Source organism: Chelon labrosus (assembly GCF_963514085.1).
Source record: "Chelon labrosus genome assembly, chromosome: 10".
NCBI lineage: Eukaryota > Metazoa > Chordata > Actinopteri > Mugiliformes > Mugilidae > Chelon > Chelon labrosus.
The window spans coordinates 23,435,806-23,724,163 of record NC_140360.1 but is presented as its reverse complement, the minus strand read 5'-3'; the positions used below and the strand labels follow the sequence as shown (position 1 = coordinate 23,724,163).

The 288,358-nt window shown below is 41.1% G+C and overlaps 13 protein-coding genes across 19 annotated transcripts; 7 read left to right on the top strand and 6 right to left on the bottom strand.

Annotated features, from left to right (window-relative positions):
- Positions 1-46,274: 46,274 nt before the first annotated feature.
- On the bottom strand, positions 46,275-50,914 carry hsd17b10 (hydroxysteroid (17-beta) dehydrogenase 10). The gene is made up of 6 exons (XM_084554012.1): positions 50,840-50,914; positions 49,575-49,739; positions 48,783-48,947; positions 48,576-48,704; positions 48,359-48,467; positions 46,275-46,975 (listed from the first exon to the last, which is right to left on the bottom strand). The coding sequence occupies exons 1-6, from the start codon at positions 50,861-50,863 to the stop codon at positions 46,785-46,787; spliced, it is 783 nt and encodes a 260-aa protein (XP_084410138.1). The 5' UTR covers positions 50,864-50,914; the 3' UTR covers positions 46,275-46,784.
- A 4,275-nt stretch (positions 50,915-55,189) lies between these two features.
- Positions 55,190-81,429, bottom strand: fam120c (family with sequence similarity 120 member C). The gene is made up of 17 exons (XM_084553935.1): positions 79,897-81,429; positions 77,254-77,500; positions 76,995-77,077; positions 75,733-75,861; positions 73,204-73,306; positions 73,026-73,099; positions 72,372-72,646; positions 68,296-68,458; positions 68,109-68,192; positions 67,304-67,475; positions 64,473-64,722; positions 63,999-64,113; positions 63,483-63,692; positions 62,475-62,715; positions 61,663-61,798; positions 61,360-61,423; positions 55,190-61,209 (listed from the first exon to the last, which is right to left on the bottom strand). Exons 1-17 carry the CDS (start codon positions 80,410-80,412, stop codon positions 60,955-60,957), a joined length of 3,117 nt encoding a protein of 1,038 aa, XP_084410061.1. The 5' UTR covers positions 80,413-81,429; the 3' UTR covers positions 55,190-60,954.
- Positions 81,430-86,647: 5,218 nt separating this feature from the next.
- Positions 86,648-90,728, top strand: LOC311493839 (isocitrate dehydrogenase [NAD] subunit gamma, mitochondrial-like). The gene is made up of 8 exons (XM_084552626.1): positions 86,648-86,729; positions 88,128-88,188; positions 88,335-88,467; positions 88,545-88,678; positions 88,789-88,891; positions 89,044-89,190; positions 89,633-89,788; positions 90,026-90,728. The coding sequence occupies exons 1-8, from the start codon at positions 86,663-86,665 to the stop codon at positions 90,152-90,154; spliced, it is 930 nt and encodes a 309-aa protein (XP_084408752.1). The 5' UTR covers positions 86,648-86,662; the 3' UTR covers positions 90,155-90,728.
- A 4,772-nt stretch (positions 90,729-95,500) lies between these two features.
- LOC311494388 (vasopressin V2 receptor-like) lies at positions 95,501-102,786 on the top strand. The gene is made up of 6 exons (XM_084553414.1): positions 95,501-95,788; positions 95,971-96,216; positions 97,313-97,459; positions 97,561-97,879; positions 98,315-98,524; positions 102,178-102,786. Exons 1-6 carry the CDS (start codon positions 95,519-95,521, stop codon positions 102,360-102,362), a joined length of 1,377 nt encoding a protein of 458 aa, XP_084409540.1. The 5' UTR covers positions 95,501-95,518; the 3' UTR covers positions 102,363-102,786.
- A 303-nt stretch (positions 102,787-103,089) lies between these two features.
- LOC311494733 (monocarboxylate transporter 1-like) lies at positions 103,090-128,142 on the bottom strand. 2 transcript variants are annotated; one of them, XM_084553933.1, is made up of 5 exons: positions 127,870-128,142; positions 116,623-116,950; positions 108,138-108,281; positions 106,609-107,424; positions 103,090-106,492 (listed from the first exon to the last, which is right to left on the bottom strand). In XM_084553933.1, exons 2-5 carry the CDS (start codon positions 116,837-116,839, stop codon positions 106,203-106,205), a joined length of 1,467 nt encoding a protein of 488 aa, XP_084410059.1. In that variant the 5' UTR covers positions 116,840-116,950; positions 127,870-128,142; the 3' UTR covers positions 103,090-106,202. The 2 variants fall into 2 exon arrangements, with proteins under 2 accessions (XP_084410059.1, XP_084410060.1); XM_084553934.1 differs by lacking the exon at positions 127,870-128,142 and adding an exon at positions 127,165-127,520.
- An 8,505-nt stretch (positions 128,143-136,647) lies between these two features.
- lima1a (LIM domain and actin binding 1a) lies at positions 136,648-160,951 on the top strand. 3 transcript variants are annotated; one of them, XM_084552856.1, is made up of 13 exons: positions 137,556-137,635; positions 140,528-140,760; positions 142,346-142,505; positions 144,307-144,352; positions 147,522-147,677; positions 147,765-147,977; positions 154,380-154,443; positions 155,987-156,081; positions 157,066-157,131; positions 157,269-157,320; positions 157,557-157,621; positions 157,718-157,851; positions 159,244-160,950. In XM_084552856.1, the coding sequence occupies exons 3-13, from the start codon at positions 142,381-142,383 to the stop codon at positions 160,319-160,321; spliced, it is 2,094 nt and encodes a 697-aa protein (XP_084408982.1). In that variant the 5' UTR covers positions 137,556-137,635; positions 140,528-140,760; positions 142,346-142,380; the 3' UTR covers positions 160,322-160,950. The 3 variants fall into 3 exon arrangements, with proteins under 3 accessions (XP_084408981.1, XP_084408980.1, XP_084408982.1); XM_084552855.1 differs by lacking the exon at positions 137,556-137,635 and adding an exon at positions 136,648-136,752 and having other exon boundaries at positions 147,522-147,977; positions 159,244-160,951; XM_084552854.1 differs by having other exon boundaries at positions 137,551-137,635; positions 147,522-147,977; positions 159,244-160,951.
- A 1,903-nt stretch (positions 160,952-162,854) lies between these two features.
- Positions 162,855-211,321, bottom strand: spryd3 (SPRY domain containing 3). Of its 2 annotated transcripts, none has more exons than XM_084553755.1 (11): positions 211,199-211,321; positions 210,092-210,219; positions 207,969-208,044; positions 205,092-205,216; positions 203,429-203,564; positions 202,911-203,099; positions 188,313-188,462; positions 176,084-176,141; positions 170,126-170,245; positions 169,779-169,918; positions 162,855-166,582 (listed from the first exon to the last, which is right to left on the bottom strand). In XM_084553755.1, the coding sequence occupies exons 2-11, from the start codon at positions 210,217-210,219 to the stop codon at positions 166,448-166,450; spliced, it is 1,257 nt and encodes a 418-aa protein (XP_084409881.1). In that variant the 5' UTR covers positions 211,199-211,321; the 3' UTR covers positions 162,855-166,447. The 2 variants fall into 2 exon arrangements, with proteins under 2 accessions (XP_084409881.1, XP_084409882.1); XM_084553756.1 differs by having other exon boundaries at positions 211,234-211,321.
- A 2,093-nt stretch (positions 211,322-213,414) lies between these two features.
- On the top strand, positions 213,415-216,131 carry igfbp6b (insulin-like growth factor binding protein 6b). Its single transcript, XM_084552775.1, has 4 exons — positions 213,415-213,954; positions 214,829-214,863; positions 215,564-215,683; positions 216,009-216,131. The coding sequence occupies exons 1-4, from the start codon at positions 213,618-213,620 to the stop codon at positions 216,120-216,122; spliced, it is 606 nt and encodes a 201-aa protein (XP_084408901.1). The 5' UTR covers positions 213,415-213,617; the 3' UTR covers positions 216,123-216,131.
- A 5,520-nt stretch (positions 216,132-221,651) lies between these two features.
- pip4k2ca (phosphatidylinositol-5-phosphate 4-kinase, type II, gamma a) lies at positions 221,652-234,373 on the top strand. Its single transcript, XM_084553398.1, has 10 exons — positions 221,652-222,070; positions 223,689-223,786; positions 224,920-225,016; positions 225,169-225,318; positions 229,571-229,717; positions 230,486-230,524; positions 230,637-230,750; positions 231,096-231,360; positions 231,687-231,790; positions 232,027-234,373. Exons 1-10 carry the CDS (start codon positions 221,912-221,914, stop codon positions 232,105-232,107), a joined length of 1,254 nt encoding a protein of 417 aa, XP_084409524.1. The 5' UTR covers positions 221,652-221,911; the 3' UTR covers positions 232,108-234,373.
- Positions 234,374-240,288: 5,915 nt separating this feature from the next.
- On the top strand, positions 240,289-245,030 carry ackr5 (atypical chemokine receptor 5). Its single transcript, XM_084553939.1, has 2 exons — positions 240,289-240,882; positions 241,595-245,030. The coding sequence occupies exons 1-2, from the start codon at positions 240,709-240,711 to the stop codon at positions 242,687-242,689; spliced, it is 1,269 nt and encodes a 422-aa protein (XP_084410065.1). The 5' UTR covers positions 240,289-240,708; the 3' UTR covers positions 242,690-245,030.
- A 45-nt stretch (positions 245,031-245,075) lies between these two features.
- Positions 245,076-250,632, bottom strand: zbtb39 (zinc finger and BTB domain containing 39). 2 transcript variants are annotated; one of them, XM_084553938.1, is made up of 4 exons: positions 250,546-250,632; positions 248,154-249,468; positions 247,719-248,072; positions 245,076-246,074 (listed from the first exon to the last, which is right to left on the bottom strand). In XM_084553938.1, the coding sequence occupies exons 2-4, from the start codon at positions 249,429-249,431 to the stop codon at positions 245,091-245,093; spliced, it is 2,616 nt and encodes an 871-aa protein (XP_084410064.1). In that variant the 5' UTR covers positions 249,432-249,468; positions 250,546-250,632; the 3' UTR covers positions 245,076-245,090. The 2 variants fall into 2 exon arrangements, with proteins under 2 accessions (XP_084410064.1, XP_084410063.1); XM_084553937.1 differs by having other exon boundaries at positions 247,719-249,468.
- Positions 250,633-252,305: 1,673 nt separating this feature from the next.
- Positions 252,306-275,964, bottom strand: agap2 (ArfGAP with GTPase domain, ankyrin repeat and PH domain 2; the record flags this gene model as incomplete). Of its 2 annotated transcripts, XM_084553650.1 has the most annotated exons (19): positions 252,306-253,602; positions 254,704-254,983; positions 255,907-256,129; positions 256,267-256,357; positions 256,451-256,602; positions 256,897-256,956; positions 257,260-257,394; positions 257,524-257,640; positions 258,554-258,728; positions 259,279-259,383; positions 259,733-259,807; positions 259,946-260,098; positions 262,990-263,108; positions 263,274-263,408; positions 263,916-264,051; positions 264,174-264,259; positions 264,439-264,526; positions 265,492-265,550; positions 268,873-270,001. In XM_084553650.1, 19 exons carry the CDS (start codon positions 269,999-270,001, stop codon positions 253,396-253,398), a joined length of 3,525 nt encoding a protein of 1,174 aa, XP_084409776.1. In that variant the 3' UTR covers positions 252,306-253,395. The 2 variants fall into 2 exon arrangements, with proteins under 2 accessions (XP_084409776.1, XP_084409777.1); XM_084553651.1 differs by lacking the exons at positions 256,897-256,956; positions 268,873-270,001 and adding an exon at positions 275,451-275,964.
- A 936-nt stretch (positions 275,965-276,900) lies between these two features.
- tspan31 (tetraspanin 31) lies at positions 276,901-284,423 on the top strand. Its single transcript, XM_084553932.1, has 6 exons — positions 276,901-277,176; positions 279,289-279,456; positions 280,015-280,095; positions 280,177-280,314; positions 280,598-280,708; positions 282,619-284,423. The coding sequence occupies exons 1-6, from the start codon at positions 277,114-277,116 to the stop codon at positions 282,691-282,693; spliced, it is 636 nt and encodes a 211-aa protein (XP_084410058.1). The 5' UTR covers positions 276,901-277,113; the 3' UTR covers positions 282,694-284,423.
- The last annotated feature ends 3,935 nt before the right edge of the window (positions 284,424-288,358 follow it).

Below are 288,358 nucleotides of genomic sequence, written 5' to 3'. Positions count from 1 at the left end.
CTCCCTTGGTACAGTGGAACGAGGTATGTAGACCTCTTTCTAAACTATTACTTTTATCCTTGGGATGTCTGGATTTATTTTATCTTGAGGGCTGTACACAGTATTTTGATATGGTTTGGTTCAGTTTTAACAATGATTTTAAATAATATCTGATAAATGTATCTTTTAATTTTCATTTGAATGGGGTTAATTGCATTGATGGGTTGGAATTTGTATTTGTATGAAATGTTTCACTCATCAATTTAATCTCTTTTTTTTTTTTTTCTTTCTGTATTCCCTTTTCATAGTTTTCATGGTGCTACAGCAGACAATAAAATTTAAGCCCAGTTCGAAGCTGGGGGCATTTATTTATAAATAAACATGCATTAATCGGGTTTTAAGCTAAAATCAGATCAGATTATACTGACGACTGGTTCTTTCATTCATACTTTCAGCATACTTGTGCTCAAACACCTATAAACATTAGGTTACATCTGGTTTGTGTACTAACGTTTTGATCCATGACACATTTTGATTTAAAAACATTTATTTTTGAACGCGAGCCAACAACACAGAGAATCAAATCAAATAAATCTAATTTTTCAATAAAATTGTTCATCAGTTTGCAGACAAAGAAATAAAGCCTTGCTAAAGCCTTACACGAGATGTAAGGATGTAATTTACTGACTCTGGACTACGACAACGTTAACGTTAATTGGATGCAGTTACACAACAAGTAAACTCGGTTCACCTTTCAGAAAGAAAGCAGTTAACAGTTGCTTCCCCTCATTCTGCCCTATTTTTTTTTCTTTTCGCTCTTTCATTTTCTGGTACCCCGATTTGTGTTTTTTGGGCAGCATGATGACTATGGGCGGACTAAACCATTTTGCGTCTCCAAGAAGGGGAGACTCATTCATTTATTCATCTTCTGTATCTGCTTATTCCTGTTAAGGGTCGTGGGGGTCTGCTGGAGCCTGGAGCCCATCCCAGCTCCCAACCATTCACACTCACACCTACAGCCAATTTTACAGCCCCCCCCCCCCCCCCCCCCCCCACACACACACTACCACGCCCATGGCTGTATATGCTGTTATATATGACTGTTTATGGTTTTTAATGTTTGAGGACTTTGGATGGATATTAGCTGTAGGAGCCACACATCGTTTGGATGATTTGGGGTTTTGATTTGTTTGGGTCTGGTTGCCATAGTGATATGTGGGGTTTGGGTCACATGGGCGCCGTAGATCATAACGTAAGTGATAAGAGAGGCTGAATCACCTGCACTGGGGAAGGAGACAGGCGAGTTTAGGTTGACCGCCTTTTGTTCTGTTTGATTCTTTTCGATATATATACGCAAACAGTGTACACGTTCTCCATCTTATGTGCGCGTGTATTTGGAAAGCCGTTATAGTAACTTTTATGTTTATTAAATATCGTGATACTTACCTTGACTCCGCGTGCTTCCTGAGCATCAGCGTGTCACACAAATATACAGGACCTACTCTCCACCTCTGTTGAAAGTCGCAACATTAGCTTCTAGCTAAATCTGGCTAAATTTACACAACATCATGTATGTTTATAGTGTTTACTGATCTGCACTGTCCTCACCAAATAAAAAAGAATAAGAAAATAATAATATTTTGATTGTGTCTTCAGTGTATACAACTTTAACTTTAAGCTTCCTGCTCATGTTACCAGTTTTGATTCAAAGTTGTTCATGCAGACAGTTTTCTCTCTACAACATCAGTGAGGTATAGAGGGGAGGAGAGTAGAGAGTGTCTTGTGTTCAGAGGAGTGACCACATTATTAAGAGAAGAGAGAAGTTCCTGGTTTGACAGTAAAGAAGGATAAAAAATCGTTGGTAAACCATCAGAGCCTCAATATGAGAGTCTGTCACGCTCTGATCTGCTTCATCTTCCTCAGTGAGTACATTCACTAAGAAATAATCTTTCTTCATGTCTCTGTAAATATCACATATTCTCCTGTATTTGGGTTTTAGGCTTTAAAGTTACAGTTTGTTGTTTTTAGACCGTGGGAGAAGCAATGATGGGAATAACGGTGTTAAAATAAACAACGTTACTAATGGTGCTATTTTTTTTCAGTAACAGGTAATCTAACATATTACTATTTCCTTCATTGAAACACCGTTACCGTTACCAACAGTTAAATGTGATGCATTATGTTGCACTGTCAGCCAGCCACAAGAGTTGCAAAGGTATTTTTTTTCCATCTGGGTGGGTGGGGCGCATACAGCAGTACCACACAAGCGATCAGAGATAGACTGCAGCAATGGAGAGTTCGAAGCATACAGAGACAAAGTTGCCCTTTTCAGCGTGAAAGTATAGGCACTACTGTAACCTCGTCTCGTCTCGTCTTCTCCCGCTTATCCGGGTCCGGGTCGCGGGGGCAGCAGCTTCAGCAGGGAAACCCAGACAGCCCTCTCCCCAGCCACTTCAGCCAGCTCCTCCGGAGGAACCCCCAGGCGTTCCCAGGCCAGACGAGAGATATAATCCCTCCATCGTGTCCTAGGTCGGCCCCGAGGTCTCCTTCCGGTGGGACATGCCCGAAACACCTCTCCAGGGAGGCGTCCGGGAGGCATCCTTACCAGATGCCCTAGCCATCTCAACTGGCTCCTCTCGACGTGGAGGAGCAGCGGCTCTACTCTGAGCTCCTCCCGTATGTCCGAGCTCCTTACCCTATCTCTAAGGCTGAGCCCGGCCACCCTGCGAAGGAAACTCATTTCGGCCGCTTGTATTCGCGATCTTATTCTTTCGGTCATTACCCAAAGTTCATGACCATAGGTGAGGAATGGGACGTAGATCGACCGGTAAATTGAGAGCTTCGCCTTTCGGCTTAGCTCTCTCTTCACCACGACAGACCGGTTAAGCATCCGCATCACTGCAGATGCCGCCCCGATCCGCCTGTCAATCTCCCGCTCCCTCCTACCCTCACTCGTGAACAAGACCCCGAGATACTTGAACTCCTCCACTTGAGGCAGGACCTCCTCCCCGACCCGGAGTAGGCAGTCCACCCTTTTCCGACTGAGGACCATGGCCTCAGACTTGGAGGTGCTGATCTTCATCCCAGCCGCTTCACACTCGGCTGCGAACTGCCCCAGCAAGAGCTGAAGGTCGCTGTTCGATGAAGCTAAGAGGACCACGTCATCTGCAAACAGCAGAGACGAGATTCTCCGCCCACCGAACCCGATACCCTCCCCCACCCGGCTACGCCTAGAAATTCTGTCCATAAAAACTATGAACAGAACCGGTGACAAAGGGCAGCCCTGGCGGAGTCCAACCCTCACTGGGAACAGGTCCGACTTACTACCGGCTACACGGACCAAACTCACACTCCTTTGGTACAGGGACTGAATGGCCCTTAGTAAGGAGCCATCCACCCCATACTCCCGGAGCACCCCCCACAGGATGCTCCTGGGGACACGGTCGTAAGCCTTCTCCAGATCCACAAAACACATGTGGACTGGTTGGGCAAACTCCCATCTCCCCTCCAGCACCCTAGTGAGGGTGAAGAGCTGGTCCATGGTTCCACGTCCGGGACGAAAACCGCATTGTTCCTCCTCGATCTGAGGTTCAACAATCGACCGGACCCTCTTTTCCAGCACCCTGGCGTAGACTTTGCCGGGGAGGCTGAGGAGTGTGATCCCCCTATAGTTGGAACACATCCTCTGGTCCCCCTTTTTAAAAATGGGGACCACCACCCCGGCCTGCCACTCCAGGGGTACTGCCCCCGATGTCCACGCAATGTTGCAGAGACGTGTCAGCCAAGACAGCCCTACAACATCCAGAGCCTTGAGGTACCCGGGGCGGATCTCATCCTCTCCCGGAGCTCCACCGCCGCGGAGTTGTTTCACTACCTCGGCGACTTCTGCCCCAGAAATTGGACCACCCAACCCCAGGCCCTCCGGCTCTGTTTCCTCTATGGAATACGTGTTGGTGGGATTGAGGAGCTCCTCAAAGTATTCCTTCCACCGCCGGACAATATCCCCAGTTGATGTCAGCAGCTCACCACCCACACTGAAAACAGTGTGGGCGTGTTGCCGCCTACCACCCCTGAGGCGCCGGACGGTTTGCCAGAACCTCTTTGGAGCCGATCGATAGTCTTCTTCCATAGCCTCACCGAACTCCTCCCACGCCCGAGTTTTTGCCTCAGCGACTGCCCTTGCCGCGGATCGCCTGGCCATCCGGTACCGGTCTGCTGCTTCAGGAGACCCACAGACCAACCATGCCCTGTAGGCCTCCTTCTTCAGCCTGACGGCTCCCTTCACCTCCGGTGTCCACCAGCAGGTTCGGGGGTTACCGCCGCGACCAGCACCAGCGACCCTGCGACCGCAACTTGAAACAGCCGCCTCAACAATGGCGGAGCGGAACATGGCCCATTCGGACTCAATGTCCCCCACCACCCCCGGGACGCGGTTGAAGCTCTGCCGGAGGTGGGAGTTGAAGACCATCCTGACAGGTTCCTCCACCAGGCGTTCCCAGCAGACCCTCACTACTCGTTTGGGCCTACCAGGTCTGCGAGGCGTCTTCCCCTGCCATCTGATCCAACTCACCACCAGGTGGTGATCAGTTGACAGCTCTGCTCCTCTCTTTACCCGAGTGTCCAGAACATACGGTCGCAGGTCAGATGATACGACTATAAAGTCAATCATCGACCTACGACCTAGGCCGTCATGGTGCCAAGAGCACCGATGAACAACCTTATGTTCGAACATGGTGTTAGTTATGGACAAACTGCGACTCGCGCAGAAGTCCAATAACTGAACACCGCTCGGGTTCAGATCAGGCAGGCCGTTCCTCCCAATCACGCCCCTCCAGGTCACGCTGTCGTTGCCCACATGAGCGTTGAAGTCTCCCAGCAGGACAATGGAGTCCCCAGTCGGGGCACCATCCAGTGTCCGTCCCAGGGCCTCCAAAAAGGGTGGGTACTCTGAACTGCTGTTCGGCGCATATGCGCAGACAACAGTCAGGACCCGTTCCCCCACCCGAAGGCGTAGGGAAGCAACCCTTTCGTCCATCTGGGAGAACCCCAACGTACAGGCAGATAGTCCAGGGGCAAGCAAAATGCCCACCCCGGCCTTCCGCCTCTCACCCGGAGCAACTCCAGCAAAGAAGAGAGTCCAACCCCTCTCAAGGACTTGGGTTCCAGATCCGACGCTATGTGTCGAGGTGAGGCCGACTATATCTAGTCGATAGCGCTCCACCTCTTCCACAAGCTCCGGCTCCTTCCCCGCCAGAGAGGTGACATTCCATGTCCCAAAAGCCAGCTTCCGTAACCGAGGATCAGACCGCCAAGGCCCCCGCCTTGGTCTGCTGCCCAATCCACAAAGCACCGGACCCTTCATGATCCTCCTGCGGGTGGTGGGCCTACAGGGAGGCGAGTCCATGTCACTAGTTCGGGCTGGTGACATGGACCTCATTGAGGTAAAATACAAGAACGTACACGTGAAGTGTACACTACGCTCAGAAAAATATTATTTAAACATTTTTTTTTAAGTAACGCAACGGGTACTTTCCTTGGTGACTAGTTACTGTTATAGTGGAGTAATTCAGTTACTAACTCAGTTACTTTTTGGAGAAGTAACTAATAACTATAACTAATATTTTGTAAAAGTAATGTGCCCAACACTGGGGAGAGGTACACACAGTTATTTTTGTGCTTCTGTGGTTTTTCTGCGTCTTTCAAAATAACTTAATCTGATTATCAGATTAACTCTGTTGCTCAGTACAATTCCATGTTAATAAATTATGTTGTAGTTTAAATGTAAGACACACTCTGTGAATTTAACTGTTAAGTAAAATCAGAATTAGGTTTTTATAATTTGCACATGTTACTATCTTTTTGAATATCACCAGACTGCAGCATCTTATATGAAGATAGACTGATGATTGTTCATCTTTTCAACAGCACTGCAGGATGGAAACACTGGTCTTGTTAATGGAAGAGTCCACAGAGGAAAAGAAGGAGAAGACATCACAGTTGGATGTTCATTTTCATTTTCTGGAAGCAGGAAGTTGTTCTGTAGGAATAAATGTGAAGAAGGAAACATTCTCATTGAAACAACTGAGGACACAGCTCAGAGAGACAGATACAGCATTAAATATATAAAAAGAGGTCGTCTGTCAGCTGACACTATGTATGTGAGCATCACACAGCTGAAAAAGTCTGACTCAGGACATTACAGATGTTCTTTGGACAGACCTTACCTTCCAGATTCATCTGATGATTTTGAGATCATTGTCACAGGAGGTGAGTTTCTACTAAAAGTTGTGAAAATGTTCCTTCATGGCTGTTTCACTGAAGCTACTTCTGCTTGACAGAAACAGTTTCATCTGATGTTAATGAAACAAACAGTTCACCTCCTGCTCCATGCTGTGTTGTTATAAATCCAATAGTTTGACTGTTTGCAGATGATTGAATCATTTCATTTTCTCAAGCACTCTGTAACACCAGGAGGAAATCACTCACCAGGATTTATTTGTCTCCATTTCTGATTGTTTCATTGTTCACAGCTTCACAGCCAACATCGACTCTTGGACAGTTTTCAACAGAAATGTATCTCTCATCATCCCTCACTACAACAACACCTTCATCCTCCTCCTCTGAAGCCACCAACCTTCCTGAAACATCACGTGCAGGTTTATTGAACTGTTCTTCTATCACTAAATGTAAAGTTCATCAGCTCAGAGTCACCAACAGTTATGTTACACTCTTCTTCTTCCTCGTTCTTCTCTTGTCTCTCAACCAGGTTCCCTCTTGGTTGTGGTTGTATGTGTTCCTGTGGTGGTGATAGTTTTACTGTTAGCTGTTGTTCTGCTGCTCATCTACAAAAGGACAGAGGACTCTGTTTGTGAGTGACCTTCCAAACACATCTGCAGCTTTAAGAATCATTTAGACAGAGAGAAAATACTTTGTCTTTTCTACAGGTTGGAAGAGGAGAAGAAACTCTGACCACAACAGGACTGAGGTGACTTTCTTTAACTCATCTGTCTTTATTCTCACTGTCTCCTTTTAAGATGCTCTCTGCTGCACTGTGGAGAAACTCAGACTCTGACCATCATTCTATTAAATGGCGCGCTTTGTTTTAAACAAGAATTTGGTATTTGCAGTTGATGTCTGACGGGAAAAAGGAAATAAATACAATAAAAATATAAATCCACTGTAAACTACCTGCCAAGGACCAAGCAGCAGACAATTTACTAATTTCACAAAGGAAATTAAACCACAAACACACAGTCCACTTATCTGTGTTGCATCACGCACTCTAAATACTTCTGCTTCCATCATCACACTCTTGTTCCCCTTGTTTTCTGCTTCTGTTTTCACAAGTTGCTGCTACTACTGTGATTTTCAGGTGTTTTGTAATTTGTAATAAAATCAGTTATTTTTTTCCAGGTTGTTCTCTATGACAACTGTCCTCCTGTCTCCACACGTGAGGACTCCACCTACCAGGGCCTCAATCCAGCCAGCAGGGACCAGGACCAAACCTACTCTACACTCACAGAGATACAACACAAATGATCCTGTCTGCATTCAGAGCTGGATTTTATACTGTGCAGGTTAATGTTGCAGCGTGCCAGTACTGATTTTATATTTGTTTATTTTTTCTGTTAAAATGAAAGTTGTTCTCATGATTCCACTTATAGTCTAATATCTTCTCAGTTCACTCAAAAGCGCCACCAGGTGGTGATGCAGTGTGTTGTATGTTTTCTGTGGCTCTGCAGGGAGCTCCACAAAGTCTGAGACAATAACCTTAACAGCACTTAGTTAAGCTTGAAGAATACAAAGGTTTAGAAAACATGTACATATGCTCAGAGAAATTAAAATCAGGTTTGGGATAAATAAATTAGGCCCACTGACTTTTCAGAGCAGCATTCATTAATACACAGGATTAGATGTTACAATCCCCTTTGCCAAGATCCCAGGTAAAACATATTTTGAGGCCAAATCCAACACTAACAAACCTACAGTCAATGTGTTATTAGATATGACAACCAACATGAAGACATGAGATACCTGGCCTCGTCAATGGTAGTGTGCAGCATGTCATTGGCGTTTTCAAGTGGGCACCTCCCCTTACCGATGTTTCGTTAAATGAGGCCCACGACACCTCAGGAAGACTTAACAGTGAATCCCAGCGTCCTGGAGTCACCCCCCTCCACACTGCCACGGCACAATCCCGTTTTTCTCACCATTCAGTGACAATCAACAACTAATCTTTCAATAAATTAACCTGACCCTTTTATGTAGCAATCAGAGCAAACAATCAAACGTGCCTGAAACATTGATGCAGACTGAATCACACAAACAAATCTACCGTGGTTCACCCCGTTGATGCGGACTGAACCAATCAACCAAATCTATCATGATTTGCAAATACTAAAGTTACACAGCCAGCCTTACCTTTAGCGAGCTCCACAGCTAGCATGTTTCCTCCTTACCCACAGCCACTCGCTTGCTCTCTCTGCTGCCCGGGACATGTTGCATATCGCAGTCCTCTGTTTTTTTCCGCGTATGCCCAGCTCGTTCAGATTATATTGCCACAAATCCACAGCAGCCCACCTCCACCGGTCGCAAATGGGCCCTCCAGCCATTCTGCTCTGCGTCTGCTGTTAACTCTGCATATTCAGCTCTCTTGCGCTCCTTAGCCTCCTCAACTCTATCTTCCCATGGGACAGTAAGTCCTATGAAATAGACTACCTTCTCTGGCTCAGACCACAACAGCAGATCTGGCCGTAGTCGGGTGCTAGCTATCTGGAATAACTAGCTGTTCATTTAAGTCCGCCCTCATCTCCCAGGCTCCTCCTACTCTTGGCTGCCCCATGTTATGCCTGATCCTTGCTGGTCTAGCCTTTTCTCCCTCCCATACAAACACAATTTATAATTCACTTCAACCTGTTTTTCCTGAATTGCAGCTGCTAAACATTTCAGTACCTGGTTGAGACGCCAGGTGTATTGTCGTTGAGAAAGACTACCCCTACAACTTGTCAGAATATGGCTAAGTGTACATACACAAGAGCACAGTGGGCAGGCAGCATCCTCACCTACCCACTGGTTTAGGTTCTGGGCAGCACATCATAATTGGCCCCTATCATAAATCTAATCCTGCTGGGCTCTATGCGCCAAAGATCTCTCCACTTCAACTTCCTTTTCTCCACACTCTCCCAGTTCACCCATTGTCCTTGCTTAGTCTGCAACACGGCCTTAGTGCATCTTACTGCTTCCTCTTTTTCTGCACCTCTTCCACTACCATCTTTCTCCTTTCCACTGCTGATGCCTTGGTCCACAGAGGTTTCCCTGCGCACAGCTCTAAGCCTCCCGCCCTTGCTGTACATGGCCTATGATATCCCTATGCCTAGGGGCCATATTCGTTTTTTGAGTTGGAACATAAAGGGAATCATAACCCAGTGAATCGAAGTAGGGCATTTGCACATACAAAAACATTAGGAAGTGATATCATGTTTTTACAGGAGACTCACTTACGATCAAGTGAATGCACAAAGCTAAAGAAAGCTTGGATAGTGATGAGATGAGGATAGTGCACGTGGTACAGCTATTTTGATTGGAAACGGCATCCCATTCATCCCATCGCAGACCGTGTGTGATTATAGAGGTAGATATGTTGTATTGACTAGCAAATTGTAAATTGCAAATTGTATCCAAATAACATTAGCTAATGTATACAGACCTAATTGGGATGACCCATTTTTTTTTTTATTTTTTTTTTTTTACTAACTTTATAGCAGTATTACCAGATCTTAATAACAACCAATTGATACTGGGGGGGCCATTTCAACTGTGTTTTACACCTGAAACTGGACAGATCGAATCCCAGACCTAATACTAAGATCTCAAACTCAAGTGCACTTATCCAGTCATTTATAGACACATATGCACTTTTTGACCCCTGGAGGAGAGACAACCCAAGTACGAGGCAGTTATTTTTTTAAATCAAAACAAAATTTTACTAACGGATGAGCTGCTTTTGTATATATATCCAACCCGATAGTATCGATACTAAAGCTATTGTTGATGCTAGAAAACTTTAGACACCTCTCAGGCTATAAAGTAAACTATTCAAAGAGCCTGCTTTTTCCAATTGGCTGCACAGACGGAGAATATTCCAAGTTTCCATTCAAAATAGAACACAGTATGTTTACATATCTTGGAATTAAAGTTACCCACAAGATGGAGAAGTTGGAAAAACACAACTTTAAGTCTTTATTGGAACAAACAAAACAAGATCTTGGGAAATGCTCAACATTTCATTAGCAGGATGCATTAATATAATTAAAATGACAGTTCTACCTAGATTTCTTTATGTGTTTCAGAGGATCGCCATATTTATCCCTCTGAGAACATTTAAACAGTTAGATAGACTAACCTATTCATTTATATGGAACAATTCAAATCCTAGGATGAAAAAAATGTACCTGGAGGTTCCAAAAGATGCTGGGGGGTTAGGATTACCCAATTTTCTCTGGGCGGCTAGCATAGCAAAATTTACTCATTGGATTTACACATATGAGAATAATCAGGGTCCAGACTGGGTCCATATGGAATTATTATCCAACCCCCTATCAACACTCACATCATCCCTACCACACAACTGTAATACACAGTTCACAAACCCGGTTGTTGAAGCCTCACTTAGGATATGGTTACAGATTAGGAGACATTTGGGGCGGCTGGGGCGGCTGTGGCTCAGTAGGTAGAGCGGGTTGTCCACGAACCAGAGGGTTAGCGGTTCGATCCCCGGAATGTGCCACATGCCGAAGTGTCCTTGAGCAAGACACTGAACCCCCAGTTGCTCCCAGTGCGTGGCACTGGTGTGTGAATGTGTGTGTGCTTGTGTGAACGAATGGGTAGATGTGTCTATGACTGTAAAGCGCTTTGAGTACCAATAGGTAGAAAAGCGCTATATAAAAGCCATGCCATTTACCATTTACCATTTTGATTTAAAGCAGTGTAGCAGGTATTTCCCAGTAGCAAATTACCATTTCTTTCTCCCGTCTGGATTTGACAATGCATTTCAATACTGGCATAGGAATGGATTGATATTCTATTCGGTTTATACTCTGGTAACATGTTTATTTCATTTGAAACACTTGAAAATGACCACAATATACTCAGATACGTAGCTTTACCAGAGAAAAGTTCCTTTCATGCCACCTAGAAATCACTTAGATGCTATCCTAGAACTGGATCCTTATGAGAAGAAACATGTATCAGTGATTTACAATAAGGGACTTGAAACCGATATTATGGGATAAAACTAAAATGGCTTGGGAAACAGATTTGGGGGTTGTGCTTTCTGAAAATATGTGGCAAGATAGTCTAAAACGTATTCATACCTCATCATTGTGCATACGCCATGGTTTAATTCAATTTAAAGCACTCCATCGCTTGCACTATTCAAGGGATAAATTGTCTTCCCCACTGCAGATCCTGGTTGTCCGAGGTGGAGCTATGTACCCACCACAGAAGGACACATGTTCTGGTCATGCACCTTCCTCAGTGACTATTGGAGACAGATTTTTGTTGTATTTTCCAAAATCTGTGGTCAGACTATAGCACCTGACTATCACACAGCCATCTTTTGCGTACCACCCCCAGGCTGCAAAATATCAAATTTACAAACAGATGCTTTAGCACTTTCTTCTCTGCTTGTGCGCAGACTCATACTTTTTAACTGGAAATCAAATTCAGCACCATCATTGATATATGTAAAATATGTAAATCCCGCAAAAACTTCACCCTGACTTGGAGTCCATTTATTGGATTTGTAGGTTTCCCCTTTCAATGATATATCTTAACACTTGTTGTTACAACTATTTATAACATGCTCAAGACATCAATCCACCCATTATATGATGAGAAGTTCATGTCTGACTGTTTTTGTATTTGTCCTTGTATTTTTCTGTTAATTTTATTCTTGTTTGAGAGGCTTGCGGGTCAGGGGTGGGGTACATGTCTTTTGGTGTTTACGTTTGTAAGTCTGTTAATGGAAAACTGCAAAATAAAGTAATAAAATAAAAAATAAAATAAATAAAATAAATTAGCCACTGGTGTGCATGTCATGGTTTTGTCTTTCTGTGTTAGCCCTGTTAGACTGGAGACCTGTCCAGGGTGAACCCTACCTTTTGCCCAATGACAGCTGGGATAGGCTCCAGCCTGCACGTGAGTCTCAAGGTTATGGAAAATGAATGAATGAATGAAAACAGACTGAGGGGGAGGAGAACACTGGTCTCTTCATTCCACTGAATAACTTCTGAGTTCACTCAAAGGCACCACCTGATGGTGATGTATCAGTACTCACAAACATCTAGACTGTTATTCTATCAAATTGTAAAGTTGCACTTTGCTCATCAACATCCATCTGTATGTCTTCTGTGGCTCTGCAGGAAGCTCTACAAAGTCTGAGAAAATAACATTAACAGCATCAGCTCAAGGTTGAAGAATACAAAGGTTAAGGGAGCATGTACGTAAAACTCAGAAATGAAACTGAAAGGAAAAATTACATATTCCCACACTCAAACCTAATTGGCTTTGGGGTAATGTTGTGTTCGAAGATGAGACTCCATCTTTAGATAAGTGAAAGGTTTCTGATTTAACAGTAAATAAGGCCTATAGCGGCATGACCAAGCCTTCAGCCTGGTAGCTGTAGGCTTTACCTCCCTCTCTCTCTGCTTTTTTGAAACTAAAGCACAAGCTTCCAAAAATGGCTAAGAACCTTCATAGACATGAAACCACTAGCCTGAACTTCCACAGTGAATCACTGTGTTGGTGTAATATTTTACTATAAGGTCTTGGTTATTAAGGGCCATGAATGGAAGCAGAAGGATTTTAAATTTCTTGTTCCCGTCAGTGCTTTCATTTCAGCATTTTGAGGGTTTTTAGAAGTCTATTTGGACAACCTGGTGATAATGAATTAGTGACTAATATGTAAACTGGTTATTTATAATGGAGACACTGCAGGCAGTCCAAGAGACATGTTGTATGTCCATGTTGAAGGACATATCTTGGTTAAAAATGAACTCCTGAAAGATTCCTCATGTTAGTACCAAACTAAGGCTATTCAGAGTATATATGGTTCATTCATTCATCTTCTATACCCGCTTAGTCCCGTTAAGGGTCGCGGGGGTCTGCTGGAGCCTATCCCAGCTGTCATCAGGCGAGAGGTTGAGGTACACCCTGCAGGTGTACCCCTGCAGGGCTAACACAGAGACAGACAACCATTCACACTCACACCTACGGCTAATTTAGAATCACCAATTAACCTAATGAGCATGTCTTTGGATGGTGGGAGGAAGCTGGAGTACCTGGAGAGAACCCACGCAGACAAAGGGAGAACATGCAAACTCCACACAGAAAGGCCAAGCCGGCCCATGGATTCGAACCGGTGACCTTGCTGTGAGGCATCACCTCACCACTGTGCTGCCCAGTATATATGGTTATGTTTTACATTATTTGTTTCAGTATTTAGGGAAATATCTTTATTTCATAGCAATATGACAATTACATTTAAACACTGCATCACACACATTGTTTAATTTTAAAATTTCTTCATTTATCTTTTATCTTAACAGACTCACTGAGTAAAAGAGGGACCTGCCAGTTGTAACCAAAACAAGGATCTAAAGCAGGCAGAACCAGTTAAAAGCTAAAAATACATTTTGTCAAGTAGAACACAGATGTTTCTAGTCTGCAGATGTCTGACATTTGGTGTTTTAACATGATCATTTGGACTGAAATAATTCAATTCAGTTTTATTTATATACCATCAATAACAATACAAATTGTTGAGGTCGATGGTAGCAAAGAAAAACCAATTTTAACAGCAGAACCCAGCTCATATGGAAGGACCTATCTGCCTAAGGCCGGCCAGGTAGAGACAGAAAAAGAGAGAGATGAGAGCAGTAGGAGGACATTCAGCTTCAGTTATTTATTCTTATATATGTATATATAATAAAACACCTCATACAAGACAACTTTAGAGAAACTGAATGGAATCCCTTATGGTTACATGAATCAGGATATTATATTATAATCAGGATAATGAATCCAAAGACTGTTGTGTTTTAAACAATCCAGATTCATAACTTGTTCCCACTCCACTTTTTAGTTGTATTTATCATTTACAGATTGTTCTCTATGAGAACAGTACTGAAGTAACCATGCCACTTCTGTGGCTCTGCAGGAGCTTGAAGAATGTAACTCATAATTTAATTTCTACGTATTCAGGACCAAATACCATAAGGTTAGTTTTGTCTGAATTTAAAAGTAGAAACTTACAAGTCATCCAGATCCTAAAAACTAAGATCGTGCAGGACCAGTATGAGACAAGTCCAATGTTTGAAGCTATTAGGAGATACACTTCATCTGAAGACTGACGTAAAATATTTAAACAAACCATTTAATTTCAAATGAACCTTTGTTTTAAGTCTCATATTCAGCTACTTTCAATAGTTAACCCACATGTCCGTTATATGGATATAGTGTTGTATATGCTGTTATGTCTGAGTGTTTATGCTTTTTAATGTTTGTGGATAGATATTAGCTTCTAGCTAAATCTGGCTAAATTTACACAACATCATGTATTTGTACTAAGTGTATATTAATGCGCACTGTCCTCACCAAATAAAAAAGAATAAGAAAATAATAATAATATTTAAACTGTGTTTTTATTGTCTACAACTAAAGAAGCTTCCTGCTCATGTTACCAGTTTTGATTCAAAGTTATTCATGCAGACAGTTTTCTCTCTACAACATCAGTGAGGTATAGAGGGGAGGAGAGTAGAGTGTGTCTTGTGTTCAGAGGAGTGACCACATTATTAAGAGAAGTGAGAAGTTCCTGGTTTGACAGTAAAGAAGGATGAAGAGTCGTTGGTAAACCATCAGAGCCTCAATATGAAAGTCTGTCACACTCTGATCTGCTTCATCTTCCTCAGTGAGTACATTCACTAAGAAATAATCTTAACTATTTAGTTTTCTTCATGTCTCTGTAAAATATTCTCCTGTAGTTGTTTTTTAGGCTTCAAAGCTACAGTTTGTTGTATTTAGACCAAGGGAGAAGTACACTCAGTTAATTTTATGCTTCTGTGGTTTTTCTTAGTAACACAAGAAACAAACTCATTGACAGAAACAGAGAAGCAACTTAAAACCAAAAACAAATTATATCAAATGATATCATTTTACAAACTGCTCAGAGAGTTGGTGGATCTTTCTTTGGTTAACTCAGACTTAACGGAAGTCAAAAGTTCTTCTTTTTTAATCTATGTGAGACAGCATCTTTCAAAATAACTTTGCAGTCAGATTATCAGATTAAGTCTATTGCTCAATACAATTTAATGTTGATAAATTATCTTATAGTTTAAATGTAAGACACATTCTGTGAATTTAAAAATCTGAATTTCATTTTTATAATTTGCACATGTTACTATTTTTTTGAATATCATCAGACTGCAGCCTCTAACAGGAAGATAGTAAATGATGATTGTTCATCTTTTCAACAGCACTGCAGGATGGAAACACTGGTCTTAATGGAAGAATCTACAGAGGAAAAGAAGGAGGAAACATCACAGTTGGATGTTCATTTCCATAATCTGGAAGCAGGAAGTTGTTCTGTCGGAATAAATGTGAAGAAGGAAACATTCTCATTGAAACAACTGAGGACACCGCTCAGAGAGACAGATACAGCATTGAATATATAAGAAGAGGTGTCATATCAGCTGACACTATGTATGTGAGGATCACACAGCTGAAAAAGTCTGACTCAGGACAGTACAGATGTTCTTTGGACAGAACTTGGCTTCCAGATTCATATGTGGATTTTGAGATCATTGTCACAGAAGGTGAGTTTCTACTGAAAGTCATGAAAATGTTCCTTCATGTCTGTTTCACTGAAGCTACTTCTGTTTGACAGAAACCGTTTCATCTGATGTTAATGAAACAAACAGTTCACCTCCTGCCAGGGCTGTTTCTAGCTTTGTGGGGGCCCTAGGCAAGATACTGTTTGGGGGCCCCTAGTTTGTCAAACTATGAAGAGATTCCTAACCCATGCCACAATCTATTACACTTCATGAGCAAAACAGGCTAGAATTAAAATTAAACATCTTAAGTTGAGCCAGTCATGCAAGTTAAACTGATAAAAAACTATAATACAAGGAAAACAACAATCCTCTAAATGTCAATAAAAAAACTGATTTTGAGTGTTTAAGTTAAATGTTTACTTTAAATAAGAAAATACAACAAACCAACATTTATTTTAAAGTGCAACAATGAAAACAAAACAACACTAAAAATAATGCTTAACATCACAGTCTGACTCTTATCAGCATAACACCTAATATACTTAATCAAAGTAATAATAATAGTTTATGTGTTCGTGTGATGGTCCTGGAGCTTCCTGGTCAGGAAGATCCCTCTGGCTCAACATCTGGAGCTCCAAAATATGTTAGAATTGCTCCTGCAAAGACAAGGCTCCTTAGGTTATCAAGCAAAATAGATCATGGCGCATATTCCTATTATATAACTGCAGTGGTGTTGCAGTAATACAGAAAATTAAAATTAATCTGTTTTTATATTAAATATTGTGATGTACAGTGTCCCTTTAAAGCTTGTACCCAATTACCAATTAAAAGTTGTCACTTTTAAGACTTTTCTGCATTAATTTACACATTGGACTAGTTAAAGAAATGAAACTAAGATAAATGATCCACTGCCACAATAGTCTAAAAGAAATAAACACTTTGCCTCATATTTATAAATCACTTAAAAAACAAACCTTTAAAATATTGATTTAAATTATAAAACAGTAGCACACTTCTAATTAGAGGCCTATAAAACACACACTATGTAAATGAATCCTAATGCTAAAATAATGTTAAGTGCCAAATATATGAGAGACAACTTCCACTGAACAATGACAGAAGACTACAACAATAAAAATAATAATATGAATAAAGGGGTCTGGAGTCAGTCAGACAGGACAGACTGTCCATTCACATGCGACATATTCATTTTATATTAGAAAACTTTCATGAAGCAAACACTAAAGCTGAGTTTATGACAAACAAACCAGCTACCAAACATTTATCCAGGGCTAGCTAGCTGGCTAGCAGGACAAATAAACAAACTTGCTAAAAAACGGCGTTTCACCTCCACCTATCCAGCCCACATCACCAAGTGCCTTACCGTTATCTTTTGACCGTTTTTCTTCCTCTGTTTTCTTTTCCGAGATAACTTCTTTTGATGCCATTACTGTGTTTGTTTTGTTTAATGTTCTCACTAACGGGAATGATGAGTAGCTGCTGTCAATCATGCCCATCATACCTGTCGACGGCCCGCTAGTCACTCACTGTGCGACAGTGCGGTCCAACCAATGGGTCCAACCCATACAGTCAATGGTCCAACCATACAGTCGATGGGTCCAACCCACTGACTGTATATACCAGGGTCCAACGAATATGACACAATAATGCCATAAAAACACCAGCCACTGCTTATCATTGCAGTTTATTTTATTTATATCCTACGTTTATTTTTAAGCATATAAGGGATGTAACCAAACACACGAGATAGCTACAGATAAAGACAGGACATTTTAATTCTCCTCAGATGAGGATGAACATGCAGCTTTGAGGCCCCCTTGTGGCTTGGGGGCCCTAAGCATTCGCCTAATTCGCCTATAGCAAGAAACGGCTCTGCCTCCTGCTCCATGCTGTGTTATTATAAATCCAACAGTTTGACTGTTTGCAGATGATTGAATCATTTCATTTTTTCAAGCACTCTGTAACATCAGGAGGAAATCACTCACCAGGATTTATTTGTCTCCATTTCTGATTGTTTCATTGTTCACAGCTTCACAACCAACATCGACTCTTGGACAGTTTTTAACAACAACATATCTCTCATCATCCCTCACTACAACAACACAGACTTTAATGTCCACACCTTCATCATCCTCCTCTGAAGCCACCAACCTTCCTGAAACATCACATGCAGGTTTATTGAACTGTTCTTCTATCACTAAATGTAAAGTTCATCAGCTCAGAGTCATCAACAGTTATGTTACACTCTTCTTCTTCCTCGTTCTTCTCTTGTCTCTCAACCAGGTTCCCTCTTGGTTGTGGTTGTATGTGTTCCTGTGGTGGTGATAGTTTTACTGTTAGCTGTTGTTCTGCTGCTCATCTACAAAAGGACAGAGGACTCTGTTTGTGAGTGACCTTCCAAACATATCTGCAGCTTTAAGAATCATTTAGACAGAGAGAAAATACTTTGTCTTTTCTACAGGTTGGAAGAGGAGAAGACACTCAGACCACAACAGGACTGAGGTGACTTTCTTTAACTCATCTGTCTTTATTCTCACTGTCTCCTTTTAAGATGCTCTCTGCTGCACTGTGGAGAAACTCAGACTCTATTAAATGGAGCCCTTTGTTTTAAACAAGAATTTGATATTTGCAGTTAATGTCTGACGAGCAAATGAAAGTCTTGAATCTTGAATCTTGAAATAAATACAATAAAAATATAAATCCACTATAAACTACCTGCCAAGAACCAAGCAGCAGACAATTTACGCATATCACAAAGGAAACGAAACCACAAACACACAGTCCACTTATTTTGTGTTAAGGTTGCATCACACACTCTAAATACTTCTGTTTCTATCTTCCCACTCTTGTTCCCCTTGTTTTCTGTTTTCACAAGTTGCTGCTACTACTATGCTTTCAGGTGTTTTGTCATTTGTAGTAAAATCATTTATTTTTTTCCAGGTTGTTCTCTATGAGGACTGTCCTCCTGTCTCCACATGTGAGGACTCCACCTACCAGAGCCTCAATCCAGCCAGCAGGGACCAGGACCAAACCTACTGTACACTCACAGAGATACAACACAAATGATCCTTTCTGCATTCAGAGATGGATTTTATACTGTGCAGGTTAATGTTGCCGCGCGCCAATACTGTTTTTATATATATTTTTATTTTTTTTCTGTTAAAAAGAAAGTTGTTCTCATGATTCCACTTATGGTCTAATATCTTCTCAGTTCACTCAAAAGCGCCACCTGGTGGTGATGCAGTGTGTTGTATGTTTTCTGTGGCTCTGCAGGGAGCTCCACAAAGTCTGAGACAATAACCTTAACAGCACTTAGTTAAGCTTGAAGAATACAAAGGTTTACAAAACATGTACATATGCTCAGAGAAATTAAAATTAGTCAGAGATGGGTTTAGATATGCGGTGAAATCCAAATATGTGCGCGATCCTCCTGCACACCGTGTCCCTTCAATATGATATGATTTCATAATTACCTGGTTTGTGTTAAATAATTAAGTTTATACTAAAGCAGTGTGGACACCAGTCAAGGTAAATAGATTTAGTACTGACTCTTGACTGATGATGGGTAATGTAGTGAGACTTCACAGCCAAATTAACACCATGGACATGTAACAAAAAGATTGTCACCATGATAACTTTCTTTAGCACTAGTTGTATTTTGTGTCACTGGTTCCTGAGATATCTTTTAATGTAGCAGTGTTTCAGGACTGAACATGCTCCAATGCTTCAATCACTGAAATGTTCAAAGAACCTGGTTTCAAGATTTTACTGTACCGTTTATCACCTGAGCTCATTTTGAACAGAAACATGCAACAACCTTTAATAGTTCACCTTCTCATCATGTTTCACATAATGTCATATGAGAAGTAAATCAACCTGAGCTGTCAGTGTTAAAATTACTTTTTATTTAAAATTAATCATAGTCCATGAACTTCATAAACACTGAAATCTGGATTAGAAACGCACACATATGGGATACAGAGGGGAGGAGAGTAGAGGGTGTTCAGAGGAGTGACCACATCTTTAAGAGAAGAGAGAAGTTCCTGGTTTGACAGTAAATTAGGACGAAGAGTCAGCGGTAAACCATCAGAGCCTCAATATGAAAGTCTGTCACACTCTGATCTGCTTCATCTTCCTCAGTGAGTACATTCACTAAGAAATAATCTTAACTATTCAGTTTTTCTTCATGTCTCTGTGTTTTTTCTTAGTAACACAAGAAACAAACTCATTGACAGAAACAGAGAAGCAACTTAAAACCAAAAACAAATAATATAATTTTACAAATTAATCAGAGAGTTGGTGGATCTTTCTTTGGCTAACTCAGATTTAACGGAAGTCAAAAGTTCTTCTTTTTTAATCTATGTGAGACAGCAAACATGAGACGGCGTCTTTCAAAATAACTTTGTAGTCTGATTATCAGATTAACTCTGTTGCTCAATACAATTCAATGTTAGTAAATGATCTTGTAGTTTAAATGTAAGACACACTCTGTCAATTTAATTATAACGTGTTAGAAAGCTGCCCACGTCTCTTGTGTTAACGGGTCAAAATGGACCCATGACTTAATCCAGCCCAAAATTGTCAAAGCACAATGCTTGTCAACCAGTTTTGTTTTTCACCTCATATCTAGCCTGTTTTGCATTCATATCCATGTAAGCATTATATTAAACGTTATTTTCATTTTATTTTCTTTTATATTAGAATACATCAATTAATTAAAAAATATTTAAATTACTTCTTATCTTTGTTGTAGTGAAGACAATGGGCAATTATGCTATCTAACTATCATACATTAATATTAGAACATACCACCAAAAATAAATTACATGTGGAGTTTTTTTACTTAATACTATTAACCTAACCATACTGACATCTGTTGAGCATCTTTGGGACAAAGGGGAGACAGGTGCAGTGGAATGGGGAGGGGATGGGATGAGATTGGGGGGTGTGGTGGGGAGAGTGTAAATTGAGCCAAATTTGATCCACACAGAAACCTAAAACTTTTTATGATGCATGAATGCGTGCAACTACCAATGTTCTTGGCGGGTCATATTTGACCCGTAACACCACAGTCACTTTTTTTTAGAGGCTTTCAGACTTTACTAAAATGGTGGAAAAAACATGTTGTTGTGTTAACATAGCTGTTCCTGAGGATATCATGAAACCTTGTTCCAATAAAAACAAGGAAATTGTACTTTTTACATATTTTAACTGGTAAACAGGTCAGAATTGACACAATATAAGGGTTAAGTAAAATCTGAATTTCTGCAGCCACTAACAGGAAGATAGTAACTGATGATTGTTCATCTTTTCAGCAGTACTGCAGGATGGAAACACTGGTCTTGTTAATGGAAGAATCTACAGAAGAAAAGAAGGAGAAGACATCACAGTTGGATGTTCACCTCCTGCTCCATGCTGTGTTATTATAAATCCAACAGTTTGACTGTTTGCAGATGATTGAATCATTTCATTTTCTCAAGCACTCTGTAGCATCAGGAGGAAATCACTCGCCAGGATTTATTTGTCTCCATTTCTGATTGTTTCATTGTTCACAGCTTCACAACCAACATTGACTCTTGGACAGTTTTTAACAACAACATATCTCTCATCATCCCTCACTACAACAACACAGACTTTAATGTCCACACCTTCATCATCCTCCTCTGAAGCCACCAACCTTCCTGAAACATCACATGCAGGTTTATTGAACTGTTCTTCTATCACTAAATGTAAAGTTCATCAGCTCAGAGTCATCAACAGTTATGTTACACTCGTCTTCTTCCTCGTTCTTCTCTTGTCTCTCAACCAGGTTCCCTCTTGGTTGTGGATGTATGTGTTCCTGTGGTGGTGATAGTTTTACTGTTACCTGTTGTTCTGCTGCTCATCTACAAAAGGACAGAGGACTCTGTTTGTGAGTGACCTTCCAAACATATCTGCACCTTTAAGAATCATTTAGACAGAGAGAAAATACTTTGTCTTTTCTACAGGTTGGAAGAGGAGAAGAAACTCAGACCACAACAGGACTGAGGTGACTTTCTTTAACTCATCTGTCTTTATTCTCACTGTCTCCTTTTAAGATGCTCTCTGCTGCACTGTGGAGAAACTCAGACTCTGACCATCGTTCTATTAAATGGAGCCCTTTGTTGTAAAAAGAATTTGATATTTGCAGTTAATGTCTGACGAGCAAAAGAAAATCAATACAATAAAAATATAAATCCACTAAGAACCAAGCAGCAGACAGTTTACGCATTTCACAAAGGAAATTAAACCACAAACACACAGTCCACTTGTCTTTGCATTAAGGTTGCATCACACACTCTAGTTCCCCTTGTTTTCTGCTTCTGTTTTCACAAGTTGCTGCTACTACTGTGTTTTGTCATTTGTAGTAAAATCAGTTATTTTTTTCCAGGTTGTTCTCTATGAGGACTGTCCTCCTGTCTCCTCATGTGAGGACTCCACCTACCAGAGCCTCAATCCAGCCAGCAGGGACCAGGACCAAACCTACTCTACCCTACCCAGAGAGAACTCACGCAGACACAGGGAGAACATGCAAACTCCACACAGAAAGGCCAGCCAGCCCATGGATTCGAACCGGTGACCTTCTTGCTGTGAGGCATCAGTGCTAACCATCTCCCCATTTTATTTATTTCAAGTCATACATCTTTTAATTTAATTCGAACAAATAGGCCCAGCCTATGGGAAAGAACATTTACACTAAATGTATCTAATATTGTGTTGTTCATATTTAAACCATTCATTATGTTTTGTTGGGAAAAAAGAGGATAAAAATAAAAAATTAATAAAAAATCGCATATTAAATGGCAATCGCAATATTGGGGGGAAAAAAACGCAATTAGATTATTTTCCCAAATCGTTCAGCCCTATTTTTTTCCGCGTATGCCCAGCTCAGATTTTTCTGCAAATCCACAGCAGCCCACCTCCACCGGTCGCACATTGGCCCTAAAGCTATTCTGCTCTACACCTGCTGCCAACTCTGCATATTTAGTTCTCTTGCACTTGTTAGCCTCCTCAACTCAGGTGCTAGCTATCTTGGTTGGAATAACTAGCTGTTCATTTAAGTCCACCCTCATCTCCCAGGCTCCTCCTACTCTTGGCTGCCCCATGTTATGCCTGATCCTTGCTGGTCTAACCTTTTCTCCCTCCCATACAAACACAGTGCTTGCTGTACTGCCTCTTTCGGGTTACACTTCCTCCCTGTTTTAACCGTTGGCACTGCACTCCTAACCACTGGATCCTGTGACTGAGTGAGAGTCATTTACAGTCTGACCTTAGCACACTTAAACTCCTCTGCCTTTCTCATACAAGGCTGCGCCACTTAAGTAGCGTGGGACACCAAGCCATTTTCTGATAAATGAATTAATCATCCTTTCTAATTTTTCTACCTTTGAAAGAGGAACCTCATACACCGTCAGCGGCCACATTAGCCAGGGCAGTAAAACAAACTGCAAGCACCATGACTTTAACTTTCCTGGGAGCCCTGACCGGTCTATGCTTGAAATGCCTTGAATCATTTCCTGCCTCAAGCTGTTGCCATGCTGTAGTGTACTCTGCTGTGGTAAAGCAGAGTTGTATGTCTAAGAAGTAGGCTTTGACTAAGCTTTTTATACTACCTGGGACTCCAAAGATTGCTTCTATGGGGATGCTTCCCATAGCAGACTATGTGGTACTAACCCAACAGTATTAGCCAGGAACAGAGACGGGATGTTGAGTGTGTGTTGTGTTATGGAAATTGTTCTTTAATAAAGATTGATAATTCACCAAAGATTCTTGTAAGAAGATTGAAGTTCAACATGTGTAACAGAGTACAGTCTGCAGAGGTTCTCTGCCAAGCACAGAGAAGGAGACAGCTTTAAAGTAACACATTAGTTAAACAAGGTCTCTGAGTGGATACATAGAAATCATCAGATCGTGAGCCTGATGTTAGCAAACAATGAAATGGAGCAAACATTGTATAAAATGCTGATTCAATAGTAAAACATGTCAAAGTTCAAGAGTGCTGCAGTAAATATAAAAGGTGGGGAGCAGAGGAGAGCAGGGATCCATCAAATAGCATGACGCCACAAAACGCCTTCAAATAAACCACAAATGAATTCATTTGTTCTACTGTTAATATAGGCCCATCACTTCACATTCATAATTACCTGGTTTGTGTTAAATAATTAAGTTTGTACTAAAGCAGTGTGGACACCAGTCAAATTGATTTACTGACTCTTGACTGATAATGATTATTAAGATTTATTATATTATTATAAGATTTTACTGTACCGTTTATCACCTGAGCCCATTTTGGACAGAAACATGCAACAACTTTAATAGTTCACCTTCTCATCATGTTTCACATAATGTCATATGAGAAGTAAATCAACCTGAGCTGTCAGTGTTAAAATTACTTTGGATTTAAAGTTAGGCAGCACAGTGGCGAGGTGGTTAGTACTGATGCATCACAGCAAGAAGGTCACCGGTTCGAATCCTGGCCTTTCTGTGTGGAGTTTGCATGTCCTCCCTGTGTCTGCGTGTGGGACACAGTGTGGGTCTGCGGGTACTCCAGCTTCCTCCCACCATCCAAAGACATGCTGGTTAGGTTAATTGATGATTCTAAATTGAGCAAGCATGTGAGTGTGAATGATTGTCTGTCTCTCTGTGTTAGCCCTGCAATGAACTGGCGACCTGTCCCAGCTGTCTCGCCCGATGACAGCTCCATCCAGCAGAACCCCGTGACCCTTAACAGGACTAATGAATGAATGAATGGATTTAAAATTACTCATAGACCATAAACTTCATAAACACTGAAATCTGGATTAGAAACACACACATGACTTCCGGGTCAAGCCATGTGGTGGTAAGACGCACGCTGTCCGAGCTCCGCACCTTTTCGGTTTAGCTTATTCATCATTCAACTGTTTCATCCTGAAACAGTTACTTTGCTTTAAAACGGAACTCTGCGCACACCGCAGCCTGCAGCTTAAACCCCGACCGGATGATCCTCCACGTCCAGTTATTGTCAGGTTTCATCGCTACATGGAGAAAGAGGCTGTTCTAAGGTGGGCAAAGTCACTCTTCTTACAACGGCCACAGAATCAGTTAGCGACTTGTTTTGTGGTGTTTTTTTTCGTCTGTCTGTTGGGTCTTGTTTTCTTTGTTCTCTCCGCTTTCTGTGCCTTTGGGTCCCAAACTACTAGTTTTACACTCAGTCTTATCTACCTTGTGTATCATAAATGACAAGTGCTTCTGTAATGCCAGGGGGTATAGCTGGACATAAAATTAACATTATTACTTGGAACGTACGGGGTTTGGGGGGGGGGGGGGGGGGGGGGGGCAGATAAAGCGTTCCAGAGTTTTCTCACACTTAAAGTATCTCTCTACTGATATTGCTTTTTTGCAGGAGACTCGCCTACGTACAGTTGACCATACCAGGCTCCGTAAACCATGGGTTGGTCAAATGTTTCACTCCAATTTCAACAGTAAATCCAGGGGCACAGCCATTTTAATACATAAACGAATCAAGTTTGTCCCCAATCATATATATTCTGATCCTGGTGGTCGTTACATTATAGTTTCTGGTATTCTTCATCAAACGCCGGTTGTGCTAGTCAGCGTGTATGCACCTAACTGGGATAGCCCAAATTTTATGTCCACGTTATTTTCCCATCTGCCAAATTTAAATACTCATCGTCTTATACTAGGAGGAGATCTCAACTGCGTTGTTGATCCAGGCCTTGATTGTTCACAGCCCAGATCGACCACGCCAACAGCCATGTCTAAGACTCTATTAACACTTATGGATCGGGTGGGGTGTGTTGACCCTTGGCGTTTCTTTCACCCTAAAGCTAAAGACTTTTCTTATTTCTCTACTGTCCATCAAGTCTACTCCCGCATAGATTTTTTCTTTATTGATAAGGCCCTTTTACCTCTCATCAGATCTACGGATTACACTGCCATAGTAATTTCTGATCATGCTCCTCACAGACTTGAGTTATGTATTCCCTCGGGTTCACATAGGCACCAAGGAGGCTGGAAGTTGAACACAAGTTTACTGGCCGATGCAGAGTTCTGTGATTATGTGTCTTCAGACATTGATTTATTTTTAGAGACCAACAGGTCTGATCACATTTCCCCATCGCTTCTATGGGAAACACTAAAAGCCTTTATACGTTGGCGTATCATCTCTTTCAGTGCGCATTTGTCTAAAACCAGAAGGTTGAGGCAGCAACAACTTATGGACTCTATCTCAGACATTAATAGACAACATGCCTCTTCACCAAATCCTGCTCTGGCTACTAGAATGTCTGCAGCTGCAACTCCAACCTATGTAGTAGCTATAGACCAATTAGCTAGCTTAACAATGACGTCAAGTTGTTGGCAAAGATACTTGCATGCCGACTTGAGACCTGCCTTCCTGATATTATATCAGAGGACCAAACAGGCTTCATTTTGGGCCGTCAACTGTCATCTAGTGTATGTAGACTTCTAAATGTGATTCTGACTCCCTCTGCTTCTCCAAATCCTGAGATGGTTATTTTGCTTGATGCGGAGAAGGCATTCGATCGGGTGAAATGGCAATACTTGTTTACAACCCTCCAAAAATTTGGATTCAGCCGTAAGTTCGTCTCATGGATTCGTCTTCTCTACTCTGCTCCAGTGGCAAGAGTTAAAACAAATTCAGAAATCTCGCCTCCTTTTCCTCTCTCACGTGGCACACGCCAAGGATGCCCCCTTTCACCATTGCTCTTTGCACTTGCTGTAGAGCCTCTGTCTTTAGCCCTGAGAGGGTCCACATTATTCTCAGGTATAATCAGAGGAGGTATCGAACACAGAGTAGCACTATATGCTGATGATCTATTATTATATGTTCAAGACTCAGTAAATTGTGTTGACGGAATAGTAAATCTGTTAGAGGCCTTCGGAGTATTTTCTGGTTATAAACTGAATATCACAAAGAGTGTATGTTTTCCTGTTAACCAGTTAGCGAAATTGATTTCTCCTGACGCACTACCCTTCCATTTATCTTTTAGTGGCTTTAAATACTTAGGTGTAAACATCTCACACTCCTTTAGCTCACTTTATAAGAATAACTTTGTGGAATTGACAGAGAAGATTAAATCAGACCTTCAGAGATGGAGTGTGCTACCTCTTTCACCGGTGGGTCGTATCGAAACAATTAAAATGAACATATTGGTCGGTGGAGACGTGACCAGGACCAAGATGGTAGCCTAGTTAGAGAGCTCCGTACAGCCGTGCACGATTTAATCAAAACTCCTGGACAAATATCACTTACTCTTCCAGTAAAACCTCCGTGCTGATATGCCTAACCCATCTGCAACTAAGCAGTGCGACATATTTACTCGGGGACGTAGGAATACGACTACCACGACACCGCTGAGCCCGCCTGGGAGCAAAGAAGCTAATGCTAGCGACATGGCTACTCTGGCAGAAGTTTTGAGCGAGTTGAAATCACTCCGGGCAGACTTCGGAAATAAGTTGGACAACATAGACACCCGTCTTACTGACATGGCAAATTCAATGGCTGCACTGGAAAGCAATGTAGCAGAAGTAAAACGGGATGTTTCCTCTAACACAGCACGTATTGATGAAGCTGAGCGCCGCATAAGCGACACAGAAGATGCGATGGGAAAAACAGGCGCCGCACTTGACTCGGCCATCAAGCGAATTGCCTACCTTGAATCCAAAACCGAGGACCTGGAGAACCGGTCCAGGAGAAAGAACCTTCGTCTGTTTGGAATACGTGAGGGAGCCGAGGGGCAACAACCACTCTTCGACTTTATCAGCGGCATGTTACCACGATGGCTGGGGCTAAATCCTGATAAATCATTCACACTGGAGCGGGTACATCGCACGCTAGCACCTGCGAGGCCCAACCAAAACAGACCGATCCTTATCCGCTTTTTAAAGTTTCAGGAGAAGGAGTTCGTTTATCGGGAAACAAGGCGGCAGGCCATCATATATGATGGGACCAAGATATCATTCTCGCAGGACCTCTCTGCGGAGACTGTCGGGATCCGCCGGGGATTTAACACTGTCACCAAGCTGTTTGTTGATATCAACGCTTTCCGTGGATTCCAGTACAACCCCTGCAAGCTTAGAGTGGTCCATAACGGCAAGATTCATCTTTTCTCAACACCGCAGGAGGCTGAAAAGTTCTACAGAAACATCCCACAGTCAAAGTAATCTACACAGGTGTGTGCAGATTCAAACGAGGCGCCACTGAGAGTCGCTATATTCATAATCATAAACTTTGGGCTCCAGAGGAATAACAGCTTTTCAGCTGCAGGCGTCTCCTGACTATTGAAATGTGCAATTAAAATACCGCAGGTAATTTCAAAGTAAGCATTTCCTTAGTGTGAGTTAAGTTATAAAGATAAATAAGGTTCAGGTATAAGTGTGCGAATATGTGCATATACGCATGTATGTTTATGTATATCTTCTGTTAAGCATGGCCGTTGCCAGCTTGTTCAATACATAAGCCTATTCTAAAAGGATCGCATATGATTCAGTAGCAAACAGTTTATGTTCATAAGATGTAAATATTGTTTTTTACATGGTATTGTGTTACAGAAGGGAGAAACTATTTTGTAAAGTTGAAAGTGCATGGTTGACGGTTTTGGGTCTGGTCATGTTGACTGGTTGCTCCTCAAATATTGTGGATCAACGTTCCCTGAAATGTCAACGGGGGAGGGGGGTGGGGGGCGGTCTGTCTGTATGTTTATGTGTACACCTGCATCACTTATCTTTTTTGTTGTTGTTTTGTTTTTTTGTTGTTGTTTTGACTATTTATGTTATAACCTTGCATTATACTGAAATTATAACTTATGGACAAAACAAAAAGTAGACTTAACACTAATATTACAAGTTGGAATGTGCGGGGAATAAGAAAACTGGCCAAATTGAAACAGGCAATGAACAGGATAAAGTATCTTAAATCTAAAATAGTTTTCATACAAGAATCACACTTGATGGCCACAGATATGCATCATTTGAGCAAAAGGTGGCCAGGCCAGGTGTTTCATGCTTCATATAATACTCATGCAAGAGGTGTAATTATTCTAATACACAAATCAATACCGTTTCAAGTCATAAAAACTATCCAAGATCCATTCGGAAGATACATTATTATTCAAGGCAATATTCTGACACAAAAATTGAATCTTATAAATGTATACGGTCCCAATGAAGATAACCCATCTTTTTTTGAAAAATTATTTCTCACAGTATCTTCCTTGGAGGGACTTTATATAATCGGAGGAGATTTTAACTGTGCTCTTGACCCAGAGTTGGATAGATCTACCCAATCTGAAGCAACCCATGTGCGAACTAGGAAAACCCTGGCTAACTTTATGAAGGATCTAAGATTGACTGAAATTTGGCGAACACAGAATCCTTATAAAAGAGAATACTCATGTTTTTCAAGTTCATATAAAACACACTCGCGAATCGATTATTTTTTAATTTCTATGGAGCTACTACCAAATGTTAAAAAGTGTTGGTATAATACTATAGTAATCAGTGACCATGCGGCAGTGTCTATGGAGATTCATTTGGGTATGTCCAAGCACTGTACAAGATGGAGATTACAGGCCTATCTATTACAAGACCCAGCCTTCGTTAAATATGTGGAAAGCTGTATACATATGTATTTTGAATTAAATACAGATGAAACTACAGCCAGCATTAGATGGGAAGCATTTAAGGCCTACATAAGGGGAGAAATTATTAGTTATACAAGCTCTAAAACCAAATTACATAATCAAGAATTGAGGATGTTAGAAAACCAAATTAAAAAAGCAGAGGATGAATTTTATAGGGACAATGATCCTGGCAAATTACAAAACCTTTCTGTCATGAGAGCTAAATATGATAAATTAACATCTGACAAAGTAGCTAAGAGTCTAATGTGGACTAAACAAACTTATTACGACCAAGGGGAAAAAGCAGGCAAATTATTGGCCTGGAGGGTCAAAAAAACACAAGCGGAAAGAACAATTAACAGTATAAAATCAGCATCTGGCAACTTAACTACAGATCCATTAGAGATAAATAACAACTTCAGAGACTTTTATGAATTAACATACAAATCAGAATATAAAGGAAACAGTGAGGACCAAAGTGTGTTCCTGGACCAGTTACAATTTCGAACTATATCAGACGATGAAAAAATAACATTAGATAGCCCATTAACAACAGAAGAGCTTTTTGACGCTATAGGGGATATGAATAGTGGTAAAGCACCGGGACCAGATGGGCTGCCTATAGAGTTTTACAAAACATTTCGAAAACAACTCGTTAAACCACTTCTCAACATGTACGAAGAATCTCTTAATACAGGAACGCTCCCAGATTCATTAAGATTGGCCTTAATAACTTTAATATTAAAACCAAACAAACCCCCAACTGAATGCTCATCTTATAGACCAATTAGTTTAATGGGATGTGACACAAAAATACTATGTAAAACACTTTCAAGAAGATTAGATAAATATCTCCCTCAGCTGATTGATGACGACCAACAAGGCTTTGTACAAAAAAGACAAGGTTATCATAATGTGAGGAGAGTTTTGAACATACTTCATGAGAAGCATAATACTACAGATACAGCAATATTATCAGTAGATGCTTGCCAAGCTTTTGATAGGATAGAATGGAGCTACCTATTTGATGTGCTCCAAAGATTTGGATTAGGCAAAATATTTCTTAAATGGATTCAACTACTATATACAAACCCAACTGTTGAGGTTTTAACTAATACTACCATCTTGAGACCCTTTAACCTACAGAGGTCCACTCGACAGGGTTGTCCTCTGTCCCCACTCCTGTTCACATTAGCAATTGAACCTTTAGCAATGGCAGTACGGACACACACAGGAATATCAGGCATCACGATTGGGGGGGTAGATCATCGCATTTCCTTATTTGCAGATGATATAATATTTTTCCTGACAAATTTAAAAAATAGTGTTTCCAATTTGATGAAATTAATGCAAAATTTTGGAGGGTTTTCCGGATATAAGATTAACAATTCTAAATCGGTATTAATGTTCCTTAACAAAAAAGAAAGACACAACCCTATAATAAATACCCCATTTACAACAACTATTGAAGGTTTTACATATTTAGGTGTTAAAATCACTCCTGAATTGAACGACATAGTCCCAGCAAATTATAACCCCCTGCTAGAAAGAGTAACTGAGACACTCAATCGCTGGTCTACTTTGCCTATATCTATGATCGGACGAATAAATTTGATAAAAATGACCATTCTACCCCAGTTTTTATATTATTTTCAAACAATCCCATTGCCGCTACCAAATTTGTTTTATGACAAACTTAATAAACTGTTAAGTCAGTTCATCTGGAATGATAGGAAAGCCAGAATTCGTTTTAAACTATTATACCTGCCTTATGAGAGGGGAGGACTTCAACTTCCCAATCTCAGGTGGTATTATATGGCTGCCCAGCTAACCTCAGCATCATACTATTTCAGTACAACGGCGCCTCCTGCCTGGGTAAGTATTGAGCAAGAGTCCACCCCACTATCATTAAGTCTATACCTATATTCTTCAGACATTAAAGCACTGAGAAGAAGTGTAAAAAATCCTCTTCTTAAAAATACAATCTCAGTTTGGTATGCCGCACACAAACATATAGGTGATATGCCTGTATTGTCCCAGTTTACTCCTATTTGGGGTAATGAACAGTTTATACCTGGCTGTAAAGATGGGGGATTTAGGTTATGGAATTTGAAAGGTATTCAGAAAGTAAAGGATCTTTATGTAGATGGAGTTTTGCTTACATTTGACCAGTTATGTCAGAGGTACCAAATCCCGAAGAAACACTTCTTTAAATATTTGCAGTTGAAAAGCTATGTGGCTTCAAAACACAAACAGTTTATGTGTATACCATCTTTATCTAAATTAGAGGAAATAACACTTGCAAATTTGGGAGGGAAGGGCCATGTATCTAAATATTACAATATACTAGTCGTACATAGTACCGAATCAACAATAGACAAATTAAACGCTTGGAAAATGGATATAAAAGAAGATATTGATGAATTAGATTGGAATGAAGCATGCTTAAAAGCCCAAACACAAACAATAAACACAAGGTTTCGATTACTTCAATATAAATGGTTAATGAGAGTGTATATAACTCCAGTTAAACTCCACCATATGAATCCAAACACTCCGGATAACTGTACTAAATGTTTGAATGAGAAAGGAACATTATTTCACTGCTTATGGGAATGTGTGAAGATCCAAAGCTTCTGGAAAGATGTTATAAATTGTTTGTCAGAGATCTTTAATGTTAAAGTCCCCCTAAGTGCTAAACTGTGTGTGCTTGGAATATGGCCAGAAAACTTTCTACAAACATCAAAACAATATACAGTTCTGGATTTTGGACTTCTCCAGGCCAGGAGAGCTATTGCACTATGTTGGAAGAGTATGGACACTCCTACATTGAGAATGTGGATAAGAGAGCTTTCTGACTGTATTGGACTGGAAAGACTAACGTACATTGCCAAGGGCAAACAAAATGACTTTGTCGAACTCTGGGAACCATATATGAACATTATGACGGATAAAAGTGCAAGATTTATCTGAAAATATGTGGGTTTTTTTTTTTTTTTTTTTAAATATTTAAATACATTTTTTTTTTTTATATACATTTCATTTATGTATTTTATTTTCCCCCCAGTTGGTTGATTTGATATAACTATATTTTTGAAAATGGTGCAAGAAAGGTGTAGGTGTGTGTCTGTGTATTGTATTGGTAAATGTTGTATGTTTGTAAAACTTGAAAAATGATAATAAACATATTGTGGAAAAAAAAAATGAACATATTACCTCGGTTCCTATTTCTCTTTCAGACTCTCCCTATCTTCCTCCCCAAATCTTTTTTTAAATCACTTAACGCCACTGTGCTTTCTTACATCTGGGCAGGCAAGCCCCCCAGAATTCAAATATCAATTCTCCAGAGGCCCAAACGTGATGGGGGCCTTGCACTTCCCAATATGCTGTTGTATTATTGGGCTGCTAACCTCCAAAAGCTTAAAATTTGGTATCATTCCCCTGACACTAACTGGTGCATTATAGAAGCTAGCTCTTGCACTTCATCTCTACCTGCACTGCTTTTTGCTCCACTCACAATGCGCCTTTCTCAGTATACAAATAACCCTGTTGTACTTTCTTCGCCAAAAGTCTGGAAACAGTTAAGGCAACATTTTGGATTAAAATCTTCCTCTGTCCTTTCCCCTATTTGCAATAACCACCTTTTTCTACCTTCTTTGCTAGACCCAGCTTTTAAATTATGGAAAAAGAAAGGACTGGTCTCTTTTTGTGATCTTTTTTTAGACAAAATATTTGGTAGTTGGGAAAACCTTGTTACTAAATTTGGCTTATCAATTCATGGTATATTTAGTTATTTCCAACTTCGTAGTTTTGTTAAAATTAATTTTAAATCTTTTCCTAAACTACCTGAGGAGACTCTTTTAGATAATATAATGTCTTCATCAGCATCACAAAACAGCATTGGATCAATTTACAACCTTTTACTCTCTTCGCAAGTATCTTCCCTTTTACGGCTACAGGATACATGGGAAAAAGAGCTTGGGCTGGCGCTAGGTGAGGACTGGTGGAGAGAGTCACTGCTTAGGATCAGCTCCACTTGAAATTGTGAGCCTTATTCAGTTTAAGGTGGTACTCAGGATCCACTACACTAAGGCCAGGCTAAAGAGATTATATCCATGGACGTGACATGGACGATTCTTGTATCAGATGTTCCCTTTCCCCTGCAGACCACACACACACGTTTTTCTCCTGCCCTAAGCTTGACTCCTTCTGGTCGTCTTTATTCAACTCCCTCTCTGTAATTCTGGGCATTCCCCCTGACCCCATGTCCTTTAATTGCTATCTTTGGGGTGTCTCCTGTGGGCAGGTTTAATAAATATCAAGCTGACCTTGTTGCGTTCGCTAACCTCATAGCCAAGCGACGCATATTGCTGCATTGGAAGAGTCCAATCCCCCTGGCACAACCTCTTGGTTAAAAGATGTAATGTCTTTTCTTCATTTAGAAAAAATCAAACATACAGTCAGAGGATCTGTGGAACGATTTCATAGAACATGGGACCCCTTTCTCTCCTATGTTAACTCTTTAACTTTGATAGACTCTTAAATTTGATCAAAAACCTCTCTTAATTCTTTGTTTTTGTTCTTGAGTAAGTGTTTCATTATTATTGTTATTATTATTTATTATTGTTGTTGTTACTATTATTGTTGTCTTTTTTTTGCACAATAAACATATTTAAAAAAGAAACACACATATGGGATATAGAGGGGAGGAGAGTAGAGTGTGTCTTGTGTTCAGAGGAGTGACCACATTATTAAGAGAAGAGAGAAGTTCCTGGTTTGACAGTAAAGAAGGACGAAGAGTCAGGAGTAAACCATCAGAGCCTCAATATGAAAGTCTGTCACACTCTGATCTGCTTCATCTTCCTCAGTGAGTACATTCACTTCTTTAGGCTTTATTTTTTAATATTTCATGCTTTGTTTTCTTTGCTTGGAGTTAGTCACCAAGTCTTGTAACATATTTTCTATTGGTTTGTGGGAATTGAAGAGTTTATCCATGTTTTTGCATGGAAATGTGCAAATAACTTTTTGTGTTTATGATATCCCTCAGTTATCTTCATGTATCTGCAAATATCAAATATTCTCCTAGACCTGTTCTCTAAGTTTTAAAAGTTGCAGTCTGTTGTATTAAGATAGTTTGAGAAGAACAAATAGTTATATTTGTGCATCCTGTAGAAACAAACAAATTGACGGAAACAGAGAAACCTGCAACTTAAAACAAATAATATCAAGTATTAACATTCACCAAATTGCACAGCATCGTCACATTTTGCTATCGCTAAACCACTTTCTTCCTGAAAATGAAAAGGAGAAGTAATAGTAGAACAACTTAAAGAGGAACAGCACTGCAGTAGTAACAGTGAAAGCTATGGATGAAACACATCCAGCACCTCATGAAGGGCAAACAGCTTGGGTGAGACTAACGTAGCTGCAAAGGTGACTTTTTCCAGATGTTAAAAGAGCTGGAAAAAAGTAACAAACTGTGGGCAAAATAATAATTCCAGTACAGAAATCAGCAAACAATAACTGAAACTGAAGACTTCTAAATAAACAACACACTATGTGAGTTTAATTGTGTTTAGTAGAATCAGAATTACATTTTTATAATTTGTGAATTTCTGTCTTTTTGACCGATCAACATTAATCACAGTCACTGAATCTGAACTAACCAGGAGAATGTGAGGTTTTCTAAATCTCTGAATCTTTGTTGACTGAATCAAATCTCTGTTGGACTGTGGTTGAACTCTGCAGCGCTCAATATGACTCTGTGGATTTGATTGTGAAGCAGGAATTATCATCATCAGACTGCAGCCTCTAACAGGAAGATAGTAACTGATGATTGTTCATCTTTCAACAGCACTGCAGGATGGAAACACTGGTCTTAATAATCCAGGAATCCGTACAGGAAAAGAAGGAGGAAACATCACAGTTGGATGTTCATTTTCATTTTCTGGAAGCAGGAAGTTGTTCTGTAGGAATAAATGTGAAGAAGGAAACATTCTCATTGAAACAACTGAGGACACAGCTCAGAGAGACAGATACAGCATTGAATATATAGGAAGAGATGCCCTATCATCTGACACTATGTATGTGAGGATCACACAGCTGAAAAAGTCTGACTCAGGACAGTACAGATGTTCTTTGGACAGACCTTGGCTTCCAGATTCATATGAGGATTTTGAGATCATTGTCACAGAAGGTGAGTTTCTACTGAAAGTCATGAAAATGTTCCTTCATGTCTGTTTCACTGAAGCTACTTCTGATTCCAATAACCTTATATGTTCAATCTAAAATCAGTTCTGCTACAAAAAGCTCAATGACTAAGAGTTTGACTGTTTGCAGATGATTGAATCATTTCATTTTCTCAAGCACTCTGTAACATCAGGAGGAAATCACCTGATGTTTATTTGTCTCCATTTCTGATTGTTTCATTGTTCACAGCTTCACAACCAGCATCGACTCTTGGACAGTTTTCAACAACAACGTATCTCTCATCATCCCTCATTACAACAACACAGACTTTAATGTCCACACCTTCATCATCCTCCTCTGAAGCCACCAACCTTCCTGAAACATCACGTTCAGGTTTATTGAACTGTTCTTCCATCACTAAATGTAAAGTTCATCAGCTCAGAGTCATCAACAGTTATGTTACACTCTTCTTCTTCCTCGCTCTTCTCTTGTCTCTCAACCAGGTTCCCTCTTGGTTGTGGTTGTACGTGTTCCTGCAATGGTGATAATTTTACTGTTACCTGTTGTTCTGCTGCTCATCTACAAAAGGAAGACAGAGGACTCTGTTTGTGAGTGACCTTCCAAACATATCTGCACCTTTAAGAATCATTTAGACAGAGAGAAAATACTTTGTCTTTTCTACAGGTTGGAAGAGGAGAAGAAACTCAGACCACAACAGGACTGAGGTGACTTTCTTTAACTCATCTGTCTTTATTCTCACTGTCTCCTTTTAAGATGCTCTCTGCTGCACTGTGGAGAAACTCAGACTCTGACCATCATTCTATTGTTTTTAACATCAACAAGAACATCATGTTTTCAGTTAATGCTACACCATCCCAAGGAAAAAAACAACAATATTTATTGTCCATTACTGGTTTACAATCGCCTCACCTCTAGTGTATTAAAATGAGCAGAATCAAATAAATGTAGGTAAATAATGTTAGATAAATTACAATGCTTAAAGAGGAAAAAGACCTGCCTACATCACAGCTTTCCATCAATGTTTTTTTTTGTTACAAGAGGAGTTGTCAAAAATGAACAGCTGCCTGCCATTGTCTGTGGCATATGTGCTCTCATGGGACCGTTATGGGACATGTAAGTCTGATGTTTGGTTTCACTTCATATCAATCAGACACTTTCCCTTGTCTGTGAAGGAAATATTTTCTGCACCCTCTTGCTATCTAGCGTTTCTTTGGTTTTGTTATTTTTGGTCACCTGTGGCAAACGTCTTTGACCGACTAACATCTTTTCCACAACCACAGGATGTGTCTAAGACACATCTGAGGTGACTTTCTTTAACTCATCTGTCTTTATTCTCACTGTCTCCTTTTAAGATGCTCTCTGCTGCACTGTGGAGAAACTCAGACTCTGACCATCGTTCTATTGTTTTTAACATCAACAAGAACCACAGGATGTGTCTAAGACTGTCTAAGACTAAGCAGAGATTGTAAAAACGATTAAAATCGGGTTAACAACTGTCCAATGCATTATTAAAAACTGGAAGGATAGTGGAGAACCATCGTCTTTGAGGAAGAAATGTGGCCGGAAAAAAATCCTGATTGATCATGATCGGCGATCACTTTAAATGTTTGGTGAAATAAAATAGAACAGTAGAACTCAGGGTTCTGTTTAATAGTGAAAGTAAGAACATTTCCACACGTACATGTGAAGAGAACTCAGTGGATTGGGACTGAACAGCTGTGTAGCCTTAAGAAAACCACTAATCAGTGAGGCTAACCAGAAAATAAGGCTTCAGTTTGCTAAGGAGCATAAAGATTGGACTCTGGAGCAATGGAAGAAGGTCATGTGGTCTGATGAGTCCAGATTTATCCTGGTCCAGAGTGATGCATCAGGGTAAGAAGAGAGGCAGATGAAGTGATGCACCCATCATGCCTAGTGCCTACTGTACAAGCCTGTGGGGGCAGTGCTATGATCTGGGGTTGCTGCAGTTGCTCAGGTCTAGGTTCAGCAACATTATGTGTCCAAAGAATGAGGTCAGCTGACTACCTGAATGTACTGAATGACCAGGTTATTCCATCAATGGATTTTTTATTCCCTGATGTTCATGGGCATATTCCAAGATGACAATGCCAGGATTCATGGGGCTCAAATTGTGAAAGAGTGGTTCAGGGAGCATGTTCAGGGAGCATCAAAGCTAAAGGTGGTCCAACAAAATATTAGATTGTGTGACTTTTTTTTTTGTGGCGACTTTTTTTTTTTTGGGGGGGGGGGTGGGGGGGGGGGGGGCGGGGCAGGTAGTGTACATTTAGAATGTGCTACAGGCCAGCTAAAAGACACCTCTGCCCAATTTAGAATCACCAGATAACCTAACATGTCTTTGGACGGTGGGAGGAAGTCTGAGCACTCCAAGAAAACCCACGCAGGCACAGGGGGAACATGCAAACATGGGACTTGCAGCAAACTAAAACACAAAAAATACATGTCAAATATTTTTTTTTTTCAAGGATAGTTTCTGTCATTTTTCTGTCATGCAGGTTCAAATGTCTTTTTTTTTCGATAAGTTTCGTTTTAGTTAGTTATTTGACGCTATAGAAACAGGATGTGACATAATGGCGACTACCAGTTGCCATGCCAAGTGCTCTGTAAAGCGGCCTCACGGGAGATTTAAAAACTAGTACAGTGTATAATCCAACATTTCCTTGTAACAAGTGGAGGTAGAGCAGAGAGTGTTACTAATTAAATGAAACAAGTGAGTCTGGAGGAAGTGTGGGCAGGTCATCGATATCAGCTCTGCATGGCTCCACTCTCAGTGCAGACTCTGGCTCCAAAGTTGCAAGATGCCGCTGCCCGTATCCCCGGGAAAATAGCATCAGTTTGGCCAATGCAAGGAAGTGGGGACGCATTGTCCATATTTATATACACTCTATGGTTTAGTGTCAGTCTTTAAAGTGTTAGTCCAGTTCAGAATCAAACACTCTCTTCCTGTTCACTTACAGCTGAAAAATTCAGCATTTTATATTAATAATGATGAACCTGGAGAGAGTTATCAGCCAAGTCTGCACAGCTCTACACTGCTGGTCTCCTTGCTCAGATAAATCCACTGTACTCTAGAACAAAACAGCTCAGAACGAAACAGCTCACAGAAACATCTCACAAACAGCAACTCTCCGACTCATATATGTTTTCCTTCCTTCATCAAATATTTCTTGGAAAATGGTAAAACTAGAAAGAGAAAAAAAACTCTGAAAGCACAAACACATAGTCCACTTCTCTGTGTGTTAAAGGTGTTTCAAACCCTCCAACCTCATGTTTCTGTTTTTCAGGCGTCGTTTCCTCTTAAACTATTGATGCTGATGTTTTTTGCCAGGTCGCTCTCTATGAGGACTGTCCTCCTGTCTCCACATATGAGGACCACCTACCAGAGCCTTGATACAGCCAGCAGAGACCAGGAACATACGTTATACTCAAAGAGACACAACGCGAATGACCCTGTCTTGATTTAGAGCTGGATTTTATACTGTACAGGTTTATGTACAATCAAAGACACGAGCAGCTGTTACTCATCATTTTACTTAAACACCTCTTGATTCTTCACTTAAATACAAAATCTGAACAGCCTTAATACTGGCTGTGTCCCTGAAGTGTATCTTTGCAGGTCTGTTTTTGCATGGTCAGTCTTGTAACCAGCTATTAGCGGTTTACATTTGGGATTACTGGCATTACATGATTTTTAAAAATGTTTTATTTCCATGTATTACTGTATTACTACTACTTACATATTTTCTATATTGTTTATTACTATTAAAACCATGCAGCGGTATAAATGAAGGATTTAAAGTGTTAAATGTGAACATTGTAAAATCTTGTCATAATATCTGAGAGTTTATTGCTTTAGTCACAAACATTATTTGCGCTGGTACAGATTATTTGTACAGTTGTACCAAAACGTTAGGCAGGTCTGGATGGTATCTGTTTAAAGACAGCATCATTTTTAATTTGATATATTTTTATGTTGTGCAAATGTGGGCTTTGTGTTAGTTTTACTTTCTACTTTCTGCATTTAAAGACTGGCCAAAATGTCCTCTATCGCAGGTATCACAAGTCAAAGTCTTGCTCACTCTGAGATACACAGACTGGGTAGGCTCTTCCTTTGCAGACTTCTATTGGTGGGGCTCTTTCCTGTGCGTATACAAGCTTCAACAACAGGCAGGAAAACACAATTTCAAAGCACATCGTTTAGTGTGCAGACAAAAGGCCTCAGGATGTCAAGTATTTCCTGGAAGAGAGGGGAGCTTCTGTTAACTTACATCTAAATGAAGATTTGGTTTCACTGAAAGTAAATCTCAGCTAACACAAGGGGAAATAAATCCCCACACATTATTGTTTTAAAAATTTTTTTTTAACTTTTTCAAAAATGTACTTACCCACAAAACAAAGTTTCTCTTTTCTTTCTTCCAAAAACAGTTTGCTTTAATAATACTTACGTCAGAACAGTGTTAAGATCCGTCTTCTACAAAATATAAATCAGTTGATGTGGAGCTCTGATTCAAACTGTAACTGATAATGTGACAAATCTCTGGAGAAAAGTGTCCCAAAAATGAGAAGCCCCTGAGGGTTGGCAAACATTAAACTACAGCAGTGGTAAGTTTTCAAAGACATTAGGAGATCTTCGTAAGAGGACCCCACCTGACACAACTCTTTTAGCCAGTTAAGTTTAACAAAAGGTGCCAAATTAAACATAAAACAAGTTATCCCTGTGGGAGTGAAAAAAGAAAGCAGCACAAGTGAAGAAGACAATGAATTAAAATAAAATAATAATAAATATATATCTGAATGCCTAAAGTCTAGCCTTAACTATGGGGGGAGACGCACATGAATAAAATTACTTCCACTGGCATCACATGATTACGATAGATCATAATGTGCGAAGGTCTTTGGATCTGGAGGACATAATAACAGCATTTACATGTTATTATTAGGGATGTAACAAATTACCGATATGAATCGGAAATCGGTTTTGATTTAAAAGATGTGAGTGCATCGATACACAAGCCCCTGGACCGATCTAAATGTACCACGAACCGGTCGATGGCCCGATTACAAAGTTATGAATCGGGTTATTACCGGGTTATTATTGGACCCTCTGGCGGGCTGGTTTTCTGCTAAAGAGGCTGGGGAAATGACAAACCAGAAGTTACAAATTCCACAGAAAAAAGTGAAAAGCTTGTTTGACTGCGAGGGCGAGGGTTGGATTAGCACTGATGCTGTGAGGCAGCAGTGCTAACCACAGTGGCGAGGTGGTGACCCTTAACAGGAATAAGCAGGGATAGTAAGCAGCATTTGTGAAATGAGTGAACCAGCTTTTGTTTATAGTGATTATGGTATTTTGTCTTGAAGTTAATCATTTAAGCCTGACTTTTTTTTTTTTACTGTTCTTCATATTAATATATCAATAATGTGGCAACTATTGTAATGTTCTTTGCATTTTTGGAATTTACCAAACTCTATTTATTTTGAAATTACAATATTTTAGCCTTAATGTCTCTCAGACTTATACATTGAAAATAAAAAAAATGTCTTCATATGTGCTGGCATTATAAGAGCAGTTGTAGATAAATATTTTATGTTGTACCAAGGACAGGCTTTGTGTTCGTTTTACTTACACTTTCTTTTTTAGTCACAAACAGCTTTGTTTTTCTTTGACTCTTCTCTGGGTGTGTATGAGCCTGTGGGTTTGTGGGCATTTCTTTTAAATTTCTGGGGTTCCCCCATTAGTCCACACAGTAGTTCTGCTGAGAGAAATCAGATGTGAAAGTTTTGACTGTTGCTTACAATACTAGACACCATAATTAGATAAGGTTTGAACATATATTCACATCATAGGGAACTGGACACAGCCATCTGGCATTTAATTGATATAAAAGAGCAACACACAGAGCCATCAGATCATATATGGAATTGTTATTCTTTTTTTAAAAAAAATGTACAGGACATTAGGAGCGAAGATCAGATAAGTCAGCAGAAAGAGCGAAACTGATACAGGAAGACGCGGGTGTTTTCAGAGCAAAAAGTACCGTGTTTTTTGGTAAAGGGCTGTGTATATACATTTGTGAGGGAGGCAGTCTTACCTTTTTCTCAAAGGACAGACACAGGAAGAACTATTTTGGTGCCTGTACATAAAATGTTTTTGTGTTATGATATGGTAGAGTGCTATGTATACAGTGTAAGCCCTAGAGCAGGGGTGTCAAACTTATTTTTAGTTCAGGGGCCCCATGCAGCCCAGTTTGATCCCAAGGGGGTCATACCAGTAACACAATAGCGCATTAACCTATAAATAACGACCACTCCAATGGTTCCCCTTTGTTTTAGTCCAAAGAAGTACAAGTACCTTGTGAAAATGTTAACTCGAGTGCTGACGAGGACCAGAGGGCGGGAGCACATTACACCGGTTTTAAAATCGCTGCATTGGCTTTCCGTGCGCTTCAGGATTGATTTTAAGGTTCTCTTACTTGTTTTTAAGTGTCTTAACAGTCTTGGGCCTCCTTATTTATCTGACTTACTTTTACCATATCAACCCTCGTCGTCTGGCACTGGCCTTTTAACCATACCAAAAGTTAGATCGAAAACACACGGGGAGGCGGCTTTTAGTTATTATGGTCCCCGATTGTGGAACAGCCCGCCGGAGAACCTCAGGGCTGCAGAGACTGTTGATGTTTTTAAAAAGAGGCTCAAGACCCACCTTTTCAATCAGGCTTTTAACTGATTTCTTTTATTACCCTACCTTTTAATCAGATTCTTGATATGCTTTAACTACATGTCTTCATGTACAAGTTGAAAGCATTTTATCTATACTTTTCATTTTTACCCCATTTTAAGACTCAGATTTTAGCAGTTTTAGTTCTTAGCAGTTCTTCTCAGACTTTTTATCATTTATTTATTTATTTATTTAATTTATTTTTTAATTTATTTTTACTTTAATAATATGTTTTAACTACATGTCTTAATTGTACAAGCTGAAGGCATCTTATCTATATTGGTCATTTTTATTCTGTCTTACAGTTTTAGTCCCTCAGTTTTTAGCTCCAGTGTTTCCTCATGGGGGCCTACCGCACTGGGAGCTGCTCTGGTCTACTGACAGGGGTGCTGTCCTGTGGGTGGCTCTGGCCCTGGTGGCTGGGGGGCTCTGCACCTTGGTGTAGGGCCTCCTGTCTACCCGGGTCGGGGCTGTCTCTCTACGGCGGCATTGCCTATATATATTTTTACGGGGGTGGGAGGGTTGGGTTTTGTCCTTAGTGTTTTTAGCCTGTGTTTTGTCTTTGCTGATTTTAGCCTCTGTGAGGCACTTTGTATTGCTTTTAGTATGAAAAGTGCCATACAAATAAAATTTGATTTGATTTGATTTGATATGTAATGAACAAACAGATTTCATTCTTTCATTCATATTCTTTACCCGCTTATTCCTTCTATACCCGCTTAACCCAATGAGCATGTCTTTGGACGGTGGGAGGAAGCAGGAGTACCAGGAGAGAACCCACGCAGACACAGGGAGAACATATGAACTCCACACAGAAATCCCATGGTTTCAAACCGGTGACCTTCTCGCTGTGAGGAATCAGTGCTAACCACCTCTCCACTGTGCCGCCCTGTACTGTCACTCGTCCCATCCCAAAGTTGTCCAGCTCTTCTAGCAAATAATGCCATGTTTGCTCCTGATGGAGTAAATATTTGCAACCTCATCACTTGGACGTACGTCATATTATGGGTAAAGAAAATGTTGATGCAGATGCATTGTTATGTGTGACCTGTTCATGAGAGGTTGTTTTTAAAACTTGACTATCAAGTCTTAAAAACTCAAGTTTCAAGTCTCAAAAACTCTCAAGTTTAAGACTTGTAGGTGCTTATACTTTGTAATTTTAAATATTTTATGTTGTACCAAGGACAGGATTTGTGTTCGTTTTACTTACACTTTCTTTTTCAGTCACAAACAGCTTTGTTTTTCTTTGACTCTTCTCTTTGTGGGTGTATGATCATCAGTGAGCACGCATGCAAGGGGTGGGTGTGCACTTCTATATAAATTTCTGGAGTTTCCCCATTAGTCCACACAGCAGGTCCTGTAAATCAGCTTCTTACAAGTAAGTAATCTGTTCATGTGAGTTGCCAAAAAAAAGTTACTTGTTGGCTTATTTTTTGTATCTTTTCTTTTAATGCTGAAGTTCTGACTTAGAGGAGACAGCAAGCGTCTTGACATGGAAGGTAGGTAATTACCATCTAAAAATATCTTGTCTATGCAGATGTGTGTATAGGGGAAGATTTCCTAAAAGAGAGAGGAGCTTTCAATAACTTTAAATAGATTTCAAATCTTTGGTTACTGAAACTGAATAAGTCTGAGTGCATTTGGTGTAGAGCTGGAACAATCTATTACTTTTCCAGTCGACTAATCTATTGAATATTTTTTCGATTAATGTATCGACTATTTTCTGAGTTGTTGATTGTACTTTGGGTTAATTAATAAAATATAACCGAACATTTCCTATCCCGTCAAGAAAACCATACACACACATACACGCACACACAGCATTTTTTTCTGCATTAGCATATTTGAACTTTGTTGTTCTTAGAGTTAAATGCAAATGCACTTGAAGAACATGAAAAATAAAAATGTAATGTATCCATTGGTTCTCAAAAGTGTTAAGGTCAGACAGGAACTTCAGCAACGCTGTTATTACAAATTACCAGAGGTCTGCAGGTAAAACTAGTCCCGTGTGAATAGGCGATATTGTGCTGTAATGTGTCATAATTTTCTTGATGGAATTGGAAAAGTTGTGTTATATTTTAGTAATTAACCCAAAAATACATGTGTACATGTGTTTATATACTCTATGCATATCTACGTTTTCACGTAGTTGCTGACAAGCCATTGCAGCCCTAGTTTTATGGTTGTCTATATATACTATAGTGTATGTTTTGTTAATACAGTATGCACGTACCATGCATGTATAAAAGGTCCAAATATATCTGTAGCTTTTAGTTATAACAATATGTATTTGATATTGTAACGTATGACTTCCTAAATATCCAAATAACCAAGTTATGTGTTTTGTTTTTTTCAGCTGAGGGTAAGTATTTTAATATGGCAGTGACATCTATATTTATCTATGGCCAATTACCCCTTTTGTTTCTTTTATAAATGGCATAATGGTCAATGTATTTGGGCTTTTTCACATAAAAAAGACAACATTTTGCACCTTTGGCTGTAATTACAGCTCAAAGGTCAACTGTAAGCAATCTCAGTTGACCTTTGAGCCTCTCACATGTCTTTGGCCTAACTTTAATGGAGATTTATTATGAGCTTTGACTGGTTAAGAACCCAGGCAACAGTTGTCATATGCAGAGTGTCTCCATTCTCAGCTGATAAAGCTTCTAACGTCTTCATAGTAGTCATAGGCGTCTTGGCGGCCTCCCTCACTAGTCTCTTTCTTACAGTTACTCAGTTTGAGAGGAGGCAATTTAACTCCAGGGTATGGTCAGTTTGTATCAATCCTCTGATTTCTACTTCTAAAGAATATATTCTCAAGGGTTACTTGTGGTGTTTTGTCTGTCTTTGTGGTATAACTGTAGCCAGAAATGTTAACCAGTGACTGGATCTTCTAGACACAAGTGTCTTTATACTATAGCCACTTGAGACATGTTCACTGCCATCAGATTATCTGTAGTTAATAAGTAGCCAAGTGTAGCTAATTGTGGGACTATCACAAAACAACAGCACATCCATTTCATCAGTCATTTGTAAGGGGATTGATACTTACGTCATGCCTTTTTTAACATTATATCTATTATTAATAAGAACTCTAATTTCATTTTGAAAGTAAAGAAAAAATCAGTGAAGAAAAAAAATTATATTGACCATATTTGTAAAAGCAATAAAAGGGGAAATATTTTTTATCGGCACTATAAACGTCTACCTACTTTTATTTGCAGCCCACACAATGCTGAGACGAGAGGCAAACGCTGATGCAGGAGGAGTAATGAAAATGGTCAGCACCGTTGATCGGCCTGGTAAAGCTGTTGCTCTTGGTGCCTACAGTGGCGCTGGGACATATGCAGACGGATTCGAGGACAAACTTGGGAAGCGTCTTCCTGAGGCAGGACTGTACGCTGGTGCAGGAGTCGGCTATGCTCGCGCTGAATGGAGTGTTTTTGATGCTGAGGCCAAAGGGCCCAATGCCAGTGCAGGAGTCGGAGTCAGTGTTCTGGGTGCCAAAGCCTTTGCCAAAGCAGAAGTGGCCAGTGCTTCAGCCTCTGCTGGTCCAGTAAAAGCTACAATTGGTCTGGCAGCAGACACCGGAGTAAGCATCAGTCCAACAAACATAGAAGCGAAAGTGCTAGGAACTGGCTTCACCTTTGGTAATCGAATTGGTTTTTCTTTTTTAGGGTCTGGATTTGAATTCGACTTGTTTTAGATTGTGGCTTTATCTAAATGCAGCTGTCTGTCACTGCGTGCCTTTTGTGCCTGCTAAAGCTCAGGGGAAACATTTATTCTATACTCAGTGTTCATAAAACTTCAACTCTGAACTCAGGTGGAACTGTATGAAAGTTGCATTTGTATGGGTTCCTTTCATTCATATATTTGTATGAACATGAATTTATCAAATAATTTATCCAATGTTGCTTTACATTTTTACAGAGCAGACTACACATTTGGTCTTTATTTATCACTGTGTTTAAGTGACTGTCCCCACAATCTGTTCCATTAGCCCAACAAATACAAATAAAATCTTTCTTAATGGGTTTTAAGCATAACTGAATTTTCCTAGAATCTACCTCGTGTTATTGTGATGATCGACATGCTTGATAAAAACAGTTACAGAAAGAAAACAAAAACTATAGTTGAATAGTTAATCAAACTCATCTGATGTTTATTAAATTGTAGTGGTCTGAATAAAGAACATTTTTAAAGTCTTTCACTCTCAGTCTCACACATTATTTCATAAAACAGTAATTGATGACAGTTTATAGTTACCATGTGTAGATTTCTAGAACGTAGATACACCAGCCAGACAAACACACACATACACACAAACAAACAAACACACGATCCGTCTCAGGGCTGCATGCGAATGGCTCCGTCCAGTCTAATGACCTCTCCGTTAATCATGGGGTTCTCCACCAGCGACGTCACCAAGTGAGCAAACTCAGCGGGGTCTCCCAGGCGCGAGGGGAAGGGCACCTGGCGAGCAAGAAACGAGCGCACCTTCTCTGGAAGACTGGCGAGGAGAGGAGTGGAGAACAGCCCTGGGGGAGGAAAGACGGCAAGAAAATGTCACTTCCTGGTGTTGAGTGAGTTCCTTTACTCAAGATCAAGTGTCAATAACCAATCATTCTCACCATTTCAATTCTGACACTGAAAATCACACTAAGGTAAAAAAGGTTAGCAAATCTGTGTGCCATTTGTTCTTAATTGGGCTGGGACTAGATTAAAAAAAACAATCAAATTAATTAGAGGCTTTGGAATTAATTAACTGATCTTGATTAATCGCATTACAATATTTGCCCCAAAAGGCAACATTTTGTAATTTAAATGGATTTAAATGGAGACAGACATGAATATTGTAAACTCAAGCTCTTTTAATGTCTGGAAAAATGCATTTAATTGTATTTCAATTCAAAACAGTAGAAAAAGAAAGAAAATATCCCTGGGCAAAACTGAACAGACCTAAAGTTAAAGTGCCATTTCAGAACATATTCATTTTAAATTCATTTTTTGTAATTGATTAATAGCAATTAACGCATTAGAGTCCCATCCCTAGTTTTTAACTCAACTGGCAATCCGATAACCCTAAAATGAAAAAAGAATTCATGTTCATGAGTTAATCTAACACACACGAAATACATAAATATAATAATCCCAAAAATGAAATAAAAAACACTGAACTTGATTTTGATGTTTAAAACGGTTTGATTTGATGTGTGCTGCAAGAAGAGGTCAGTAACTTCTGGGATGATGATGCTACCTGGTTTAATGTAATGAATAATAAGCTTGAACATAGATGTAAAGGCCCAGACACACCAACCCAATAAAAATTAATTCAAAAGAGGGAATCTAGAAGAGCTCCCATTAGACTATGAAGAACTACAAAACATCCTACAGTGCTGGCCTCTCCTGAATCATGCAGATCAGCTGGTCTACGGTTTATTTGTTTTAGTTGATCTTGTTGTAAAAATATTTCTTTATTTGAAAGTTCAGATTACTACACACTTGTTCACTAAGCTGGACAGCCAATCAGAGTGTCTCGCTGAAGATTCAGCATGTCGTGTTGGGTTAAAATCCACCTACATAGGTCTGGCAAGAGATAAAACACTCACCAATGTCCCAACACCAGAGAGAGAAGACAGCTGTTGTCATGGTGTGTCACGGCCTGAAGTGGTTCTTTGGGGTTTTGTTTCCACATACGGTAAGTAATTTTTTTTTTTAATCATGTGAAAACATAAAGCCTTTAACAACAATCAACAATATTTATTGAAAACTGAATGTTTGGTTCAAGGTGGATATTGTGTTATTTCTGCCTGGTTAGTTCTTCGCCCTGCTTCCAGTCTTTATGCAGAGTTAAGCTCCTTAGTGTTTACCTCCCACATGATACTGCCACATACTGAATGTGTAAAAGTGTGTACACTGACCAGGTGCTATGGTAACGACTCTGATGCCCATGGGTGCAAGATCTCTTGCGATGGGGAGGGTCATTCCAACGATACCTCCTTTAGAAGCAGAGTAAGCCGCTTGTCCGACCTAGAGAAAAAACATAGACCGAAATTAAGCCGATTAACAAGACTACTTAAACTTGGTCTACACAGAGCCTACAGCGTTGTGAGCATTTTTAATTGTGTTTTTAACTACCTGTCCATCAAAAGCTGCCACACTGGCAGTGTTAATGATGCAGCCTCTGTGTCCATCTGCGTCAGGCTCGTTCTTCCCCATCTCACCCGCGGACAGACGAATCACATTAAAAGATCCGGCAATATTCACCTGAAGGAAAAAAGAAATCAATTGACGCGTGATTTCCGTACTTTCCGCCTCCTTTCATCGACCGTCTGTCCTTCTTACATTGATAACACGCTGGAAGTCTTCCAGGCTGTGAGCGATGTCCTTCTTGAAGTTATACGTTTTAACAGCCACAGCAATGCCAGCGCAATTAACAGCCAGGTCCAACCTCCCAAACTTCTCTCTGGCCAGGGACACCGCTGATCGAACATCGGCCTCTGAAGTCACCTGGAAAAGACAGAACCACCAGTTTTAGCCCCAGGACCATTTCTGACATTAGATTAGTAAGAATTCTGGAGGATAACATAGAAACAACAAAGACTAGTATTATTTGGTACATTTTGCATGTAAGGCAAGAAACTAGAGAGATCTGAAATACCTTGTAAAAAATGGGACAGAAGAGGAATTTAGAGGTTACATTATACTCCATGAATATACTGGTGATTGTGTTGGAAGATGTGCCACGTGTGAGCGCCATCTACTGGACTGATTGGACATTACACCCACAGCTACAGCTGCAGGCAGTGATCTGCATTTAACATGATTTAACATGTTTCTCTTACGGGCTCAAATTGAGATTACAAGACCAGCTGAGAAAAGTTTAATACAAACGTTCAAATGCGAGCAACAACTTGGTGAGACAGAGCGTTGTGGCTGTGTCAGAAAGATCTGATCAACACAACAAGCACACGGGAGTGTCCTGTCATCCAAACAGTTATCAGAAGTCATGTATATTGGTGGTTTCTTACCCGAGTACCACGCTTTAGATGACCTTCATTTATATTACAGGATTAGAAGGTCATAAGCAAGATGAAATATTCATGCATGTCCGTTTTGTAAGAGTGAACGACTCACGTCTGCAGGAGCGAAGGCACAGCGGTCTCCCAGACTGGCTGCCACAGCTTGTCCATCTGAGGAGGGCAGGTCCACGATCACAGCAGACGCTCCGCTCTGCACCAGACGCTCCACAGTGGCCCGACCCAAACCGGACGCACCGCCCGTCACCAGGCCAACCATACCCTACTCAACACACACGGACAGGGATGGACAGCAGGTGAGGAGGGAAGAAGAGGGAACACATGGAAAGAAAACACATGGATCGCTGAGAAAAATGGGTGACAGGAGAGATAAAAACTGCTCTGATTAATTCATGAACCTGGTTAATTTTAGAGAAGAAACGACACAAGTGATCACTTCTGCTGTTTGTGGAGCTGAGCTGACTAATCGACCTACAGATAAACCATTTTGACTATCAATCAATTCTGGTTCTTGCTCTGCCCTCAATATCAAGCAAATACACAAGACCATTTGAAAACATTTCACATTGTATTCTAATAAGTGGTTTTGTAGATGTGGATCGTATCAGCAGTCACAGTCACTGTTTTGCACCACAGTCACATCGACGAAGATCCACAATTCAAATCCAGGAATCTCCAGAATTCACAAGTATGTGTGATAAAACAAATGACAACATACGTGACTTTTAGTCCAGATCCAAAATAAAGTTGACTTTCCAAAACACATGTTTTGAACTAGACAGAATATGAGTGCAGATATTCTTAATTATAAATGAGTATTTATTTTATTTTTTTAACATCTACAATCACAATTAACAATTAATTCAACGTAAGTTTTGACTGGTGAGACGTTCAAGAACTTCATATGTAAACATAAAGAATTACTTTATTTGAAATCACAACCCTATTGAAGATATCTGGAGTTAATATTTCAAATGGAAAGACACGGTAGATAATTTATCGAATTATTTAATTAGGTAAATTATCTTTAATCCATTGAATTAATTGTCCTAACTCAATGGGTGATTCTTACAGATCGGAATATTAGTGCAGATATTATTTAATTAAAGTTTCAACTGCTCAGAATGAAATACAGATATCTCTAAAGTTAATGCTGTCGACCTTTCATATTATCAGTGCTCAAGTCTCCAGAAGAGCCTGGAGGTAACACTACCGAGGGCGCTCTAGTGAGTTTGCTAAGCTCCAGGAACTCAAGCTAACCAGAAGAAAAACAACCTGCACGTATCAAAAAACGAGTCCATTTAAAGTCTGACGCATTACATTCACTCTGAGTGCAGGATATAATTTTATTTTTTTCCTCACCTTCACACACCGAATGTTCGCCATGTTTGTTCGGACAAGAGCGTCACGTCAGAGCAAAGATCGTGTGTATAACAGAAGAGTCAACGTGCCTTTTTTTTTTTTTTTTTTTTTTTTTAAAGTAGTTTCTTCTTCTTTCCGTTTCCGGTGGCAATGAGCTTATCGTGCATTACCGCCACCGTCGGTGTTGGAGTGTGGGCCAAAACCGTCGAGTATAATAAAAAATTATATATTTTTTAATATTCAGTTTACTACGACACTTCTTTCAAACACCCTCTGTTCGTTGTGAGACTGCGATAAAATTATTTTATTGGTATTGGTATGAAATCACATTTTAAAGCAAAACTATCAAATATTCAGTTTGGAGTTTACAGATTATAATAACTCAGTTATTACTTTTGCACTTAAAGTAAAAGGTTATAATATCACTGCATTTTTCCAATACATTACTCTGAAAGGTTGTCACTACAGCTGTTAAATATACGTAAAAATAATACAGACGTGCAATTTTCCTGCAGAAATATTATATAAAGCATACAATCTATTTGTTCCTACCAACTAAAAGCATAATGTTACAAAATTTGTGGTATCGTACTAAACTGTCAGTGTGGGAGCTGTTGTAAATTCATTTGCAATGAGACACAAATAAAACCTGACTGTATTAACGCGTTTTCTTAAAAAATTGAGGGTGAAACAAATCCTTAGAATACTTTGAAAGTCCTTTAAAATCATGGTTTGCAGCACAATCTCGAAAAACAATTGGTGTGGGTGCTCTGTTATTTTATTACTCTTTGCTCATAGCGGGATCGCCCGTCAAGTTCCGCCCTCGTGGTTGCTGTCTGACCAATCGCTGGGCATTTTGGGGAACGCCCCCTCCCACGCAGGACACTGGCCAATCAGAGCAGCTCTGCAGCTGAACGAGGTCAGCTCAGGAGACCAGCTGATGCCTCAGTTTGAACAGTGAACCTGTAATATTTAGACTATAACTGAACTCTGAAGGCCTACAACATAATTATTTAAAATATAGTCCTGGAAAATCATAAAATCAGACAGTTAAATGTATTAAAGAAATATCTTTTATTTCCATGATATGAATGCAAACACAGCATTAAAATAAATCTATCACCAAATTTAGTCTATGACTACCAGAGGATTTCTGACACAGAAGTGTACGTGTTTCTAATGATTTATTTCATTCACAATTCATCTACTTTATTTTCTCAATGAAGCAATTAATATAAGCAAGTTGTAATGGTTAATCAGCAGAAAAGCATATGGATTTTGAAAATCCATATGCTTTTCTCTCTTTCATATAATTTTAAATGCATACTATTCGGTTCTGAAGTAACAGTTGATCAAAAAAAAAATTTAAGATGAAAAATAATGGATGATGGCAGCCTAATTAGGTTTAACAGATGACAAGACAAGAAATTAGCACATTATTAAAATATTTGCTTTGAAACCCTTGACTGATTTTCTATAGATTAACAAATTATTTCTGCTCTAATAAAAACTAAAGCAATGCACTTCACAAATTCAAGACCTGCACTTAGCCCTGTCAAAAAGGAACGACTGAAGGAGGTAAAAAAGAAAAAAAAGTGCATCATGCTGCCACATTGTGGAAGGCAGTAAGTTGTATAGTTGTATCTCCAAAATAGGGGTTGCAATATCCCACACCCCACAACAACACAACTTACTACCTCACCACAGCACAGCTACAAACACATCTACTGTGGCACACCTTGAAAACATGACACAGAAATGCCTAAATCGTGCATGTTAAATTTACGTGCACAAATGAAATTTTAATGATTAAAAATGTGTGATTAAGTATGTTTCTTAGAGCAATATATTGCAAGTTTGCAGAAGGAGAACCTCCTGAGAAATTAAAACCAAATTAACAGATGGAGAACGAGGCAGGCGTTGTCTTTTGACCGGTGGCCAATTTGTAAATAGCCAGGGACACACAAGGACAAAGAGACGCAGGATAAAACGGACGAAATGAATCTGACCACAGCTGATCACCAACGGCAACCAATACAGTCACCGTGGCAACTGAGCACAAGATGGACCAGCAGTCTCTGTCATGTAGGATGATGGTTTGGTTGCCGTGAGAAAGACAGTAGGCTGTATAGTTATCTCCCAGATCTGGTGTGATCCTAAAACTATACAAACTACTACCTCATCCCACAGCTCCCACCTTCTTCTCCGGGGTCCAGCTCCCTGATACCTTTATTTTTTATATTTTTAAAGCAATTAAAATATCCTCCTGATCTGTTGAATGGTTGTTTTCTGGTGATACATAACCTGACAGACTGCAGGAGTGAATGAATTAGATAAAGGAAGAAGGGGTGACCAGTCCTTGTCCCAAGAGCTCCCTGTCCTTAACAGCGGTCTCCAGAGCCAAACCCTAGGGAAGAAAAAACATACCATTAAAAGGAGCGGTGCATGACTAGACTAAAATCACCATTAACACATGTCTAAATAACCAGCAGCAATCATTAAAGGGCACTGCTAACGTCCTAGCCTGTATCCTAAATCTATTGCGGCTAACAGACTAGCTATTTGAGCCAGCCAGAAAAGATTAGCTGCGCGGTTTAAGGCAAATAAGTCCATATCAGCATTATAGCGGTTTGTGTTAAGTGAGAAGGAAAAGTAGCTGCTGCGGTCTCAAGGTTTTTAACAGAGGCACTGGAAGCTGCTAGCCTGCTAGCCAACAGTGTTAACAAGCTAGCTGGAATTGGCGGTTCTCGACCTCTCAGCCCGACTGCTGTCACATCCGCCGTCCCGCACACGAACACACACACCCGGGCTGCCGCGGTGGATTTTTATGCTGTAACCTCGCTGCTTCTCTCGCCTGTTTGGGTGCCAAACTCCGGCAGCGGTTTACCTCAAGCCTCCGCGTAGCCCAGGTGGCTCCCCGTAACGTCCTCGCCATCTTTCCGAGCGGAGCGGGTTTGTGGTTGCTGGCGGAGTTCTGATGGCATGTTCAAATATCGCGAGAGCACCAGATTTTGGAGCGCGAATGAACGAGATTTCAAGTGCAGGCTGTGTAGGTTCAAATTTGATGCTAAAAGTATTAAACACCCTTCAAAAAATCCTTCAAAATTTTCTTTACAGTTTTACAGCCACCACCACCACCTTTTATTTTGATATCCTTAATGTGTTTTTAATTAATCGAAAATAAAAATGTTCAAAACACTGTTGGCAGATTTACTCGTCAGTGATTATAAATGGCAACATAGTGAAACTGTTAATGTAGTTGTACTCTAATTTTAGACATTTTTAAGAGTCATTAAATATAATAGATGGCGCTTATAAATTGCTTAATATAGGTGGTCAGAGTACCATCAGCATCTCATCTACAAACTCAATCACAAAAGAACTATGGGAGGTTTTTATGTCTGCAATGAATAAAGAAGGTATTGTTTTGCCTATAATAATCATCAGCTGGAAAGTTTTACTTCACTACAGTACATTTCAACAGTACTTGTTTAACAAATACAGTTTGGAGGTATTCTAATGTATTTCTATGCCACCTTGCTGGGGTAAATATTGGACTCCACCTCAGCACCTAGGATATTTCTGCTTCGTATTTATTTATTTTACAGATGTAATGAGGTAGATTGTTTAAGGCTTGTTTCCAAGTTAAGCATCTACTGACTGTAGTTTTCTATTCAGCTGCAGGTAAAAAAAGGTACTGATCTACTCATCCAGTGTTAGAAGATGTCACAGAATCATACTTAGGAAGAAGTGCATCGTTATTAATAAAAATGACCTTATACCTGCATTATTATGACACTGACAATGCTTTACATATGCAGTTCAGTACAGTGGTTCCTGACCCATGGTTCTGACTCCCTTCTGAAGTAATTCCTGCTGAGATAATCAAACTCTGCAACTGTCAAAACAAGAAATTTAAAATGTAAAAAAACAGTCTTGCCAGTGCTACCATTTTCCTTTTGCAACCTTGTCTCGGCAGCTGAAACAGTAAAAGGAAGCTTTCATTCTCATCTCTGAATGCTGGGGACAGACAGCGACATGTGTCTCAGCTTAGATTATGATGGCAAGAGGAGCTCCAGGGGGTTATTTTAGAAAGCTGTGACTGACGTTCAACAAACAGCAAAAAATACAGCAAATACAGAAACTTCCCTCAGAACTGCCTAAAACTACACTGGACCCAACCTATTCCTTTATATTTCAAATCACATTCAGAAAGGATTCAAGTTCACAATCCAGTTACTGTTTTGCCTCCATATTTAAAGCATCCATCTCTTATTCAATCTCTGTATAAACCTCCAAAATAAAAGCCACCAGAAAAAAAAAAAATAAAAAATCAAGACACTGGACAAATTTTGTACTTTTTTTTTACTAAAAGAATAAATTTTATTTCAGCACTGTAAGTCATTTCCCAACCAGTACAAACATGACTGCCATCTTTTGTCTCTTTCTGAACCTTTCCTCCCCTCCCTCTGTGAGATCAGACCACCAACAGCCAGACAATTAAAAAAAAAAAAAAAAAAAAAATGCTTTCTTTTCTCACCTTTCCACAAACCGTCTGGTGCTTCCATAATGCTAACAATGATGACAAATTATACCAACCATAATTATAACAGCAATAATGATGATGATAATATTTCTATAACAATAATATTATGGATAGATTTTTAACCCTTTTTTTCGCTGCACAGGTAGTTTTGGGTGCTGATGCATCAGGACACATGTTGCTGAGGATTGACTTTACTGGGACTCAGCCACATCAGGGGTGGAGGTCGTGGTGGTGGTGGGGTTATACTGGAGCTTGGGGGGCTGCTGAGGGGGGGAGTGGCAGTGTAGAGAGAGACAGACAGAAATAAGGGACCTTTGTTCAAACTGGACAAAATCCTGCAAATAAATCAGGACAGGTACAACACAACTGATGACTCCTTTCCACATTCTTACGATGACATTAATACTGTTTCACTTCGACAATACTACTTAGTACACATCTGTTCTGGGACTTTTGGTTCTCTTCACATTGTCGAGCTCTTCAGAGATGCTCCCATTTTTGTAGGCAGAGAGGCGGGATGCTTTTAACCGGCTTAATGACAACTCTTTTTATTTCATCAGTAACAGAGAGAGTGAATTTTATTCAAAGTTTCAGCTGAGATTACTGACCACTTCTCCTTCACCTTGACTTACAGCAGACAGTGGAAATGGAATTTGTATAGATGATAAATGTTGTAATTTGTTAGCGATAACTGGTGTGCAAAATGTCAAAAGGTTCAAAGTGACATCTTTGACACCTTCTCTCCTGTCTTTCTGATTTCTGATTAAGTAATCAGGGCTGCAACATTTGTGTTTTTTATGAAAGGTATCAGGAAGTATTTATCATTTTTCCTGCAGTCTAATTCAAATAGGTTTTCTTATTCAACAAACAGCCAAAACATTTCATAGATCATCTAAAAGTTCACATTTGAGCAGTTGGAACCAGTGAATGTCAAATGAATAAAATTGTCTTTTCTACCAAGTGACGGCAGAAAAGCTGGAACCAAAGCTTGAAAAGATATTCTACCATTTTCAATTCAGAATCTTATTCTGACTAATTGTTTTCATCTTTTTCTTGGTCTTTAACCAGTTCCTTCAGGTCCATTATTTCCTGCCTGATATTCATGTGTTGTATGAAGTCTCCTGGAGGGTGGATCAATCTCAGCTTTGACTTTTGAGGAAAGTTCAGCCTCTTTCAAAAGCCTCCGTGCCCACTTACAGCATGACAAGACTCAGTTGGGGAGTCTGGGGAGTTAAAGGCAGGCTTGAGAGAGCGAACGTTTACATGTAAGAATAATGCAAAAGAGGGCGCCAAAACCCCAGCATGACTGAAAGCTTTCAGGCATCATTCCTTTCTGTGTATTAGTGTAGATCTGATGTGAGAGAATGCAGCAAATCACGCAGTCTAAGAACTGAACAAGTGGATTTACCCACAATGCCTACACACACACCAACTATCTGCCGTTCTTGGCCACAAACGTCCAAACCTGCCTGCTCACTTGCTGTCCCACTGTCTGTCTGGGTCTCCACGACAACCACAGTGTAAAACACCTCACAGACTCACACGTGCTGTAATGTCATTATATATAATCATACTCATCAGAAAACGTTTTCATCTGGGGGGGTGGGGAGGGCAAACCGTCGATGTCGGGTGGGTCCTTGGGAAGAAACTACGGGGGGGATTATCGGGAGTAGAGGGGGATGCTAGGTGTACTTTGGTTCTCAGTTGTTTACGAGAGATGTTTCGCTGCTTTGTGCAAGGGCGCAGAGTTCAGCTTCAATTGATAAGAGAGTAAAAATCGTTATCAGGGATATTATGAGAGTCAAACATAGTGCAGACGTCGATTTTCAATCCGTAAAAATGGGCGATGTTTACTTACGTACATAATAAACGGTGAAGTGGTCTAAAGATGCCATATAAAATACAGGTAAGGAAAATGGCAAATCGTTACAGTTCAAATCTCTAGGTTGGCTAAGCGTATTTCAGTACTAACTGAAGCAATGGAAGAAGGATTAGATTAGAAGATGTAATAACATTAAAAATAGTAAGAAAAACACATTTGCACAATTTAATAAAACAGTTTTGATTTTTTTTTTCTGATTTTTTTTCCACTCTGGCTAGATACATACAGAAACTGATTATCAACGTTAATATAACCTTTACTGTTAGTTGGGTTTGATTAAGGGGCGGGGCAGCCCAAAGAGAAAAGAGAAAAAACGGCCAATAGAAACGGTCCTAACGGCTAACGGAGAGGCAGAGAGGGAGGTGAAAGAAAACTGAAATTCAAGGAGGGGGGGGGGGGTGTTAACCTGTGTGTACAATATCTGTGTTTGTGTGTGGCTGCTTTTAACCACCAGCATCAGTGGGCATGTTTGGTGTGTGTGTTTTTGTTTGTATGAGTGGATGCATGTGCTCTACAAGGAAGATTTGAGGGCGGAGAAAAGAAGTGAGTGAATGGGGGAGGGGGGTGCTGTGGGGGCGAGAAAAAGTGTCGTAGCAGGGCAGGGTTAGGATAACAAGCATAAAAATCACTGATCAAATACCTATCAAACTAAAACAGACAAGGACAAAAGAGGGACACTACATCATGTGATGTGTTGACTTTTTTTCCCATACTAGCTACTGTGTAACTCAGGATTTAACATCTATGTAACTGTGTGTGTGTGTCTGTGTGTGTGTGTCTGTGTTAATATGCTGTGTGAATGGATGGTTGTTTTCCGTGACACTTCTGACGTGAGTTTCTAACCCATCCATGCGAACTTTGTGAGTGTGGGACTTCTGAGTCAGTAGAATGTGTTACCAAAATGATCTCTGATGAACTGACGACCACTCGACTGGGAACTGAAACTGCACAAAATCACTTCAGCACAAAAGCAGAGAGAATGCTGCTGGTAACAAATGCAACTGATACCTGTCTGTCTGTCTGTCTGTCGTGTATGTTATGTATGTTGTGTATGTTGTGTGTGTGTGTAACTGTTATCTGGCGAGCGAATCAAGAGAGGGCATCGTATACCAGATCACACTCTGGCTCGCCGCAGAAAAGCCATCTTCTAACAATGTACTGCTGCGATACACATATTTGTACTAATGTCAAAAGTTGAAAGCAGTTAAGTATATGACTCCTAGTAATTCTAGACTTAGTATTTCGGCCAGTGGAGCTATATTCTCTAGCCTAGTCTTGGTGTCTGTGTTTTACAGTTCTGTGTTAAGCCCCGACGCTGTTACCTACTCTTTACCTATAAACACCTACAGCACTCGTATGCTTAATCCCTACCAATAATGGCTAACAAGTCCGAGACCTCTGATTTCATTTGGTGTTGGTGTAAGAGACGGCGGCGTGGCCCAGCCCTGTGATGATGAGCGTAGGCCTACACTCACGGCCGGGTCAACTGTCAGCGTGTCACTGTAATGGTTGAGTTCATAACAGAGGGGATGTCTGACGAGACTACATTAACACTTACATATATAGTCAGGGTTTTTTTTCCTTCAACACGGCATTTCATAAGAACTTGTTCCATGTCAATTTTGTGGCACACGAGCGAGCACAAGTCTTCAACATAGTAAGAAAATAAGGTGCTTCTTGTTGACTTGCCTTTTTTTCCACGTAATGAGTTAATTTCAGCTTCTCTCAGTAAGTTTATAGAGATTAAAGTGTTCGTGGCCAGCATCTCTCAGGCAGTATCTGTCAGTCTACTGCTTTTCCATTTGCAGTTGTGCTACCAGTAATCGGTAAAAAGTACATACTTGTATTTCCGTTGTCAGATGAGACATACTGTGGGGGACACATTTCATTCTCTACAAACATAAGTGCTCCAATAAAACATTTCAGTATCTTAGAAGTCTCAGATTGTGAAGCGGCACTCTCAGGTCCGCTGTGAGGCCTCCCTCTCCTTTGTCATGTGACATGTGATCCAGCCTATAAAGTCTCTGCCGTGTCTGGCAGACGTAACTTCAGGGCAGGGAAGTGCTTCCTGCTGGTCTAAAGTGACACACCAGAGCTCTGCCGGGCAGCAGCTCTCAGTGTTGGGCTATCATAATGACAACAGTTGCTCAAACACCACTTGAGGGTGGAGGGATCTTAGAGGCTTTGCTGCCACACCCCTTTTTTATATCTCTGGCTGCCTCAAAAGGCAAGCCTTAATAAAATACACTTTGGAAATAACTTTTTAGAAATCTGAAATGATTCCTAGGAGTCCTTGATATGGACAATCAAAACTCCTTTTCGCTTCATTGCAAAGTTCTTGACTGAATGTGTGAGGCCAGTCTTAAGGGAACTCTGCGTGGCAGCAGTTACCCAAACTCTCACCATTCACTTCCATCTTCTCATGGGCAGCATTATTCTTTTCTTTTTGGCCTTAACTCAAGAAGGTGCCTCAGAGTTTTTCATTTCTTTGTCACCTGGTAGAGGACTGTCCAGTGTGGTTTAATATTTTTAAAACAAAGTGCTTCTTTGTCTGAAACCACTCTGTTCACATTCTGACGTCTCTCAAATAGATCTCTACCTTTAAATGTAGTTATACATAATAATGATTTCCTTAGCGCAGGGGACACCCTTCACAGAGCGTCAATTCAACTTTATAGGGGCTCGTTTCAAATTCATTATATTTAAATACAACCATAAGTGCTTCTGTTGGGGGTAATACAATCAAAGCTTTGGGAGAAAGGGACAAGGGGGTGGGACAAGAATATAATAATGCACTTTTTTTTGAGGAGCAGGGGAAAATCTTGCATACTTTAGGGGCTTAAGGTGCATAAATTCCTGGGGTCTCCTAGCACAGCTAAGCACTAGACTATGCTACATCGGTCAAAGTAAGATAGCACACTATTACCATGGTGGTACAGAAGTGCTCCAGTGATAGATAACCAATCAATCTATAAAGGGGTTTGTTGTTAGCATGCACGCTAACACTGTGTGTTTAGCATTGCTTGCAGAGTATGATGTGGGGGCGAGGGTCACTGCACAGAAGAATGGTACATCACTTTCCCACATATCCAGAGTCAAACTCTGAACATCCCTCTAAACTCATGTACGACAAACCTCTCACGAGATGGCTATGGCAACACACCACATGAATACACAACTACCGACCATGGCGACCAGTCCTAACTGCTGTAACCATGGAAACCACATCCAATCTGTCACCGTAACCGCAAGCTTAACATCTGTGTGCAGAGATTCAAACAATGGGACCATGAAAACATAAGAAACTTAAACTGTACAGATACCCCTATTAAAGGGGAGGGGGCTCATTTAAGTGATTGGTCGCAATGGGGGGCGGGGCTTCAAGCTTATTTTGCTCTGAGTGCAGGAGGGAGGCATTGAGGAATTTCGAGGGATGGGGCGCTTACAGACTCATGGAGAAGACCTCTCTTAATAAAACAATGTAAAACCACATGAGAAAACTAAAAAGGGAGCAACAGCTAGCTGCTTCAGTCTATCACGTGGAGCAGCAGAGGAGACGATGGGCCTCGCTTCACTTCCTGCTCCATGTGATAATGTGCACAGCTAGCGGACAGGGCTACAAAAACAGGGAAAGGCAGTCGAACACAGATAACTTTCTTAGAGTAGTGCATCCAAGGAAGGACGCCATCACTCCTCCTTCTGTAGCGCTCCGTCTGACGGGCAGTCGTCAAGGCAACAGGGGGCCTCCACTTCCACCCCCTCTGATTGGTTGTCTCTGCTGGCTAAGGCACACGGGATTGGCTGGGCCAGGGGGGCCAACTCCAAAGGCTGGCCGATGGCGGAGGCTGCTGAGCTGCCGTTCAGCTGCTGCGTTGCAACTTCTGGCGTTGAGCCCACCTCCTCTGAGGGCTTTGGGGGACTGCTGGATGGGGGGGGTGACGTCTGAGGGGAGGCAGAACAACAGGTGGCATGAGAAAGCATGTAGGAATCTAACAGATGAAGAAATTAAAGCTCTGATGTCCTTGTCTGATTTTTGCTAAATAACGCTACATGCTGCAGACCGACAGGTTTGGCCTGCTGGTGGTATCACACCTGTGTTCTGTTGGCGGTCGTCTTTTTCCCTCCCCTGACTTTTGCTGGAATCTCTTTACCCCTCCTGTAATGAAAAACATGAAGACAGTTAAAAGAGTACTCCACTGAGAAATGTACTTCTATAATATTGTCAGACCAACAACCGGTCAGAGCCTCAAGCACAGAGCTGCAGCCACAAAGTATCTTATTTGACTTTATCAAGCAGTCCTAACGGAAACCTGTAAAGACTTTGATACGTAAAATATATCCTTAATTTTGCCTGAAAAATTATAACAGGACGAATGGGTTCATCGTTGTACTCACCCTTTCCCTGCTCCCACTGACACCACCTGCATGTTGAAACCCCCTCTTCCACGGATTGGCTTGTTCCCAGCCCACTGGCCAACCACCATGCCAGCTATCTCCAGTTTTCCTCCCTGAGGGGGGATGGACTGAATGCCTGGAGGAAAATAAAAGATTGGAAAGTCATATAAACTAATAAACTACAGCCGTGTCCCAACACAGTGGCATGAGCTGTCTGTGGACACCTCAACGCAAACAAAAGCTGCCCACTGCTTCATCCCCTGAAAAGGGACGGGAAGGCAACACAAGCTTCAAGGAGTAGGCTAGACTAAACCTCCAAACTTACTGATAGTTTGAAAAACACCAGTAATCATGAAACATCCCAAGTGACATCTGATTTGCCGTTTCTGCCCTTTATGTATGTTTTTATAGCGTCTCGTGCTTCTTTTGAATATAGCCTGAATGTCATTTGTGTCTTATATAAAGCTCTTTGATTTATCTTGTAGTTGAAAGGTGCCAAGCTTGCCATGTAAAGACAATAGAAATAGAATAGTTATATAAGAGAATTTAAAGGGACAATAAAAAGTGAATTATTACAAAAAAAAATAATTGTTCGTGGAGCCAATTCATAATTATCTACCAGTAGTTTCAGGAGATTCTCCATTTTCTGCTGCTTTGAATTATGGGAGAATAGTCTACAATTATGATTTTTATGTATCCAATCTGATTCCTTTGATTATGACGTTTTCTCACCAAAGAGCCAGACAAAATTTACAAATTTGAAAGGTTTGTCATCTTCTTTTGCAGAGAAAATAGAAACAAAGCATCTGTACCTGGGAAGGCTCTGGGTCTGTGCTGAGCGGGGTGATGTGGATGATGAGGGTGATGATGAGGAGGCATGCCGCCCATGGGGCGAGGTGGGTAGAGAGGAGGCATGGGGTAGAAAGGGGGCACCATGGCAGGGGGGAGGAAGGCTGGAGGTGGGAGAGGAGGGGGAGGAGGAGGAGGGCGGGACAGGTTGATGCCCTCGAGGATCGCCTGACGCATCTTCTCGACCTTGGACACCAGCTCCTCCTGCAGAGCAGAAAGACGGCTGTGAGTCTTTGAGGTACGAGGGTTACTAACACTGAACATATTTGGTTTTTTACTTTCAATACTACTACTATTCCTTAAAGTAAGCCTTTAAATGCTTATTGTTAACAGGATTTTTCTGATGACAATTGAAAATGTCTGAATTAAACATGAAAAAAAATCCATCTTGTGCTCTACTCACTGATAAGGTCACTTGAATGAATTTAATTAATTTCAATCTTGACCTCATTAAAAGTAGTTTAATGATTTATCAAACACTGTGAACAAGACTGTTGTAAAACCATTTCTATCTGCTCAAACATACAAACTGTTTTCCTATTCTCAGTGTGAGCAGGGCAGATCTCCCACAAACACATTAATAATCTGAACATCACACTGGATAAATGAATATCCAGCGCAGTGCTCTCTGCCTCTACACTACTTAAGGTTACAAAACAGGCAGCAGAATTTGAAACGACTTAAATGGACTGATGGGGAATCAAGTCAGTAAAGGTTCTACTTTGTCCGCTGCATGCTTTAAACATCTTGAACTAATTTTACACATTGTTGTTTTAACGGCTACTTTAACATCACGCCAAGTGACAACCGTTGACAAGTAGTGGTTTAGCCAACGGTGACAAATCTACCGTGCTGGTATTGTACCCTTAGAGATGTATTTTTAATGAAAACTTCATTCCATCTTCAGCTATTTCCTTACAGTGTTTTCTTTTTGTACTTGCAAAAAAACAGTCATCCTTTGAGTTTCATACCTGCCCCTCACACATGTCGAGCAGGGCAGCCCGGTCACGAGCGGCCCGGGCCAGTTTGCTCTGGAACAGTTTGCCGTCAAAGAAGCCCCAGGGGCAGCAGTGTTCCCACGGTAACGGCTGGCCGCAGACATCATTGATGAACAGCGCTGTGTCAACACCAGCCATAAAGAGGGCAGCCAGTTGCACGCCACGGGCATCCACCTTCTCCACCTGACAGTCAACACACAAATGAAATATGGAAGCATTTATAAAGGAAGCCAAGAAGATGGAGGAAGTGGCAGCACAGAAGAGCTGTGAATTATGAGGTCTTCAACACATGGTATGTGGGCACACACATCACACATAGTGCAGAGAGTTCCTGAAGTTAACAGGAAAATGGTTCAAATGAAACAGACAAACTGTCTGACGTGAAAGCAACTCGTACTATCTTGTACACAAAACAAGGAAACTAGAGATACAGAGATGACGCGCAGAAACACCTCTCATTAATAATTATTCCACAGTGACAGAGCTCACCTTGAGCTCTTGTAGCTGGTCGGGTTCATATAGCTGGCTAGAAACAGCTTGGGCCAGGAAGGCATCGAGCTCATGTCTCTGGAGGATCCTTCCCCCAGGCCACTGCATCATATACCTGAAAGGGAAGGAGCAAAGCGCTGACTTCAGAGGTGCAGTTTATTGAAAACAAGCTATTAACACAGAGATGTCTATTATGAAAAATGCCTATTGACATTTCATCATAATTTTTCATATTAATGACAGAAAAATGTGAATAATCTTGTTGCATTACAAGATGGTAATCCATGTCTCCACAGGAAAATATTGATCAATGTACCTTTGCATATCCTGCACTCAGTTACCCGATCGTTAACTCTTAAGCTCAGTGGCTCCTAGATGTCAACAGTAGCCTAGCTGCAATGCTGTCACAACTGTCATAACCACAAAAATACAAATAATACAGTAAATGGTAAGTGGTGCAAAGTATACTGATACCTGAGCACGCAGCACATGAGCAGCAGATGCTGTGGGACCTGTGCTGGGTTGAGTAGGGCTGGGCAGTCGGAGCGTAGGCAGGCCAGGAAGGCCCTGGTTCTCCTGGAGCGGTCCTCGCTGGCACGACCCAACCACAGCCGCCGCAGGTTGGGGCAGGTCCATTCCCGGAAACACAGAGCTGGAACCAGCTCTGGTGTCAGGGCTGACTTGGCCTTGCCACTGCTCCACTCTTTGACTATGACTGGAGGAACTGTGAGACAGAAAAGGGAGGTGTTTCACGGAGATGCACTAAACTTTAAATATACCTTTCTTGTGTGTGTGTGTGTGTGTGTGTATATATATATATATATATATATATATAATCTCTAACCACCATATAATGGATAACAAAAACACTTCTGATTGGCTGTTGGCAGTGATACACAAATGTAAAGGCCCAGACACACCAAACTTATGCCCAAGAACTACTGCCAACAAAAGTCGACTGCGACGTCACTTCAAGTTGCACTTGAACAAACCACAAAGGCTACAGCAAGAGGCAAGCTGGCACATACTCTTTGTGCCCAAGTGAGAAACAAGATTTCATACCAGCAGGTGGCAGTAATCTGTATTCAAAAGGGAAAGAGTTACTATTAGCTGGGAGGCTAGGTAGCTAGAAAGAGCAACAAACCAAATAGTCATACAGAGCAGGCCTCTCCTGAATCACGCTGTTCAGTTGGTCTACAGTTTATTACTTCTGGGTGATTGTGTTGGTGTGAAAATATTTGTGAATTTTAATGTTCAATTGATATGAAAATGAAAAGGGAGAAGAACCATCGGTGTGCTCTTTAAGCTTTGTTGTGTTTAATTCATTAATTTGTTTCCTAAGTTGATCAGCCAATCAGATCGATTTCTCTGACCGACTCGTTTTGCTGCATATTTAACAAACTGAATCTGCTGGAAAAACCATTGACAGGCGTCCAACTAGCGGCAAAGTGCAGGACACACTGCCAACACTAGAGTCCTGAAGAATACACGTGTAAGTGTTATCAGTATCTTTAGGTAAGCAAAAGTCTGGAAGATTAAAATGACTAACTATTTAGTTTGAAATCTATCTAATGTAGCCTAGTAGTCTGCATGTAATCAATTCCTGACTTGTCAAATCAAATTAATTCAGTGCAATTCAAAAGCTTTTCAACAATATTTATTGTCACGTAACATATATGTATGACTGCAGATATGTATAATGTTCTTCCATTAACTGAATAAAAGTGAGCTGCATTTCAAAATAAGAGGAAATGAATAAATGTGAAAGTTGTGAATGGTCAAATAAAGTGCTTAAATTCAGAAAAATAAAGGGAGGAGAAGCTTCACTTTCCCCTTTTCTGTTTCACACCTTGATTCAACATTCTCAACCAATTTTACAAATAATAACTCTCAATACTTAACAATTGAAGACTCTTTCTCACGTTTTCCCTTTCTCCTTTTCTCCATCTCAGTCGTCTGTTTATCTCCCTTTTTTCTACAAGTATTGCTATCTTTCTTTTTCCTTCTACCGTCTTTTCATGTGTGACTTGCCTCTGTGTCTCTCTTCTTTCGGTCTACACAATATTTACCGCCTGGAATCCAATGTACAGACTTGACTGACTGAATGGTATCACGTGAGTATCACATTAACACTTTCGGTCAATTTAGAATCACCAATTAACCTAACAAACATGTCTGGACTGTGGGAGGAAGACAAAGAAGAAAAATAAAAAGCACAAGAACAATGCAAACTCCACACAGAATTGCCCCAGTCGGCCGGTTCAAACCCTTCTCGCTAACCACTGTACCACTGTGACACCACCTTTAGGTATTTCAGTGTGAAATTAAAAATTAGTTTTATAGGAAATACCTAGGAGCAGAAGAGCAGCTGAAAACTGTTGACCTAATCCACCAGTTTTGTGACAAGACAGCAGATATATAGCACTACAATCCACTTCCTATTAGAAGAGAAAGGCCAGAAATATATGCTACAGCAGTGGTTCTCAATTATTTCCTGTCATGCCCCCCCACCCAGGGGACAGATCTTTTTCACGTAAGATTTCACTGGAGTTGTGGCCTGTTTCCAACATCAAAAATTCAATAGCGGATTAATATTCAGTGGAGGTGCTGAGGCATCAGGACACGCTTTATGTTTGCTTCTGGTACATCTTCAAGCATTAACAGATGTTAGACATGTAGAGGTAAAAATTAAAACACCATAACTCAATGAAAATAAAGAAAAAAAGATTCTTTTGCACAGAGTGACATCAACCTATTTGCTCACATATCTTTCTCACTGTCAGCTACAGAGCTGGTCTAAAAGCTTTCTAAAAACGTGACATATGATACTATTATATACCTACCTTTTACTGTTCAGACTGACAGAAATACCCTATTAATTAAAGGACAAAAGTTCTCTAATAATTGCTTAACGATTTATAGAATTTCACAAATATACATACAATTTAAGCCTCTCACATTTAAAGATTTGCAGCTTTTCTGTTCTGCTTGATTGTGCAAACAAGACTGAACTTTTTTTTTTTCCATCTTTCTGATGTATTTACAGCTTGTATTAGGTTTTTAGAGACTCCCCAGGGTATCAGAATCAAACAGACAAATCATTCAACACAGACTCAATGTGAGGCCACGTTAAATGAGTCTTTAATGTTTTTCTACTTCTGTATTTTTATTTCATTATGTTAAACTGAAAAAGAACTATTGTTTCTATTAAAAAATAAATAAATTGAATTTAAAATTTAAAACATTCTGCACTGATATATTGGTTTCTCGAAGACAATGATTAGTTTGTCCGTCCATCTACTCACCTTCCAGAGGAGCCCTCTTGCGGAGAGCAAGCCTCTCCAGGCGGCGGTGTGTTTCCGCCAGGCTGAAGAGGACGCCATAGGCATACTGTCTGGCAGCACGGAACAGCAGAGATGCAGGAGGCAGTTCAGAGTTACACTCGTCCTCTATACACACTGGCATCTTCATCTCTCCCTGAGGGGTGAGTAAAGAGATGAGGTAAGATAAGGAGACCAGAATTATGAAATCTGAAGAAGTTGATATCTATATCCATCTGTCTCACTGATTTTATAACCTCTGTTTAAATAAAGATGACTTAGGCCTTGCGAGGATGGAAGACACAAGGTCAGAGATGACTGAGAAATAAAAACAATGTTAATCCAAATATAAAACAATATTTCTTTACTGAAATTAGGGTTGCAGAAGTGTTTTATATTTGAGGATAAGACAAGAGCATGTTCATAAAATCATCTATTGTTTCAGAAAGGGGAGAGGACCAGTACGTATACACTGGGAGTCCTTCAGGGTTGGTCATGTTTAACCTGCAGTGTTTCTCAAGTCAGGTGATAGTGGAATACCTTCAGGAATAATGGAAACTATTGCACAGCATGTCTCAGCATCAAAACGCCAAGAATTAAAGCTGTCACAGGTGACAAGCTCGAAAAGTCAATTAGTCTGAGTAAATGACTCAGTGATAACGGTTCCCTCGTCCTTGGATTAAAATCGTCTCTGGTTTTATCTGCGTTTCAAAAGCTCAAGAAGTCAAAACCAGATCATCCTGCATTCCGGCCAATATGTTAAACCCTCAATGTGAGACAAACCGTTTACCTTGGTCAATATGTGGTAAATCTGGGGGTACATCAGTCCTCTTCTGTGTCTGTGTTCAGCTACACGAAGAACCTCAGCACTGACCTAAAATGGAAAGAAAAACGAATGGAAACACGGTGACTCTCCAGAACCCACTTTACCTGTACTGTGTCATTTTGACATAATATCTTTAGATTTTGCAGCTCACCTGAGGCAGGGGGGGTGTGGTTATGTCCATGTGACTCCGCGTCGCCATAGACAACAGTGACGGAATGTTTGACCCGCTCCCGTTGCCTTGGGAACCGTCTCCAGAAGCTGAGCCCCCTCTTCCAGCAGGATCCTCCCACCGAGAGGGCTTGTCTGTCAAATGGCTGAGGAGAGAGGGTTTATAGGAGCGATTAGTCATCCTGGAATGAATCTTGTGTCCGTGAGGTTACGGAAAAAAGAAACAATAGGTGAGACACAGTTTTGGCAACAATGATATAGAACTACAGATCCTACACAAAATCTACGAGAACTTTTGTGGGAAATTTAAAAAAAAAGGCTGCCATTGGTGACATTCTCCTCTTTTGTTGTCTACCTGTTAACATTTTTAAACTCCTGTCTGCTACGGAAAATTACAACCACAATAACCTGTAAGCCAGCAACCTGCTTGGTACTTTGTTTCTGTAAAACTCTACAAAGAATATTTGTACCGTCTAACAGGGATGACCTTACATTATCTGACATAACCATATTCTGTCAGAATTTAACTGTTACATCTTTCCAATCCGGCAGTAGTATGTGCCACTAACACTGACTTGCCCAAAGTCCCGATCCCTTACACTTAACATAAGCTGGCAAGTATAGGGACCATTTTCAGAATAAGTTTACACTTTTTAACTCGTATTATATCACACAGTCAGCAAACTGATTGTCTGTTTTTAATTGTGTCTTCTTTTATAAGCAATTAGCCCCCCAACACTACTTGCGAAGTCACCATCACTGCGTCGTAGGCTTAGTGTCGCACAAGATTGGGATTGTTTTAAAGACACACAAACAAGTTAGCAAGCCAAACATTTTTTTTCTCCCTGTCCTCAAAATATAATGAGAATATAATGAGATTAGTAAACAAAATAGTTAAGGAACGAGCATAAAGTTATCCAGTGCATCACTGTCTTGTGTTTAATGTTTGTGTAGCAGGGGACATTACTTTCAACAAGTCAATAAACAATAAATGTGCATTTTATCTTAAGTACACGTCAGTTAATTTTTCTAAATCCAACAAAATGCAAGAGGAGGAAAAAACTCCAAAATCATTTGTTTAAATCTGCACTTGATTTGCTCTGCTACTCCATCCTCCTCAGTATCTGTAATCCTTGAGTCTCTAAGCTGCAGCTGAGCTACTTTACATAGTAAGCTTGTTGAACAAAAGCCAGTCAGTCAACAAGTGTCTGTGATGCAGAGATGCTGTGGGTGCTGGATGATATGACAATACTACAACAACAAGTCAAATTATAATTTCATTGGGAAAGAGACAGTTTCTCTATGTCATGCAGTACTGGTCGGGTTCTTGGTTGTTTTATAAAACATTTCAGGTCTTAATTTCCAAATATGTTGTGTATCGCGCTCAATAATGTTTCATGTACACATTATAATTTGAGCCATGCTCTTCCATATAAATGGACAGGTTCACCGAGCCATCCATTATTTTTAAAAGCTTTGCCTTCTACAATGAATAAATCTGTAGTTCCAGGCAGTGGTAATATAAAATATTTAGGGTGACTATACATTCATCAATTTATTCAGCAAGCCAGCTTTGATAAAAGCTATTTACGAAAGGTATTATGAGTAGAATAATTGGTTTGTGTCGGCTCTCTGACTATGTTTTGATCCATTTCTTTTACATAAAGCTTTCATCGTCCATACTTCAGGTTTGGGAGGTGAGCCATTTGTTCCTCAATTGATATTACTGGTTGCATTCATTCATATCCAGAAATGGCTCTTACCTAACTTTCCAAGCCAGAAAATATTTTGATATATTACATGATTTACTGTATATCACTATGTGGTCCAGCAGTAAATCATCTGATATCCACTATCATCACATTACCGACATTAATAAACCTAAATTAATAAGTATAAACTTCAGAACTTGTGGAGAGAGATTATGGAGAGAAACATAGACGTCACTGGGCTTGCTCAGTCTTGTTTGCCTTTATGCTAAAGTAGCCAAACAGGTTGGAAGGACAAGACATTGGGCAGGGTAGTTTTCAGACACACACAGTAACACTGCTGACTCAGTGAGTGCGTAAGGGTTCAATAAATATTGCTTCCAGCATTTTTCAACGTGGCAACAGGAAGTGGTTTAACTGCTGGAAAAATGTGTTGAACAGTAACAACATCAAGAAGGAAATGTATTTTGCGCTTTTTCAGAGGCAGCATCAGTGGAGGATTTTAAAACCAATCAATCTCATCATTTATGAAAATTGTGCTGCAGAGAATAAGAGCTTGTTAAACTCCCACTGCTTACATGTTCTACATATGCTATTTTGTAGGATATTATATCCATGAAGATTGCAGGGATGAATAGAAAAGAAAAATAGTGACAGGAAGATTGTGTAAAACGACTTATTCACAGTGTCCCTTTGTTACTTGACCTGATTTTATTTTTGTTGTACATGAGAGATAATTATAAAGAAACAACTGTATCAGGAAGTCAATTATAAGGAAAACAGCACTGACATTTAATTTGTCTGTCTTTGTAATTAACCTTGTGATGCTGCATTAATTACATTGGCAGTGATAAGGAAACATTACCATACTACTATGGATATGCCCCCTGATCTGATATTGATCATTTAACATTCAGTACTGGCCGATCCGAGTCGCGGTCTAATTAATTAACCCAAATGTCCTCTCCTGGAGATTCACAAAGGCTTTTCTTATCTTCCTTATATTATCCTAGGTCACATCTGCACCATGCGACTGTATCAACTTCAATAAATAGGCCTGTCAAAGCTAATGTAGCAAGGAGACGGTAGCTTCTACCTTTGCTTCGAAAAACCTGTGTTCTGTACTTCAGAAATGGGCTGGTCTAACTCTATAACCCTCTCTGGAATAGTTTTTGCCTGACGCTGTCGCAAGGAAACTTTTTTCTTGTCTTAAATGCAGCACTCGTTGTTTTTTCAGTGCAGCCTCTGCGCCGAGTGCACCCGACGTGTTCTGTTTATTTTCTGGTGTTGAATCAAGTTGGTAGTATTGACTAGCGATCTCTTACTACCACCTCACAAAACATCACACTCCATAATTTATAAATTGCTGTCTGACTGACAATTTCCAGAGTCAAGTACTTCCACACATCTGACGAGTCATGCGATTTTGGTTCCTCTTATTTTTCTTAGATTTTTGGCTGCTTTGACGCGAGCAAACCACCATTAAAACAGACGAGGAAGAAGACGTTTTGACGCTACAGGGACGTGATTTTGGTTCATGGTTTATATAAAAAAAACTACAAAAGTTTGGCTGAAGCCCAATACTGATTTCTTGCTACTGATCGGTACATCTTTACATAATACTATGTTTATAGCTGCCTTGTGAGATTGCAATCATGAATTTATGTAGCTCTGTATCGATGTGGTAACAAGAGACCATGAATCGCAGTTGTAGCAATTATAGGACAAAAATAACTCTGGAGATGCGCATGGCAGGAAGTGGGCAGGTACCAAGTTGAACTAATCCAAACTTCAGTTAGAGTGACTGACCAAGATGTAGCAGCGGAGTTATTGACGGTATTTACTTTTCAACTAGAACAAGGAAGAACTAGCGCTGTCTATACATTAGGGCTGGGTTCAAAAAGACTGATTTTCCGAATCAAGTCCATCTTGAGTTGAAAGACCTGATATCAATTCATAAAACCCTCAGATCGATTATTAAAATCTTCGTTATAGCCCACAGTCTCTCATTCCATACCTTGCTACGCTCTCACATGACTGGTTGCGCTCAACAAAATTTGGTTATTTTGCTCATTTTACTCCAAACATTTGGAGTGGGAAATATACAAGAGGGTTACCTAGGTAACCACAGACTGGAACGTCAACTAGTGACCAACAGTCAGCTACAAAGAAATGGACGATGAGTGAATCACTTTGTATGTGAATAGGGCAAAAAAGAAGCAATTACTCCCAAATTTGATTCAACACATTCTCTACACTATTGGTAATGCTTCTGAGAACTGTCATCGTAAAGTGTAAGCAGCCAACATACTGTGAAAACGTTGCTTAAATTGTTTAAATGTGACTTTACTTTGCGTTGCTGTCGTTGGGTTCATCTCCATCCGATGATGAAGAAGGAGATGGAGAGGGACCGGACTGAGTGCCGGTGTGATGATTGGGTAATCGACTTCCACTCTGTGTAGAATCATATGGAGCTGACCAGTCAGTGAAGCCCATCTTGGTGGTCAGTGAGTCGTTGCAGTCCTGGGATGGCGGCTGCGGGGTGTGGAAAAGAGGGGCGGGGCCAGGTCCGTATGGAGCATTCTGATAGGGTGGCTTTAACCCCGGAACCTGGGGGGGAGGGAACTTGGATTGGACCAAGAGGAGAGGGGAGGGATGGATGAAAAGAAAATGGGTTGAAAAAAGAGCAGAAGCATGAGAGTGTAGAAGAACAGTGAGGGGAGGGAGGGAGAAGATATCTCAGGGGTGGGAATTAACACTGTCCTATATTATCTGAGATCAAACTAGATGCATCCAATCAAGGCTAGTGGGAGGATTTGGGATGGAAAGGACTGAACCCTCCTCCCTCTGCCACTTTTTTCCCCTTAAATGAGCACATGCCACAAAGGGATTTCAAAGAGCAAAAAACTTAATCCACTCTGCTAGATGTGGATTTACAGAGAGCAGAGAACAATTACACCCAGACATCAAAGAGACTGACGGATTACAATGTACAGGAATCTACCTGATTCTTTCCAGGCTGCATCGGTCCCATGTGGCCAGGTGGTCCCCCAAATGGACCGGGTCCAAACCCGGGTACTGAGCGCGGAGACACAAAAACAGGATTAAAAAGGGTAAAAATATATTCAGAAAGACAAAAATTATTAGATTAAAACTTGTTTTCTAAGCACTCTGCGACTCACAGATGAAAGAGGAGGGCCCCATGTTAGGCGAGCGCGGTTTGGAAGCAGCTGAGAAATACTCCACAGCTTTCTTGAATCGCTCCACCTTGTCCTCCATACGAGACTGTGAATGAAACAAAGCAATAGGTTGCCTACTTATTATAACAGTGTGGATGTTCTAGCTGTGGGATATGTTAGTGAACTTTCCCACAAACCAACAAAATCAAGATCTTGGAAGAAACTCAGGATTACTGTCAACATGTGTTTTCCAATCGGGCCTCCCAACTCTCCTCTGAATCTTTAGTTTGGAGTGAATACAAATGCCTGTAATAACTAAAGGAGCCACTGGGATGGAGTCTATTACCTTGATTCATTTTTGTCTTTGTTCCAAATCAGAAAATACTTGGATTTGTTCTAGGATTAAGCTGGCAATAATGAAGGATCCTAAGAAAAGGTCTGTCCGTCTCTCAGTAATCAACAACTTCCTGTCCTGTCTCTGACACTCAGCTTTTAAGATAATGGTTACAACTGAAGACAAAAATCCCCAAGGTCACAAATGTGCATTATACTATAGAGGGGAATTTACTCATCTTTCAGCTGTAAGATATATGAACATTTAGAAACGTAGACAGTGATTAGTTCACCCTATTGTCTTTTTATTATTTGTTGCCAATGGAAGAAATATGGAATATTCACAAATTTCTATTTTATTGGCCAAAAAGCCTATCAAATGAAATGGATCAATCAACCCTATATTAAAACACCCTGTCTGTTGGTGCCTGTCATTCTGGGTGTTTCTTGTGGTGTATGACAACGGGATATTGGCAGCGGATCCTCTGGGTGGTAGGATCAGGCCTCCATGGATCAGGCTTGTTCCAGCGCATCCTGCAGATGCACGATTGGACTGGGATCTGGGGATTTTCTAGGCCTCAATGTTTTGTCATGTTCCTCAAACCATTCCTGGGAAATTTTTGCTGTTTGCCACGGTAGCTAGCCAAGCCTGTCACCATTGGTGCATGCTGCCATGAAGAGGTGTGCTAGGTGTCAGTGCGAATGCGTCCTCGTGAATGCTAAGAGCAACGGTTTCCCAACAAAACTTTGCACTTTAACAAGCTGATTAATGTTATGAATTCACTTGTCATTGGTTTTAATGTTGTAGCTGATCAGGGTATTTGCGGTTGGAGCGATTTGAATGGTTTGTGTCTTAGCAAATCAGTTAGCTTATTCTTGCAGGCATGTTTTTCTTGCAGTTGCACACTGCAAAACTACTATGTCGTAGAGGAAGAAATGGTCAACAGTGTGGCTTTATTTAATCAGAAATCAATAAGGAAATTGAGAAGGAATTGGAACAAATCTTATTAATAATCCAGCAGTCTCGGACGCAAGTAGTTTAGCTCATGTTCCCTCAACAAAGAGGAGTCTTTGAAAATCTATGATTGTAGAATCTTTTGATCAGTTTACGTGGTGACTTATATTTTTGCCAATGTGATAACCAATAAAGCTCAATTAATATCAATGACTTAATCCTCAAATTGCTTGTTTTATCAAACTGAGCATCCTAAAGCTATTCAGTTGACCTAATAAAATAAAATTTTCACATTTGAGGAGCAGGAATAATTTACTTGTAACTAGTATATTACAAATGTTGACAGGATTTTATCAATAGCCCAGATTGGTCTGCTCTAGTTAATCCATGACGAGCCAAGCCAATGTGTAAAAGGTAGCTACAAAGCAACAAGGTTGACCCTCATCCTCTGTGCGGGACACTTCAGAGAGAAAAAAAGTCTTAAAAAGACTTATCTGAATATCTGTGATTTGGTGTTAAGCTCCACTGAGTATACACTTTTTTTTTTTTTTTATCAGCCCTGTTCTGCCCCGCAATAGACAGATAGGTTACTACTTAAACAAATCCAGCATTTCCTCCTGTGGCTCTTCACATTAAAATCTTTCCACTGGTGAACCAAAGAGATTAGTTTTTGGCAAAGACGTTACATTAAAAGGTTCTCTGTTCACCCCTGGGTTAGCAGAGCTTCAACTACTTTATCTTGCTCTGTGGTGCAGTGGAAAAACACTTGCACTGTGCCAGCGTGGTTCAACTGATCATATAACACCACCACAATGGAAAAACCTTATGAGCCAATGAATGTCATAGAACAATGACAAGACATTAAGTACATCAACACCTTAAACGGCACTGAACTCTAATCTGACTTTTCTGTTCCAAAAAAAACAAACAAACAAACACAGCAAATCAAATATAAACTTTACAAATTTTATGTAATCAACACAACATCAATCACTTCTGGTAATCAGATGGACTTCTATCAGATACTGTGTGATCCTATGGTTTAGCACTGATGTGTGAGGAAGTAATCAGATGCTGATTCAGGCCTTGAGTCAACAGTAATGACCTATTTAACTGTCCGCAAAAGCCTGGTGTATGAGGTAAAACATTAACAGAGATCATTGTTCTGTGAACATGGTTTTCATGTGCAGTTTATTGAAAGTAATTAGTCATAGCCAGCGAAAAGACAGTCCACACAGTCCTACCTGTGACTGTTTGAAGACATCTCTGGCAATGGCATCGAGGTTTCCCAGGTCTTTGATGGAGGAGACATACTCTGAGACAGCTTTGATCACCACCTCACAGGGCGGCAGCACCAACTGATGGGCTCGCACCTGAGACAGCAACAGAACAGATTGTCATGCATTCATATGTGTGTGTGTGTGTGTGTGTGTGTGTGTGTGTGTATATATATATATATATATATATATACATACATACATATATATATGGAGAGAGAGAGAGAGGGTTGAAATAACGCGCAAGGGGCTACATGGACGTAATGAGGTATATTTGAGTTTGATGCCAGATTCTGTCATCTGTTGCTTGTGCTATACTTTGGCATATAAACAAATATTTTTGTGTTCACCACATATTAGACCTTCATACACAATACAGAGATTTAAATGTTGGAAAGCTTGTGTACCAAAGTTGACTTTGACTCAAAATCAAATTATCCAGACAGTTACTGCATTTCCAAGGACACTATTATTCCACTAATAATCAGATTAAAATACCTCCCGTAGCTACTTCTATTACAGCAGACCGGCCTCATCAGAAGGAATTTTCAATATATGCCCTGTGTGGGGTAAATATTAGATGACGAGTTTCCAGAAGGGACAGAAACACGGAGGTAGCAAAACAACAGGTTGTTCGAAAGATGAAAGAAACTCCTTCATCTCCTTCTATTTGAATAAACTGAGTTGGGGAAAAAATGTCTTCTGCGTCCTCTTCTATGTCTGGCAGATCTGAATCTCCATAGCGGGCAGAGCCACTATACACTTCACAGCCACTTATCTAAACTTTTTTTTAGCATTCATGTAAACAGTTATGATTTCAATCAGCTTTGAAGAACCATTCAGATCGACAGATTATCTAGAGATGTTTTTACTTCAGGCTGTGCATAGAAAAGCAGATCAATAATACGCTTTAAAGATGGAAAAGGGTGTATTTATTTTTCATTCTGGTGTATCTGTGCATTTAACAATTGGCGCATTATTTCTCCCTTTAACTAAAGCAGCTTTCCTGCCCAACCCTAAATCGTTCATTACAATCACCTCTACTAACACACACGCTTCCTTCTAAAATATAATATGTGTAATAATAAAACATCAAAATCCTTGCTCTGTTCAAAACTCAGGTAAAAGCTCAGATCAATATTTGACTAATTGGAAAATAGTTACTGCTAATATTTTCTCAGAGCAAGTTGAAGTATGCAAATCACTTTGGACGTGGAAGCATCGGGTACCTTGAGGGAAGCTAGTGGGTGTTCTGGTCCCAGCAGGCTCCAGTGGAAGGCAGCCAGGTCCTCATCAGGCAGAATATGATTTCCTACAACACACAAAATGTTTGTCAATGATCAAGAACAACAGAGAAAGCAGGGCGCAAAAAAATATCGCTCAAAAGTAGGGGCGTGAGCTTTTAGTAACAGAGCAATGAAAGGAAATGTGGGATACATGCTTGATATTTGTGTACGAGGACGTATATGCAGATGTGGTCCTCCTCACCCAGCAGAGCAGCGAAGCAGGGCAGGTGCTGTGTCTTTAGCCCGAGCTGCCTGGCGGCCTCAGACAGCAGATATTGGTGTGTGGTCAGGTTCTTGCCATTCCAGCTCAGTTTGAGCGCATGTGAGGAGAAATAGGCAGGTACATTGCAGAGGGCAAACTCAGAATCCTGAGCAATTAGGCCGGCAAATCCATAGTCCCTATAGAGAGACAGCACTTCCTGGTGGTGGTCCTCCAATGTCTGTACAACCTGAAGGTGCAGAATGGACACATTCAGTTTCATGAGCATTAAAAACAAACTTTGAACAAGTCTGTAACATAACAATGCCTTCGACTTCATATTTCATATAAAAACCGCACAGTAGCAACCATTAGTTTATTATTCAATTAGCTGATGAATGAATCACCAACTACATAGAATGAAAATCAAGATACAGGTTCTATAATTTGTGGCTTTTCACAGTTTTGTTTCTCTGTAAAGGCAACGAAGGCCAACTATGACATCACTTGTGTATGGACCAAAAAGTTGCACTTGAACACTTCGCAAAGACTGTAACCAACAGCCAGCTGGCACATAACGTCTGCACCTGTGTGAGAAGACATAACTCTTGATGCCAGCAGTAGTCTGAATTCATCGAAAGGAAAAACACAGAAGAGCCACTACTAGCTGGGTGGCTAGGAACCTCGGCAGAGCTATAAACCATCATACAGAGCTGGCATCATGCTGATCAACTGGTCTACATTTTTTTCACTCTGATGTTGTTGTAAAAATATTTGCATATTTGAATGTTCAGATTAGATAAATGATGATAATGAAAGGGTGTTCTTTGTGCCCTTTGAACTTTTATTTACTTTTGTCACTTCCGTTTCTCTTCACATGCGCAAGTTCACTACGCTAAACAGCCAATCAGATCTCTCACAGATGCATCCTGCAGCCGCATCAACGTACTGAATCGGCCGACAGGGGTCCAACTTGTGGCAACGGTGTAAGACACACCACAAAAACTATAGGGCCACAGATGCTCATCACTTAAAAAGGTTAGCATTGGTCAACATGTCCAGCTACCATGGCAGCCGTCACTGCAATATATTCAGTTTCTGATGAATCTGTAGTGCTGACAGTTTGTATGTGCAACAAAATACTTGCTGTGATAAATGACAACAAATCATAAACCACAGTTTACTTGTAAAAATACATCAGTGGAAAAACAGCGCAGTACTATTTTTTTTTGTGTGTGCAGTGAAGCAGATATCTGGACATATGGCAACATGATTTCTTCAGAAATCACTGATGAGGTGCAAGACAGCTTTGGGATTCTTGTTAATCAATGTCAGAGTTAATCAATGTGAAATCTAAATAATTACACTAAGTTACTTCAGTTAAAAAATCTATTTAATGGGCTTCTAATCAAATCTCTGACTTTGACTAAATGCAATATAGGACAGGGATGGCAAGGATGAAAATGTGTGAAACCTTCTTCTAGTATTATTCACCAATAACAAGCTAAAAGAAACAATAACTTAACTGGTATGCAACACATACAAGGCTAAGAAGAACATCAAACCATAACCGCACTGAAGTGAAGGTGAATAGCAGGTAGAGGTAAAAACTTGGAGCTACAGGAACATGACTGCTTCTCTGATACAAGTAGGAAAAACAAGCAAGTACCACAGAAACCGTAAGCAACGATGCTGTACAAACACAAGAAGCTGCAGACTGTGTTGTGGTGTAATGTGGGTGGATTATTTTTTTTTTTAATTCTAACAAGTATCCTCTCAGGATACACTGTGACATTGTGTTTTTGTTAAACTAGCATGCAAGCAGATGGAAAGGTAGACAAAAAGCAGAGCAGCCGGTAACACTGACAGGAGGAACTCTGTCAGGCAATCAGTGCTTTATGCACATTTATATCAGCATGCTACAAGTCACATTCACTAAAAGTTATTCTTTGCTCAATAATCAGATTTAATTTGCTTTAATATACTCTGTCAGGTTATTAGAATTATGTAGACATAGCGCCTGGTTGCTACTATTGTGTTAATAACCTATTTAATTTGAAACACAAACAATAACCAACTGATATGCAGAAACCATTCAGACTAAAAATAGTCTTCCCACTGAGCAGCTGTTCAACAATGCATGTAAAGGTTCACTGAGTTCATGTTATGTAATATACAGGCTAGTCTGTGCCCTGCTGTATGATACACATTTCTAACTCTTGCAGATTCAGGATGCACAGACTGGCTGGGAGGCAGCTGCTGCTTAATTTATCTAAAAAAACTCTGTTGCACTGCATAGACTTCTCTTCCCAGCAGACCAGCCCAAACACATTATAGAGAGCAAAGAACACCAGCTACAGGCAACAGCTAGAAACAGACATCTGGTTCTGCTGGATACAAACAGCCACTGTTTGACAGATCGGGTCTGTGTTCGTGGGCTACATTAAACAAGCAGACCCAGGTTGATTGATCTCAGTGGTTAGAGCTGGTTGTTGCAAATGCTCACAAACTGCAAGGAGTTAAAACACGGAGGAATGATGTAAGCTCCTAAATGGGCGTGTAGCATGAAAGGGCAAGTGTAAAATGAACAGCACGCTATATGACCACAATAAAACATGTTCACACAACTAGGATCACTTTGCTCACCCGCACTCGGAAGCGGAACATGGCGAGGCGGACGCAGTGGCTGAGGCAGGCCGGGGGCAGGAACCATGCCCGGGGAGGCGGGGTGGCCTTGCTGCCGACGTGGTTGACTATCAGCTGCGCCGTCTGTCGCTGGCCCTGAGCTCGCCGCGCCCACTCGGGCCAGCGCTCCTTCCCCAGTGTGCCGTTGAAAACCACGACCAGCTCCAGGCCACCCTGGTACAGGCAGGCCTGTGACAGGGCAGCCAGGTAGCCCAGCATGGCGTTCCACTCGCCTCCGCACACCCAGTCCGTCTGGTAGCCGCCGTACAGGCGCTGCAGGCCGGAGTCAGCGTCGATTAAGATCCTGGCAGGCGGGGGCGGGGGAGGCATGGGCCCGGGGTGATGGTGGTGGTGGTGTGGGTGATGATGGTGAGGGGGCTGGCGGGCCGCGGTACGGGCAAGCTTTAGTAGGTCCACTGGGACTGCGGCCCCGGGACACCGCTTCTCTAGATACTCTTGGAAACCCTGCACTCCCATGACGGTGTTGTTGAGCCTGTGCGTCTGGCCGGGAGCGGGGTCTGAATACGTTCTGTACGCCGTGTTTGTGATGTGTTGTGGGGCGAGACAGTAGCTAGCTGTGCACTGTAGGCAAGCTAACTGGTCTCCGATGTAGTGACTAACTGTAGTTAAGTTAACCCTGCAAAACAACTTATCTGTCGCCCAGACTACTGAAACGAGTCACCGTGCACTGATCTGCACGCGTGTCTGCTAATGTTGCTTATCCGGAGATATCGAAATGCCAATTTCTCAGTTTTGGTCGTGGGTGCTCAGTTTAGTGTCCATCCCTGTGGATTTTTGGTGAGATGCCAGCAAGGCCAGTGCAGCTACCTACAACCAGAAAAAGTTCAACACATTTCCTGCTCCCATAATTTGGCTTTAACACAACCAGCTTCCAAAATGTAGTTGGCAGCAAGTAACGGAAATGCAGCGAGGTGGTGGATATTACTGGGAAATGTCTACAAAATAACAATCCCGCTGGTTAGTGGACATGAAACAGATGCAATACTGCGCATTAGTTAGCAACCCACAGGCTGGATGGCCAGTTCGCGGACATGATGTTAAATCGAGCAGCTTGAAATTCGTTATTATCAACTGACAGCTGAAAATGTTGACATTTATTCTGCACTACTTCCGAGGATTTTCAGCACATTTGTAGCGGTAACTTGTTGGTTCGCCTGTGTCAGAATATCAATTAAAACAAACTAATAAGCAGTGTGCCTGGCTGACGGGCTAGCTCTACTAATATTTGCTAACTGTGGCTAGCTGTTAGCTTCTGGCAGGGTCCCCGGCGTGATTTGACGCGTCAACTCCCGAAGACAAGTCCGGGGCGGACACGACGCGGAATGAGATGGATGTTTGACGAAATAAAATAAAAGTAACTAAAAGAAAATAAAAATAAAAGCCCGATGGTGCCTCCCTCGCTTTCTTCCACACTCACGGCTTCATGTTGCAGAGGGGAACATTACTTCCAAGCGACATCAGCCATCTTGCGACTTCCTCGCGGCCAGTAGAGTGGGAGGGAAGCGGAGGGAGGTGCGGGAGGTGGAGGCGCGGCCGCGAAGGACGATGGGTAATGTTGTCACCTCGAATTTGACAAGCTGTAGTGTCAATGAGAAACAAACTACAACTACCAGTGTGCCGACTCCGACAGTTGGACGAGGATAGCTGGAGAGTAGAATTTCTCCAAGTGGTCCACAAGTGAATCCACTACAAACGCTGTTATTTGACTATGAAGACTGCTTTCTGACTGTATTTTTTCACTCGTGTATTAGCGTATAAATCTTCTTAATATCACGGCTATTGTGGTAGGCAAATGTTAATGTCGTAATCTCTGCCTTTGTGGTACTAAATAAATACATCTTATATATTAAATGAAAACTAATGAATTTAAATTAAATCAAATACGAATTAGTCGTAGTTTGATACTATATTAATACTGTATATACTAAGTGGTGTAACAGGTAGAATGGCGCTGTCCCGTCTGTGTTGAATCTTTGTCGCCTCCTTGTGGTTGTGTTGAGTCTCGACCACAGAGTGTTGTGGAAAAATGAAGAATGAACTAAGTAGGCCAGCGGGCCCTCAGGGCTCTCTGCTCTGGTTACCACGGCAACGAGGAGGACTGAAACTTCACTGTTTGCTCGCATCTTTTTCTCCGTGTCCTCTCTCATCAATACCACGTTGAATAATAATCTCTTTGTGCATCAGTCAATGACAGAGGCAGAGCCACAGTTCCAACACTGCAGCCGCCTGAGTCATGAGGTAATGCTTCCTTTTTCCCACTTAATATCAGCGCCACTGTGTGAAGTGACATGTGTTTAAATTACCTTTGAGTCATGCAAAACGACAACAAAAAGATACAAAAAATATATATATAATAACATGACATGATGCATGAATGAAAGACACAAGACCAAAACTGAGTGATATAAAACAAAGTGATGCCAAACAATTTAAAAATTACAAAAAAAAAATAAACAATATAAAGTGACGCGGAATGAGACAAAACAACCACAACGGACTCAAAATGTATTTAAAGTGATGTAAAACCTCAAAATATCCCCAAAGTGATGCAGTGTGAGTAGAGAATGACTACAAAAAGACACAACACAAAGTGACACAAAACAAACATAAATTGATGCCAGATGACCACAGAATCATGCCAAACAACTACAAAAAGGCACAAAACCACCACAAAGTGAAGCAGAATGACAACAAAATGTCTATCAAGTTAAGTAAAATCACAAAATAACAATAATATAACCAACACAACCAAACTGATACAAAACTACTATAACAGAACACAAAATGACTGCAAAGTGACTCACATTAATGGCAAAAGACCAAAAAAAGCACAAAAGCATCACAAACTATCACAGAGTGATGCAGAATGAAAACAAAATGTCTATGTAAAACCACAAAATAACAATAGGGAGAGACTAATCAACGATAAAGTGACACAAGATTATGCAATGTGAGCACAGAACAACTACAAAAAAAGACAACAAAAAGGATACAAATAGTCCACAAATTGACACAAACTATTAAATGATATAAAATGACCACAAAGTGATTCACATGAAGCACAAAATGTTCACTAGGCGATGTAAAACTTGACTGTAAAGCGATATGAGACAAAACAAGTACAAAGTGACACTATTAATGTCGTCAGTAATGTGGGGGCACCACAGGGGACTGTCCTGACTCCATTTCTGTTCACTCTTTACACCTCTGATTTCCAGTACAGCTCTGGGTCTTGCCACCTGCAGAAGTTCTCTGATGACTCTGCAGTGGTTGGGTGTATTAGAGATGGACAGGAGGCGGAGTATAGGACACTGATCGGAGACTTTGTGGACTGGTCCCAGGCAAACCACCTACTCCTGAATGTGGACAAGACCAAGGAGCTGGTCACTGACTTCAGGAGGAAGAGGACACCAGCCCATCACCATCCAGGGCCTGGAGGTGGAAGTAGTGGACCAATATAAGTACCTGGGAGTCCACGTGAACAGCAGACTGGACTGGAGGGACAACAGCGATGCTGTATACACGAAGGGGCTGAATAGACTCTACTTCCTGATTAAGCTTAGGTCTTTCATCGTATGCAGCAAGTTGCTGGAGATTTTCTACCAGTCTGCTGTGAGCGCCCTGTACTTTGCTGTGGTTTGTTGGGGGAGCAGCACCAGCAAAAAGGACATAAGTAGGATCGACAAATTGATCCAAAAGGCTGGTCATGTTATTTGGAGTGAGTTGGAGACATTTGTCTCAGAGAGGGACAGGAGGACACTGGACAAACTGCTCTCAATCACGGACAATCCGTCACATCCACTACGCCAGACAATAGAGGGGCAGCGGAGCTCATTCTCCAACAGACTGATCCAGCTCTGCTCCCGCAGTGAACAACACAGGACTTCTTTCATACCATTCTCAGTCCAGTTGAATAACAACTCACCTTCCTGTAACAGATAACTCCATGTTAGTCATGTTAATGGACACTATTGCACCTTATTATCATTCCTGTGTATATAATATATATTCTTCCGTCTCTATTTCTTGTACATTTGTTCATATGCTAATTTTTAAATTTTTGCTTATACTATTTTTATTTTATTTTACAAGATTTTATTGGACTTATTTTCATTTTATTTGATTTTATCTTTCTTTTACTTGTGGTTCTTAAGAGTGTTTTTTATGTGAAACTAAGCTACTGTGACCAAGCAATTTTCCTTGTGCATCAATAAAGTTTATCTAAGTCTAAGTCACCAGATAAACAGAAAATAACACAAAACAACAACCATGACTGTAAAGAGACATGTAATGAGTGTGTAGAGAACGACACCAAACGGACACAAGACAACATCAGTGTGAGACAAAACAACCATAAAGTGATTCAAAAATCACCACTGGGCAATGCAAAAAACAATGCTTAAACACAAAAGGACCACAAACCCCCCTTGTTGGTCTGTGAAGGCCACAAATCAAATCCATATACTATAAATCAATCAGGGTTTGTCCTAATTAAGTCTTGCTTGTGTGTGTGTGTGTGTGCGTGCGTGGGTTCGTGTATGTGTGCATGCGCGCGTGCATGTGTGTAAAGAGATTAAGTGTGAACGCGCAGCTCGCCCACGTCTCCTCCATCTATCCTCGGGGACAGTGAACATGACGGCCCGGTCTGTGCGCTCTCTGTCCGGAGCCCTGAAGCCGCTGTTCAGCCACCGGTTGCCGAAGGTAGGAGCAGTTTGTGAGTTCAGCAGGAGTCAGCCAAGTGCTGAACAGTTTGGAGTCATGAAGAGGTTCACTGGTTAAAGTGGTGGCAGTGAGGGTAGCTAAGCAGATTACCCGGCTGGTTAGTTAGTTAGCTAACTGAGCTAGCGTTAGCTGGTTAATGTCGCTGTCCGTTCAGCACCACAGTCTGCTGCAATGTTAACTTTTTACATTTACTTCACAGCTGAATAACGCTGCTTTCAACAGAAACAAGGCTGGAAATGTAAACTGAGTCCTGAATTATTCAACACAGCAAAGCCAAGTTAACTTCTCACATTACACGCCTGTTTAAAAATACATTTACTGAAAAATTACTTAAAGTAATTTAAAAACAAAATTATGTCAATTCATGAAGTCATAAATAACATAAACTCAATGCATTTGTGGTATAAAAAATTCATAACATAAAATACATTTGTATATATGGCTAGGCATATGATTTATACTATTTTATGATACTTTATTAACCAATAATTGAAACATAAATGTCATAATCGGGCAAAACTGCAGCTGAATATCAGTACATTGTGCTTTAAAGTATTCTTTTCCAGATTATCACTTGATTTTAATGTTTATTACCGCATCATTTTCTCAAATATGATGTTTTGTAGCATCACCATTGTGTTTCTATTGTTTCCAGCAGACGATGGAAACAATATGTATTGGTTTTGAGAAGTACCAGTGTTTTTTTAGCTGTATGGATACTGTTTGCCTGCAGAATATGGCAACTTTGAACACAGACTCACAACTGTGACTTGATTTTATTGTTTATATTCTCTGAATATGAATACTGAGTTATGTAAAACACTAAATAACCACAGTAAGTGCAATGCAATGTGAGCACAAAATGGCGACATAATGAGGAAACAACAAAGGGACACAAGACAACCGTACAATGATGTTAAATGACCACAGGGACGGCAAAAAACTACAAACAGACACGAAATCACCACAGAGTGACTCAAAACAAGCATGGAGTGATGCAAAACATTGACAGTGACAAAAAACATCCACAGTCATGCCACACGACTACAAAAAGACAAAAGCACCACCACATAACACAGAATACAATGCACAATGAGACAGAACTATCATAACCACAAAATGTCTACAAAGTGATGTAAAAATCACAAAACAACCACAATGTGACTCAGCATGAAAACAGAACAACAGCAAAGTGACAAGTGTAATGGAAAACATGACCATGAAATTATGCTTAACTACTAAGACTTGATCTTAATGTGTATGTTCTCTGCAGGTAAACACATTTTTCTCTGTTCTCAGGTCTACAATGCCGCAACATGTAAACAGAAACACACTTACACTGTAAGTTGTCTAAAATAAATACAGCTTTGATTTAATGAGGATTTGACAGTGGGTTCAGGAGCTCAATCAACAGATCCCCACCATGTTTACCCTGTGACCTTCCTAACCTGATAACCCCTCTGTCGTACACCCTAAAAGATTCGCATACCTGCTGAGAGGAAATGCGTTTTCTGTGCACAATGTGACATCTATGTGATGCCACCAGGAACATGCATGTCTCCTCTTTGTCCTACTAACCTCGTTGTTTCTCTCCTCTGCCCTGAATCCCTCCTTCATCTGTCCAATCACAAGACCATAGTGAGTATAACTGCTTTAGAGTCATGTGTTTAGGGTTTTATAGAATAGCCAAAAGATTGATACGTTGGTTTAGTGGTTTGGTAGAGTTGCATCTACAGTGTTTGTACCTTCCAGCCTCCACCTGCTAAGTATGGAGGCAGACACACCGTGACTCTGATTCCTGGAGACGGCATCGGACCGGAGCTGGCCAACCATGTGAGAGCACTATTCCGGTGAGTGTTCGCTTACATTTTCATTTGTCAGTAAAAGCCTCCGCTCTGTCACACTGAAGTGCTCTCCGCCTGTGCCCATTGTCAGATTCTGCTGTGTGCCAGTGGACTTTGAGGTTGTCAATGTGGACTCGACTATGGCCTCAGAAGATGACATCAATAACGCCATAATGGCTATCAGACGCAATGGAGTGGCTCTGAAAGGTCAGTTGTCGTGGCAAAATCTGTGAACGGATTTAAGAGAATTTCAAGAAAGTTTCTTAATGTTAAGAAAAAGCATCACAGTCTGAAATGACAGTGTCTCTCGTGAGGACCATCCCAGTAAAGGAAGAGGAGAAGTCGCATAAATCAACATTTAACAGTAGATCAGATTCACATGAATGCTTCCCAGAGATCAAGCAGCAGAAGCATGTCAGCATCAACTGTAGGAGGAGACTCCATGGTGGAAATGGAGCTGAATGAAGAACTAGTGAAGGAAATCGATAAGAAGAAGAGAAGTGATTAGACCTAAAAACACAAGGAATGGACGTTAAGAGATGAGATGAGGGGCAAGGCAGTGCAAGAAGTGATTCTAAATTGGCCATATGGCTGTCTGTCTCATTAGCCCTGCGATAGACTGGCGACCTGTCCAGGGTGTACACCGCCTCTCATCCGATGACAGCTGGGATAGGCTCCAGCACCCCTTCCAACCCTTCACAGGACAAGCGGTTACAGAAGATGAATGAATGAATGAATTAAATATATTTACAGTTGTTGTACCAAACATAAGAGAGAAAATTAAACTGAAAGAACACAAGTGGTGAAGGTTGAATATGCATTTAGGGAATAAGTGCATTCCCTGAGATACAGATAGATTATTGTCCTGAGGATGTAGATGGTCCTTTAGGAGTGGAAGAAACCCAGCAGCAGCAGTGCTGAGATAAGCTGATGCAGTAGTGTCTGGCTGAAGCAGCTACCTAAGGTTTCAACAGTGTCAGCGAGAGGAGTTGCTCAAGATGTTTGGCGGTTTGGCCAACCATCCTCCTCAACTAGAGGACAACAGATGATGTAGCGGGTCCTCTTTATCAGCTTGTCCGGTCTTTTCTTGCCCCCCTCTGCCCTCTCTGTGACTCCACCACTTCAGCAGACCACAATGTAGGAAGTTTCTGTTTCAACCACAGTGTCATACCATGTTCTCAGTAATGCCCTGCACACCCAAGGGACCTCAGTCTGCTCAGCAGGTGGAGGCAACTGTGGCCGTTCTTGTACAGGACACTAGTGTTGCTGTTAGACCAGAGGAAATCTGTGTCTAATAAGTCCAGATGTGAGATAAAGAGAAGGTGAACAGATGTTATCAGCACGTGAAGCACAGAGTAGGAGCTGGTTGCAGCAGGACCTGTAGGACTTGTCAGGTTTGACCAAGAAGCAGAGTGACGGCGTGCTGCGACACATGACCTGACCTCTACTGTCAGTTAGCACCTTACCATGCTAATTAGCACAAAACAGAAAGTACAACTGAGGCTGATGGGACTGTCATTACCTTAGCAGGTGTTTGATCATAAAAAAAAAGTACTGGAGGAATGTCCATTTTTCGTTGTTTTCTATTTACGTTTATTTGTCCAGGAAACATTGAGACCAACCACAACTTGCCACCTTCCTATAAGTCCAGAAACAACCTGCTCCGGTGAGTCTGCTGCTTCTCATGTTCATTATCTAAGTCAGTTTCAGTAGCAGCGATGTTCAATAGCCGTGGAGTCTTGTGTTTTGGTGCTCTCTGACTTTAAACCGTTCACAGTTCCTAGTTTCCATCTCTCCTCTTCCTCTCTGCAGTACCACTCTGGATCTGTATGCCAACGTGATGCACTGCCAGTCTCTCCCAGGAGTGAGGACACGCCACCGAAACGTTGACATCATGATCATCAGGGAAAACACGGAGGGAGAGTACAGCAGTCTGGAGCATGAGGTGTGTGTTAATGTGCTTCATTATGTGTTTTAATGGTGAGGCACCTGTAACTCTGTCTAACTGATCCATCTCTGCAGAACGTACCGGGAGTTGTTGAGTGTCTGAAGATCATCACCAGGACCAAATCTTTACGTATCGCTGACTACGCTTTTAGAGCGGCTCGTGAGAAAGGACGCAGACGGGTCACAGCTGTGCACAAAGCCAACATCATGTCAGTGTCTGATGGCTCAAAGGCTCAGACTGTGTTTTATCCCTCCTTCCACTTTTTTTATTTCTGTTCCTCTTTAAAAACACACTGATTTTATTTTATGTCTGGAGCAGGAAGTTGGGCGACGGCCTCTTCCTGGAGTGCTGTAAAGAGGTTGCTAGTGGTTACCCTGAAATCACCTTTGACAGCATGATTGTGGACAACACCACCATGCAGGCATGTCCATGTCATTGTATCATCAAGCCCCTCACATTATTGTTGCTGTGAACTAAGACTGCCAAGGCTTTCACGTTTTAAAGTTCAAACACTCTTCATTTACTGCGCTAGTTACTTACTAACTGAAACTATTATTTTTGTTTGTTTCTTAGCTGGTTTCTAAGCCCCAACAATTCGATGTGATGGTCATGCCCAACTTGTATGGCAACGTTGTGAGCAATGTGTGCGCCGGGTTGGTGGGTGGACCGGGCCTGGTGCCTGGAGCCAACTATGGAGACGACTATGCTGTGTTTGAGACGGTAAGACTGGGTGACTGCAGGTCCTGAAAAGCCTTAAATCCAGCTACCCCACAAAAAATCTGAAGAATTGATTAAAAAGTTGTTTGTGCTTCGTGGTTGAATATCATTAGGAATGAATTATATACAGAAAAATTGTACTGACAGAAATGTGATATGTGATGAGTTTTGGCTCAGTCTCCCAGCTTGTGGCAGGATGTTGTTTCCAGAGAAAAGGCTCTAAAAACCAACTGTACAGTACTGAGTCCTCATCAGACACCACATGAACAGTCAGTGGCCAGCCTATATCATCATTACATCATTATTTTCCTCCAGAAACAAGAGACAGAGCTCATAGTGCCAGTACTGATCTTGCTGCATGATTGCTGTGCGTGTAAATAAGCAGCTGTTAACATGTTTCCTCATATTCACTTAAAAAGTGTTCTGCGTTACCTGCTCTGTGCAGGGCACCAGGAACACGGGGAAGAGCATCGCCAACAGCAACACAGCAAACCCCACAGCCATGCTGTTGGCCTCCTGTCTGCTGCTGGATCACCTGAAGCTCCACGCCTACGCCAACATGATCCGCAGAGCCATCCTGTCCACTGTCAGCGAGACACGGGTACGTCCTCACCGGTGACAGGTTATTAAGTCAATGACAAGATACATGTCAACAGCATTTCACTTATTATCTAGTCACGCTTTGTAATTGAAAAATGTGGGTCACAACAATGAAAGCAGAAGAACTGAATAATTCATAAATGATGTAGACTAACTCAGAAGAAAATTCTGCTGTTTGTTTTACGACTTTCATTCAATGATCACAGTGTCTCCGTGTGTCGTCTCCTTGCTTCTCCAGCTGCACACTGCTGACCTGGGAGGACAAGGCTCCACGTCTGAGGTGGTCCAGTCCATCATGAATGCTGTTCAGAGCACTGGACCCCGCACACTGAGCATCCAGGACACAGACACCACACAGCAGGGATGATTATAACGTTGTACCTCTCTTCAGTAGATGATATATATTATATAACTACACTGCACAGTTTTTATTTAATCTAAAGGTTCTGTAGTTTATAAAGCTCCCTGTTCGAAGCAGAGATATAATAACACTATATTATAGACAGTTTCCTGAGCACTTTATTTACATCTATACTTTCTAATGAACTTACCATCATAATGTTTATTGAATGAATCTGCTGCACCTGTTACAGTTCCACTCAGTCTTTTCCATGTGTTTTAGTTTGTTTCAGTTATTTATCATTGAGTGAAACTATTTATCTTTCATGCATTTTAACATTAACGTATTAACTGGATTTATCTGGAGAAGGTTTGGACCATTAAATAGAGTTTGGCTTTGAATCAACGTGACGCACTGGCTCGTCTGGACCACACGGAGGACACTCTGCCCACAACCACAGCGTCTGGTGTCTTGTTGAATGAAATTCATTTAGTAACTTATCTGTTCCAGGAGTCAGTAGGATGACTTAATATCTTTAGAACGCCTGGTGTGAAGAGATGCAGGCCATACTACTAGTAGTACAGGTTCAATTATTCAATGAAAAAACGACCAGAAAAATGCTAAACTTCAGAAAGATTGTTTTCCTCGGTTTCCTCTATATTTTTGTGGGAAACATTAAATAAGATCTAACAGTTCTAGATGAAAGTTAATAAATGAAGCTCGTGCAGATCAGCTTCTTTCCCTGATCTGATATTTTTGTGTTAAACTGGACAAACAGTATATTCATTAATCTAGTTTGAGACTTTTTTCTTTCGCTACATTTATTTTTTGTGTGTGTTGTTTTGTTTGGGTGAGGTGATAAGTAGGAATAAGGAGGAATATATAAAAAAAAATTAAGTAAAATTACATTTCAACTCTAAACTGAGACAAAGTCCAGTATTATTGAATGAGGACACTACAGATTATGTTAAGCAAAGGGAAAGGGAAGTGGATATTGACATGAGGAACATATGATCAGCCACAACATTATAACCACTGACAGGAGACGGAAATAACATTGACCATCTTGTGACAATTCAATGTTCTGCTGGGAAACTTTTGGACCTGGCATTCATGTGGATGTTACTTAGACATGTACCACCCCCCTTGACCAGACCAGGCACCCCCACCCCATAGCAATGACACTCCTTGATGGCAGCAGCCATCCCCAGCAGGATGCAGCCTGACACAGACACACACACAAAAACACTTTAGGAACAACAAAACAACATGAAGAACAGCACAAGGTGTTGACCTGGCCTCCAAATTCACTAGATCCCAAACTGATCAAGTATCTCTAGGATGATCCACAGAGGCCCCTCCCCTCAACCCATAGGACCCAAAGGCCCCCACTAACAACATTCTGTTGCCAGACACCACAGGACACCCTCAGAAGGCCCATGTCTATACTCTGATGAGTCACAACTGTTTTGGAGGCACAATATTAGGAAGGTGGTCATAATGTTATGTCTGATCAGTGTACAATATGTCTTCATGAGTAATACTAATACTACTGTTTTCAGCAGCTAAATTAAATTGTGTTCAGCATTAAACTTTGTATTCTGACTGGACACAAACTAGGAACAACGCGGTCAGTGCTTCAGCCGCTGCACTATCAGGTTAAGAAGAATCAACAAGGCTACAGAATCATAGCCTTCACTGATACTGAAAAAAAAAATTCTGGCTTCAACACACACATCTTCTCTGAAAACCATGAGTCTTGTTCATTAGATGCAGAGCAGATTGAGCCAGGCAACAGCTGGAGCCACAGACTCAGAGAAAAACAACACTAAATTAGGATGGAGTGTTGTTCATTCTCCTCTGAATAAGAAGTTAACGAGCTCTGATCAAGTTAACTGACTCTTAGAAACGACTTCACGGAGATGTGAAATGTGTTTTCTAGCAGCGCACCAGAGAAAACAGCAGTTTCTGTGTGTATGTTTAACGTCGCTCACCGGGGCCCCTCGATAATTAGAGGCTTCTCCAAATGAGGGAGCAATTGAGAGGAAGAAAACAGATTACTGCCCTGCCAGAGAGAGGGAGAGCGAGGTGGAATGCAGGAGACAGAGGGGGGAGTAGAAACAAGGGAGCAAGGGTGAGAAAGAAAGAGGCCGTTGAGAAAGACAACTCTCCTTCTGTTGTTGCTGCTTCTCATTTCTCTCCGAAAACCCTACATCCCATCTGTCACAACATCTGACGCCGTCTCTCCTCCCTCTTCCACTCTCTCCCACTCTCTCGCTTGCTTCCACCCCTCTGGATCACCCGCTGATGCTAAATCACACGTACACATAGGAGCTAACGTGTGGCATGGAGCCTCTTTGATCATTCTGGGAGGCTAATAACAAAAAATCTCATTTGATTTGCCGGCGTATGTCACTTGTCTTCTGCTCTGAGAGCGGATCAAAGCGGGGCCAAGAGCAACATGTTTAATATCTGAAACAATCAACAGGAAATCACATTAATTCACCGGCACGGCCTGGTCACCGCATCCTTTCATCAACACACCCGCTTGCCACTAGAGTACAACTCTCTCTCTCTCTCCCTCTCCCTCTCCCTCTCTCTTCTCCTTCTTCTTCTCCCACTTTTCACACATTCAAGAGAGCTGGATAGAGAGGGATGTGCTGAAGAGAAGGGTGAAGGGAGGATATGGGGAGACAGCAGCGTGAGTTGGCAGAGGTCACAGTCAGAGTAATAAGCCGGCGGAAAACACACGCACACACATGCGGCAGTCACAGCATGGATGCGGCTAATGTGTGTAGCAGTGGATCAGGTTGTCCCGGCCCTTACAGATGCTTCACGGGACGCTGAGGACGAGGTGAGTAAGTCGGCTACGTTTGCTCACACTTTGCTTCTGACTTTGCTCTCATTTCTCCTGAAATGTCTGTTCAAGTGAATTTAATGTGGCTGAAGAGGTTACATGTGGAGGTTTATTGCTGTTAAGAAAAGATAATAATCTACTAAAGTAGGGATTAAAAGATTGATTTGACTGATTCTAGCTTTTTGGTTTGTGAAAGGGAAAGGAACCTAATTATTGAAGGGCAGGAGTCTGATCTTCTAATTGGATTAACATAGCTAAAAGATGTCAACAAGCATAGCTGTGCAACTGACTATTATTACCCTGCACAGTGTTTTCTCAATGGAAACAAATGTCCTCACATACAGACTATAATATTTACATCCCAAAAGATCTTATTCCTATTTTCAAACGAAACTCAATTGAAATCAGCTTGACAATTTTGTAATCTTTGTAATCTATTTTACTCCTCGTCTGTTAAATCTTATCTATCCTGTATAACTTGTATTAGTGGCAGACTTGAGCTATTTTTCAAGACAAGACGGACGGATGTAAGAATTGTGTGCATTAGATTTCCTCCTTGTTGATGATTTTGTCAGTAGCTTTGTTTTATTTCCGCTTCGTGTTGTGCTGGAAGTATTCATCCTGCAGAAAACTCATTTTATTCCACTGCTATGTTATTAATATATTGATAATTCTGATGCATCAGCATGTATAAACAGTATTTGACTGTTGTATGTAGTTTAATTTATGATCAATAAAATACTTTCATTTCCCTACATGGTGTCACTAAATAGATTTAAGTGATCTTGGGGTTAATTGTAGCTCTGCAGGTATCACATTTTCTTTTAGCTGAATCTCTTTAGTGGGTTCAAATGGGAAATTCACTTAAAAGTATATTTTAGGGACAAAACAAACAAAACATAATGTTTGACTGAATGAATGAAACTGTTAGGGTCTTCAGTTATATGAAGACATCATATTTTTCACACTGTTTTTGTTCACTTTGCTGGAACTCTTTTAGTTGATGAAACATTAATGCATGAAACCATATTTCATTTTACCATTTCTACCAGAATCAGGTGACAAGTGTAATCATTTTGGTTGGAAATTAGCGAGAGGTGAACCACTGGTTTAATGTTAAACAATCTGCTTTTTGTATAAAAGCTTAACCAGCAAAGTATCTACCAAATATACTGTGTCTTTCAATTAAATGTAGAGTAGAATATAAATAGGCAAAATTCAAAAAAAGGATCTCAAAATTGGACTAAATCAAAATATAATTTAGTGGCCTGACACCACTGCCTGATGATTTATTGCCCAAGAGCTTTTTCTAATTGGTGAATGCCAATTAGCAACTCTCTTCTTTTGCCTGTAGTCCGTGACCACATTGCCAGAAATAATTACAGGACGTATTGAGACCATGTGAAACTGGCAGGGGCATTAGGCAGCTAGCTCTGTGTTGATAACGACCATTTACAGGCTGCTCGCTCCCCAAAGAATCGACTGAGAAGTTGTTTACACTGTACGCCTGTGAGGCCAAGGTCAAACTCAGAACCACGTCTATTTTAGCTGTAAACACACACGATCAGTCAAGCTCCCATGAGCACAATAATTGTGGAACAAAGAGAAATGTTAAATATGTTTACAGCAGCTCCTCACACACTTTCACAGTTCAACACACACAATCGCATAGGCATGCAGAGAGGGCCCCAGTTTACTGAGAGCAAATTGGAAGGATGTAATAAGGTCACCGCTGTTTGAGTAGTCACCGATCGACAAGATTATTCAGAAATCTGCACGTGATACAAAACCAAAAGCAAGAGCAAGGAGTTCTTTGGTGATTTGAATGGACTCTCCGTAGGTATCAGAGCGGTGGAAGATGGAGTACATTTAGCCGAGTACTGTACTTTAGGTTTAATCTTGAGGTACTAGCACTTGAGTTTACCTATCTGTGGCTGCTCCCGTGAAATCTCTCAGAAAAGGCAATGCTAGCAAGGTTGGACATCTACAGTTACCAGTTCAATGGGTAAATTAACAGCAGGCTAACTAAACATTGTCACAATGCATTGAACAACTAGTTTATGGTAGCGATACCACCAATAACCACTAGATGTCCATTATTTATCAGTTTAGCCGCGTTAAATATAAACCTTCAACCTACTTTAGGATTAATGAAAAGTAAACCGACTCTGTGGGACTGATAACGAGCAATGAATTCAAACATGTAGAACTGCACTTATTACACAAAAAAATGAGATCACAAAAAGATAGACACTGACAGCTAGCCAAACACCGTCATTGAAAGTAGTTAGAAATGACTTTGGCAGAAGGAAACCTGACAGCTGCAGATGGTTGCTACTTTTCAAGTCTGGCAGCTTTTATCTCATCATTAATGTATGAAGCTGTCAATGTAGTGGCTGACGTTAGCATCTAGATCCAAGGACTGCTGTCACGAATTACGTTCTATGACGGACAGCAACCAACTTTCCTTCAAGATGACAACTAAGCTAAGTCTTTAGTGTGAACAGTCTCATGTATCTCTCTTCCCAGCCAATATGTCAGTCTCCATGGCAACAGACATTTATCCATCCATCGACTGGTCGATGGTCTCTGAGATGCCGACGGGCACTAACGTCACGGAGTGGGAGCGGGACGCCCTGCTGGCGGTGGCCGAGGTGGTGGTGCTGGCGGTCATTTTAGTGATGGCGCTGCTCGGCAACGGGCTGGTGCTGGTGGTGTTGCTGAGGCGGCGGCAACACCACAATCCGCTGCACCAGTTCATGCTCAACCTCTGTCTGGCCGACCTGGTGGTGGCACTGTTCCAGGTGACACATTCACATTTGTACCGTGTGTGAAGAGTTGAGAAACTGTAGCGATGTTTCATAACCATCAGTCAATCAAATATCAGTACAAATTTGATCTGAATACAAACATAAGGATTGCGATGTACAGTTTCAAAACTCTCCACACGTATATTCTCACACACACCCTCCTCTTCTTCCCCAAGGTGTTGCCCCAGCTGGTGTGGGACGCTAAAGGCCGGTTTCCTGGCCCAGATTTCTTGTGTCGTCTGGTGAAATACCTTCAGGTGCTTGGGATGTTCGCCTCCTCCTACATGATCGTGGCCATGACAGTGGATCGTCACTACGCTATCTGCTGCCCTCTGCAGGCGCATCGCAGCGGGGCCACGCAGCGCTGGAACACCTTCATAGTACTGGCCTGGGTGCTGTCGCTGCTACTCAGCCTGCCACAGGTAAGACATCAGAAGGCACGAATGAGTTTTTGATTAAGATTAACTTGGGCAGCTCAACATTTAAAAGCAGGCAATACACTAATTCAAACATACGCACATTGTGTTTCTTCTAAAGAAGACATTGTGTTGACATTGTTTGCTTATATAAATACAGTTAATAATATAGCCTGACCATGGACAGACATTTTCCTAATCAAAGAACACCATCCTAGTGACTATCACAATGCCATGGGAGAGTCACATGTACTAAGCGCATTAGAAGAAGAGGGCCAAAGAGCACAGGGCTAGAAGGCAAGGTGATTGCCCACTGAGGTCAGACACAAATAATTCAAGGTGCAAGCACTCTACAAAACCTTGAGCTAACTTTCCTTCAGTAAAGTGGGGAGGAGAAGGCTTCAGAAAGATCCTTGAGGTGTTTCTGGACACAAGCTGTGGCCTGACGAATCACAGCCAGGTCTGAGATTAAAAACCCAGGATACATCACTACATCTAAGGGTATCTGTGAAGATTCTCAGTCATCTAGGTCTCGGTCTCTAAAACTAAGTTAAAACAAAGGCAAATGGTTTTGTTGAGTTTTCTTTAAGACATTTCACCCCTCATCCGAATAACCACTCCACAAACACATGACTCAACGCAGAAACGCCAGCTCTGTCAACAAATTCCTCAAAATACAGATGAGTTTCTGGTCATTAACAGACCCTAGTCATGTGAGTGTCAGGTGAGCACCACCCTGATATGTTCCTAATGAAACCCCAAACTTCCCATCAGTCTTTTAGAAGTGTAGACCATACATGGATGAGTGGTAAAACGTATTCAAGAAAAGTCCAGGTGCCTTTGTTTTAGATGTTCATTTTATTGTTGGTTTAATTTTCATCCAGCAAATCTGTCACTTTGGTTAACTCTGGTACATCTACAGTGATGCTGATCAGTATATACAGTCCTAAATTAATTAATCCAAATCTAGAACCTCCTACTTCTTCAAGATGTTATAGCTGATGTGGATGATGGTTTTAAAGTGAAACCAGAAGCTTTAAAGCTTGAAGCAGCGAACAAAGCCAGAATTTGCATCACATCTACTCACCTCTTTGCTCCGTAGGTTTTCATCTTCTCTCGTTCGGAAGTGGCTCCAGGGGTGTATGAATGTTGGGGAAGCTTTGCAGAGACATGGGGCCTCAAAGCCTACATAACCTGGATGACCCTGGCCATCTTCATCTTCCCCGTCCTCATCATCACCGTCTGTCAGGTAGATGGGGGCGGAGCATAGCAGAACGGAAGATTGTCCTTAAACAGAAAATGTTATGTAAATGTTATTTCAATGCGTCTCTCTCATCCCTCTCCATTAAGGTGCGCATCTTCAGAGAGATTCATAACAATCTGTATCTGAAGTCAGAGCGCCGCCTGTCCCCCACCTCCCTAGCTCAATCCAGACGAGACAGCCAGAGAGGAGCAGCAGGAGGAGGAGGAGGAGGAGGAGGAGGAGGAGGAGGAGGAGGAGGCAGGTCCAGTCTCCCCATCTATGTTTCACCCCTCATGTTCAACAACCCTGAGAGTCAGCCCAGTTTTGAGCCTGGATCCACCTTCCAGCACCTGCCAATGGGTCCGCTCAGGTCCAACAGCATCCCATCACACTGTGAAATTCACAGCTACTCTGCAGTTCACCCTGGTGAGGCCAACACAGAATACACAGAGCATAGACTGCTTCACTTAATGCCCACGATGACATCTTCTGTACAAACACTTTTACAGCTCCTCCTATATAAAGTAGGATTTTAGAAAATAAAAACCACCACCATCTTCTTTAAATTTGGAATTATAGATGTGTTGTTTTTTACGGTACATGAAGACTTTACGTCCATCTGAGCCTGAGAATTAAACTGACAACATCACGTTATAAGAGAAGGTTCAGTGGACGCACCTTCTCAAATGCTATTATGATGTTTTTATGCTCCAGGCTCAGTTTAACCAAGAAAACATTGCCAATTACACATGACACATATACAACATATGATGAGTTATTTTAAAGACATGTATATACATTTTGTTTTACACTCTGATTACAAGAATGAGAAAAACAAACAGTTTTTGGGCTTCCTGTCAGTTGAGCGGCAGCCTGGCACCACAGCACCCTCTGCAGGCCGCTCCACCCACCTGCACAAAGCGCCCCAGGCCCGAGGTGGAGAGGGGTCAGCAGCCATGTCAAAGACAGTGAGGATGACGCTGGTGATTGTGCTCGTCTACTCCCTCTGCTGGGCCCCATTCTTCAGCGTCCAGCTGTGGGCCGCCTGGGACCCCGAACCACCTCTGGACGGTGCATATACACACACACAAACAAAAAGCCTTATTTCCACCTGAGAAGCCATTGTTATTAAGTGGTATTATATTTCCACACTGAATTTAGAAGTTTTTACAAGTTAATATTCTACAAATTTATATCTTAACCTATTCATTCTTGATTATGAACTTGTTATGTGAACATCACAAAACTATGATGTAATATATAATTCAATATATTACATCAAATACACTACTTATTTGGTAATAATAGGATAAAATCTTTTATCAGTTACTAAAAGCAATTTATTATTTATTTTAAGACAGTGAATTATCTTTTTGTGATTACAGAAAATGCAGTTGTGATAATCAGGATTATTATTGTGCATAACTGTATGGGAGATATTCCCAGCTCATTTTTAGCACGATCAAAAACATTACAACACACTGAATGTGGACACATGGAAACAACAGTTGCCCATAGAGTTGGAATAAAAAAATGTTTGCGTCTTCTCATGAAATGATTGTGACAATGAGATTTATTCTTGACAGATAAAGTGTATATCTTCTCAAAATGTTATAGATCATACCCTTCCAAACATATAACTGTTGTGTATAAATAGGAATTAAAAAAGGACTGTGTCTGAAAACAAACCTTTTCCAGCTTTATGGGCAACAGTGTATATACTTTGTATATTGTTTATACAGTCAGGTCCATAAATATTGGGACATCGGCACAATTCTAATCACCACCACAATGGATTTGAAATGAAACGAACAAGATGTGCTTTAACTGCAGACTTTCAGCTTTAATTTGAGGGTATTTACATCCAAATCAGGTGAAAGGTATAGGAATTACAACAGTTTGTATATGTGCCTCCCACTTTTTAAGGGACCAAAAGTAATGGGACAATTGGCTGCTCAGCTGTTCCATGGTCAGGTGTGTGTTATTCCCTCATTATCCCATTTACAAGGAGCAGATAAAAGGTCTAGAGTTCATTTCAAGTGTGCTATTTGCATTTGAAAACAAACCCATCAGAGAGATAGCAAAAACATTAGGTGTGGCCAAATCAACTGTTTGGAACATTCTTAAAAAGAAAGAACGCACCGGTGAGCTCAGCAACACCAAAAGACCCGGAAGGCCACGGAAAACAACTGTGGTGGATGACCGAAGAATTCTTTCCCTGGTGAAGAAAACACCCTTCACAACAGTTGGCCAGATCAAGAACACTCTCCAGGAAGTAGGTGTATGTGTGTCAAAGTCAACAATCAAGAGAAGAATTCACCAGAGTGAATACAGAGGGGTTCACCACAAGAGGTAAACCATTGGTGAGCCTCAAAAACAGGAAGGCCAGATTAGAGTTTAGAGCCAAACAACATCTAAAAAAGCCTTCACAGTTCTGGAACAACATCCTATGGACAGATGAGACAAAGATCAACTTGTACCAGAGTGATGTGAAGAGAAGAGTATGGAGAAGGAAAGGAACTGCTCATGATCCAAAGCATACCACCTCATCAGTGAAGCATGGTGGTGGTAGTTACATGGCGTGTATGGCTGCCAATGGAACTGGTTCCCTTGTATTTATTGATGATGTGACTGCTGACAGAAGCAGCAGGATGAATTCTGAAGTGTTTCGGGCAATATTATCTGCTCATATTCAGCCAAATGCTTCAGAACTCATTGGACGGCACTTCACAGTGCAGATGGACAATGACCCGAAGCATACTGCGAAAGCAACCAAAGAGTTTTTTAAGGCAAAGAAGTGAAATGTTATGCAATGGCCAAGCATTGGCCGATTGAGCATGCATTTCACTTGCTGAAGACAAAACTGAAGGAAAAATGCCCCAAGAACAAGTAAAAAGTGGGAGGCACATATACAAACTGTTCTAATTCCTACACCGTTCACCTGATTTGGATGTAAATACCCTCAAATTAAAGCTGAAAGTCTGCAGTTAAAGCACATCTTGTTCGTTTCATTTCAGATCCATTGTGGTGGTTTTTATGGACCTGACTGTATATACAGCTTTGTATCTTTCATATATACTTGTATATTTTGTACATTTTTACCCTTTTTGCTCTAATGTACACTATATTACCAAAAGTATTCGCTCACCCATTCAAATGATCAGAATCAGGTGTTCTAATCACTTGGCCTGGCCCCAGGTGTATAAATTCAAGCACTCAGGCATGCAGACTGTGAAACAAGACATTTGTGAAAGAATGGGCCGCTCTCAGGAGCTCAGTGAATTCCAGCGTGGAACTGTCATAGGATGCCACTTGTGCAACAAATCCAGTCGTGAAATTTCCTCGCTCCTAAATATTCCACAGTCAACTGTCAGCTCTATTATAACAAAATGGAAGCGTTTGGGGAAAAACAGCAACTCAGCCACGAAGTGGTAGGCCACGTAAAGTGACGGAGAGGGGTCAGCGGATGCTGAAGCGCATAGTGCAAAGAGGTCGCCGACTTTCTGCACAGTCAATTGCTACAGAGCTACAAACTTCATGTGACCTTCAGATTAGCCCAAGTACAGTACGCAGAGAGCTTCATGGAATGGGTTTCCATGGCCGAGCAGCTGCAGCCAAGCCACACATCACCAAGTGCAATGCAAGGCGTCGGATGCAATGGTGTAAAGCACGCCGCCACTGGCCTCTAGAGCAGTGGAGACGCGTTCTCTGGAGTGATGAATCACGCTTTTCCATCTGGCAATCTGATGGACGAGTCTGGGTTTGGAGGTTGCCAGGAGAACGGTACATTTCAGATTGCATTGTGCCAACTGTGAAATTTGGTGGAGGAGGAATTATGGTATGGGGTTGTTTTTCAGGAGCTGGGCTTGGCCCCTTAGTTCCAGTGAAAGGAACATTGAATGCTTCAGGATACCAAAACATTTTGGACAATTCCATGCTCCCAACCTTGTGGGAACAGTTTGGAGCGGGCCCCTTCCTCTTCCAACATGACTGTGCACCAGTGCACAAAGCAAGGTCCATAAAGACGTGGATGACAGAGTCTGGTGTGGATGAACTTGACTGGCCTGCACAGAGTCCTGACCTGAACCCGATAGAACACCTTTGGGATGAATTAGAGCGGAGACTGAGAGCCAGGCCTTCTCGACCAACATCAGTGTGTGACCTCACCAATGCGCTTTTGGAAGAATGGTCAAAAATTCCTATAAACACTCTCCTCAACCTTGTGGACAGTCTTCCCAGAAGAGTTGAAGCTGTAATAGCTGCAAAAGGTGGACCGACATCATATTGAATTCTATGAGTTAGGAATGGGATGGCACTTCAGTTCATAGAATGAGTAAAGGCAGGTGAGCGAATACTTTTGGTAATATAGTGTATATCTGTATCTGTGTATCTAACGAGCCCATCTGCAGATACACACCATTACTCTCAAGGAATTTGTTTTAAATTCAAATATTTGGACAAGTGGACACTTAAGCAGAGAGATAGCAGTTTCCCCTTTGGTACCTAGAGTACCTTTAAAAATACGTACAAGCTGACCTGTATCAAAAATCAAAGAACATTTACTCTGAACGCCATGTATATCAAAGTAAAGTGAGATAAACTCGTTTACATGTTACTGGACCTCCCCAGTTTGACCACAACTTTCCCTTGAGTAACATTTAATCCTTCTTCTTTACTCACCTGTTATTTATTTACCTACCTACCTCCTCCTCCTGTGTGTACAGGTGCAGCGTTCACCCTGCTGATGCTGCTGGCCAGTCTGAACTCCTGCACAAACCCCTGGATATACTCGGCCTTCTCCAGCAGCGTCTCCCTGGAGCTCCGACTGCTGCTGCTCTGCCGGGGACACACACATCGCCGGGGCTCCTTCCCGAACGACTCGACCGCCACGCACACCTCCAACTACTGAACAATATACAACTACTACTCTGAAACTACGTCGTTTGGCACATCAACGCACACGCATTAAAGGCTACTGTCGTTAATGGAGGAGTCAGTTGGGCTTTTTGGGAATTAAACACTTCTCATTACCGGGAATTAGCCAAGAAGACTGTTAGCTTAGGATAGCTGGAAATAGATAGGCGGACTGTGTACAAAGGCAGAAAAATCAGTCCAGTTACACTTTGAGCATTAATAAAGTACCGAACATATGAAATGTCGTTTGTTAAATCTCGAAATTATCTCCCGTATTACACATTCGGTGTCAATGAACATTACAAGTTGGCAATTCGCCATTTTATGAGGTCTAACCGTTGCTAGGCGTCACTGCTCTATCCAGGAAATTGTCGGACACAAGGGCCTTTTTTTCGTTTATTGTGCGAATTAATCAGAACAATTAAGTTGTTTTTAATTAATGAGATTTAGTGCCGGTAGTTGGATTTTGCTCTAGACTCCAGTCTTCCCTCTTCCAGTTTAGCTCCCTTAGCAAAACGGTTGCTAGCTGGTAGCTTCAGGTACATGAACATAAATGCAAACCGATTTACTGCAAAGATTTTCCCACCATGTCCAACTATTTTCCAGATATAATGGATAGTTTAGATTTTAACTGCTGTAAGATTTTTTTTATAATGTACCATTATTGTAAATGCATCATTCCTGTATTTTTCCTATACATAAATTCAAACATTTTGTTTGTTTTAAAAAGTTTATTCATTCTCACTAGTCATAAAAACATCACACATACAAACATAAAACATAAAAACATCCACTGCAACTAACAAAAAAAAAAAAAAACAGTATTTTTTTTCAACAACATAAAATTATTTGATCGTGTTTTTTTTTCTTTTTTTTTCTTTTTTAATACAAAACATTAAAATATGCTGGGACTAAAAGTACCTTTTTTTTTCTTTAAAAAGCCCCTGCACCAGAAAATATTTACCTTTTTAAAAAAAATGGGATTTTTTATGCAGTCTTTCAGTGTGCCACCTTTGTTCAAATTCTTGTCTCAAAGACAAAATAACAGCAGGTTTCAGTCAATATCTGATCAGAAAAACTCAAATTAGCCTGGTGAACAACAGTATAGTCTATACTCAGTGTCATGAGTGTCAGTCTGCTGTAATTGAATGAAAATTGGGGTTTAGAGCAGGGGGATATGGACACACACAGACAGCAGGTCTGTCTGCAGATCATCTCTGTCCCCTGAAATAAAAACTGTTAACCTCTAGAGATTTGCTTTAGATTCAAGTATCTGGACAGGTGCACACTTCAGCTGGGACGAGAGAGAAAGTAGATTCCCCATTGGTACCATGAGTACCTTTAAAAGTAACACACAAGCTGACGTGCATTGAAAATCAAAGAGCACTTACTCTTTGATTTTCACACTGTGATTAACTGTTTTGAAAACTACAGAGCCCTAACAGGTGAGTGTGAATTATTGTTGAGGACTATTTTTGCATGATTTTGTTACTCCAAGGATTAATAAAATGTCTATTTACCTACTCTGATCACTTCCTGGTTGAGAACACTGCTGCCGCTACTCTGACTGTGAAGTCATAAAGTTGTGGCTGTATGTATGGGTACACGTCAGACACGGCATGCAGCTTTGGATCTGTCCAGCTTCTGTGACAGATGTGTGACCAACACAAAACAGGAGTTCAGGATTAGCTGCAACCTTACATTTAGTCACAGCCATAACCATAACAACCTCAGCACAGACGGTTGTCACAATCAACAACAGTTTACACATAACTCAATACTGTATCATGGCTCAGCATTAAGCTATGGGTCACAGTGAATTCTAACTTTACTGTGAGCTAAAGCGATCATAGTCCTCAAAAAAAATTCCTCCCACAACCTCTCGGGTCTCCATATACACATTTGGTAATGATATAATCATTTCATACAAACAAATTCTAGCATACAGTGTAAACGTACACTGTCACCAATTAAATTAAATAGAAAATATTAAATCTGCATCCCTGGTATTTGTCTTGGTGCTTCAACCACTCCCAGGACATTTTCTCTGTAAAGAAGGAAATACTAGAGCAAATGACTGAAGTAGTGTTCCACTACAGAAACATTTATATCTTTCATTTAAGCCGGATTTTCTTCAGATTATAAAGGATAAAGCGCGTCATATGTTAATTAACAAGAAAAGACCAAAACTATAATTGTGTTAGTCCATCTCAATACTTTCTGGCTTCTTCACACCGTGCCTGGCTCTCGTCTCTCAGCTTATTTTTTTTTTCTTTTTTAAACAGCTCACATCGCCACACGTCTTGTCTCCTTAGATTTGGACACAGAAACAAAAGCTTCCCAGAGATACATCAGATGGTCATGCTGGCAGTTAAACCAGTCACTGATCAATGGGTACCTGTTATAGATTTGAACTAAGTAGCTCTGATATGACACATTTTGTTCGGTTTAGAGATAAACCTGCAGGATGACATTAACACACACATTTCATTTCATTCCAATCATTCAATAAAACATTAAAAATCATTAAAAAGATTGTCATTAAACATTGGGCTAAAATAGATTTTTAGGGGTTTGTAGAAACTGACATCTGAAAACTACAATGTGCTATTCATAATTTAAAAAAAAACAACAATACAGAGTGCTGCATTGTGACCCAATACAATTATTAAACATTACGGTTGTGTGCAATTTCTTTTTTTCCTTCCTATTTTGGCACTATAATCGTGGCTAGTCAAAGCACACACACGCACATTCAGGATCTACAATCACACCGTTAAACGACACCACACACTGGTTTGTGAGGAATTAAACACTGCGAGTCGTCTCATCCTGCAGGTTTCACAGCGGATTTGTCTTTTTTGTTCAAACGTGCCTCATCTTTGTCAACACGATATAGGATGTGCAACTCTGCTTGGAGGATGCATGATGCAGAGTAACGCACATACATTTATGTTCCTGCACGCCATTCACAGTGCCTCCAATACTGCAGATAACTTGCGTCGTGACCTAGTTTCCGACTGTTGAGGACCGCTGCTCTCAAAATAATTCCTGTATACATTTTCGGCTTCCTCCTCTTCCCATGTCTTTATATTCATATGGGTAAGTCACTTTTTGTTATTTTACATTCTCGACTAAAGGTTAAAAATATAACTGATTCCAAAAGAAACCTTACCCTTCTCTGTGTGGTAGTGTACGTCTACTTTCTTAAGTTTTCCTTTTTGTGTTCTGTCATAATAAAATACTGGTGTTGCCTCCAAACTCTAACAGTTAAATATACTATAAATTTTCATACAATAATATGATTGTGAGCTTTTAAATTTCACGCCCAGCCCTTGAGGAGTGAAGCAACGCAAGTGTGCAGAAGGTGAGGGAAAACGCACAAGTATTGTAACAAAAATGTTCGGTTTCGACTCTTGAGACGTGTTTTAGGTGATTTACAGAAACGTTTAAGGTTCTGAACCTTTTGTGGCGGCTAAAGACCCTGAGACAAAGTCCCTGTTAGTCTACTGGATTGCAATCTTACAGTCACTCTGCTTGTTGCGCGCCTGTCGATCTTTATGTAAGCGGTGCCTGTGCTCCTGGAACACTTGCCCAAAGGCACGTTAAATACGACATCCAGAGGCCTGCACGTAGCGAAACGCTGATTTATGGCTAAAATCAACGTGACAGCAGCCGGTCTCAGACGTTAATGATACAACAGTTTGTTTCTATGGCTTCCAGGTTGTGTGAAAGGGTATTATCTCTCTATAAAGACAGTGTGTGGTTATAACTGCAGCTCTTGTGTGTGTTTCTGAAGTGTGTGTGTCCTTCTTCAGTTCATTTTCACAAATCTTTACACCGTGTCCTCATCCATCTTGGCAACGTCCTCCGGCGTGACAGCAGCTGGCGCGCTGTTCTCCGCTACCCCGCTGTCGGATTTTGTCGGAGAATGAGGTGCTAACATGGCGGTGCGCTCCTCCTTCTGCTCCTCCCTCTCTTTTTTCTCCTCCTCTTTCTTCTCTTTCGCCAGCAGTTTGTAGTTGATACCCATTCCCACAAAGAGGAAGATACTTGAGATGATGAGGATAATGCCACAGGTGATATAGGTGTAGTCATAGTGCTTGTAGTAGTTATAGAAACTGCCTGAAGGTGGACGAGAAAGAGAGCAGTCAAATTTCAAGGTTTGGATTAATATTTCTAATCTTCAAACAATCTTACAACTCTCCTCCAATCACAATCCTGCAGGCTGGATTTCTTACCTGTTAGCGGAGGCCCTACCAGCACCGGTATACACTCCACTATCGTGACCAGACCCACAGCTGAAGAAAACCTCTGAGCTCCCACCAGGTCCATTAGTGTCTCAAACAACACTGAACTCAGCCAGCCGAAAGCGAAACCAAAGAAGATGGCGTACACCACAAATCCTGTGTAGTCCACAGACAGCGGCGCCAGTACGTGACACACTCCGTTGTAGAGGACGGCAGCGGCAAAGAAGTACTGCACCCTGGGCCGGACCCACTTTGTGTTGGCAAGAAGACCCATAGAGGGCCGAGCAAACATGTCAACAAATGCCAGCACTGACAGAAGGAAGGCTGCCTTTTCTTTGCTGATGTCCTTACTCTTGGCGTAATTAGAGAGGAAAACGAGTGGAGAGAAGAGGCCGAAGAACATGACTACATTGCCCATCAGGTAGAGCAGGAAGCCGCGGTGTTTGAACAGCGTCAGGTCGATGAAGGAGTTGATGGTCTGCAGGACTGTCTTCTTAGGCTGTGGCTGGACTGAATTTTCTCCCTTGGCGTTGCCTGCTTCGGAGTCGGGCTTGGCTGGCTGAGGTTTGGGTCCAATGGGACGCATTAGGGAGCCAGCAACGCAGCAGTTGAGCAGGAGTCCTCCCAGGATGAGGAAGCTGCCCCTCCAACCAAACGCATCATACAGCCAGGAGTTGAGAGGAGCCAAAGTGGACAGAAACACGGGGCTGCCTGCCATAGCAATGCCGTTGGCGATGGGCCGCCGCTTGTAGAAGTATTTACCGATCATAGTGAGTGCGGGATTCAAGTTGAATGCCAAACCCAAACCTGAGGAGAGGAAGGGTGAGAGGGGGGGAAAGATTAGGAGGTTACACTGAGCAGAAAATTACCTGTTTTACGGAGCTAAGACAAGCATCAGCTCATTGTTGATTTTAATGCCTTCTAACACTGCTCTCATAGTCAAGTTGTTGCCCCTACTAATTCCACCACGAGTAAGCCAGATGTTTCTCTCAGGAGTTGGTGGAAACCAAACAGAATAATAAAAAAATGGACTTAAGATTGACAGGTTGACTCAAACAAAGGTGCTCCTTAACAGCTAGATGTGCACATTTGAACTAAAACATACAGGAGAGGAGCTTTTTTTTGAGACGGGGGCTTTCTGGATTTAAGACCAATAATTTTAACAAAGGAATGATTACATTTTCCTCAAAGAACAGGATTTATTTTGATGCATTTAGTTGACAGATGAATGTGTTATGGTCTACGCAGAGTGACTCTGAAATTATTCAAGCTGAAATAGGTTAAATCTTCCTCATACAGGATTTGCCTTTTCATCCACTGACTGACTGAGGGAAAACAAAAAGAAAAGGTCTGAAATGTCTGAAATGTTGGTTGTAAATAATGTATTTTGTAACATCTGTCTTAAAGTTCATGCTGGTCATATTGTCCAGTAAATTCAGTATCAATGATGATCTTTAAGTTGCATGACTGTAAATAAGGGAACCAGAGACAGCAGAGCTGGAAACTGATAAAATACTAACCTCCCACTACTCCGATGAAGAAATACAGCTGCTCCACAGTGTTGCAGAAGGAGGCTGCAACCAGTCCCGACCCTGCCAGACAACCACCGCAGATCATGATCGGTCGGCTGCCAAATTTGTTCACGAGGATACTGCTGACTGGACCTGGACAGAGAGAACAGAGAGGTGAGAAAGGGTTGTGGGTTGATTCTTTATTTGATTATTAATCATTGTAATTAACCATCTTGATTTTTTGTCATCATTTGTCATCTGTAAAGTTTGCCCTAAAAAGTTACATCAGAGAAAGTCAAAATTCCATGACTAGAACAAAATGAGTCCATTCACCACCAATTAAAAAGAAAAAAAAATTCAAATTTTTTTTGCCCACGTCTTCACTTTTATTTTTCATGGTATACATGTATACAGTATAGTACAGTGTATGTATGTGTATGTACACACAAGCAGAACTACGCAGTAATAAAAGGAGTGGCATAGGACTTATTACTATTTTAATGCAAAGAATAATCATTAGCTGCAGGCACATATACTGACCGTGATTTTGATGAACAACAAATAAATTGTTTAGTTGTTTAAAATGTTCAAAAAAAAAAAAAAAGACCTTTTTTAACAAAGCAGAATACAATTTAACACCAAAATAGGTGTTAATAAGACAGACAATTGTTTATTATCCACAGACGATTTTATCATATATTTATTATGTAACAACATTTCATATTCCATATTAAGTGAATTAAAAATACCTAAAGTCAACTAACAGCGTTAAAATCTCTTTATTTCATCAATAAGGAAAGAAAAACTAAATTAGAAACTTTTTTAAACTGCCTATCACTGAGTCCTGCAGAGAGCCTGAAACTAGACCAGCATATAATTTCAACTGTTCACCAACAGGGGGTGCTATGATGGCAAAAACAAACACACACAAAAAAAAAAAAACAGGAACAATGATTGTGTAAGGGGCCCAGTTATATGGAGAAATAAGGGAGGAAGAGAGGAGCCAATGAAAAGGGGAGGAGGGAGTCAGGCAGTGCAAAGCACAGTGTTTTATGATACAGTTATGCACATTGAGAGAGAAAAGAGAAGAGAAGAGAAGAGAAGAGAAGAGAAGAGAGCCAGGCTCGCTATGAATGGGCCCTCACATGGATCCAGGCTTACACTGAATACAAAGTAAAGGCCTGCAGAATCTATACAGCATCTCTGAGCACAGCTATTGTCCATGAAAGGACAGGGAGTCAGATGATCATTCCTCTTCTACTACTAAATTATGCATTGAGCTGAGGCAAGCAGTGGAGTATTTGATAAGTAGACAGATACTCTGTAAACTGATCATCACTGAGTTTTGCACTATTGGGTGTACAAAACAAGAAATGTGAAGTCCTGTTCCTGTAAACTAGTTCTCTTTGTGGCTGACAGTCAGTCACTAGTAGACTTTCTAAGTAACCCTCTTGAATATATCTCATCCCAAATGTTTCTCAGTGAAACAGGCAGGAAATAATACAGACATGGAAAAAAATAATAAAGAAAAGGATTGGTCTTGAAAAAAGAAATCTATTAATGCTATTCAAATTGTTCTTGAATTGAAAGATCCAACATCGATCATAAAATCCATCGTTTTTTTTGTTTTTTTTTACATAAACGCCGTTTCCTGCATCCTCTCATTAGAAATCTCGCTGCGTTTTCATGAGACTGGTTTCAAATCTTGTGAGACCACACAAAACAAGACTGGTGTCTGAGCGAGATCCAAAACATGACAGTTACAACCCAGAGAACACTGTAAAGCCTGAAAGCTGATCAACAACGGCACCGCTCCATTTGGGTTCCCCAGATGCTCCAAGCCCGCTATCAGCACGCTGAAATTGATGGTAGGAACTAAAGTGGCAAACACTTGGGGAACTCGGTTTCATATGTCAGTCAGCTTAATCAGTCCATCTCATTGGTCATTGCTTCAGTTGCGTTGCCTCACCGTTCAACTTGGTATCCACGCACTTCATGTTGTCAGTGTTTTTTTCTCTCATCATCGCTACAGTTCCCTGAATTCTACTACTCTATTTATTCTATTAAGAGGATGTTTTTCTTCCCTTGTTAATAGGTAACGAATACACTTTATTGGCCGCTTAGATACAAATAAAGAATTGTAAAGTGACCAATACCACTCTCACTTCTGAAAACTATAATAATATAATAAATGTTCAACCATCAATGACAAGAATAGCAGACTAACCAATAAAATATCTGTAATTATATGATAAAAACGTAACACCGGCTTCCATTTCCTCTTACTCAGCCTGGGTGCTTCACACAGACCATGGTGGCTTCGCCCTTGAAACTTGGCAGAGGACCACAAAGGCCAGGGGCTAGCCCGGATGCACGAGCATTCACTCACGCACTCGCGAAATACCTCTCTACCTCTCTACCTCTGACTCCTTGTTTCTGTGTTGAGTCTGTCACTGAGGATCTGACCGCCTGGCACAAAGCCTGGTCTGGCAGGTTGCCCAGCTCGCCTGGTGGGTTTCCACGTTGCCACCAAACGAGATGTCATGCTGCGGCAAAACACACACAAACTATACACACTGGCTACAACCTTTCTTCAAAGCCTGCCGGGGCTTCACGATAAACGACAGTCAACCTTTATGAGGACAGGAATGAATCTGCATCCCCTCAACACTCATGCACCCAGAAACAAATCACTACTGACAGTCTTTGTCGCTGTTTGGCAAAACACAAAGAGGACAGTGAGGAGTGTTCTCAGACATATTATATAAATGACTTGCTCTCCCCCTCCCTCCATCATTTGCTCTCCTTCTCTCTGAAACATGGAAAACCTGTCCTCAGCGTCACACTGACACAGCATCCACAAGACAAGCCTCAACTGAGCTACGCCGAACTATTCTTTCACTTCTTAGAGCCAGACCTAGATTTCATTCTTTCAGACTATCCCTTAAACAGAATTATGTTCATTCAGCCTTTTGTTATAGAGCAACTGTTCATAGTTAGTGGCCATCTGAAGTGTAGCAGCTGGTGATGAGTCATTCCTACCAGAAAGAACAAAATGATGGGTGGGATGGAGGAAACAGATGATTGGATCGGCCCCAACACTTACTGGGAATGGGTCACATTTCTCTAGCAGACACTTGACTCACAGACCGACGTCTCTCCATCTGGACTGAACCTTTAAGAACACTTGAAGATTGATACCACTGTCATGTCTGTTTGGTAAACAGGACCCAGGAAGTCCAGTCAACAGATTGATGCATCTAAATGACAGAAAGTGGAAAGAACCTCGAAAGTTTAAACGCGATATTCATGTCATTAAAAGAGCCATTAGCAATGATTGCTCGCACTCATATTATTGGCCAGTGTATGTTTGTTAGATGACATTGAGTCGCTTGGTCATAGTGCACTGCATTAGCTTTTCATGCTGGCAACTGCTTGTCCGGGCCAAGGAGCTGAAAAACAAAGCCAGAATAGAAGTGACAAAACTGCAGTTGCTCAAATGGATTAGCTTATCTTATGATAAAATGTCAACTTTATGGCAGGAACAAACAATAAATTATTCCGGAGTTAGCTGGAGTCAGACACTGCAAAGATTATGACAGCTAGAGTTGCAAAACCGCTCTTCAGGAATCCTTTGGATGACGTAATGCAAGGTTAGTCCATCTTAAGAGACAGTCTCTGAAGTTCAGTATCAAGGCTGCATTCACGAACCGCAAGTGGTTCAGAGGGGAGGCGTTCTTACTTTTCTTACTTCAACACAAAGTCAGGCAAGCCGTTTGCAATCTTTAAACAGAACTTCATATTTATCAGACACATTGGAGACTGCTACGAATCATCTTATTTAACTCAGATGTCAAACTATTCATTTTTTCTCTGCTTCAGTCTAGATGCTACACAACAAAAACACAACAGCCAATAAACTATATCTGCCTTGTACACCAAGAATAACGAATGCATCTAAGCTGAGCAACTGCCACTCTCCTCGCCACTTAAGACCTAATCATTTCCACATCCTGCAACCCTGCGCGCTTATTGCATTACAGCAACTCTAATGCATAAATTCACTCACTCACACAAACACATTAATGCCTTTCTTCAGACACGACCTCTTTTTTTCTCCCACGGACTCAAGAACACAGAAAACCCACGGATCACAAGAAAAGTCTGAAAGAGAAGTCCAGTGTCATTCCTCCCACTCAGTGAGGCTTTGACCAGCATGACACACACTCACAAAAGCCCCTTTTCCAACACAAAATCCTGAAATTACAGGAACTACACAGTTGAGGAACATGTTTTTCCTTTAATTCCATCGCACCTCCACAGCCATGAGGATTAGATAAACCAGGACCAAGCAAGGTTTTTCCTTTTCTTTTCCTTTTTTTTTTAATATAATCAGCTTTTTCAGTTTTCCATAGTGCTTAACTGAGTTATATTACATTTCCATCAGAATGTGACACATTCGTTCGATTGTTCAGGTAAAGTGAGCGTAAGAAGCTCAGTCTACTGATGAAGATTGATTGCATCCCAGAATTCATTGGGAAGCAAGGAACCAAAATTGGAAGAAGGTTTTTCATGGAAAAGGGAAAATTAAACACATGGAAACACAGGACAGGTCAGTTTAGGGAGCTCAGGGAAAACTTCCTAACATGGAAAATGGTTAAAGACAGGAGTCCGCCAAGTTGTCAGTCGAGTGTGAGTTTATTACAAAAGCAAGGTCATTTGGAAGACATGTTGGTGAAGAATGTTTTTCAGACTTTCAGGAATGTCGGTCCCTTATTTGTTTAGGTTTGTATTTCATGTGCATCTGTTGAACCATTTCGTGAAGTCAGAAATACAGTTTACTAACAACTCTTAAAACTGCCACTACAAGGCTACGTGTAATACCGACAGGCTTTGACAGTTTCCATAAACAATAAGATGCTACGTCCCATTTATGACAGCGTTAACTCTCCACTATGGAAAGTGAACTTATGTTTGTATTGTAAACTGTTGCATGTTGCCAATTGAAATATTTTCCCACAGAAAGACAGAGCACTTTCAAAAGGCAGTAGAATCAGCGTGTGTTTGGCAAAGATTAGCACCCGCCAGTTCATGAGATGTTGTCATATCTTATTCTGATTATTAGAAAAATAAAACGTTGACTGGACAAATAAACCTCGACCTGAATCAGCCCAATCCAGACTTTAACAACAAATAAGAGCTTATTTTGGCTGTATTGTTTTTAAACTGTAGTTCGTGCCGTTTCTGGGATAAGTGACCGTCCTCTTCAAGAGCGTCCAAGAGAAAAGAGAAAAAAGCTCACAGCTATGATTAAAGATGGTGTGGATATGTCTAAATACAGAATACTGCCGTCACCCTCATGCAATATGTGCTTAGAGGAAAGAGAATGAAGACAGCAGAGGTTGGCAAGAATATTTTTGTAATACTTTCCAGGTTAGTGACCTCTTAAAGCTCTCCTCACTGCGTAAAATCCTCAGAATTACTTAAGTCAGCGTCAGTGGACAGAGGTGAGCTTTGCAGTAAGCTGCACTGCAATACAACACACTGAACTGTCGACAAGGGTCGAGTTCCCTTGTGGTTAATGTAGGCTGTGTCAGGTTTTGATGTTGCTTTATTACCATAGCTGAGTGATATCTCTACACATTAAATGATAGCAGTATGACTATTCTGCCCACGGTTTAAGGCCCTGGAGACAGGGGGGAAAAAATCCCGGTTGATTATTCATTTAAGAGTCAGACTCTCACTGTCAGCCTACGTGCAGGGCATCCTGTGCATTTTTAACTGCTTCACACTATTAGTCAGCTGTCACTGACGTCCTCCATCCACAGCCAATGAGTTAAAAGAGTGTGGGTTTTTTTTTTTCCCTTCGTGGAAGCTGGTGTGTGTACGTGCTTTGCCTCATGTTGTAACTGGTCGGTGAGTAAAAAAAGTAGTGCACAGTCCTTCAGCGAGCACAGTCACCTCAGTAACTGGTCATCTGGATGAATGGTGAAAGGAGAACATTTCAAAAATGAAGCAGAGACACTAACTACTTGAACATCTGTCTCCTGTTGTGCAATTTCACCCTTCCCTTCTTTTACTGCTTCAGCAGTTCTCTTTTGTGAAAGCTTAAACTTACAGGAAGCTGGCACACAGCTCTGAAGAGTATGAATGAGTAAGTGGAGGAATCAGACACCATTTGTAAAAATGCAAATTTGAACTAAGGAAACTCTGAGACACAGACACAAATACAAGAGAATCGTGTCCTTAATGTGTAGAGTGTGTGGTTAAATACCCGGGGGGGAGAAGGTTGTGAATGAGGAAGGAACTTGCTTCAGACAGAAAGAGAGATCAGTGACCTGAAAACCAAGCTAACCTGGAACTGGGTAAACCCTGTCTTAACATGCACATGGGAGGGTTGATGTTGTAGTGGTCTCAATAAAACTGTTATCAAGTGCAAGAGCCGGCTGTATTCAAAGTGATGGTAGTTATCTAGTTTATACAGCACTGCAGACCCCCTCCTTTAAATTCCTTCAAAGCCTGACTGGATTGCGAGACAGGACAGATAGGACATGTCAGTCCTATTTTGAAGACTAATTTTAACATCACCACCGTCACACTGTGGTGAGGTCAGTTTGTAGCCTACTCTGAACCTGCCATACAACATACAAGCAACTCCAGTGAATATTCAACTTGAACATTAACTCGCAACTCAATGTAACGGACCTCATACTCAAGGAGGTGTTACAGAGTAAATAAAAACATTTTTGTCAATGAAGAGGTGGCGTGAAGTGTGTTTTAAGAGGAGGTGAAGCTGAACACAAAGGTTAAGCTTTCTCTTGTTATCTTTCCACAGCTATTACCTGCAATCAGTTAAACCTTTCAGCAGAAATTAATGTTTACACCCCGGTACAAAAACAATGTTAGCTTCAGTAGCTAATTCCTCAATCCATGACAATGAGTGGCCGCTCCGAGTTACAGCTGGGTGCTGTCTCAAGTTGCTCACTGTCTGCCTCGTCGTCACCCACCTGCCACAGCTCCTGTCAAGCTCTCTTTGACCATTTTTTAAATTAGCGATGGCTAAAACCACAAACAATGAGCTTCAAAACCACTCATCAGGACTACGGGTGAAGTAATTCAGGATTCCGCCATCTACGATTTTTCAGGAATTGATCTTGCGTATGCATACCATGTTTGGGGGCTTATTCTGTTATATACATGTATGTGTTTTAATATGTTCCTTGTGTATTATATATTACATTTCAGTGTCACTGACATTTAACATTTTTTTTCCAATAAACTTTTAGAAACTTTTAAAGGTGTTCCCCCATGCACCAAACACTTTTTCAAAGACCTGGGTGTGACCTTTTAAACAGTAGTAATGCAATAATGTTTCTGTATTTTAATAAATGTGGAAACACCCCGAAGTTACAGTTTTGCAACAACAAACTTCAGAAATGTTGAAATCCAAGGTCCATTTTGTTCAGCCAATACAGCGAGAGTGTATTCTGTTTGTGTTTTTCTCACTTTATCCTTTGACTTCAATCCCTAGATTTTCTTGTTTGGATGATTTTCTCATTTCATGCCTTCTGTTAAAGCGTATTGCTTGCTCCAGCAGCTTCAGTTGGACAAATATGTTCTTGTTTTCTTGCTTACAAACACTCCTAAGTATTCTCAAGTTGTCTCCTGGTCACTCTTCAGCTGTAAGCGTTATTCAAGCTGTCGCTGAATGAGAGAGTGCAAGTAGAGAGATAGAGACAACGCATGTGTTTGTGTTGCTTGAGTGAACGGTGAATGTTAAAAGAGTCTCAAAAGGAACCCCAAGAGCCACATCCAATTCTTGACAAACAAAACAGATTGATACAGCTGATACTACACACTGTAAATACCAACACACTCTCCTCCACCGACAAAGTGGTCTTCAGTTCTCACGGAAGACAAAGGGGGGCACACTACAAGATCCTCCCACTGGAGCCACAACCGGACCGTGTTACACATCGACCATAAGTGAACTTGGGCTTTAGGAAAATGATGGGATTTCAATATGTTCAAGCATTTTATTTATCGAACAAATAATTTATTAGACAACCAAACAACTGACTGATTAATCAATATTAAAAATAACCATTAACTGCAGTTCTAAACCTGATATAAACCTCTTTATATAGAGTGCATCTAAGGCTGCAGCCTGGATGCACTTGGAGATCGAAAAAACAAATAACTTTAGTTAGTTACTTTAATGTGTATTATAGTTCATTGTGACTGCAAAGGCAATATGGTTATGTTTTCATGTACTTTTGCTGTCAATAAATTGGGACAACAGACAAGCTGGCTAAAGAAATACACAACATCTGTGTTTGTATAATAACGATAATTATTAACAAACGAAAATTAAAGGAATTTCAAGGAACTTCAGGGTTACACCCTCTAGAACAAATAGAAGGATATGATTAAATAAAGAGTGACACACAGGTCATGAATAAATGTATCCCCGGACCATTTAGACGTGACTCACCTCCTGCGTACATGACAGCCAGCATGATGGAGGAGATCCAGGAAACCTGGCTGGGCGTGGCGTCGAAGATGATCTCTATCTCTTTAAAGAACACAGTGATGGACTTAGGGAAGGCGTAGGAGAAGCCAATGGAGATGAAGGCCCCCACGACCACTGCCCAGCCCCAGCCACCCTCAGGAGGGGTGTACCCCACAGGCCCACCCAATGCTGGAGGCATGTCTGCTCAGGAAGACGGTAGAGAAGAAGATGGAGTCAAATGCCGCTGGGCTTCAGTTGTTTAGAGGAAGCTGCTCCAGAAGAACTGGTATCAGGACTCAAAACTCAGCACCTGTGGAGGAAACAGAGCGGAGAGCTTGGAAAAAACACCATAGATGGAGCAAGAAGGTGAAAGATATAACTATGCTATATATAAACATACATTCTTTCGAATTTATTATCAGCTGCAAAATGAAATATGTGGGGAAAATATGTGTGCGAAAGGAGAAAGGGAGGATGTGATGGAGAAAAAAAGATTGTACTGCCAACTGCTGTCATTTTGAGAAAGAACATCAGTTCTGGGCTGGATGCCGACACAGAAGAAACAGAAGTTCACTAGATACCTTAAACACTCAAACATCACACATCAGGACTATGTTGTTAAATGCTCATTGAACTCTCGGTTGATGTCACAGTTTAGACCACACTTCATGTGAATAGCCAATTAAATCAAACCAGAAATTCACCTTCTGCATGTCATAATTCTTTTACCACCGCTGAGCTGCTTGGAAAGCTGCCTAACTACTGTTAGTGAGACAAATACGCAGCTGGTGGGAAAAAATGCTGAGCGCAATCAACAGAGATACTAGAAACATTGAGCAAGGCGCAAAGTGTAACAAAGTCTTTTCACAGCAGAAATCTGAATAGAAGGGCACAGATGTTACAGATTAACAACGTCTCTGGTCAACTGTCACATAAGCCATGACAGCGGAACAGTGAGCCAGTGTTCAACAATGCCAGGACCCTGAAGCAGAAGCAAATAAGTGAAATTCTGTCATTTTTGATCATATTTATAATGTTCATGTAAATGTATCTACTCAGGACTCAGAGGTCAAACCTAAAACTATATTTCTATAGGCTGTGACACACCGTGCTGCCTGCCATTTGCCAGTGTTGGGCTGCCTATTTGGGCTGCCAATCCTAGTTCTGGCGTCGTCTCCTGCACGATTGACCACTAGAACCTAATTTTTGCAGCTTTTCAGCCAATTCGGCAAGTTGAATCTGTGGCGGAACAAGTCGGTCTGAGAGACCACTCTGATTGGCTGCTTCAGTTTACCGAACCAGTGCACAAAAAGAGAAGGGATGAATGTTTAAAAAAACAACAAACGTTCAAAGTTCTTTTCTTATTTTACATCTTCATCTCATCAGAACATTTAAACAACATTTTCACAACAATATGATCATTTAGGATAAATCTGGGAGAGGTCAGCTCTCTACATCGTTTTGTAGCTCTTCCCAGCCCCCCAGCTAATAGTAGCTCTTCATGTTTCTCCTTTGGAATGACAAATCCAGACTACTGCCACCTGCTGGTATGAAGAGTTACGCATTTTCATGCCGTTGGCCGTAGGCTGTAGTCTTTGTGTCTGTTCAAGTGTAAATTATCAGTCCAGACACAGGTGACACGAGGCTATGTCACAGTCAGCCTTTGTTGGCAGATGTTCTTTGATGTGTGTCCAGGATTTAAAGCCTCAGTAATTTCTGTGTGTGCTGTGCGTTTTGTGGTTCAGTCTGAACTGACAAAAAAGATATAATTTACCAAATAACCACAGGGAGGGTACGTTAACCCTCCAGGCTTTGGCTTCACTTACAGAGTGAGTTGCTATTATTATTTCTCATCTGAATAGAAGTGGCCTGAAGAGTCATTTCTCTCACTGAAATGTTGGAAGAATTCACACTGATTTAAAAATAATTTACACTTGGGAAAGATGCCACCTGGAAATCTGGCAGTAGTCACATTAAATTTGTGTATTCTGTGACAAACCAAACAGATATTAAAGTGAGGAGATTGTATGTATATATATATATTAGTTGCAGCATTGAATCTAACATTGAAGTGACATTTATAGCTTGAAATCCCAGAACGCATTTAAATGTCACCTTTCCGATTAAGGCCAAACACAAATGAGCTATTTTTGGTCGGCTCTGACATCAACTCTGCTACTGTTTGGATCATTTTCCTTAAATGGACTGTAGAATACACATTTACAAAGCGCACAGGGACTCCACACTAAAGCTACATACTGTTACTATTTAAAGCTGCGAAATAGTGAAGACTCTTCTCAAATTACTGTCAGCAACTGGATGTGAAACAACAAAAAAGAACTGGTAGACAAACTGTGTGTCCCAACACACTGAGACAGCGCTCAGATAGCCTTGTAGTAACTAATGAACAGCCAGCAGGCCAGCTCCCCTACAAGGCATTTAGCCTGGGTCATGCTGTAAACAACCATGCTCCACCAATCATTACACTGTCAGCCTGTTACAGTAACTGGTTAACACAGGCCTAATGTCACAGAGTTCAGGCTGCTGCTGCTGCTGCTTCTCACATGCACTGAATCTATAGTCTATGGTTTCACCCGTGTCTGTGTCACATTTTACTTCCTGTCTGGTCACCCCAAAGAGCACCTGCAACCACTGAACAGCACTGACACGTACCATTTTGAACTTGAAACACATGCTACGTATTCACATTTAACCCTGCTTTTAATGGCCTTTATTACTTAGTGCAGTAACACAAATAAACCAGTGGGTATTAAAAGGTCATGCATTCTTTATCTTACTCCTTCAATCCTTCCTTCTGGCGGAGTTTCACTTCATGTCAGCAAATATGAATACCAAATTGAAACCCAGTAACTAACTCAGATCTGGTGCGTGATCAGCGTGCGGCCTGCTCTCTTATGCTTGAGTAGTGGCTTTTTTTTTTTATTATAAATCTCACCTGACCAAAGTCTGTTTCAGTCCACCTCTCTGAAAGTCTAAACATTATTTTTTCAAACTTCCTACATCTGTCTGCGGAGAAAGAGAAAAAAATACAGGATTTATCAGATACATGGTAAAATACATCAACTGGATGCAAATCTGTCTTTGTAAGTAGTTTTTTAACATGTCTGTGAAGATTCTCAGTTATCCAGGCCGGATAGATCTAAAAACAAACCTAAAACACAGCTTTCACTTCTCAACCACGTGACTTCTTCCTCTCATGGGTTGGGTCAGTTAACAACCTCAAATTGTGTCAGTAACACACCCTAGTCATAGCTTGCCAACACATAATAAGCTACAGCAGATATAATAAGCATACGTGTTCCGTTTTTGATTCATTCACACAGGTAATTTTAGAAATTGACTCCATTCTGTCCAAGTTATGCTATTGTGTGGAAAACTCTTCACGATTAAGAACCACTTTTGGACAGGAACGCATATTGCAAATAAGAAAAACTGATTCATTTTAAGACTCAAACCTTTTGATTTCACTCAGAGTCATGCTAATTAACCTGCATGGTGGTTTGTGTAAGTCTGGCAGTGATGTGTAATAAGAGTGCAAGTTTCCACATGACTGTGTGAGCTCCATTTCAACACTGCAGACGTTCAGGAGGAAGGCTACCAAGCAGATGCACACACCATCCTTGCAATGAGCATGTGCCATGGCTCCTGAAAACGAAGCCGTCATGTTCAATCAATCCAAATGTATCTGCTAATAGTACTTTGACCTCTGAAACCTCTGAATCTGAAACCTAGAGCCTGCAGACTGAGTCGTGATGTGAAACACCTTTTCACTGTGTTCACATGAAAACAGTGAAAAGGTTTTCCGTATCCAGAAGATCTGGATCTAGAGGACTGATGCAACTGCAACATGGCAAAAGAAAGATGTCATTTTTCTTCTTTTGATTTTGGTTTCTTTATTCTACCAGAGAACAGACGTCATGTTATTGATTTTGTGTAATCAGCAGTCCATGTCACAGACGTCTGACTACGGTCAACAAAGAGATACAAATGTACGCAGCACTCTAAACCAATAAACTGTCAAACAAACAGGACGTCAGCAATCACCCAGTCAAGAAGCACCCACAACTGTGTTCAAACCTGCACACAGTTTCACTTCCTCATTACAAATCTAACAGTTGGATCTCGCACATTCACATTACCTCTACAAACAGCTCAGACTTTGATGCGAACCCAGACAGCCATAAAATAAATTTGAGTTGGCCAGTCTTGAGTTGTTCAGTAACAGAGAGCTCTTTAAAGCTCAGCTAGACTCTGGAAATCAATCCTGGGTCAGTATGTGTTGGTGCGTCTGTATTTATTCAGCAGAAAACATTTCCCCGTGGTCAAGTCTTCCAACAGTCACTGAGCACTGAGACCAGTCCAGAAGCTCAAGTTCAGACACTATGGTCCTGGCCTCTAACATACGATGACCTTCATTGTGAGTAAATCACGTGTAGTGTCAGGTCATCCAGGGGCTAAAGAGTACGCCTGGCAAGGACCTGTTGATCTTCTCATGTTGCTCACCAACACACACACACACAGATACTGTCACATGCTTGTGCAAACATAGATATATTCCACTCATCCTTAACTTCAGCTCAAGTTAACCTCTGATCTGCTGCACCAAAGCGACAATTTTTTAAAAACTATATGTGCTACTGCTCAAAAATAAGTACACCAGGTACATCTTCTGACAAGTCCAAAAACAGTATCCTATACTACACGAGTGGTAACTGAACCAACAGCTCCAACAGTATGCTAAGCATTGGGTACTGACCTCACTCGCAGTATGGCCTTCCTGCACAGAGGAGGAATGTGATGACCGAAGGAGACCATTGCAGCTGGTTGTCCTTTAGCTCAGACAGGAACCACTCAGGCACAAACAGCATTAACTTAAATGTAAACTGCACATTTGAAGGTGGCACTTTCGAGATTAATCTGCCACTCATTTGCTGGTAGATGTACTCGGGGTATGACTCTGGGAAGCTTGAGTAACTCAGAAAAATAATTGGCAACTATTTGATATTTTATTTAGCATTAAGTATGTCAAATAACACGTCCAACATTGTCTTAAATTGTGAGTTATTGTAACTTATATCTCTTGAGAGATGGTAAACTAAGGATCTTAAGGTTTCGGGAGATGTTGGATGCACAAAATTAACATTTTTGTGATATTTCTTATGTTAAAAACATTTAATAAAAAAATATTTTGGTAGTTTCATATTGCAAATAATCTTTACCGACAACTGGAGCCAGACAGAAATTAGAAATGCAACACACAAAATACAAAACATTTTAGTTTAATGTAGTGAACTGAAAACTAAAACTAATCTGCACAGCTGCAGTATATTTGCATTATTCAAACTGTTGGCTGGCATTACAGTAAAATACTAAAATACAGGATGTATGATTTCCTCTTTCATCACTCCAAAGCATTTCTGATCATCCTGTTTTTAGATCAGATCATGAAGACAATAGCGGCAATTACACCTGTTATAGCCCAAAGTATGGTGCAGAGAGAAAGCTACTAAAAGATTTCTCAAACAGAGATATGAGGTCAAAGTCTTGGCTATGAAAGGATCAGATGAGCTCTTGGAGCTCTTGACTTATAACAGACTGCTAAGTACAGAGGCCTATGTAAAAGCTGTGATGTGCACCAGCTGAATTAATAGACCTATGTCCCAACATTATGGAAAATAGCGTTCATTAAAGCTAAAGCTAAAACTATAACTATTATAATAAATTAAAAAGTTCTGTTCAAGACTGTATTAAAATTATTCTTCTTATTATTCTTGAGTTACAGTTCAACTAGTAGAATCAATAATCTACATTTACCGAACAGGGAACCAACCAAAACTCAGAATGGATGTAATTTCCTTTTTCTTCAAACAGCCGTAAATGACCAAGAGCTGCCTGTGGTGAAAGAAAGGTCATAACAGGCCCAAGCTGGCATGGACACATCAGCCCTATAAATTACCCAAGGGGAAGGGATCAGGACGGGGGCGTGGGGTGCATTACCAGATCTAAAGTGTCTTTCTGGTTTGCATAATGAATCCAGTTTTAGCAGCATTCAAAGGACATGACACAGTCTTGTCAACCTTTCTAGGAAATGGTTCCTTCATTCATAGATTAAGATTTCATGTTAAAATGTATTATAATAGGACAATGACTGAATAAAAGCTTTTAAGATTAATGGTGAACATTATGATTAATATTTAGTGGTGAGTACACCAAACAAATAATCGACATAGAAAATAATTAACAGGTAAATGTTAAGCTTCACCCCTTGGAATGGACGTTTCCCCTAATGTCCCACTTTTCTGAGTCGAGACCTAGTTAGGTGTCTGTGTGTCTGTTTGTGTGTCTAGGTGCCAGTAAAGCAGGACAACTCCTGGAGGACTCATCAATGAGGCCATTCATTCTGGAGTAACAAACGCTCAATTCAGCAAAGAGTTTGGACAGGCTGGAGTTACATGAAATTCAACGGACAAGTTCAAGGTTTACAAGTTGCAAATTTGAGTTGCAAATCTGAGGTGACCGAGGCAACCAGTAGAAGGGTTCAGTTCTAGGAGAAGGACTGTCAGAGGTATGATTTAAAGTGTTTTGTCTGTGGCGTGTTGAATGACCTCAAGGAAGAACAGTGTCAGAGATATGGATAACAGTGCTGACAGTTTCCCAGTGCACACGGAATTAGGAAAGACAGGACACCGGAGCGACTCATCAAAAACTGGTAATTTGAAGAAAGGGAAGGAAGAAGAGGGGCGATCAGCGGGGGTACTCCAACAATGCATTGTACAGCATCACCATGACTCTGCAGGTTTAAATGGCAGCATTTCTTAACACAGTATCCGTTTTGCAAACTCATCCTGTGTACAGTTTAAATAATAAATATATAAAAACAGGAAGTCCAATTCTAAACATAAATCTGTATTTTCCACGGCTCTGCGGCTGTGTAATATTAGCCAGCTTATTACAAATCACCACTTAAACCTAACAGGCATGGGCTAATGTCAACCTGGCCCCACTAATCCCTCTCTCACGTACACATTCAGCCATATCCTCTCTATCCTTGCTGGTTCAAACCTGTTCATGTACACACTCACATACACACATGAAGAAACCAGCTCAAAGTGATTCACCTGCACAGACTTAACATGTTAGCTTTGCACTGTATTAAACTACGGCTACGTTTACATGGACAATATTTCTTCAGCCTGATTAAAATCATTCTGATAACAGATTCCAACTTAAATTACATGGACGCTTACGCTCATGAACTAAATAAAATGATCTCATAAGACATATGTCAGTACGTGCCTCAACACATCAATTACCGTAGAACTTTTTGTACACGTGAAAAGTGGTTTTGTATGTGTATGACTGAAGATCCTGTGACAACTTCAGGCTGTAAGCTCTTCCCACATTTACCTCTAATTATTCCCCTCGTCATCCTCAACTTCCCTTCTTTACACACAGTTAAAAAAATAACACACAATGCTCACTGATTTCCACACATTTCATATTCATTACTGCAAACCTCAAGGTCACTGAACTTTCCTCATTCATAAAACCACTGAGCTTGCATATTGACCGACATACCTCTAATGTCAAACCAGTGTCCAGGTGATCTAGATATGAAGTTGTAAAGCTGTTTCTCTGATCACGAATTCCAGACTTTGCAACGAGATAGCTGTGTTGAAGGTGCTTTTATGTCTGGCAGTATTCGATGCTGTCAATGTCTGACCATCGGAGACAAGTCAGAACAATAAAGATTAGATGTAGCAAAAAGACTGAAGTACATCTGACATCTCATTTGTTTTTTTTCTTACAGGGAAGCTTGTGTGCCTGAATATGTCCTTAATAGGTGACTTAAAAGTACCTGATGAGCCAATCCAGGACAACACAAAAGTGAGTTTTAAAAATGTTCAAATGAACGCGATGAAGCGAGGAAATTAAAGGACTCTGGTAAAACTAGATTTTATAACAGTGTGAAGCAGCGGGAGTCATTCTGGGAGCTGCTGGTGCATTTCATTACCACTAAACTCTCTCGTGGTGCATTTTGGGAAAAACTATCCAATCCCAAAGATCAAAATTGAGGCACACGGCAAGAGCTGAAGGTTAGAATAGTTGAAGCAACTGAATACTAAATGTAAAGACCAAATCAGTCACAAAGTAGCACAATGCTCATTGTGGTATTGAGACCAAACCTCAACGCCACAAAGACTTCCTGGAAACAATTAAAATAACTAAAACAAATGACCATAACATAAAGGCACACACGAAGGCTTTTTACAGTCTGTGCAAGAGTCCCAAGTTTCTATGTTAAGTGAAGGGCCACTGGGCACCAAGCTGTCGCAGTCGGCCCTTTGCAGATGTTGGGCTGTCAGTGAGCGTCTGGTCATAGTTTCTGTCCAGCACCAGTGGCACGACTGAGACTCCAGTCTGTGGCTTTTCAGCTGATTCAGCATGTTGAATCAGTGGCAGAGTGCGTCAGTAAGAGAGATCTCTCTCATTGGCTGTTTGGCTTAGCGAAGCAGTAGATGAGAAGAGAAACTGAAGGGACCAAAGTAAATAAAACAAAAGAGCACACAGAAAGCTTTCATTATCTTCATCTAATCTAAACATTTTAATACGCAAATTAACATGATCCTTTAGAATGAATAACTTGTTCCAACTTGTTACATTCGCTGGCTTATAACCCCCTAACAAATCCTTGCTTTCTTCTGGGTCCTCCTTTTTAATGAGGAATACATATTACTGCCACCTGCTGGTGTGAAGAGTTGTTTTTTTTTGCTCCTAGTTCTCTGATGTTTGTTCTGATGTGTCAATACCTTAACATTTAGGCAGAATGCCAGTGCCTCACCCAACTTCACAATACCAGCGCGCAACACACTTAGGTCTGAAAATATAAAATATAAAAACTGACTGAACAACCTTTCTGCCAGCTACAAATGAAGATTTACTGAGAATTATTCCACTGCTCAACTTATTAGTCTTCCAGGGAGGTCAGACATCAAAGAATAACACCTCAGGAACTGGTTAGTTCAGTGGAAAGCATGAAACCGGTCTGTACTCGTCACTCTAGATGTCACCTTGTAATTACAAATAGAAAGTGACGCAGCAATCTTTGCCTTTCCGCGCTACAATTAAAGAATAGCCCCCCCCCCTAGTCACACACCTATTAATAGGCAACAAGCATCCAGGCAGCCTGGGGGACAATGAGGACTACATGGCAGCGCAGTGTGTGTGGCTGTCATGCGATCTTTCCACTGAGCCCTGACCCTCACAGAGCTGGCATGTGAAGCTCATTGAGCTCTGTGGATAACACATTAGGCTACGGTCAAATGCGCCGCCGCCACAAAGTGGAAATCGCAGCTAGGGCTCGAAATCTGTGTGTTTATAAGGCAGCGGGGTTGGCTCTGTGCCGACCCCGCTGAGTGACCCAGAGTTATGGATGGGCTACTGGACAGACATGCTAGGGGCCCAAAGGGTCAGGGAGCCCGTGGGCCAGATCATCTATGCAACAGAAATACTACAAAGACATGCTGAACTCCTACTCCAACAACAAAAGAGACTTCAAGTGAACACAGTGAGATGTAAAACACCCCACACAAACTGAACACAAACAGACTGCAGAGGTAAACCATTTGCATCACATTATTTTTTTATGTGTCTCAGATGTCGTTTTAAGTCTCTTTCCTTTGCTTCCTCAGATTGAATTATCTCAACATTTTCAAGGTCTTTATCCATTAGTCCATTCCTGGAGCGACGAGTCAAAGGTCAGGCTGTTCAGACGCGGACATTCTACCTGACTTCCAGTGGCGGAGCTAGACTTTTATCCTTGGGGTGGCCAGGGGGTGGCCAAGGCTATTTCAGGGGGTCCACAGACTATAACAATGAATTTGTTTCTTGACTTATCAATTGCAATCGGAGTGTCAAATGTTGAAATGTACATACTAAGCACACAGGAGATCAGATTTGTGTATATATAATTTGCAGTTTATTAACAATGCAGAAAATGTAAAACACAACTTGGCAACAATTTTTCAATAATTAATTAATAATAACTAATTTTTACAAAAATGGTGAAAATGCACCAACACTGCTGGCATCACTTGCAATCACACAATGTTATTAAATCCCCACTTCAAGCCTAAAAAATGTCAGGGCAAATAAACCACTGTAGACCTAAGTTTAATATTCAGACTTTTCAGCTAGTTGGCAGCAGGCTAACTACCGTGTTCACGTTACGTTTCAACAGAGCATGAAACAGCTAGCTGGCTGATTCTCCGCTAGTTTCATTCCTCTAGAATCATTGGAGAAACACGTAAATATAAATAGCGACCCAAATTAATTAAACGTAGACGTTAGCGGCTGTTGGAAGCTAGACGCCATGAGATGTAAGTTAACGTTAACGTTTGCTTGATGCCGTGGCTCTCTGCTTGTAGCAAAAAACAAAACAAACTTCTATCTACAAAAGTTATTTTAAACAGTGACTCATTAGGACACCACCGTAAAACTTACTTTACGACAAGGATTTCTCTGTCCATGAAGGATATCCTTCTTCTCCTTCTTTTTCTTTGTCACTTCGTTGATCTCCGGTAACAGGCAACGATAACCGACTCCAGTTCAAATCTTCCTCTTCTTCAGTGGCGATTCTTCTTCTTCTCCTAATGAAGGTGGCTCGCAACGCTTTGTGGTATATAGCGCCAACTACTGTACAGGAGGGACTTAGCAGTCAATAGGCTTCACTGATTTAAAAATGCAACTGGCTCCTTCCGACAAGAAGTGCGGTGCGCCGGTGCCGCGATATGTCAATCATCTGGGGTGGCATCTGGGGGGTCCAATCAGATTTCAGGGGGGTCCAGTGCTACCCCGGCCTCCCCTCTAGCTCCGCCACTGCTGACTTCACATGTGCATGTCAAAACAGCGCCACGCAGCATCCCACCACGGTGAATGAAACCTCGCACGCGGAAAAACTGCCACATAACCCCGGTCGCTTCAGTCACGGATATATTACCGAAAGAGGAAACAGAAGAAACTGGCTCACACGCGAGGCTAACGGAGAAGCGGAGCTAGCTCATTTGAGGTTAGTGAGTCCCGAGAGCACACGTTGGGATGTGATCAGAGGAACCAGCAGTTTTATTCAGCGGCAGCCTCTTTGTCTCGACACCCCACGCCGGGACACTTGGGTCCACACACACACACACACTCACACGTTTCACTCACCGTGGCTCCTCGGCTGTGTGTGCTCTGTCCGGTGGAGGCTCGGTTTTATAGAATAGCGCCTGGGTGTCCCTGTTATCGACAACGGCGGCACGTTGACTCTGCTCCAACGGTCCCAGGTACATCAGACAACTTGAGGATGGCGGTGATGGCATAGAAAGGGCGCGCATGCGTACGAGGAACCACATGCGTAGAGTGGGCGGGGCCCTTGATCGGCGCGTGCCTCCTGACCATAGACTGTGGCTCCTGACAGACCGCTCCCCCCTCACTCCCTTATGTGATTATTGCATTGTAAGTGTTTTAGAGCTCAGTAAAAAATTAACTTTTATTAGTTATAAAATACAATTTGCAATATTTCTACACGTTTGATTTGTACAACACAAAACAGATAAAGTATCTAATCAAAGCTAAATATCAACTAAATTGATGATAATTGAGAAGCACAAATAGCAGTTTAAAGTGTATATTCACTACAGATATATGTGATTAAATTATTGATCGTCACAATAAAATATCAGACATCCTAAATGCTATTCTGGTCAGGACAAATTATGTCTCTTTTCCTGTTCACGTGTATTGAGCTGTATATCCACAACAAGCCTTTCTCAAGTTAACCTACAGTTTGGTGAATTAACATTCCATCTTAATCCTCCACTTGAAAAAAAAAAAAGTAGTAGTCACATGCTCTTTCTTGAGTCTGCAACAGTAAATGTAATCAGATCTGACCATGCAAGATTTTCCATCCTCGTATACTCTCAGTAAAAGAGGAACTCTTTGGGAGAAGCGCTTGGGAAGAGATTGGAGCGTCTGGAAATGCTCCACTAATATAATCAGCTTGTTTAATTATCAAATGTTTCCAGCTGAGAGCATGTGCGGATGCTTTTGGCACAGCAACGTGGCAGTGCCTAATTGCAATCATTTTTATGTTTCTGCTAATGAGGATAAACCAGAAAGGGTCTAACAGTGGCCCGGTTGAGTTTGGATCTGTGAGATGAGAAAGGGAAGATATACTCATGCAAAGTACTGACCTATCCTCATGTCCTCCAAACTGCTGAGAAATACATGATTAGATTGTGTCATTTTTGTGTGGTTCCAGTATTCTCTTTCAATATTTATCTGGCCTGTTTCCCTACAACAGGCAGGACGGCAGAGACTGTTTGTTTAATAGATGTTTGTCTATTCACAGTGATTACTAAGACTAATAAACAGTTCAGGATAGAGATACGCGCTCCTGTTTTGTTTTTTTTTCCCCAAGACCTCAGCATTAACCTAGACAATAAGGAAGACAGGAAAAAAAAAGAAACAGGGGGAGGCCATAAAATAAAAAATCTAACCCGAGGGAGATGGTTAAGCTTGTTTTTGCTTTATGACGGTTCAGCAGGAGATTTGTGGTGTTGCGAATGCATGCTGCAAGTGAAACCAGCGTTTGTGTATACGTGATGGTGTCTTTCTGCTTCTGTAAGCTTCTTTCCTCACATGAGAGGACCTCAGTCATTTTAGCTCCCTGAGAAAAATAGTTAACCGGGACAAACTTTGATACCATAAAAAGCAGCCAATAGGCAGAGTCCACAGTCCTCCTACAGCAGAAACAATCATGGTGATAAGATCCTTCTCTGACATGCATGCTTGTGTAAAGTTTTTTCATATCTTCACACTCCTGTAGCCGCTGAACTCCACCCATTACAGGTGCAGTTTATTTGTTCAGTTCATTTTATCTGAGACGGATTTCCTTCTCGCACACAGGCAAGCACACATTGTGTTTCGCTTCGGCTGATACTATTTTGACATTAATTTCTCAGAGAGTTAACCCAACGTCGACCTTAACCTTTAACCATGAACATGACCTTAACTTTAAACATTAAACAAAGTCTTTAACCTTTAAATGTAATAATTTACATTATGGAGAGAGTGATATAATTTTGCAGGCAAGGACCATAACAACTTTACAAATGCACCAACGCAGAATAAAACGAGAGGTATAAAATAGCAATCCAAAAAAATTACATAAAATACATAAAACACATACATACATAAAAACATAAAGAAATCCATTAGTTAAAGGTAAGTCTAAAAATGAAAAATAGCGTAAATCCAGCAACATTTTATGAACAAGCTTCACAGGTCAATTAAAATGAGTATCATGATGGAATTCAAGAGGTCAGCCACTCCTCGACTTTGATCTAGACTTACACAGCTTAAACGCCTAACACAGCAGACATGAGAGACCGTTTGGCTTAAACATGACTTTGTGAAGATAATAAAATTTGACCCCGTTCTATAAATCGACAACATAAAAAAAAAATTTAAAAAAAACATTAACAGCCATGCTGGGGAGCTAAATGCTAACATCAGCGTATGTTCACACTGACAGTGCTAAAATGCAAATCTTTAGCAGGTGTACTGTATGTCTTTAATGTATGTATGATGTTTTTATGTTAGCACGTTTAATATATCTGAGAAAAAGGCTGATATTCCTAATGGATTTACCTTAATTTAGTTTTAATAATTTCAAGGTCTGGAGTTTTAAAAAAAACTCAGTAATAATACAATGCACTGGGTATTTACTTTTTAGACTTTAGGTACATTAACCAGATTATAGTTACATATTTTATTTAATTTACACTTTCAATGCATGACTCCATTTCTTGTAGTAGAGTATCTTTACTGCAAGGATCTGAATACTTCCTCCACCACAGTTTGTTTGACAACTCTCAACTCTCAGTACTGGACAAACTGGTGGGGATAGGTCAATGATCATTAACTCGCCACAGTCCATAAACTTCAAGTTAGGGACACAAATGAATGTCTGTGCCAAATTTGATGGCAGTTCGCATAAAAGTTGTTGAGAAGTTTCAGTGTGACTGCAGTGGATGGTTCCGTGGGTCCCTGAGCACAGTAAAGGATGAATGACCTACCTAAAGTATGGACTCTTTAGACTGAGAGCATACAAACGTAATAGATAACTGGTTTAGACTTGTTTTGATTTCAGTACACAAAGTATGCAAACTAAAAGAAAAAAAATAGCTGCAATGTTTGTTTGTGTTTGCGTCTGACCCAGCCTCTCTGCACAGATCCAGCGAGTTGTGACGTTAGAGATTAGGGAACTCAGAGGGTTTTTTTGGTCAGTCATTGATCTGTTTATCTAGCCCACTATGTTGTTGAACTCACTGGCTTCCCTCACCTTTGTCCCACAGATAGATACTCCCTGTCCATTTTCAAAGACCCCCTCACCTTTGTCCTACTGACTTTTGCCCCACTTACTTTTTACCCCTTTACATTTCTTTTTTGTGCCTGTTAGACATTAAATAAGTCCTCAGAATGGAGAATATCTGATCTGACAACTATCAAATGATTAAATACCTGGCCATCACATCGGATTTTACAAATGTAATCATCAGCAGGTTTGTCTCCTGGTTCGTTGAATTTCTCAGAATACCATTTAGCTACTGGTTCAATTCGCTCTCTTCTTTGCATTCAGTCACCTGTCTGTGTCTGTTCAAAATCAGACAAATTCCCACTATGGAAAAACAAAAGACAGGCCTTATTTCCAGAAAGATTATTCTGGGTAACTGAATCCAGGAAGTCAGTCAAAGGCAAAAAAATAAATTAAAAGAAAATCCCAAAACATGCAGGGGTCAAATTCAAGGAATATCCAAGAAACAGGAATGGCTGGATAGTGACGTACACAAATGGTAAACACGAGAGGTCACTGGCCTATTGCTATCATTCAGTGAACAACCTTGATCTGATTTTATGCTGCACATGGCATCAGTTTGCAAACAGCAGTGAATAGTGAAACAAGCTGGACTTGAAGACCCTCTAACCTTTGTCCTACTTACATTTGCCCGTATTTTTCTTGTTTTGTCTTTTGTTTTACTTTTTTCGTGTGTGTGTCAGACACAACAAGTTTTAGAATAGAAACAAAGATCTGGCTTACTTTCAGAAACTGTCTTTGCCAAGTCAGGAGGAAACACCATCCTATTTCTCGAGAAGTATTTAATTACCAGACGATAATTGTGCCATTTATGAAAGGATTGTTGTGCAACCTGCTACGTGCAGCTCTTTATCTAACAGCTCACTGTGGTCGCTGTTTCGTGTTCCATTACACCTTCCTATATTTAAAACAGATTTTTAACCACTATCAATCTCTCATAATCACCTAGTATCATGTATTCTTTTTTTATATGATCCATTAATGTTTTATCCAGATCCGCTGCTCTCTTCTCCTCATATCATTTCTCTCATCTCTCTCTTTTTTCTTCCTCTACCCAGCCGTCTCCACATGAGCTGGGATCTTTCTTCTTGTTGAAATTGAGTTTTTCCTGGAACCGTCTCCTTAATGCTTTACTCCGAAGGCTTTAGGCTCTGGTTTCGGTAAAGCATATTGAGAACATCTTGATTGTTATTGATGCATTTGCTCTGACTACTTTATGTTAGAAGTAAAATTGTGTTTTGCCAGTTAAATGCTTTTAGTGCAAAGCTGCAACAGTAGAAAATGTTCATCTTGCACTAGATGTAAGTAATCTCTGAATCTATCCCTGCAGTCTAATTTAGCATCATGCATTCAAATCCAGATATCTGCTTATAGGAGTTACATTAGCAACAACTTGTTACCTTGTTGCTCTGAGATAGAACAGTTTTATTGAAATGAGAAACTTGAAGATAGGCACTTTACCTGAATATATCAAAATAAACATGGACACATCATCTAAAACGTCACACCAAGACAATGTCATATTGTTCTTCTGTAACCGCTTGTCATGTGAAGGATCGCGGTGGGGCTGGAGCCTATCCCAGCTGTCATCAGGCGAGCGGCGGGGTACAGCCTGTACAGGTCGCCAGTCTCTGTTTACACAGAGAGACAGACAACCATTCTCTCTCACACCCACACAGACACAGGGAGAACATGCAAACTCATGCAACATGCAAATGGATTTGAACCCGGAACCTTCTTGCTGTGAGGCATCAGAGCCGCCACTGTGCCACACATATCATATTGTGGTTAGCTTTAAACCATTCTGAATACAGAGACAGCCACTTTATCAAAAACCGAAGGTTAGAGTGTCATTGTGAAGGAGCTGTGGTTTTGTCATCTGCAAACAATATGGGAGACGCTCAGTTGGACACGTTTAAAAAATCCAACAAAAAAAATAAAATTGTGTCGCAAGAATGGATCCCTGGGGGATCCCTCGGTAATTGTGCTTTATTTTCTTTCTATATATAGTGTATACTTGGTGGCCATACAGTTGCTGTGTCAATTGACTGATCCATTTACAAACAAATAAAGTATTATCAAGTGTTTTTGCAAAAATATGTCTTTTCTTTTTTTTTTTACAATATGACCACTTAAAATGAATCTTGAGTTATCACTGAAACCACAGTGTCTCAGTGGCTATACCAAACGAGGCAATGAACAACTCTACAAAACAATACAATTGCCACTTCAGCCACTCCATCACTTTCCCCAAAGATGGCTTGTTGTGTTTTGTGCTTAAGAAAAGAAGGGAAAAACTGCAGAGTAGAGTTTGCTCACCACACATTCATTCAATTATATAAACATTGAGTAGTAAAGCTGTCACGACAGTCAGCGATTTGAAGCAATTTGATGTGATCTGACCTTTATTTCACCAGTAATGACTTGTAAAGGAATTTTTCTGAGAGGTGTGCGTGTGCAGGAACACGGAAAAGGTGTAAGGAATGCTGAATGTTCAAATAATGGGGAGGGTGAGGGAGAGCGAGAGGCCGCCATCAGACCACAGCTATGAGATCTGTTTTGATCCGTTTGACACATGAGTAAAATGGCATTTGTCTGGAATGGTGGCACATGAACAGAGAGACTTGGACGTGGTGTTCGGCGGTTTACTACGGGCGTGTGTTTTCTGGTGAAGGTCACCATTCAACTCTTTCTGCAGGAACAGTTTTCCCTCTGAAATGCAGGGGAGAAGAGGCTGTCTGAGTCCTTATACAAGCTGAGATGTGAAGACCATATACTTATCAACAAGCCATTAAGGATTATATAGAAGAAAGCGAAATCAGGTGCAAAATACATGACAAGCAAGCCATGTGACGGTTTCATCTCAGCCAGTGCAACACACGGAATAAATGAAAAACAAATAAAACTTAATCAAAACAAGATGACCCCACTTAGCCAAGGACAGTGTGTGCATCACAGCCCGCAGTTATTCCCACAGAGTCATCAATCTCAGTGTGCTGCGGATCAGATCATGCACTTCTGGGTAACTTTCTGGACATTCGTTAACCACATTTCACGCACCCTAGAAAACCCCAAACTCAAAATCAAAGCCATGTGAAAATTCCTCTCATGTTCTCCCTCCAATCACAGCAGAGGCGGAGCTGCAAGGACCTGCCCACTCAAACTAGGCCATCAGTGTGGTTGCCTGTGCTTCATTTCTTTTATGCGAACTCCAGCGTCCTGCTCTTAAATGCATGCATGCTGTAAAATGTAATACACACGGACACGAACGCTTTAGCTGCACAAACACACATGATGGCTTATGTGTATGTTCTCAGTTATCCTCAGACAGCTCTGCTACTCATTTCAATATTATTAATGTTACTGGTGTCTGGTGAGCAAAATTAAGAGGCACGTCTGAGATCCTGCAAATATCCAACTTTTTTCTCATATTGATAATATTATACGTAGCTAATATTTGACTGATAATGTTGGTCCAGTTCAGCTATCAGTGAGACTCTTCTTTTCACAGTCACTCTTGTAGACACTGTTTCTTGTAAAAATTGTGTCAGCTGCATTTTCGTGCAGGGACAGACATCATGTTGTTTTTATCACACTGCAGGCCGGATACGCTTTAAATTTACAAGCAAAGACAAGAGAGGAAGTGGAGATAACATGTCTGTGGAAATTCTCAGTCATCCAGGTCATGGTATATCGAAAATGAAGCTAAAGCAAAGGCAGCTGACTTGAACTCAGAACCCACTTGGATGAACGGTGAAATGTCTTCAAGTAGTGTGCTCTTGATGCACACCAGTCCACCACAATGCAATGCACAAAGGAAATACCGAAGCCGCTCAAGGAACTAGTGTAACAGTCTTGCAAAAATCTTTACATTTAATTAGCAGTAGCCTTTCAGATTTGTAGGTATTGATCAGTTATCAGCAAAACATGGTGAAGTATGTTCATATTCCTGCATACTAGCTGCAAAAACATTATGTTATGTTGATAAGCTGTGTAGAATGTGATATAGTTTTGACAAATGATCCACTGTGCATAACATCAGGATCCTGAAGCCTAAACTAAAAGGAACTTACTTTATTAACTTTATCATTAAAGTGCACAAGACAGTAACATCTATCTGAAACACTCGTCTTTTCTCTGTTACAGGCTTAATTTGACTGTATTACAGGTACTGGTGGGATTATTGCTGCACTTTCATTAAGATGGGGGGAGAGACAAATTAAGCCTGATATAAGACAAATAAAAGCTGGATCAAACATTTTTCCATATAACATGAGCATCTGCCATGACACCTTCACACAGTTTACACCTGCTTTTGTAAGAGGATGACCACGTGTCAAGACCAGGGAAATGCATTTTATGTGTAAAATTCCCAGCGAGCGATGAATAAAGTCCTTGACTGACTGACTGACTGACTGACTGACTGGTTGTGAGTGGCCGAATTCACCTTTAAACGGGAACTTCGGGATGATTTGTGTGTTCATCTGACAACGTTCCTGCATAGTTTCATATCTGCTCCTGTGTGAATGTTCCCTGAATGACCAAACAGGCTAAATATAGCGGCGAAGAGTGGAAAGAGTGGAGCTGCTGGACATACACTTATGTAAGTATGTAGATGGGTTGCCAGGTATGAGGAAGCATGAAGGCCAGAGAGAGAGAGAGAGAGAGGGAGGGAGAGAGAGAGAGAGAGAGAGAGAGAGAGAGAGAGAGAGAGAGAGAGAGAGAGAGAGAGAGCGTCTGCCATCTAGTGGCTCAAATGCAGCATTACACATTAGGCTCCCTATAAACGTTTTACTTTATCGCCACCTAGAAAAGAATTACATTTAAAATGGTTTTTTTTTTTTTTTTTTTTTTTTTTTTTTTCAAATGTAGCAGTGTTCAATGGTTAATTTGTGAAAAAAGAAAATTTTAATTTAAGGAATAGACTGTTATTTTCGAAAATGAATACACCTTACACTTGAACTTGAGGTACCTGTTATTAAATATTAAAATTGTACGCTGCTTTATTCTTCATAATCATACACATTTGAAAATGGAACCAACTGCAGTTAGTTGACAACAATATTGCCTCAGATTGTTTAATTTAAGTCAAATATTTATCAACATTTAAAATACAAATTAGGTGTTTTCGTAATATATTCTTTCCTCTTTCTTTCGCATTGACATATAAACATTGTTTAATTTTGACACTTCTTCAGAAGCATCATATCTAGCTATATACATTTTTAATTAATGAAGCCTTTACACCTCACTCACTGCTTTACTATTTATGCACTGACTACAGTATTTTTGTGCTTCAGGTGTCTATCCGCGTTGTAGTGTTTCCTGTTCCTTGTTGGAGGATAAAGTTTGTCTTTTAATGCATCACACTCATTTACCTTATTTTTGTTTAGTTATGGTTATCATTCAGCATAAATCTGTTCTATTTTTTCATTTTATGATATTGGCGTATGAACATTTAAAACAACTTGACATACCCCCGCATTTGACCGCAGAACAGCTCAGTCCCGGTATTAATGTGCCGTACCCCTTGGCGGAGGGATACCAGTTAACTGATTGTCTTTGATGAAAATCAGGGTTAATTGAAGTATCGCTGCTGCTCTGTCACCTGGTCGGATGTTGAGTGGGATGTAAGAGTGAAACCCTGAAAGACTAACTGAGGTGAAGCTCAGGTAAGTGTAAAAAAACAAAAAAACACCTGAGACTGAAATGAAGCAACAGACTGAACAAGAGCGGTTCGTAAACAGAACATTGCTGAGCGTCTTCGTGTTGAGACAAGACTGTGAGTCAGTGTTCACCTGAGTTGTACCTGTCTCAGGCTGATAAGACAACCTGTCTCGTTCACTCCTCATGTGGTTCATTTATGGTTGAAGTCAATCAGTAGGATGGATTATGTGGCTCAGGATAATATCTGTACCATCTCATCTCACCAGGACGGGTTTACTGTGTAGACTGCAGGAGATGGCTACAACGCTTTTTGGAAGAAATTGTTTGATTATCTGTGAAATGTTTAAACTCAGTCATTCCCCTGTGTTCTCAGACCTGGACATTTTACTCTTTTTGAGAGTTTACATACAAGAAAATTAAATAATTTGAGTTTTGGAATAATATCCTCACAATATTAACATTTTGTTATGTTTATAAGACCAAAACTAATCTGAAAATAGAATCCTGATCTATCGATGATTTAAAAAAAAATATGATTAGTTAAGATTAGAAATCTACAAATAATACAGCCAATAAACTGAGTGATAGTTGAGCAAATAACCTTGATTACTAGAAACTTGAATTGTCTGAGAAGATTTGAGGATAAAGGTTTCAAACTGTATGATTTGCGTTGACACACAGTCAGATATTAATATGATCTTAACTCTGATTTCCTCGTTACCGTGAACGCATCATTAAATGTTAAAGGCCGGAAGTGTGACATCGGTAAAGTTTTTTTTTTTTTTTTTCGGTTCCTTTGGAGCTACTGAAACACTGGACATATCTGGAGTGTCCCTTGAAGCCACATCCAGACTGTGGATATTACAACACAGGGAGAGTGTTACAAAAGTAAGATGTGAGCGAAATCTGGCATCTTGTGTGTGTTTGCTTTTCTCTCTGTGTACATAAAAATTAATTAATTTAAAATAACCCAGCTACAGACATGAGGCTCTTTGAACAGAATCGTCAGAACAAGAAAAGCAGGATTAGACGGATTGATCCTCTGATGTAGAAGAAGCATTCAATGCTTGAGCAGACGGCTGATGACTTATGAAGAGAGGACTCATCCTTTCTCTTAATGACACTGAGTCACGTCACAGACGCTGATCTATGCTGATGATTTCATATCTCACATGGAGCTTGATGAATGTGCACCTGTTCACACCTTGTGTTTTTACCTGCAGGTAGAATGATGAGGATTAAGGAAGTGGTGAGTGTGTCATACGGCAGGTTTACATGGACGCTAGTATTCCTCTACTAATCAGAATAAAAATGCCTCATGTAGCCACCTTAAATCAGAACAGAGCGGACCAATCAGAAGGAATTTTCAATCAAGACTGAGAGGGGTGGTGTAAACCTTTTGACCATCAGTTCAATAGAGAAGTATTAGCTCCTAATAACCATGTAAACACTTGAACTGATTGGTTGGATCTGGTTTCTCTTTGGTTGGAGAAAATCTGCATTTTCCGTTCCACGTAGGGTAAACATAGGTGACTTTCCAGGAGGCACAGAAACAACCAGTTGTTGTGTTTGAAAAGAAGAGCAAAGCCAGATTGGATGTGGGCAGCAATGTTGAAAACATGGGTCCAATCTGTGGGTTATTTCTTCAACAGTGAAAAATTTACTTTGTAATAAATGAAATCCAATACTCGCATCAGAGAAAGTGATACCAGACAAGTCCGTCATGAGGAAACATTATTTTACTTTAAAAAGTTTACTGTGTGCCATATATACAAAGATATGCCAATAAGACGTTTTACTCAACTGTTAACATAGTTTTAGATGGGGTTAGGGGGTTTCACTTTGTTAAAGCAGCAACAGAAAGTTTTGTGCGTAACGTGAACTATCTGGATATCAGTGAAGTATTGATAAGAGCTGATAATGTAATAAGATATTTGAAGCCTGTTCAGCCATCTTGCTGTAGATGAAAGTGTAGATGAGTGTTTGATGAGCTCATGTCTACTACCTTTGTCCTTATCCATCAGTTGCGGCCTGGCAAAAGGCTGGTTTTATTGATGTGAGGCTGGATATCTTCTCTTATCTCAGTGCTTCTGTTTAAGAAAGAAAGAGAAACTTCCAGTTCCAGTTAAAGTCAGATTCACATCTTCCAGCTCAGCAGGTGAAAATGAAAGTAACTTTAATCGTTTGAAATTATCTGCAATCCTACGCACCTTTTGTCGTTGGGGAATTTCTGAGGTGACAATGAGGCCAGGCCCTCTCCAAAGAATCATAGCTATCATGTGTTTGGGATTAGACTGTGTTAGAGATGTGACACTGATGAATCTGAAAATCTCCAGGGTCACCACGAGGCTGGAGTTTAATCATCCCTGAGGGTCTCGGTGTAAAGTACCACCTTAAACATAGTGGTAAACTAGACTGAGGAAAGAATAAGAATCTGTTCTGTTAACAAATTGGACATCAACTATTTTGATATCGGCTACAGACATGACTCCAAATGAAATAGTTGCCGTAATTAAAGCCTCTTGTGGAGAAATCTCACCAATCCTCTCTTGGTGTTGAGATTTGGCCCAGATTATCGGCTAATGTGTGGTGTTTACAGTTCATCCACCAATGACTAAGGCGGCGTGTACACAAAGCGGGCCAGTTCATTTTTGAATATAAGACACAATGGTGAGTCACTTTGTGACAGTTTGTGATGAATCTCAGAGCCCCATGATACGTATGTGTTATCCAGCAAATGAGGACAGTGAGCAAAGGCATTCATGTAAAAAGGTAGACTCCACCAGTTTCTGTTTCACATAAAAAATAAAAAACAAGGCTTGTCTAAAATCTTCAGCTTTTTTGAGACATATTTGACATTATGAAGAAAAGCAAAAGCAGGGATTGATGCGAAGCAATAAATGACAGTATCATCAACATAAAAATGGAAAGTTGCGTCTCAAATATTCTGTCTAAGGCAGTTATCATAAAATGTAAATAACGGTAACGGCCCAGAACCAAACCTTGTGGGATTTAAAATCTGGATGATAACATTAGCGCTTTCACAACATGTGTCAACAAGGACACAAAGAAGCTGATGTGGTTGTCAAGAAATGGTGAACTTACTATTCTTTAACATTAGCTAGCATACTGTATAGACTGAGCCACCCCAACCATTTTCTCATCCGAACTCTTTAACCGTTCTACTTTTGGATTAGGAATTTACAGTAAGTTGTTCCACCACAGTCTCATGTTTTATTTTCACGCATTTCCTCATGAGATTCCTTGGAATGATGCTTTCAGTTCTAACAAAGTGTTTTTGTCTAACAGACTAAAACCCTGCATGTTCATTTTACAGTGATATAAAACACACCAAAGAAACATTTCTCAAACCTGAGCAACTGAAATATGAGGATGTTGCTAATGTTTCAGTTTTAATCATGATTGTGACAGATAAAGAGCTCTAATACAAACAACACATAAGGACACTTTTCCTCATTCTTCACATGTTAAGTGATTATTTTTCTTTCTTTCTTTCTCTCTCTCTTTCTTTTTTTGAAGCAGCCTTCCTCCCCCTCACCTCCTTTCCAGTGGAGTCAGCTTGTATTGTTAATGAGTCACATCCTCTGAAGTCTTGACCTTGTGAGAAAGTGGGCAGCCAGGAGTCACTCAGCTTCCAGGAATCCACTGTGGGATTCCCCCTCTCCTCCTCCTCCTCTTCCTCCCCCATCCTCCCCCTCCCTGCTGCTTGTCTGCCATGTTGTTCAACACCCACATTTTGCCTCTCTCTCGTACCTTCAGGTTGCTTCCTCGGAACCCACCAGTGCTGCTGATTTGACGGGGAGGGAAAGCTCTTACCTGCCAGGTGGAGGTGAATGCTGCTTAGTTATTGGCTGAGAGGAGTTAAATAGGAGTGGTGAGACTCCTCCTACTTCCCTGTCTACTCAAAAGCTGTGGTGGAAGCAGCTAAGGAGCGAAAAGAGAAGGAAAGAAGTAGATCACATTTGAAACTGAGACGTGCCAGAGTGAAACAGGTCAGTGGATTTATTTTTAAAACGATGAAATGAATGAAAGTTATAATCTTCTACTTCTCTGTTCTTTAATAAATTAAGCCTAATGAACTTTGAGTTTCTTTACCACCGTGTGTTTCTTTCAAGTTTATGTCCTTTACTCTCTTCATCTGTAAATGTTAAAATGAGTCTTTTGAACTCATTGGTGATACTTTATTCCTGGACATTTTTTTTTGGTTATACTTTGAGACGTACGTAGAGTTCAGCTTTGCATGGACTTCAACGGTTTTACATGCTGCTTTGTTTGTAATCTCAACCTGGTGCTGATAGTGGAGACCCGAGTTGCTCTGGAGTCATCCTTCACTTGTATTTCACCTGACAGGAGGACTGTAGTTGAAAGACATTTAGCTTGAGCTGTGAGCTGCTTACCGCCCCTCAGATGACAGTTTTAGACCTTTAGATGGCCAGAGGAATAAGTTATTTAAAGACTTTAGATTGCTCTGGGAGAGTTTCACTGTTCCTTTTTATAGCATTCATCAAAAAAAAAGATCTGCAGATTAACTGTTAATGTAGATATTAGTCAATTCTTACAGTCTTGATGTAGAACTTATATTCAAGTAACAACAACCAGAACATTTAATGTTTTCAGCTGCGGCTTCACTTAAACTGAAGTGAAGTTATTGATAAGTTGGGATCTTTCTCTGTTTCCTGATGTTTTACACACAGTTAATTGACACAGTGATCAATATTCAGGCCAGCTCTGTACAAACCACTTCATGCACTTTCTTTCACACACAGATACTCCATTTTCAGAGTGTTACTTTAACAATCCCAGTGTCGGTGAATACTTAACACAAAGGAAACAGTGTTGTAGAAATTAACGAACCCGCACTAATAAGGCAACATCCCACAACAGCCACCTGCTGAGTGACGTCGAGTCGAGGCCCCCCGAGGCTGCGCCGTCACTGGCCTCATTGTTTAACTCATCCAGAGCGTGTATAACTCACAGATGACAGTTATTTATCGTAAGCTGACGGTGCTGCTGCATGCGACTGCACGCCCTCAGCCTCGGGGCTGTGAAGTTGCAGAAGAGGCGAGCAGGTAGAGACATGTGGGTGTGTGAATGTCTTGTAAAAGAGTGTGGATTTGTGTACAAGAGGGTTTTTGTGTAATGCAGGAGTATCGGTTGTCTGGTCTGCTGCTAGTCTGCCTCAGGGCTCAGTTAGAGCAGTGTCACAGGGAACAGATGGTCAATGGCTGAGTGACGCGCTCTATTGACTTTGTGACTCTGCTGCAGCTTTTACAAAGTCCGATGTGTAGTCTGACAAAATCTATTGATTTCTGGCTGAGGTTTTATACTGATGTAAAAACTGTCACAGTCTCATCTGATCTAAAACCTGTGTTTAACCAGAGAAGACGAAGAGAAGTAAGTATTCAGCAGTGTGAGGCGAGTGTTATAAAAATTTAAATGCACAGGAAGGGTGTTTCTTTCTGCTCATTCAAGAGCAGCACAACTTCACAGAAGGAGGAAGCAAAATCGGCACCAGTCCAAGTGCTCTAATTAGTTTTTGTTTGGCTAAATTCTCTCTTTCTGTCTCTATTCTCTCAGAGTGTGTTCCTGAAAAGCTCAGACGCAAAGCAAAGATGGCCTCCGTCGATCCATTCAGCCGCAGACAGTGGGCGTCCCAGTCACTGAGGGTCACAGCCAAGGAGCTGTCCATCGTCTCACCCCGGGGTAAAAACAACGCCATCGCAGAACGCTTTTCCAAGTAAGACCGTCTTCACCTCGTCCCTCCTCTCCCTAGCCTCGGCATTCGACCATGAGTTTAATAATTTACCAGCAGTCAGTCTTTTTTTATCTGTCACTTCACCCAGTTGTCTCCTCTGCCTCCTCTGATCAGAAATGAGGTCAAGAATGTCCTCACAACTCTTTGTTGCTGCTCAGCTGTTTTTCAGTTTCCTCTTTTTCTTTAAAAGTGTGATTATTACACCATCAGGCCGAATAAGTCACTTCACTTTGGCTCCTGTTATTTATTACCACACAGACTTAATAGAGTAGAACAGAGCTGAATTCTTCATGGGGGTGCTCCACCACCCAGGGCTTCCCCTCTACCCCATATCAAGTTGCTAATTTGTGTGATGAGAAAGAGGTTGTATGTCTTCTCTCTGCATTTACTGCATCTTACCACTAGGAATCAGTATTGTTCTCTGTGGGCAAAGAATATGCAGCAGTATTAAAGTTTTTAATGCAGTGTTATTGATTGTGATATTGATTTAAGATCAATTGCTTATTTCTGGGGTAACCAAACAAAAACTTCCACCTTCACTTTCCCGTAACTATGACTTTGGAGATATTCAGTATTAAAACTGTTTCAAACAAATTAGTTGTTTCATTAAGAGTAAGTATTAGTTAATCACACCCTAAATTTAGCCTTTAAATAGAGAAAACATTCATCTGAAACCTGATTAACTAGTAATAGAAATTGATTAAATATGAAGCTGGAGTTTCCAACATACTTTCAAGTCAAACAGCATGGATAAATAAAAAATAAAACATGATATTAAATCAAAGAAGTAGAGGAAGTGAAATGTGGTTATGAACAAAATCACATTTTAATTAAAAATAAAATGTTGTATTTACTCCTCATTAAATAGATTCAAGCTGAAGCTGAACAGTCAATAAAAAGGAATCTGCAACTTTTTGATTTGTTTTGATTGATTTTTGAAATTGATGAAATATCTAGTTAAAGTCACCTAGGAGAGAGCCAGACATTTCCCATCCACAAAGTATTTGCAGCAGAAAGTTGATCCGTCAGTCCGTTGGGAACTGATCACGCTCCGGCAAAGATCCACAGAGCAAATCAAATCTTTCTGGTGGCCTTTATTTGTTGATGGACAGAACAGTAACAGTGCATAGTCATACATGTCATCTGAGTGCTGTGGTGTTGAATTTGTTAACAATAAAAAGGCTCTGATTGGGTGTGGGACCAACCACTTGTGTGCGGAGGTATTTTCTTTTCCTTTGTATCTGTTGAAACAAGCCCCATAATGAAATCCAAATGTCTACACCTGGCTATGAAATCATAGTTGGCTGTAACAATGTTGGCTTTGTTGAACATTTTTTGTCATTGTGTTAACATAAATAACATATTTTAGAATATAGTAGTGGTAGATTAATGTCTCAAACTCAGTCATTGCAACCTGATAATGTTCTGCCAAATATTGTGTATTTATTGTTAGAACACCGGATGAATCAGTTTTACTTTGAGTTAATGTAATTAACTGGACTGTTTCTCACAGAACGTCACTGAATATCCTTTGTCTTTTGACACTGAGTCCACTCATTCACTCCCTGTGTGTCCACCATTGTGGGCTGCACATCCTCCATCCAGATTTACACATGAAATCATCTAATGTTCTTGGAGAGGACCAGGGACATTTCATCTTAATTTCCTGGGTGTGTAAAGAAGGGCAGGGCAGGAGCAGCTGCGTCTAGCCCTTGAATTATTTTCCATTGGGGTCCTCTTATTCACTTCCTGTCCCTCAACTTGTCGTCTTCCTCCTCCACAGGTACCAGATGGCAGCAGAGGAGGGGAGTGCAGAGAGGAAGAAAACGGTGAGTAACGTATGCAATATGAGATCGTACACATGCTGAAATACAAGTGAACCAGTACTTCTTCACAATTAGTTTTAGGCAGTTACACAATGCCTCGGTTCATTTAAAATGATCAGGGAAGAAACCTCAGGAAGAGGCAGCAAGGGGACAAACAGGATACCATGTGCACATAATGGAATGATGTGGTGGAGTATAGAAAATCATTGTGGTGAAATATAGACAGATTTATGATGTATATAATAGTGTAGGACGTTACTGTTGTTACTGTCATGTTACACCCCACCCTCCTGGTTCCTGTTAACCACAATATCCTTTGTTTAAGTAATGGAAGCAGCTCACAGTGCTCAGTCCTTAAGGCCTGTTGATCAATTGTTGCAGGAATATTTACACTGGACTCATACATCCTCTCGAATATCAACAACTTTTCAAATTGAGCTTTCAAACAACAGCAATTTCCACAAAGTGTGGTTTTGTCATGAGGGACGACCCTGTGCTTTCCTCTCAGTTTCAGCTTGACTCTGCTTTTACTATGCCACATTGTTTCTCAGTCACAGCGTCACATAGTGTGGTCAAAATGTAAATTTTGACCACACTAATCTGATCTCTGATTACAGTACAACTGAAATTAGAAAAAACTACAATGATAGGTAATACTCTGTCAAATGAAGGTGACAAGTAATCCCAGCTCCCTTCTATCTGAAATATAATGGAAAGTAGTTCAATTCCAACAACAGTAAACCCTCAGTTTCTTTCCCCCAATACATATATATGCAGCTGCGGATTAAAGCTACAAAAACTTGATTCATCACTCGAGCGACACATTAGACGAGCCATTTTGGTTTCGTCTGTGATGCTGCAGTGGTAACAAGACGCCTCCGTCCTATCTGATCTGTGTGGAGACGCTTGTTTTAGAGTCTCTGTGGGGACAGAAGGGAGGGAAGCTTGTGTTGCTCTTTGGGAAGCATATTGTTGTCTGCAGGCTAGTTAGAGTGCCCTGTTTTTAAGAAGTAGAGAAATCCTCTCAACTCATAAAAGGACAGTTCAAAATGTCAAATATTCAAAATGTATATGTCGGAACTTATGCTATAAAACATCATAAGGAGAGCTGTTTCTGTTTAATATAATGTAGCAGCAACACAAACGGCAGCCTCCAAAATGACCATGAATGTGAATCCACTCGTATATTTACTTAAAGCTTGCTGGACTGTTAGTTGGAATGCATACGTTATAGCCAATTCATCCACATTCAGTCTCTGCTAATAAGATAGACCTCTTAATTTGTCAGAGTAAATAAGGCATGCATGGAAACAATGACAGTTCAGTTCCATTTAGTGTCGTGACTGTGAAGCTGCACAGAAGCAGGACCTCCCACAAGTGGAACACGGCCATCATGAACACACACGTGCTTTTCCTACCGTGACAAGTCTAAATCTCTGTCTTGAAAAGGTTTAATGAGGGTTCATACCTCGGTTTTACTCGTATTATTTCTTCTGTCTTTTACCTTTGACCCTGAAGTCTGAATCTCAGGTCGCCTTTTTGAAGGATATTTCAGTTCCTTCAGTGCATCTAGAGGAGATCAGAGTGGTGATCCTTTGTGGAAGTCCTTTTGGTCATGGTCCATTAAGGGTGGCCAGCTAGCGACCTGTGACGACACCCACCTCTCGCTCAAAGCTAACACACACTTAACACTTATAGATGTTTGGTTGCATTAGTTTTTAATATGTTACCCTTCCTGTAAATGAAAAGTTCTTCAACATTTTAAAGTCATAGTTAAGTATTACTATCAATCCAATCCCTAAAATAAACAGCAGATATAGACTGAAGTCCGGAAAGTTTGCCTGGATATATTTTATTTTTTTATCCCGGTTTAGTGTTGTGTGTTTTTGCCCTTCTGTTATGTTTCCAGCACTTTACCTTTTTCTCATTTCCTGGGCTTATTTTCCCTCTTTCTCTCACTGACTGTCTCTGTTTCTGATTTTCTCCCCCTCACCCGCCCCTCACCCTTCGCCCCCTTCACTCCCTCTCTGTTTCCTCCCCTCCTTCCTTCCCTCTGTGCTGTAGGGGGTGGGCTGGTTACCTCACGTTGCTTCATTCTGATCACTTCTCAAGGCTCTCACATCTGGGACAGCTTGTAGCATTTCCAGCCGACACACCAACACACACATTTACACAGCCACGCAACGCCAACCGGACGGCCAGGTCATCTGCCTCTCTCTCAGGTTTTTAACTCTTCGCTTTGACAAAAATACACCTCTTCCAGCTTCCAGCTTTCTGCTGTGTGTCCAGCAGCTCCAGGTTTATGTATGTTCATGCTGAGCAGCTCTTTTGTCTTCGGTGCAGAAGTTTCTGTTTTCTTTTTGTGTCTTTTCTTCTTCTCACACAGCTGAGTGTCCTGACTTGTACTGCTAACATAGTTGTGTATCACCAGTGTTGTCTTTAGCTTTTGTGTGTTTCTTAATTAATTAATTTTTTTTAGATTAATTCAGTTTGAGAATGAGGTGGCTCGAGTCCAGCACTGATGGAATTTATTGTACAAACTAAAAACAGATTCAGAAAGTGGCTAGCATCCTTCAGTGTGAGATTTGTCTGCCAAGGCCTTAGAAAGAGTGAGTCATCACAGTTTGTTGTGATTGTTTGTGTGGCTGGCAGTGAAAAGGAGTTTTCTATGCAGTGATTCAAAGTCTTTCTCATATATGTGCTCATATACTGTACAGACATTGACATTTTCGATAGCAGAGTGTAGCTGATTAGACATGTAATTCATTAATCTGCAAAATCCTTTAGTTTCCCTGTATGGACCCGTTTTATCTGGCCAACAGTAAGGGATGCCTTTCACTATTTGTAATATGTTTTATTCAAACTTAAAATCTTACACTGATGCAAAATCTGTTGCGGTCAGTAATTAGGTGGTTCGGTATTTATATATAAGCTATTTTTAATCATCAATTCATTCTTAAGTAATATTCAAGAGATAATTCACTGCTTTTCTTTGTTAAATCTGATGGTAAACTTTGGTTTTGTAGTGTTGGTCAAACAAAGAAAGACTCCTCAAGATGAACACTTTTTGCTAGTTTCTTGGATTTACAGAAGAACACTTGTCCACAACTAATACACAGGCTAACAGCACCTATTGCTGTAAATAACAGCTGATTGGTTATTTTCTGTGCAGGTTGCGGAACCTCTTCCCCCGACTCTGTGCAGTGGGAATCTGAGTGTTTTAAAGAAACGCTGGGAGGAACAACAACAGCAGCAACAGCAGCCGTCGCAGTCATCCAACCACAGAGCCCAACCTCAGGCCGCACCCTGCAGCCCCTCCGTCCCTCACGTCAGTCCATCAACAGGCCCCCAACGTGCACCCATGTCACAAACCCAGACCCAGTCTGACACTCTGAACACTGCCTCATTCTCACAGGACCAGGACGCAGAGCCAGAGACCCAGGTTCACTCTGAGACCAGCTTCAACCAGCAAGCTCAGCCTGAGGATCTGACAGACATGGAGGTGAAGCCCAGCGGAGATTCAGAGGGACAGGAGGGAGCAGCAGCTGATGTTCCGGAGTGCGAGAAGCCCAGTGTTCCCCTCACCAGCCTCAAGATGATGTTTGAGAAAGGAGAGAACCAAGACAAGGCAAGTCTTCCTCTACTCACTGTCCTCATGTTTGGCTGTATGAATGAAGTGAAATATTTAATTTACTCAAGTAAAACTTTATTATTAATTAAGAAGTTTCCGGGTTCGAATCCAGGCCAACTGGGCCTTTCTGTGTTTAGTTTGCATGTTCTCCCTGTGTCTGTGTGGGTTCTCTCCAGGTACTCCAGCTTCCTCCCACTGTCCAAAGACATGCTGGTTAAGTTCATTGGTGATTCTAAATTGGTCGTAGGTGTGAACGTGAGTGTGAATGGTTGTCTGTATCTCTGTGTTATCCCTGAGATAGATTACAGCTGGGATAGGCTCCAGCCCCCCCACCCACCCGCAACCCTTCACAGGACAAGCGGTTACAGAATATGAATGAATGAGGATCCATTATTATTTGTTGAAGTGTCCTACAATATATAAAGCAGTGAAATCAAGCAAGTTTCACTGATAAGTGAAAAGGAGTAGTATGATATAAAAATAGTAAAATTAAAATGGTAGTGTTGGTTTGGTTTGTCCGGGCTTTAATACAGTACAGTCCTGCAGTAATTCCTGCTGTTATGAAGTTTATACAGACAAAAACTTTTAGACTGTTCAGCCAAGTGTCACCAGCATCTTTCATTTCGTAACATGGAGTCAGGAGTTACAGAGGTGTGAGTTAACAGTCTGAAACTCTCTTGAGTTCCATCTCAAACAAAAACAAGATCATGATTTGTTCTAGTTTGAGGTCAGATCCCTCCAGTGCTGTCATGCTGCTAGTCACATGGTATGGGCTCACATCCCTGCTCTCAAAACACACGCACACACACACACACACACACACACACATACACACACATACACACACACACTCAGCTGACTTGCACATTATCTCAGCAAGCATCCTTGAGAGGATCTCTGCTTCACGCTCCCCGGGGCAGCTAATTGTTATTTGTGGAGCATTAAAGTGGAGGAATTTAACGTCCAGTCATGCATTCGCTTGAGGCATGTGAAATGTAAAGTGCTCATACTTGAGGTGTGACGCGTTAACAACGGCCACGCTGTGTTTCCTCAACACAGAGCGCTCATTTATGACGGAAAGAGAACATTAAAGTCATTATGAGGCTCTGAGACGCTGATGTTTCAGTGCATTTAAGAATACCACTGACCTGGAATTGGCAGCATTTGGATTCTTTGTGGTTTAGCCTGCAACTATAGTAGTGTCTCAGTCAGTCAATTTCAGATGTTAGTTGCTATAATTAAAGTTTATACAGTCCATGGATCACATTTCACCTTCAGAAGGGATCAGATTACAAGGATCAGAGAAGGGATCCGATTGCAGCTATCAGCTTGTTGTTTTCTGGATTTAAGAGAAGAAGCTTTTTTATCCATTTCATTTTTGTATCCCACTCATTCATTACTGATCATCAAAATGTGCATAATCGTTTAACTCTGGTGATTTCATTATTTTAGTATTTTTATTATCGTCAAATCCCAAACACTCCCTCCCTACCATCTCTGTCGCCCTCAGTGCAAAATGGATGGGCTCCTACCTAGCTAAAAACCTCTTGCAGAAGAAAAGGTTCATTTTTAGTTTATTCTTGCTGGAGTCGGATAAGAAGATCGATGGTACTCAATGGCATATCTACATCTAATATGAAGATGCAGACAACAACTGAATTAGCTTAGCATAAATGCTAAAAATAGCCAGCCTCGCTCTAAAGGTGATTGAGTCTACCTGTTTGTATCTCTAAACCTCACTAATTTAGATGTTACATCTCATTCATTTAATTAATATAAAATATTTAAATGTAAATTTGTTGTTATCAGTTTCCAGCTGCTGATGGCGATCAGTGACTACAGGTTGAATGGAGCTTCCTGTACAGACGTGTGTGGTATTAATCTCCTCATGTAACTTTCAGCAAGAAGGCTCATAAGTGTAATTACAATACACCAGACAAAGTCTTACAAGCAGAGAATACTGTGTTTTTCTATAGTTCAGTTTAATTTAGCTGAAAATAAGTATTTTTAGAGAGTTTTTGGTCAACATTGCCTGAATCATTTACATCAGGGTTTTCATTCACAGATAATATGTTGGAGGCTTTGGTTTTAAAAACCTTTAGTGAGAAACATCCAGTTAAACGTGTCGTTCTAACAAAGACTCTGTTTTTCCACCCCTCTCCACTCCACACTGACCTCCTATGTGGGCCTTTAAAAAGTGAGATGAAGCAGCACTACGGGGAGTTTCGGGGAATTGCAGTCTTTTATTGTGTGTAGCATAGCTGGCCTTCCAAAGGAGGGATTGTTTGGGGAAATCCTCGAGCAGAAATACAGGATCTATACAGCTCAGTAGAAACAGTGTTCAGGCCTTGTACAATAGCCTGTAGTGTATAGTCGAGGCCGGACCTTCTGCCTCTTTGTTGAGCCTCCCTTCACAGAGCAGATGATGTAATAGTACAGCCTGGCAGGCTCATGACTACAGACAGCTGATTTGCACTCTGAGCCTCTTCAGACTGTCTCCCCCAAGGCCATCAAAGCTCCCCTCCTCCCCTCTCCACCTCATCAATCTTCCCTGTTGTCCACTTTCTGCTCTCCGTCCACCTCTTAGTGGTTTTCTCTCTCATCCCTCTCTCCCTCCCTCTTTCATCATTAAAGGCCTCCACTCTTCTATTTTAGCTGTGCTAGCACTATAGCTCCAGAGATTCATTTATTTCTGTGGGCTGTTTGGGACAAATGTCAGCATGGAAATAAACTAAATGAATATGATTTACATTGTTAGCATGCTGACGTTGCATTTAGCTGCGGTATAAGCTCACAGAGCACATTATCTGAACACCCCCTCTTCTTCCATTCGGTGGGGACTCAGGCAGTCATGAGGCACTCTGAAATTAATTGACCCTCACCCCTCCTCCCTCCCACACAGCCATCTCTGCCCCATCTATGCACCGTCCCTCCCTCCCTCCCGCCCGTCCTCCCGTCCTGCACCAGCTGCTCCTCCACCTCCCTCCTGTCCTAAATCACTCCTCTCTGTCTGCTTTTATTCTAAAGCTGGGGGACCATGACACAGTAAAAAAAAAAAAGGAAAAAAAAGCTTTTAATAATCCCCCCTTACCCGTCTGTAACACCATGGCACACTTTGCCTCGCCTCCTGCCATCACGTCCCCACCTTCATCCGGCCACACCCCCCTTTGAACATCCCCCCCCAGGAACACCTGCTCCCTGTCGCCTCTCCTATTTCCACCCAGTCCTTCCTCTTCCTCCTCCTCCTCCTCCTCCCCTAAAACCATCTCTAGAGGCACTACCCCTCATCTCCCTTACCAGTCTGTGCCTCTCTGCTCCAGAGCTGCTGGTCCTGCTACTTCAGCCGAACGATCAGACCCTCTTCAGTCTCTCTTCTGAGTCTTCATCATCCACTGTGGATTTCCTTTTCTCTGTTCGTCTTCACGTCAGGTAGCTATAGTGTTTCATTCACAGGTCTATGTAGGATTTCTTTGTCTGGGATCTGAGCTGGAATCGGCACTTACTTTTTCCTGTGTTTTCTTTTTTTTTTTTTTTTTTTTTTTTTTGCTGCAGCTGAAAGAGGTCTTTTAGACGACACAGCTGCAGAGAACCTGTAATACATAAGTCCACTTCATGGACTTTTATCTATGGTTACTTTAAAGTGCTCTCTTTAAACAGTGTTATTGTGTGTTTCCTGAGCTTGATATATTGGCTGTTAAGTGATGCTATAGGTGCCTTCCTCCTCCGTCTTTGTTTTGGTAAGGATTAATGTAAGAACAAGGTATTGTCTGCTGTTAACTGGGTGTATTTTTTTGGTGGGTCGAGAGACAGGGTGGGGTCTTGAGGGGAGCCTGAAGTCAGTCAGTCGGTCTGTCTGTACGTACGAGAGCTTTAATAGTATCAGGATTAGCACCAGAGTCTTTGTCTGGTCCACTGATCAGTCTCCTGAGACGCAGCTTGTTTACATCCTGCTCACTCCCACATGTTTACAACCCCTCCTCTCTTCACATACATGCAAACCAGTCTCCAACCCCCTCCACCCACAAAAGCTGCGCCTTCGGTCTGTGGAAGATAATCCACCCCAGGGAATAGATCCATTCATCTGATGATGAGGGTTTCTTTTGTTGGGATTTTAATCATTTTTTTTTTTTTTTAATTCCGTTCATGCAGCCTGACGCTTTATTTTCCCGCTCACAGTTGATGATTCAGTGAATCTTATATTCATGTGTTTTATTGATGATATAAGTTTGACTCACTTCCGACTCACTCACTCAGATTTGGCAAAGCTCTCTCTTAAAAATCGCCTGTGATAGTCTGAATCCTACTACTCACAAAAGGAGAGATGATTAAGTCAAAGATGCAAAACTTCCTGCCTCTACAATCTTTGTTTTTATACAAACAAAGAATCATGTGACTTACTTGCATATTGAAGCGGTCCCACACACAAATTTCATCTGACTGCACTTCCCTCATCTCTTATGAGCATTAGCATCTTTGAGCTCACTGACCACGTTCACATGGAAGATATTTCTCCAACGTGATTGAAATACTTCTGATCAGGGAATACAGCGTAACTGTTTTTGATAATATGTGTTTACATGTCCCAAAAACAAAAAAATCATGATGGCACTTTTGTTTGACAAAGTGGTTATGCCCACTCTATAGTGTCAAATCTGCTGGAAATATAACAGAGGAACTTTATTGACATCTTTGAATTCATTCATTCAAGACATGCTCTCAGTGTTGCTGCCAACAGCTTTGCTCATCTTCTCAAACACTTTTTCTGCCCATCATGGAAGCTCGTCCTCTCACCTGATGTTTACCCCAATCGGGCAAGTTTGTTCTGATTTGATTGAGGCGTTGCTATACTAATTATTACTCCGGGAGTTTTAAACTACCTGCTCAGCTCTAATCACAGTGAATCTTTGAGCTGCAGAAGAGACATTTTCTCTCAGGATAGAAAATTGCACACGTGATGAATGCCAGTCAAGGACGTCTGTGTTGTTTCTGCTGCCTCCAAGTGGTCAAAAATACAATTAGTTTAAAGTATAAGTTTGGGACTAAATTTGGCTTCTCAACAGTTTTGACTGTCTTAGATTAAACAAAATCGATACATCATTTATTTTATATACAGGTGTATATTAGTCTAGTTTGAAGGATGGTGGAAGTTTAAGTAATTCCCTGAAACAGATGGATACTGCAGTTTGTAGCAGACATTAAACTGGATATTTATGAGATTTATTTCAGCCACAATTTTGCGCAATTGCTTGGCACTGACTCCTACAGTGACGATTTTCACTGTAATGAAGGAACAGGATGTCTCAATATAATGTTGCTCACTGATGTATTGAATAGTTTTCAATCAGTGGAGCTCAATGGCAGAGAGGAATGTGGTTGGTGTTTTCATGGAATTTTCCTGACAATAACACTTCTCTCATTAAATACACAAAAATAATAGGGTGACAAGTGTTTTTATTGGAAACATCAACCAAAACTGAAATGTAGAAACATGCCTCACTGGTGAGCATCAGCTTGTCTGTGACATGTCCACCTCGGCTTTATTTTCTGTTGTGAAATCCTTTCCAGCTTTACTTGCTGAAGCCTGCATACGGTCTGAGCCAAAATTCTCACCAGGTGTACGAGCCAGAAACATCCTGACACAAGCGATTACAAGAAATCATGTTGATTTCTGAATTTCTTCATCTTAATTCCCGAAGTTGGCGAGTCAGTCATTGCTCCCACAGACTGAAGGCTAAATGTGGAAACCGTGAGCTGAGGGTAAAGCGTCATACAGTAGTCGCTGTTTGACCTCTTGTGTAATCTGTATCTTAAGTGACAGGAGGCAAACGACTTGTTGCCTCATGTCGTTGCCTCATGTAGGCTGGCAGCGTTGGTAGGAGAGGTTTGACCGTGAATGCATCTCATTAACAAGAGGGATTCTTTTTTTATTAAAAGTTTTAGTTTTTTCTTTGACAGGAGCATGAGTGTAAGCATAAGGTCTGGGTATTTATAAACTGGTTGCTGAGTTTGTGCCGGGTCAGGGTTCAGCACATGTTTTGTGAAGGTCTGAACTTCAGTTAAAACCACCACAGAGAAATGATCAGTTTGTTTTCTGGCTGGCGGCTACAGACAGACGTCTCAGGCTCCATCTCTCTGAGCTCATAAGGGGATTAAAGCGGTTTGGACCGGACAAACACACACATTGCTCTTTACCTCTGTGATTCTCTTGTCTTTGCATTTCCCTCGTCCCTTTGCTTCACTTGAAGTAGCTTCCAGTCTGTTTGCTCAACTCGCTGAAATATGTGAGCATCAAATGCCTGTGTGTTTGTGTATTCATGCAGGGCATACAGGGCATATTCCTCAGACTGTATATTTGTTTTCTACATTTCTGAGTTTTTTTTTTATTTTTCTGTCTTGTAGGTGTCCAGAGAGCAGACCAGCAGAGGAACCAACGGAAACACCAACATGGACCAGCTGCTAGGAGGTACATGTCTATCTGTTGATTTTTGGGGGGATTGGAGGGTATTCAGTATCTTAAAATGTTGGCAGGACATGAAGGATGAGAAAGATGGACAACAAATATAGCTAGCTTGAACCAGGGACGTGTTATAACTTTGTGTTGCACTTATCTCTATTAAAGTTAATCATTAAACCACAATGCCCCGAGCGTGCCCCATACCTCGCCCCCCATAGGATCAGACTGTTTTAATGTAAAAGAAAGTCTAAGGAAGTTTTTCTGTGTGCGTGTCATTATGACAAGCCCACAGAGAGATCTCACTGTAGTGGTTTCATGGAGCATTTTAATATCATTGTTTTTGGTTTCATGTGCTCATTGACTCCCCTTTTTGGCGGTTAGAATAATTACACCACCACTGTCAATATGTGTGTCTAAGGTATGGCTACAGACTCTTCTGACTCGCCCAACAAGAGTCTATTTCATTCTTCCTGGTTGATTGGTAAAACACATTGCTACCAGTGCGTCAGCCACAAACACCAGACTTAAATCTCAGAATTCAGATGAAGCCATTAAGCGCCAGGTAAATCTCTCGCACTAGATCAGTGAACTCATTTGACTTGAATGTAACTAACATTCTTTATTATGTGATAGCTTTGATCCCTATGCAGGTTGAAGGGCAGCAGAAACAAGCTGTAGAAACACTGACCACTCCCATTAACTCCAAAGGGAAACGCCTGGTGAATATTATAGAGCATATAGCAGCTATAGAGCCAGTTTGGTGTAAAGTGTTTTTTTTTTTCTCTGAAGGTTAAAAAAAAAAAACTTTACGTGATGTAAAACTGAGGCAGTGAGCTTGAAAAATGGTAAAGAGAGTTCAGGATTCATTACTACAAATATTTGATAGTAATTTTAACCACGGATAAATAATTTCACTTGGCCTCTTGAAAAACAAATGGAAAGTCAAATACTGTAATAAGTCAAAGGCAGAACATGCTCTGCTGTAATGGTCTCAGATTTCCGTAGTCATTTCAGCTGCACTGCCAGCATTGTTCACTGATACTTCTCGCAAACAACCAAAAGCTGAGTGTTGCCTTGCCTTCCTCTGGATGGATTACATCCTTCCCAGAAGTGAAAAGCTCAGAAGTGACGACACAGGGCTCTCTGTAACGCTGTGATCAGCAGACCGCTTCAGATAACACAGGAAGAGACGATCCCCAGCTTCCCCCGCACACTCCTGACCTTGTGTTCCTGTCCTCAGCCTGCTTGACCAACCAGCACTCTCTGCACTCCGTCTGAACCGGGATGGGTTGGAAAGCATAAATCCTGGAGCTGACTCATGCAGAATTCAACTAACTTTCCCAACGATCAATAAACTGTAAAATAAAAAGTCAAATGATCGGAATCTGTACCACATTTATGGTTTTGCAAGCTGAAAAAAACAAAAACTATTTCTGACTTGTTGGAAAGACCACATCTTGGGCTTCATTTAATACACAGGAAGTTAATAGTTTAAAATTGTTACGATTAACTTTTAATCTTCTCAACCTCTCAATATTATGTGTTTTACCAGATGGAAGTCTTGCAGACTCCACTCCTCTCCGGGACAGGATGGCCCTCTACCAAGCAGCCATCTCTAAACAGGAAGTCCCAACTACTTCAGTCAGTGTGAGTATCTAATCTGATGTTTTTGTGTGTTTTTATTAAAGATTTAAAAAGAGAGGGAGAGAGAGAGAGATGGAAATGATGGACAATAAAATCCCTGACTGGGGATGCTGCAGTTCATGGTCAGTACTTTATATACTTAAGACACATAGTAGGCTGATGGTCAGCAGTCTGTGGGTCTGTGGCCTTAGTTTTGGCGGTGTGTCCTGCACCATTGTCCTAAAAAAAAACAAAAAAAACCCTGTCATCAGATTTTCAGAAAAGCTCTTCTGCTTGCTGAAACAGAAGTGATAAAAGAAAACAAAACAAAGTTTAAAGGCCAGACAGAAGGATCAGGATTCAGGAGAGACCATCCCTCTATGATTATTAGTAGCTCCTCCTAATAGTAGCTCTTCTGGTTTCTCATTTTGAGTGATGAATACAAACTACTGCCACCTGCTGGTGGGAAGAGTTTTTTCCTTTCATGCAGGTTCAGAATGTGTGTGCCAGCTGGCGTTGGCTTTATCTGTTTTGTATGTCTAGACCTTTAGGACGCCCTGTTGATCTACCTAACCCTAACCCTACCTCTACTCTACCTACTTTACAGCTGTTTTATTATATCCTCAGGCATTATTAGTTTAAATGATCAGTACGTGAGAGAATATCAATTAACATTTTCATAACTCATTAATTGTTTTAAGGCTAAAAAACAATACTGATAAAATAAGCTTCTCAATTGTAAATATTAAATCTCTTTAACATTATGCACTGCTTCTGTCTGGCATCTAAACTTTCAAGGTGACTGCTTTGTACTGTAGTGAAATCCAACCACACAGATTAACTAAGGCAGCTAAGATGCATCAGATCACAGTTAACAAAGAGGCTACAGGCACCTCAGACAGTCAAACGCTCAAGGCTGAAAATATAAAGGAGCAAAATAGTTGTTATATTAAACATAAAATATATTGTGTTACTAACGTCTTGTCTTGTCTCTTGTGCGTTGCTCAGAGTGATCAGCTGGACAGTTTCTGTGTGAAGCAGAAGGAGAACGTCCCTCCGAGCCCTCTGGACAGGGTGAGGTTCATGATATTAACTTTCTGTTTACTCACGGTGGATGTTTCTCTGCGTGGCTCCTTTTATAAACCCTTCTGTGTTTAAACATGTGACTGTTTGAGACGATTATGTTCTTTACACTTCTTCTTTTGTTTCAGAGTCCAGAGTCTGAACCGAACAGCAGGAGAGCTCTTACCTCAGAGAACAACGGTAATTCAGCTTTCATGTGATAATAAGTTAGTCTAAATCAAAAACAGAGATCAGGTCTGTTATTGGTGAGGGGATCATAACTTCTATCCATAAGTTTATTTTACTGATTAATATTTGGAAAGACAAGGAGACCTGGTTTAATGTAAATTCCTGAGCACCAGGTTTAATAAACACAGGAATGTCTCCCTCTAGTGTTCACGTTGCTTCACTGCCTTTTCTTATTTTGTGCTCCACAGGCTCTGGTCCCGGCACTCCTGCATCCTCCAATCAGAAAGACTCTCCTCAGGCCAAGACTCCCAGGGTGAGTGCTCAGAGGAAAACGCTCACATCAGACTCACAAGTCGCGTTTCTGCTCTGTGTTCAGTAAAATGAATAAATTCACTTTGTGTGCGTGCAGAACTTCCGCCTCCCTGCGAGGGAGACCTGTGTGGCGTGCCTGAAGACGGTTTATCCTCTGGAGAGGCTGGTGGCTAATCAGCACGTTTACCACAGCTCCTGCTTCCGCTGCTCACACTGCAACAGCAAACTCAGGTGAGGAAGATATTTAGAGGGATTTGCTGCATTCAAGCCAAAAAACCCTGAATGTTCACATATTATTCCAAGAGTTGTTTATCTAACATGACCGAGGCAGTTTAGCCCTTGTGCTAACTTTGTAAAGGGATAAATCCGGTTAAAAAATTTTGTGTTAATTCTCTCTACATCAAGTCGTTGAGTTTCCACACATTTAATACAACTGCTGTGTGTAAACGGATGAATATGCAGGTGATTAGGTCAGCCGTGGATTAGGATTAGGTGCCTGTGTGTCACACCGAATACAGTATGTAAATGCAAGATTCAAGATGTTTATTGTCATATGCTTATTAAAAGCTGTTCAGACAATGCAATGAAATACTTACTTTGCAAGTCTCCATTTCTAACAACAATAAAGTGAAATGTAAAACCTAAAAAGAACAAAATATAAACAACAGTGTGCAGTCTGCTAACTTCTAATTGATCTAAAAAAAAAAAAAACTTGATTAAACTCTAAGCAGGGTTAAGGAGTACAGTGCCACAACAGCCACATTTAAAGAGACATATACCAGTTTACACAACCGTATATTTTTCATACGAATTTTCAACATTTCTAAACATTTTTATGTCTACTGGGACCCTGGGGAGGAGAAAACAACCAGATTTCATTCTTTAGATTCAAATGCGTGTTTTGCACCAATAAAACCAATTCCAACGGTGTAAGTAAATACAGAAATGCATGCATCATTTACATAAATGCCAGACAAATCAAATTAGATTCAAACATTAGCATCTGAATTTCCTCGGGCAGGTTTGGAGCTCTAACTATAAACATCCACTCATTTGAGTTGGACCTCTGGATCAGATAAATTGGACAGAATGCATCAACACAAAGATCTCAAACTACATCCAGGCTCATATGGTACTAATTGATCAGATATTTCATCAGGCCAGGAAACCTATGGGTAGGATTATTATCTGTTTGTACCTTGAGAACATCCAGCTGTTGTAATTTCACACAATAAGAAATGACAGACATCACAAGTTGACTTATTTAAAAACAATCTCCGTCCAGTTTTATAGTCTGTTTTTTTATTTATTTATTTTGTTTTTCAGTGAAAGAGTAAGACAATCCTTTTAAAACCTTCAGATTTAGATTCAGACCTGTTCATTCTTCCCAAATGTCTCCAAATACACAGAAAAGTCCCTCCTTGGTGCAGTGGAGGTTTTCCAATCAAACCACTCTTGTGCTCTATTACTTCAGTAGTTGTGGTGTTGTGTGTACACGTTAAACTCAGGTCATCATTTTTCCCAGTGAACGTCAAACATCCATTTGAAGAAACAAAACACATTATGAATGAATGAGGTTTTTAACAAGTTCCTTTTTTTCCTTTTCTTTTTTAATCGCTTTAGTTTGGTGAACTACGCCTCCCTGCACAACAACGTCTACTGCAAGCCACACTTCTGCCAGCTCTTCAAGGCCAAGGGAAACTACGACGAGGGCTTCGGCCACCGGCCCCACAAAGAGCTGTGGGAGAGCAAAGGCGAGAGCGGCGAGAACTCGCCACAGTCCGGCTCTCAGACCAAGCCTAAGATCCAGAGCCCAGCCCCGGCTTCAGACCTGGAAAGCCCCAGCGTGGAGGACTCCCCGCTGGCTAAAGTCAACATCTTGATGGCCAACATGGAGGCGCTGGGACAAGGATCATTGGAGAAGAGCGACCGACCCACTGAGACCCGCAGGCTGAAAATTTCCTGGCCACCTCGTACAGAGCCAGACGATACGCCCAGCCGCAACGAAGACGCCACAGACGGTGGCTCAGCCGGTAAGTCCATCAGAGCCAAGTGGCCCCCAGAGGAAGACTCCCCATCCTCCCCCCCTGAGCAGGCCCGAGGCTCGCCCTGTCTGCGTCGGAGCTCTTCCTTGAAGGAGCGAAGCATGGCCTTCACACTGGCAGCACAAGCCGACAGCGCTCCTGAGGCCAGAAAACGGAGCCCGCCGCCTCCTGTGGACGACCGACAGCTCAGTCCTGAACCCTGCAGCATGGAGCTGCAGCACGGCGGCCAGTCGTCAGACAGCCAGACTCCCACTGAAGACAGCTGTGTGGACGTACACACCAGCTCAGGAGAGGAGGAGCAGGAGGGCGAGATGAAGAGTGAAGACATGACCGACCATCTCACCGCAGTGGAAGAGCTCGGCGACACTACAGAAGGACAACCTGAGCAGGAGGAGGAGCAGATGGAGGAGGACGATGGAGGTGTGTTGGAGGAAGAGATGCCTCCTGAGAAACATCAGGAGTCTCCAACAGGGCCGACAGCCATCTCCTCCCCTGAAGGGGAAGTGGAGGCCAGCCGGTCGTCTCAGGACGTGGGGTTCTGGGACAGCGAGGAGGTGGATGATAAAGAGGAGGAGCAGGAGGTGCTAACCGTGGAGGAAATGATCAAACGAAACCGATACTATGAGGAGGAAGAAGAGGAGGAAGAGGACGTGTAAACTCAGTTCTCTGCTCTTGGCCAAAAGACACTTCACGGGACTTCTTGCTATTCCTTCCTTTCTTTTCTTTTTTTAGATGCTCTGTTCACCTCTTCTTAAAAGAAAGTTGCTGCCGTGGTCTGTGAACTCTACTGAGCTCTTTATTTGTGCCTCTTTGAAAAGTCTGAAACATTTGAAGCCATTCCTACAAGATAGTTTTGGAAGAAAAGACTTTTTGGAAACACGTGTCACCGCCGTAAACTTGCTTTTAAATGTATGATATTTAAAATTATACCCCATGTAATAAATATTTTTAAAACAAGAAGTTATGACACAGAATAGACGTTTTATTTTTGTGCGTCTGACTTTTGTAATTTTCTATTTTCGCTGATCTGACTGAACCTGCGGCCATGGAAACCAACATGTGGGAAGTTTACAGCTTCTTTTTGACTGAACATCAGTTTGGAGAATTCATCTGTCTATGTACACGTTAAACTGAAAACAGACACTTTTATGATCCCGTGCTTCCATTTTGGAAAGTTATAACTGGATATGAGTAATGTTGTACTGTTGTTTTTAAACCAGGGGACCAAACATCCTCAGTTGCTACGGTTTCAATAAATTGTTATATACAAACTTTGTTGTCCGAGTGGTTAATCCATGGGAATATCTGAAGTTGATGGTTCATTTTAGTGCCACGTTAGACATATCACAAAACATTGTAGGTAACTAGATAACATAAAACTTAAATGGATTTGACTAAGGAGGAAATTTGAAATTCTGATAGGCAGCATTTTGAACTAATGTTTAGTAGGTATAATGTTCCCTTATGTAAGTTGCAGTGTGTGCTAACATTCGCTATTATATAACAATTCTTGACATAATGAGGGCTCTAACGGAAAAATAAAGTTACTAAAATTCACCAGACATTCATGATGAATCAAACATTACAGCAAAAAGTTGTTGAGGCATGTTACACTACGACAAATTGCAGCGTCTGAGCAAATGTCAAGGAGGTGCTCATGTAAAAACAAATCTTTTAAAGTCTATTAGACTTAGACTTACTTAGACTTAGATAAACTTTATTTATCCACAAGGGAAATTAACCTCATAAAGAATCTACTCAGTACATAAAAGCACATTGACCTCCTTCTGCAACATCAAGTATTACTCTATTGGAAACATCTGTGTCCACCTGAAACTCATACAACCAGGGTCTGTTAATGACCAGATGCTGACCTAAACATTAGAGGATGCTGTTCAGATTATCATGTTAAGTCCAGTTTTCTATTGACCTAAGGCTGAAACTAAACTTTTTCCCAAACCAGTTAGATCCCAGCTCTACAGCTGGTCCACACATATCTGGATGCTGATGTTTTACCGAAGCATACTCAAGTTACAGTTCTATCGTGAGAGTTTGCACTTTTCTTAGATGTTTCATTCCAGATGTACTATGATGACTTATAAAGCCAAAACTATGCTGACTCAAGACACCAGTGAATGTCTCAGCTGGCCTATTTGAATGGTGATGAGACTGGTGGTTAGATTAGTGAAAACAAAAACTAATAAACTCTCATGATCAGTGGCAGCACATCTAACTAAACCAAACTGAACAAAATGCTCAGTAAATAAGACCAATTTAAAGAGATCTCCAGAGAACAATCCATCACAAATGCCGATCGGACAACTACTGTTTAATACACCGAGAAGTAAATAACATCGACCATCTTGTGACAATTCAATGTTCTGCTGGGAAACTTCTGGACCTGGCATTCATGTGGCTGTTACTTAGACATGTAGCACCCACCTAGACCAGACCAGACACCCCCACCCCATAGCAATGACACTCCTTGATGGCAGCAGCCATCCCCAGCAGGATGCAGGCTGACACAGACACACACACACAAAAATGCTTTAAATTCACTAGATCCCAAACTGATCAATATCTGTGGGATGATCCACAGAGGCCCCTCCCCTCAACCCATAGGACCCAGAGGCCCCCACTAACAATTGTGTTACCAGACACCACAGGACACCCTCAGAAGGACCATGTCCATTCTCTGATGAGTCAAAACTGTTTTGGAGGCACAAGGGAGACCTACACAATATTAATTATGTGAAATTTATAACAGGCTGTAGATGTGCATGTGAGCGTGAAAGGTTGTCTGTCTCTCTGTGTTAGCCCTGTGATAGACTGGAGACCTGTCCTGGGATAGGCTTCAGTGCCCCCGCAACGCTTCACAGGACACCTTTTAGAGGCGCCACATTGTGACGTGGCATCTGTTTAATTGTTTAATGTCAGAAAGAGCCTCTTATGGACCACTACTGAAAGTTCAGACTCAGTGTCTTATTAGGGAGGGGGGAGTATTTATTGGATTATCAACATTTATTGAATCAATATTACCAATCAGAAAAGATAAACACCAAGGAGAATGATTTTTTTTCACAACCCGACAACCCACTTTAAGTGATTATTAAAATGTTTATCAGCCATCAGTTCACTGAAAGTTAACAACGGGTCACTTACCAGAAGGTGGCACCAAACCCAGGCACAACAATATTCACTTTCCAAAGCACAAATCAAAACATTGCACGACTTTTGACTGAAACTTTTATTTATTTATGATCATACATTTACTGAACAAGGCTTTATAGTGCAATTCAACAAGGCAAGGAATTACTATTATCATTATTAATTAAAATTACAGGAGTTCTTGGTGAGAACGTTTTGGAGACGCTACAAAACTTTAACCGCATTTGGCTCTAATTTGGCTAAACCGTGACACTTTTTGTAAACGGATGATTCTGAGTAAACTTCAATATAAGTAACTTTAAAAACCCTGAACTGAGATGTGGGCGATATCTCCACATCCGTGTCTCATTGACCTCTTTGCGCTGTCTAGCTTTACAGTTGAGGCTGTCAAAACCTGTCAAAAAGTCTCTGTCCAGCCCTGCAGGAAAAGAAACACAGACTGATACACTTTTTTCTTTTTTTCTTTTTTTTTTTAACATCATTGGCTCTAAAGCAAAAACACGACAACAGCTAAAAACAAACACACACTCTCCAGCAGATGTGATTTGAAAGTTAACCCTGTGTAGTAGTTTTAGGTCACATTGTATTTCTAGCATTAGAGTCTGCAGCGTGGTACGAAGGAAGGAGTTTGTTTACATGCCAAAACACTACAGAAACCTGCTGCGTGCACCTGTGAGGAAGGTACAGAGGAATGTAGATGACACTTTATTTTACAGGGAGGCTGATGTTGTCATGGGCTGATAGGCATGCAAAGAAAACCAGTCGGATAAAGATGTCGGTCAGCCGGTAGTGGTGCTTGTGTGGAGTCCGAACGGATGCGACAAAATGGTTTCTCGTTCACCTGCACGGATTGTTTTGTATCTGGTGTCTGTATCACAAAGTAGGTTCAGCTTCAAACACATCTGCTTCTCTCCGGGCCACCCGACATCATGGATTCTGGATGACCGGCGTTTATTAGTCCACAAGCGTGACTACAGAAGGACTCAACCAAACATGCACATGACGATCTGCTGAATAGCTGCGTAAAAAAGCTGTGGCTCCAGACTGTGTGACGTCTGATAAATTGTCGGCTACGTCCGAAGACCACAAGTGTGACCATTTTAAAAATGGAGAACATTTAAAGTTAGAAAACGGGTGCTCCTCTGCAGCCCTCTGCATCACTGAGCCACCGTTAGTATAACGCACCTGAAACCTCTGGTGTAACTGTCAGCAGTCGTGTTGCAGTGTGGGTAATGTAGGCACCATGTTTTGAGACTATCTCTGGTTCTGTTGCATTAAAACACTGCAACTAGAACACACAAAACAATAGGAAACAAGATCAAAAATATTTGTACAATATATAATATGTTTTGGTATTAATCAACCGATTAATCACTTCATCTCTACAAGTATAATTTTTTTGGCTTTGGTTGTTATTTGCAGCTCGTTATGTGAGTTTAATTCATTTGTTTTGTGTTTTCAAATCTGATGCCTTCTCATCTCAGGACAAATAAACTATTATGAAGAACTGATAGACTTCCTGCTGCCAAAGCAGTCGGGGGGGGGGGGGCGGCACAGACTGCATCTATGTGTTATCTCAGCTATCTAAAGCTCATCTCACTCTTTCTCTGGGGTCAAACTCAGGGGCCGAGGGACTGGGAAAATAATGATCTGACTAAAATACAGCTGTTTACTTACTAGAGATAATCAACAGAGGCTACGTTTACATGGACTGAAATTATTCTGATACTTCAAATGAACTTAAAATGATAAGATATATGAGCTTATTTGCCCCAAAACATCAGTCAAAACAGAACATTACTGATAAGCTGCTACCTGCATGTTTACATGGTTAGTTCCTATTGAACACGTTATAAACTAGTTAACAGGACCCCTCTCAGTCCCTTCTGTTCTGACTGAGGTGGTTACATGAGACATTTCTATTCTGACCATAGGTGGAATACGAGTGTCCATGTAAACGTAGCCACTGTGTGCAAAATGCAGCTATTATCACCATTAATAGTATGATTTGATTTTATTATAGTAATAAATATGTTCTTTATTATCTGGAACTATTGACTGAAACTATTTCTGTTGAGATGATTTGTTTCTGCCATCCGACTGGTCAGGTGCTCAAACTGCTGACAGGACTAAGCAGAGGTTACCATGGTGATCTACACATGTTAAAAGTGAGCCAGCTTTGTGATACAAGCTCTGATTTACAGTCCCACACAAACAATAAAGCGCTGGTGGCCACACACACACACTCATGAAGGGGCTAAACATTGGTTTCAGATGCGGTCCACGCAGCAACTAAGCATCATTGTCTTCACCTTGAAGAAAACATCCAGCAGTTAAGTCAACATCACATTTAGCATCACACGGGTCATTTTACAGTCTTTTTCTTGAGCAACTTTTAAACTGCCTGTAAGATCATTTCGACCTCATGGTTGAACCAATGGGGGGTGGAATAAAGACAGGAAATAATCCTTCATATCACATAACAGTACAGTGTGATGCAATACAACACGATAGCCCTGCAACTGATAGTACTGGGTGAGGTTTTGCAAGATTAAAGTTTACTCTCAGAGGTGGTTATTGTTATGGCTGTATTTTGTGAAGTTGTGTCAGACTGCATCACAACTTAATGTCTCCCCAGCTGTCCTTTCACAAAGCTACCTCATGTTCTCGAAGTGCAAAAACCAAAAAAAGAAAAAACAAGCTCCCTGAACTTCTGAAGATTTTAAAAGTATATTTCACAGATTCCTCATAGAAAATATACCTGACACGTTTTCATTTGCAATCCGCTCTTAGGAAATGTCTGATGAAATGCTGCACATGTTTGGTTGTGTTTTCCAGACTTGTAACAATGCTCAGCAATAACCTGATCCAAAACAAAATATTTCTGCGATATTGAAACAGATCCACTGTTGATTTCCAGCCAGCTCTGGGAGAGCAGCAAGCGAGGTGGGGCAACAGCAGGTCCCTGATCACTCAGAGGAGGGCACCCTCACCCAGAGAGAGGACAAGGAGATGGAGGTTGAGAAAGAGTGGGACAGAGACAAAGAGAGAGAGAGAGACAGAAAAGAAAGGGGGGTGTCTATTCCCTGAAACACACACTGCCAAGGAGCTCTGACTCGGCACAACTGTTGGCCTCGCTCTGCTTTGCTTGGGGTTGTGACAAATGAAATAAACAAAGTGTGCCAGACCTCATGAGAGGGATTTAACAGCTCGGTGTTTCAGACACACTGCATGCAGAAGGAGGTTAGATGAGAGGGTGATCGCGGTGCAGATTGCATAGAATTAACCGTTTAATGTCTCTCAGGAGTTTTTAGCTTTGAGATGCAGCTGTCTGCTCCTGCAGCATGCGTGCTGTAACATACAGAGCCCACGTAGGACCCCTCTCTGCCACTTAACAGCCAAGAGGCTGGCTGTGTAGTTGCATTTCTGTGATGACCGCGAAATGTGCAAGTCTTATAAATAAAAGCCGTGTAGAGGAAGACGACAGCAACGAGCGTGTGTGCAGCTGAAGAATGTTCTGGCGAGTGTTAGCAGCATGCTAGGCTACCGTGGGTGAGCTCTACAGTGCAGCCAGCTGTTTGCAGGGCATCACGAGTACAGTCCAGAGCACCAGCTCATCCACTGAGAGGATGCAAATCCACTTTCACCTTCTCACCGCTGCTCAGCATCCCCACGGTGGGGTAGAGGCCTCCAGGAGGAACTACCATCTCTCTTCGGCCCATGAGTTTCCCGTTCCTCGTGAAGAACACCTGCAGAACCACAGGGGGGCAACAATGAGTTAAAATACACCCGAGCCTTTCCACTGATGGCAGATCAACTGATGGAGCATCGGAGTGATTAGCTGTGAAAAGAAAGTCTTTTCAGAGAGACTGATGCTAGTACAAACTTCATTTGAGAGCACTCGGTGTGCCATTTATAAACAGGAATTATGTGCAGTTAAGAAATATCGTTAAACAAATAAGTGACGGTGTAGTGTCTGTCTTCTTGAGGGGGGAAAAAAGTCAATGTTTACAGTACATGTCTCTACTAAATCAGCGAGTGATCAAACATTATCCAGCTGTTCTCAAAAGAACATCAACAAGCTTTTCAATGCTAATACCGAGGGCTTCTTTCCAAGTCTGAGAGCAAATACCGACATACTAAAACAACAAGTGAAGTACTGTCAAGTGTGTGTCTTCGATAAATCACGCTGAGTCACATATCAAACATTTACTGTACCACCCACTCTAAAGAGAAAGGCTTAACCTGTTTAATTGCAGATGAAGGGCGAGTGAAACATACTTCATTAGTTTGAACAACAGCGGTGGCGAGGCGGTACAGTGTGTGCCGAGACCTCTGTAATGGTAAGGAGCGGTGCGTTGAGACTAATGTGTCCTGCTGAATAAATATTGACAAATCCCTGGATTAGGTCCCGGCCTGTTCTATTCTCACCCACTTAGATTTCAGTGCGCGCTCACACCCGCTCAGTGACCCCCTTGGCCCCTGCTTGCACAACTGCGCAGGCGAGTTTGCAGGGCAGCGACGCGTTGAGACAAAATGAAAACTGCCGTAATTAAAACAACAAAAAACAACAGTTGGAACATGCAGCGGTGAGATGACTAGACTGTGAAGATGCACATTACTGCGAGGCGTGGTGAGAGGGGCACATGCGTGGACAGTTGATGGGTCCCACAGGAGTCATAATACGCACAAATATGAAAGTAATCACTGTGATGCAAGTCGCTGTGGCTTCTGCGTTGGTCAGTGATATAAAAAAAAAATCAAAAGGTTAAAGTTCCTCTTGGGGTTTTATGAGGATAGGATAATATGTTTTGCGCATCTGTTCTGATCTTCAACTGATCCAACAGGTGGCAGTAATGCAACAAGAAATGCAGCAATGTATCAACGAAGAAGAAAAGGTTTCTCAGACTTCATGGAAACACGCAGAATTTTCTGGGTAAATTTCACTGAATATAAATTAAAAACTTTAAGTCAGCCATCAGTTTTGTAACACTGAATAGTATTTACCCCTAAATCTTTAATGTAGTTTATTTAAGGTCAAATGATCACAAATTCTAATCACAAGTATGCTCTTATATTACATGGTTCAGCGGAATATTAATATTTATATTTACAAATAAGCAGGTGTAGTGATAGTTTGATACAGCTGCAAATATTGTTAATTAAAGATACCACCAATAACTCATGAAATTACCAACAGAGCTACTAAGCTACTACACAATGTGAACTAGCTAGGGCAAAGGTAGCTTAAGAATTTTCCGATCAAAATCTATCTTGATTTGAAAGATCCGATATTGTTTCATAAACTGCGTGGATTGATTTTTTTTTTTAAATCTTTGCCATTCGCTGCATCCTCTCATTAGAAGTCTCACCAGATATGCGAAAAAGGCCTCGCAAGACAACGCAATGGCTTTAGTCAACATGTGACGGAGATCCAAACCCTGAGAGCACCGTCAGGCCTGAGAGCTGATTGGATTCAAAAAGTATGACAACACAGAAGAGCTGCACGAAAGCAAAGCCATAAGCAAGACCTGAAACTAGAGGGGAAATATTCTGGAAAACTACAAATCAAATTTAAGTGAAATAGTTTTGAAAATGAAATATCTCTAAATGAATAGATATTAAACTGAATGGGGACCCTGTGAATCAGTAGCGATACCCAGCCCTAGCTGTCATGTTTGACATATCTCACATGCATTCCTCTAATGTACCTGTTCACATAGAGAACAAGTGGACATTCAAAACTGACCCACGAGGAACTGATCTTTGAAATAAAGTCAAGCATCATTCAACAAAGTTCAGCAAACAGTTGAAATCAAAAGCAAATAAATTGTTCATATTTTTAATTTTATGATCTTTGACAACTTCTCCCAGTTTTTTTTAGTCTGTCGGCATGTGTTCTGTCACAGACCGACTCCGTGGTGTTGGGACCAGGGCTCTACGGAGATAAAACTGTCTCTTTCAGAACTCTATGTTCCTCTTGATGACAATTTAATGACTCTGGCTTAATGTTTACGGAATAAATCTCAGCAAGGAATTCTTGCCACTATTTTGACTTAGAAGAGCTCATCAATTATTTTAAGATGGTTTTCACTACTCTTAGCCTAATGTTTTAATTTGTCTCATCTGTAGTGGCTGTCCAAAAGGGGAAATAAGACACAAACAGTGCATAGCTCTAAATTCTCTGAATGGACTGTGTTAATGACTTTGTTTAGATTGAGCTGCAACTATAATTTTATATATCTGTTGTGTAAGAAAGTGTAGCTGTGATAAATGATCTGTACCAGAATGACTGCCCAGGAAATCACAAGCACAATAACCGGACTCAGAGCTCAGATTAGTTTAACTGGTACCCAGCCAGTTCGCCTATCATCGCTACACCTCACTGAATTTAATTTACATTTGGTGGTCTTATCGCCAACTCGCTGCAAGTCTCTTCCTGTGTATACGGAGCATCTAGCAGCTAAAAAAACATTAGAAGTTGGTAGAGGATATACAAGGGAACTTAAGTGAGAGTATGTATTGTTTATTTCTTGCCTGGAGACAAATCTGACTCCAAACAACTGCTAACTAGGTGTTACTAGGTGAGTAAATTAACAACTATTCAGAAAACTAAATTCATAAAGTCATAAAGATATGACTGGGCCTGCAAAGACAATCTATAAATTATGTTGATTACGTTAAATATGTCAATTTACGTGGAAATGTTTGACATCCATCCCTAAATATGGGGGCTCCCGCTGCCAGGAATGCTGAAAATGCTCTAAAAAATTTGGGGAATTCTTTAAACAGAGACCCAGTAGAGTGCACGCTTTGTTACAATGCTGGGATGTTTCATTTTTACACAACCTCTACACATGACGTGAAAATGCATCTATAACATGTATTGTGTACATATGTTTTATAGGTTAGCAGAGCTCTACTGTGTTCAAAGGTGTTCCTCACCGTGACCTTCCTGCCCTCCTGTCCCTGCTCTACCTCTTCCGCATCCTCTTCCTCCTCGTCTTCGTCGTTGAGGTACAGAACATTCTGGACTCCTGCGTGACCTGAGCGGACCTCCAGTCGATCCCAATCATCCATGTCAGCTGAGGAAGCGGATCATTTTTATTATGCCACAACCTGACATATTACATTATATTAGGTTCTCTGTAAATTTAGATGTTTTTGTTAATCAAATGCAGCACAAAGGATAAACTGAATAATACTAAATCACAATTAACAGCTTTAAGAGTAAAACCAACAGCTTGACTGAGTGAGTGCATAACTGCAGCACAGAAACATAATGCCCTCACCTTCTCCGTCCAGGATGTAGTCTCGTGGAAACATGATGCCACAGCCCATGATGTCACCCTTGAAGCAGCGAGGACCAAAAGCATCTCCAACCCCACTGCCATGAAAAATCTTCCCATCATCTGTCAGAGAGGAAACAGAGAAAAACATCACTTAGGGTTAGGGTATATATATTTATCTCAGTTAATCTGTGAGCAATGTCCAGCAAGTTAACAATTTGAAATAGCTTCTTCATACCATGGATGGAGGAGGGATAACAAAGAATTATTTCTACCATATTTTTCTGGCAATCTTTAGCCATAATTTTTAAAATTAATATGACCACAAACCCGGACGGATAACATTACGCATTAGGAGTTATTCATTCTTTCAGGATAATTTATGTTTTTGTGCTTGGCCTACTTTTGACATGTCTGGGGTCTATTACTATGACTCAGTGCAGGCTGGAACTAGCAACTATCGCTCAGACCCCATCTGGGACTGTGAGTGGATCAGTCGGATGTAAGGTGTGAGAACCCAGAGCTCCCCACTTGGGATCGGATCACCCAGGACGCAAGAACAAATATCTAAGACTTACAGCCTTTCTGCATTTCACGGTATCAGCAATCAGCTTTTGCGTGAGGCCAAAGTTTACTTAGAAGATGTGGAGTACAGCATGTCTTCTAATGTGTTATGTGATGGCAGGCAACATGTGTACATACAAAGTAGAACCAACATACAGGACATCCTGACATTCCAGTCAGGTGATGATGTGTGAAGGCGAAAGCAGCACTAGTAAAAACACTTGTCTCCAAAAAAAAAAAGACAAGACATCGACAACATCCAAAGGAAGTCATCAAAACAACACATACTACAGTTGTGAGAGACAACAATGGAAAAAAAGGGCAAAAGAAAAACATGGCAGATGTAGCCTGCAGACGAGCTCTCCTCAAGCGAAGCGGCGTGGCTGCTGCTGGTAAATATTTATGGAGTTGTCATGGGACCCGTCCCGGGCTCAGGATACTGTTTAAACAATCTCTATCTGAGCACCGGGAGGCAGACAGAGACACTGTATCATTACGGCTCCCATGCGGGCCCTTGTCACAACACCACACACTAGGCAAACAGTGGAGCCACGCCGGCACAGGCGCAGCACGACTAAAAATAGAAGAGCAGAGCTTTGGAGAGTGACATGGACTGGCGCTGGAGGTGAGCTGGGGTGTGGAAGTCCAGGTTTGGGCCTAAGGATGGAGGTAGTTGACTCGGGCAGGAAAGGTAAGCCTGGCAGAGCATCAAAGCCTGTGGCTGGAGGGATGTTCACCGCAGCAACAAGTAACTGCAGCAAATTACATATTCTAGCAAGGTTAGCTGGCGGCTTGAAGGTTTAGCATTCAGTCACAAAAAAAAGCACAAAACTGAAGCACATGATCAAGATATCCTATCTGGATATTTTATCTGGACCAGGAAAAGCACATGTTAATAAAAGGCTTGGATTCAGACTGAGATCGGCTCAGCCAGACCACACTTGGAGGTGGTCAGGCTCACAATGTGATCGGATCGCAAGCAGGTATTAAGGCACTCTGTACGGTGTGACCTCAGTTAAGAGAACTGTGAAATACTCAGCTCTGCTAGGTGAAAGGTCATTAATCTCTGTCTCACCCTGAAAATTCACCTCCACCACCAAAGAAGTTCCCATCTCCATGCTCAATGGTACCCTGACTGGAATTCTTCCCCTGGCTTTTATTCACTCATTATTACACTTCTCCAAAAAAGCTGCCCAAAGGTTATTTTACACAGATTTATCTGCAAATTCCTGCTGACCTCTGAAATGACTGTTTCTGAAATTGCCACCCGTCTTGATTTTATTCAGTCCAATCTGCCGATCTGACAATTAGAGAAGTTCACTTTGACTAACCTGTCCCAAACTAATTCTTATTAACTATATAATTCATTAGATTAATGAAGTAACATTCAAAACTAATTTTATAAACATCATGGAAGTTAAGTTTATGTTATGCTCTAGTTTCAATGTCAAAATGCTTTTTAAGATTTTACAGTCAGATCCCATTGTCTAGAAAATATATCCACATCAAGCACTAACGACTGGGGTTAAGAAGTAAAACTTCAGACCCTACACTGTAGCCTACGGCGTAACCTTACGTGCACCTCCCCAGAAATGTAACTACATGTTGTGGCAACACAGCACAGCCACGTGGAGTTTTACAGGCATAATTACAGAACAATGCCAAAACATCAGCAAACAGGTATATATGCTTTGGTCAGGGGTGAATTTTTATATAACGCATCTATATAAATTATATAAAGACTTAAAGTTATACAGAATTAAGGGTGTGCACTCACAGGCTGCTTCCTGTCTGCCTTGGTGTCACCCACTGATATCAGCTCCAGTTCTTTGTCATTTTTGAATTAAAAGGTTCATCTATCTTTATACACAATCAATTTGATTTTAACATAGAGGTGTTGATGAAGGTGTACGGAGCAGCACACTGGTGTCAAGGCTAACGTCAAAGTAATAGACTCGCGCTAACAGTAACTGTCATCACCACAGGTCTGGTATTCATTGTATGGTAGGAGCAACAACAGGATGAAAACTGGATCTGGGCTCACGGTTTGGCGCTGGGCTAAAAGAAGGAGAGGGCAGGCTCTGTGGCTCCTGAGCAGCTAAGAGAAGCTGGCTGAGGACCGAGACCAGCTGGGAACAGGAAAACAGGCTCTCTCATAACATGAGCGTTTGTCTGGAAAAGAGCGGGTTTCCCTGCCCAGGGAACAATGACTTCACAGACTCCTAAAACATGATAAATTAAAACTAAATATTTATATTTTTCCATGAGTCCACACACGTGAGTTTGTACAGGTTGCTACAAATGTATTATAAATTCCATTTGCAGATGCCCCGTGGTGTTGAGTTGATGATATATAATGTAATATATACTTCCTGAGTAAGTGGTGGCGTCTGACGCTGAAAAATAACGCAACGCTGTGCCAAACACTGCCACTCGAGGCTGAGATGAAGACACTGCACACCACATGCATCTCATTTCATGTAACTACAAGTAGATTGAGGAATATAGTCCCCTTAGTTAATTAGTTAAAAACTAGTGTTCAGTATTCAGAATTAACAATCTTAATATTCATCTAACTAGTTCAGTTTTCTGAGACGGCAAACTGAATACACAAATACTAGTGCAGTGCCCGTCGGAAGTATATTCCTATAGTGGGAGCCTACAGGTGTTGTGTATGAGGATTAGTGGAAATATTAGAGCGGAGAAAACCTATTTTACCGATATATTTTACATTTCTTATCCAAACAACGTCAAACTTAGCAGTGCACATCTTCGTGCCCGTAGCGAGACACCTGCCCAGTTTCAAATCAATCGGGCCAACGGTTCGCGAGATATGCGTGCCACAGACAGACACACAGACGCTTCTTGATTTATAGATAGATATTTTGGGACAAAACTATATTACCTGTAACTGCAATTTCACAATTTTCAAACATGTAATTGAAAAATGATTAAATAAAATAACAATGAAAATAATCACAAATATATGCAACACAAACAGACACACATCCTTAATTCAGATGGCATTTAGTGCGTTTACAATAGTCTCTTTGTGCCTGTTAGAGGTGTTAGAGGGATGATGTCATCCACATGGTTTTGTCCTATTAGGTAAGACGGTGATATTATCCTCCTCCATAACATGTTGCTATTGAATAATTGTTTTTGCAGAACCTGAGCTGGAATCAGATTAGACCCTGTCACTGATATACAGCAGAAGTTAGGCTGAGCCCTATTATCTTGGTGGTGGTGAGGCATAGATGGTGGCGATGGTGGCAGGGCACAATCTTCAGCTGCTGGTGTTGAGTCATAGCACGTGTGACTCACTGATGGGGGGTTTGGAGGGGGCTGACAGGGTTAATGAGGCTTGCTGAGGAGCACTCTCTGGTTGGATGGCTGGTTGCTCCTGATAGGGCCCACAGGGGCCCACAGTGCCCCATGGCCCATTAACTTGCAGAGCCAACACACAGGATGGAGGTCCACACTGGGCCTGCTCCCAATACAAACACTTGTGGAAACCCTGGCCAAAGAACTCTCAAGCTATGCAAGCTATACAAAGGTGCAGCGATATGGTTGGAAAGCGTTTGTGTATATAAATGGAATATATCTGGACTAAAATAACACCCTCAAAAGTCAATAGTACACCTCACATGTGATCCAGGTCAACGCTGGTCGCGTGCCCAGTACAACGCACCATAAATCAGGGTGACAGAAATAGAAGTAAAATTGTTGCCCTTCCATGTCATTTATGTTTATGCCTTCCAAGATTCGTAAAATATAATCAAGACTCTTTCTTATGTGCAACTGTCTCCTTAGAAGGCAATGACACCCTCAGTGCACTAAAGAATATAGGACTGATAAAAACTACAATCTACGTGAAGCTGAGACCTGTCCTAAAAGTCGGTCCTTCTTTAAGCCATTCTAAAGTGGTTATATGACCTAGCATTTAAAAATACTGCGCTAACATCAAGCTTTTGTCACCCTTCCAAAAGAGCGTCTGTGTGCAATTCTTGTGCTTCCTGAGTTGTTCAGTGAGAATATCGGATGCATGGAGCGACAAGGGGAGACATGAAGAAGAGGCCGTGGCTGCTGTTTCTGAGTAGCTGGATCAGAGCCTACACCTTAACCCAAGCATGGGAAGGCAAACCTCATATGCACAGCGTGGAAAACCACATACATCATTTTAGTCTCTAACAAATAAGATTAATGGGAGCTCTGCTGGGGCGTGCACATTTCTGCGGTGTCCAGTGCACAGCAGCCAAACCAGGCAGACCACAGCGCAAGACCTCTGGGACTGGCATGGTGAGCCTCTGAGATCTACTGGCCTCGTCTGTCACTCAGTACTGAGGTATCATCCACAGACCCCAGCAGGATGCTCAGCATCAACTGTTATTACAATTAATGTATCCTAAGTATAAATGGAATCTGCAAAGGGATATGGGGATTTAGGACCATAAACATTAACTCAAAACATGAACGGAATGTGCAGAGTGAACAAGAAAATGTCTTCTGATCTCTAATTTGGAGGTCAAATGGAAGAAAGCATATAAACTTTTCTCTAAAAATAAAATCATGCACTTTTCTTGATGGAGAAAACATAAACAGAACTGACATTTATAGGGAGGTTATGGTCGGTCAAATATACATATTAAGAGTAGCTGAAATCCCCTGTGTGAAAGCAATGGGATGCTTCAGAACAAAACAACGCAGATAAAAGTCAGCAAGCTCGTAACTGCTTTGGTCAGATAAGGCCTATCAAGAACTTGACTGTGACACTGGATTGCCAGATAAAGAGTTGGCTACCCACAGTAGCTTGTACAGAGTAATAACAACGACCTACCTAGCCGACGCTGTTCTGATATCACGACAGGAGCGTTTGATAGCTAATCTCCTAGCAGTGATAGTGAGGGGTGCCGAGGCCTGTGGGGGTTTAGTGCAGATGCCTGTGCAGATAATGTTCACAGGCTTTTCGTCACAAACAACCAAGCTTGAACAAGTGTGTGTGTGTGTGTGTGCATGTGTGTGGAAGGACAGGAAGATAACTCTGACAAAACTCAGTGTTTTATGTCATCTTTTTTGTTTCATCACTTTGAGAGAAACTCCCACAGAAATATGGAGATATGATCCTTTTTCTCTTTCTGATATTGTCTGCTTTATCTGCCTTCTGTCTGCGATACTCCTTGATCTCGGTTTGTGTTAGGCACCTTCACATCCAGCTGAGTCGGTGCCCTGTGATGTTTGCATCTAAAGGCAGTCAAAGATGCTTTGGAGGAAGTATATGCAACCCATGTATTTCACTGAAATAACACTACAGGAGGGATTGCACATGCACAAATATAAAAACACATTATAATTTAAGAAAGAAAACTAAAAAAAGCAATAGATAAGGGGAAATCTCACCTGCATGGTAAGCCACTGATCCTCGGCTCCAACCCGGGTGTCTGTTCTTTGGATAGTCCTGCACAAGCACAAACAGTTACACAAGTCACATTACGTAAAAAGATTTTAACCAAAGAAGCAAGAGTGTCAAGAATCTGCACATGTTTACAGCTACAACATTTAACTTCAGCGATTACCAGAGAAAGGAGCTAGTCAATGATAGTACAAGCTCTTCAAATGTCTTAAAAAAAAAAAAAGACCATAAAAAAAGGAATCACAATAAACTGAACTAAAACCATTCCTTTCAAAACTGTTTAAATGCAATAATGAAACCTTTCATTACAGATTACATGTCCAACAACAAATCTTATCAGACCCATTCTACTGGAAAAAACAACTCTTAGTTTGTGGGTGGCATGATGTCTCAGTGATGAGTGAAGATGAAAGTGAAAGCGTTAACATCGGGGACAATACAGCAACCATACAGCTCTTTTATGGGTCTTTGATAGTTGACATAAAGGAATAAGCTACATTAGCCTGATAGTCTTGTTTATTGAGGTGTCCGAGAAAAGAACTCTAGTGGCTCTATAACACTATACACGTGATATGAGCTAAATGCCGAGATCGGCATGATAATATGCCCATAATGACAATGACTAATGTTCAGCATGTTCCCTGACTTAGTTTACTGTGGTGAACAGCCTCAGATTTGCTAATTAGCACTGCACACAAAGATGAGGCTCATGGGAACTTCATGCATTCCGCAAGCTGCTGAAACCAAATAGATGCAAAGTGTTGGACAACCTAAAACCGAAGACTGATGGCGGCACTAGATGTAAAGTTAATAGACCACGAAAGTGGTAATTCATCCCCAGGAACAGTTCTAGTGAATGTCGTATCAATCTGGCTTCCAGAGGAAACAAACATCTTAAATTTTCGAACATGAGACAGCTTAAATTGTTTTAAATATCACTGTCTTCTCGCTATAAGTGTTACTAACCAGTCAGTGATCTGAAAATGCTAGCCCACACCAAGCTTTGTACAAATCTTCACTGTTGCTGTGTGTTGTCAAACGTGCTTGAAAAACAAAAATCAACAATTGAGAATGAATAGTTGAAAACTCGTCCACAAGGTTGGAGTCCAAACCTGTAAAATATTTAATTTAATCCACTCCGATCAATATATAATACACTTGTTCAAATAAAGTTGTAGTGCCCCAAATGTCATAACCAACTGCCTCTAGCATGACTGAAAAAGAGGATGGAGAAGTTTTGTTTTATTATTGTATTACTGTGTTGAAGTGTCAGCTGTCTAGAAATGAATAACAGTAATTGAAATGATATATGTCTGTGAAGGTTCTCATTACCTTAAAAAAAGTAGTTTCACCAACTTCCTCTAACTGCAGGTGAGTATTCGGGTTCACAGACCCTTGTCAGGTGAGTCATTTAGATTTAAAGAAGCTACTTGTTTGAGTTTTCTTGAAGACGTTTCATCACTCATCCAAGTCCGCTTGTCTGCGTTTTAGATGCAGTGAGCTCTAGATATGTTATTCGGCTTTGAAAGTAAGGCTAAATTAGTGCCATAGTAGAAATAAGCTGCTAGACTGGGCGTGCAAATGTTAAGAAAAAAATGATTAATCTGTTCCTGATCTTGTTTTTGGTTAAAAAAAAATGTTATTAAAAAAAGACGTCATGCTTCAAACTTTCAATGCGATGATGCCATGCACGCTACCTCGCCATGTGAAGAATCAAAAGCTTGACAGGCTTGACGTGCTTTAGTAACAGTTACCAACCTAAGATTGCCAAATTCTAGGGTCATCGCAGAGATCCATAGTTACACACATAACTCAATTTAACATGACAAACTCTGTCAATCAACTTTGAATTACAAAGTAGAAAGCCAGTACAGTGTTTACAGTGCACCGTATGCTTGTTATGATGCAGTTTTAAATTGTTTTGCTCCTTTAACATGTTAATCAGAGTCTTTTCCGTTTCCCTGACTGTTTTGGATACCTGTCAGTATCTGCTACTCCTCTCAGAGCTGAGCGTGTGTTGTCTCTCTCTCTCTCCATCTGTCTGCATATACAGTACGTGTGCCTTTCTCCAGGTTTCACCATGCCAACAGAAATAACCATCGGGCCAACTTTCGGATAAGATCAGAGTATGACTCAGAGGTAATTACCACAGATTTTTATCTGTTTTCGAGGCTGCACCTCCATTACTGTAGAAACACACTACTAAACAAGAGAGGGAACAGGAAGAGGGCAGTGACATTATGGTTCTCTTTCATCTGGACTGCATCTTCCACTCATTCACATCCTCTCTGTCTCAAGCAAACTGCATTTCTTTTCAGTTGGTATTAACACAAAAGGCAAGAGACCATGAGTCCATCCATTTTCATCAAGCCTCAAGTCAAAGAAATCCAGATTTGACCAGGGTGACGTCCAAAAATGGAAAAAAAAAAGAGAAAAGAAACAGCCTTTCGCAAGCCCCTGTAAAGGGAAATGTGCTTTTATTCAAACAGCCACTGATGACTGATGCAGAATGAAAAGGCAATACATCACTCAAAAGCAAATTAGGGCAGATGAAATTATTACTATTAGCACCTGTGTGGAGATGAGAAATGAGCAATGGGGACGCTGCAGAGAGAGAGCTTGGAACGGGCCTGTGCAGCATTTTAGGCCAAGACATCAGGGAAACATCAACGATCCTGTCTGACAACCCCATTGGGACTTCAGGAACAGGAAATGGAGATGGATGGGGGGAAAGCGTAAGACAGAGGACAGAGTGAGACATCAGCAGAGGAAGACAGAGAGACATGGAGGAATGCAGCTACTGCTCCAAGCCTGAAACCCCTTGATCCGCCAAGTCTGCTCCTCTTCCCCCTCGTCTCAACCACAAGCCCGAGGATTCCTCTGCCTGACTGGCATGTGGGCTGCATCTCCACGAGAAGGAGAGGAACGTCTGAGTGTTTGCTCCCTGATTGATGAGACTCAGACTCGGATCTGATCTGTGATTTGGAGGAACACTCCGATATAAGACAACATTAGGAATGGCTAAACAAATAACGGACAGATTTATGGTGCTTTAATGCAAACCGCAGACTTGTGTCTGATAAATGGATCAACAGTTAAATGCCTGTTTTCATAGCCGTCTTCTCCGTAATTGTTGAGTCCATCCTCTCAAATTCAAAACATCTTCGCAGTGTGCTCTATCCATTAAATAAATCTGTTTAGATGGTTGGTGAGAAAATCTGAAGCAACAGGCCTTTCTCTACAAGCTGATAATACAACTTCACAACAGCATAGAAATTACAGTATTTTCCATTTACCAACAACTACTGGTTGGACTGCCATATTTTTACTTTCTATATCAAACATGCACGGCCCAGATAAAACATTTCATCAGCTGTTACCGTTGCTATGACATTTACGGTCTTTGAAAATTTAAGCGACCCCTTTATTATCTTTGCTTGTTAAATCAATCATTTCCGTTAGTCTAGTACTTTGGTTTATGACCTTCAATGTTTGGGGAAGTTTACTTACAAGCTCCATTGACATATAAACGGTTGAGCGATTTGCTCGTCTCCCATTCACAGCTTTAATCACACCTGTCATCTTGTTCTGACATAGAACAGTATTTCATCAAAACCCTTTTTGTCTGACAATGTTTTAAGTAGTTCATGCTTTTGTAATTTCTAGGCTCCACTACTGCTAGTCACTGTTATTATTATGTCCAAATAACTCTCTGAAATGTCCCCAGCTCATCCAAAATGTTCTATAAAGATTCAATTCAATCCAATTCTAAAAATTCCCTTTTAATGGGAACAAACTTTGAGCAGAACCCAGCTCATATGGGGTGACCCATCTGCTGGAGGCCAGCCAGGTGGAGAGAGAAAAAGAGAAAGAAGAGGAGAAGAGAGCAGCAGGAGGAACAAGATAAACATGCATCGGTCATAGATACATACTAGGGGTGGGACTTTAACGCGTTAATTACGATTAATTAATTACAAAAAATTAACGCGTTAAAAAAAATTAACGCATTTAATCGCAGTTTGCATTCCAAACAACGTGGAACTTTTGTCAGTGCACGATTTCCTGGTACACCGATTACACTGATGCACACGTCAGAGCTCGATTCAGATCAGATGAAAAGCACGTTGAAAGCACGTTGCTAGGACTGAGGGAAGGCAAATTTTATTTAAAAAAAAACAAAACAAAAAAAAAACTACCTGATGGAAGCCTTGATGATCACAAAGCCTCTAATTAATTAGATTATTATTTTTTTTTTAATCAGTCCCACCCCTAATACATACATGTGACTAAAGCATATGTGTAGAAACTAACCGTGATACAAGCAAGAGTACAAGATGTAGCTGAAGCACATGAGAGATTGATCATGAATATAAACAAGAGCATAGTAGCATAAAACCACTGTAAAAAATATCAGTTCTATCACAGGCGAGTTGTATGATGACTGAATTTAATGTATGATAGGGAGGTTGGAGAATAATGCTTTCAGGTAGGAATGGATAACTATAACACAGATGAGTAGCATGCAGCTCTGCAGGTCAGAAACACGCACATCATACTTTTCTATTCTATTTCTATTTCATAAAAACCCATAGAATCAGATTTACCCCCCAAAAAACACTTTGCTCTTGTGCAAAGTGCAGGCTTACTTGAGGTTCCTCCAAGCAAAGTGATCAGCTAACCAGGTTCGTCTCCTGTGAAACCAGCTCCCAGTTTGGGTTCAGGAAGCAGTCATCCTTTCTACTATTTGTTAGGGAGGAATTTATGGTGATGCCAATGAAGAAGAAGAAGTACCAGAGTCTTGTATGTCTTATGCGGAAGGAGTTTATTTAGGCTCGATCGAGGAGTAGGCTCGATCGAGGAGAACAGAAGCTTCGTCATCACAACGTAAGTGCATGAGTCCACCTCAAATTCTAAGGGACAAACAGTGAACTCAGATTCTTATACTAGAAAGGTGGACCGAGGCAGGGGGAGATGTGTCAATATCCCATTGGCTACAGAACATAAACATGAAGATAAGGACTCACACCAACTAGGAAATACAAAGTGTCTTCCAGGAACGGAGGACATTATCATCTAACTCCACAGCTGTGCCTGAAGACAGCCAGACAGTGAGATTGGAGACGCCATAAGAGACCATGGCCTTGGCATGTTCCTCAGAGAGAAAATAGGGCAGATAACTGACCCCAACAGTAGTCTAACATTAACTACACATAGGCAAGAGAAATTATTCTCTAACACTATTGAGATTAGGCCTAAAACTGCTCAAATGGCCGTTTTTCCTTTCTACCGTAGTGACTTAGTGCTTGCTCTAGAGGGTTTCAGGTTCTGTAAAACATCTGAAGACGACTTTGATTATTTGAGTAAATTAAATCTTGGCATACAAACATAGGGGTGACTTGTCACAGTAGGAAAAGCATGGGTGCATTAATGGCAGTTGGGTTTCATTAAGTGTCCCAGTAGGTCATGACAGCAAGCCAGAATGCACAAAAACAAGATGTCCCTAGATCCAAGACACATCTACTATCCCTAAGTCTAAGCTACTTCAGCTTTCTTAAGCTTTTCTCTTGTATGTACATAACAAATATATTTTATAGCCATTTTATTTGTGTGCACGATGCTGCGCAGTCCTTTACAAAACTTTGGGAACACGGTGGGATTTACATGGTAAAACGTGAAGAAAATAAAGAAACTCAAAACTTAAGAAACATGGTCGATACTTGTTTGCCATGTTGAAATGCAAGCTGTCTCAAAGAACAACAAACACTGGAACTGTGTCCACAGCATGGTGGAGCAAATGCCTGCAATATCAGATCCGCAGCTGCTCTACCGGTGTCATCAGAGCAGCCTGCATTTCCACACTGTGGCAGAGTAAACAAGTCTGAAAAAGTATGAGTGAGAAGATGCGGGCAGAGAGGAAAACCATGTGGAAGCAGATACCCAGTTATCACACTGACATATCACAGAGGTGTCTAAAAATATAACTTAAGCAAAGAATTACCACGAAAGTGACTGTGTGGGTGTGTGTTGGAGTTAAAATTCGGAGGGAAAGTAGAGTGTTTCTGATTGTACGTGCCTCACCTATAGGGGTTGAGCAAAGACTGTGTAGGGAACTGATGCAGGTCTGTTTGTTTAACCCTGTGTCATGAGGCTAAAACCTCTAGCTGCCCACATGATAACAGAAACAGACATTAGCTGATGATCTGACTGCAGAGAGGAGAACAACAGCCTATCTGTGTGTATTTGTTGGGGCATGTCCATCACTCTTTCTGGATGCAAGTTCATATGCAAGACACATACGGATAAATTACTGAACGAACAACAGAAAAGATTGTAGAACACAGTGCATACGGTGCACGCATTGAAATACTCATTTTGCACAAATATTTGCACAAATGTGTACCCCAACGTCACAATTTCCCTGGACAATGTATAATTTTATATATTTTTGGGAGAACCTTTTCGAAACAGGTATATTTTAATTTCAAGAAACCAGGTCCAATTCTGAGAAACAGAACACAACACAGGTTCCCTATCCCAAAAAATCCCCCCCAAAAAACAACTTCGGAGGTATGTACTCTGTACAGCACTTTGGTCAACATTTGTTGTTTTTAAAAGTGACTAATCATAACTTATACAGAGGAGTAGACTGTTAAGCAGTTCCCGATGAAAGGTCTTGGCATAGTAACCGGTCCTTGTTTTATTCTAAACTGACCCTTTTGTTAATAAAGAGGTTGACTGCTACATCAGGAGGAAGAGGAAGTGTGCTGTTCCCAGAACCCAGTCCCGGAGCAAACTAGGAGACAGGAAACACGGCCGTTCCAGTCTCCTGAGGAGTTTTATTTCTTGTTTGTGTGTAGTAGTTCATATGTTTCTGTTTGCATATGTGGCTTCATGACTGTGATGATGTACTGTACATTACGAGGGACTCATTACAGTCACTAGAGACAGAGAGTCTGGTCCACATATCCACCATATCACTCCTCCGTCACATAGCTATCCATCAGTCTTTCTTTATTCTCTCCGATCTGCTTTTTCACTTCTCCATCTAACCACTGGGGGTTAGAATATTTTTGTACGATATGAATGGTTAGCGTTTTTTCGCTTTTTTCCTGTGTTATTCGTATTGTGAATAGCTTCTCTTGATTTTTGTAACGCACAACTTTTTACTTTGCTACTCCACCTTCTCAACCCCATAACTAATCCTAGATCTCTCTTTGTCCCACAGCCTAGCAACCGCTGTGTGTACCGGATGAAAAACAACCGTTCTACAAAGCATATGCATGTTGTATGTTCATAGAGACCCTTATCTTCAGAAGGATGAGAGAGAAACCAAGAGGTCATGAGAGGTCTAGGAATTGATGTGGGGTCAAAACAGATCTTAGATTGCAAACACAAAACAACTCATTTACCTTACGCACAAAGAACTTATCACATAGCACAAATTCCTCCAACTTCCCTGTTGGACAGGAAATTGGCAACAACAGCTTGGGGGATTAAAATATTTACTTCCACCTTTTTATAATGAGCTGATTTGATTTTAAGGTCTTAAACCTTGACTTCCCCTGTAGTTTCATCGCTGCACTGGAGTTCTGACCAGAATTAAAGCAGTGATTAGCCATGCATTATGCCAGTAAGCCTTACTGATGTTCACCTATCTAAAACTTGAGTGGTGAAATGTCATCAAGAAAACTCAAAAAAGTTCAGTTGTCTGTTTTAGGTCTGTTTTAGATATACCACGAACTGGGTGACGTACTATATGTATATACCGTATATTAGGCAAAGCATAGGCAGCAAATCAGCCGTGTGGCATCAGTTTCAGTGATTCTGCATTTAAACAAGAAGCGTACAATGATTACTTTGTTGCAACCAGCAAAATATCAACACTGACCACAATATATATTTTAAAAACTATTTAAAACAGGTAAAATCTTATTTATCATTCATTTATTCATTCATCTTCTGTACCCGCTTATTCCTGTTAAGGGCCGCGGGGGTCTGCTGGAGCCTATCCCAGCTGTCATCGGGCGAGAGCAGGGCTAAAATCTTATTAATCGTAGAGCTGATTGCTCTTCTCTGTTCCTGTCTCCGTAAGTAACCATTAGGATGAAAAATACACATACACTTCTGATTGCGATCTGTTATTCAAGTTAATGGAAGAACATAGTAAACAACAACTTTCATAATTACATCTACACTGAAACAATTTTCAATAGGATCGCATAAAACTTTTAAATGGTTTCTTCACTCAATATTTTATAAGAAAATGTTTGAATAAAAAAAAGGCTGATCGATAATTGGTATAAATTATGGTTAGAATTTAGTGGTAGGTCAACCGATTACCGGTTAATCGACTACTTTGGAAATAACTGATTGAATAATTACAATAAATAAATAAATAAATAAAAATCAATAGCTGCAGCCTCAAGCCTGTGACACACAAAAAGGACAGTCGGCCTTTGGAGAGCATCTGTGGCCCCGTGTTTTGGCAGTGTGTCCTGCGCCATTGCCATTAGTTTTCAGGAAGTGACAAAAGCAAAACGACAAGGTTTGGACAGCAGACACACAGAAGACTCATAGACTGTATATTAAAGATGGACGATGGGACAGTTCCTTAAAAGTGAAGCCAAAGCAAGTAGAGCTCCCCCTGATGGCAGGCTGTATAGGTCACGTTAGTACAGTGTATAATCCAACATTTCGTTGTAAGTGGTGGAGGTAGAGCAGAGTGCAGTATTAATTAAACAAAAACGTGAGTGGATCTAGTGGAGGTGTGGGCGGGTTATCGAAAAACGCGTCCCTGCGTGGCTCTACTCTCAGACAGTACTTTGAGACTCTGGCTCCAAACTCGCAATACAGACCCATCCATATTCCTGGAATTCAGTTTTACCAGTGGGAGAAAGTGGACGTGTTGTCCATATTATACAGTCTATCAGATAAATACAGACTATTGCTACCTGCTGGTATGAAGCTGGTATGAAGAGTTATTTCCTTTCACAAAAAGCGTATGTGTCAGTTGGTTGTTGGCTGTAGTCTTGTTCAAGTTCTTTTTTTTTTTAGGAAACATGATGCGACAGCACAGTCTGCCTTCATCGCCAGTAGTGTTTTTTGACATTGGATTGGTGAGTCATTGCCTTTAGACCACAACAGTGGATGTACCAACATTGGCGCGGCCAACCATAAAGCTACTCCGGAAATTAAGTCAATTAAGTATATTTTTTTGAGTAGCTATTGTGAATGTGTTGAAAGAAAAACAGAATACAAAAGGAGGAAAGAACAGATTTGTAAACTAAAGAAAGCAGAGTACAAAATAACCAAGCCTACAATTAGAAAATTCAACACAAAGAGAGAGACAGGCAGAATCTGGCAGTCTGTGGGGCATTTGTGTTCATGTTCAGGTCTGCTTTCTTACTGTGGGATGTTTTGTGAAAAAGACAAACATGCAAACTTGCAACTGCTGTTGAGTAAACAGCCATTACCCAAGCCCTTCAATTTGCTGCTTTATCACCTCTCCTGGACTTCAGCTTAATGTCATTATAATGAAACCCAGATGCAGAGAGAAAAATAGTGTAGCACAAAAAAAATCAGGGAACTCTGAGGAGGCAGTGAGACTGGACTTCTCACAACTCAGCCTCTTCCTCATTGAAGGGACGAATGTCTTTGCGTGTTTAAGTACAAGTGCGTGCACATGTAGTTATTCACACCTGAAATATTAAATTACTTTAAATTCTTTTGATGGTTACTTATTTGGTTTGGTCTGGATGTATCCCCCAATTGGGTTTCTTCAGTGGGACATGAATTTCTGTTATTTTGAAATATGAACAGTCACTACATTGACTTTCTGTCAGGATTAGAATCACTAGATAACGTATAAAGTCCTGAGCTTTTAGGTTACTACTCGTTGCTTTTAGTTGTGTTAGTCTACTAAAAATGTATTATTTTTATGAGAATCTGTGCCCAACTCCGAAAGCTTGGATAACCAGCTTAAACTAAGGATCCCACAAATACTGAATGAATAAAGGGTCAACACTGGCCCTCAGATGTCCATCAAACACTGCCTTAAAAAAGGCTAATGCAAGAGACTTGAAATGTTGTAGTCCTTTTTACTAGAACTGCAACAACTCGTATTTACGTAATAGACATCACTTTATGTGGAATACAGCAAAGGGTCGCAATGTTTACATCTATCCCCAATTTGGGCAGCTCCTGTTGCCTGGAATGCTATAAGTGACTGAAAAAGCCTGGACCCAAATGTTAAAAGTGTGGGAATACTTTAAACAGACACTTGGTAGGTTATACACCTTGTAAAAATTAAACAGCAAACCACTATAGCACAGCCACATCTCAATAGAGAAGATATGCTGGCTTTATGATTTCAAAACAACAAGACTAGAGTGTCAGTTTTTGGACTGTTACTATAAGTCTTGTTTTTCAGACAAGAACTCTCTCTCTTTCTAGGGTAGATGTTAATGGCAAGTATGGCAATGCTGCTTTTCAGTGCACTTTTAAGTTCACATGGTTTCTCCAGGTTCTCTGGCTTAGTCCCATGGTCCAGAGAAATGCATGTTAGGTTAATTGGTGATTCTAAATGGGCCCTGCATGTGAATGGCTGTTTGTGTTAGACCTGTCTATGGTGTACCTGCCTCTTGTCCAATACTGTCTTGGATATGTACCAGCTGTGCTAAGTGCTAGTATGTTTAAACTCCTTACAGGCTGGGTGCCCATACCTGTCTGAATTTGTGTTGTTGATCGGACCACTGCCTGCTACCATGCACCAGGTTTAAAAGGGACTCTAATTTGTTAGTGAGGGCAGCTCTGATTTAATGTGAGCAGCATGGCTTTTTGTCTTTTGATCTGTAATCACGGTGAAGTGGTTACTTATTATCTATACGTGATTGTTCCTCTGTTAATTTACTAGAATTAAATGCGTAGCTTCTGTTGCTTTCCCTTTGAAAATGCATCTATAGCCCTCTTTCACTTAACATCATCCAGTGATCTATGCATCCCTGTGTTCCTGTTGACTATATAAATTGTCTCTGAAACCTTGAAAGATGTTGTACAAGTTCCATCTTTTATTTTTGTTATTAAAAGGAGCTTTTTTGACCCTGGGAGAGACGGTGCTGGCAGCTCTCTGCAAGGCCTTGGCTTTGGCAGTCACTAATATTTCACATTCATAACACTTTCAAGGCTACAGTTAGAGGGTGCAAAAAAACTCACAAATCATAAAACCGTACTGGCGAAGAGAAATAGTTCCTGAGTCAGAAGAATAATATTAGGTAAAATGTAATGCAAATAGGTTTTGTGAGGGTCCATCTATCAGAAAGAAGACATTAATACAAGTTTAATCCTGTCCTTTATAGGCCTAGAGAGGAGGGCTCAAAGCAGCTCTAGTGCTGCAAGATCACAAACGATTACTGTTTATACTTTACATCTTTGCCGCTGTGCACTGAAATGTCTTGACTGAGTAACCTTTGCTCTATTTGTTCTCAGCATCTCTTACATGTTCATCAGTCTCCCTCTGTCTGTTTTATTCTTTAAAGAAAGTCAGCATGGTAACAGTCGCTCGCAGAGCTGCAGCGGTAATGCTGAAAATGGGAACCGCATGTGCATTCTTTGGAAAAAGAAATGAGGGCTCAAATTAGAGTGTTAAAATTTTTCTAATTGTATTTTCCTCTTGGAGGTGTTTCATCTACACAAAGTAGGACATTAGGTACAAAGAGTTACGCTGCTGGATGATGGGAATGAAAATCAACCTTGTGACAGTGCCGCTGACGTTAACCACTAGTCTGCTTTACTAGCTCACCTTACTTTCCGCATGCATTGCCACTTGTGTGAAAGGACTTTAAAAATGACAGGAGAGCTACTGCTCTTTCACCACGCCAACATTACACCATTCCCAAAACGGGGTCTGAGGAACATTGTTCACATAGTAATTATCTGCCTTATTCCCAGTTCAGGTTCTGTCAAAGTTTTCCATCATTAGCATGTTTTTCGTTGAGCCACTTGCTGAACAGTGGGGACTAGAGGGGGAGAATATGTGAACATGGAATCCAAGAGTCACCCAGTGGGAGACCTGAATTTATTGAGGTACAGCACCTGATATACGACATTGTGGAGAAATGGGAGAAGGGGCCAAACACAAAACTCAGAAATCATGCTCCTCTGTTGAGTGTAGGTGTGTGTGAAGTTGTCCAAAGTTGTTCTTTTTCTTAGAAAGCTCACCCTCCTTGCCAAGCCCAGAGCAATGTAGCACTTCTCCCCAGCATCGACTATCTCCACTTCATAGTAGTGGCAGCGCGTGGTGAGTGGCTGGCGGGCCTGGGCCAAACCCACATCCATAATGCTCTTTCCTTTTCCAACATATTCCAAGAGCTGAGAAAGGAGATAAACAGAGGGAGAGAGAAATACAAACAGATGTTAATATGTTAAGAAATACAGACTCACATTACCAACTGAATGATTGCCGGGCTCCAGACTGTGAATGATTGGTTGTATATGGCAAATTATTGTTTCATCTTGTCCCCATCTGTCTCATAAAGCAATCTGTGAGTTCTGTCTGTGAAAAGCCCCAAATAAATAAACTGTACCTTGACACTTGTGTTAGAAATGGTAGACGCCACTGACAAGCAGCCAGGTTTGGGCCATGTGATAATAGCAGCGCAAGCACTGACGTATGCTAATTGCACATGACTGATAAGCTGCGTTTTCTCAGCTGAGACAGAGTAAAGAAAAGAACTGGGTGCTCTGTTTAAGCATAAAACTTGAGAAACTGCATAGAGACAGCAGACAGCACAGGCCCTCAAGGTACTCCTGCATCCAACAACACAAGTCCTACCTAGAAATATGGTTCAAGGTAGAACTACATATTTCTGTCCCCTACTATAATATTTCATTCATGGTTGTTTAATGATAAGGACTTTTGGCAGATTGTTGGCACCCACATAATGTTACCATTTTTTGGATTGTCATTGCCACAATTTTCCACAGAAAACCATGATGCCTAGAGGGTGAAGACCAGGATGTATGCCCTTTTAACCAGCTAGTGGCAATAAATGAAGAATCAAAAATGTCTCTCAATGCCATTAAATATAATCCACAACAGAGACTGGCTTAAAATGTAATGGTGCATTCACACTATCAGTGAGAAGAGCAAAAAGCTACAATCCTGTTTTAGTGGAAGCCAGCAATATGAAGCGACAAGCTGACATCTAACACGTGTCGCAATGTGTTGGGCGAGACACACAACATTAAAGCTGAGCTGGCTTCAACTTTTTTTTGTCGCTCTCCTGATGCGGTGACGCATCCACCAATCACATGCACTTGCGTCTCCCGTTCCCGTTTTTTTATATACAGTCAATGTCCATTCCTCCGTGCTCAAGTCCTTGAGTGACCATAACACAGACATTTATAGTTCCAAGACAATGCATCCTTTTGTTGGTGAGCCTGGTATTTAATAAAGGAAATACCAGGCATGAATCAGGCACCAATCATGAACTGTAAATGGATTAACATGAAAACTGGTCAGGGGTTCATAATAATTAGAGATAATTCTGCTTATTCCTTGACTTTCCACATTGACATGTTAGCACTTAACCATGAGGGTGAACATGGCAAACATTATACCTATTAAAAATCAGCATTTTAGCTAAATACAGCCTCACAAATGCAATAGCATGGCTGAAGACAGCTATTTTCTCTTCATTTTATGTACAGACAAGAATATGAAAGCCTTTGCGTAGACGTTTTCCAAAGTGTCTCATTTCGGGGTGGACGGGAATCACAATCAATAAGAATCAGAATACTTTATTACGTCTTCAAGGAAATTGTTTGGGGAAACACAGTTGATCAAGCTTGGGCAGGATTTGCGGCCCACTGTTATTGAGGTAAAGGACTTAGCCACGAGCTTTTGCAAGTGAGTCCTATGTGAGTGGGCAACATGATAGATTGACACTTCCAAACCCAGTCAAACCCTCTCTGAACCGCCCACGGTGACTAGCCTACAAGTATGAACAGCCACTCGAGAATGCACGAACATTACATGACGATAATGCAATTACTTTCCGGTCTATTTTGGGTCTTAAGTATCTCGACAGGTGAAGACGGGTGGGTACAGGTGAGTAGGTGGGCAGCTAGGCAACCACAAAGCCTTTAGGCTGAGCAGCGTTTCCATGCCATGTGAGTGAATGTGTGAGCATGTGCACAGTGGAGAACACGCCCCCAGTTTGAAAGGCTAGGATGACAGACGAGGAGGGGGTGGACAAAATTACTTCTGTATTAAGCCTTTGTGTTTGTGAGTGTGTAACACCACCTGGGTGTGCTATGTTCCACTCGCCAAGCACTTAAGGACACACCTGCTGAGAACAGCTATTCAACGTCTATGTTAAAAAATAAAAAAAGTCAAGTGTCTCAATTAAGTTATTACCATTTTCCTTTTTTGTTATTCCCTGTTGCTTGGTGATCCATCAAACTGAAAATAATTCAGCTGAGGCACTCAAGAAGTTTCATTTTAGTGTCTCAGCTTGATGACTAATTAAAGTGGTTTCTGAGAACTGCACTTGTACAGTTTCTATGTAGCTGTATGTTTAAGTTGGCTAAATGACAACATTTCTCAGTACCTGCATACGACTATAAAATGATGATCACTCTAAGGAAACCTCAACCAATACCAGCTATTCAATCTTAAAACTGAAAATTTTAATATTAATAACGACCACAACAAGCACTGTCTTTGCATCAATGCTATGATGAGCTTAATGTTCATCATAGCTCTTGGCTTAATGTTGAAACATATTTCCCCAGTTTATCGGGATTGCCCCAATGAGTCTGCATGCAGTTCAGGAGGTTAAAAAACAGCTCTGTCAACAGATCATCTGTAATCGAGGTCCACACCTGTGATTGTGGGGAGTAGTCAAAACTCAGATTAACAACTTGATATATATATGTGAAGAGCAACATCCTGTAACTGTAGATTATTTACCATAATTTATTATTTTTTTTTTTACATTTTTCTTTTTACACAAAGGAAATCTATCAAATTCTTGGAGTTGAAACGATATTTCCTTATAGTTTCCTTTTTGTGCCCTGCTGAATAATTCTTCACGTGGGTAACCATTATTAACGTTAACCGCCTCCTCCTTTGTTGCTCACTGCCCTTTCATGTGTATTCTCTTCTCTCCTTAAACTTTTTTCATGCCTGGACAACAGCTTTTCTTTTGGGAGAGGAGGAAAGAGTTTAAATATGAGAACTCGGTCACACCTTTTTCGTGGGGTTCTTGCAGCTGAGTAATGATAGGAGGAGAGAGACGAGAGAAAAAGAGACATAGCCTTGAGCGAAGCATGCCTCACTGAAATAGCTGACAATCTCTCTCTCTCTCTCTTTCTCTCTCCCTCCCTCTCTTCTTCTGCTATCTATAATTCTGAGTGGTGAGAATAGTGATGATGGTGTGCAAGGCCATGTTTTGTTGAGCTGCTGCCTGGGATACAGATGTAACACCCAGACAGTGGTCTTGCCAGTTTCCTGTCACAACTAATGGGAAAACTTAAGATGAAACTTAAATTAGGAGATCTCATCTTCACCATGTGATTGACACTACAGCAATATCATTTAACAATCCTGATGCATTAATTGAGTCAATGTAACTCTGTGAATTTTTTTTGTCATAATTATATTATTGTTTTTATTCTTTTCATAACAGATATTCTTGGGTTTGCTTGTATGTGTATTTTTAATAGTTTTCCAGTGTTTGTCCACTTGCTGTTCCAGTAAAAGGGTATTTTTGTCCCCCGTTCCTTTCATCTCATGGTCCAGTCCATTCCTTCTTTCGTTCTTTTTCCTTGTAATAAATCCTGACAGTTTGTATGCTAAAGACTAAAATATGGACATAAGAACGTGAATGATCTAGGCCAAATGTGGCACTCTAGTTTGGAAAATATACGAGCTGGCCTTGTCCTTGGCACAGACGCTGTGATTCCCTGCTCTAATTCATTTCTCACTTGGTTTGGATGGCCTCCAGTATCTAAATATGACTTGTCCATCAGTCACTTCTCTGTGCACAAAGCATCCAAGATGAATATCCTGATAGGCCGAAAACCATGGCCATAATGCCACTGCTGCTCACAGACACTACCTTTTTAATGGGCTAACAGCTAACAGACTATATGCACAGAGTGCCTCCACTGGTGCTGAACGGTGCTAAAAGTACTCTACCTAAACCATGTCATGACTTTGTTTCCATTAAAATCAAACACACCACTTATCCTCATTATTTCGGTTGTAAATCACATGCAACAACTCAATACTGCCTATTCATTACGAATGCATACCTGTTTTCTCAAAGAGCAGGTTCCTAGCTAACCTCAAATGATTTGCAAAACAAATTAGAGCATATTTAAAATATTACAAGAAATGTAATAAATCTCTAATTACGAAGTTTTACAGCTTTCTTGTTCAAGCATGAAGTGTCTAATGTGATATCACAAGTGCGTAATGTGGGACATACTTTTTTTTTTTAGCTTAAGTTCAAACAGGCACTTGGCACCAAAACAATATGCAAAATCAAAACACAACCCATAATTTCTACACAACTGACAAAGCCAGTGAGTTACGCGGGCAGGGATTTACTGTTAGCACACAAGATGTTATTTGTCTCGTTGTATGTATCATGCCTTAGGGCAACATCCCCACCTGCAGTAGCACTGTGTTTAAACATCTGCAAGACAGTGAGACACTACTCAGATTCACACATCAGATCAAATACTGGCAGCAATTATGAACGCCATGCAACTTCTACGAGTTGTTTCATGACACGACAAACAAAAATTATAGACGCATGCAGTCATTTTATTGGTTTGATCAATAAATCTTCCCAGTGCAAAGACCCACATTGTTACTCACTGGCCATATGATGCATTTCATCTCCTTATAGTGTACTCCATTTGTTATCATTATTACCGCTGGGATGATGTTGCTCAAAATAACTCCATTGCCAGCAGGTAGTGCTACCAGTGTTAATATCCTTGGACAAAGCTGTAAAAGATTACAGTTTTATAGGTTGGTTGCCGGAAAAACACAACAATACTCCTGGGTGCAAACTAAAGGGCACCAGTGACAAGCTGCCATGAAACAGAGGCAACACACATAGGCTTAGAATAATAAACTCTACTTCATGCTGCCAAACTTTTGCTGTAGGTTAGTGGCAGTTAAAACAAGAACACGAGGAAGTTGTTTTATAACAGAAAAGTGCGACTGTCCAAAGACTACACATTGAAAGAGGTTCCATCCAGGACTAAGATACAATAACTCACGAGCTACAGGAAACGGCAAGTGGCCTGGTACACCCTCGATAGGGAGTCCATCACAGGATCAACACAACACTCACACCTATAGCCAACTGAGAGACACCCAATAACCTGATGTAGGTCTTTGATTATTGTAAGAAGATGGAGCATGTGGAGAAAATGTTAACTACACAGAAAGGCCTGAGCTGACAAGCAGATTAAGTAACCCAAAACCATTTATCCATATTTGAATTTAGTTTATCTCGACCTAGTAACCTACAGCACCTGCTGTATTGTCTCCGTTTTTAGGAATACCATGCACAACTCCAGACCTAGACAGTGTTAAGAGCACATTATATTTTCAACAGGATGGTTTACATTTCTTCATCTGCCAATTATTTGTGACACACAACATGCTTGATGGAAATGTTGAATAGATCCTACACACGAGTCCATGTTGTTGTTCTCCACAACAAATTTTGTAGTTCGCATGGACCTTCAGAAACACTGTGTTAAAGCCTCAACCAAGTCAAATCATCACTGGGATATTGCAAATGAAGTGAAATTACAGAGAAATGTGAAAGCGACATTTGTTATGAGTGAAAAGTGAGAAAAGGCACAATACAAATAACCAAATAAAGACACAAAATATATAACGTCTTCTCTAAAATCCCACAATGAGTGGCCTACATACAGTTCTTCTGCTCTGTCCCTAACAATACAATTATAGCTTTGTGTTAGCCCTTCAAAGACACACAAACACAGAGTTAATCTCTATATAACTCTAGAGAAACCCAGCTTACAATCAGTTTTGTGTGACAAAGCTGATATCAAATGAGCTGCATGGCACAACGACTGGACAGAGAAACAGCGTTAAAGCCAAACTGAACGAGAGTATGTAAAACATTGCTGTAATTTATGAACACATTAAAAATGTAACTAAACTCTGGGGCCGTAACAGCAGTGGAGACACCAACTGGACACTGCAAGAACTGTTGGTCTCCTACAAGAGTTTGGTGGAGTTTGTTGAGTGTGAAGACAATGTTAAAGAAGTTAATAAAAGACCCTCTTCTTGCAAACTAGCAAGATATTCCTTATTTCCAAAAGGGAACATCTAGCTCATGTGATAATGATAAAATGTAAACATGGTCAATGTGGGAAAGTGTTTTTATTATTATTATTATAACCTTTATTTAACTAGGATAATTTTATTGGATTCAATTGAAGATTAAATATCTCATCCTGGCCAAGACAGGGTCGCATTCATCAAATATTCATGACAAGTAATCGTTATCAGGGTTCAAACAAGACCCAAATGAATCAGTTACAACATCTGCAGCCAGAAGTGTGTGCCTCCAAACCATTTACAATTACTTTAATTTAGTGAGACCAGCTCACTACGGTTTATGTAATTTTCCAGCTGATTCAAAGCAGACTTTATGTCTGACTTTATAGACAGATAGTACAAGCAAAGACAACAACTTTCCATATTTTTAAATACATTACAGACCATCAGATTTACAACAATAAATGGTGAGTAAGGGTTTAAAAATCTGCAACATGGCGTGTATCTAGAAAGACAAAGCACTGTGGATACAGCACACGTATGTGATATATGATTAGATAACAATGGTCAAAATTCAACACTCAACTATAAATCTCAAGGTCATCCACAGCAGGATTTCCATGAGTGTTGAGCCAACCAGCCATCTTGTATGACGCAGTTCCACCCTGCCACAGCCAGCCTGCCTAAGCGCAGTCCGTCAACTTTCCCTCAATTAAGTTACTCCTTTAGTTTCCTCTTTTCTCACGCTGATCAGTTCAAAGAGCTAAAGGCAACCATGATGGTGCCACCATTATTCCTGAAAGGCTGCAACCACAACAACTTGATGGGAAAGTTGTGAACTTTCATCCAGCAGCAGTGTCATGTTGGGATTCATGACTATTGTTCCCAGAGGAAGGAAGGAAGCAGGCAACCTTAGAGGGGCGTTGGTATTACAGCTGGCTCTGGCAGTTGGAAAAGGTACAACAAGGAACAGAGCAGGGATGGAGGCAGCTGGGGTTCACAGTCACATAAACTTTATCCTGCTGCAGACAAGGCGATGCTCTGGTGAGGATACTGAAGTAAGTTGCCAAGTTGTGTGTTTGTGGTTTTTTTTTTTTTTTTTTTTTGTTTTTTTAAGGCTTGGACTTTAGTGTACATTTACAGCACAAAAATGTGTCCGAGTGTTTAATCTGGAGGGCGGTGGTGAAGAGAAGGTGAGGGAGATATGGGCGGTGAGGGTGCAACAGTACACTTGGGAAAACTGATAACTGCAGACTCAGGTGCTGTCCACTTACTTGTCGGCCCGCTCATCCGCAGCTGAGGGGATTAAGTTGGTGGGCACAACGACTGCTGTGACAACAGGAGGCAGAGGATTGGAGGCTCGTGTTCGCACTGAGCCGCACGTACACACTGAAAAGCCAGCCAAATGTCTCCTCTCAAGAAAAACAGTAGAGCAAGGGCATGGTGGCAAGCACACAAAAAACATCATTCATGTGGATTATTTTCAAGCATGATGTGTTTGCGTAAGACACCTTCCAGTGAATGTCAAGACAAAGGGAGAGACAATAAATCTCTTAATGTCTGTCAGGTCATGTACAAAGGTACACTAATTTATTGATGTTAAAAAGGAGCCTTAAACCAAAAACCCACATATCAGTCAAGTCTTTTTGAATAGTGACAGTGGCCTGATTTGTCAGAGGATCACAGTAGGTCTTATAAATTAGAAAAGTTAAGTAATGAAATTATAATTTCTTTTTAAAAATGTTCTCTATTACAGATAAACCAAACCAACATCAAAGAACTACCGGCAAAGAATGCTGACTGTGACGTTTCCTCCCGTCACCTGTGTCTGGACCAAAAAGTTGCTAGCACATACAGACTCTAAATAGCAGCAGGTGGCAGTAGTAGCTGGGAAGAGCTACTAACTGTCGTACAGAGCTGGTCTCTACAGTTCAGTTTATTCATTCTAGATGATCGGGTCATTGTGAAATACTTGTATATTTGAATGTTTAGATAAGATGAAGATGTAAAACTAAAAGAGTTTTCTAAATGCCCTTTGAACTTTGTTGGTTTCGTTTACGTTCAACGCATCAGTTTCTCTGGTACGCTACGGTCAGCCAAACAGAGTGATCTCTCTGATCTCCATGCTGAATTATCTGAAAAGCTGAATTTTTGAGTGCACTTCAAAGACCTACAGAGAGAACGTGGAAAACAAAAGGATTTTTACTCAGAGGTCGAAATCCACATCAACACGCATCAGTTATTGCTAGCTACTGCAAACATCTTCAAAGGATGTCAGGGGAGAATAAACAGGCACTGTAAAGCTCTGCAACAGTGTAAAGCTTACAATATTGCTAAATTCCTACATGTTGCTAATTGTTAGTAAAGCCCAGTCTTGCGATTCTGATCTAAATACCTTCATCAAAAAAGGCAAACTGTGACTCAGGGAAAACAAGTAGGGCAGGTCATTTGTTCAGACATTCAACTTTATGGATATTGGGAATTATTGTGATACTTCTGCTTTTTAAACAGAGAGGAGAGGAGGTGATGTGACCGGTCATGACTCATTCCAGCCCTTAACACACCCGCCGGTAAAGATAATAGATTATTTTAATCCAACCTCATTTCCAAGTGCACTGTGCGCTCCATCAAAAACACAGAAAGAGCCCTGTCACAACATCAGTACACTTGACTGGCTCTAACTGTTATAGTAAATCCATCAGTTTTATGCATCTCTCTCATTTATACATACCATCAAAACTCAATTTTCTTCTATTTTGCAACTGAAATGTCAGCCAGATTAAGGCAATTATTGTTATTGTTAGGGTGAAGTTTACTCTGAAATACTGTAAAGTCTATGTACAACCAATGACATAAGACAGTGTGATGAGTGTACAGGTATTTTATTATTCTTTTCCAGGATGTCAGACTGAATGCAGTGCTACTGGTTTGACAAATCTGATGTGTTCTTTTAAATCCTTACAAATCAGTAATATTACACGTTTCTAAAACTAACAGTGAACTGATGTGCAGCTACTAAAACCATGACAATATAGTATTTGGTCATTAAAAAATAAGAAATGTGTATAGAAGTTGTTTAACAACCAGACAAAGAAAAGAAAGAGAAAATATGGCCGTGACACACCAAGCCGATGATTGGCCATTTACTGGTCCTAGTGTTGGCAGTGTGTTGGCACACTGTTTGCACCTTGTTAGCGGCTTTTCACCCAATTTAACACGTGGAATCGGTGGCAGAACGATTCAATTAGAGACATCACTCTGATTGGCTGTTCAGCTTGGAGAGCCAGAGATTGAGAAAGGAAATTATGGTTTCACAACAACTTGAAAATGAATTGATAAACTGTAGAACGCGCGATCCGTCGTTTCAGGAGAGGACAGCTCTGTGTGATAGTTTGTAGCTTTTCCTAGCTTCCTAAGGCTTCCTGTTTCCCCTTTTAATTGATGAATACAGACAAGTGCCACCTGCTGGTAGAGAGTTATTTTCTTTCACGCAGGTGCATAATGCTTGTGCCAGCTGGCTGTTGGCTGTAGTCTTTGCAGCGTGTTCAAGAGCAACTTTTTGGCTCAGACACAGACAATGTGAGGCGATGTCACATTCAGGCTGTGTTGCTGGTAGGTCTTTGATCAGTTTGGTGCGTGCCAGGTTTAAGTTTTTATTGTAAGTGTCTCAGTTTAGGAGATTTAATAAGTTGAATGTACCAGCTACTTTAGAAGGCAGATTTTGATTTATGACAAAGCTATTTTCGTCACGTACAATGCTTTCAGTGAAACTTTTAATAGATGTATCCAAGCCAATAAAAGGTAGATCCATTAAACAAGAATTCACTCAGTTTAGTTCAGTTTTCCACTGAAACAGAACCACAAGAGGGAATATTTATTACCCAGACAAAATGGCCTTCAGATGAGCAATAAAACGTTAGATAGGAACAACGAGCATGGCAAAATAGGGGTTCATCAGAATAGAGAGACAGAGGCCTGAGTGAAAACAGTAACCTCCCTGAAAAGAAGTTTTCTTTTATGACAACTTTATCAGAGCCGTCTCAAGGATAACGGAGATGAATTATGAAAGTGCAATATTTCTGTGACAAGGAAAAAGAGTGAGAGTGTTATAAAAGAGAGAAACACGTGAGCAGACAGAACTGAGCAGGAGGGGGAAATATTTGGCAAGGTAAGTATGATGATAGTGGGCAGAAATCTAGGATCAGATACCCACCTATCTAAACAGGAGTGGCCATCCCCCTACTGTAATGTAAACAGTTCACAAAAGCAAAGATTTAGCTGCAGACAAGTCACTGCCATCACCATTGTATTCTGTGCATTCTGCGGCTTTGCACTTCTCAGTACCGCCTCATCAAAAGCATACCAGTCAGAAAACTCATTTATCTTACAGCAATCTTTTCCGTCATCCTGTCCTCTCTCTCCACTTTTAACAATCAGCAAGGACAACCATCATGCAGAACAGTGATTATCCGCACTTAACAAATAGCAACCTGTAAAAACTATTCCAATGTTTTGACCAAATGTTAGTGTGGTGCCGCTGGGTGAAATCACTGAGGAGCATGAGAAGTGTAATTCATCTATGGCAACCAAATGATAGATCCGTAAGTCATCGGAAACCACAGAGACTGGAAATATCTGTTCCGTAGCCACACGTGGGGAGAAAAGGAGGAGGAGGAAAAATATTTCCACCCTCTTTAAAATATACCTCACAGCTTTGGGCTGCAATGAAAATTTTACCAAAAGCGACATTCGCTTTGTTTGGATGGGACAAACAGGAGGAGGAGAAAGAGGAGAGGACTGACAATATGGAGATTCAGAGGAGAACGGAGCAGTGAAGGAGGACAGAAGACAGAAGGAAATAAGGAAGTAACAATGGTGCAAAAAGAAAAAAGGATTAGGAGGGGAGAGGAGAAACAGAGATAGAGAAGGAAGAAGAGGTGTGAATAGGAACAGAAATAAGGATAAAGTATAAGAATTCGGGGAAGGGAGGAGACGATGACAATGAAAGTACAAGGAGGATAAATGAGAAGAAACAAGGACAGAGGAGAGGAGGCATGGGACAAGACAGGGCATGGGAAAAGGAAATGAGAAATTGACAAAGAATGGGAGAGTAGAGGACAGGAGACAAAAAGAAAAGAACATAAATAAAACAGAAGAAAATAGAGAGGAGAGAGTGAGAGGGTGAATACACTGCAGGAGAAAAGAAAAGATGAAAGCTGAGCCAAGTTGGAAAAGTTGAGGCAAACTGAGACTGTTTCAGTGCTGGTAAAAAAACCACACAATGAAGAAAATTAGAGAAGTCAAAACCAACAGAGACATTAAGTGAGACCACCTCAAGGTTATTTCAATACTCTGCCCATAGACCATAATCTAACCTCATACTAATCCTGACACTCTAAGACTACTAGAATTTGAGACAAAGCTCTTCACTCCGCATAGTTTTTCATTTCCTCTGCCACACTTTCTTTTTGTTCCTCTGGTTGCACCTGAAACCAACATTTTTCCCTGTCTGTACAATGTGTACACAAAATCCTTGTGGACAATGACACCCATCAAGGGCTAATAGCTGCTTACTCGTGAGAGAAACCAAAAAGAAAAAAGCAAGAAAGACACAAAGAAATCACAGCCGGACTACTGAGCGGACCGTGAAGCCAGGGCACCCCAGCTGTGAAAACCTCTAACCACATGAGAAAGAGTAAAAGATTCCTTAGAGTCCCGTTACTCGACTTATTGAATTTTTACAACCTGGTGGGTTGCCAGGCAGTTGGCTCCATCGACACTTTTCATGCCATGCCACTCCTTAGTCCAGAAAAACAGAAAAGAGAGAGAGACAGCAAGCAAGACTGCTGGCTGAATCATCCTTCTCACTCACAGCACTCTTGTTTTTATGACCTATGTCTGCTTTCAGAAAGGATGATGGCCTCTATGTGTGGGAGTGTGATCATACAGCCACATACAGAACCCACACACAGCGTGGCCTTCATCTCGTCTGTGTCCATGCCTGTAGCCTTGCGGTTATGTTTTGAAGTTTGGGGGGGGGGTGTTAACAGAGCTCACACTCTAATACAGAACAAAGGTGTTTCAGATCACCTCTGTAAAGTGATGCGATGCCTGATGACACAGTTGTTGCCAACAATGAGCTCCAGTCAAACGGCTAACTCAGACTGCTGAATCATAACTTAGTCTGCGTCTAAGAAAACAGATCCGGAACCTGAACTCTAACTGGGAATCAACTTTAAAAGAGAGCAGCATGCAGACATTACTAGAGTATTCAATCTGTCCATTCTATGCTACAATTGTTTCATCTGTCTTAATTTATTGATTATTTTCTGAGTAGTTGAATCATCCTTTGGTTAACCACTGAATTATTTAACAGAACTTCCCCTGCTAAACTTTTTTTTCCAGACATAATCTTCATGACAAGATGAAACCATTTCAAACATAACCTTTTACACAACAATGCTATTCAACATAAAAGTTCACATTTATTCACTGTAGACCTAATAAGCAAATGTGTAGTTTACTATATTCCGTCTATATTACTTAGCAAAGATGGTGCTGAGTGAGTGGTTTAACTTTTGTGCTGAATTTAAATGGAAATTAAGGTGTATTATTTATGTGTACAAGGTTTCATACACTCACTTTGAGCTTCACATTAATGGAAATCTACATCAATTATATTCATAGGTCAATATGTGCAGAAAAAAACTTCACACAATGCTAGCCATTAGCATCGGATCTAGAGAGTCCTTGTTGAGTTCTTGTATAAAAATAAAAGAGGTTGCAGGACTCCAGTCTGATACTGCTGTCTTGTTGTTTTGAGATCAGGAAGCCAGCAGGTCTTCTCTGTTGAGATGCTCACTCTTAGCAGCTGTGCTATAAAGGTGGGCTGGTTCATTTTCACCAGGTGTGCAACTAACTGGATATCTCAGGGTTAAGGGTTCTCACACTTCGGCATTCGGGTTAAGACTTTCTCTGTCATTTTTGGGATTCCTGGTAGAGGGAGCCGCCATAATTGGGGATGGAAAATTCAACACAAATCCATTAGTTAAGGCAATCAACGTGTTTGAAAATGTCAACAAGTCCTTGCAGCCTTAGCTCACTCCATTCTCTGTTCAACACCTATATTCTCAGAATCAACGGAATGTGAAGGAGCTTAATAACACAGGACTGTTATGACTGCAAATTACAAAAGAAAATTAAATGATTATAATGTGGCAACCAAGGCCTGACAGAGGTATGTTATTTGTAGATTTAAAAAAGTTGTTGTACTACCCTACTTGTGTACCTAAGATTTGAGAGCAAGTTTGCCAAACTGTTGCATAATCCCAGACTCCAAAGTAGCAGAGAGGTAATGAAAGACAACAGACTTGACAGTCTTGACGCCTTCACTGCGAGTCGACTGTATGTCTTGTTATGAAAGTGATGTCTGATGTCATGAAGCAGTCCGCAAAAACACTCCGAAGCTGACCCAGATCCAGTCACGGCAAGATCATATAACGGCTGAGACGAAAAGGATTCGACTGATGTCTCTGCGCTTTCCCTGACTTTCAGAGAGCATTAAAGTACAGTTGTCAACAAAGAGGGATTTGCTAAAGCACAGGCAGTTGAAGGATCTTGTACGAATACAAAACAAACAGAGGGAAATGGCAACAAGCATACAGAAAATCAAGCTGCAGAAAAACCACACTATAATCTATCCCATTCAAAAGACATATGCCAAAACAACACAAATTACATGTCATGCGTTTGTTTTCACATGACATGATGTCTCCCAACAGAAGGAATGAAACAACTTACAAAAGTATTCCATATAATTAAGCTTAACACTACAGAAAACACTGATAAAACACTTAATAATCTAGTCAATCATTTGCTCAACTGAGAAAATGGCATGACAGGGTTTTTTTGTTTTTTTGTCTTGAAATGTGTGGTTTACAGTAGGGCTGCAGTTACCCAATTACTTGTATAGCAGTAAATAATTTAGTTTAGTCAAAAACTCAAATATATTCAAGCAGTTTAGTATACTTTTTAAGAAATAAGCGCATGAAATTTATTTATCGAAATAGTTGACCGTTACCTTCCTGCTGATAGACTGGAAATAGCTCTAGCTCCATGTAAGCACACATGTTCACGTTGGTCTTTATTTTTCATGTATAAGAATTTTCCAAGACTGATCTCAAGTTGCTTGTTTTTTGTTCAATGCATTTCACATACACTTATAAGAAATACTAATCAGGGAATCCCCATGACTGGACCTGCATCTATTCGTCTCGTAGACAGCTGAAACCCAGCCTGGCAATGTAGATACTTAACAGTGTGAGCAAGACGCACTGGCAATCTTTGTGCTAAGCTTGGCTAAACAATACACAGGACAGTGATTTCTGTTCTGAAAGCAGATAAGTACAAATGTTGCTGAAATGTCAGAGTACTCCTTTAAGAGAGGAAATAACAAAATGGCTCTTTCTTCTCCTTACCGTGCCGCTAACTCTGACATCGTAAAGCCGTCCCCAGTCATCTTCATGGCTGTCAACCATCATCATACTATCATCATCCTCCAGGAACCACTCAGCCCGCAGATTGACCTTCACCTCCTCCCCCATGGAGTGCATCCCTACAGCGGGGAACAGGCCTTCTGCCGACACAGGAACCTCCACTGAACCCACCTGGACAGGACATGAATGTCAAGAAGCAACACCGTACATACAAACAGCTGGATTCGTTTTCATTTGTTTGATATACACAGATCAGCTACAACATTAAAACCTAACATTGACCACCTTGTGGTCAATGCAATGTTCTGCTAGGAAAGTTTTGGACGTGGTGACATTCTGTTGCCAGACACCACAGGACGCCCTAAAAAGGCCCATGTCCATTCTCTGATGAGTCACAACTCTTTTGGAGTCACAAGGGAGACCTATACAATATTAGGCAGGTGGTCATAATGTTGTTGCTGATCGGTGTAAGTATATTGTTCAGATTTAAAAACACCTACCTCTTTGCCATTTTTGGTAAAAAAGACTGTTGTTAAACCTGCTTCTATGTTTTCTGAGTGTATTCCACAGCCGATGCGGTCGCCACGAGCACATTTTGGCCCAAACTGCTGCCCCACGGGGTTACCATTATATAACCTAAAAGAAGAGATTAAAGTCTTCATAACACAAATGTTATGCTATTTTATGATGCCAATGATCTGCTACTGGAATGACAGTGTGATTTTCAAAGCTGAATTTATACTTGTGCTCACATCCACTTGCCAGTTCAAATATGTATAATACTGAAAGTATTCTAAATGTATTCTAATATAACAATCCTGCACTAAATCATAGCCTTATGAAGGTTGTGGTATTCAGTATTTGCTTAAAATAACAGAGAAAGCTGTTCATTCAACTGTATTTTCATTTTGAAGGCTGTGGTTTGTAGAACCAATGAATTGCATAGTGTTGTATTGACACGTTTCTATTATTTTGACAACCCAATTTTGGGCTCAGCTAAATAACCAAAACACTTTTGTGTTTAACAGCACTGCAAACTACATCCTCTGAAAGAATCAGACAGTTGAATCATCACCTGAGAATGCATTACTTTTCACTGGAGAATAAACTAGCAAGCAAGTGTATGAGGTGAAAACATAGCGACAAATTTTGGATAAAGAAAAACAACTACATGTTGGGGCGACAGAGATAAAGGCGTTACATACTCCGCTAGGAGCGAGAACAAGAAAAAATATCGTTCAGGCCAGGTAATTTACACTTCACAAGAAACTTGAGTGCCAAATTCCAGGGAAGTCCTCATATGGCCCTCCCACTGCAGCATACGTCACACTGCAGTGGGATTGAGATTGAGAACGTGAACAGGACATACATCCAGCAATTTAAAGGTTTGATAACCATATCCTCTTTTCACTTGACATGTTTCGTTATGTTGATACAGGCTTTTTTTCCATCCGCAGTGCGTCTGCTGAACAATGCCAAGCCCCCCCCCCATGAACACATCAAACCCACTACCATCCCATGCAAGTACGGTTATAATGCCTGGCTTGACAATTTGATCATGACATAAATTAATATCATTAGAAGAAATTTAGATGCTGGAATACGAAACAGGTCTTAAGCTGGATGCTTCTAAAGTGAGATTATCCCATTAGAATAAATACATCTTTAAATATGAAGCTATACACACACAGCATCTCTAGAAGAAGTAATTCCAGCACAAATTAATTGCAAAACATTATCTAATGTCATGTTACGTCAATATTATGTTATACAATATCATAAAGACTTTTTATTAATATAACTTCAGTGTTTTTGTCTTGAAGATTTAATTTTTTTCTACACATGTATTTTCTACAACTGTAAATGTAATGTGTGTAAATGATCAATTAAAATCAAACGGATATCAATAATTGAATCAACGGGGAAAACAACTGTTAAATGAAGCCCAAAAGATAATATAGCGTTTAGAGCCACATGGTCAAGATTGCTATTCGTGCATTGTGTTTTCTGCTGGTGAAAAATGAGCTAAGGACAGAGATATGGGGAATTACTGAAGAAGTTATGTGTGGATGCAGCAGTATCAGGCCACAATCAATTTTCCCCAAACCATGCAAGAAACCAATGCTGAACTGTAGCGTATAGACGATGTGTGGTTTGACTTACTTGCCGTTGTCAGCGTGGTAAGCTACAGAGTATGGCAGCCATCCAGGCTGGTGGTCCAGCCTGTAGAATTTAGGCACCAGGCCCACAGCGATGGTCCCTCTCACCCCCGTGTCTACTATTGTCACCTACACACACACACAAATTGAAACACACACACACACAGCGCTGTCATTACAAACGTGGCACCGGTTACCATTAATTTAACCCACTGCTCACTTATGAGGGTGAAATGAAAAGGTATTTTTAAAAATAACAGCATGAATTTACAGCTGAGAACCAAAATCAAAACACAAGTCATAAATTTTACTGTGTGAAACTTACACACCCTACACTCGTTACACCTTCGATGGAAAACTTGACTTAGGAAAGGCAGCCCACCTAGTAAATCTCTGCCTCTCTGAGACCTCATTCTGTCTGGGCATTTGGGAGAGACCCGCAGTAGCCTGACTACTGCACGGACCCACAGCCGTCTGAGGGTGTAGTGAACGCAGTAACTGGTGGGTCAGTTTATGAAACCCCAAAAAAACTTAAAAATCACAATAGCAGACTGAGAAATTAACAGCTGGAAAACATCTAAACATATACAATATAAGACCCAGATCTAAAACAGAGCTGAGAATAAGAGTGGATACTAGACATGTCCCGATCCGTTTCTTTTTGTCCCTAATCCAATTAATAAATGTGCAATATTCATCCGATTTTAAAAATATTTTTTTGCATGTTCTGTAAATACACAATATTTCCTGCCCTGTTGATTCATAAAGGCTTGTCCTATCCTCCTGTGAACTGTGTTACCGTATTAAGCACAATCCAACCCTATGGTGACAGGGTTTGACCCAACTTGGCTGTCATAGAGGAAGTATTCCTCCTGGCTGTACAAAACTGATATTGGTAAGTACATGAAAAATAAATAAATAAGGAAACAAATAAAACATAGCGATAAAACATAGATAGATAGATAGATAGATAGATAGATAGATAGATAGATAGATAGATAGATGAATCTGAATCAATTCAAATCCGATTGAGAAGGCAACTATTCTCCCAACATTTAGCATTAAAATTAGTACATAAAGAATAATAACATAAAGTGTGCGCCTGCTTTTGCTCTGCTCTTTTATCAGTGATCTCTCCAAGTCATAGGTCCCTCTAAATTTTCCTAATTCCTCAGATGTCCTTCTGCACTGAGCCGCCTTTCTATTTATTCACCTCTCTCTTCACCCCAAGCACCTCAAATCACACTCGGCTATCGGCATGCAAAACCAAACTTCCTGGGTTTCCCTGACTAAAGATTCTTGATTTCTTTCCAGTCTCAAGGGTAATGCTCCATATCCCCGTTTGGTTCAAAAAATTAATTCTTGGCACTTCACCACTTTCACACTGTTGAAATATTGTTTGTGTGTCTGACATGAATTAAAAAAAAACAAAAACATATGAGATGACTTAGGAAAGAAGAGGAACGTGCTCACAATGTACCATTATGTAGGACTTTTTCAAATAAATCTATTAAAACAAGAGGAAAGCCGCAGATGTTCAGCAGGGCTCTGAAAGAGCAGATGATGAAAACTGGAGAAAGTGTGGCAGACCAGACAAGCCAGGCGAAATGGATTCCTAGTGAAAGCAGGACAAGATACACGAGGATAGCAGTGACGCATACGTCGACAGAAGCCTGACCTTTATCTGAATAAACGCTCCCAAACTTTAGAGATATTTGGGAAACTGACAGCATGTGCGTCACAGAGGGGAGAATAATGTAGCTTAAACCTCTGGGTAATGGCCACTGTAAAATCCTCTAGTTTAAATGTCAGACAGATCTATCAGGCTCCAAATGTGATTTTCATTTAAATATAAATGTTATTACCTTGAAAAATTGCTTACCAAGGAGAGCAGAGTGCAATCTAGAGGTCAGATTAGATTTTGACAGCAGATTTAAAAGAAATGTCACATCTGGCACGTATCGGGGACAACTCACAACCTGTCAAAGCCTGTGTTGGGTTTTTGTGAAGCGAAGCAAATCATTTACAGGAAATCTTGCTCTAGCTATGGGGCTCTGATGCTACGTCGTCTTGTCTTGGTCTATTTGGAGCCCAGCAGAATGACGTTGGTTCACTGGATAATGTAGAGTCTATCATTTCCAGTCATGGAAATACGCCCGTCTCACCTGCCCTCTGACCACGCGTCACAAGGCCTGCTCTGACGTGCACCATCCACCAATGAGCTGATTCATAAATAACGAGCTGCAGCCCTCAGCACCTTATTTATGACTAAACTCTTGCAACTTTCCTGTGCTAAATCAGCAAGACAATCTCCATTGTGCTGATCATAACGGACTATAAAGTCAGCTTTGCTAAATAAACGTATAATACTTTCTCCTGCTGCCAGTCTGACAGCCTGTCTGCTCAAAAACACTGTGTTAGACTAATCTTTGCACTCAGAGATACCACCTAACCCACACCCCATCGCTCATTCCAATGCAGCTAGGACATTTTTGAGGTAGTGGTTTTGCACTGGTGAACTGGGACTGTGGGGGGGCACTTAGAATTTAATATGAAGTTGAGAAAATTGTCAGCAATGGGATTCCAGGGGATAAAATTGCTGGCTGGATGGAAAAGCAATCTTGGGCACAAGCAGGGACGACGGTATGTGGTATGTGGCCTATCATATTGTGAATAACTCCTCCCTTTGACATTTCAATAGCCCCCATATTTTTAAGGATTATCAACTTTTTACAATAAACAAAAAGCAGTCAACAGTCTGTCAACTAACAATCATGTCAACTAACAAGTAAAACTGAAGAGCCATAGTTCAATTAATGCATCTCAGTCAGGACAAAAAACAACAATGCTGACTTACAGCATCACTATCACTGTGGCTTACCTCAAAGTAGCAATTTCCCTTTGATAAAGGATGGCCAGCCACATAGCAACCCACTTCTTCAGAGTTTCCTTGGTAACTAAAGAGAAGAAATTACAGGTTAACAATAGGTGATTTGCAGTTGGTTCAATAGCTGCATGCACAATCAGAAGCACAACTCATTTCACAGACACACACTAGACACGCAGCAACATGTGCCACAGAAATTAGACATCCAATGGGAAGTATTAACAACAGATAAAATGAATTTGGATAAAACTAAGATTAAAACAAAGAGGTTGAAAGCCTTTTGCATCTCATATTTATGAAAACACTCAATAACACACGCTCCCGTCAGTCTGTTAAAATCTGTTAGCAAACTTCCCGTTTCACAGAACAAGACAAAGAACTTTTCTCTTAGGAAACTTTTCATGTTGCCACTGACACAGTGTTGTTTTGATTACGTCTATTGTGATTGGCAAAGTAATTTGACAACTAAATTTAAAGCAGCCATCTCAAAGATTTCATTCCTGGTCGGTTTGGCGACACCTGTAGTTACTGGAGGTAACAGCAGATTTGGTTTAATAGAACAGGACACATCATTATGACAGCAACAAAACAAACTATTGTTGTTTTAATAAAGAGATCCAGCATTAATTGACCTCCTTCATCATTCTGTCACCAACAGAAAATGTCTGTCTCTAACCGTCACTGAATGCAGTAACACAATGGTTACTGAGCCTGTGGCCCACTGAAGAACGTATCGCAATATAACATATTTGCATTATTATGACCTGGGTGTCTTTTTAGTGAAAATGTTGTATTAAGTTACTGCTAATGTAATTAGCATAAACACGCCGATCTGGATATGAGTGCAGAATGCCAGATCATGGGTTCAGAGAGACTGCTGCTAATAAAATCTGAACATTTCATACTGCTGCAAGCATTTACTGTCAAAACACAAGCTAACTTTTATTATGAAGTAGTCACAGCAAAGGCACGGTGTTTTGCAAGCAAGCAAGCACTTAATCATCAAAAATGTGTCTAAAAAACAAGACAGCAACCTCTTTTTGACAGTGAACCAGTTTGAAACATTTCAGAGTAATGGGAAAAGAATGAGCAACAACACTGAATGTGCTCACAGACTCATGCTGTGTGCAGCATAAAATCAGATTGCTCACACAATGGTGGAAAATGGAAATTATTGCCTTACACACATTGAATCAAAACAACAATAGTTTGTTTTGCTGTCGTCTGAATTCTGAGACCTCGGATATTAAAACACAGTTTCTGCACAACCAGTAACCACAGGTGTCTGCAAATCAACCAGGGCTAAAATGTACAAACAAACTACAAGTGATGCAGTATTATATTACTCAGTGTTTCTCTTAAGCATCCCTTCCAGTTCTTACTGGTAGTGACTTGGGAAGAATAAGACCAGATGCTTATTTTTTTTGTTATGGAACAGCCTTCAGTTACACATCCAGGTCAGTGTATTTTAAAGATACTGGTAAATTTACAGATTTCTAATAACATTTATATTACATTACTATAATAATTAAACTATACCACTACTACTACTACTGCTACTACTACTTGTGAGACAATTGATGTGAAAGTTTCTCGTGTCATTAGTGATTTTAGATTCAAAATTATATTGTTAAGGTTTGTGTTGTGTGTGTGTTGTGTTGTGTTTTGTTCAGTTTAACATATCGGGGCCATGGTTTGTAATGTTTCACAGGTTATGGAGGAAAACTCGACACTTTTCATGTTATGCTGACCTGAACAGTCTGCCTTTTATATAATTACACTTAAAACATGTGCTAGAAACAAGCTCAAACAGGCCAGTCACTACAAATATCCTCACGCTGATCTAATCAATACCTTACCTCACGATATGTGCCAAGTTGTGAAGTAGTATTGATCTGATATTATAGCGCTCTCTCTTCCAAATCCATAATATATTTACTTATCTAACAAAGTCATTGGGACGATTTGTCTAAACAAGAGACCCGAGATCACTGTGACTCAACAGCGAACCATGACTCGTACTCTGGAAGTCCTGAATCACTTCTTAATCAATCCCTTCAGCAGAACCTCCGGCCAGGCAAGTTAAAAAAACAAAACAAAAAAAAAAACAAGCTGACCTGAGCATGTCTCCATCCTTCTGCAATCTCATGTACCGTTCCTGTGCTGGGCGCCCATCCCCAATATCTCTGATTCGACGCCTCAGATTCAGGAGGCATCTGTGGTGTAATACATTAATGTCATCCATCTAAACGAAGAGAATGACACAGTAAAAAAAAGAGAAAAGAGACATGTTTGCTGTCCTGCAATTGTCCTGCCTGAGTGGAGGAAACTGAGTCAGAGTGACAAGGGACAATAGTTGATGAATAGTTCCTGATATGTGCATACATACATACTCTATTCTGTACATAATGGTGAGCTTATTTTAAAATGTGGCCACGATTGATAATATCTACAGCTGGAAGCACTCTTAATTTCATTGCTTTTAGTTGATACAAATAAAGACATTTCTGTTAAGTATGTTTTAATTTAGCGGTTTATGTCATTATGAAACATTAGCTCTTGTCAGTGGCCATGTACAAAAACACAAACAATTCATTTCCATCTAAACTAATAGTATTATGAAATTCATGCAATTACAAGTTCCTAGGACTGGACACACACAAACACACCCATACAGCCATCATAAATAGGAGTTATTACTGACTGCAATTACAGTATTTGAACAGCCAACACGTCAAAGGCTGACTTTGTCATTCAGGTATTTTTGTTTCCAAATATTGCAAGAAATAAAGTGGATAAACAGTAAAACGTAAAACCGCCACCACTGCGAGGGAAAGGGGGCGTGCCGGTGTTTACATCTATGGCTGTCAAGGTTCGAGAGCTAGCACAAGCAACTGTGCTAACGATAATGCTAATTTAAGTTAGGCTAGCGCGGACGTTCAAACAGCTAACTTCTGCTCTGTTCACTGAAATGCCACACAGTTTAGCGTCAATTATATAAAAGTACAAACGATAACTATTCGCTACTCAGTTGGTCAAGGGGAGGTCATTATTCGTCGCGAAGCTAAACATGGGCTAGCATCATTAGCGGCTAACGTGATAGCTTCTGTGCTTGAAACTGAGGTTCGGTGCACAGTAAGAGGATAACGAGAAACGGTTCCTTAAGGTCGAGAATGGAACTTTGCTTCAGTATGGGTGTGATTAACGACTAATCAGTCGCTTACCTGTTTTCTAGGCGGTTAATGGGGCAGAAACTCACTTTTGTCCATCAGCTATCCATAGCTTCACATATAAAACTTTGGAAACTAGAGTTCGGCGCTTCCCAGTGACGTCACGCCCGCGTTCCTTAAAGAGCCAATCACGGCGAGCTTTGAGAAATGGTGACAAGCGTTCAGCCAACCATGTCTTCGCGATGTATGTGAGGATATGTCCCATTAGTTTCACTTGCATTTAAACTAAGGAAAATATTTATTTGGTCTTACATTGTTAAATATTTTATTACGGTTTAACGGTAAATTGTTTCTGCGTCAGCATGTCTTGTGAGTATTAAGATAAGATAGGACTTTATTCATCCCCGTGGGGAAATTAGGGATTACACTACAATCTGTATGTGTTTCACTATCCTGAACTTAAATAATACTAGCAAAGTCATGAGTTAGGCTGCTGGTTATCTTAACTGAAGGTCAGGAGGATACCACTCACATTAACTCACCAACATTAATGTCCCATCACATGGCTGTGGGGAGCAGAGAGCCTTTCTAAGCCATCTTGGATAGATCCTTAACTTTGGTGGACACAGGAGGAGGAAACTGAGGGAAGAAATTATGTAGCTGCCTGGAGGAGGAAAAATGAATAATCCAGGGCAGTGTGGAAAAGAGAGCCCCCGTTGGTCTGGCGAGTGCCTTGGAACATTCTCCTGACATGTGGAAACAGACTAGTGCCGAAGCTCCCGAGCTGATGGGAACACAAGACGGCAGGTGATTTCTGCCCTCCTTGCCAAGATTAATCAGAACAACAGGCTGCTGATGGCAGGGCAGATTTTGGCCTCATGTTGCCCTGATTTCCAACAAGTACAGGCCAGTGTGTGCTCTGACGTGTCTGTACTACTACTGCAGGAGCAAGGGACACGGAGTCAGGAACATTTGGTACTTAAATGTCCTAAGGTCAAGTACTGTACTCCAACAAACCTAAATATCCTAATTCTTCATAGGCTTTGTGAAATTATCATTTAACTTACTGTTATATGTTACATCTGTCTATAATACAGGGTGCTCTAGGTAATCCTCATGTATAAACCCTTGACTTTACTTTCATTTGCTCTTATACAGTGCATGCACTGCAAGGAGAGTAGAATATTATTCACAGCGTTTTCTCACTAGATGACTAAAATGCTTCCATAAGACTTGGAGGTTCTTCAGTGAAGGGATCCATAGTGATCTGTAGAAGGTGGCCACCCTTAACTGGCTGAGAGGAGCAATGGATTGCAGTGTTTCAGCCCAGGCTGATTGATGTGAATTCCTGCAAAAAGTGATCCCCCCTCCTTCCCCTAATTATCCAAATGATCACTCTTCCAAATCTAACAGCTGGCAAGGACTAGCTGGCTCTGCCTGTTCATACCTGATGGCTTCTGAAATGCAATCTTGAAGTTGACTAGCTTATTAAAAACTAGATTAGTCTTGGTGTCAGTGCAATTCCTGACCCAACAATGAGTTGATAAAGCGGATACACACTTTCTCATTACATCAAGACTGAGTAAACTTTGATACGTGCGACCGAGAGACAGTATTTCAGGTGTGGACCTCAGCTGTAGGATTACGTGTTTGTACAGGAAATATTCTGTCATAACCTCACACAGAATTCAAGCAGGAGAAAACACACAGCTGTGCATTTGTTGAACCAAATGGCGGCGCTGATGGAAGCTCTTATACATTTGTATTTGTTACCATGGCAAATATTATTTGAGAAAGGTCTCTGACATTGGAAAAAAAGTGCAAATAGCTGAATGTGACCACTACTGTTTATGCATGTGTAATGTTGAGTGTAAGTGCAATGACTAGATGAATATGTTAGTATAGAACAGGAAAGGGTGGAGAGATTTTGATAATTTCTGAAAGGAACATAATCCACCCCCCACTTACTCTCTCCCTCCCTGCCACCTCCCTCCCTCTCTCTCTCTCTCTCTCTCTCTCTCTCTCTCTCTGAGTCCCAGCCCCTGAAGGTGTCATAACAGTGCTCTCTCTTTCTCTCTCTCTCTCTCTCTCTCTGTCTCTCCCCCTCTCTCTCTCTCTCTTTCCCTCCCTCTCTCCCTCTTTCTCTCTCTCTCCCCCTCTCTCTCTCTCTCTCTCTCTCTCTCTCTCTCTATATCACCGCCTTTCAGATCTTTAAAAGCTGGTGCTTTGCTGTGTCTCTCTCGATCTCCATTTGTCTCCTCTGGCACTGCAGGGGACTCAACTGGCGAAGCACCAAGGAAAGCTACTGTATAGACACGGGAAGAAGACTGAGGAAAGAGAAGAGAAAGGAAGAGAGAGAGAGAGAGAGAGTGAGAGTAAGAGAGAGAGAGAGAAATATACATCCAGAAATAGCATCAGCCACATTTAACTGACAGAGAGTGACAGTGTGGAGAACCTGAGACCTGGACAGAAAATGCCTATCCTTTCCAACTTAACGACCGTTGTTTTGTTGCTGATTGCTCACTGCGGATCATGGACCGGGGCAAACCGCTTGGGCCCCTTCAAGGTCTGTCCCTCCTGCAGGGATCCATTGGGTGCAGGTCGGCCCCCCAGGGACCATAACGTTGCCGGCAGCACGTCAGTGTTGGCCCAAGGAGAGCCCTGTGGTGTGTACACCCTGAGCTGTGCCAAGGGGCTCCGCTGTGTTCCCCCTCCAAGGGAGCACAGCCCCCTCCAGGCTCTGTTGCAGGGAAGGGGCATTTGCGCCAAGCACAGCAGGACTAGTCCCACTGAGAGGCCCCACCCCACAGGTAAGATACTGTACATACACTGACACGTGCATGAAATCACATATGCACGAACATATGTATTTACTGTACATGTACAGTAGATACATGCACCTACGGACGCACACAGGCACATGCATGCACACTGCAGGTGGGCTTGGTGTACCACCACACATTAGTGTATATACAGCGTTCCTCCCCCAGTTCTGCATGTGATGCTGTGTCACATACCGACAAAATAAAGGCCAATTAGTGTGTGACATTTAAGCCTGGCTGCATTTTGTGTACCACAAATGAATTTGCAAAACCTCAAGCATTCAGTTCTGCTCTGCAGCACCTCTGGAGTCACTGCTGATAAAAAAAAAAAAAAAAAAAATGTCTTTACAGCCCTGCTACTGAGCAGAAATTATTATGAAACAAGCTCCAGAATTGCATTCCATGAGCCTTTATTTAGTCTTGGGGTGTTATATGCTTACGTGGAGATGCGTTAATGTGATTTGTGCAGTTTCATTTTTATAATCCATTTCAATGACAAAATGCATGCCAACGATCTGTCCTACAAGCCGGCCTCACTGTAGGGAATTTAGAATGAATGTGAAACTGTCACAGTGTCACCTACATCCTGATCAAGCTACTTTTTATTGCAGTGATCTCCATCTACTGTTCAAACTGAGATACTGCGATTAACTATCTGAAAAGGAAGGAATTAGGTAAAATTAGATCTCTCATTGAATGGCCAGCACCAGATAGATGTCTTCTGAGTGACTGTTCCGTAGTGTCTTGTGCAAACAAACATGCAAAGATGCTTAACAAAGTGTACAATGCGCAATATTGTATTATTTGACACTGGATGTGGTTTAATGTTACATTCTCATGCCGGCGTGTCATTTCCTCTCAGGTCCACATCCCTCACACAGTGGTGACATTGAAAAAGTAAGTTCATGTTCTTATTTTTCAGTCTTTAATGAGTGGAGCAAATGGCGTCTCATTTAAATGATTAAGAATAAATAAACCCCATATATGATATTAAGGCTTGCTGAGATGCTTTGTATTTCATAGATCGTGCGCTGTTTGGGGTGTTGCAGTGGCATGTACACACACTGCTCCGAAGCCATGCATTATGGTGCATGATGTGTGTGCTGCTATGCGGCAGAACTAATTGAGCATGATGTGAATCAGGAAAGTTTCAAATTGGCCGCTGCCGCTACTGATTTTTCACTTTGCGAGCTGCTTGATCTGCGACATTTGAGCTGATACGTAGCTTATGATTGAACCAATAGTTGCTTAAATTATCAGTTTCATTTCACAAAGTGACTGAAAAATGCACTGTCACTTCAAACCATTCAGTGACCTGAAAAGCCAAAGAGATTGTGTAACAATATAGTTATATAATGTTATACAATATGTGACATCTGATATATATAAATATACATATCCTCTGCTTCTGGCTGTAATGCTGCAACACTAATCCTTCGTGATTCACATCGACATGTGTTTTGATCAAAGGGGATTTCTGCCGACACAATCACCTGAGGGGAGATAGCAGCTTGCCACTGCCTCTTTAGATGAACACAGGTCCTCTGTCTTTGCTTCTAGTGATGTTTGGAGTCACACTATGCGTTGCTGTTTTCAGGCGCCCTGTCGCAAGCTCCTCAACAGTGTCCTGAGGGGTCTCGAGCTGACAATCTTCCAGTCTGATCGTGATATCTATATACCCAACTGTGACACTCGTGGCTTCTACAGGAAAAAGCAGGTAGAGTACTATTAGTATAGTCACTTGAGTCACCATGAAACATAACAGTGGAACTTTGTTGGAGCTCATATGATGTGGAAATGTGTTAGAGCTCCCCCCCACTGCAGCTTTCTACTCAGTACATCCAGAGATTTGTCTGTGACCACAGGGGCTGAGAATAACTGACACCTTCTCTGAGCCTCTCAGCTGTGGGCTCAGAGAATCAGTACTGCGCTATGATGACATATCATTTTCTCTCTCTGCCTCCCTCACCACCTTTCCTTCTCTCTGTCTCCACCCTATGTCCCTTTCAAAATCTCCCTCTCTTTCTTGTCATTTCACACAGTGCCGCTCCTCCAAGGGCATGCAGCGTGGCCATTGCTGGTGCGTGGACGAGCTCGGCACACCCGTGGCTTCACGTGCCAGCGAAGATGGCACTTTACCATGCGATGGGGAGTGAGGGATGAGCCTGTCCTAATGCTCTGAGCCTGGAGGAGGAGGAGGAGGAGAAGGAGGAGGAGGAGGAGGAGGAGGAGGAGGAGGAGGAGGAGGAGAAGGAGGAGGTGGTGGAGGAGCAGGAGCACAGGGAGAGGGGTTGGCTTTAGCATGTGCTAGACACTGCCTGGACAGGAGGCAGCAGGGATAAACCACTTCCTATGGAAAATACACACCAGTTAATGTCCTCTCTAGAAGCAAGACACACACTCTCACAGTCCAGCAGAAGCAACAGTAACATCTGCCTGAATGTTCAACAGTTGCAGCAACGTCCTTTGCGTCGTCTGGTGACATGCTGCATGCTCATATTAACGCTCCGTCAACAGCCTCGGTGATCCAAGTGGTATTACTCCGAATGATCTCTATATCCCCTGGCTCTTGTCCTGGCTTTCTGGTAGATTTTATTTTCCTCTTCACTTTAGGATAGCTGACACTGCCTGTGTTCGTTCTGATCTCAGTGGGCTGAAATACTGTTACGCAGGTGATGTGACACAAATGTTTGAAAAACGTGTCTCCCTCACTGTCCTCTCTCCCTCTCTCCAAAGATACACTGATATCCACATAAATAATTGACAGAATATTTCTTTTCTATTAATTTATTTTTGAGTATGTATTTCCATCAAGTACTGCTTGAATCTCACAGTATCTTATCTATATGTCAGAAGTCAGAAAAAATACAGATATGACCCTGGATGCTTCTGTTCACTTTATTTGTCCAAATGCGTTCTGACTGCTTATTAGTTGATTGTTTGTACATATGTTGGAATTTTTGTGGTCGACTGTGTGTTCTGAAGTGGCAGACAAAAAGCTTACGGCTGTTACCCTTTTCAAAAAGTTGTAAGGCATATTTTTATACACGTCAATATAATATTTTATATATGAATTGTTGGTTTATTTAATGAACTACAGTACAATGCCATGTATTTTTATATTGTCAGCAGTTTCTTATTTAAAGACAGAGATTATTTTATTTCATGTTAGGGGAAGTGTTGTGCTTTAAGGCACCTTTATGGCAAAACTCATCACATTCACCAGAGCTCTATTCAACTGCTGTACATCTCATGGTTATATCTCATGTTTTTAATTTCTGTTTTTATTTATGCTTTGTTCATTTGAGAATCGAGAATGTCCATGTTACTATTATGTTTTATTTTGGCACATCATACTATAAATTCTCATTTCAACAGAGGAAGAAAAAAAAAAAAAGATCAGATTTGTTATTGTTATAGTATGTCTTTCCCAAGTCCTTGCAAAAGTCATGAAATTGTGTGTTACTAAAGTGTGATTAGAATTTATCTATTTCTGACCAATCTTGTTGTGCCGATGTGTGTGCCGTGATGAAAGGTCCGTGCACAGAGGACCTGTAAGGTTTGCAAATATGAAAATAAAACATAATGATAATAAAAATGGAGAAGAATAAAACATATATTAATATAACAGCGGCTGTTGAACGAGTTCTTTTTCTGAAACTGTGAATAAGATATTCTTCTTCTAAAACATAAGTAATCTAAACTGTACTTGGATAACACATTATTGTTAGAAATATTGTGCTATTGTCTCTTCTATGTTTACTGTAAGTAAAAACAACAGATACTAGTAGCTTTGCAGATTAATATTTATGATCATCATCTTATAAAATATATGTAGTAAGAGATTAAATTGACCTTTCTATACTGTATATGATTTAATATAAATTACAAACACAAGTATTAACTAATTGTCCTATCCCTATCCCAGATGGTATTGACCAAGAGGTGGCATATACTGCATCTTTGACAGGTCACTAATCCATCACACACACACTGATGGCCTATTTAGAAATAACAGATAGCTATTATCTATCTTAATCTAACATCCATGTCTTTGGACAGTGGGAGGAACCCAGAGCACTTGGACGGGATGGGAGAACATGCAAACACAGCACAGAGAAGCCCTCAGCAGATTCAAACCCTCAAACCCTCCTGCTCTAATGCAACAGTGCTAACCACTGCACCAATGTGCAGCCCTAGACATTATGCTGCTTCTATTTTTATAACTTTAAGAACATTTTACTGACCATATTATTGCAGAATGGTGCACGGATTGGGTGTTTTTACATATTTACAGTGTTACTACTTTCAAGTCCCCGGTGGTGTTGAAGCCAAAAGTCACAATTTCAAACAAAACAACACCTTAAATGCAATGCTGGAAACCTATTAGAGGAAAGGACGTATAAACACTTTCAAGAAGCATGTTAACATTAGCATAAACCAACTAATAAAACATCTGGATGATGACATTTGATAACTATCAAAGTCTTAATGAGTTTCTTTTCAGTTAGTTTCTAAAAATACAACAAATCCAAAAACTTAAGTAATCAGTGATGACGTAAGTACATTATATGTAATTAAACATTACACTGACCTACTGTATGTAGATAGATAGATAGATAGATAGATAGATAGATAGATAGATAGAGAGTTTGAATGTAATTCTGGCAACTAAGTTTTCTTATAGTCTTGTGGGACAACAATAAATCTTTTAAATCTCCCATCCAATCCCATCCCACCAGTCATATGCAACATTTCAACGAAAACATCCCTTTAAATGCAATCCAGGAAATATATTAGCAGGAAAAATACTTAAGGTTAATGCTAACACTGGTGTGGCAGCATGCTAATGTTAGCACAAACAAACTAAACAAACATCTGGCTGTTATTTTAACATGTTAGTATGCTTATATTTGCTTATCACTGAACCACAGCTGAGGCCGATGGGAATGACATTTGTTTTAAAGTTATCTGTTGGCAACCACAGCGTTAGGCTAGACAATATTAAGGATCATCCACCACACTGAGGGACATGAATGTGTGCACCAGTTCCATGGCCATTATTGAGACATTGCACTTAAAACCACAAATGCGGCGCAAGTGGATAAGTCACTAAAGCCATTAGTGTGGATATTATGAAAATGATACTTGTTGATATTTTCCAGTCTGGACCAAATATGCCATCCACAAAGTCAAGCTAGCGTGACGAAAAATAAAATCTATCTTAAAATAATAACACATCTGGACTCTCCAAAATATCTCCAAACATCAGCAGCCAGATGTTTGTAGCGGTGTTTTGGATACGCAGGGAGAGAGGGAATTTTCTAATGTTAAAAAAATAACATAAAAAGTTCTACAGTCTACTCCCTGCCTGAAGGACATGGATAAGGCCAAAGCAGCCTATTTGGCCTTATTCCACAGTGAGCAAACAGCAGTAGCTGTTAAGTTAAATAGAAGTAGCTGAATATTTTAAATAATAAACCTAACATGCTAAATGTGGCCAATAAAGCCTGAGGACAACATTTGAGTTTATGTGTGACCTTCAAATCAATCAACATCAAAAAACATAGTCTCATTTGATGGACACTACTGCACAGTAACTACAAACTCTCAGGTGTACTGTTGCCATTCGGGAAAACGAATCTGGTTTTCGGATTGAAACCATTTGCTGCGAGAATCTCCTCTGCAGTGACACTGAGCAGTCACCAGCAGTGAAACAGATATTACACATTAGAGCACATTAGAGTCATGCTGCTTTTAAGCCATTAGTAGACACATAAAGGATCGTTTTTTCCTGCTTTTCCACTCGGGGACCAGATACATGCCTGTTTCCAAGGTAACGGCATAGAATATCCCATTAGTAAATGCATAACTGAAGGTCTTTCAGAAGATGAAGAAGGAAACGTGATCCTCTGTAGAATTACACAGTGTATCCTACTTTTACATGTTTAAATCAAGAGTTTAGAGCATTTTGATTGGACTGACTCAATTATCTATATTGATGAAAAACTGTCAGTTATTGTCATATATTCATTTAACACATATTTTACTTGATCTTGAGCTTCATGTAATGTGCTTTGGACCTACCTTTTATTTTATGATATGAATTTATTCAAAGTTTGAACTGAATAAAAAATATGAATCTTCACCTGGCAGAAAGGGTCAAATAAAAGATGCTATCCAGTTGTTTCATGGGAAATGTAGGATCTACTGATTTGGGATCGTAGCTCACACTTCGTCTATTGTTTATTTGGGCTTTTATTGACCTCCCAAAGATTAAACAGCTTTATGGATAAAATGACAAAACTGAAACAATGCTGGTTTGTGGAGAAAAGCCTTGGCAGCTGTTAAGTAGTTGGTGATAGCACTCTGAGACGGTACTGCCCCCTAGAGGCACAAATATGTGAAAATCCTAAATGCAGGGATGAGTGCTGGGTACTCATTTAGTTTAAGAAACTTTTTGTGCACCATTTTATTTATAAACCACTGTTAGGGAAGTAACATGCTCATTTTTACACACATGCAAAGGCGATTCACAGACTTCTCTGAAGAGCTGAGATGCCATCAATTTACAATTACAATACAGTCCTAACTTCTGTCCCCAAGAAGTTTCAACCCCCTTCACACAGTGAGACTAGAGCCTCTGACAGATAACAGATCATTAGAGCACCATTCACAGGGAAAGAGGACAGGGACAGACAGTCCCCCCTCAACATCAGGTAAGTATCTAGTTGTTATTGGACACTACTCGTTTCAGTATCTGGTCGTTAACAGAAACAAGTCAAACAAGTTTCTGATGGGCTACACCCACAGAGGTTCCTTATTAAACTTCAACTTACAGTCTAAGGGACTGGTAGTCACTTAGAACTAAAGAAGCTACTTGGATGAGTGGCGAAACGTCTTCTCACAAAAAATTCTACAAGTCCAGATGCCTTTCTTAGATGCTTTTACAATACACCATGACATGGATGACTGAGAATCTTCACAGCCATTGTCCATCTCGTGACAACACAGTGTTCTTCTGGGAACCTTCTGGACCTGGCATTCATGTGGATGTGACACCCCCACCCCATAGCAATGACACTCCTTGATGGCAGCAGCCATCCCCAGCAGGATGCAGCCTTTTACACGGCAGGACTTAAGAAACATGAATATTGATTCAGATTTAGAAAGTGAGTAAAATATATATTCAATCTCACTGAGGGTAATGGTAATTTTTTTTTGTTTTTTTATTTATTCTTCAATACTGCATTGTTACACACATCTGTATGTAACAATGCAGTAATTTTGTCAAGATCGTCACATGGAGAAAATTGTCATAAATAATATGTATAGTCATTCTGGGAACAGTCCTGCTAAAAAATAACAGAGTAGCAATAACTACAATTAAGAGAAAGACTTTGTGCGTTTAAGTACTTTTATAATTTAGCCTGTAGGACTAAAACTGAGATTTCCCACGTATTCATTTGTCACACACGAAAATATGTGATAATTCCGAGCGTCGACTGGAACTTGAATGCAACCACTAAATATGATGTTCCCGCCCACTCGAGGTCACCTGACGAAACCCCATGTCTTTTCTTTGGCCGCTTCCAGCTGTCAATCAAAAACTCACCACGTGGTTGATAATAACATGGGTGGGCTCGAGGGGGCGGTGGTGGACTGTCAGCGATTATTTGAAGATACGCATGCACGCATGGGTGAAGTCAGCGAGTAATGATTCATCTCTCCCGTTTAAACGTTAAATTGTGCTCCAGAAAAACAGCGTCCGTGTAACACAGTCGGAGGCAGGTGACCTTTGGTAGTCGTCGCCGTGAGCTAAGCCGGGGCGGAGCAGCGCGAGCGACGTTAGCTACTTTAGCTTAGTAACGGTAGCTATCAGGAAGAAGTGTCACCGCCTGCACCAGCTCGCTCAACAGGGGACGAGTGGAGACAGTCTGTGGCCATGGCTGGCCTCGGTAACTCGGGGGCTACCTCCAGTCCTATGGTGATCCTGGCGCCCAAGACGAAGACGAAAAAGAAACATTTCGTACAGCAGAAGGTGAAAGTGTTTCGAGCCAGCGACCCGGTCCTGAGCGTCTTCATGTGGGGCGTCAATCACTCGGTGAGTCGGTGGAAGCTAGTTCATGCTAATGTCACTGTAAACGTTGCTAGCTTACTTTAGCTGTAGCGTTAGCAAGTGAACCTGTCAGTTAACCCCACAGAGACGAGGGTGTTGGAATTAAATCTGTGACACTAGAAGGTCCTCTGTAGAAAAACCGTGATGTTTAGTGAGCTAGACACGCACTTAAACACATCTGGGCCACCTGTTCCTGCTACACACAGGTTATCATAACCTATTAAAAGGTCTTGCTTAACATAAGAATACGTTAAATGTTAACTACAGCGTGCTTATGTCAGCAGCAGTGTTATGACACTATTAAAATCACTGAAATCAAATGTTATCATGTATAAAAACGTTTCCTAACAAAATCATTGAAATTCCCACTGCAAATCTTCCAGCCGTGACCTTAAATAAAATTTACATATGGATCATTATTCAACACTTAGTTATGTTTTAGTTGACTCCATCCTTTCGTCTACCTCTCTGTTCATAACAGGTCTTGCTTAATGATTAAATAATGGAAGGATTAGTATATGTTGTTGATAGGGCACCAATTAATGATTATTTTCATTATCTAACTGTTTTGTCAAGTGCCAAAATTAGAAAACATCAAAAAATGTTTCATCAAAACTTCAGAGCCTTTAAAATGTATTATTTAATCTGCCCAATACTCATTAAAATTCCCAAATGTTAACATTGCTGTCATGTGTAATGTAAGGCAGCACATTCTCGCGTTGAAGAAGCTAAAACCATCAAATGTTTGGCATGTTTACTTAAACAATGACTGATCAGATGACAAAATAGCTGCTACTTAAAATTTTCACTTAAACAGATTAATCCACTAATTGTTCTACCTCAAATAGTTATATGTGACTAGGAACTACTTAACTGAAAATACAGAAGATGGAGATATAATAAAATGTCAACAAGTGTCCATACTAGTTTCAATTTCTTCTTCTATTCTGGATTATATGATCCTGAAACCGTCTATGTGGTCTTAGTTGTCTTTATTAAACGTCTGCAGAAACACCTGTACATTACAGGCTTGTGATTTTCATTAACTACTATTAAAAGACAGCAAAAATACTCTGGATTTGCCCCATTTATCAAATCACTGTTCGTGACTATGGTAAAACCATCTTTACAGTTGTAATTACTGATTCATTGAATCTGATAGGGGAAGGAATGCTGCTTGACAACTATTGCTTTATGTAAGGTATCACTTCTAGGTGTATGCACGCCATTTGTCTAGACTGACAGCAGCCTCAGTGGGTGTGTCAGCGACGCAGTCAATACTGCACTGTTAAAAATCCTGCTTTCAAAAACACATGTGGGGGGAAAAAGGCTAATATTGGTCGTGAGCTGCAACAAATAATAGATTCATCATTTAGAGGGTGGAAGCAAAATGAATCGGCAAGTGCTTTGATATCCCGCCCAGTTTAGTTATACAATATCGGAAAATGGAAAAATACCTGTCACGATTTCCTGCAGCCTGAGCCAAAGTCATGTGTTGTCTTGTTGCATGTCTCTAATCGATGTGGCAGTCGTCACCGACCAGTTGCAACTCTATTTTAGACAGGATCGAGGGTTGTTTAATGATTGTCTCTTCTTTCTGCAGATCAATGATCTCAGCCAGGTGCCTGTTCCTGTCATGCTGTTGCCTGACGATTTCAAAGCCAACACTAAGATCAAAGTTAACAACCACCTCTTCAACAAGTAAGACACTTATAAGTACAGATCCAAACGACAACATCAATATAAGTTAATAAGCTAAAAATATTCAGAATATAAATAAGCAGCAAAGTCCTGAGGTCTCTTTTGAACTGTAGATACACGCCGATGATCAGCCCTTGATCAGTGTTGGGCTGTGACCCTAGTTTTTCTGGTCCTGCACCGCTGACACAAGTGTAACGGATTTATATCAGATTCACCATGTTGAGTAAGCAGCAGAACGAGTTGGTGAGACAGATCTCTGTGACTGTGTGCAGTATACAGAAGCAGTGCTCAAGGAGAGAAAGGGAAGTAATGGAAATATGAGAACATGCAAAGAGCACAGATGGATTTAAACATTAAAATATTTTCACAACAACATGTTCATCTCCAGTTAAACTGTAGACTCATCAGCATGTTTTAGAAGAGACCCACTCTGTATGATAGTTTGTAGCTCCTCTTAGCTTCCTAGGCTTCCAGCTAATAGCATCTCTTCTTGTTTTCCCTTTTGAATGATGAGTACAGGCCACTGCCACTTGCTGGCATAAAGAGTAAATTGCTTTTCACTCTAGCACGGAACGTACTAATGCTGGATTTAAAATATTGTTCATCCAATTCTAATCCATCTTGATTTGAAAAATCCGATCATCAAAATCATGCCCTTTCCTGCATCCTCTCGCTGGAAATCTCAGGCAGGCTCGCGAGACCAGTTTCATGCGAAAAAATCTTGATTACTCCACGTGAGACGGGGATCTAAAACATAACAGAATCTACAACTTTGAGAACACGGTCAGGCCTGAAAGCTGATTAGATGTAAACAGTATGACGACAGAGCTGCACAAGAGAATATGCAAGATGTGAAAGTAGAGGTAGAATATAGTGGAAGTACAACAAATCATTTTTCAAGGAATCGATAGCGATACTGCCTTAGAACATTCTTATGTGCCGGTCTTTGGCTGTAGTTGTTGCATTGTGGTAGAGTGCAACATTTTGGCCAAGACAAAGGCAGTGGCACAGTCGGCGTTCATTACCAGTAGATCTTTGATGTGTCCGTATCCTTAGAATTGGTTAATGATAAATCTGTTTTGTGTGTGTATTAGCCCAAGAAATAAAAATAAACTCCCATCTTGTCTCCCCAGAGAAAATCTTCCAGGACATTTCAAGTTCAAAGAATATTGTCCTCAGGTCTTCCGAAATCTAAGGGAACGGTTTGGTATTGAGGATATGGACTATCAGGTGTGTGATGTATTTATGTTGACAATTAAGGATGAATGCTGATAAGTTCATTAATGATGTTTTTACCAGAAATAAACCTGACTAATTTACAGATCAGATGATCGTACCTGTATTCTTACTGCTCTGTATTCTTCTGATCTTCCAATGCTCAGGTGTCGCTGACCCGCAGCCCCCCAGTGAGAAGCGTCGAAGATCAGGGTGAGGGTCTGATCCTCAACTCATACGACCGCACGCTGCTTATCAAGCAGATCTCCAGTGAGGATGTCGCAGACATGCACAGCATCTTGTCGGAGTATCACCAGGTAACATCTGAGTGGTTAAAACATAAGGAGCAGTATTTGTCCTGTCATGTCCTGTCTGTTTCACAGTTTCTGACTTCCTTCCATCTGTGGAACCAGTATTGCCAAATATTTCCACTGAAAAGCAGCTGGGGCATGTCAGTACTGTTCTGTTTACTGCAGAACTAAAATATCACAAGGACAAAGAAGAATGAAATCATAAACTCATTAATCACTTAAAAATACAAACTGAAAAGAGAGTTCTGAGCAACCACATCAAAAATCATAGGGTGGTGGAGGTCGGCAGCATGAAGGTCATTTATGAACAGGTTTCAAAGTGTCACAAAAAACTGAGTAACAATTGAAAGAAAGAGAGCTACAATGAGACGTACCAGCCGGCCTCTGCTCATCTGTGTGCAGCTGGCCTGTCGCGGCATGGATGTAAATGTCAGACTGCCTGTTTTGGAAAGTGGTGGATAATGGAAGACACACACACCTCCTATCTGCCGTTGGAAAGTTTTGTGTCCAGTGGTTCCTAGAGAACATTTACATTTTTAAAATGTTGAACACAGGAAGAGTTTGTGCATTTGTTGTGGACTATTTTCAGAAGCAGGTTAACAGGCGTTTGGTGCTCTAGTGAGGATTTTGGGAAGCAAGACGATCCGGTAAAAACTGAAATATTTTACTTTTTTGTGGTGAACATGCAAAGCTAAATGATAATGTCTAAGACAAATGAATGGACATATGAATTATTCATGTATTGATTCAGTGGCCTGCAGCATCTGTGTGATCACACAATGCTGCTCCTGATCAGCAGTTTCTCACATTCAGTAATGTAGCGATCTGTCAGTAGCGTTATCTGATGTTCAATTCTTCTAAGATACATGTCTATGAACTGAGCTCATCTACCATTTACTACAACAATAAGACAACAAACCAGAACAATACAGACAGCCTTTTTGGTCATTAAAGTACTACCGACAATGAAGGCCGCCTGGGAAGCCGCCTGAGTCTGGGCCAAAATTTTTCCCTTGGACACACCAGAAAGAATACAGCCAACGGACAGTCTGAAAATCTGTTGTGTGCCCGCATGAAAGGAAATCACTCCTCATGCCAGCAGGAAGCCATCGTCTGCATTGGCCATTCTCTTGTTGTTTTTGTTTACTTTCGTCTCTTTCTCTTCCCGTGCGCTTGATTGCTAAGTTCCACAGTAGATAGATTTCTCTTATCAATTCATTCCTCTGCCATTCGAAAAAAACCCTGACAGAAGTCCCAGCCACTCACCAACACTGCCCAACATTGGCTAGTGTCCAACAGTTGTCTTGGTGTGTCACCGCCTTAACGTTATCAAGTGATGTGGATGTTTCTTGCAGTTGGATATCTTTCATATTGCTGTCCCTGGATTAATGACGGTGCTCCACCTAAATTGTTATCCTGATGTTAAATGAACACCGTTTTAGTGAACATAGGTGCTGCTCTTCAGTGGAGAGCCCATGTAGCTGTGCTAATGCTAGGTGAACAGGACTAAAAGGATGAGACTATAGGTTTCACCACATGGGTTTTCTTAACAGGACTGACAACCTCACAGATCATATTTAACTGCTGTAAGAGCGGTTAATAAATAGGTGACACGGAATTTGGAGTAAGTCCCAGTCGTTCCTGTTTGATCCTGCAGCGAAACTATAAATAACTATGAATCCTTTCTCTTTGTCTGCCTACTGATCGTTCAGTCAGTTTTAAATCGACAGCATGGTGTTGCCTTTCATGCATATACATCTTCACGTAGTTTTAGTAAAGGCTGACTTAAGCAAAAGTTAAAACATTTGTCATGGAGTTCTTGAATAATCGCCAACCTGATGATTTTGGGTTTGTCATTTTAGTCAGACATAAGGGAAGTCGACACAAATGTGTCTATAAATAGATTTAACAGCAGAGTGACGCAGTGAAAAGGAAGAGGGCTGCATGGTCCTAAACTGCTTGATCAAGCTCCTAAATTTAGCTTAAAGGTGCTTCTCTCAAACGGACTCCATACAAGTAGAAAGCTTAACTGGAAGGTTTTATCCAGAACAGCGCCTCTAATCGGCAAGGTTAGCAGAGGTTGTGACTGAGCACAAAGGACTGAACAAACACTCGTTCATGAGTTTAGTAAAGATATTCAAATGTTCATATCGGTACATCAGTGTTCATGTAAATAATAGAGTACATTTTAGAAGAGATAAGAGTGAGTTGACATGCTTTCTGTTTTATGTTCCATTCACTGCCTGGCCTTACGTGGCTGAGTCACATAGATGCTAACGAAACTAGGTCTTAAGGCTCAACAGACCACTGAGCAAACTTTTGGCTGCTTTGAGCTCTTAGTGGAATGTGTAGCCTGTGGTTACGCAGCCTACATAAAACTGGGAGGGAGACGAGGAAAACGGCAGCTCTGTTCCACAGCGTTTTTAAATTCACACGGCTCTGAATGAACTCATTGTCTATCAGAGTTCCTGTAATACATTTCTCTCCTAGATCAGGACAGTTTGGAGGTTCCAGTTTATTGTACCGGTTTTCTTGTTGTCATGCTGAACAACTGTTCTGTGTATTGCGATATCTTATCAAAGCCCTTCAGTTCTGCTGTAGGGCTTTGCTTTATAAAGCTTTATTGTGGCACTTATTAAATTATTTGGATTCTCATAATGTTTAAGATCAAATTTTGTGTTTTGTTTTAGACAGAAAAATGTTTATACTCTTAATATCTCTGCAGTTATGTGCTTTCTATATTTTTAGTGTTGGGTGAAACTGTTGACTGTATATAAAGATGGAACCTTCCACGACATCACCTATAGGATTTCTGAAGAGTAGTTTTGAAGCTCAATGTGGTGTCCCTGGCCGCCGCCATCTTGCCAATGCCTGACTCCTTCTAACTTTTGGCTAATTCAAAAATTGGCAAATTGTCGGAGAGCAGGTAGAGCTGAGGTGGATGGCTGATGTCGATGTAAACGGCCAGCACCTGAGATGGGACCTACCTGTCACTCAGAGTAGCCACACCCTTAATTGTAAATAATTTTAAACCTAGATATATTTTAAATGGTTGAGTTATATTAAAACGTTTTTGTGCTTTTTGGAGCCTCAAGTGGCCATTTGGGAAACTGCAGTTTTGAACGCAGCTTAATTTTTCAACCCTGAGGTGGATAGTTGGATCTAGTGATGTGACAAAGACGTGCTACTTGATCAGATCTCTTAATTCTTCCATCTGTTTTCACTTCAGCTCCTGGCTGAACCTGCACCACTGTAGCTAGAGGTGCATGTCTGTGCATGGTGAGAGATTTTCCACAATTGGCGCCCAGGGATGTAGAACTTAAAAAAAAATCTATGTTCAGACATTAGCAATGTCTTTTTCATTTAGTGGGTTTCAGGGGACACTGAATGAGGTCAGTCTGAAGTGTCTATTTTAACTGACTGCTGCAGGGAGTGCTGAGCACAGCTAAAAGCTAAACGCCTGACCTGGATACAGTCAGTAATTGGTGTACATTCAAAGTGACCTTTAAAATGTAAGCCTGTATGTTCGAAGTGGGGATCTTTGGCAGTCTTCTAATAAATCACACTGCTGGTTTGATTCAAAATGCATTCTCAATTCAAAACCATTGATTATTCAATAAAAACAAAGGGAGCACCATATTTACTCCTGTACACTACAGAATAAATAAACAAACTGTTTACTCCTGTCCTCTGCCCACTGAGCTGAACATGAAGCCATTAACGGATTAAATGTTATGTAAAAACAGAAGTTGATGTTTTTCTCGAGTAAAAGAGGGAACAAGCTCCAAACGGGGAAAATTATTGTCATCTAGCATGGCTGCAGTCTTTTTTTGTTAGTGCTGTATTTCTTAGCTAACATTAATCTGTTGTTTGAGGACCAAGAGTTCAGAAAATATTAAGTGGGATGGTTAATATTAAGAGATTTTAATATGGTGCAGCAACTAATATGTCTGTGAAATATGTCTTCAGCTGATTAAAAATATCAGAGCTCCAGATTTAGGTCCGTCTGTCAAAGAATCAGTTTGAGCTTGTCTTGGCTGAGTGGATACTGCACTGTGACATAATACTGGCCTGTACATCGTCTGAGTGCTGCACTGAACCCTCACAGTTATCTTTTCTTCATCCCCACAATGTTATTGACTTATCCTTTAATCATTTTTTGTCTCCAATACCGGGAACGTTTCAGTTTCTCCTGGCCTTGACAGTAATCCTCTTTCTGTACCTGCCATGCAAATTCACAGTTGTTTTTTCCCTGCAGCACATAGTGAAATGTCATGGAAGCACGCTGCTGCCACAGTTCCTGGGTATGTACCGGGTGAGCGTGGACAGTGAGGAGGCCTACCTGATCGTCATGAGGAACATGTTCAGCCACAGACTGGTGGTGCACAGGAAGTACGACCTGAAGGTGAGGAGGAACAAACTGTCTGACATTTAACCATACATCCTCTTTCTCGAAACCTGTTCACAATCATGATATCCTACAAATATCAGTTTTCTATTATATGACCCTGCAGTTAAAGGCAAAATGCAACCTGAAATGGGTGATTATCAATTTATAATTTAATTAATCATTTCATTTCAATTGATCATTCTTCAAGCAAAGAAGAACAACAAGTATCCCTGAATGTGAGGATGTGCATCCTTTTGCTGACAAAAAGACAAAAAGAAGCAGTATAATGACCGTACCTTTGACTTTAGAAAGCACTGATGTGCATTTTAAACAGAAACAGAAAATGATTGGCCATTTAATTCTGGTGACAATTTTTCGCTTTTATTTTAGTTAAATCTATTTGCTCATCGCCCATCGATTTGTTGCGCTAGTGGACGTTCCAAGCTCTGGTTGCCTCGGTAATCCTCCCATATATTTCCCACCCAAATGAGTGAAACAAGCAGGACATAAAAATATTGCTAATGTATAGACAGAGATGGCTCTTCTTGCAGTCACTTCTCTATTTGAAAGTTAAACGACTCCGCTGCTCCATCTGTGTTCACCCAAAGCTCCAGGCTATCAGCGTGGTGAATTTAGTGGAAGGAACCAAAGTTCTAGATTATGCTTTTCCTGCAGTAAAGGTTTTAGGAACTCTCTGGTTGTGTCCTATGTCGTAACATCTCATGTCTTATGTGTGCACTCTCCTTAACGTAAATTAAAATCCATTACAATTTCTTCTTGCAGGGCTCCCTGGTGGCTCGTGAAGCAAGTGACAAAGAAAGGGTAAAGACGCATCACCTGAATCATCACCTGCTGCCAATTTTACATCATTATCTTACTACCTGTCTTATTATTGTCTCACATGTCCTGATGAAGATGTATTTTCTCCCTAAAGGGAAAAGAGCTTCCTACCTTCAAGGATGTGGACTTCAGGAACAACATGCAGAAGGTGTACGTAACTGAGGAGCAGAAGGAGAAGTTCATGGACAAGCTCAACAAAGATGTGGAGGTGGGTGAGCTGCCCTTGATGCTGTGCTGTTGTTGTTCATCTCTACCACACAGTGGCAGCGTTGGCACACAGACGTGGACTCTCAAATGCGTTGCCATGTTTGCAACAGAACAATAGATGTGAAATAATTTACTAGTGAAGGAAGGAACATTTTCAGTTTGGTCTGTTAGTTGTGAAAAATATCCATCTCAGTTTCTTGTGGTGCAACCTGACATATCAAATAGTTTGCATTGTTTGACCAACAGATCAAACTGGAATATAATTAAAATTACTGACATAGAAAACAGAGTAAAGCGTACTCACTTTTAAGAAGCTGGATGCTCATCCCTTTCCCATTCCCTTTAGTTTCTAGTGAAGCTGAAGATCATGGACTACAGCCTGCTGCTCGGCATCCATGACATAGGCAGAGCTGAACGGGAGGAGGAGGAGGGCGAGGAGGTGCCCAATGAGGAAGAACCAGACGCTGAGAACGGCCTGGCAGCGGGCCCTACGGTGGGATCTTATGGCAACTCTCCAGAGGGGATCGCTGGCTACATGTCCTCCTGTAAACCTCTGGGACCTGGAGAGTTCGACCCCTATGTGGATGTGTACGCAGTTGGGAGCTGCCCAGGTGAGTGCTTGGTTCTAATCACAAAATGAGGCCGTTTATAATTAAACTGTTCTTGACTTGAATTCTGATCTTTCATTATTGGCTCGAAAACTCCTCTTTACATACTTGCAAAACTAACATTCATCAGCCTCAGCTGTACTTTATGTTTCTAAGGAAGTTAACAGTCTAACTGCAGATTTATTACACAGGGTGTTTTTTTCTCTTGACTATTTCCCAGAAAAAATTTACATACGTCTATAAAATAGTGGTTCTTTTATTAGGTCTCCGGCTGCCCCTGTAAAAAGCCAAGTGAAATACCTTTGATTGTTGTGTGCCTTTAATCTCAGGAGCACCTCAGAGGGAGGTCTATTTCATGGGCCTGATTGACGTGCTGACCCAGTACGACACCAAGAAGAAAGCAGCTCATGCAGCAAAAACCGTCAAACACGGGGTGAGTAGCACACGAGAGGAAGGAAAGGTGGTTGAGGGCTGTTGTCAGCTGTTGTCAGCTGTTGTCAGCTGTTGTCAACTGTTGTCAACTGTTGTCAGCTGTTGAGATCCACTCAGCTGTACCTGCGTTTGATGTTTGCTTCCATGTCATGTCATGAAATGAAATGAAATGAAATGCGAGCAGAAGATTCTGATGACCATTTTTTGCTCTCTGTCTCTTTTCTCCGTCCGTCACAGGCTGGTGCTGAAATATCCACAGTCCACCCTGAGCAGTACGCCAAACGATTTCGCGACTTCATCTCCAACATTTTTGCGTAACAGCCATGAACACTGCCACAAGTCGATCCAACTGAGAGCTAGAAGTCGTTCACCATAGACCAAAACTAGTATGCACAAACAGATCATTGACTCAGTATAGTGATCTGAGGCAAAACCTAAACATTGTAGCAATATAATAATACTACTTCTGATGCATATATTTATTTTAAAGATTTAAGATGTATTTCTATAGCTATTAAACACTCTTAACGGAATAACTCTGGAGCAATAGGGTATCTGGGAGCAAACTGCTGTTGACAGTATTTAACGTTTTAAGCTACATCAGTTCTAGATCATCATCCTTTATTTTTTCACTTTCAAGTTTTCTAGTCATGGACTTAACCCAAATAAATAGTTTATACTTTTGCTCTCTTGCAGAGAGTTAGGTGGGAAAAGCTGTACCAACCTCATATTTATACAGTAAATGAGACAGTTAGCTTAGCATAAAGACTGGAAGCAGGGGAAACCACTAGCCTGGCTCTGTACGAGATAACACTACCAGTTTAATAGCAACACTAAAACTCTATAATTAAACTCTGGATTCTTTGAGTCATTGAGTCCCGCTAAGGGTATGTTATACACCTATATCAGTACAGTAAAATAAATCTATAATTCAGATATCTCCAGAAAGCCTACAGAGATGGTGAAGTACTTGTCTGCTAGTAATCTTTTGTTTCTTCACCTAGCACTAAGAACATCTAACCTCCAGTGTAAGGGAGGGCAGCCTGAGGGGCAAAACCCAGGGTAAAAATGGTATGACAGTGTACTTGGAGCATAACTTTCTCCTCCTCATTTAGTTTATCGCTCTGAGCACACGCTAATTATTAAAGGCAATCAGAAGAGTGTCTCACAATTTTTCTGAGCTCCTTTCTTCTCTCATGTCGACTATTGCTGACAGGAGAGTTTTCAGTTACAAAACAAGACATTACATCTTGTATTACCACAACTTGGCTTTTTTAATTCTTTTTCTGAGACATTTTGTTGAGATTTAGGGGTGCTGGTAGGTGGATTGTATCTCTTGTCTTAATGCTAAGCTGAGAATCATATCAGTGTTTTCATTTAACTATCAGTAAGAAAGCAGCACATTTCTCAAAAACATCCTTAAACGTTTGAATCAGAAATAGTGGTTTAGTGGTAGTCTAGATTCTGCAGTTGAATAATGTAACTTATCTACAGAAGGAGGTCATTTGAATGTTTCGAGTGCCAAAATGTGTAGGATGAAAGCTTTATCAAAGCAGGATTTGCACTTTGCATACAATTATTTGACTCTGCTGTGGCAGAGTAGTTAAATGAAACACAATTTGTATGGATTAAATGCTTTTTTTCCTCCAAAGTTTCCACTACTAAAGTTCTGAGAAAAATGTGCAGTACAGGCTGTCCCCACTTGAAACACTACAAAAAACTGAAAATGTATCCCTGTGAACATTACTCCTGCACTCCATGCATCCCTTGGTTAGCACAGCCTATACAGAGAACGTGGGGTGGCAGATTTTCAAGACAGAGCTCCACAGAGCTGGACTTGCATTAATGAAGGGACCGGTCCAGATTTGGGGATCAGCCATTGCTTTTTAAGGAAATATATGTGAAAACAAGCCCATTTATCATGATCCTCAACAGGCTCCTTTTGAACACACTGTAGTGTTTTGTTTTTTTTGTTTTAAAATGGCTAATGTGCGCTATGTGAATCAGTGTAGTAGGGTAAGGTTTAGAAAAATATAGCAACAGGACTAGAAACTAGTGTGTGTGTGTGTGTGTGTGTGTGTGCGCGTGTGTTGTTGAGATTTAGTAATAACCAGGGTACTGTGTTAAACATTTTTGACAGTTAACACTACATTTCAGTAGCTTAGCCTTAACACAGTGAGACTATACAGCATTCCTAAACACTGGCAAAGCAGCGTAGATTCAGGGATACTCTCTGAATGATGCCTCATCTACTCAATGATTGCACATGTTGTATTTTTGCAAATCAGCTTTTGGACCAAAATATATTTTACAAAGAATTTCTGGAAAATGTTTGTCTCTTGGTATTTTTATTTTTATTTTTTTTTAAATGTTTGTGTGACCAGATGTACATGATGAGGGAAAAATGAGGGGATAAACTGAAGGACAGAGAGATGGAGACTATCAAACTATGAAGTTCAACTGGTAAATTGACAGCAAGCTTACTAGACATTTACACATTACAGTGAACGACTGGTTTTATAGGGTTACTAGTTGAGCAAATTTCTATTAATGAAAACTAAATGAACTCCTCACAGTCATGTGATTCAGTGCATCACATGCATTTCATTTTAGGTGCAGCAAGACATAAACAGTTAAAAATGTGCAATGAAGTCAATTATTCACAAACTTATCATATATATGTGAGAAGTGCTATCATTTCCCCTCTCCATGGACAGTACATTCAGACGTTCCTGACTCGCGTTTTGCAGAAATGTCTTGATTGCTGGCTAATAGGCAAAAGCACATGAGTGCAACCAAGTCAGATTGAATTGTAGTTCAACAGGAAATGCTTCAATATAAGAGTTTATGAGAAGAATATTAATGATTTCAGCCTGGCTGCAAATGAACCCAAGGGGCGTAGCAGAAGTGCTCCATATAACACGACTTGACTGTATTCAGAGGCACCAGGACAAATTGTCTACAGCAGGGACAGTCATTGACAGCTAGTCAAAAACTGGTTGAAATGGGTAGGGACAAAAAAATGTGAACGTTAAATCAACATTTGGCGTGCGTCTTGCGTATGCACACTGTTAGCGCTTAGCTCTATATACTGCTGTGTCTAGATAGGTAGAACGTTGATGGGAAAACGGTGCCACAGTAACAGTATACAAATGGTACTTAATAATGGAACCACTGTAAATGGTTAGCCTTGTTTGTATTTCTCAATGTGACAAACTGGTTCAGCCAGTGCTAAACAAGATTTGCTGCTGACACCTCTACACAGCTTCGAGGGATTGTCAGACGTCGTCCACTGATGGAAGACAAAGTATTGAAACCAAGCAGTTTGAGATTTATAGCAGTGAGTCTGCTGGTGGGCAGAAAAGCAAATGAGTTGATTTTCTGGGTTATTCTTAAAATCAGCCTCCAAGCCATGACTCTTCCCCTTTACTTGGGAAAGCTGATCATTGGTGAACCTGAACATTTTTGGGGGTCATCCCTCAATATCTTCTCTACAGAAGTTAAGTCTGAAATAAAGCGATGGATGAACTAGTAAAAATGTCTGAGTAGTCTGACAAACCTAAAGAGCTGAGCAGCTTCCAGAGGTTTCTTCCGTAGTCCATGTAGGTAGTAGATAGTAATCGAGTAGATTGGTCAATAAGTGCATTTTGCAGGTCAAAATATCAGTTTAACTGTAGGTGTTGACAATTAGAGCTGTTCTGAGGTCCCGGTAAGACTTGCAATTAACATAAGTCCAGGGTGATAAGATCACACAGGAGTGAACATGTGCAAAACACACAGAGGACATACACTATATTGCCAAAAGTATTCACTCACCGTCCAAATAATTGAATTCAGATGTTCCAATCACTTCCATATCCACAGGTGTATAAAATCAATCACCTAGACATTCAGACTGCTTCTACAAACATTTGTGAAAGAATGGGTCGCTCTCAGGAGCTCAGTGAATTCCAGCGTGGTACTGTGAAAGGATGCCACCTGTGCAACAAGACCAGTTGTGAAGTTTCCTCGCTACTAAATATTCCACAGTCAACTGTCATTGGTATTATGACAAAGTGGAAGCCACTGGGAACGACAGCTACTCAGACACGAAGTGGCAGGCCCCGTAAAATGACAGGATGGGGTCAGTGGATGCTGAGGCTCATAGTGAGCAGAGGTTGCCAACTTTCTGCCGCGTCATTCGATAGACAGACCTCCAAACTTCATGTGGCCTTCAGATTAGCTCAAGAACAGTGAGTAGAGAGCTTCATGGAATGGGTGTCCATGGCTGAGCAGCTGCATCCAAGCCATACAGCACCAAGTGCAATGCAAAGCGTCGGATGCAGTGGTGTAAAGCACGCCACCACTGGACTCTAGAGCAGTGGAGATGTGTTCTTTGGAAAACACTTCTCCATCTGGCAATCTGATGGATGAGTCTGGGCTTGGCAGTTGCCAGGAGAACCGTACTTGTCTGACTACATTGTGCCAAGTGTGAAGTTTAGTGGAGGGGGGATTATGGTGTGGGGTTGTTTTTTCAGGAGCTGGGCTTGGCCCCTTAGTTCCAGTGAAAGGAACTCTGAATGCTTCAGCAGACCAAGAGATTTTGGACAATTTCATGCTCCCAACTTTGTGGCAACAGTTTGGAGATGGCCCCTTCCTGTTCCAGCACGACTGACCACCAGAGCACAAAGCAAGGTCCATAAAGACATGGATGAGAGAGTTTGGTGTGGAAGAACTTGACTGGCCTGCACAGAGTCCTGACCTCAACCTGATAGAACACCTTTGCGATGAATTAGAGTGAAGACTGTGAGCCAGGCCTTCTGGTCCAACATCAGTGTGAGGTCAGACACTGATGTCCACAAATGGTCAAAAATTCCCATAAACACACTCTTAAACCTTGTGGAAAGCTTTCCCTAGCCACAAAGACACTGATGTCCAACATCATTAAACCGTATGGATTAAGAATGGGATGTCACTTAAGTTCATATGCATGTAAAGGCAGATGAGCGAGCAATATAGTGTACTTGTGGTCCGTTCACCCAATAAGTATAAACAAGGCCTGACCTAACCTGGTGAGTCGGGGGGCTGCTTTTTGTCTCACTCTTTCCAGAAAACGTGTTTCTGCTGACTGGTTCCTTCCTGTTTTATCAGAGGGGGACTAATTTGCTGACTCTTTCCTTCCCGTTTCACCAGAGGAGAGCAATTCTGCTGACTGGTTCCTATGTACGTAACTAGAAGTACAGAGGGTACTTGCACAATAGGATTCAGACAGGATGAGCAGCAAGACAAGAAGGAGGGAGCAGTTGAAGAGGTCAGTGAGCAACAAACTGCTGACGGTCCGGAGAGGTAGTAGGAACACCAGGCCCAGGGATCAGATCCCATTAATCTGTGTGAATCATAGCCAACACAAACGTTCTGTGTTCTCTCCATACTGTCTCATCCTGACCTCAGTATTAATCTCTGCAGTCCATGAAGCGAGGATGCACCTGGGTTCACTCTCCAGGAGCTGCTCAAGGTTTGTCAGCGACATCATTTCATCAGAGGATTTCACAGATGTTACTTGTTCCCTTTGAATCCACCATCCCTCAAATCCAACTGTGTCTTAAGTAAAACCAGCCAGTTATCTTCTCTTTGCCAAGGTGCTTTTAGAGAGTGTTGAAATAAGGAGATGATGAGGATGTGTGTGCATGTCGAAGTTTAAGAGCCCTTTCCTCAGTATTGTTGTTGTGGCCCAGACTTCCCAGCTTCTGCTTTACTCTGCACAGAGGGGGCGCTTCCTAGCATTGTTCTCGATTATGTGGGGCTTGTTTTTACTGTTTCTCCACCATTCCTACCAACATACGAGGTCACGTAAAGTCACGAAAGGTCCTTGCATCACAGATGGAACTAAAAGCATGTTTGTTTCACGTAAAAAGAGAAACCCAAATTAACTGGGACCCTTTGCAGGTACACATCAAGCATGCTCTAGGTATACAGTATATGATTAATATCTACCTCCTGAAGAACTTTCTGGCTCCAAATAAATCTACTTCATAGTAATACTCTCAATATGGATCTTGCTGCCAACTGCATGGTCTGTGGAAATTAATACTTGAAACTTTCCCATAAATACAGACAGCTGGGTGCTGATACCATATTATAAAAGTGCTCCATTACTAGTAAAATATATTTACAATTAACGGGTCGTTAATTGTAAATGTATTCAGGCAAATGTACACAGTACCAAATACACCAGATGTGCCAATATACCATTTGGGGGGTGGCACAGTGGAGTGGTGGTTAGAACGGTGTCTGCTTGGGTTCTCTTTGGGTACTCCAGCTTCCTCCCACCGTCAAAAGACAAACGGAAATAAAAATTTAAATTACATTTCTAGTAAAATACACTGCCTGGCCAAAAAAAAAGTCACCACCTGGATTTCACTAAGCAAATGAGTATGAGCCTCCTATTGGATAATTACTGCATGGGTGATTATCTTTCAGCTGGCAACAAGTAATTTAATCCCAACTGATGCAATGAGTAGCTTCTCATTTCTTACACAGTCTGTCTGAGAAGGGTCAAATCATTGGCATGCATTAAGCAGAGAATGAAAGGAGATTGAAGAAACTATTAAAAATGGGTTAAGAACTGTCCAACGCATTATTAAAAACTGGAAGGATAGTGGGGAACCATCGTCTTTGAGGAAGAAATATGGTCAGAAAAAAATCCTGATTGATCGTGATCGGCGATCACTTAAACATTTAGTGAAATCAAATGGAAGAAAAACAACAGTAGAACTGTGTTTAATAGTGAAAGTAAGAACTTTTCCACACGTACAATGAGAAGGGAACTCAAGGGACTGGGACTGAACAGCTGTGTAGCCTTAAGAAAACCACTAATCACTGAGGCTAACTGGAAAAAAAGGCTTCAATTTGCTAGGGAGCATAAAGATTGGACTCTGGAGCAATGGAAGAAGGTCATGTGGTCTGATGAGTCCAGATTTACCCTGTTCCAGAGTGATGGGGCATCAGGGTGAGAAGAGAGAAGAGAGAGCACCCATCATGCCTAGTGTCTACTGTACAAGCCTGTGGGGGCAGTGCTATGATCTGGGGTTGCTGCAGTTGCTTAGGTCTAGGTTCAGCAACATTATGTGTCCAAAGAATGAGGTCAGCTGACTACCTGAATATACTGAATGACCAGGTTATTCAATTCAATTCAATTCAATTTTATTTATATAGCGTCAATAACAATACAAATCGTCTCGAGACGCTTTACAAAAACCCGGCCTGAAACCCCCAGAGCAAGCCTGAAGGCAACGGTGGCAAGGAAAAACTCCCTTTTAACAGGAAGAAACCTCGAGCAGAACCCAGCTCATATGGAGGGACCCATCTGCCTAAGGCCAGCCGGGTACAGACAGAAGAAAGAGAGAAGAGAACAGCAAAGAGAGAAGAGAAGAGAACAGCAAGATAAACATACATCCGTCATAGATACACATATCTGACTAAAGCGTACATGTGGAATCTTATGATACAAACTGATGATGTTACATGACAGTTTGAAAATGTAAGAGGAATCATAGGCAGGTTGGAGAATTGTTCATTCAGGTAGGAGTGGATAACTGCAGGATTCCATGAAGACTGGGCAGGCTGATGAGACCACGACAACAGATGTAGTATAGAGCTCCACGGGAAACACACCACTCCAGGCCAGAGATACTCACAAGAAGAGGGGGGAAGAGGGGGGAAGGGGGGGAGAGGGGGGTGGGACACACACAGCAGTAAACATTCTACATAGTAATAGCACAGAATTGTATGACTAGTAGTATATAGGAAATTAGAGGGCAAGAGCTCTGTGCCAGAGAAAAGAAAGTGGAGGATGCGAGAGAGGAGAGAGAATAAAGAAGGAGGACATGTGTTTGGTGCATCGTCCCCCAGCAGCCTAGGCCTATAGCAGCATAACTAAGGGATGGTCAATCAATGGATTTGTTCTTCCCTGATGTTCACGGGCATATTCCAAGATGACAATGCCAGGATTCATGGGGCTCAAATTGTGAAAGAGTGGTTCAGGGAGCATGAGACATCATTTTCATACATGGATTGGCCGCCACAGAGTCAAGACCTTAACCCCATTGAGAATCTTTGGGATGTGCTGGAGAAGGCTTTGTGCAGTGGTCAGACTCTCCCATCAGGGCCGTTTCCAGCTTCATGGGGGCCCTAAGCAAGATGATGTTTGGGGTCCCCTAGTTTGTCAAACTACGATGAAGAGATTGCTAACCCTTCGATGGATTCAAGGAGTTTTATTGTCATTACACACATGTTGGTACATGAGGTGGAACGAAATTAGTTACCCTGGTCCCGGTGCGAACCAAAGCAGAAACAGTAAAAGTAAGAGTATAAAAATAGAATAAAATTAGCTAACTAAGCATAAAAAATAGGCAAGTAAGTAATATAAATGTAGAAAATGACAATTGTGCACTACTGGAGTTGCACTGAATGCAGTCGTTTTGCACAGACTCCAGTAGTGCACAATTGACATTTTCTATATTTATATTACTTACTTGCCTATTTTTTATACTTAGTTAGCTTATTTTATTCTATTTTTATACTCTTACTGCTTCTGCTTTGGCTTGCACTGGGACCAGGGTAACTAATTTCGTTCCACCTCATGTACCAACATGTGTGTAATGACAATAAAACTCCTTGAATCCATCTAAGGGTTAGGAATCTCTTCATCATAGTTTGACAAACTAGGGGCCCCCAAACAGCATCTTGCTTAGGGCCCCCACGAAGCTAGAAATGGCCCTGCTCCCATTGCCCTAATTCCATAGGAATCATTTTTTCAGGATCAGGTATTTACGTGTTTAAGGTACAGACTGCAGTGAATACACGTTCCCTTTAGCGTTGTGGGCGTCCCTGGGCTTCATCTCCACCCATTCCTCACTGAGGACGTCCCGTTAGTTCGGTATGTGTCTGTCTGTTCATGGGAAATGGGAGGGTAGAATCTCCAGGCTGCTTGATTGTTCAGATAGTCCTGGGCATCAGAGCTGGAAGGAGTTGCCTCCTGTCTGCAGGCTTCAAACTGATAATTCAGGAGGGACCTGCCCTCTTCAGCTCCTCGGCACCCATCGCCACGGCAAGGTATGACCGAGTCCAGTAGTTGTAGTGGTAGTATGTGTTTGAAGATGCTGTGTTTACCTTGATCATGGATCTTAAAGCATAACTCCATCGGTTTTGTGCATTAGAGTCTTATAGATGTTGGTGTATTACTGCACAAGTAAAAATAAATAGATAAATTACTTGCGCCAGGTGAAGCTGCATGAAATCTGATGAAGGTCCTCAGATTATGACTACTTAAACAGCGCCTGATGTTGTGCAGTTAGAAAAACGTGAACTTACGTGACCTTCTTCTCATCTCAGGTAAAGGCCAGAGTCTGTAGGCCACTTTCGAATGTACAGTTTATGCTTATTTTTTATTTTTTTATTTAGATTCATAAAATTTTAAGTGTTACGTAGTTATCTTTTTTTTTTTTTTTCACTTTTGGTAATTTAATATAACCAAAGATAAATCGATGGAGTACTCTCATGAAAATCTATCAAATAAATTCATGAATCCATCCAGTCACTCATAGCACCTCGGATTGCTCGCTTTAGGTTGTGAAAAGGCTTTCCAATAACCTCCTGTGGTTTTAGTATCCACCATAAAAATGTTTGTAACTTCCAGTGCAGCAACCCTCCTCCACCTCCTTCTGTGCCTCTGTTATGTAAGGTCTGAAAACATAATCAGATTAACCCAAAAGTAAATCTAAACTCTGTCCAGATATGAAACAGTTCTCCTTTGCTTTCACTCCAGACCATGAGCACTTTCGGGCACAACCACTCATTAGACTTCTTGAATGGCACGCCATGGTTTGTCTTCGAGTGCACCATTCAGCTGGACGCAGAATACCGGCGCATCGCCCTCTTCCTGCTCTACCTTTTCATCTTCATGGTGGGCCTGCTGGAGAACGTGCTGGTCGTCTGGGTGAACTGGCGTCGCCGCCACTCGGCCAACGGGGTCCTGTTCTGCATCATCAATGTGAGCCTGTCGGACCTGATGGTGATTGTGATCCTGCCTTTCTTCATGATGGAGGTGACCATGGACAAGGTCTGGTTGTGGGGTCGCTTCCTCTGCAAGGTCACCAACCTCATCTATGTGGTCAACTTCTACAGCAGCACCTTCTTCCTGGCCTGCATGACCCTGGAGCGCTACCTGTCCCTGACCAGGCCGTCTTCTCCGGCCTTGTTCCCTGTGGTGGGCCGGCAGCGCTGGCTGATCTGCGGCGGCCTGTGGGTGCTCTCTCTGTTTCTGGCTCTGATGGAGAACGTCCACGTGGATCTCCTGGAGTGGGACGAGCCCGGCTGCTACATGCTGCCCGAGTACAACTACACCGAATGGTTTGTCACTGTGGCTTTCCTCTGCCTGCTCTTCCAGTTTCTCGGCCCTGCAGCTGTCATCATCACCTGCAACGTGCTGATCGCTCGTGCAGTTAATACGGCACCGGACGTGCAGGGCCGGCGGGATGTGTGGCTGGTGCACGTGTACTCCCTGGTGTTTGTCATGTGCTGGCTGCCCTACCACCTGGTCATGTTCCTGATGATCATAGACGACCTCGACCCCTACATATTCAGCTGCAACACAGTGGAAGTGCTCTACTTCTCTTTCAGCGTGGTGCAGAGCCTCTCTCTATTCCACTGCGTCGCCAACCCCTTCCTCTATAACTTCCTCAGCAAGAGCTTTCGCAACAACCTGATCAACACAGTGGTGAACTACATACCCAGAGAGGGAACTGCAGACCAGGCGGGAGCAGGGGCCAAGCCCAACACTCCCAACGGAGGTGGGGGAGAGGCGGGGAAGCAGCGCAAGCTAAGCAACGCCAGCACCAGCCAGTCTGACGTTGGATCATAAGAAAGGAGCTCAAACTAGCTTCAAAGCGACAGGACTGAATCCAGCCTCAGTGCTTTAGAGTACCAGAGGCATTGATTGGGCTAAACCGACACCTTCCTCGCATAATCCACTTCCTGTTTTGTCCCTATGTATCTGATCACAGTTTTAAACAGAGGAGAGCAGGAAATGTTTGATGTTTTTCCGCAAAGCTGCTCAACTCCCACAGGAACTCGTGGCAATGTCTAAAATCTGGAGCCACAGAGGAAGAACGATGCCACACCAGGAATGTGTGTAAACAAACTTGCTGCACTATCAGACAGGAGCAAACCACAAAGCCATATAAACCTCTAGAAAATGTGACACTATAACCGTTTTATTGCAGATAAAACTTAGCACACAGTACTAAATGCTTATTTATCTGTTTCTGGATGCTCATAAATTCTGCTACAATGCAATAAAACACTGTTTGTATGGAAAGGTTGAATGTTGTACTTTGTCACAAAGACCTGATCTTGGAGGCGCACATGTTTGGAAGCTTTGTGTTTATTTTATGAGACTTGTTTTGCACTTCTCTCCTCTCACAGTTACTGCTGATCTTTATTACATTTACTTCCATTTCTGGAAATGTTAAAATGATAAGAGAGCAGCAAAAGAGGAAAAGGGTTCAGATGGCACAATAGCAGGAAGAGCCCAGGCTTTATAGGGGCAAAGGTGACGAGGACCTGGAAGCAGATTTCTGCAAGTTCATCACTGAAATTCTGATGATGGATGGCTTTTGTGGAGCAGGGCGCTGTCAAAGGCCATCCAACAGATTAAAAAATAATTCCAAGGGTGATAACAGTCTTCCTCGAGGCATCTCCCTCCAAAAACAACCTTTAAAAAACATTCATAGGCAGCTTTAGAAATAGATGATGAGATATATAAAGACATAAAAACAATAAATAGTTGCACCGCTGTCATAAATATGAGGTAAGACACGAGTATCACACAGAAATGTGACGATGGGCGCTTAAACATCGCGCTTCTACAAAACGACATGATTCACGCGTTCTAAACACGGGAATGTAGCCCGACTATGATTAATCTATGTGTCAACAACAAATAAAACACACTCCCACATGTGGAGAGAAAATTCAAGACACATAAGAAAACTGTTGTGTGAAAATAGCGACTGCAGATATAGGAAAATAATTTTTATGCTACAATGAGGTGCTACTGTAATAACAGTGTAATTATCAATCACTGACATTAAAAACCTATCCTGACACAGAAGTTATAAACGTACGTTCAGAGTAGATAACACAGGCAGACTCCTTCTTCACTGAACAGGATACACTGCCACCAAGTGGCTTCTCCTCATCTTAGTTCAAACAGACTAAACCTCCAGGTTTGAGTCGGTGAACGGCATCCGACTGATATTACGTCCACTACAATCTAAGAGCCTACGTATAATATAGAGTTGAACGATTAATCCATCAGTCCATCAACGGAAAGTTAATGTGAACCGTTTTTATAATTGAAGTAAATTTAAAAAGCAAATATATTTTTGGGTTAAAGCTTCTAAAATGTGTCAGTTTGTGTAATGACTTTCTGTTGTGAAGACATCTATTAAAAAATGTTGGTTTGACGTTTTCAGACCAAACAATTCATCTAAACTATTGTCAATAATGAATAGTCAATATCCTCTGAAGTCAGAAACATTTCTGCTAAATGATAAGACTGTTTAAATAAATTTATAAATCAAAAATGCCAAATATTCTCCAGGTTCCAACTTTCAAAATTTTAAGACTAGATCATTTTTGTGTTTTACAACTTTGTAAAGGGCAGATTTTTGTGTTTTGCAAGCAATTTAAGTATTTTCCTTTGGACATTTTTTTTTACAATTTAATGAGTAAACAATTAATCAAAAATATAATCAATAATGAAAATAATCTTTTGTTGCAGCTCTATGCTGTTATATGCTGACTTGTTCAGACCTGGTATTAACACGTGTCCTGAGTGATCTGACACATTAAAGTTTGACTATTCAACAGGAGTTTAACCTCGTTCGTTTAGAGAAAAAAACACACAACCGCTATTATAAAAGATCGCCTGAAACAGGAAAATGTCCCGTAAGCGATTTTTCTGTCACTGCTACAAACAGTGCAGCAGAGACATTACTGTGTGAATGGAAGCGGAAAGGGTTTGTGTTATAATATAAGCTTTGTGTCGTTTTCTGAAAGACAGAGCAAAGATAAATAAATAATAACTTAATGTATGTGCTTCACAATTCATTAAATCCCACAATTTCTATGATGGTTAAAGCTGGATGTTTGTGATCGGATCACTCGGGATGCATGTTAAAATCAGGTCTGAACAGGCTCTATGGTCCACGACAACCATACAGAGAAGAGGTGTCAGACATGGAACACGATCGAGGGCATCAGGTGTCCACAGTGGGCAGCGGCTCTTTAGAGTGGTCGTTGTACATGAAGGTCTGCTCGATGTTGAAGTCGGGCGGCAGGTGGTCCTTGTGGAGCTCCATGTGTGACGACACCAGCTTCAGAGTGGAGAAGTAAAGGCCGCAGACGGTGCAGCGGTACATGAGGGCGCCGGCGTGCGTTTTCAGGTGGCAGATCATGGTGGAGCGGCCTCTGAAGAAGCGCAGGCAGACTTTGCACTGGTAGGGTTTCTCCCCGGTGTGGATCCGGAGGTGATAGGTGAACTCCCCGGAGTGGGCGAAACGCTTACCGCAGTAGCGACACCGGTACCACTTCCCGCGGACCCCTGCTGCTCCGGTTCCCCCATCCTGCCCAGAGCTCCCGTTGGTCAGGACCCCAGAGGACATGCTGTGTGTCGGCCCTTGGAAAAATCGTTCTGGGATGCTGAAGCCCACTCCCAGACCCAAGCCCATGTTGCTCATTTTAATGAGGCCGCCAACGTCCCGTGGAGAGGAGGAGGAGCACGAAGACGGGGGACACTCAAGAGTCTGGTCGGCTTTACGTTTGCCCGACCAGCCCTGGCCCCCAACGCCTCCCCCGCTCCCCAGGGTGTCGGAGGTGTGCAGGCTGAGGTGGTACTGAAAAGCAGAGGAGGAGCGGAATGTCTGCGGGCAAAGGAAGCAATGCAACTCCTCCACTCCCGCCGCACCTCCTCCCCCACAGCCATCTGCCCCGACTCTGTACGCCCGCAGCGCCGACCGCTCTCTCTCCTTAGCCGCCGCCTCCTCAGCGTGCGCGCTCATATGTCTGTCCAGCAGGGGGCGCTCCACGAAGCAGCAGGCGCAGTGTGGGCAGGTGAAGACAGGCAAAGAGAGGTGGGTGAGGGTGTGCCACAGCAGGGAGCATGAGGAGAGCTGGGGGAGGTGACACACTCCACAGCTCAGGCTCTGGGGACACACATGGCTCAGCAGGTGGTCTCTGACAGTCTGAAGGAGGAGAGGAACATGACACACAAGAGAGAGTCTCATGAAGGCAGCAGGTGCAGCAGTTGGTAAAAGAGTGACTCCATATTCTTATTTTCTGCCCACATTACTGTCAGAAGATTTAATGTACAAACACCAACTGTTTCCACGCGCGGTGCTTCAGTTTGAGCTCAGCTCTTCATCTCCTTCTTATATTATTAACAGAGTATCATCTGGGTGCCAGAAAGACTTCTTAAATGTGGGTTAATGAATTACCTTTGGCTTCCTACCATATTTTTTAACTGATCATTATGGCAGTCTATGATCTTATTCATTTCACTGCAGCACTTAAACCAGCTCACAGACACATTTTTCTCGCTTACACCATCATCAACAGCCTTAACTGTTCCCTGGTGGTGCATTCAAGTGTTTACGGGACATTTAGGTGTTCAAAACTACCCAATAAAATGTCTGTCAACATCTAAGGCTGACTGTTTGTTCCATTTGTTAGTTTGCAAGTGTTAGAGAGCTTGGTTAAAGATGTTTAAACAATGGTGTCTTAATGTGTTACACTTTGGCAAAGAAACAAATGACAAAAAACATTTTAGGATTTACCAACCATCAATAATTATTTGTAAGAAAATTATAGGGAACTGCATGAAGACTCACTGTCCATAATTAATGATGTGACTTATAAAGTTGCTGATTTAATTTGCTGCTATTAACATAAAATAGAAAGTGGTTACCCATTTTTATCAGTTTTATGTAGAGACAGTACAAGGTGGCATGAACAAACGGCAGGCAGCTAGGAAAGTGAGTAATTAAACATGGGGCCAAGAAGGATATATTTTACTTTTGATAAATAATTGACATGAAAATTATCAATAGTCCTGGAAAATCAAAATGTAAGTATTTAAAAAAAATGAATATGAATAACGTTTGCCCTCCGGTGGGATCTATAGACGAGTGTTGATGTGCACTCGGTCCCCTTTGCTGAATTTCACTAGTCTTGTCATCCTGAAGTCCCATCCACAAATAAAGTGATTTGTTCTGCTTGTCTCTGTTGTATATTTCCCACTCCTAATATTACAAGTGAAACTAACACAACATAGAAATCTTGCTAGTGTATAGACAGAGCTAGCTCATCTTGTTAAAAATATCATCATCAATGCCGCTGCTTCATCTGGGGTGATAGGAGCCAAAGTTGTGAGTGTTTTTTTTTTTTTCTTTCAGCAAGCATTTGGGGAATTCTGTGTTTTGGGTCATATGTCAATCAACTGTATCAGTCCCTCCGATTGATCCGCTGGGTCAGAGTTGAAATAAATACCCACCTACTTCGCATCGTCAAAAGTTTCTTCACCCATCATTGCAACTCTTTGAATTTAATTAACATGGCCTCTCGTCACCACATCATCGCTCCCAATCTCTTCCTGCGTGTACACCCCTCTAATATTTCATGTAAATGTTGTAGTAATATTATTTTGGTCCATTTTGTTTTGTCCTGATGGAAATCAAGGGTGTTGCATGCTGTGTAGAATTTAAAGCTCCTTGGGGCAAAGTTATGATATATAATTTTAAAACCACTACAGTGCCCCACGTTACCACGTACAGACCCTGACTGAAAACATATTTAAAACCATCTGACTTACTATGGAAATATCTACCAACCTGGAAGTCCTTGCTGAGGGTTTTGGCGCACACGGCGCACTGCAGGTCAGAACCCTGGCTGCTGTTGGTCAGTGCCTCCTGTGGTATGGCGTAACTGGAGGCTGTCTGGCGGTGGTGACGCAACAGTTTGTTTTGGCTGCAGAACTGCAAGTGACACATGTCACAGGTGAAGAGTTGCACGCCAACGTGGGAGAGGGCGTGGGAGAGACCGGCGGCTCGATCTGGAAACGAGGCCCCACACACCTTGCAGAGCCCCAGCTCCGTCAGATGCGTCTCGCCGTGTCTTCTGATGGCCCCTGGGTCTGCTGGGAGCAGCGCTGAGCAGGCTTTACATGACACCATGTTTCCTGTCACCTGCAGGAGTAAAGTAACATTATTTCTGGGGTTTGGCCTTGCATCCGTCTCATTTAAAAAATAGACAAAGAGAAACATTACCTGGCTGCTTGCATTCTCTACGTCTCCATTCTCCACACACACAAGGTCATCTTCATCATCCTCCTCATCTCCTTCCTCTATAAAGTTCTCATCGTCACTCAGCTCGATGATTTCACCCGCCAACTGTCTCCACTGCTCCTCCTCGGACGTCTCCATTTCTCCGTTACCTTGCAGAGCCTCCCTCTCTTCCTCATTCTCTCCGTCCTCCACCTCCCCAAACATCAACCTGCTGTCCCTCTGTATGTCCACCACGCTGCCGTCCCCTGACCCCACCTGCAGGCTGCCTACAGGATCTCCTGAGGACGACGATGGGGCGCAGGCCTCAACTCCGAACTGAGCTGAAGAGTCAGGGAGGGAGCAGGCGTCGGATGGCGCAGGAATGCTGCTCTGAGGCAGAGAGTTGCCCACACTCTCCGAAACCATTTGTCCTCGTGTGTCACTGTCCTCAAAGCAGTCTCCTGCCTCCCCATCTTCCAAGCCCGGCTCAGTCTTCAGCTGGAGAACAGGCCCTGGAGGCAGCACGTCTCCGCTCTGACTGGAAAGGCTGCTGCTGGTTAGAAGATGTCCTCCTTGTACCTGATGATCTGCTACCATCTGCCCATAACCGATAGGAGACTGGACGTCTTCTGACTTCAGGTCCAGACACAGAGCCCCAGTGTGAGAGTCGCGGCTTGACCTGACTGTCCTGGCTTGGAGGAGAGGAGAGGGAGCAGCAGGAGTCGGGGCAGCAGATGGACCAGCTGATGAAGACAGAGAGGAGCAGGAGGCAGCAGAGGAGCACACAGATGACGCAGACACAGAAGCTGCACTAATTGCAGTCAACGCGGACGCAGCCGCAGCGACCATGGTAGAGTCCAGACTGAGGTTTCCAGGACTGCTTGCTTTACAGTCTGCAGACACAGAAGCCTGCAGGTCGGGGAAAGTAGCGTGACAGGCCCTTACCAGTTCACTGACGCCAAGCCTCTCAGCCAGCTCGTACAGCACCCCGACATCGATGAGATCAGTCAATATCTCCCCCGTGTACATGAATGTCAGCACCTTCTCAAAGCTTGCCGGGGAGATAAACTCCAGAGACAAAGCAGCAGTGGACGAGGTCGGCGTTTGAGTGAACAGGTTACGGAAGTATGTCCCGGCACAGGCCAACACCGCACGGTGGGCTGCGAATGTCCGGTTGCCAACTTGAAGGAACACATCACAGTATCGACGAGTCTGTCTGCAGCGGTTGAGCTCAGCGAGAAGGCTGGCAGCATGGCCGGGACCCTGGAGCCGGATCCTCATCCCTGCTGCTGCAGCTCCCTGTGAAACTATGGTTCAGCTGCAACAACAACACAACCATCAGAGCAGAACAGAAGAAGAATATATGTGGAAATATAGACAGACTTTAGTTTTTTCCCAATCATTTAAATGATTGATCTTGCATGTAATAACATTCTGTTGTCAATAAAACATCAGAAAATACTTATAAATGACTTAAAAAGCTTTTTTGTCCAGTCTACAGTCAGTTCATCTACAGAATTATTTCTACACCTTTATAAAGCCTGCCTAACCAGTGCCAGCCATGTGTCATGTAACTGTGCTGTTGTGAAGCAGTAGCTGAAAATTTATTGTCATCAGTTCTCTAATTTACTAGTTATTATGTTTTATTAACTGATTCGTTATAACGCATTTTGTCCAGTGTTTTTAAAATCCCCAAATATTCAGATTACAGTGATATAAAAAGAAAAAAAAAAAGCAAATTAGAAAGACAGTAAAGAAGTAGGAAATACTGTATATTTTTGAATGAAAATTGCAAAAATAACAAAACATATCAATAATATCAGTACTAAAAATAGATGCAAATCACTTTTTGTTAACTGAATCAATTTATTAGCAGTTTTGTGTTGATCTTTAAAAAAAAATCAGGGGTCAGATGTTTGTTGTTTTGGCTGATATCTTGACTCACCTGTATGAATTCATTTATTAAATATTAACAGATTAAACAATTGTGAAAATTATATATTTCCCTGTTTCCCCTGCTTTGAAAAACTTTGAAATTGTTATTGATATTATAATATATTGATAACATAATATCTAGTTGAGTTTTTTGCTGCAAAATACAGTTATTTGTTAATTTGTCTTTATTTGAATGTATTGAATGTAATGTAATACATATCAACCTCACATTTTCCATGGGAATTTTTGCTAATGTTTGCTGTTTGTGTTTTAAACTTTGAATCTACATTATAGTAAAGCTCATTTGTAGCTGTTTAATAAGATGACGATGCTCAGCTTTTTTCCAGACACATGATGGTATCTGTTCACTAAAATCCATAACGACCAGATTTTTACACGTTTACATGTTAAACGCATCACCTCCCTGTTAATGCAGCCGTCTGTCGTTACGCTGACTTACCCATTGACATCTGTCTGGAGGTGGTGGAAAATCCTCTCCTCTTTTGTTTTCACGGGGACTCTGGAGCTCGTTAACGGATTAGACATTTTACAGGCTGTGTGATCGTCCGTCGCATGTCGATGACGTATGTCAACAACAAAAAAAAGTAGTGACGTCGCCCCCCCACAGTCTGGAGGCGTCGTTGCAACGAATAAACCAATATTATAGACAGACAGACAGATAGATAGATAGATGGATAGATAGATAGATAGATAGATAGATAGATAGATAGATAGATAGATAGATAGATAGATAGATAGATACACAGTGTGCTGATTAACTTTTTGTTACAAGAAGTTATTTTATTACAGGGGAGTTTTTTGTCCTGATGAAGAATAAAAAACAGAAAGGGAATCAATATCTATATTTGTACCTGGATTGTGGGCTGCCACCTGAACCAGACAGCGTGGGTTATTTCAGTAAATGAAATAAAAAGGCAAAACATGCAACAAAATAAGACCTCAGAGAGCTTCAGCCATTTCCAGACATGTCTTTGACAAACACCTTAAAATGTGAAAACATCCAATGCGTAAAAACACACTGACACACTAACCCTAACCCTAACCCTGGCGTCCATATTGTCAGTAGCATGTTGTCAGATTTAAAAAAAAGTCATGCTTATCTAATTCTGTTTTGATCAGACAGTTGTGTTGGCTCAGATCCAGACTTAAACTGTTGGTGAAATCATCATTTTCTGTTTCCACCAATAGTTTCCACAAAGGAGTTTTCCCTTTTCCTTCTTTTATTTCCTCAAGCAGATGGTCCCTCCATACGAGCTGGGTTCTGCTCAAGGTTTCTTCCTGTTAAAAGGGAGTTTTTCCTGCTCTTATTGACGCTACATAAGTAAAATTGAACTGACTCATCAGCTTGTGTAATTGTCTGTACTCAATATCCGTTTAACTGATGCAGAAAAAATAATTTCTCCTACACTGAAACTGTCTGAAAATCTGAGCTGGCCCCGATCTTGTGGAATCAACTTTGTGATAATATTTGGACTGTTGAGATTAACATACTCATGTTGGCCTGCCAATAGATTTGCTTGAGTAGCGGATTTATAATACGTTTGAATGTGTTACACCATTCTTCTTCTTATGTTTCGTTTGTGCTTTGTTTCTCTTTTATTGCATTTTGTTAGTTTTCTGGGCATTTTATGTAAAGCACTTTGTAACTTCTTGTTTTAAAGGTGACATGAATAAGTAAAGTCAAGTAAACTGTGTTCAACAGGGGTTATTGAGTCCTAACCTAACTGCAGTTTTCTAAACTGAAATCGATTTGCTCCAGATGTTGAAAAAAAAAAAAAGATTTGAATTTCACCTTTTTCTATACAAATAACCACCATCTTAGTTTGATGGATTAACATGCTAATACTTAATTTACAGTAAAATTTACAATTTTGTTACAAGCTATCCACAAGGGATGATGAATGTTTAAATTTCATGCTGATACATAATCAATGCAAGAGGAAAACTTCAGGGTCATCATATATTACGGTAGTTTATCCAGTCGTTTTGGTAGATATTTCAGTAAATAAGTGAAAACTTTAACCTCTTGGAGACACTAAAGGTAACAAGGGAAGGTCAGAAGAGTTTTCACCGGGGTTTCATCCTCTAGGAACGTGGACACAGAAGAAATTTCACGGCAATCCCTCTAATAGATATTTAACCCTAACCCAAACAAGGATAAAGATGAAGTCAAACACTGGTCCCACACACACACCACAAAATAAAACGTAACAACTAATCCATTAATGCTAATTAAAAAAAGTTTATTGTATTCCCGTAACCATTTGTTTTAGCTCATGAGGGATTTACATGACCCACAAAGTGTCAGACGGACACCTGCAACCGCTTCATACTTCACTGTAAATTCATGGGCGTCGACCTACACAACAGTAACATGAATGTAAAGAAATGTCTTCATGTAGTCTCCCAAATAAAACTCTTGACAAATAGCCACGTGTTTACATAAGTGAAACCATCTGTTTACAGCTTTATGACATGTAGGAGAATAAGAAATTATAAAAGACGATGAAAAAAAACAAACTTGTCAAAACTACCAGTAAGAAACCATTTACAAAATTGAGTCGGGGTTTTCAGTTGTGTCTTCGTTACAGAGATTAACATTAAGGATGTAGTATAGGTACATTTACAGTATATTAAAATCTCAGACCTGTGATCGTAACACTGACATGTTTCATGTTGCATTCTTTTTTTCTAGTCTAAGCAGAATTATCTCTGCTGATTCGTTACTGAAAAACTGTTTATATTGGCCAAACTGACAGGCACACATACAGTAACTAACAACATGACATATTGTAGGTTTAATCTGTAAAGCCAAAGAAAAAAATTATTAGCAGTTTTGGTCCAGTCACAACAAATCTGAATAAAAGCGCCAGCCTCTCGAGGTCTGTCACAACCGTACGACACAGTTAAAATCTGTTGCTTTTCACCATCGTAGCTGGATTATTGCACTTCTTCTGGAGGAAGTGGAACAGAAGCAGCGCGGGAGTCTGCTCTAAGATTTCAGAAGACGGCTACAGTTTTACTTGAGTTATTTTGAAATGAGGTCGACAACAACACAGTATTTCAGCAATATGTCCGGCATCATTGAATAAATCAATTGAATAAATATTGCTTTTAAGTTGTTTGATATGTTGTTCAGTCTTCAGAAACAAATGTTGTGTCCTTTGTACTACTTTATAGTCCTGTCGTTTCGTTATACTACACCCCTCTCCTGTTCCCTTGCTTTAAAAGGTTTCTGAACTATGAGCACCCTCCAGTTCCCCCTCTGTGGCGGCGTCTTCAGTCCACGCTATGTCACCCGCTTCCTGGAGCTGGTTCGACCCAGGCTGGCGGTGCTGGAGCGGCGGGTGAGGACGGGAGTGGCAGGGGCAGGGGCCGCATCGTTGGGACAGCCATGTTGGAGCAGAATATCGATGCAGCCTTTGCTCCCCGTTTTCCTGGCCATCATCATGGCCGTCTGGCCTTGGCCATCTTTCGCTTTCACATCGATTCCGTACTGTGGGGGAAGAGAGGAGAAGACGGAACATGATATTTAAGCCTATTTATAGATTAAGCATTGATTACAGGACAGAACAGTGGGCAGTGAAATGAGGCTCTTTGCTATTTTAACCAAGAAAATTTGGTTTGTTTTCGCTTTCCTTTTACTTTTTTTGTGATTTAGTTTTTTTTTTTTTTTTATTATTGTCTGCTTTTCTTGTCATGTCACAGCAGATAAAAATATCCAGTTTGGGCTGTCCCAAGGGCCCCAAAAGTCAAGTTTAATCCAAGTCTGTCTCTCTACTTAATTTTATTTACTGCAAATCTGTAAGCAAAGATATGTCAGGTCGCAGTCAAGCGTCAACCTCCTGAATGGTTTTTGCTATGTGATAAAGTGCAGTTCTTCAAATGGCCACATGAGGCTGTTTCCAACAGTGAGTCAATACCTATGTAGCTACATTTTAAAATGTCAGCAGCCTGAAAAAAGAATAGTTTTGTTCTCAATGGATATGTATATGTAAGTGTGATTAAGGACTGGCTTAAGGTCACTAGCTGTCTGCTCAGGCATTACTTGATGACCTCAGCTCCACTCACACTCCACCTTCATAGCTAATAAGCAGGGGTTAAACTGAGTCAGGCACTGTTAAGGTGGCAACAACCAAACCACACTAATCTTTAAAACTACTCTTCAGAAAACCTATGGCTGACGTCACGGAGGGTTCATCCATCTTTATGTGGAGTCAATGGTCATAGCACTCTGTGTGAGCCCATTTTTTAAAAGATTCTCAAAGTAATTATCACACAGAAAATGTCTAGCTGTACTCATTTCATACTCTTGAACGAAAACTTGGCTGGACACTAATTGATTGTATCAAAGTATGAAATGCCAGGAAATGTTCAAAAGCTGCTCTCTAGCATATTCAATAATCCTGATCAACAGTCAAAAACATGTTGAGTCACACTGTGAAACTACCAAATCTTCCTCTTCATCAGGTATCAGTGAATTTAGGGTTTAATCGACATTTTTGGCAGTTGCGTTTCTGTCAATAAAACTCTCACTGGTTTCTGGGCAAACAACGACGCTGACATGAACGAGTGTCAATAAAAAGGAGAAACACACCCAGACGAGCAGCTGGGTCATGACCACGTCTCCCAGCTGACAAGCAGCGTGCAGAGCCGTGTGGGGCGACGAAGGCGACCCGGCCGGCCTAGCGTTGATCTGCTCCTTGGTGCTGTGGGCCAGGAGAAGCAGCAGCCTGGGCAGATTTCTCTCAGTCACTGCAGACAGCAGCCACGTCGCCATACTGTCGTCCGGAAGCTGGCTCCCTACTGCCGGCTGAAGGGGCGACACAAACGCCCGCTGTTCATACTTAGCACGAATCCACGACTCTCTCTCCTCTCTAGAAAAACAGAAACACACAGGTATTATTTCACACACGCAGACATCAAGGTAAGGCATAACTAAGTGTCAAATACAAGGCCACTGTTGTGGTTTCAGGCACCAGTCACAGCTACGACAGTCACAATCACAGTTTGTAAATTGAACGAGGTTTCAGACATTCAGGTGCTTGGTGACATTTTAAACAAGGAAAGTGACGGGTTCCCAGATGTTGATTACAACCTTCAGCTGTATGTTAACTCTAGTCAGTACCACTGAATTTAACTTGCACACCTTTAATACTCTGAGGAAGGCTCTATGATAAAACATGCAAGTGTCTTACTATGAAATAAGGATTTAGTACAACTAGTTGCAGACTTTTCCCTCCATTACGGGATTCCTCAAAGACCAATACGAGAGTCTGAGACATCTGAGTTTCAGATTTCTGACGCAGCTCCTAAAATTTTTCATGTGTTTTGGATATTTCTTGACTTAAAAAAGGGCTGAGACTAGATATGAAATCTGCCACCAACTTTCCTATATCCGATCCGATCAGTCAAATTTTCCTGCAGGCACTCAAATGCAACTTTTCTGCCTTCATATTTAGCACTTACAGAATGTGGTTTATAGTGTTGTTAAGCCTGATTATGGCAGCTTTATACAAACCATTCATGCAAACAATTATAAACCTTAAAACCATTACAGCTGTTATGGTAGCAATGATTAAAAGGATGCTTCAGGAAAAGTTGGAATTGGTGACACTTGTTGCTAATGCTATATACGCTATATATAACATATATATATAGTCTATCTGCATCTATCTATAAATGATTGTGGTGGGAAAGCATCAAAACCTACATGTGTCTACAAGAACTGAAACCAGCTTCCGTTTTAAAATCATTCATCAGTTTGAAATGTTTTATCTGCTAATCTGGTTGAACCCACCGTGTTGCCGTGGGCGTGGGTTTGGCTCGGCCCTGGGTGCAGCTCTCCCAGATGCTGTTGGCCATGTGGTTTCCGATGGCGGCCAGTACTTGTGTGAGCTCACCGGGCCAGTCGTCCAAGTCCAGAGAGCGAACACGAGACAGGTGGGTGCCCAAGTTTCGGTGGATCCCTGAGCACTCGATGCAGATCAGTGCACCCAGATTGAGACTGGCCCAGGTGGGATCTGCAGGGTAAGAGAGGAGAGAATAGGAAACCTTCCCTTGGAGGATCTAGTAATACTATAAACAGTGTACAAATGATGAAGAAGAATCATCTTCTGGAGGAAATGTGCATCTGGAGGGGAACCGTGCCGACACTCACTCTGTGCTTCGCAGTCCACACATAGACTGTTGCCTTTGGCGTTTCGGATCGCCTGCAGTGCCACGGCCTCACTCTGACTGCTCCTCCGTGCCTGCAAAACACATTTTAATCATTCATGCGCGTACTTAAAATACACCTCCGTATTTACGTGAATGCAGAAGAGTAACATGTATTGATTAGTGACCTTGTTTCTGCCGCTCTCGCAAGACTGCAGGCTTGCCAGGATCTGGCTTTCTATAGCTGTCACCCAGGAGTCTCTGTCCTCCAGGCTCTGGGCCTCAAAGTGCCATGTCTGTCCAGTGAATGACACGATAATAAAGTCTGCATTCTCTTCTTCTGCAAGAAAAATGGAGGCAGAAGAAACTCCACTCAGATTTGCATGTGTACGGCGCGGCAGCAGCGGATTCATCCATGGAGCATTCAGTCAATGAAGGGAGTGCAAAATTACAAACAAATGCCAAACAGGAGCTTGATGTGAGGTGACAACAGAAAAAAATGTGGGTTGTTAAAATGAAAATGATTTGACTGGGATGGAGATAATGAACCTCAGGCACACAGAAAAGAAAGAAAAGATGTTGCATGTAAATTAGAGCATGGGCTGATTCAAGCTCAATCACCGCCAATTGTTACCTGTCTTATTAATGTTTCTCAAGCTACCAAAGCTCTTTAATTTCCACATTTTGCGTTTGGCTGCAGAGCAAGGGACAAGCACAAGGAAAGGAAAAACAGAGAGAAACCAGTGTTTAGAAAAAGGATTAGGAAAGGACTCAAGACATTTGCTAATTTATATCATTTAGAAGAAAGAGAGGTGAAAGGAGAAGGAAAACTGCACAGGATTTTTTTTTACAGTTCCAAGTTGTTTATAGGAAAAAGCTTTTGTTGAAAATGCCCCCAAAACATACAGTCTTAACATTCTCTCTATTGACTTTAGCATCTGTGTGGTTATATATTCAGGAACAGGAATACTTTCTTTCCTGTTAAAAACTGCTTTACCTTCAGCTTGCCCAGCGGCTGCATCTCCTTTCTGGTTCATGCTCTTCTTCCTCCTGTGCTTCTTCCTGTCACTCATTGGAGATGATTGGCTGGGGTCTTTTCCAGAAAAAGGACTGGCTGTCCCTTCCAGGGTGTCTGACATTTGGCGCAGAAGAAGAATAAATCACACATGACAGCATTGTTTGCCGTTGCTATAGAGCCACAGCCGAAGTGTTTCTGAAGAGGTGGCAATGACTGAAAGGTTTTATTCAGGGTGGTACGTACCGACACTTTGTGCTTTGGCGGACAATGAAGAGGGGCAGCGCTGAAGTCCTCCTTGAGGGGACAAACCACCAGATCGGTCGTCGACCACAGAGAGAGTGGCTGGACACAACTGAGGAACTGAGTAGAGTAGGACATATGATTATGATGTGCAAAGCAAATTAAGTCGTGATCTTTTGGTCTCTGGGTGAGAGAGAGTTAAAGCCTAGGAGAAGGATATAAAAGCTCATTGCTCTTCTATATATATGGCACCCTGAGTACTCATAAAGGTTTGTGTCTCTGAGCAGAAACCAACCTCAGACCACTGGTTTGGTTGAAAAGTACAGAACGGCCCAGATCTAAGGCCCAGAGACACAAACCGACATCAAAGAACTGCCAGCGACAGAGGAGGACTGTGACGTGGCCTCACGTCATCTGTGTCTGGACAAAAGGGTTGTACTGCAACACACCACAAAGACTGCAGCCACTGACACACACGTTCTGCTTCTGAGTGAGAGGAAATAACTCTTGGTCTACATTTATTAATTCTAAATGAACATATTGTTGTGAACATGTTTGTGTATTTAAATGTTCTGATAAGAGGAACCTGTTTCTTCCGTTTGTCCTGTCATGCACGGGTTCTCTAAACTGATTAGCCAATAAGATGGGTCTCTTTAATCCATGCCTCAGAATAAATATAATTCATCTGTATGACCATAACCATGAAAATTTAAAGAATAAAGACGGTGATATTCTACTGTTATTGTCACCTGTAAAAATACCACAAAAATACCAAAATAGTACCTGAAAAATGCACTTATAATATGATTTGCTTAAAACTACAGGGATCTGCTGTCTTTTATAATTTACATCTACAGGAACTAATAGGCTTGGGACACAAGACTATGGGCAGGAGTAAATCTGGAATATTATTGGTTTCGGCCTCTTAATGAAATGTCTTCACAGTAAGAAACCCTAGAATAGACCAACCTTATTTTCAAAAATGAAAAACTGACAAGTATGGACAGTCTCTATGGTACGTAAGGAGTAGTACCTGTGCCGGTGCTATCAGCAGCTGGCAGCTCTTTACTCAGTCCATTAACTCCAGCACCTGGGGGGACAGGTGAGGGGCCCGCAGGTGCGACCGCTCTTGGAGGACGTTTGCCAGGAACTTTAACCGTCACACGGAGCAGGTCGATTTCCTTTCCGTGGTTATTCTGCATGTAGTCCTGAAAATGACAAAACAGCGCACATTATTACAGATCACTCTAGTGTGTGTGTGGACCGCACTATGTTGCCTTTAAAGTGAACTTGTGGTTATGACATTGCAAGTCATGTGCACAAAATGTTGCAAGTGGCAACGTCAGCTGTTAGTCGCGAGTGAGCTTTTCAAGCTATGACCACATAACTTAATGTTGGGAACGCAAAGGCATAATGTGAAGATGAGAGTGTCAACATTGTCCTCTGTATTTGGGCTAAAATTGTGTTTCAGTATTTAACGTTGTCCCTAAAAAAAAGCATTTAGTTAGCTCTAAAAGTGTTCTGTTAGCCTATTATTACCTGCACCAGTTTATGCTGTAAATGTCAGTGTTTGCTGCCAGGAAATAAATTAATGATCACTGAAAAAAAACTTCAAAGCATCTGTCTGAAATGAACCTCAGCTTTAAGTGGAGTTACATCTGAAAAACTGCAGCTATTTTCTGCCCACTGAAAACCCCTCTTGTTGCTGCTTCTCTGTGTTTTACTGCTGTATTGATCCGTGCTGTAGTGTTCTCTTACACTGGAGCTGGAGTGGTAAGACAGTGTGCCATTGTTGGACAGGGTGACGTATTTCTTCTTCCATTCCTTGTTCAGAGAGCTCCCGCTTCTCTTCCACAGGATGCTCTGTCGAAAACAACAGAGGTCACACAACGAACAGCAGCTCTGAATCTGCCTAAATTTAGAGTCAGCACAACGATCCCTTCAAAGTGTGGCTGCGTAACAGAAAGAGTATGGTGACAACAGCTGAGAGCATTTATATTAATAGAACACCCTTGAGAAAGGTTGGAAAGGATGAAACAACAGAAACAACAGATTTTTATGCTGCTTATGTAAGATGAAATAAATAGACAAGTGCATTTTTGTTCCTGGCTAGTTTCTGATGAGGGACTTGGCACATATTACTGTGCTGCAAGCAAACTCTAGTTTGTAAATACCCACATCACTGAATATTTATTGTAATGTTAAACCCAACCTGTTTGATCGGAACGCCCCGCTGGCTGCTTGCGTCTCCTTTGGCATCACCAGCTTTTTTGTCCGTGTCCCGGTTCTGAAACGGATCAGGAAAGTGTTTATAGCCGCACACAGTTTCAGCCGGGGGAGTCTCAGAGGGATGAATGGAGTGAAATGATAGTGAGGTGACAGGAAACTAAGAGGTGTGAGACACCAGTAGTTGGCGACGACTGACCTTGAAGAGGGAGGGCCGTCTGGGGATGCCCTTCATAGCACGTGAGTTGACACTGCCTCCCCCCTCTCCCTGTGCAACCCGCAGCTCTCTGTGACCCACCACAGGGGTGGAGGGGAGGGAGTAGGCGTAGCCACTACTCTGGCCATTACTGGCCTGAGAGGAGGAGGAGGAGGATGGATTGCGGGAGGACAGCAGGGTCAGGAGATCAGGATGCAGACGGAGATGGGAATGGAGGAGTGCGGGAGGAGATGGAGAGAGTGAGCATGAGTTGAAACAGATGAAACAGATTTACTAAATGTGGGTGGTGATCGACAGCATGATTTCATCAGTTGTCGATCACCGTGATTGGCCGTGATACTCATGGAGCGGAGATGGATTTAGAGGAAATGGTCCTGGAAATGATGTGGACATATGATTTTAACGTTTATGTTCTCTTCCTCAAGATGAATTCCATCAAAACTACAAACAGAGAGCTCCGCATTGTTACTTTCATTCAGTAAATCCTTCTTAAAGTCCAGTGACGGAGGACACACTTAGATATTTTACTGCGTTTAAAATGTTGCCTAAGTAAAGGAATGTAAGTAAAATAAGGAAAACACATTAAATGTAAAAGTACATAAAAAAGTGTCTTGATCTATATAATCAGATCCATTAATTTGCCTGCACTTATGTAGTAGCAGGAAGTAGATTATTTTCTTTATTAATTAATTACTAATCAGTAAGTTAATAGCATGGTAGTACAGTTGCAAGTTTGCAATTTGGGATGGTGCTAGATGTGAAGTTTGGGAGTCACTTATTATTATTATTTTTTTTCATTTTGAGGGGAAATAAATAAATATGTACAGTATACCAGATTCATTGTAATACATCAAAGAAATTGTTGAGATGTTTCAGCCTGGACTGTCTGGCTGCTAGCAGAGCACAAACAAATCTGATTAGCAAGATATCAGACAGATATCAGGGTCACTGTTTGACAAAAAGGAAAGAAAAGACTATCATTGTGAATTAAACGCCAGCCTAGCAACAACGGAGCACATCTACGTCCTATTTTCACACGAGGTCTTACATAATGTCTGTCTAGACGGGGAAAAACCGTGTTTATGCAAACTGCAGAGTAACAATAACTGCTGAGCAAGTTTCACACCTGACAGTATTTGGATTCACTGTTCTGCTTTTTGCTCCTATCCTGTGGTGAGTTTACAGGAGATACAATCAAAGGTCAGAGTCTTTGTTATATTTTTTACTGGCTGTGGGATATAAACTATTCAGTGGGGAAACAGAAGTATGTACATTTATTCATTTAATTACAACTTGAAGGTACTTTTTTGATTCATGCCAGGGACTTAAAACGCCTGGCATTGTTAGATGATAAATAATGACACCCAAAAGTACACCAAATAAAACATTGAATAATCTCTGCTGCCTGAATGCTGTTTAATAATAATCCTAACATACACCGCAGGTCAAAAGACACATTTTGACTTGAGGGCTTGATGAGGTATTTTTAATAGTGATCTAAAGACATAAAACACAACTTTATACACAGTGTTATGGACATTATGAATATGAATATGAAAGTGAAAATGATATGTGCATGTTATGTGAAAAAATTTGCTAACAACAGTAGTCCAAAGCATCTTGTGACTAACAGATGTAATTGTATGATTAAATGTGTGGTTTGAGATTTAATCACAAAAACTTTCAGCTCTAAAATGAGCTTCCAGTTTCTGAGAGAGTTAAATCTAGCGGCCAGTGTGCAGTGTCGGGATTTTTGGGACTCTTTCCGAGTTATTACAACTCTAGAAAGAGTAATTTGCCCCTATTACACAAAATGAGGTGTTTTAGAGTTTTAGAGTAGCTTTAGTTATGTAGTGTGGATTTGGCTCTAGCTAGATAAATTGAACTTGACATTGTGAGGAGCCCCTCAGTAGGCAGTTTTTGTTGTATTGTACAATTATTTATCCATACTGGGATACAGCACCATACTTGGTTAGGTTTTCTTTTTTTATTATTATTATTATTATAACCACCAGTGAATTCACCAGCCTAGCTTTTTCTTGGTCCAGCTGTAGTTTTAAAAGAATACTGTTTTTCAATTTTAAGATAATTTTGCCATTTTGTCTGTATTTGGTACAGGTCTGAGGCGGTGATCTTTCCTCCATTACCCTCCACCTTATTTCAGCTCAAGGTTTGAAAAAGACTAAGCAAAGTGTCTGCTGAGAAGCTCAGAAGTACCTTGACGTATTTAAAAAAGGTGGGTTCATCATTTTTTTTCTCTTTTTTCTATTTAGCCTTATATTTGACTGTAAAATGTCAACTGTTAAGAAACATTAAGATTTTAAATGTACCATGTCTTTTAAGAGGAAAGTGTTTTTTAATCCTTTAAACTATTAGTAGTATTGTGACTTGTGAAGAAGGGGCTGTCAGGGGTTGATTCATGTCAGGGCTGCAGTGGTATCCTTACTCAACACTTTTTTATGTAATTTTTACACTAGGTTAGGACCACGTGTTTACTGACTTAGTGTTAAAATTGACTCTGTAGGTGTTACTAGAACAAACTTGCTAAATTTACTGTGTAGCAAGTCGATAAAGCTTCACTCTGATTTGATAGGTTGCACAGCTTTGCACAACTAAAATCTGTCTGCAGCACTTTAACTATCTTAGACATCTGTTCTCTTAGACCACAGTTTATCTGTGAGTATATACAATATATGTACATCCGCACCAAACACAGCCTTCAGCCTAAATTCAGATAAAGTTTGAGCTCTGTGAGGAACGACATGGTCAACTGAAAATCTGAAAATGAGATGTGGATCGGTCCCAAGACAATCAGTTTCAGTTTGGTTACTATGGTTTTTAAACACGTGTAATACACAACGGGTGAGTTCACTGATCACTTACAAACATAGATTAAGGTATCCGGTAACTCTGAGAGATAATGAAGATAAAGCTGGAGTAATTTAGAAGTTTAACATGTGCTACTTTGTTCGTTTTGTAGTGTGTGGGTAAATAAAAGCTACAGTTGTTATGGTGTGGTGTTGTACCTGTCCAGGGAATGATGCTGATCCGGGCGTGGAGCCTCCAGAGTGACTGGGCGAGTTGGGCAGAGACTTGCATGCCTGCAGCGCTGCCTGCCTCTTCTGAGCCACAATCTTCTGGGCAGCTAAAAAAAAACACACAGCAGCCGTTCAAGTCTTTTACTTCACTGGCTCACAGTGATATGTGTCTGTTTAAAGCATTCAGGATTATAGCGTTTCCTGGAGAATCACAACTCTAAACCTGTGTTGTGCGCGTACTGATTGCAGTGATAAAATCTGAATCAGCTCACCCTCTGAAAAGACTCGATCAACGTTGAACCCGTAGGTGGCGCAGGTCTCATAGAACAGCGAGTGGCGCACATCAATACACAGCTGTCTGGCCCTCTGGTCCTCAATCACACGAGGGTTTGTGCTACTGATTTTATCTGAATGAACAAACAAGATCAGAAAACAGAAGGCTGTAAATTAAGATGCTGACTGAAGACATGCACAGGTTTTTCCAAGTGGCAACTACCGGGACTGAAAGTGAAGTAAACATGGAAGCGCAGTGTTTGTACGGCCTGGTACAAACATGGTTATGGTTTTTACTGCTCATTTCTCCATTCTTGACAAGGAGGGTGCATTTTTATATAACTATATAACCATTTAAACTTTATCCAGACTTTATGTTATGCATAAATAAGGGTGTGGCTGCTTTGAGTGACAGGTGGATTCCCTCAGAGGTTGCTAGCTGTCTGACTAGGTGTCAGACTAGGTGCTTTACCTCTTTGACCATTTTGAATTGGCCAAGAGTTAGGTGGAGTCAGGCTCTGCCAAGACTGTTTCTGCCAAGACTATTCGACAGTGACATTGTTTGTTATCCAGTTGAGAGATGTGTCGTCTCAGAACATATAAATGTTCATGTCTCTGATCCAAGTGATTTGTTCGCTGACCTTGCGTGCCGACCACTATGATTGGGATGTCTGAGCGGTGGGCGGACAGCTGGCTGTAGCGCTCGTAGAGCTCCTGGAAACTGGCTTCATTCTCCAGACTGAAGACCAGGATCACTGCATCGACCCAGCTGCTGAACTGGATGAGGGAAGAGGAGGGAGACGTTAGCTCAGTGCTGACGGACGATGAAGTCTGCAGGTGTTGCATGCTAACCACTCTGTCAAGCACATGCACATATATACAGTGGCACAAATAAGCACCTGTGCATCAGGTGGTCCAGCTTCCTCTCGGATCAGTAATAAATGACTCTGACCGTCCACCAGCACTTCCTTTTTATATCTGCCACCTGACGAGGGAAAAGACAGTGACAGACAGGTTATTTAGCAGCTTGACAGGCCATGCATGAAGACATATCACACTGCTGACTGCACAGAGTACGCCCAGTCGTCTCTCCGAATAATATTAAATACAAGAAGAAAAAGACACTTTTTGAACAGGGTTATTTTTTATTTTCTATTTTTTTACCGTCAGGCTTCTCGATTGCCGTATAACTGCCTGTGATGTATTTGTTCACCAGCGCCGACTTGCCGCTTTTCTGGCTTCCCAGAATGCCCTGAGAGAAGAAGGAGGGAAATATTTCACAAAGAAGTTAATTCAGGGTCAGCAGTCATGCACATTCTCAGCGCAGTGTATCAAATATAACTCTGAACTAAATGAAAGCACATTCAAAGCACACTTTCAGTTCCTCTGCTGAATATGTTGTGGTTCCTTTTAGTCATTGTATCATGTCTGTCACTGGATCTATCATTTCTACTGTTAGACTGCTGTTCTGTTTAGTCAGTCAATCTATAGACGCCGTTGGAAAACATATTCTGACAAAATGCTCTAAAAATATTTAATTTCAAGTAAAAGTCCTTTGGTGAAAAAAAAATATACTTGAGCTGAAGTATTTTCACAAGTTCCTCTTAACAAAACTGATTAATTAATTAAATTATTATTAAACAAGCTTTACTTTGCCCCATCAGTTATGGCATTTTTAAAGAAGTCCTGAAGTCTTCAAAGGCGACTTCTTTTTATGCATGCAAAATTTAAAAAGTATCTAGACTAGGTCTGTAGTTTCAGGTTGATTTACTCAAGCGTTACTCAACCATATCTAGTGACCGTGCATCCGCCATGGTCCACTTGTGAGAATCTCTCGAGGGATTAGAAACTCTGATTACGCACATCTGACTTGATTATGACTTTGGCTCTAAGCACTGATTAAGTCCTGCAAAATAGTTGAAATTAACTCCACTCTAGCCAGCTACAAGTGACTATTATTTTTTGTAATACTTCTTGTAATGCTGCCTTATCTCGTTTGAGTGTATTCAGCCTGAAAGGATTACCTACAGACACTACCCAGGGATAACATAGAGTCACTTTAAAATTACTTTAATCATCTAACATCACTACAAATTTGACATAAAACTCTTTTCTGTGTGTATTGTGTTGCTTTAAGTTTGCATTCTTAATAAAAGAACTGTGAGTAAATGGAATAAATTGCGGAGAGTGAGCGGTGACCGTCCACTTTTCCCTCACCAGTCTCAGCTCGGGGATGGATCTGCTCAGGGTCCATTCTTGGCTGTTGGCGATATTTACTAGAATGAGACAGACAGAGACAAACCATCAGAGAGAGATTCATCATTTTGATCCTGGACAGTAAAAGGTGCAGCCATTTTAATGGCCTGTGGAGGAGCAGTAGATCACACAGCCACTGCGTGACGGGTGGCACGTGCGGCCTTGCAGGTCGCCTTAATGAATGTAACCTTTCATTCACAGCAGGGCAGGCAGGCAGGGTGAAACCACACCGCTCGTTATCCACTTTGCCTCCCTCGTGCTGTAAGTGACGGACAGCCGTGTGTTTCACTAAAACTTAAATCAGTTAAAGGGCCTAAATTATTTATTTTTTATTGATTGGACTGACTTTTGCTCAGAATTACTCAGAAATACTACTCTAAAAGTTAAAATAACATCTAATCCCCATCACTGAATCTAAAATTATTATTATTTTTTCCATTAACTGATTGATTATTTAGCTTGTGAAATGTCAAAAAAGTAGTGAATGAATGTCCACCTAGAGGAAAAGTAGATCAAAATGTCTGGTTAAACCTAAAAAAGAAAACGGCTAGAAACTACTGGGAAAATCAAACTGCTCATCTAGAATTATTTTGCTGTTGAACAACTCAGTTAATTTTCTGACTGCTGTCAGCTCTAAAATAATCTGAGGCAACTCTGTGAATAAAACCACATAAATGTTCCCAGGGGTCAGTTTGCTCACAGCTCTGTTGACAACCCTATACTGTACAAAAGAGGTGGCGTGCCCCCATTGTGATGTGATGCTAACACCCGGACACCCAGCTGTAGCTTCAGAGTGATAAGAGGGAAGAAAGGGAAAGATAATAAGATAGAATCAGGAAACTAACACGCCAACACACAAATGTTAAAATGGTGATATTAAGTAGGCGTAATGCCGGGGTTGTGATCTTATTTAGCATGTTAGTAAATTAGTAGTAGTACAGCAGGGCTGATGGCTGAATGTCATTAGTTTTTGTGTGTGTTAAAACATAGTAGTGGGCAAACTAAGATTTGAATTGGGTGACAGTGGTAGAAGAAAAGTCACAAATGTTCTGGCAGTCTGTCAAATAGTTGAAGAAACGTTTGATTCTTAATTCTTGATTCTCGTCCTGCCAAACTACCAAGTGGATGTTGAAATGCTTCACTGAATGATTCAAAAATATTCATTCTTGATACAAAATAGGACAGGATTCATTATCTGGGGAGTTTTTATCAAATATCCGTTTCTTCTAAAAGTCAGCCACACGTCTAATTCTTCTATAATCATTAGCATCGTTTTACCCAAAAAGTCATTTTCAAAATCACTACTTGTTAGAGGACTGGAATAAAGTGACTGACTACAAGTACTCTCTAGTATTCCTAGAGAGACACTGATGTAGTTTGAAAGGAGGGTCAACTGAAGCCACATTTTGGGATCCCACATTCAAACCGCAAGCCTGCGTAGCTGCTGAGGACCACAAATTGAATTTTAATCTGTCCAACAGTGAGATGTTTCAGTCGCAATCCAAGAGCGGCCCAGCAGTGTCCTGTCCGCCTTTTGTCTTTTCTAATGAATAAGAATAATTAATCAGAAAATACAAAAGGGGGGAAAGAAAAAACTAGAGAAAGACAACAGAGGACACCGGGAGGATTTGGCAGACAAGAGTAGCAGACATAGTGCCCGCTGTCCTCAGTGTGAATGTGTGATGTGTCCTTCAAAAACAGATGATGATTAAACTCGAGCCTGGGTCTAAATCTACAGAGTGTCCAGGCCAACAGCACCACACAGATGCAGCCGGTGATGATGCCTTTCAGATGAGAAAAAAGGGGCTCACACATGAGCTGCCGCTGCGGGCAGCTCCCTGGGAAAAAGGGCAGCTCCTACCACACACACACACACACACACACACAGACACTGACTCAGAGCTGTCTTTATGGCCGGCTGCTGGTGCCAGAAGTGATCAGACAGTGTGATCCTTCTGCTGCATCGACACACAGATTTCTATGGAAAGCCAATTATCCACACTCCCTGCTCCAAACCAATCATGGGTGATCCACTACAACCCCGGTCTGCAGCTTGTAGCTGACATCCAAAACCTGCCACATTTCCAACTTCATTCTGTTTTGGGGAATTTTGTCACAATCCTCCAAACCATGTGTCAATGCACAGTTACACACACATACACACAGACACACACACACACACCTCCTCCACCCCTCTGTTTCATCAGGCTCTGCCTCTGTAGCAGCAGCAGAGGCAGGCAGTCCTGCCGGTTGCCATGGCAACACTTCCTCCTGCCACATGTATGTGTGTATGAATGTGTGTGTGTGTGTGTGTGTGTGCGGTCGACGGGGCTAGTCTCACTACTTGAGTGAATCTACAGTGTGCATGTGTAACAGTGTGAATACACAATGAGTGAATGAATACATAAAACACACACTCGCTCTGTCTTTGAGCAAACGTATTTGTGAAAGCACTGTTGTGCGCTGCAGCCGTCGACACGCACTGTAAAGGAAGTAGCGGCAACGTTAAATCACAACCAACAGTCGTGCATCTTAAAAACCCACATGTATGCTTTCACTGTGAGTTTAAATGGAAGCTGACAGAAACAAAGACGCTGAGAGGGAAGAAAAAAAAAAAAGAAGCCCCATATAGAAGCAGAACATGCAGTGGGTGGAACATCAAAGATGGGATTAGAAATGTTCTTGATTGGTTGTGGATCCTTACTTCCAATTTTGACGTGGGTGAACAAATATCGCCTCACCTCTTTTCAACCGTTCTAGCACTAAGGATATAAAGCCGAGGCAAAAATGTGCTGGAGCAATCCATCTGTGGTCGTGCCTCCAGCTCCTCTCCCCTTTGGCTTCATTATGAGATTTAAACCCATGCTGGGAATGCTACTTAACAGTGTCTGTGTGGGGTGTGAGAGTCCATGTGTGTGAGTGCAGATTACCCTACAGCGGTGTGAAATCGGCCTGCGCTCTGAGGGGAATTAGATTAAGACAGTCCAAGACGATTCTATTGTCAATTCTCACATCAAAGAACTTCATCTGTCATCAATTTGCTGTCGCACATGGCTTCAGGAGAATGTTTCTCGACATGTGACGGTATTATATTCTGTAAATGTGTTCTGCGTGGGGTTCTTTAAAAAGATCAACCCCACCCAACCCCCTGCCCTGATTCATTTTAAACGGATGCCTCTGCACAGATGGAGGAGCCACACTCTGATAAATGTCTGGCAAGGGACTGCAGACAGGAGTGTCTCTGATAATGGTTTGTTGTCGTGTTAAGTCATCATGAAGGCTGGATTTAGGGTTCAGTGGGTGACAGTGATGCTGTGTGTGTGTATGTTTGTGACCTCCTACCTTCCTCTTCACTGGAGTCTCTCTGTATATAGACAGGAGGCGCTGTGGACGATGACCCTGCTGCCCCTGAACTGCTCTTTGTGAAAATGCCACTGATGAACTTGAGCATCTTTCTGTCCTTAGCGGATCCGCGCTGGCCCTGCTGTGCTTGCTGGGCTTCTCTGACCAGCCCGAGGTCTTCAGAGAGGCTGTTCAGGTCACTGTTATCCAGCGTGCGGCTTTTACCTTTTCGTGCCGGTTTGGGGGCCTGGGTAGGAGGTGCAGGAAGGGACGCTGAACCTGTCTTTAGTCTCTCCTTTCTGGGCATGTCTCTCATCACTGCAGCCATGCCCCCTCCAATCTCCAGGGGTAATCCAGCTTGAGTCTCATCCCTCCATCCTTCAGGCCGGCTCGCCTCAGCCCAGGAGGCCCTGCAGGGGCCCGGTGAGCGCGGCATCACGCGGCAGTCCTTGCGATCAAGGCTCTGGGCAGAGGTAGGGCTGCGTTCTCTACCCTCCCTTGAGTCGCGACCTCGGGTGGCCACGCTGCTGTGAGACTTCAGCAGACTCACAGGTCGCTGCCCGGCTGGACGGATAGGAAGGCTGGTCCTCGTTGGGGTGCGGCTGGGCTCGACCACCTCCATTGGTGGTGTTGTGGTCAGTGATGGAGACCTGCATTGCTTTCCCTCTGGGGTGGCAAGCGCCTTCTCAACTATGTCCGCAGACTTTGTCTTTTGAATTGTCACTCTCTCTGCAGGTAAGGGGATTGAGAGGTTGCATGGTGGCTTTTCACTGCCTTTACACAGGACATCAACACTGGAGGGCAGTTTATCTTTCAGGGGGCTCAGGGGTTTTCTCTCTCCATCCTTGAGATCATCCGTGCCCCCTTTCACGGCAGCAGCATCTTCAGCTATTTGTGGTTTTCCTAAAACCACTCCAGCTCCATTCTCAGCCCGTGAAGGAGCTTCAACTTCAGCCTCCGCTTTCACCCTGGCCCCTTCTCCCGCACTTCCTCCTGGTCCAGCCTCCAACTCCCTCCCCTGGGTGCTGTTTTTGGCCTCCCCTCCATTCTCCTCCACAGCCTCTACCTTGACCAGGGTGAGGGAAATGAGGTAGGTGGTGCGTTGCTGCAGGGCGCCGCCTCCACTCATGTGGTCAGGCTTCAGTGGACACACAGTAAATGAATGAAACCAGTCAGAGGAACACGAACAACTGACAGTTCGTCCGTGTGTTGGGATGTGAAAGAATCTGACGGCACGACAAAGTCAAAAAACTTACAAGGAGGGAGATTAAGTTTCTCCTTAGACGACACAACAGCAGAGCGACTGCTGGTTTCATCCATCCCCCAATCCCTTCTTCTTTGTTTCGGATTTTAATTTCAGTCACAGATTTCTTTGCTGACCGTAATTGTCATTTCTCTGGGATACAGAAACGTAATCCACTCTTACTGACAGCCTGCAGCACACTGTCAAAGCAGTCTAAGCAGCTCTTTTGTCCCTACAGCAAATTAAAATCTGTACACTGTATGCAGCTGCTGAGACAAATGAATTATGGTGATGGTAATTATTTACTTGACCTTATTTTATGAGCAGCACCCCACATGTTGTTCAGTCCTTCCTCTTCACTGACAGCATACACCTTGATTCAGCTGATAATAAGAACAGTCCCGCATCATACGTCATTAAGAATGTGAAAAGGTGAAGTCTTTAAAAATTCTCTGGTGTCACCCTAAAGCAGCATGGCACAGTCCACACAGAGCTGAATGCAATCCGGTCCAGATCATGGGCTCTCATTGCAAGCCTCACATGTGTGTAGATAGCAGCATCCATTCAGAGGGCGGCAGGAAGGCAGGCAGCCTCACGGAGAAACACAGGAAGGACACTGATGAGGGCTGGAGGGGATCAGGAGGAGAAGCCAACGGAAGCCCGGGCCCGGATATCTGGGGATGCATGACCGAGTGAGGGCGCGTCCGGCCATCACGCCCCTCTCTCTGTCTCCTGGGCTGTCCGTGTCCTCTGAGCGCATCAGGCGTTGAGCATGACAACAAGGCGCCAGCACAGAGGAGCCGCTGAGGCGAGTCACTGCTCAAACAGCTCCCCGACTGCCTCTGAAGCCTTTCCGACAGAGACACCGTTGCACAGGTTCACGGAGTCCAAAGCACATGACACACACACACACACATGCACACACCCTCACACATGCACAGCTCGTCTCTCTTCAACTCTGCGTTTCTCTCTCGTGCTCTCACAAACACACTGATAGGAATCTCCAATGTCCCTCCCTCTACATGCCCCTCCTTGTTCCAATAGGCAATCCATACAATGCAGAAGGATCCTGCTTCTCCTCTTTCCCTTCCCCTCCTTTATTTCCTCTCTCTCTCTCTCTGTTTCTATTGCTGCTCTTCTCAGACTGTGCATGGTCCTTGCTCTTTATTGCTCATCCTATCCCATCCCCTCCCCTCCATCTTTCTCCCTGTGTGCCGGAGAGGAGGGGGGAGGCAGTGGGTAACGGTTGGTGGTAAAGCAGCAGTGCACACACAAGCCGGACCTGCTAAACGATGGGAGACCGCAGGAGAAAAGATCAGTGGCAAGGAGAGGCGAGTAGACAGGGTTAGTTAGGAATGACAAAGAGTTAAAAAAACAAAACAAAAAAAAAGATGGATGCATGGGCAGAGTCTGTTTTCCAAGAGTCTGTCTCATTTATTCAGCTGCCAGAATAATTTCATCAGGACCATTCATCTGTCTTCAGCTGTCTATTTTTATTTGTGTGCTCACGAATGTGTGTATTCATGTGTGTGGCTCTGTGTGGCTCCTCCTCAGTTGGAGGCTTGGCTTGTTTGTTGCTAAGGTGTTACAATCTTCCTGGCTCTGGTGGCACAATCATCTCCTCCATGTCCTTCCTCCTCCTCCTCCTCCTCCTCCTCCTCTGCCTTTGGTACAGTCTGTATCGCAATTGCTCCCAGGATATCAAAATGGTGTTTCTGTGCATGTGTGTGTGAGTGAAAGAGATTTCCTGTGAGTATATTGATCTGAGTCTATTGCTTAATACGGCATGTGTTCATTAGCAGAAGTGGGTAAGCTCTGGGTTCACAGCATGAACCAGGCAATAGCATGAGAGGGCAAGTGTACAGCAGACATCAGTATTTAGCTGCAGAATGCAGGTTAGTGATAATAATAGAAATAATTAACCACATATGTTATTGTTTGCTGTTTGAATGAAGATATTTTGTGTGCTTTTTAAGATCTAGTAAATCATATGAAACAGTGACAACAGAGCACATTACAAATACAATTTAAATTGAAAAATTCATCCAGGTTTCCCATCAAATGTCATATGAAATGCAATCCATTGTTCAAAACTGGAAAATACTACTTTATAATAATGCAAGAAGAAAAGCATTTAACCATATATATGTATATATACGATTGTCAAATTAATTATCCAGACCATGTAGCAAAATCACAAGAGGAACTGCAGCAACAATGCTTTGTGCAACAACAGAAACACCGCAGCAAACATGATTACACATCTATCACTGGAGTTATTACAGGGAGCAATTTCGTGTTAATTACTCTCTGATTAAAAAAAAAATGCCTGATGTAAAATCAGCGGATGTCTGTCCCCACAGTGCACCACTCTCAGTCTCCCACCATCAGCCCATAATACAGGATGTGACTGTCCACCTGCTCAGCCTGCTCCCCCTCCTCTCCACAGTCAGTGAGAGGGCAATAACTACTCACACTGAATACAAAAGACCTCTGACAACCGCTTTTGGCTCAAGGGGAAAACACACGACCTGAGAGGAGTGACGGTCGCAGCCTCCAACACGGAGTAGAGTTATGAATAAAAGGTGCCGGACAGGCAGATAGAGCTAAACCGCTTTTTAAAAATCTAAGCACTCTCCCATGGTACTGACGTTATGTTACGTAGAATTTGTTTTTAACGAGTGCGAGAACATGACATACCCGTGTGATTTAAAGCGCACGTAAGGTTGCTGCAGTTTGCACAACGGTGAGTCTTATTATTGAGAAACAGACACCACCACATTTAACAGCAACACATGCACAAAAAAAAACCTAAAAGAACTCTTTTACATGCATGCATACAACGCTCCCTTTAATAGTCACACACACGCTGATACTGATGGGTGGTTGTTGTCAAATGGGTAGTGGCCAAGGGTTGTGGTCATGCTGGATGATTTTTCATTTCTCCTTCACTCTGAGCTGCCCTCACTATCTTTCCCGCCTCCACCTCTCACTCTACTGCCATGCTGCAGTGAACACCATACCAGTCAGATTCACATTTAAATGTCTTGATTTAGCACCCAGGAGCCCCTCACCATTTTCTCCCTCCTCCTCCTCTCTCTTTTTTCTGCATTCCTTGGCACACAGTCAGTCGACCACATCCCTCTCACTTATTAAGTCCAAAGGAGAGGTGGCTTCCTTTTTAGCACCAGTGAACTCTACACACACACAGAACCAGGCCCCACCGAGGATACACAGGCTTTGATCCTCACTACAGCACCGACGCTACAGCAGAGTAATTATACAAAAAAATTTGTTTGAATATTTTTACACACTGAGGATACTGAGAGTGTGTCATGATCTGCCAGATCCTAAAAAGATCTCAAAGCTCATCAAAATCCATCAGGGACCTGACTGACCTTCAGTTCACAGACACACAAAGTAACAGGCCAACGGATGATAAAATCAAAAGGTAAACTGATGTCTCCGGAGTTGGAAAGTGCATTAGCTCGATTACTTCCAATCATACGTCTACATTTAACGCTGATTAAAGAAGCTAGCCAAACCAAATATGCAACTTAAATGCGTAACTGATACTAGATATTTTTTGAAGGTAATGCTAAAGATAGCAAGCTAATAGCAATAGATACCTACATGGAGAACTGTAAGTAGCTACCTAGACTAATGTTGCTGTTTTTTGTTTTGGCAGCTAATTACTTAAACCTAATGTTAAAGCTAGTAAACTATGAGCCCAACCAATCTTTTTGTTTTGAGGCTCATTAGTGTATGCTAATCTTATAGCTAGCAAGCTAAGACCACCGCAGATCTCTGGAGGGAATATATAACTTGTTAGCTAGAAAGCTAACAGTTATTTTTTTGATGGCCACTTAGTTAATGCTAATGCTGAAGCTATAAAGCTAAGAGCAGACACAGTGTGAGGGAAGATTCTTCAGCTTGCTGGATATAAAGAGTTTATTTTTTGTTTTGAAGGCTAATTGAATTGTGCGAATGTTATAGCTAGTAAGCTAAGAGCACAGCTGACAATCTATAATGAAAATGTGTCCGCTAAAAGTTACAAATAATTCTTCATCAAGAAAATAAATTGCACATAAGTAACATCAAGAACAACCTAGATTTGAGACAGCTGGACTACGTGAAGTTCCAGAGGTACATACTCACTTTAGGACATGGTCTTCACTGCCCCAAGTCACTACTGTCCAGAGTCAGACCCTAATTGAAACTTATCCCTCATCTGCAAGATGTTTTTTCACTTTAGCACAGTGAGAGGCAGCAGTTCATTTTATATACACTCTGTGGGTGTTACTATTAGCCGCTCACAGACATATGGGACATCTTGAAAGATGTCACAAACCAAAAGTGATGAGAAACATTGATTTCAGTCACAAACCAAAAGTGATGAGAAACATTGATTTCAGTTTTAACAACTTTAAATGTCAATATAAATGTAAAATCTCAACTGGGAAAATATCTACCTATCCATCCATTTATACTGACTGATCCTTATGTAAATGTAGTGAGAGATACTTTCCACCATTTTGTATTGAGAGTACTTTAACTGCATTTTAAGGATGGCTCTAATTCTGAATGCAGGACTTTTGCATGTAACAGTATATTGTTACATTGTGATATTGGTAGTTAGATGGTATGAGTTCTTCAACCTTTGGACCTCTCCTTTTCTGCTTCAACGTAAAAAGGTTTCCGATGAAGCGGAAACACGCAGGGAGTTCAGCAGTAACACATTGTGTCACATTAACAAGAAACGGTGGGAAGTAGAGATATGAGGAAATGATGTAAAACGTATCAGCTTCAAATGTAAAGGACCTGTTTGTCTGAAAGGAAGTGGCTTTGAGGGCAGTTGCAGATTGGCAGACAGGAAGTAGGCCGCACAGCAGGTTTCATCCTGCTGCCATGGCGATGGCGGATGAGGGATGTCGCCATTGGTTGCCCCTGTCCAGAGGCTGACTGATAAATAAATGCCACTACATAGCAGCTGCTGGAAGGTGAATTTTTGCCCTCGGTGTGAAACGAGCATACAAATTAACATCTCTTCCCCGTAAATACGCACCAAGTGACACAGGAAGCAGAGAGGAAGATATCAATCGCATGAACTATCTTGTACCCACACACCCCACCAATAAAGCTGATGAAAAGAACAACTAGGGTTTATATAAGATTTTTCCCGTACATCATATCATGACATACATTGAATAGCGCGCCATGTTAATATAACAACTAGTTAAGTACCTTACCAGTTTGCTGTACAGGTAACTTAAAAAGATACAATGAACCAAAATTAGTCAGAAAGAGCCGGTGAACTTAAGAAAGCTGAGCTTACCTTGAATACTGGTGAGGTAAACTTTAAGACCAGAGCGCAGCTGTTTATCCTCCACCCTTTCGAATTGCTTTGAAAGTCTGTTGATTGCACTCTGAAGAGACTCATGCCTCTTGATCTCTGCTTTTATTGCAGCTGAGTTCACCGATTTACTGTTGCTGTTCATCCTGACGCATGGATCGGTTTTTAAACTGAAGCAAAGAGCTGCTTCAGCCCATTTGAATTCCTGGTTTTACGTTCCACGAGAAGAACTCGAACTTAAGACACATATGCAGCAGAAAAAGAAGTGAAGGCAGTTTAGGGTGTCTCTCTCTCTCTTTCTAGACCACAAAAGTCGGATCACGACAGCGCGTCTGTGTTTCCTCTGCAGGTTTGAACTGAACTGAATACACTTCCTTATTTCAAACCAAACCGTTCACTACGAGGCAGCTCTGGCTGCTGTGGTGTCACGGCATTAAAAAGTCGTCTTACGCTACCATATCTCAAATAACTGCAACTGATATAAAACATAACAATCTAAGACACTATTATCACAGTTTGCGTATTTTAGTGTCACATTGTTTCTAGATTAGAGGAACTCTGTCATTGCTTTGTTGAGAGGTTGGCCTATATGAGCAAATGTCCACTGCTGTGATAGAAACATATGGAGAGAATTGATAACTATTTACCAAGTCGCTGCTTTTTGTGAAACTACTTTATTGTATTAGTTCTGCTGCTGTTTGATGTTTCCAGCATTGATACTGTCCTTGGATCAAAGACCCAATTTTAAAGTACTCATTGTAACATGCGGCAAAAGTTCAGGAAAGCCCGGTATTCACGTAAAAATATTCTGACCTCTCATTAGGCCCCACGTGGTGCAGTGATTAGCCCTGTTGCCCCACAGAAGATTGTGGGTTTGAATCAGCAGAGGGTCTTTCTGTGTGAAGCTTGCATGTTCTCTATTTGTCTTTGCATGTGCCTTTGTGGGTTTTCTCAGTGTGGTTTCTGCCCACAGCCCCAAAACATGAACACAAATTGAACAACAGTACTTACTGGACATGGACAAAATAGTTTGTACAGAACATCTACAAATGTATCCAAAGGAGAAAAAGAGAGATAAAAGAAACCGGTAAATAAATAAATATACACATGAAAGAGAGAAAAAAAGAGAAATAATGTACTTTGGTAATTGCTAATTTATTTTAATATTAATCCTTACAATAGTCATGAAGACAATGATAATAGTAATGGATATGGTGTTAACTGTGATATCCATATTAACATGTAACAATATAGTAATATATAATAATCTTAAAGTGGTCAATAAGGTATTAGTGTAATGTGCTAATGTTAGATTGTATGAATACATTACTGTCAGTGGGTAATGGAAAGCACGTGTGGCATGTACATATATATTTACAGTGAACTAGGATTAATAATAATATAAAAGTTTTATTGTTACTGAATGCATCTGATTGTATAATGAATAATAAACCATATCAGACTTTTCTAAGGAGGACAATGATCACGTGATTAGCACAGTGACGTCAGGCGTTGCACAGACGTCATCAGCTACGCCCTCGCTGCTGTTGGTGTGAGACATCATCGCTGCTCAGAGACACTCAACAGGGATTTCTTTTTCACTCTTACTCTTTTCCCGGACTTAGCCGACAGAGGTTCTTCGAACATGGTCTGTGGCGGTTTCACCTGCTCCAAAAATGCGCTTTGTTCCCTGAATGTGGTTTACATGGTGAGTGTACACAATGGATGCTAAGTTTTAGCTAGCTTAATGCTAACAAGCCCCAGAATAGGGGCTAGAATGAGGCGCTAGCTAGCAGTTTAGCTACATCGCAGAAAAATATACTGATGATCTAATCTTTTGCTTCACTTGTCTCTGGCCTCGTCCGACAGAGGATTATTGGTATGTATCATATTCAAATAATGACTTGTCAAAAGCTTACACTGAGTGGTGTCGCTGACTAGATAGACGTGTAGAAATTAGTAGCTGCTCTTAGCCTTCTAGCTATCCTGTTAGCTATCGCCATTATGCGTATGAAACCTACCGTTAGCTGGGAGGCCGGCTGACCCAGAGTGTTAAAATGACACATGCTTGAATGGGTTATCTCATCCACGTTATCAGTCACTCCGGTGTTTCACAACCAGATTCACCCGGCTCATGTGTCTCTGTGGCAGTCATGTGAACTGTAATAGTCAACACGTTGGCCTCAGCTCAGTCAACATTAACTCGACAAAAACAGGAAGCTCACACATCTGTGATCAAGTCTAATGCATCAGTTTTGTGAAAAAAACAAAATATTACCAGTATCTGTTTGTTCCCTCTTTACAGAGTTCGTAGACATGGATTATGTTTTGCACGCTCAATATATTAAAATATTTCCCCTTGCCTGCCATTGGGCAGTAAGGTTAGTTATAAAATGTTTCTGTGTGTTATTAAATGCTGTCAGAAGATGTTAGACACCTATAAACAGTAACTGGTATTCAGGAACCTGTTCACTCATTATTTTGTGCTGTTTCTCTCCGCACTGTCAAACCTACAGCAAGCACCATCAGCTCCAGCAGCCGGCAGGCTCATTGTGTGATTATAGGCAAAAGTCAGCTTTAATTCATTTGAATTAATATATATTTGTTACTATTTAATCAGTTCAACCAAGTTCAGTTGTTTATCTTATTTCAGCTTATCTTAATTGAATACATTATATAGTTACTTATTACAGTTATATACTTCTGTGAAATAAATGACATAATGGCAACTATTTCAGGCTGTAACATTCCTTCTGGCTTCCCATCAAACTTTCATACAGACTGCTGGTGAAAGAGGAATTTCTTTATATTAGTCATTAGTGCAGAAACTCTGTAGTTACATGTGTTGGCAGGCAGTTGTTGCTCTTGTCACTCATTGTGTGATCAGTGTTGCTTTGTATTGCATACCCTGTTAGCATTAACAACCTGTAACCTATTAATTGCTGAAGTAGTTTTTCCAAACATGAAATTGTGCCTACAGCGACCGAAATATCTTTAGGTTTTGGACTGTTGGTTAAACTTGAATAAAAGACATATCTAGGTTAAGCGCAGCGGCCATTTTTGTTTCATTTAAAAAAATATATATATATATTCGTATGATTAAAAAGCAGGACAGTGATATAAGTGATTATTATTTGCTGCCCTTATGTTGTTTTTATTATATATACACATCTGGGTTTGGTTACTTTAAAGTCAGAAAGGCGTGTTGTAGTTAATTATTGTCTTAGTTTGACTTAGCATTTACTCAGAAACCCTTCGCTTTCTCCTCTTGATTCCCCTTAAGTCTGCCATTTGTGCAGTAGACACAAATTAACCTAGCAAGGTACAGTTTTTATTATATAATCGGGAAATGACTACGGGGAGCTTGTTGTCCCAGTCAACTCTGTCTTAAAGGACACGCATGAAACGGACCCGCCCAGTCAGGAGACTTTGGAACATGTCTCCATTTGTGTTGTTGGCAGCTGAGTCAATACAACTGTCATCAGTGTGATGCTGCATCTGCTGCGTAAAAGCAGAGCAGGCAGCTGTGAAGCAAGACATGTGTGAAGACAAGGAGGGCAAATTCCTTCTTGGGCTTAAATTGTGTTAGTGAAGTTGCGAAATAGTAAAGTGACCAATAGACAGAGCTGTTACCCTTCTTTGTCACACACTTGAACTTTAATCATCATAAAGCTCCACAAGGACCGAGCTAGTGTTAACAGGATGAGTGCTGTTTGTGGTAATTTCACCGCATACTGTGACTGTGTGATGAGCCCTGATCCATCCGATGCACACCGTCTCAGCTGACTCTAGTTAACTTCCTTCCCTCTGCTCCCTTCAGCTGGTCGGCCTGCTGCTGATTGCCATAGCAGCATGGGGGAAGGGATTCGGCTTGGTGTCGAGCATCCACATCATCGGAGGGGTCATCGCAGTGGGCGTCTTCCTGCTGCTCATTGCCATCGTTGGACTCGTCGGGGCGATGCACCACCACCAAGTCATGCTGTTCTTTGTATCCTTTCACAGTTAACATGTTAAAATCTAAGCTCCTGTGTGTCTTCTGTAAACTGTGAAGGACTCTCTACAACTACTATGTCTGTTGTGGCTTAGGATGGCTAAGCTGACTCTGACTATCTTATAACAACTGACTGTAGCTATGTGAGAGATTATTATTAGCTAATGCTGATATCTGGCTGATGTCTTATCGGTCCAAGTAGTACAGACGAATTACTGTGCAGAATTGTAGTTGCCCTGCCTGTTTTTAAAGAGATAATCAAAGAGGATGTCTTGGATATCCCTAGATAAAAGTATTCATAATGACTTTGCGTTTGCAGGTGGTGCTTTATTCTTGCTCAGCTGTTTTTTCTGGACTGAGTTGAATGTTAAGGATAAATCATCACTTTATGCAACGTGGCGTATATCTGATGCAACTAAAACATAAAGAACTGAATAGGAATAAACTGAAAGTGTGTAGTATCACTTGTAGTATCAGATATCTGATATCCAGCTGCGTCCAGACGTTGAAAATATGTGTTTTTGTCACGTTGTTTCTTTGACTTCTTTCTCTCAGTACATGGTGATTCTGTTCATTGTTTTCCTCTTCCAATTTGGAGTGTCATGTTCCTGCTTGGCGATGAACCGTGAGCAGCAGGTGAGCTAAAATGCTGTGTGTTTAAACACTTTAACACATATCTGTGTCTGTAAATAAATTCTTTTCACATCTTTTTGTCAGCAAACACTCCTCAACTCTACCTGGCGGATACTGAATAACAAGACCAAGATAGACCTGGAGAATCAGCTGGACTGCTGTGGGCTGTTCAATGGCACCGACATCCAGCGGTTTAATGACGATTTGCAAGAATGCCTTGCTGTGAGTCTTAAATACCGTATCTTTTTTTTTGTTGTTGGATGCATCGACAAAGAAAAACGTGGTGCAAAATGCATACTTTAATTGTGCTTGCATACTTGAAAACATTGCCGTGTACTTCCTGTTACATAATGTTCCGCTTAATTAAAATAGGAATTTACTAAAACCTCAAAAAGTATGTTCAGTCTCAGAATAGACATAGGAGCTAATACTGGCTTATGTGACAAACCGTTGACTCATCCTACTGACGACTGAACACTTCTTCTTTGTGTGTTTTTCACTCCAGCCATGCAAACAGACCGGTAGTTGTAGGACCTGCGGGGAAAAGATGCTGATTCATGCAACAGAGGCTCTGAAGATCCTCGGGGGTGTCGGGCTCTTCTTCAGCTTCACAGAGGTAAGCATTCAATCTCCAAACACAAACAGTGAATTTACGCATATCTAGACTGAAGGTCATATTTAGTCAAACAAAAAAGTCTGGTTACTTCAAATTTGATGGTTTGATTTCTTGCTCCTTACAAGTTTAGCACTTAGCTAGACCTGAAGATGTGATATATAATATCAAATTGCTATTTTTACTGCAACATGCCTTGGTTTTTTATAAGATTCTTTGTGTTTGTTAATTCACACAGTCAGATCAAATAATTCAGCTGTCTTTTGTTGAGGTCCTTCCGGCATCGGTCAGAAAATGGTCAGCTTAAAAGTGCATTTAAATTTAGTCTATTACACTAGTGGTACACCCATACTATTTAGGAATATTAAAATGTATAAATATGTAAATATTTATTTATGCAAACAGCTGAGAAGTCTAAATGCTTCAGGTGGAGATCAAGGAACAGGAAGAGCAGTTGTTGTCACACATTTGAACAAACCCCAGAATGTTTAGTGTCTGCAGAAAAGTACAATGAAACAGTGAAGACAGATTTTACTTCCACTAAATAGCTGCGGACTCGATCAGTTAAGGTAATAATGATAAACAACTGATAGTGTTTGATATCAGACTGATGATCACACTGTCTCTGTTGACACTGTGGCAGCCAGAGCCGGTGCTGCCTCTGTGCGTCTCATAAACACAGCACTTTAGAGCTAACATCGAGCTTCCTGTCTAAAACTACCCTGATACGATCACCTAGAATGTTTTATGCAGGAACAGACTCTCCAGTGCTTCAGTCATTTAAGAGTTACATCCTGAATAAATAACAAGTTTGGCCTATGATGACATTTTTTGAGTCATTTTTAAACAAACTATTCTATCCAGGCTCTCGTGTGTATTATCTTTCCAATGAAGACATCGGAGTCCACCATTATTTCTGATGTTTTATAAGCAAGTTTGTTAATTGAGTGGAATTCATTAACAAGGCAACAGTTTGCTTGCAGTTTAATGTCCTCCCCACAGCTGAGGTCATTTACATTGCTCTTGTCACATAAGTAACATTACCCCATTTCTCTTCCGCAGCTTGTGAAAGCACACTTAATGATTTAACTTAAAGTCATGATGATTTAAGCCCAACACTGAACCCAAAAGGCTGTGTTCACTTTTTCTAAGCTACAGACTTCAAATCTTGAGCAAGACACTTTTTAAAGATACTAATTAAAAGATACCACATCTGTAAATATTGTTTGTTATTTAAAATTTAGCTCTGCTTCTAAAGGCTATCTTCACCAGTGACTCTGTGGTTTCATCAGATTTTACTGTCAGCGGTCAATCCTCCACCTGCTGTCTCCAGATTTATGTTTGAAAATCCTGATCCTGAATTTTGTGACCTCATTAAACCCCACCCACTTCAAAACTAAACAAAATAAACAATTAAAACAATTAATCTGCCATGTGAAATCCTGGACTTTTTATGAAAGCTGGGACGACTTCTCAGTGTGCAAAAGTCAACCAGGGTACGTGTGGTAATCATCAGGGGGTGAAGATCAAGATCATAAATGTGAACTTCTCAACGTTTCATAGTCCAGCCGCCACTATCAGGACTTGCTGTGGTCACTGAGCATCACTGTATGCTTATCAGTTTCTTGACAAAGAGCTTTTAATACCTGATAGCTGTCTGCCTATGTATCTGCTTTATTCAGAGTCGTTGCAAATGATCAAGATGGCAACAGCCATTAATTCTGGCAGAAATATCCTGAGCCATCATGGTGTCCATCTTTAGACATTCTGTGTGTGAGCTGACCAAAGCTGGCAGATGTCAATGAGTTAATGTAGGATCCCATCATCCATACAGTAGAGTAGAGTTGGCTGAGACACTACATTTTCAGGGCCTGTAATGTCCTTCTCTGACATGCGGAATCCTTCACTCACAGATCCTGGGAGTGTGGCTGGCTGTTCGCTACAGAAACCAGAAGGATCCACGAGCCAACCCAAGTGCTTTCCTATAGTCCCCCCCATGTGGCATGCAGTAGAGGCCGTTTCAGACACACTGGTACACACAGAATCATGCACATCTAGAGGCAGACACTCAGGCATATAAATATAGAGCCACAACAACACACAATGGACGAACGCACTCAGCACCTGACAAAACACTGAAAAAAAACACAAAAAAACACGCACACCTTCACCTGAGACTGAGAAACAACAACAACCTGTCCAGACACGAATGTCAGAGCTGGATACTCATGTATGAAAGGATGACTTGTAATACCGAGAAGCGCGACTTGTTGGTATCGCGACCCAGCCTTGAGTTGAGTTCCAGGTTTCCCGATTGCAGCCTGCTATGTAAGAAGTGATGAGACATCTCTGCATGTGTCCCACGCCTGCACAGACCAACAGCCTCTCTTTGTTGAGTTCATTCCACACACGCCAACCAAATGACTGCGCGGTGTCCCAACAAATAACGTGTATGCACCTTGAATTTTTCCTCTTGTCTGTAATGTAGTGCCACCACTTAAATGACAAATATACTCAGTGCTGTCAGTGATGTGTACCCACACATGTCCAGTGTGATGAGTCAGCTGAACGGTGGGGAGGAAGAAGGCACATACTGGACATGTGGTGTAAAGTTGTTTGAAATGTATGTTAGTGTGTTTTTTTTTTTTCTTCTCTCTGATGCCACAGACGCCGAGATTATGGATTAGGAATAAGAGTAGATTTTAGGTAGCGTAGTTGCTAGTCACTCGGGTTCAAATATTTATGAACTGTAACTGAGCCAACTAACTTTTAACTGTCAGCGATCCCAACAGACTGCAGCTTTGATGTTGTACATAATCTTTAGATACTATAGCTGAAAGAAATGGGTTCACCATGTAGTTCCTCCTCTTTAGTTTAGAAGTCCGCACGCAGAAAGCTTCAACGATCCACACTCCCTGTATTTTATCATGTTCTTCTGTGTCACTTAGTATAGAAAAGTGGATTCAGGTACGTATCCTGTGTAACTGGAAGAAATCACAAACATGTAATATATTAATGAGAGCAGTTTGATTTGGAATAATTGAGTATATTTGGCCTGAACTGCTTATCGCTTCTTTAATTTAGCTTTTATAGTACCAATTGTGAGTGTGTGTGTTCTCGGTTGCAATTCTTCTTCTTAAAAATGGTGATTTCTTTTTGTATTCTCAGTTGCCATCAGCTCTTTTTGTTCATCAGTGTTAAATGCTTTGTACAATATACTTGTTAAATATTTTCAGGACCTATTTAAGTTAAGTTTGATGACATTATGTTGTAGCTTTCGATATTTGACGTTTCCCTGTTGATAGATGATTGCTCTTTAATTCTGTTTTAAGGTTATTTTTTTCCCTTTTGAATTACTTTTAACTTAAAGGACTAACAAAAACTGTAATGCTATGTCTTACTTGAGCCTGTCAACTTTACTGATATGGATTTTCCTGCTGCTGGTTCTCGTTGGTGTAAAGAAAACGTTTGGCAGATCTTAAGCATTGTCATGCCATGTATTACACCTCACTTTGAATTTGTGTGCACTTGTTATTCAAATGTATCTTGAATTTTTGAGACTTAATTTTCCAAATAATAAAACCTCAAATTGGAAAGCGCTCTCCTCGAGTCGTTATTGGTGTCCAGAGGTCAGAGACGACAATCCATCATATTTTCATGTTAACCTGGGAAATGATCAGATAACTTGACTTCAAATTCTGCTCCGCGTCTCAGTCGAAAACTGATCAGATTAATAGCACTGATTTTGTTAACGTTACAAAAAAATGTGATTTACGCTGCCTCATGTGTCGCTTGGGTGGATTTTTTAAAGTCATCAGAGAGTCGTTCAGCTAAATGAACCTGCCGCCGTTTTTACCTCGGCCTCAAGTTTCCAGCAGAACATTGCAGATGATTCATCACTGTGTGGTAGCAAACATGGCAACACACAGTGAAAAAGTCATATTACCGTTTTAAACACAGAGGGTCTTTCTAAGCATCAAATCATGACTAGACTGACGGTCTATGGGGACATATTGTGCTTTGATCACTGAGAAAGAGAAAAACGGCTTCATCACAAATACAGGGTTCACCAAGTAATAACACATGACCCCCATCAGCAACAGTCCTGACAAAAGAAGGTTAATTGAGGCTCGGGCGGCAAGCATATCTAAACCACCTATTTATTAATGAATCTCAGTTAGAGATTAGTGTCATTAACAGAAAGGCGCCACAGTAAAACATGCTGCTGGAAGATTCAAGTGCGGAGTTGGAAACCTGCAACAAATCAGCTCCAACCTGACCAAGGAGAATCAGCGCTCCATTGTTCTGAGACATGCTCTGTTTTCTGGTTTGCATCTGTGTGGAGAGTGATTACTGCAGCGGGATAATGAGACCAAACACACCTGAAAGCTTTGAAAAATTACCCGAGGACCAAAGAAGACAAATGAGCGCTTTCTGTCATTGTCCTCCACAGTCATGTAACCTCAACCCCACTGAACTTTATTGAAGAACAGAGAGGGAAAGAAAGATGAACATAGCACAAGAAGCTATCTGGATAAACTCTATGCTACATTAAAATAAAATTAAAAGCACTAGTCCCATCCGAGTTTTCCACCCTCGTGTTAATAAATAAATATCAGTTTATTCATGTTTTGAAAAATCACGTTAATGCGCATGCCTGATAGTCGTTCAGAGATGTTCCCCCTTTCGCCACATGATGGCAGTGCAGAGTCTGTGCTGCTGCCATTTCATTTCTCCACCCTTCACTGTTGTTTCAGCCCTGCTCTGACATGGGTAAATGCCTCAAGACAAGCAAAGAATTCATACACAGAATTCATACATTTTCCTGCGACCGTTATCATACAGATTGATTGCACCCCAGCTGAAAGTGGATAGCATCGCCGCTGCAATATTAATTTACTCGAGCAGTAGGTTTTGATTCCCCGTGATATTCCTTCAGAAGGCCATTAATCCCTTCAGCTGGGATGGGTCCAGAAATGTGGGGGTGGTTTGGGGGCAGCGTGGAGAGAGCAGAAGGAGAGCTCAAGTACACTCTGATAGGAGAATAGAGATGGCGCACAAGTAAATTATCCTGATACCTTTCAACCAAGGTTGTGCTAAATGAGGATAAACCGCTCCTCTGCCCTCTTCCTAAATGCCCATGGCACGCTTTCACCATCACGGCGCCCCCCTTCACAAAAGGTGTGACCTAATCTTTTGCGTCGGCTACTCCCTGCCAACGATTGCCTGCAGGTTGATTCTCCTGAGACGAAGGGACATTTATGTAAGTGAAATGTGCCGGCTAAGGGCTTTGGGTCTTGAGTGTGACCAGAATTTTGGAAACTGCACCACATCTCACATCCCCTGTCCTGTCAGCGTGCTCTCCTGAGGGCCCGATGCCAGTCCCCACCCTGTGATGCATGTCCATATGCCGGGTGTATTAGTTTGGAGAAGCTGTGGAGAATCACACCAACAGTGATGGCCATCTGTCCTCTTACAGATATAGCATGGGCTCTGCAAGCGCATGAAGACAGGATCTTAAAACATTTGGTCCATTATATCACGGCTCCGTGAATGGGTTTTTACAAGGGCTCATCCTATAAGCAGAACTAATTATGTATAGCTTGTCAGCATGTGGCATGATAAAGCTGCACACGGATCAGTAGGGACCAGCAAACTGCTTCCTATAATATAGTATTTCCAGCAGAGAAGGAAGTCTTCAGATATTTCATCATAGTAAAAATATTCCATTTCAGGTAAAAGCTCTGCATTCAAAAGCTACTTTCCTTAGTCCACTATTTCTCTCACAGCAAAAACATGTTTCTGGAAAAACAAACAATAAATGAACTCGGAAAAAGCAGGCAAAGCTAAGACAAAAATAAACTGAGACCGAGCGAGTTTGATTCAAAGGATTTTTGTTTCATCAAAAGGTTGCCAAATCCGGTTATTTTGTACAGTGGTATCGCGGTATTTCATGTATGTGATTCCAAATGTCACAAATAGGACTTTAGGCTTTAATAAACAGATGAAAGTTCAAATAAGTAACTAGATATCATTGAGTATTTAAGATTTTTTATGGGGACGATTGCTGTATTGTAAGGTGGAAGAAGCATACAGGTCCTTGCATTTAAAGTCCCAAATGGCTAAAATAAAAACTGGAAGCTGCAACGGCAAAATGTACTTAAACTATCAAACCTAAAAAGGACTGGTTCTGCAGAATAATGTGTAGAAATATGTATTTATACTGTTACTAGATTGTTGATGCAGCTGCATGAAAGAAGCATTTTGCTGCTGTTACTGCACAAGGTGGAGCTGATTTCAACTACTTTATATGCAGCTAATTTAATCCAGTATATAATATTTATCATGTGACACTAGCGGTTCACCTTAGTGTGGGAACCAGTTTAACCCCACGAATCTGTGTTACATTTTTTTGGACTTCTTTCTGATCTGTGTTTTTATTTAAATAGTTAAATAGATAATAATAAGTACATTTACCTTATTAGCTTTCAGTTACTTAGACAGGAAGTGTCTGATGGAGCTGCTAAGTACTCTAAACTGTGACAAAGGGCTCCAATTTTCAATGTAAATGTTTAATCACTGCAGCTGTATAAATGTTAATAATAATAATAATAATAATACATTTTATTTATAGGCGCCTTTCACGACACTCAAGGTCACCGTACAAAATTGTTTAAAATAAAACACAATTAAAATACACGAAATAGTTCAAATAGAACACAATTAAAGTACACACAAGCATATATATAGAACATAGAGTTACATACAAATGACAGAATGTTGTAGAATAATTGACTTATTTGGTCAAATGTTCACATATAGCTGAGTTTTGCGAGTAAGGCTAAAGGTAACTCAAGTATGCTACAAATGCCTCAACCTGTCTTGAATGAATGATGCTACTTTTAACGCTGTTTTAGTGTAAATGTTCTTGGACATGGGGAATAAGACTGCTGCGGATTAACTTGTGTAGTTTGCGTCTGTATCTAGATTCTTCTCACAGCTCAGTGAGGACAAACAGGATGGTAAATCATTCTCATCAGTGAAGAGAGACAAACAGGTCAATATGGCCCATCAATAATGAAAGAGAGCAGGGATGCATGTTGTTAGTCCTCATATGGAAGGGCAGTACAGGTGAGGGAAGGAGTTATTCAGAGCATTCAAGTCTTAAATTGCTATTTCACCTTCATTAGATATTTATTTATTTATTTATCCACCTACATGTAAACTAGAATTACCAAATTATTTGGTGTTGTTAAGCCGATATAGATTTCTCTGTCTTACATGTGGCATTAGAAGCATAAGATCATTTACTTCCTATAATAATTTACTTAAAAATAAGATTAAAAATAGGCAATTAAAAAATGGCTGAACAGTTGTTTAGTAACGTTGGCTAAAATAATGGCTTAATAGTTAAAATAGCAACATTTTTAATTAGTGAAAATGGTTGAACTGTAAAACAGTTAGCTAAAATTACTGACTACACATTTGAAATATTTAGCCAAAGTAATGGATTTACAGTCCTAATAGCTATAAGTAAAGATGTGAGTTTTTAAATTGCTAGGAATTGGAAACCAATGCAGCTTGAATAGTTGTTTGTTTGAAATAGTAAGAAGTGATTTATTAAACATTTAAATAATTAAAAGTAATGAACAG

What these genes read in the sequence shown, in the direction of transcription:
- hsd17b10 (XM_084554012.1), bottom strand. Translation starts at nt 50,863, where the DNA reads ATGGCGAACATTCGGTGTGTGAAG. An exon ending in GTGCCTTCGCTCCTGCAGAC is followed by an intron (nt 48,948 to 49,574) that starts GTGAGTCGTTCA and finishes TGTCTTTTCCAG; the next exon opens with GTGACTTCAGAGGCCGATGT. An exon ending in AGTCGTTACCATAGCACCTG is followed by an intron (nt 46,976 to 48,358) that starts GTCAGTGTACAC and finishes TTCCTCCCCCAG; the next exon opens with GGCTGTTCTCCACTCCTCTC.
- fam120c (XM_084553935.1), bottom strand. Translation starts at nt 80,412, where the DNA reads ATGGGAGTGCAGGGTTTCCAAGAGTATCTAGAGAAGCGGTGTCCCGGG. An exon ending in CTCATGTGCTGCGTGCTCAG is followed by an intron (nt 64,114 to 64,472) that starts GTATCAGTATAC and finishes CTTCCCTTTCAG; the next exon opens with GTATATGATGCAGTGGCCTG. An exon ending in TCGACATGTGTGAGGGGCAG is followed by an intron (nt 62,716 to 63,482) that starts GTATGAAACTCA and finishes TCTGCTCTGCAG; the next exon opens with GAGGAGCTGGTGTCCAAGGT.
- LOC311493839 (XM_084552626.1), top strand. Translation starts at nt 86,663, where the DNA reads ATGGCCTCAGAAGATGACATCAATAACGCCATAATGGCTATCAGACGC. An exon ending in TCCAGAAACAACCTGCTCCG is followed by an intron (nt 88,189 to 88,334) that starts GTGAGTCTGCTG and finishes TCCTCTCTGCAG; the next exon opens with TACCACTCTGGATCTGTATG. An exon ending in ACAGCAGTCTGGAGCATGAG is followed by an intron (nt 88,468 to 88,544) that starts GTGTGTGTTAAT and finishes CCATCTCTGCAG; the next exon opens with AACGTACCGGGAGTTGTTGA.
- LOC311494388 (XM_084553414.1), top strand. Translation starts at nt 95,519, where the DNA reads ATGTCAGTCTCCATGGCAACAGACATTTATCCATCCATCGACTGGTCG. An exon ending in TGGTGGTGGCACTGTTCCAG is followed by an intron (nt 95,789 to 95,970) that starts GTGACACATTCA and finishes TTCTTCCCCAAG; the next exon opens with GTGTTGCCCCAGCTGGTGTG. An exon ending in CTACTCTGCAGTTCACCCTG is followed by an intron (nt 97,880 to 98,314) that starts GTGAGGCCAACA and finishes GCTTCCTGTCAG; the next exon opens with TTGAGCGGCAGCCTGGCACC.
- LOC311494733 (XM_084553933.1), bottom strand. Translation starts at nt 116,839, where the DNA reads ATGCCTCCAGCATTGGGTGGGCCTGTGGGGTACACCCCTCCTGAGGGT. An exon ending in GGCTGTCATGTACGCAGGAG is followed by an intron (nt 108,282 to 116,622) that starts GTGAGTCACGTC and finishes CTCTCTGTCCAG; the next exon opens with GTCCAGTCAGCAGTATCCTC. An exon ending in GGTAGGGCCTCCGCTAACAG is followed by an intron (nt 106,493 to 106,608) that starts GTAAGAAATCCA and finishes GTCCACCTTCAG; the next exon opens with GCAGTTTCTATAACTACTAC.
- lima1a (XM_084552855.1), top strand. Translation starts at nt 142,381, where the DNA reads ATGGCCTCCGTCGATCCATTCAGCCGCAGACAGTGGGCGTCCCAGTCA. An exon ending in AAGGAGAGAACCAAGACAAG is followed by an intron (nt 147,978 to 154,379) that starts GCAAGTCTTCCT and finishes TCTGTCTTGTAG; the next exon opens with GTGTCCAGAGAGCAGACCAG. An exon ending in TCTTACCTCAGAGAACAACG is followed by an intron (nt 157,321 to 157,556) that starts GTAATTCAGCTT and finishes TGTGCTCCACAG; the next exon opens with GCTCTGGTCCCGGCACTCCT.
- spryd3 (XM_084553755.1), bottom strand. Translation starts at nt 210,219, where the DNA reads ATGGATGACATTAATGTATTACACCACAGATGCCTCCTGAATCTGAGG. An exon ending in CTACATCCTGGACGGAGAAG is followed by an intron (nt 169,919 to 170,125) that starts GTGAGGGCATTA and finishes CCGCTTCCTCAG; the next exon opens with CTGACATGGATGATTGGGAT. An exon ending in AGGAGGGCAGGAAGGTCACG is followed by an intron (nt 166,583 to 169,778) that starts GTGAGGAACACC and finishes GTGGTTCTGCAG; the next exon opens with GTGTTCTTCACGAGGAACGG.
- igfbp6b (XM_084552775.1), top strand. Translation starts at nt 213,618, where the DNA reads ATGCCTATCCTTTCCAACTTAACGACCGTTGTTTTGTTGCTGATTGCT. An exon ending in TGAGAGGCCCCACCCCACAG is followed by an intron (nt 213,955 to 214,828) that starts GTAAGATACTGT and finishes ATTTCCTCTCAG; the next exon opens with GTCCACATCCCTCACACAGT. An exon ending in GCTTCTACAGGAAAAAGCAG is followed by an intron (nt 215,684 to 216,008) that starts GTAGAGTACTAT and finishes CATTTCACACAG; the next exon opens with TGCCGCTCCTCCAAGGGCAT.
- pip4k2ca (XM_084553398.1), top strand. Translation starts at nt 221,912, where the DNA reads ATGGCTGGCCTCGGTAACTCGGGGGCTACCTCCAGTCCTATGGTGATC. An exon ending in ACAGGAAGTACGACCTGAAG is followed by an intron (nt 229,718 to 230,485) that starts GTGAGGAGGAAC and finishes TTCTTCTTGCAG; the next exon opens with GGCTCCCTGGTGGCTCGTGA. An exon ending in AAGCAAGTGACAAAGAAAGG is followed by an intron (nt 230,525 to 230,636) that starts GTAAAGACGCAT and finishes TTCTCCCTAAAG; the next exon opens with GGAAAAGAGCTTCCTACCTT.
- ackr5 (XM_084553939.1), top strand. Translation starts at nt 240,709, where the DNA reads ATGTGTCTGTCTGTTCATGGGAAATGGGAGGGTAGAATCTCCAGGCTG. An exon ending in GCACCCATCGCCACGGCAAG is followed by an intron (nt 240,883 to 241,594) that starts GTATGACCGAGT and finishes CTTTCACTCCAG; the next exon opens with ACCATGAGCACTTTCGGGCA.
- zbtb39 (XM_084553937.1), bottom strand. Translation starts at nt 249,431, where the DNA reads ATGAGGATCCGGCTCCAGGGTCCCGGCCATGCTGCCAGCCTTCTCGCT. An exon ending in CCCTCAGCAAGGACTTCCAG is followed by an intron (nt 246,075 to 247,718) that starts GTTGGTAGATAT and finishes CTCCTCCTTCAG; the next exon opens with ACTGTCAGAGACCACCTGCT.
- tspan31 (XM_084553932.1), top strand. Translation starts at nt 277,114, where the DNA reads ATGGTCTGTGGCGGTTTCACCTGCTCCAAAAATGCGCTTTGTTCCCTG. An exon ending in ACCAAGTCATGCTGTTCTTT is followed by an intron (nt 279,457 to 280,014) that starts GTATCCTTTCAC and finishes TCTTTCTCTCAG; the next exon opens with TACATGGTGATTCTGTTCAT. An exon ending in CGATGAACCGTGAGCAGCAG is followed by an intron (nt 280,096 to 280,176) that starts GTGAGCTAAAAT and finishes TCTTTTTGTCAG; the next exon opens with CAAACACTCCTCAACTCTAC.